The sequence below is a fragment of the Carcharodon carcharias genome, chromosome 10 (assembly GCF_017639515.1).
Source record: "Carcharodon carcharias isolate sCarCar2 chromosome 10, sCarCar2.pri, whole genome shotgun sequence".
NCBI classification, from domain to species: Eukaryota; Metazoa; Chordata; class Chondrichthyes; order Lamniformes; family Lamnidae; genus Carcharodon; species Carcharodon carcharias.
The window spans coordinates 153,733,423-154,021,780 of record NC_054476.1 but is presented as its reverse complement, the minus strand read 5'-3'; the positions used below and the strand labels follow the sequence as shown (position 1 = coordinate 154,021,780).

The 288,358-nt window shown below is 44.3% G+C and overlaps 2 protein-coding genes across 2 annotated transcripts; both read left to right on the top strand.

Moving 5' to 3' along the window:
• Window positions 1–17,889: 17,889 nt before the first annotated feature.
• Window positions 17,890–123,299, top strand: LOC121282904 (carboxypeptidase M-like). The gene is made up of 13 exons (XM_041196713.1): window positions 17,890–18,084; window positions 51,999–52,155; window positions 54,616–54,756; window positions 68,824–68,921; window positions 73,044–73,216; window positions 86,419–86,603; window positions 89,093–89,257; window positions 91,202–91,354; window positions 96,650–96,819; window positions 98,412–98,631; window positions 100,532–100,629; window positions 120,282–120,454; window positions 123,083–123,299. The coding sequence occupies exons 1-13, from the start codon at window positions 17,890–17,892 to the stop codon at window positions 123,297–123,299; spliced, it is 2,145 nt and encodes a 714-aa protein (XP_041052647.1).
• Window positions 123,300–163,036: 39,737 nt separating this feature from the next.
• LOC121282903 (carboxypeptidase D-like) lies at window positions 163,037–285,180 on the top strand. Its single transcript, XM_041196712.1, has 17 exons — window positions 163,037–163,319; window positions 192,494–192,594; window positions 216,767–216,939; window positions 217,737–217,921; window positions 227,092–227,283; window positions 228,964–229,116; window positions 232,023–232,171; window positions 240,560–240,782; window positions 246,937–247,037; window positions 249,111–249,283; window positions 252,611–252,795; window positions 261,922–262,034; window positions 270,540–270,657; window positions 271,849–272,001; window positions 276,457–276,634; window positions 278,596–278,780; window positions 285,098–285,180. Exons 1-17 carry the CDS (start codon window positions 163,037–163,039, stop codon window positions 285,178–285,180), a joined length of 2,748 nt encoding a protein of 915 aa, XP_041052646.1.
• The last annotated feature ends 3,178 nt before the right edge of the window (window positions 285,181–288,358 follow it).

Here is a 288,358-nt window from a genome sequence, read left to right as displayed (position 1 = left end):
GGGAAAATCCAATTGCTCTTGCATCCAGGCTTTCCTTGTCCCGGGCAAAATGCACAAAGTTGTGTGCCTTTGTGAAGATGACATCTGTGACCTCATGGATGTATTTGTGGGTGGAGATTTGTGATATCCCACAGAGGTCACCTGTGGAATCCTGAAAGGAGCCACTGGTGTAGAAATTGAGCGCCATAGTCACTTTCTCAGCCACTGGCAATGGATGCCTTCCTGTCCCTATGGTGCCAAATCCTGCAATAGCTGGCAGATGTGACCGACCAGTTCCGTAGACATGTGCAGTCTTCAGTGACACTAGTTCTCAGTCATCTGCAGGAATGAAAGACGGTGTCTATAGACCTTGGGTCTAGCTAGGTGCTGACTAGCAACAGTTTGCTGCAGCTCTTTGGCGGTGCGTGCAGGAGCCCCAGCCTTTCCTTCTTCCAGAGGGTGCTGCTCCTCGCTCTGCACAATCAGGCACCTCCATCGCTCTGTTCTCCATCGTATTCACTCTGTAAGCCATGAGGCATACAGCTAGGTCATCAGACTGCATGATCCTGATGTACTCCTCCTGCAGGATGAAAGGGAAAGACATGTGGGTTAGCATGGTTGGACGAAGAACCTGTCTTTGTTAAGTCTGAAGGCCCCTTAACGCATCGTGGGGAGTGCTGGTCACCACTTGGATGGCCAGAGATTAGTGCGCTGCATGGCTGCCCGAAACCCCAAACACCTCCGCCCCACTCCACCTGACTGATTGGGGGTAGCTTTGCCCATTGGACTGCATGCTGTGCTCTCAGTTCAGGCACAGGCATTCTCCTAACCCGCACTGCAAGGCTGCACTGTTAGCTTGAACCATGGAGAGACTGGTCTAAACCGGGATGCTGACATTGCAAGGGGCTGTGAGCACCTCCACCAGTGACTGCTCCATGGCCAGCTTTAGCAAGAAGATTGTACAATGTGCCCAGTCATCTAACTGTTCGGCAGTTCACTAAAACACTCAATAGTTTGCAATCTGTGCCTGAGAGGTGAAAAGCTCAGGAGCACTTGGTGGCACTTTGATGCCTCTGCATTGCTTCAGTGGGCAGAGAAATCAGAGGCTCCATTCCAACCGTATCAATGTGGCTGCTGCCTGAACTATCTCAGCTGCAGAGGAATGGTCACTTTATACAAGGTTTCCCTAATGCATGACTGCTTCCTTCGCCCACCCTACAAGCGCTTGTGCTCTACCTTCAATCACAGGGCAATCCTTGCCCCACCCCCAAGTCACCTCAATCTCAGGGCAGCCCTTGCCCCCATACTCAACGTGCCTCAATGACAGGTCAGCCCTTGTGCCCGCACCCCCCATGCCGCACCGCCCCCCCACCCCCCAACCCCCCCCCCCCAACCACCACTCCCCCCTCCCACCCCCACCCGGCCAACCAATGCCTCAACCTTGAAGTCCAACAGGTGACCCAGGTTAGTGCTCTGTTACATTACTTGGTACTCACCTCCGAGTTCCTCTCAAAAGTGCAGCCCGCCACCGCTTATGCCACCAAACAGGCCAGACACCAGCAGGCATGGAAAATCCTGGCCCTGGACACATAATAATCCAGAGAACATGAGTTCAAATCCCACCATGTCAGTTTGAGGATTTATGTTCAGTGGTAATACCAAAACCAGATTGGGTGATCACATTGCTCCATTCAGTCTCTAAGCGTGACCCTGACCTTCCAATGGTTTGCCACATCCTACTCCCACTCTGGCTCCTCCATTCTTGGCCTCCTACATTATTTCAATGAAGCTCAACACAAGCTTCATCTTTCCACTAGCCACTTTATAGCCTTTCAGCCTTAACATTGAGTATAACAATTTTCAGTCTTAACCACTGCTCCCATTTCTCTCAGACAACAGATACTAGTAATGGAGGATGGCTGAACCCTAGCCATTGGCTATGGAGGAAGTATGTGCTGGGACATTCCCATCAGCAAACTTAAATACCTTACTCTTGGTCTCTTCATCTAAGTCATTAATATAGATGGTAAAAAAGCTTAGACCCCCCAGCAGTGATCCTTGTGACACTCCACTAATCAGAGTCTGCCAACTTGAAAATAGCCCATTTATCCCTACTTTCTGCTTCCTGTCCTCTATCGATGTTGATATATTACCTCCATCTACATCACATTCTTCTACCACATTCCCTGGGAGACAGCTCCATCAGCCATGCTAACTTCGATCATTCCTTTTCTGCACCATGTCCAATGATTTGGTTGGGATAGCAGGTAAGATATAAATGCCAGCTTGTTTTATAAGAACAATACATAATATAATTATTTATTGCCGAGGTATAGCTGTGTATCACATCTCACACGATGTGCCTTCCTGGGTCAGCTAGAGAGTAATTAGAGGCAAATCCTTACATCAATTAAAGGTTAGACTGTGTTTCTTGCTTTTATATATTTACAGAAGCACAATTGGATTTGGTTAGCTCAGTTGGCTAGATGGCTAGTATATGGTTCAGAATAACACCAACAACACTGGGTTCACTCCCCATTCTGGCTGAGGTAAACTTGAGGCCTGTCTCCTTCACCCTGCCTCATATTAAAATCACGACATAAGAAGTGTGATGCATACATTTGCATGCGTAACAATGTGTCATCTGCAGTGTAATGTGTGCAGCTCCAGCTTTTTACATGCGTTTTAGTTGATCTTCCACGGACATCTAACACGAAGAGACAAGTCTTCAGTCTTCAGGCAAAACAGCATTAGACGGTGGGAAAAAACTGACAATGGCACCCATTTAGAGTCATGAATTCTGTCCTTAGGTTTATATTTCCATTACACCACATTGTGAGCAGAGAATGCAGTCTACTGAGTTGGAGGAAGTATCAGTAAGTCACTGTTTCCCTTGGAAGGTATGTTTGAGATCCTGGATAATGAGAAGGGAGGAAATGAAGGATTTGTGTTATATCTCCTGTGCTTGCATGGGAAGATTTCAAATGGAAGGAAGCAGGTTTTGGGCAGTGATGAAAGAGTGGACCAGGCTTTCTCAGAGGGAAAGGCCCCTTCAGAATGTTGAAAAGGTGTGAGGGGTGGGGGATGGTGGCAAAATGCATTTGGTTGTGCTGGAGATGGCGGAAATGGAGAAGGAAGATACATTGAATACAGAGGCTGGTGGAGTGGAAGGTAAGGGCAAGGGGTAACCTATCATGATTCAGTGAGGATGGAGAAGGGATGAGGGTGGAAGTGCAGGAAATGGGAAAGACATGATCCAAAGTCCTGTCAAACTTGGTGAAGTACAAATCGTTGGCAAACCAAGACATATTGAAAGCTCTGGTGTAGAAGATGACATTGTCGGAACAGATATGATAGAGAAAGAGAAACTGGAAGAGTGGAGTAGAGTCCCTACATGAAGCAGTATGTGAGGAAATTTAATTAAGATAGATACCTGAGTTGGTGGGTTTGTAGGAAACAGACAATCCCCAGAAATGGCTATAGATAAGTTGAGGAAGGAAAGGAAAAATGGCAATGGACGTTGTGAAAGCGCAATTAGAGACAAGTTGATAACTGAGTTTATTCTTAAAACAAGGCATACCGAGACCTGGTACCCATTGAAAAACCAGAAATTAATTTTCAGTTTACCAATCAAGCTACATTTGCAGTAGGGTAAATGATGGTACATTTACTTCTGTCATGAAAGACAGTTCTAAAGTTGAAATAAATGATGCAGCCATAGCATCGCTAGTAGAGATGGCCAACACCAAGAGTTGGTTTGTGGACTGCGGCTTCAATGTAACAGACAAGGGGCAGATTGCTGTTGAAGATGGAGGTGACTATTATTTTTATGGTCAATGGTGAGGATGGTGGCTATTGTGCTCACGCTCGGACTAAACAACCTAGAGAAGTGCTTTCACTCCTGCTAACTTCCACAGACCTTTCCCAGCCACATGGGAAGCTGCTGATCCAGGTACCTTGTCACAAATTTGAAATACCAATAAATTCATGGTTGTTTGAACGTAAATGTGGTGCTGTAGAAATCACCCACAAAATAAGGATGGTGGTTTCCACAGCAACGGGAGCGGCAGTGAGCATTACAGAGTTGTTGTAAGACATAGCTCTCTGTAGAGACCCAGCAGCCCATAGCTTTCACATCAGGCATCCCCAGTTACTTACATTTACATTTACTTACCTTTACATTGCAGAGACAATGAGTAATACCCTGAACTTAATGAGGGTCAATTACAAATTGATTGCAAGTAAATTGCTTTTCCTGCATGTTAACACTGTGCTATAATTAATGACTTTCCAGCTAACAAGTACCTTAGGGCTAAGAAAGCACGTGCACACTCAAAGAATTCAATTCACACTCTACAATTCACACTCTACGAAAACCTTAACAGATGACTTTCTGTTCTGTTTTTAATTACAGCCAAGAGATCCCCTATACTTTCCAGGATCTTGAGGGTCCTTTCACTTCTCCTGGGACAAAATCAAGATGTGCCACAGCTCTCAAGAATTCACTCTGTTTCTCCTCATGTTTCCAAGTCTGGAACTTTGACTTGCACAATTCTTTATCTTTGTGAGGATTCCACTGCTGATCTCTTTCACTAGCTTCACCAGGCAGATCTGACAATTTTAATTCCTCATAAATTTGGACCTTTTGTTCCAAACATGGGCCCCACTCACAATTTCTGTCTAGTGACTCCAAATCAGTTGGTTAGATATTTTAAATCTTTATTGTCTCATGTGGGTACTGAGTATATCCAGGCATCACGCACCAACAGATGCATCCATCAAACTGACCAATCAAAATAGTACAGGCAGACAAAAGCAGTATTATTTATTGAATAGGAGTTTGTGAGTTGGCTCTGGAATATAAAGGATACACTTCCAGATTCTTTGATTTCCAAACAATTGGGGTTTGGGAGATTGAGGGCAACTGGGAGATTGGGCAGTTTGTGGAAGTGACTTGCAACCAGCCGAGGCAGGAGGAAATCAAGACCACCATAGAATGAAAAGAGCTAAGTGAAAAGATGGAAAGATGACACTAGACATTTGCAAGACTAATGAAGCATTTTTGGGATTCTTATGCAGTTCAGTAGAGTTCAGAGTTCTGGGAAGAGAGGCCCTCGGCCCTTTCAGTGTTAAGATAACACTTCCTGTAGCTCTCAATGTACCGAAGGCTATGTTGGAAGATCCCCTGTCAGGAAAGTAGAAATTACCTGTACAACTGCCTCACTGTCTTTGTTTAAGGCCCTTGGAGTTCATGGTATTCTCTCTAAATCTGTATGATAGATAAATGTTGTGACACTACTACTGATCCATGTGGATGAGGCGAGCAGAGCAAGGGAAGTTGCTGGTCTTTATTCTAGTTAGACATAACAAATGAACCCTCCTTCTACTACCCCTGGAGTACATTAAAGATTCATTTTCCTATTAAGCACCATTGTAGATATTAGTTAAAGTCACTTAGAAGAGGTTCTACTAGGGACTCAAATAGATTTTGTAAAGAACAACAAGGAAATCAATGAACATTCCCTAAAAGTTCTGTGATATTATCATGTAGAAAAACAAACCCAGTTCAATGTAACCAAATGCTGTTAAAGCTATTAGCATGATGGAGTGGCCTTATCTTTCTTACACCATAGAGGTTTTGTATTGGTTGAAAGTTTCATAAACCTGATGTATGATTTGTACAGAAAAGACCAGGTTTCTCATTGTTGGCCACTCTTCTCTTAGACAGTCCTTCAGGATTGAGGGTGACTTGTTTCCACTCCTATTCGATGGGTTCTGCAATGGCTGATGAGTCCAGTGTGAGATCTGCAGGTAGTGCCACATGTGGGACAGGTGGTGCATGTAGGGTTGGGTAGATGGCTTGTTTGGAGGTTTGTGGACTCCCTCCAATGCCTCAAATTCACCTCTGCGCATTCCCGCCAAGTCTCTTGATGTGTTTGGTACCTTTCCGAATGAGCCTTCCCCAATTTGGTCGGTCACGAGCCACGATCTCCTATGAGTTGACGAATATGTTTGACCTCTTCAGGGGATGCTTTGAGGATATCCCAAAAGCATTTCCACTATTCTTCTGGGAGTCTCCTGTCATGACTGAGTTCCGAGCAGAGCAGCTGCTTCAGGAATCTGGTGTCAGGCATATGAATGACATGTCCTGTCCAGTGGAGCTTGTTTTCAGTGATTAGCACCTTGATGCTGGGCAAATTGGCTTGGAAGAGGATGCTACAGTTGATCCGACTTTTTTGCCTTCGGATTTGGAGGATCTTGCGAAGGCACCGCTGGTGGCATTCTCCAGTGCATTGAAGTTCCTGCTGCAGGTTGTCGAAGCCTCAGAGGCATATAGGGACACAGGGATCACTGATGCCCGGTAAATCTTGACCTTAGTCATGAGTTAAGATCCTAGTAATCAAATACTCATTTCCTCAGTCGGCCAAAGGCTGAGCTGACGCAATGGAGGCAATGAAGTATTGGCCATTACATACAACCTGTCTGAAGAGAAGCACTTGTTTAGGAGCTTGTTGTTACTCAGGTTATTTGTAGCAACAGTTTGGTGTTTGACAATACCTATTAGATTGGTATCTAAGATAATGTGTTAAAGCATGTCTTTTGTACATTGACAATACAGAACAGTGCCACCATTTGACTCTAATGGAGGAATATTAAAGGATAGGAAATTGCCTAAATTTAAGTTTGAGACTTCTGATTTCCCTAAGAGAAGAGCCAACCATACAAAAGAAGACTACTGGCCTAGAAGATAGAATGCAAGATAGATGGAACTGGAGTTTTACTCTGTTTACCTTTTGGGAATGTGCAAAACCTCACTGCCTGACTGACCATAAGTTTGTATGGGCATCATCTGAAAGTTAATCTGCCTTATGGAGGAGTGAAATATTCTGGGAAAGTTTGAAAATTAAATTGCTCCTAATCAGATGGACTGCAACAAGCTGACTGTCTCTGAATGGGTTTATTCTAAATCTCAGAATTTAGAATTCTGGAAATTCTTGTACATTGGTGCAAAGATCCATTATATGTTGAATATAATACATGGTCCTGCACTGAAATTAAATAACTCCCTCAGGTACTTTGCACAAATCCCACACTTACAGAATGATGAATGCTCCGACTTCACAGCAAAAGGGACAAATGAATTTAGTTTGAGGACTCATAGAAGTGATACAAGTCAAGAGAGGCATTCTACATCTCTTTTTAGGTTTGAAACTTCAGCTCATTAAAGGATAAATTTAAAGTGGGATTAAACTGATTGGAGTTAACTGCCGCACAAGCCACTTGCAGTACAGAGCTATTTGTGTCTCCGTAGACTGGCCTGACATTGTTGTATAATGCATATTACGTTCTATTTTTATGTTTAAACCAGCCAATCCTATAGTCTGTCCAATGACATTGCCTAATTGGGGCCAGTTATTGCCCCAAACTCATTTCACTGAAGGCCCTCAACCACTGCCAGATAAAATGTTTTCATCCCATCCATCTAGGTTAAAAATACAAGCCCAGATTCAAGAGGAGACAGTGAAATGCTTTCGTTCACAGACCCATTAGCACCAACATTTGTAATTTTTATTTCAAAGAAACTAGCTAAATGAATAGTTTTTCCCAGAATCTTAAAGAGAGAGCACAGGCAAAGCTGCTCCATTAGACAACTGGAGATTCGTCTGCAGCAAAAAAGGAAAGAAAGACTTGCATTTTAACTGTGCCATTCACTACCTCATAATGTCTTAATGTGCTTTACAATCACTGAAGTACTTCATGAAGTGTAGTCACAGTTGTAATGTAGGAAACGTGGCAGCCAATTTACATACAGCATATTTCCATACACAGAAATGTGATAATGACCGGATAATTAGTTTTGCTTTATTGATTGAGGGATAAATATTGGCCAGGACATTGTGGATAACTTCCCTCACTCTTCTTTTAATGGTGTCATGGGATCTTTTATGTCCACCTTAGAGAGCAGTCAGGGCCTCTGTTTCAACATCTCATCCAAAAGACAGCACCTTCAACAGTGCAGCATTCCGTTAGTATTGAGCTGGAATGTGCCCAAATCTCTGGAGTGGGACTTGAATCTACAACTTTCTGACACAGAGCCAAGAGTGCCACCAAATCAGCTACAGCTGATACCATAGAATTCAGAGCAAAAAGAAGAATTCTTTCAGAAGACAGTTCTTCAGTAATCTGAAGAATCTATAGCTGGGACATGCAAAGGGCGAGACTGATGAATTAGTGTTAGCTGTACTGAATGGACAATGGACAAAGCTTGACTGCTACCAGGCTGAGAATGATCAAGAAGTTCCTTTAAGGGAACTGTAACTAAACTATTAAATAAGGTATTTCAATAGTTTATTTAGTCATGACCCTCTGTGGCATTTTCTCAAATGTGCAGCTTGTTACAGACGGATGAGGAAGAATGATCTGGCTCCCCTTTTTACCAGCCTCCTCAGTTGGTGCAATAAGGTTTGTGTAAAATTCTTTCCCCGTGGATACCTTTTCCCAGTCCAAATGTATTTACTTTTTATAAGAAGCCAATTTAACCAGGCTTTCTTGAGTCAAAGAAAGAATAAATTTATCAGTTACTGAAATCTGAGAAAAATTAACACACACACACACACACACACACACACACACACACACACAGAGAGAAATGAAATGAGAAGTTAAGATTCCAAAAAGAAGTTTAAAAAGAATATACAAATCTGTCCTTGGCTTGTCTGTGAGGTGTAAATGGTGGTACATTGTGGTTGTTAAGTTGGATGATTTCAGTAGAGCTAACTTTGGCAGATTCGAGTCAGTTGGAGACACCTGTTGGCTTGTCCCCAAAGGGAAAGATGACCTGGATGTCTCTGAGGGGTAACTGAAGAAGTTATCCTGTTTCTTTCTGCTTGCTACCTGCTAAACAACCTGCCTCCAGCAAGAGAGAGAGAGAGAGAGAGAGAGAGAGATAAAAACAAAAAACTGCAGATGCTGGAAATCCAAAACAAAAACAGAATTACCGGGAAAAACTCAGCAGGTCTGGCAGCATTGGCGGAGAAGAGCAAAGTTGACGTTTCCAGTCATCATGACCCTTCAACAGAACTGAGTAAAATTAGGAGAGGGGTGAAATATAAGCTGGTTTAAGGTTGGGGGTTGGTGGGGGGGTGTTGGGGGGGAGAGAAGTGGGGGGTGTGGTTGTAGGGACAAGCAAGCAGTGATAGGAGCAGATAATCAAAAGATGTCACAGACAAAAGAACAAAGTGGTGCTGAAGGTAGTGATATTATCTAAAAGAATGTGCTAATTAAGAATGGATGGCAGGACACACAAGGTACAGCTCTAGTGGGGGTGGGGTGAAGTAAGACTAACAGGGCATAAGAGGTATAGATTTAAAAATAATAGAAATAGGTGGGACAAGAAAAATCTATATAAATTATTGGAAAAAACAAAAGGGAGGGGGAAGAAATGGAAAGGGGGTGGGGATGGAGGAGGGAGTTCATGATCTAAAGTTGCTGAATTCAATATTCAGTCCAGAAGGCTGTAAAGTGCCTAGTCGGAAGATGAGGTGTTGTTCCTCCAGTTTGTGTTGAGCTTCACTGGAACAATGCAGCAAGCCAAGGACAGACATGTGGGCAAGAGAGCAGGGTGGAGTGTTAAAATGGCAAGTGACAGGGAGGTTTGGGTCATTCTTGCGGACAGACTGCAGGTGATCTGCAAAGCGTTTGCCCAGTTTGCGTTTGGTCTCTCCAATGTAGAGGAGACTGCATTGGGAGCAACAAATGCAGTAGACTAAGTTGAGGGAAATGCAAGTGAAATGCTGCTTCACTTGGAAGGAGTGTTTGGGCGCTTGGACGGTGAGGAGAGAGGAAGTGAAGGGGCAGGTGTTGCATCTTTTGCGTATGCATGGGGAGGTGCCGTAGGTGGGGGTTGAGGAGTAGGGGGTGATTGGGGAATGGACCAAGGTGTCCTGGAGGGAACGATCCCTACGGAATGCTGACAGGGGGGTGAAGGGAAGATGTGTTTGGTGGTGGCATCATGCTGGAGTTGGCGGAAATGGCAGAGGATGATCCTTTGAATGCGGATGCTGGTGGGGTGATAAGTGAGGACAAGGGGGACCCTATCATGTTTCTGAGAGGGAGGAGAAGGTGTGAGGGCGGATGCGCGGGAGATGGACCGGACACGGTCGAGGGCCCTGTCAATGACTGTGGGTGGAAATCCTCGGTTAAGGAAGAAGGAGGACATGTCAGAGGAACTGTTTTTGAAAGTGGCATCATCAGATCAGATGCGATGGAGGCGAAGGAACTGAGAGAATGGGATGGAGTCCTTACAGGAAGCGGGGTGTGAGGAGCTGTAGTCGAGGTAGCTGTGGGAGTCAGTAGGCTTGTAATGGATATTGGTGGACAGTTTATCTCCAGAAATTGAGACAGAGAGGTCAAGGAAGGGAAGGGAAGTGTCAGAGATGGACCATGTGAAAATGATGGAGGGGTGGAGATTGGAAGCAAAATTAATAAATTTTTCCAGCTCCCGACGAGAGCATGAAGCAGCACCGAAGTAATCATCGATGTACCGGAGAAAGAGTTGTGGGAGGGTCCGGAGTAGAACCGGAACAAGGAATGTTCCACATACCTCATAAAGAGACAGGCATAGCTGGGGCCCATGTGGGTACCCATAGCCACACCTTTTACTTGGAGGAAGTGAGAGGAGTTTAAGGAGAAGTTGTTCAGTGTGAGAACAAGTTCAGCCAGATGGAGGAGAGTAGTGGTGGATGGGGATTGTTCGGGCCTCTGTTCAAGGAAGAAGCTAAGGCCCCGCAGACCAAAGAGAGAGAGATCCTGTTGTTGCTCTTTTTTCTTCTGTCACAATCACTCATTGGTCTTTAGTCAGTTTTTAACCCATTTTCTCTGCGTATTCCCGGGAGGGGTGGTGGAATAGGCATGTCTTGCATCGACAGTCCATTTTGCTTTCATCTCAGAACTTTTTCATGCATCCTGAGATATAACTCAACAGGAGATGGGTTCTTGGATATCCTGGTGAGATGTAGGAAACAGTCCATTGTCTCCGCAACACAGGAGATTAAAGTTGAGCTTTTCGCATTTTCCATACCTTTCTTTCAAGTAGCTCTGTTTGAAGTGGACCTTGATACCTCTTCAAGTGCTAAATTCCGTGTTCTTAGGACAGGTGTGACAGTATAATCCGCATAGGATTTTTCAGAAAGTGGTCCCCTTATAGGATCAGCCATCTTTTGATCAGTTTCTTCACTTGCATTTCTTTAAAAAACACAGGCCTTCCTTAAAAAGTTCAATATGCCCGTAGATAGTTGGTGAAGCTGCAGCCCACTTTCGTAACAAGTTATACTACTGTAACAGTTTTGCAGTTTCCCACCGAACATACTGCCATTTTGTCTTATGTCTACCTTCCTGTTGACTTCAACATAGGCAGGGGCTGTTCTGGTAAAGGTGAGGCTGGGTGGGATACCTTCCACAGAATGCTGGGCTGAAACGAAAACCATGTCAGGAAGCAGTTGTAAAAATAATGAACTCCTGAAAATTGAACAGTCCCTGTATTTTTAAAGATTTTTTTGTTGACTAATAAAGTGCAAACTCCAACAGATGGCTCAGAAAAAACTGCACCACCTAATGTGATGCTGAGGCATACAGAGCAGGAAGATCCCAGGATAAATCAATGTCCTGTGCTGTGTTAGCTGATCACAGTTTAGAGGGTAATTGCTCTTGGTACCATTGGGCTAATTTAAGAAAGGGAAGCCCTGGGTCATTTTGTTTCTCTCCGCTGTCTGAAGGCAATTTCAGTTCAACACTGCTGTTCATTCTGACTTAATATATTCGAGGACAAGGGAGTCAATTCTCTTCAACAAAAACAGAAATACCTGGAAAAACTCAGCAGGTCTGGCAGCATTGGCAGAGAAGAGCAAAGTTGACGTTTCGAGTCCTCATGGCCCTTCAACAGAACTTGAAAGTCAATTCTCTTGATCCGTAGGCTTTAATTCTAAAGAAAAAATGTGCCTTTCATTCATAGCTTAGTGTTAGAGATAATGTCTTTCAGATGGAACATTGAACTGAAGTCCCATCTGCCTGTTCAGGTAGGCAGTAAAGACTCAATTTAAGTAAAGAGAAGGAACCCCACCCTGTGTCTTGGCCAATAGTCCTCCCTCAACCTTCACCTTCAAAAGCATTCGGCTCATCCAAACATAGAAACGGGCATAGGCAATTAACCCTTTGAGCCTGTTTCACCATTCAGTTAGGTCATGGCTGACCTATACCTCAACTCCATATCCCTCGATTCCTTACCAAGCCAAAATCCATCAATCTCAGTCTTGGAAATGTGAATTGATCCACATCCATTTGGGAAGAGAGAGTTTGAGATTTCTACTACCCTACCTGTGAAAAGTACTTCCAGCTTTCACTCATAAATGGCCTCGCTCTAATTGTAAGATTGTGCACCCTTGCTCTTGGTTCCTTAATCTTCTAAATTTGAGGGGATATAACCAAATTGAACAAAAAGCATTTGTCTCTATCCGGGCGCACTTACAATAATTCATGTGAAGCATTTGGGATGTCTTTGAAAACCTTTTGAAACACAAGTCTTTTTTTCTTAGAATTCAGCACACAGATGTATTTATCATCAATTGGAGTCACCATGTAAAAGTTTCTCACTTCATCACACAGGAATGCCAAGTGGGAACAGACAGACTGAACCAGGCAATTTTATTGAAGCTTAGGGAGAAGGCCGTGAAACAACCCAGGTTATTCCCACACTGTATTGTAGAACCAAAATTTAACAGCAGGTGGGGGGGTGGGGGTTGGTTTCAAGATACCTGCAGCAAGGGGTCCAATTTTCACTCCTTTTGCCATGGTGTTAACGGGCTGATGATGGCCTAAAAATGGAGCCAGTAGCCCCAGTTAACACTGGTGATGCAGCCAACTCAAATTTGAAAGGCGCTTACTGCCTTAAATCCTCAGCAGGTCAACACCAAAGCAAAATACTTCAGATGCTGAAATTGTGAAATAAATAAAAAAAATACTGGATACTCAGCAGGTCTGGCAACATCCGTAGAGAGGGAAACAGAGTTAAGAGGCAAAATTTAAGGCCCGTGCATGAGGTGGGAAGAGGGTTGCGGGGCAGGTGGTGGCTGGTAAAATCGCAGGGTGCCATGGTAGAACTGCTCCTTGACCATGACCCGTCGTTAGGGAATCTTCCCGATGGTGGAAACAGGATATCAGAAGTGCACAGATGGGCAGCAAGTTTGAATACGCAATTAGGGGTCATTTTACCAGGCCTTTGGTATTTTGCATGGGGATGCCACTGGCTGAATGTAGATAAGGTTGTTTTTTAAGCAAAAGACAGGCTGTGGGCAGGGGAAATCAGCCCCTGAGGCCCCAGTGATTCCATCGGAGGAGCTCCCCTCCATCGGTAGCAATTTTATGTTTTGTCGATTTTGTTCGGCTGCAGGGCCCCTTCTTTCCTCTCTAGTGGCCACCGTCCCTGGTGGTGCTGCAGTGCCTCTAATTGGCAGGGGGCGATCATCCTGAACAGGATGACACCCCCTGCAGCAGTTGCTTAATTAACTGCCCGCCTGTAAGATGGAGAGGGAAGTCCTGCCAGCTGTCCGTGCATGTTGCTGACATGTATTTCTGGCCGAGTTTGTGACCTAAAAGGTTTTGACAAAACCCTGGCCAACAAGTCAGGGGCTGACAGCCGGGACTTTCCCCCTCTGTTTGCGGCGGTTGTGTTTGGCGGCGTGAGAGGAAACTATCGCGAGATGGCTCTAACTGTGTTCCCTGGCAACATAAATCCAGGACACGATTTGTCCCCCTCCCCCGTGAGTGGCCGGCCACGGTTCCCGCCATGCAATGTTGGGAACTTAACTTTAAAGCATTTTTACCTCATTATTGTGCCCACTCGCCAGAATCAGCCCTCCCCCCCCACCCCCCCACCCACTCACCCCCCACGTCAAATTGAATTCCCACATCGGCGTGACTTCAGATTTACAACTACCTTTAAAAGGCATGTAGCTGGCAAGCTGAACTTTGAGGGGAACTCGGAGGTGAGCGCACACAACCTTGCGCAGTGCTCACGAAGACAGCCTGTAGGACATCAAGGAAGAGGTGCCGCGCATTCGGTGCAGGGGGTGGGGGGCACAGGCAAGCCGCTTTTTCCCGGCTGGCTTTCAGTGCGGTGCCAGGGCAAGGGCTCCAGTGTGGGTGGGGCCAAGGGTTGGGGGGGTTGGTTAGGGGGGCAAGGCAGCATAGACTGATGGAAGTACACAAGCGTACGTCAGGGTGGGGGAAGGGGTGTGGGAGGGTGAGGGAAGTGGCCATGCACTTGCCAAAGCTTGTCAAAGGTGAGCATTCTTCCGCAGCTGAGACTGTTCATCCATTGTCATGCTTAGGTTCGGGCATGCAAAGATTTTCTGCCCACTCAAGCAGCGCAAAAGCATGAAAAAGCCGCCAAATGCTCCAGAACTTTTCACCCCTCGGGTGCAGATTGCAAATTAATGTGTGTTTTATGGGGTAGCAGAGCAATTGGCTGACTGAGATTGTACAATCCCCTTGTGAGAGGTGGGCATGGAACAGTCACTGGTGGAGGTGCTCACAGCCCCTTGCAATGTCTTTACCAAGGTTTGGACCAGTAACTCTCATCGTTCAAGCTAACAGTGCAGCCTTGCACTGCTGGTTAGGAGAATGCCTGTGTCTGAGCTGAGAGCACAGCATGCAGCCGAGTGTCCGAAGGTGCAGCGAATTGGTCAAGTGGAGTGGGGTGGAGTTGGGTGGGGTTTTGGACTGCCGTGAAGCACACTAAACATTGGCCAAACAAGTGATGGCCGGTACTCTCTGGCATGCCTGAATAGGCCTTGAGATGCAGCCAGAGCCGAAGATTTAACCAAGAGAGGTCCTTAGCAGACATATGCTGACTCTTGCATTTCTCTCTTTGATACTGCCGGAGCAGAACATCAGAATTATGGAGTCTGATGATCTAGCTGTATGCCTTATGGCTTACAGGGAGCAGAGAAGAAGGAGAAGATTGCAATGGAGGCACCTGGCTCCACAAAGGGAGAAGTATCACCCTCAAGATCGAGGGGCGGCAGGGCCTCCTGGGGATGCAGCTGCAGATCCACAGTCAGCTGTCGCTTGTAGGCACTTCGCTAGACCCAGGATCTACAGACAGCGCTTGTCATTCCTGCAGATGACTGAGAACCAGTGTCGCCGAAGACTACGCATGTCTAGGGAACTGATCAGTCACATATGCCACCTTCTGCAGGATTTGGCACCGCAGGGACTTGGAGGGCACCACTGCCAGTGGCAGTGACTGCAGCGCTCAATTTTTATATCAGTGGCTCCTTCCAGGGCTCCGAAGGTGACCTGTGTAGGATCTCTCAATCCTTCACCCACAAGTGCACCCAGGAGGTCACGGTTGCCATCTTCATGGAGGCACAGAACTTTGTGCATTTCGACTGGGATCAGGCAAGCCAGGAAGCAAGTGCACTGGGATTTGTGGAGATTTCTGGTTTTCCACAGGTGCAGGGTGCCATCGACTGCACACATGTGGCACTTAGATCTCCATGGCAACAAGCAGTCAACTACATCAACTGCAAGGGCTTCCACTCGCTGAATGTTCAGCTGGCCTGCGACCACAACAAATGCATCCTACAGGTCTGCGCACGATTCCCTGGAAGCATCCATGACTCCTACATCCTCAACAGGTCTCTGATCCCTGACATCTTCCAGCGTCCAGAGAAGCTGCAGGGTCGGCTCCTCGGGGACAAGGGCTACCCACAGAGGACATGGCTGAGGACCCCCATGCGAGGGGCTCACACTGGAATTTCACCACTATTAGGGCCTCCACTGTGTCTCCATGACATGAGCCAGCCAGGAGCAGCCCTGGTCTGTAGACATGAAGTAGGCTGCACTCTGGTGCACTTTAAATATGATGCCTGGAGTGAGGAAGCGCCGAGGTAGTGGCGTGGCGGGCAAATCCAAACCCACCACTAGTGATTCAGCGTGTTTGCCATGCATGCATTATTAATGAGGCGGGTGTGCTGGGTCTCAGAATATACAGCACAAAAACCCGCCACTGAAGCCGGTGGGAAAAACATCTTTTTTCATGCCCGCCACCACACTTAATACAATTCAGGGAAAATTCCACCCTATGACATAAATCAGATCTGAAATGCCAGTCCATTAAACACAGAGATAAAAACAAAAAAACTGCGGATGCTGGATATCCAAAACAAAAACAGAATTACCTGGAAAAACTCAGCAGGTCTCTGTCGAAGGGTCATGAGGACTCGAAACGTCAACTCTGTTCTTCTCCGCCGATGCTGCCAGGCCTGCTGAGTTTTTCCAGGTAATTCTGTTTTTGTTCTGAAATGCCAGTCGATCACCCAAAAGCCAAATCAAGCCCCTGTAGTTCTGACGTTGCTGTTGCACTTAATCCACTTATGATATACTGGCTAAACAGCAAATTGGTTGAAGGTCACACATTATGACTTCAATTTTCACCTTTTGACTTTGATGATGGGCTTATGGAAGAACTTAATCTCTGGCCTACATATAGCCAAATGAAACAGCAGCTTTTTATGTTGCATTGTTCCTGTTTCAGGAAGGGGGTGGGGGATTGGGGTATGGGGAATTTGCTTTGAGATTCTCTGGAGGAACTACTCAAGCTGCAGTTATGCCAGAGCCCAAATGTTGAATTTGGAGAACCAGTTGCGAATCAAGTGTAATTGGGCATACTGCCCTCCCTGCCCACTTCACCCAGTCACATTCCTGTCGAGCAATGCTCCATGTGGAAGGATATAGCCTCTCTGGATTTATCCTCGTAAGGTGGCCTTGGTTTCCTTGGCTCCACAAGTGACCATGTGATATGGAGAAAATCCTTCTAGACATGCCAAAGGACCACTGCCGTCTGGTGACACATCTACAAGACCCTGCCAGTTGTGTGCAGCAAAGGTGATAGGCAAGGATCCTGGATAATGGTGACTGAAGAAGCCAAATGGTCTGTTTTCATTATAGGTGAGGCTAGGATATTTTACTGCCATTTTGGAGATTGCATTTTTTGATTATGAATTGCAACTGGTGACTTTGGTGATATGAAGGCATCACTGCTTTGGTGGCTGCATTGGTAGACCTATCAGAATTAACTCTAAAGATGGAATGTTCACACTGCCACAGATAGCAGGTAAATTTGATAAGACCCCACATTGCCAGCAATGATCCACACTGTTGACATGGCCTGTGCCAGGGCCCCATACCACAGCTAAAACCCCATAATGCTGGCAAAGCCCTACACCAATGACAAAGGTCCACATTCAATGAGCATATATTGGTCATGGCAAGATGTGCTGCTCATGGTTTTCCATTTTTTAATTTCAATATTTGAAAGGAATGAATGTGGTCCGAATGGGAGCGAGAACATTACCAACCAGTTGACAATCAGAAAGGTGTTGCTGCAGAGTTTGTTCTGGCTTGCATCACCCTGATGGAAGTCAAAGTAACAGCAAGATCTATTGTAGTGGTGATATGGATATCACCCTATTTCCTGTTAGGAAATAGAGATAGTTTGAGTAAGTTGTTGTGGTAAATGAAGGTATAGCCTCTCCTGCTGTCTATTAGGGCTCACATGATGTTCTTGGAGGCTCCGACCAATAAGCCCTAAGTGTGGGTAATCTGGGGGTGGGCGGGGCTTCCTGTCAAGAGTCCTGCTCAAATATATAGCATCTGAAAAGCTCTCTGTTACAAAGTTTACCAGTTTCTCGTTGAAACTTGTCCGGTCCATCACGTCATAATATTTGGCGACGAGGGTGAAAAAGCCCTGAAGCTGTACCTCACCTTGTGAATGTGAGTACATTGAATCTTAAGAAAAAAGAAAAGACTACTCACCAGTCATATCACTTTTCGACAGAATCGATGCTTACGATGCGACTATTGGAAGACTGGAACCAGTATGTAGAGCACCTTGGATTTTATTTCATAGTGAACAAAATTACTGTGGAGGAAAAGCAGAAAGCCATCCTTTTGAGTTTATGTGGTAGCAAGACGTACAATCACATCTGCAGCCTGATGGCCCCGAACACGCCCAATTCTAAGTCCTTTGTTGAATTATTGGACCACGTGAAAATGCATTTCCAGCAAAGCCATCCATAATAATGCAGTAGTTTAAGTTTAATTCCAGAGTTGGCCCCAGGAGAGTCCATTGCAACTTATGTAGTGAAGCTAAAGCAGTTGACAGAACACTGTGACTTTAGGGACACACTAAATGAAATACCGTGGTACTGATTAGCTTGTGGAGTTCTCGACGATGCCATTCAGTGCTGTTTACTCACAGAGGTCGACATGGATTTGAAGTGCGCCTGGAAATATCATTCCCCATGGAAAGTGCTGCGAGATATGGCGCTATTCTTCATGTGGGGTGGGAACCTACCACAGGGCGTTGTGCGAAAACACAGCATCAAATTGAGAGGCAATGTCAGCTGTGAGAAACATGGAAAGGCCTAGTAGAAACACTTCAGCAGCTACTCCAGGGTTACTGTGTTATGGATGTGGGAGTGACCATGTATCGGACACCTGCAGATTCAAGGAGGCAGAATGCCATTACTGCCCTAAGAAAGATCACGTAGTAAGGCAATGCAGGGCGAAGTTGAAACAGCCCATAAACCAGTCAGCCAACATGATTGAATTGAAAATGCAGCAGAACCTGAAGCTGCCAATACTGACATCTATTTCCTGCATAATGTCACCACTATAAAAACCAAACCTATCACTGTCACAATCCAAAACAAAAACAAAAATACCTGGAAAATCTCAGCAGGTCTGACAGCATCTGCGGAGAGGAACACAGTTAACATTTCGAGTCCATATGACTCTTCAACAGAACTAAGGAAAAATAGAAAAGAGGTGAAATATAAGCTGGTTTAAGGGGGGGTGGTTGGGACAGGTAGAGCTGGATAGAGGGCCAGTGATAGGTGGAGATAACCAAAAGATGTCGCAGACAAAAGGACAAAGAGGTGTTGAAAGTGGTGATATTATCTAAAGGAATGTGCGAATTAAGGGTAGAAAGCAGGATGAGCAAGGTACAGATAGCCCTAGTGGGGGTGGGGTGAAGTGAAGGGAAGGGATCGAAATAGGCTAAAAGGTAGAGATAAAACAATGGTTGTAAATACACTTAAAAATAATGGAAATAGGTGGGAAAAGAAAAATCTATACAAATTATTGGAAAAATCAAAAAGGAGGGGGAAAATTTGAAAGGGGGTGGGGATGGAGGAGAGAGTTCATGATCTAAAATTGTTGAACTCAATATTCAGTCCGGAAGGCTGTAAAGTGCCTAGTCGGAAGATAAGGTGCAGTTCCATCCTGCTCTCCTGCCCACGTGTCAGTCCTTGGCCTGCTGCATTGTTCCAGTGAAGCTCAACGCAAACTGGAGGAACAGCACCTCATCTTCTGACTAGGCACTTTACAGCTTTCTGGACTGAATATTGAGTTCAACAATTTTAGATCATGAACTCTCTCCTCCATCCCCACCCCATTTCCGATCTTCCCCCTCCTTTTTGTTTTTTCCAATAATTTATATAGATTTTTCTTTTCCCACCTATTTCCATTATTTTTAAATGTATTTCCATCCATTGTTTTATCTCTACCTTTTAGCCTTTTTTGATTCCTTCACCCCACCCCACCCCCACTAGGGCAATCTGTACCTTGCTCGTCCTGTTTTCTACCCTTAATTTGCACATTCCTTTAGATAATATCAACATCTTCAACACCTCTTTGTCCTTTTGTCTGTGACATCTTTTGGTTATCTCTACCTATCACTGGCCCTCTATCCAGCTCTACCTGACCCACCCCCCCTTAAACCAGCTTATATTTCACCTCTTTTCTATTTTTCCTTAGTTCTGTTGAAGAATCATACGGACTCAAAATGTTAAATGTGCTCCTCTCCGCAGATGCTGCCAGATCTGCTGAGTTTTTTCAGGTAATTTTGTTTTTGTTTTGAATATCCAGCATCCGCAGCTTTTGCTTTTATCTTACTGTCACAATCCATGTTAATGGGAAGCCACTAATAATGGAGGTAGATACGAGTGCTTCAACCACAGTGGTGGGAGAGCACAGTCTAACTATCTAAATGAAGGTACCCAGCGACTGAATTTGGAGTGGACAACCGCTAAATTGAAGATATACACTGGAGAATCTGTACAGGTAAAGGGCATCACCACAGTGCCAGTGTCTTATAGGCAACAGACAGCCCTGATTCCAGTGATAATAGTGACAGGAGAAGCACCTAGTCCTTTGGGCTGAGACTGGTTACAGAAAAACAAACTTGACTGGTCTTAAATATTTCACCTGAAACCAGGAGGAGTTCCTGAACTGCTAAGGAAATACGACAGGGTATTTCAAGATGAGTTAGGAGAATTGAAGGACCTTCACATGCTGCAAGGATCCCTCAGGTCAGAGTTGGTTCCCCTGGAAAATCATGAAGAGAAACAAAATAAATTTAGTGCCATTCTGAACAAACTGAAGAAACAGTTGGCAGAGAAGATTCAACAACGTTCAATATTCCAGGAGGAAGCCAAGAGATACAAGAGATACGGAAGAGCTGAAGAAGCAGCCGAATGAAACAAAAGAGGCATTAGAAGGAAAAGTCATAGAACTTTCCAAGCTGTGAGTAGATAATGAAGCCATGGGTAGCTCAACTACCAAACTGAACCAAGTTAAGATTTTACCAGAGAGAAGCTTGGTCGACTGTGAAATCAAGATGAAGGACAAGGCAAAACTCGGCAGCAAACAAGAAAAGAAAAGACAGAAATCAGATTAGAAAAGGCTAACCCGACACTAGGGGCAGAGTCTTCCGCCTGCCGGGCTGGGGGGCCCGACTCAACCTCCGGCGGGCGGGGCGCCAATCCTCACCGGAGAAGCGGGCCCTGCCGCCATTTTACATGGACGGGTCAATGAAGGCCCGCTCAGCGTGATGTCCAGCAGGAAGCACTATGTGCTTCCTGTGCGGGCAGGGGGGATTTCCCAAAAATGAGAGTGCGCTCTTTCGCGCATGCGCACGGAAGAGAGCACATCTCCCTGAGGGACACTTTTAAAAATGTTAAAAATAGGAAAATAAAATCCTTAACATGTCCCCCTCACGTGACAATGTCACATGAGATGGGACATGTTCATAAATTACACTAAGACTTTATTAAACTTTTAAAATCCCTACATGAAACCTCATCCCCCCGGTGGATGAGGTTTCATGTTTTTTCTATTGCCCGCTGGGGCTCCTGGCCTGCCCAACAACCTTAAGGTTGGATGGGCAGGTCCTTTAATTGTTTCAATGATCCTGTCAATGGCCTCAATTTGCCATCCTGTTAATGGCCTTCCTGAAAATTTAAATGGGGCGAGATGACGTCGGGGGACCCCCCCAATGTCATCCTGCGTCATTTTACACGTCAGCGAGCAGGCCCTGCCCCCTGCTCGCTGACGGCAAAATTCAGCCCTAGAGCTCAAGGAGCGAGAATGAAGAGCATTGAATGCCGCAAACATACCATAAACCATTAATGGGTTTATCCAATGAGGATAAGGCCATTGCATCGATAGCATCAGCAAGAACTCAACGTTGGGCTTTGATATTATCTGCATATGAGTATACCTTTATGTGCCGTTCTGGATTACATGTTGCAAATGCGGATACACTCAGTCATCTCCCATTACCAGAGCATTGTACATGCTCCGGTGCCACAAGAAGTTGTGCTAGTACTGAATTTCTTAGATTCATCGCTTGTGTGTACGAAGTAAATTAGAAATTCGATGAACAGAGATCCAATGTTGTCAAAAGTCAGATCAAATTCACCTGTATATGAAGAGATGAGACCATTCCATACCCGAAAAACAGAGTTAAGTTGTCAAGATGGAATTTTGTTGTGGGGATCAAGAGTTGTCGTCCCTTCGCAAGGAAGAGAACCACTCTTGCCAGAGCTTCACAGTGCGCATCCAGGCATATCAGAGATGAAAATGCTTGCGCGAAGCTATGTCTGGTGGGTAGGCATTGACAGTGACATTGAAAGCATGGTCAAGCACTGTCTCCATTTTCAGCAACAATAGATGTTGCCTGTTTCAGCTCCACTGCATCTGTAGAAGAGGCCTGGCCAACCCTGGGTTAGATTATATATTGATTATTTAAGACCATTCTGACCATGTTTTTGTTGACCATTGATGCACATTCTAAATGGATGGATGTATATGAAGTCAGATCACCAACACTGAGCACAACTATCGAGAAGCTGCAACATTGTTTTAGCATACATGGCCTACCGGAAATCATCGTTTCTGATAAAGATACACTGTACCCCAGTACTGGGCTAGAAGGGAACTTTTCCGGTGGGATGGGCTCACTTGAACCATGCTGGGACCAGTGTCTTGGTGAACTGAATAACTAGAGCTGTATAGAGGGCTTTAAACTAAATTGTGGGTGGTGGGGGGGGGGGTGGTGGGGGGTGTGGTTCTGGTGAGGGGATACGTAGGCTGACAAAACAAAAGGATATGACAGCATTGCAGAGCAGCTATTTAGGTAATGAGTGCGACAGGAAAGGACAGAGTGTACAAACATTAAAAAAAAGCAGCAAATAGAGTCAAAGGGGGAAAAAATGGTAAAAAGGCAAAATTAATGGCTCTTTACTTAAATGCACGTAGTATTCAGAACAAAATAAATGAATTAATAGCACAGATAGATCTTATAGCCATTATGGAGACATAGTTACAAGGAGATCAAAGCTGAGAATTAAATATTCAGGGGTATGTGACTTTTCGAAAGGACAGGCAGGAAGGAAAGGGTGGAGGGGTAGCTTTGTTAGTATGGTGTGGAATAATTACAATAGCAAGAAATGATCTTGGATTAGAAGATGTAGAATCCATATGAGCAGAGGTAAGAAATAACAAGGAGAAGAAAACACCGTTGGAAGTAGTCTATAGGCCCCCTAACAGTATGCTGTAGGACGGAGAATAAATCAGGAGATAATGAGAGAATGTAAAAAAGATGGTACATTAACCATGGGTGACTTCAATCTTCATGTAGATTGGGAAAATCAAATTGGCAGAAGTAGCCATGAACAAGAATTCCTAAAGTGTATTTGGGACAGCTTCCTAGAACAATAAGTTGGGGATCCAACCAGGGATCAGGCTATTTTGGATCTGGTAATGTGTAAAGAGGCAGGTTTAATAAATGATCTCAGAGTAGAAGATCCCCTTGGAAACAGTGACCATAACATGGTAGAATTTAGCATTCAGTTTGAGAGTGAGGGGTCAAAAACAACTGTGCTAAACTCAATTAAGGGTAATTAGAAAACAATAAGGCAGAGTTGGCTGGAGTGGACTGGGAAAGGAGTTTAGCAGAAAAGTTGGTTGATGAACAATGGCAGACATTTAACGAAATAGTTCATGACTCACAACAAAGATATATCCCAGTGAGGAAGAAAGATTCTAGGAAGGGAATAAACCAAATGGTTAACTGAGAAAGTTAGGAATAGTATCAAATTGAAAGAAAAAGATACAATGTGGCAAAGCTTAGTGGTAAACCAAAGGATTGGGAAAGTTATAAAAACCAACAAATGATGACCAAAAAAATAATAAAGAGGGAGAAAATAAACTTTGAGAGTAAACTGGCAAGTAATATAAAAATGGACAGTGAGAGCTTAAGTATATAAAAAGGAAGAGAGAGGCCATAGTGAACATAGGCCCCTTAGAGAATGAGGCTGGGGAAACAATAATGGGGAACTGGGAAATGGTAGACGGGTTGAATACTTTGCATCAGTCTTCATGGTAGAAGACACTAATAGCATTCTAAAATTTCTAAATAATCAAGGGGCAAAAGGAGGGGAGGAAATAAATGTAATCACCAACATTAGAGAAAAAGTACTAGGGAAACTATTGGGGCTAAAGGCTGATTAGTCCCCTGGACCTGATGGGTTGCATCCTAGGATATCAAAGGAGGTAGCTACAGAGATAGTGGATGCACTGGTAGAATCCTTAGATTCTGGAAAAGTCTCAGAGCATTGGAAAACTGCTAATGTAACACCCTTATTCAAAAAGGGAAGGAGACAAAAAACTAACTATAGATCAGGTAGCTTAACATGTGTCATTGGGAAAATATTAAAGTCTATTATAAAGGATGTAATAGCAATGCATTTAGAAATGCATAATCTAATCAAGCAGAGTCAACATGGCTTCATAAAGGGGAAATTTATTAGAAATCTTCAAGGAGGTAACAATTAGGATAGATAAAGGGGAACCAGTAGACGTAATACATTTGGATTTCAAAAGGCGATCGATAAGGTACTATACATAAAGCTACTTAATAAGCTAAAAGCGCCTGGTATTGGGGACAGTATATTAGCATGGATAGAAGTTTGGCTAATTATTATAAGACAGAGAGTTGGGATAAGGAGGGCATTTTCAGGATGGCAACCTGTAACTAGTGGAATGCCACAGGAATCAGTGCTAGGGCCACAATTGTTTACAATATATATTAATGACTTGGATGAGGAAAGTGAATGTACTATCACAAAGTTTGCAAATGACACAAAAATAGATGGGAAGGCAAGTGGCAAGGATGACACAAAGAGACTGCAGAGAGTGGTTAATTGAGTGGGCGAAAACTTGGCAGATGGAATATAATGTGGGAAAATGTGAGCTTATGTACTTTGGCAGGAAGAATAGAGGAGCTGAATATTACTTAAATAGAGAAAGACTACAGAAAGCTGCACCACAGAGACATTCGGGGGTCCTCGTGCATGAATCACAAAAACCTAAAATAAAAGTTTAGCAGGTAATAGGGAAGGCAAATGGAATGTTGGCCTTTATTTCAAAGGGAATGGAGTATAAAAATAGGGAAGTATTGCTAAAACTATACAAGGCACTATTTAGATGACACCTAGAATATTGTGAACAGTTTTGGTCCCCTTTTCTTAGGGAAGATATACTGGCATTGGAGGCAGTCCAGAGAAGGTTCACTAGGTTGTTCCTGGGTGTGGAGGGATTTTCTTATGAGGGGAGGTTGAGTAGGTTGGGCCTTAGCTCATTGGAGTTTAGAAGAATGAAAGGCAACCTTATTGAAACATATAAAATTCTTAGGGAGCTTGACAGGGTAGATGCTGAGAGATTGTTTCCCCTTGAGGGAGAGTCTAGGACCAGAGGGCACAACCTCAGAATAAGTGGTTGCCCATTTAAGACAGGGATGAGGAGGAATTTCTTCTCTCAGAGAGCAGTGAAGCTGTAGAATTCTTTACCGCAGAGGGCTGTAGAGGCTGGGTCGTTAAATATATTCAAGGCTGAGATAGACAGATTTATAACCAGTAAGGGAATCAAGGGTTATAGGGAAAAGGCTAGAAAATGGAATTGAGGTTTATCAGATCAACCATGATCCCATTGAATGGTGGAGCAGACTCGATGGGCTGAATGGCCTACTTCTGCTCCTACGTCTTATGCTCTTTACCAGTGCGGAGTTTAAGAGATTCATGAGTTTAAATGGAATCACACATATTAAGATAGCCTCATACCATCCCTCAATAAATGGTTTAGCTAAGACAGCTGTGCAAACTTTCAAATCTGGAATGAAGAGTTATCAGAAGGTACTCTAGAAATTCGACTTTCCCACTTTCTTCTCAGTTATCATACAACGTCACATTCAACTACGGGTTCAACACCGTCTGAATTATTGATGAAATGTCGCCTATGTACGAATTTAAGGCTGATGTTTCCAAACTTAGAGAGGAAGGTAGAGAGGAATCAGAATAATCAAAAATTGAATCACGATATTCATAGTAAAGCTCGCACACTCACTGTAGGAGACACAGTATTCGTGCCGAATTGCAGAAGTAGACTTTGTTAGGTTCCTGCAACTATTGTCTCAGAGACTGGTCCCTTGTCCTTCCAGGTGGAAGTGGAAGACAAGATTGTTTGAAAACATGAGGACAATATTTCCGATAGAGAGACATTCCCACTTCCACCTAATCCGCCCATGATAGACATCGAACCATCAATCCCTGAGGTGACAGATTGACCTAGAATAGACATGCAGGATGTCTCTGTAGAGTTGCCAAACCCGGAACTGCCACTTTCTATTGATGAATCTCATGCTGCAGTTCCAGATCATGTTGATCCTGTGGGGGAACCTCAAGTGGTAGAGCTATGCTGCTGTAACCAAATAAGGAAAACACCTCAGAAACGTAATCTTTAATCACTTGAAGCTGTATATATGTATATGTTGTTGGATATCCAAATGTTCTCTGTAAATAGAAACTGTAAAAAACTAAATGGGGAGAAGATGTAGTAACTGAAGTTATAAACAAAAAAACTGCGGATGCTGGAAATCAAAAACAAAAACAAAAACAGAATTACCTGGAAAAACTCAGCAGGTCTGGCAGCATCGGCGGAGAAGAAAAGAGTTGACGTTTCAAGTCCTCATGACCCTTCGACAGAACTTGAGTTCGAGTCCAAGAAAGAGTTGAAATATAAGCTGGTTTAATGTGTGTGTGTGGGGGGGGTGGAGAGAGAGAGAGAGAGAGGTGGGGAGGGGGTGTGGTTGTAGGGACAAACAAGCAGTGATAGAAGCAGATCATCAAAAGATGTCAACAACAATAGTACAAAAGAACACATAGGTGTTAAAGTTAAAGTTGGTGATATTATCTAAACGAATGTGCTAATTAAGAATGGATGGTAGGGCACTTAAGGTATAGCTCTAGTGGGGGTGTTTTTTTTTAAATAATGGAAATAGGTGGGAAAAGGAAAATCTTTATAATTTATTGGAAAAAAAAGGAAGGGGGAAACTGAAAGGGGGTGGGGATGGGGGAGGGAGCTCACGACCTAAAGTTGTTGAATTCAATATTCAGTCCGGAAGGCTGTAAAGTGCCTAGTCGGAAGATGAGGTGTTGTTCCTCCAGTTTGCGCTGGGCTTCACTGGAACAATGCAGCAAGCCAAGGACAGACATGTGGGCAAGAGAGCAGGGTGGAGTGTTAAAATGGCAAGTGACAGGGAGGTTTGGGTCATTCTTGTGGACAGACCGCAGGTGTTCTGCAAAGCGGTCACCCAGTTTACGTTTGGTCTCTCCAATGTAGAGGAGATCACATTAGGAGCAACGAATGCAGTAGACTAAGTTGGGGGAAATGCAAGTGAAATGCTGCTTCACTTGAAAGGAGTGTTTGGGTCCTTGGACGGTGAGGAGAGAGGAAGTGAAGGGGCAGGTGTTGCATCTTTTGCGTGGGCATGGGGTGGTGCCATAGGAGGGGGTTGAGGAGTAGGGGGTGATGGAGGAGTGGACCAGGGTGTCCCTGAGGGAGCGATCCCTACGGAATGCCGATAGGGGGGGTGAAGGGAAGATGTGTTTGGTGGTAGCATCATGCTGGAGTTGGCGGAAATGGCGGAGGATGATCCTTTGAATGCGGAGGCTGGTGGGGTGATAAGTGAGGACAAGGGGGACCCTATCATGTTTCTGGGAGGGAGGAGAAGGCGTGAGGGCGGATGCGCGGGACATGGGCCGGACATGGTCGAGGGCCCTGTCAACGACCGTGGGTGGAAAACCTCGGTTAAGGAAGAAGGAGGACATTTCAGAGGAACTGTTTTTGAAGGTAGCATCATCGGAACAGATGCGACAGAGGCGAAGGAACTGAGAGAATGGGATGGAGGCCTTACAGGAAGCGGGTTGTGAGGAGCTGTAGTCGAGATAGCTGTGGGAGTCGGTGGGTTTGTAATGGAGATTGGTGGACAGTCTATCACCAGAGATTGAGACAGAGAGGTCAAGGAAAGGAAAGGAAGTGTCAGAGATGGACCACTTGAAAATGTTGGAGGGGTGGAGATTGGAAGCAAAATTAATAAATTTTTCCAGCTCCCGACGAGAGCATGAAGCGGCACCAAAGTAATCATCGATGTACCGGAGAAAGAGTTGTGGGAGGGGGCCGGAGTAGGACTGGAACAAGGAATGTTCCACATACCTCATAAAGAGACAGGCATAGCTGGGGCCCATGTGGGTACCCATAGCCACACCTTTTATTTGGAGGAAGTGAGAGGAGTTGAAGGAGAAATTGTTCAGTGTGAGAACAAGTTCATCCAGACGGAGGAGAGTGGTGGTGGATGGGGATTGTTCGGGCCTCTGTTCGAGGAAGAAGCTAAGGGCCCTCAGACCATCCTGGTGGGGGATGGAGGTGTAGAGGGATTGGACGTCCATGGTGAAGAGGAAGCGGTTGGGGCCAGGGAACTGGAAATTGTTGATGTGACGTAAGGTGTCAGAGGAATCACGGATGTAGGTGGGAAGGGACTGGACAAGGGGAGAGAGAAGGGATTCAAGATAAGGAGAAATGAGTTCTGTGGGGCAGGAGCAAGCTGAGACGATCGGTCTACCGGGGCAGTTCTGTTTGTGGATTTTGGGTAGGAGATAGAAGCGGGCCGTCCGAGGTTGGGCGACTATCAGGTTGGAAGCCGTGGGAGGGAGTTCCCCAGAGGAGATGATGTCAGTGACAGTGCTGGAAACAATGGCTTGATGTTCAGTGGTGGGGTCATGGTCCAGGGAGAGGTACATTCTGAAATCCACTCTCAGTGCCATGCGCCGCCATATGAACACACTCGACCTCTCCCTCCAGCAGCACCGCCGTACCCTTTTTCAAAGCTGCGCGTGCCCCCAGTTTCATTTTATCCCTCGGCTCATCCGACGCCTCAACAAGAAACTTTTTCTCTTTCTCTCAAGTGCTAAGGAACGCAAGCTCCAACAACTCATCGACACCAACACCCATCTAGGACCCTCCACCCCTGCCTGTCCCTCCGTCCCCACCCTTTCTTCCAATCCCAACCCCAGCCATGTATTCACTATACCCCCTGACCTTCCCCTCTCCGATGCTGAACGTTCAGTGGTCAGCAAAGGACTTAGTTTCATACCCTTACGCCCTCACCTCAATGAATTTCGGGCTCGGCATGATGCTGAACTCTTCTTTCGCCGTCTTCGTCTCCGGGCTCACTTCTTTGGGCAGGAGTCCTCTCCCAGTTCAACGGATCCTTTTACCCATCTCCAATATTCTCTCTCCACCTGGACCCCTCCCTCTGGATTCTTACCTTCTCTTGATCTTTTCATTGAGAACTGTCGGCGCGACATTAGTCGTCTCAATTTCTCTGCTCCTCTCACCCATTCTAACCTGTCTCTCTCTGAACTTACTGCACTCCATTCTCTCAGGTCCAACCCTGACATTGTCATCAAACCCGCTGACAAGGGTGGTGCTGTTGTTGTCTTGCGCACTGACCTCTACCTCGCGGAGGCTGAGCGTCAACTCGCAGACACTTCCTCCTACCTCTCCCTGGATCATGACCCCACCACTGAACATCAAGCCATTGTTTCCAGGACTGTCACTGACCTCATCTCCTCTGGGGATCTCCCTCCCACAGCTTCCAACCTGATAGTCTCCCAACCTCAGACGGCCCGCTTCTATCTCCTACCCAAAATCCACAAGCAGAACTGCCCCGGTAGACCGATCGTCTCAGCTTGCTCCTGCCCCACAGAACTCATTTCTCCTTATCTTGACTCACTTCTCTCTCCCCTTGTCCAATCCCTTCCCACCTACATCCATGATTCCTCTGACACCTTACGTCACATCAACAATTTCCAGTTCCCTGGCCCCAACCGCTTCCTCTTCACCATGGACGTCCAATCCCTCTACACCTCCATCCCCCACCAGGATGGTCTGAGGGCCCTTAGCTTCTTCCTCGAACAGAGGCCCGAACAATCCCCATCCACCACTACTCTCCTCCGTCTGGCTGAACTTGTTCTCACACTGAACAATTTCTCCTTCAACTCCTCTCACTTCCTCCAAATAAAAGGTGTGGCTATGGGTACCCGCACGGGCCCCAGCTATGCCTGTCTCTTTATGGGGTATGTGAAACATTCCTTGTTCCAGTCCTACTCCGGCCCCCTTCCACAACTCTTTCTCCGGTACATCGATGATTACTTTGGTGCCGCTTCATGCTCTCGTCAGGACTTGGAAAAATTTATTAATTTTGCTTCCAATCTCCACCCCTCCATCATTTTCACGTGGTCCATCTCTGACACTTCCCTTCCCTTCCTTGACCTCTCTGTCTCAATCTCTGGTGATAGACTGTCCACCAATCTCCATTACAAACCCACCGACTCCCACAACTATCTCGACTACAGCTCCTCACACCCCGCTTCCTGTAAGGCCTCCATCCCATTCTCTCAGTTCCTTCGCCTCTGTCGCATCTGTTCCGATGATGCTACCTTCAAAAACAGTTCCTCTGAAATGTCCTCCTTCTTCCTTAACCGAGGTTTTCCACCCACGGTCGTTGACAGGGCCCTCGACCGTGTCCGGCCCATCTCACGCGCATCCGCCCTCACGCCTTCTCCTCCCTCCCAGAAACATGATAGGGTCCCCCTTGTCCTCACTTATCGCCCCACCAGCCTCCGCATTCAAAGGATCATCCCCCGCCATTTCCACCAACTCCAGCATGATGCCACCACCAAACACATCTTCCCTTCACCCCCCCTATCGGCATTCCGTAGGGATCGCTCCCTCCAGGACACCCTGGTCCACTCCTCCATCACCCCCTACTCCTCAACCCCCTCCTATGGCACAACCCCATGCCCACGCAAAAGATGCAACACCTGCCCCTTCACTTCCTCTCTCCTCATCGTCCAAGGACCCAAACACTCCTTTCAAGTGAAGCAGCATTTCACTTGCATTTCCCCCAACTTAGTCTACTGCATTCGTTGCTCCCAATGTGGTCTCCTCTACATTGGAGAGACCAAACGTAAACTGGGTGACCGCTTTGCAGAACACCTGCGGTCTGTCCGCAAGAATGACCCAAACCTCCCTGTCACTTGCCATTTTAACACTCCACCCTGCTCTCTTGCCCACATGTCTGTCCTTGGCTTGCTGCATTGTTCCAGTGAAGCCCAACGCAAACTGGAGGAACAACACCTCATCTTCCGACTAGGCACTTTACAACCTTCCGGACTGAATATTGAATTCAACAACTTTAGGTCGTGAGCTCCCTCCCCCATCCCCACCCCCTTTCAGTTTCCCCCTTCCTTTTTTTTCCAATAAATTATAAAGATTTTCCTTTTCCCACCTATTTCCATTATTTTTAAAAAAAAACACCCCCACTAGAGCTATACCTTGAGTGCCCTACCATCCATTCTTAATTAGCACATTCGTTTAGATAATATCACCAACTTTAACTTTAACACCTATGTGTTCTTTTGTACTATTGTTGTTGACATCTTTTGATGATCTGCTTCTATCACTGCTTGTTTGTCCCTACAACCACACCCCCCTCTCCACCTTTCTCTCTCTCCACCCCCCACACACACACCTTAAACCAGCTTATATTTCAACTCTTTCTTGGACTCGAACTCAAGTTCTGTCGAAGGGTCATGAGGACTCGAAACGTCAACTCTTTTCTTCTCCGCCGATGCTGCCAGACCTGCTGAGTTTTTCCAGGTAATTCTGTTTTTGTTTTTGAACTGAAGTTATAGCCTCTCCTGCTGTCTATCAGGGGTCACGTGATGTTCATGGAGGCTCTGACCAATGAACCCTAAGCACAGGTGATCTGGGGAGGGGTGGGGGGTGTAGGGGCTTCATGCCGAGAGTCCTGATCTATGTATAGCACCTGAAAAGTTCTCTGTAATAAAGTTTATCTGTTTCTTGTTGAAACCTCCGGTCTGCCAAGCATTTACAGTTAGATTCGTATTTCTAGGTGTTAGGAATGAGTTGTAGCTTTAATGTTTAAGTTTGATTTGTATTTCTGTAACTGTGTATTAAGAAAAGGTCAAGTTGAGTTTTAGTTTCACTTTAAAGGGTGAAACCTGGGATCTAGTTTCATTTTTGAGTGGAGACAGCAGGTCTAAAGCTCTGTTTGTATACCTGCATTTCTAATGAGTTTTGCGACTCCTGAAGAGAAGTTAAAGCAAATGCTAGAGTAAAAAAAAAACGATGCTGTTGCCTAGCAACAGGGGTCCAGAGAGGCAGGACACACACGCGCACGCACACACACACACAAACACACAGAAAAACTAAACAGAAAGCAGTTTGATTTCAGTTGCAAACAGCTGCCAGGGAGAGACTGGAGCAGAGAGGCAGATAGCAAGTCTCAAACTGAATTTGAAGCCAGGCATCCAGAGAAACTGGACATTGGGAGAGGGAGCTGGAGAGTGAAAGCAGGTTTCCCAAAAGAACTGAAAAGTCCCAAGGTCAAGGAGTGAGACTGAAACAGGAGAAAGTCACAAGAAGACCTTCCAGTCAAAAGAAGGACAGGAACCTGGAAAAGGTCCTGTTCAGTGTAAGAGTGAGGAGCAGAGGAAGGGTCCAAGCTTCAAGCTTAAAGGAAAAAAAGCTGCAGGAAGCAGATTTAAAAGAAGAGGCCAGAAGGTCCAAGGAGACAGCTGAAGGCCTGTAACTTTTTGCCATGGTCATGTGAAGCAGTGGTGTATTGTTTATGGCTGAGTCGGTGAGAGAAAGAGAAAGTTTGAATGCATGTGGTGAACTAGGGGAGAGGAACGTCGGAAGGAGAGTTTGAAACCTTGGAGGTGGACCCCTGAGGAAGGCATCTGAGAGAAAGCGTCGATTTGGGAGAAAATTCCAAAGCAAGTTCTTGGAGAGTGGAGAATTGGAAGCCATCGTGTGAAGGACGGAGTTTGGTGAGACCGGTTGGCTCATGGTGTGACATGCGCCTGGGGGAAGTTGATGAGAGATTCATAGCATCTGTTTGGGGTGGCATCTGTCACTTGGTTTCAGAGTGTGGGGTGCCTGACCACAGGTCATCAATTTACATGGACTGTGCACTTACTGTGAACATTAGAGTACAATGTAGTTTTTGTAACTTGTGTTATCCTTACAAATCGGTAAATATCTGTATATGCCTATATAAGGGTATAGTTGTGGGTGAAGGAACAATGTAATATAGTTAATCTTTTCTTGTTAAATAAATGTTTTATTCTTTTGTGAAAAGTTCATCAGCTGACTTCTGTAACTCTTGTTTCTATCTAAACAAAAAAATAATTAGGATCAACCAAGCCGGGTTCCATCCTGGGATCAGGCTTGTCCAGTTGTAACATCAGATGGGATCACAACAATGCTCAAATCCTGGAAACTAAAATCAGGTCAGTAAACGCTGGCTCTTCTGGCCCAGGACCCGGGGATAGTCTGGGACAGCTCAGATGAACAGACAATTTACAGTCGATAACTTCTCAGCTGAAGCTGCTGATTGGTGTTAAGCAGTGTCCCTCTCAGAGTGCAGTTTTGGAATAAGTGGAAGATTGTGTATCAGACTGAATGTCATCGAGACATCTCACAAAATGTATTATCACAGCAGGATGACACCTCAGAAACCAGGTTGTGAGAAGAACTTTGAGAGCAGACTGGTTACAGATGGGAGAGAAGTTGAATATAATATACTGACAAAACCCCAGCAATGGTCTGATTTTAGAAGGTGAGAAGTGACCAGTGGATTCTGTTCAGCTCCAAGGACTGGAATGCTTGAGATGCTGAGGATTTTCTCAACCAGGTGTCAACTGTCAGCTGCCTAACACATTTTACACTGGCTGTTGTATTTTGCAACCTACTCCACCTAAGCATGACTGACTGATGAACTCCTCTCACCCCCAACTAACAGGTTAATACAATTCTGAAAAGCAAGCAAATCCCTAAATCAAATTGAAGTGCTCAGAAATTTAGGATTCTGAGCCTTGTGATGACCCATGGGCTTTGGGAGATGCATTTTCTTTTTGCACAATCTCCTTTTAAGACCAAAGTGGGCTGAGAATTATTCTGAAAGGTTAATTGGTTTCCTGATTATTACGTCATTAGGTTCCAAAACCTAATGGGACTGCCATTGGGGTGAACAGCTAAGAAGCAAAGGGTAAATAGAAAGCTAATTGCAGTAGGATTGGGTCAGCCAGTGTTTGGCAGTTCAGAACACACTGAGAATTTGTGTAAAGAGGAAATAAGCAAGATTCTTTCCAAAAGGAACAGTTTTTTGCTTGGCAGGTTTAGAACAGACCTTGGTATTGAAGCAGGGCTCTGAAAATAGAGCATAGACTGTGTTACTGTATGTGTTATACTGTAGGAAAGGTCAGAACACAAAGGTATATTTTCTGATCATTGCATAAGAAAATAAATGCTAGATGATTGTCATGTTGGTAATGATTCTATTAATTCTCAGGAGTTTTCCGGGGGATCGTACTTAGCACAATTTTTATCCAAGCTTACAATGAAACTTATTTAGGCCCTAGGTGGCTACCAGCCACAAGAGATCAATCACTCAGTGTGAATCAATGAGGTCAATTTTCCGATTGTGCAGGCAAGCTCCATTCTAGAACTTGAACACCAGGCTGATCTTTCAGTGTAAGCTATAACATCATAGAAACTTACAGCACAGAAGGAGACTATTCAGCCTGTTGTGCCTGTGCCAGATTTTTGAAAGAGCATTTACGCTTAACCTTGTTTTTTTGTTCGTAACTCTATGGGCAGAATATTGCCGTCGGCATGTGGGGTCTGGCCCAACACGCCGACGCGTAAAATGACGCACGATGACATTGGCCATGCGTCCCGATGTCATCGCGCGTTTGGCAGGCGCACGCTGGAGGCAGCTGTACGCCTGTCGAACTGTCAACGCCCTATTATGGCCATTAAAAAAGCAACTAAAGTTGTTGACAACGCTGCCCATCCAACCTTAAGGTTGGCGGGCAGGCGAAGAGCCCAAGCGGCCTTTGCATTTTTCAGGAAACCTCATCCATGGGCGGGATGAGGTTTCCTGAATCTTGTATAAAATAAATAAATACATTTTCTGGACTTCACAAACATGTCCCAGCTCATGTGATGCTGTCACATGAGGGGACATGTTTAAATAATTTTTTACTTTAATATTTATAATTTTTTATGATCAACTTAATCTCCCTGAGGCAGATCCGTGCCTCAGGGAGATTGCTGCACTCTTTCGCATGCATGCACGAAAGGGCGCAAGCCCCAACTCTCCCTCTTCCCCTCTGTCCACACAGGTTGCGCTGAGCGATACCGGCTGCACGTTACGTTGGGCGGGCCTTAATTGACCTGCCCACGTAAAACGGCAGCGCACAGCCTATCACGGGTGGCAATCGGCTCCGTGCCCGCCCCCCGCCCCCACCCACTCCCGCCCAGCCCGCCCGACATAGGTAAGATTCTACCCTATAAATTCCTCATCTTCAAAGTACCTGCCCCAACTTCCTTTTAAAATTATTTATGAAACCAGTTTCCACCACCTTTTTAGGTCCAGATCCCAACAGCTCTCTGAGTGAAAATATTTCTCCTCATCTCCCTTCATTTTGCCAATGATTTTAAATCAAACTTTGTTGATTGACCCACACGCTAGAAGGAATAATTGTGCCTTATGTACTCTAACAAAACCTCTCATAATTTTGAAAATTTCTATTAGTCACCTTCTTTGTTTCAAGGAGAATAGTCCTCACTTTTCCAACTGCTGGGAGCATGTGTTATTTTTGGAATTGTTATATTTTGATAGAGGCATTAAACCAAGGCTCTGTCTGTCTGTTCATGTGCGTGGAAAAGATCTCACAGCATTATTTGAAGAAGAGCAGCAAATCCTTCCAGCATTCTAGCCGAAAATATCTCTCAAACAACACAACCAAAAATTCGATTGACTGGCTGTTCATCACACCTGCTGTGCCTAAGACATAAGAACATAGGAAATAGGAACAGCGGTAGGCCATTCAGCCTGTTGAGGCTGCTTTACCATTCAAACAGATCATGGCTGATCATCTACCCCTTATGCCATTTTCTCACTATTCCCATGTCCCTTGATGTCACTAGTATCCAGAAATCTATCAATTTCTGTCTTGAACATGCTCAGTGACTGAGCTTCCACAGCCCGCTGGGGTAGAGACTTCCAAAGATTCACCATCCTCTGAGTGAAGAAATTCCTCCTCATTTCGGTCTTAAATCCTCCTTATTCTGAGACTGTGTTCTCTGTTTTTAGACTCACCAGCCAGGCGAAATATCCTATCCAGATCTACCCTGTCATGCCTATAAGCATTTTGTAAGTTTCAATGAGATCACCTCTCATTTTTCAAAACTCTAAGAAAATTCAGGCCCAATTTCCTCAATCTCTCCTCATTAGACAATCTTGTCATCTCAGGCATTAGTCTGGTGACCCTCCATTGCACTCCCCCTATGGCAAATGCATCCTTCTTTAGTACACAATACTCCAGGTGAGATCTCACCAAGGCTCTATCCAATTGCAGCAAGACATTTTTACTCCTGTACTCAAATCCCCTTGTTATGAAGGACAACATACTAATTGTCTTCCAAATTGCTTACTGCACCTGCATGCTAGCTTTTAGGGACTCATGAACCAGGACACCCGGGTCCCTTTGGACTTCCCAATCTCTCATCATTTAAGGAATACTCTGTTTTTTCTACCAAAGTGGATAATTTTACAGTTATTTACATTACATTCTATCTGCCATGTTCTTGCCCATTCACTTGGCCTGTCCAAATCCCCTTGCATCCTCCTCACAATTCACATTCCCACCTAGATTTGTTACCAGCAAATTTGGAAATGTTACATTTGGTCCCCACACTTACATAGATTGTGAACAGCTGTGGCCCAAGTACTGTGACCTTTCTGTGTGTAAAATAGTTGGCCTATATCTCTACTTAATAGTTACACTTCAAAAAGTATTTCCTTGGTTGTTAAGTGTTTTGGATCATCCCCAGCGTTTGATAAGGGATTCCTTCTTCTATCAAAATCTTCTTCAAAATCAATGTTTTCAGCCATGTATGTTGCCCTTCAACCCTTCTCATTTCCTGGTCAAAGTTTCCTATTGGCTCTTGTGATGCACACTGAGACATTCCCCTACCTGACAAATGGAAAAACACATGTTGCTGAGTCCCTTTGCCTCACTATGTCTTCTTTTTCCTTTATGACGTTCCTTAAAATCTACAGCTATGACCATGCTTACCTATCCTAATATCTCCTTGTGTGGTTCAATGTCAAACTTTGTTTGATAAAACTCCCAGGAAGCACCTTTGGACATTTGGCTGCATTAAATATGCTATATAAATGCAAATAATTGCTATGTAAAGTTCGAAATAAAAGTATGAAGTTCAGCAAATATTACAATCTGGAAATTACTGCTGACACCAGTTGGAATGCCTTTTATTTCACTATAGCATAATCCTACTTAAGATAACTAGGTTAATATGTTCTGATGATTAGAGAAACATAGTACAATCGCACTAAGCAGTTGTACCTGAACTTTGCTCTAAATGGGGGAATCACTATCAGGAAGAATTATGTTCAAATCACTCATCCTTGTGGCTTGTCTCAGTGAGGTCATCCAACTCATGTAAGCTTGTACCTAACTAGAAGTAATTTGCTGTGTACCACCCAATATCATTTCACTTAGGACCCTTGCAGAACAGAAAGAGGAAATCTCCATCCCATTATGGTGAGCTAGTGTTGAATTCAGGATCCAGAGGGGAAACACTGCAGGTTAGAAAATGTACTTTGTCCAGGAGAACAGCATGGGCCTATTTAATCCCACTGCCCTGATCTATAATTACAAACACTGAAGGACCTCTAGAAAATACACCTGGAGGGGTAATGATAAAAGTAATTGATCAAACTTTACAAGCTGCTGTTTAGGAAAGAGCTTAACTGCATTTCTACTGGACTATCACCTCAGTCATAAATCAATGATATTTCTGTGGAAGTGTAGGTTAAGAACAGAGTGCAATGAAAAACATTGAAGAGGGAGAGCTGGGATTTTAGGCGACCGTGCGTTCTTCCTGTGTGAGAGTAGGTCCACATTTTCAATATTTTAGATTCTATTTTTTGGAAAATGTATTTTAAATATATTGCTAAATTTTATTTGACTGTGTGCCGGATGTGTCCCAACTGGTAGCTCCCTCACCTCTGAGCTAGCAAGTTCTGGATTCGAATCCCATTCCAGAAATTGAGCTGAAAAATCAAGGCTGACACTCCAGTTCAGTACTGAGGGAGTGCTGCACTTCTGGAAGTACTGTGTCTCAGATGAGATGTTAAACCAATATCCCCATATACTTTCTTAGGTGGACGCAAAAAATTTCATGGCACTATTTGGAAGGATGGGCAGGGGGTATTCCTGGTGCCCTAGCCAATTTTTACCCCTTAACATCACAAAAACAGATGATCTGGTCATTATCAGATTGTTGTTTTTGGGACCTTGCTGTGCACAAATTGACTGCTGTTTTTCCTACATTACAATAGTAACTGCACTTCAAAAGTACTTCATTGACTGTAATTACGACATTCCATGTTTGTAAAAAGTGCTATGTAAACGCAAGTCTTTCTTTTTGATGTTGAAGTAAATTTCCCAATTTTTTTCTGCACTACAACTTTCTCCTGTCTTCTCCTGAGGGTTTTGATTCATGGTATTCATGTAACATTGCAATTGTTGTTAAGATGAGATTTAAGTAAGGTAGAAGAAGGTGCATGTGGGGCATATATGCCTGTTGAAAGAAAGACTTGCATTTAAAAAGTCCTTTTCATGACCACCAAATGTTTTGAAGTGCTTTACAGCTAATTAAGTACTTTCTAGGAGTAATAACTGTTGTAAGATAGACAGGCTGGGCCAAATGACTTGTTTCAGTACTGCAAATTTTATGTACTACTATGTAATGCTGGGTAGTCCTAGCAACTGCCTCTCTTTCTGAAAGTAGGCATCAGGCTAAGGAAGAATGGCACTAGATTGGGTTAATGATATGTAATGCTATTTGCCACATGGATATTGCAGTTTTGCACAAAAGGTCCCAGAGACAGTAAAACTGACAGGTTATGAATAGATACCTCAACCGTGGTAACGATAGGCAGAATTTAACATGGGACACACCACTTGCCCCTTGCTTCTGGATTAAAAGTCATTGCTGTACCTACCAACATTCAACAAAGCAGCTCTGGAGCCAGAACTTGCTCCGGGCGGCCTTAAGGAGTGAGGGTTGGACAACAATCTGATTGGCCGACAGCTCTGGCAGTCCCAACGGTGCCAGAACTGAGTAATGGGCACTGCTGGGACTGCAAGTAGGCCCCAGGATGAAGACAGCCATGCCGTCCGGATCCAGGTAAACCTAGGGTTTTGGATGCGGATGGAAAAGGGAGACCAGGGAGAGGGGTGTGGGTGTGCATGTGGGGGTGGGGTGGGCTGGGGCGAGTTTTGGAGCCTAGGCAAGGAGGAACAAAGTGGGGGGTGGGGGTAGCATCTTAGGTGGGGTGCCTCTGATGCATTCAGGGGACCCTCTGAATGATGTACCCCCAGCTTCCTTCCTGCCTTTTCAACAAAGTAGTTTAAAAAATGGCATTTTGACAACCGATTGCCTGCCCACACCAACCGTATTATGGCATGGACAATGTAATTCTCAGGTCAATTGTCTTGTTAACAAGCTCAATTTCCCATTCGTTATTTTTTGAAAAAATGGTGGGCCAGCTGCCAATTTCTGTGGTGGGCGAGGCCCCATCATATTTTACATGCCACCCCACCCCTTCCCACAGAAAATACACCTGGTTGGGGGAGGGGCATTAAATCCAGCCCAATATGTATAGAAGCATGCTAGCAACCTTAGTGTGTATTAATGAGCAAAAAAATAGATCACTAGAAGTTGTCCTTAACAGAGAGCATGCCATAATGTGGTCTGGCACTTACAGCAGTGGTTCTGTTCAAGTGTTTCAATACCACTTGGTATTACGATTAGTTGGCTGTTTCGGCTGAAACATTATTAATAACTTGCTGACCAGTCTGTGGATCTGACAACTTTTGCAGGTGGCAGTTCAATGGCCTAGATTCTCACCAAATTGGGATGACTTTGGAGCCCTTCAAAAATGGCGGGTGGGTCCCAATTTTGGGATTCCTGACCCCATTCTGAGGCTGTCTGATTTTTGGGAGCGCCTTTAAAGGATGCTGGCTGGTCCTTGTCAAAAGCCCGGACCCGGCACTCCCAACCTGGCCGTCTCCATTGCGGAGATAGACATGTTCAACTGCTCTGCAGTTTTCATTGAGTTGGGCCAGGTTTTTAAAGAATCATAGTTCAGGGCCCTTCAGAGGAGTCGTGAACCCTAGAGTGTATGAGGGGACCTTTTAAAAGGTAGGTTCCAAAGGTCCACCTTATGCCCCCTATGCCAAGGTATATTCCCCATTTCCCATGGCCCACTGTACCCCAATGCCAAGCTATGCCCCTCCACCCCCCCATGGCACATATGCCCACAAGCCAAGCTGTGGCACTCCACCTACCCCCTCATATGCCCTCTTGCCCCCTATGCTCAGATATCCATTACTCTTGTTGACCACTGGGGCTAAGAGGGGCCATGGGGGTGGGTAGATGACACAGCTTGGCAAAGGGGGCATGAGGGACAATGGGGGGTGCAGGGGGGCATAGCCTGACATTGGGCATGAGGTGGCATGGGTGGGGCATGGGGTTGTGTGTGGGGTTGAGGGGTGAGGACAAGAGGGTCTTCATGTTATTTTAACTGGTATAAAGGGTCATAGCACCGAGGTGTGCCTTTTAAACAGCCCACCTCAGCACATGGCAGGCTCTGTGGCCACCTCCACATTTCTTCTCCAGTCAGCTGGCCCAACTCCAGCCTACACCTGCACACACACACACACACACACACACACGCACACACACACGCACACACACACACACCGCCCCCACCACCACAAGCAATGAATGTCCTGCCTTTGTGGGCACATTCTCTTGAGGTGGACGGGCCGAGCTAGGAACTTTTCTGACTCCTGCTAGCTGCATCGAGGATAAAAACTCAGACCAATGTGCATGAGGAAGCAAGGAATAGAGGAAATGCTGATAGCGTTAGATGAAGTACAGTGGAAGTGGGTTCATGTGGAACATAAACAATGACATAGACCTGTTGGGCTGAATGGCCTGCTTCTGTGCTGTAATTTCGATGTGGTTCTAAAACAAGCATGAGTACATGTGTCATCCAGGCAATCACTTTAATGACTTACTTTCTCTTCCTTCCTACTCCTTCCTAGATATACTATAGGACAGAGAATAAATCAGGAGATAATAAGGGCATGTAAAAAAGGCAGTACATAAATCATGGGTGACTTTAATCTTCATGTAGATTGGGAAAATCAAATTCACAGAGGTGGCTATGAGCAAGAATACCTTTGGAACCTACCTTTTAAAAGGTCCCCCCACACAGTCAAGGGTTCATGACTCCTCTGAAGGGCCCTGAACCATGATTCTTTAAAATTTGGGACAGTTTCCTATAACAATAAGTTGTGGATCCAACCAGGGATCAGGCTATTTTGGATCTGGTAATGTGTAATGAGGCAGGTTTAATAAATGATCTCAGAGTAAAGGATCCCCTAGGAAAGAGTGACCATAACATGGTAGAATTTAGTATTCAGTTTGAGAGTGAGAAACTTGGGTCAGAAACAACTGTGCTAAACTTAAATAAAGGTAATTACAAAGGAATGAGGGCAGAGTTGGCTGGAGTGGACTGGGAAAGGAGTTTAGCAGTAAAATTGGTTGATGAACAATGTAAACGTTTAATCAAATAGTTAATGGGCAGGATTTTCGGGTCGTCGGGCAAGCATATCGGGCGGGCACGTGAGCGGTCTGGAAACGGCCTGCCACCTGCAATCGACCCCCAACTGCGAATTAAGGGCCAGCCAGCGTGAAAGGCGCGCTGAGAAGCTCAGCCGAAGTGGGGGCGGGAAGAGGGCGCGCACAAAAGTCTGCGCAAGCATGGGGGAGGGTGCGCTGAAAACTCTTAAATGCAGAGAGCTGCCTAAGGGAGCTGAAGTATTTTAAATCAGTGAATAAAGATTTTTAAAATCCTGAAAAAATGTTCACACAGTGGACTCACTCACCTCAACATGTATATTTAAAAATTTCTGCCCAAAAGTTTTAATTTTTTAAATTTAATTATGGAAACTTCAACCTGCCTGTTGATGAGATTTCCTAAAAATTCCAAAGGCTGCTTGGCCAATTCGTCCACACGCCAACTGTAACATTGGATGGACAGCGAAAAATACGGTTGATTAATTGATTAATTGTCTTAATAGGCCTATTGATTGTTAGCACGCGCAGTGCCAATTCTTGTGCTTGACCACCAACCAAAATATCGTGCACTATTTCACACTCACCCACAAGCCGAGTGGAAAACCGTGCCCCAAGACTCGCAACAAAGATATATCCCAATGAGGAAGAAGGATTCTAGGAAGGGGATAAATCAATCATGGTTAAACCAAGGAAGTTATGGATAGTTTAAAATTAAAAGAAAAAACATACAATGTGAAAATTTTAAAAACCAACAAAAGATGACCAAAAAAAAAATAAAGAGGCAGAAAATAAACTTTGAGGGTAAACTAACAAGTAATATAAAAATGGACAGTGAGAGCTTCTTTAAATATATAAAAAGGAAGAGAGGGGCCAAAGTGAACATAAGCCCCTGAGAGAATGTGGTTGGGAAATACTAATGGGGAACCAGGAAATGGCAGAGGAGTTGAATAAATACTTTACATCAGTCTTCATGGTAGAATAAACTAATAGCATTCCAAAAATGCTAAGTATTCAAGGGGAAAAAGTCGGGGAGGAAATAAATACGATAACTATCACTAGCAAAATAATATTAGGGAAACTAATAAGGCTAAAGCCGATAAGTCCCTTGGACCTGATGATTTGCATCCTAGGATATTCAAGGATATAGCTACAGAGATAGTGGATGTACTGGTAGTAATCTTCCAAGGATCCATGGATTTTGGATGAGTCCCAGAGGATTGGAAAACTGCTAACGTTACACCCTTATTCAAAAAGGGAGAGAGACAAAAAACAGGTAACTATAGACTAGTTAGCTTTCCATCTGTCAATGGGAAAATGTTAGTCTATTATAAAGGATGTAATAGCAGAGCATTTAGAAATGCATAATATAATCAAGCTGAGTCAGCATGGCTTCATAAAGGGGAAATCATGCTTGACAAATTTATTAGAATTCTTCAAGGAGGTAACAAGCAGGACAGATAAAGGGGAACCCGTAGATATAATATATTTGAACTTCCAAAAGATGTTTGATAAGGTACTATACATAAGGCTACTTAATAAGAAAAGGGCCCATGGTGTTGGGGGTAGTTTGTTAACAAGGACAGAGGATTGGCCAATTAATAGAAGACAGAGTGTTGGGATCAGGGGGGCATTTTCAGAATGGCAACCTGTAACCAGTGGAGTGCCACAGGAATTAGTGCTGGGGCCTCAATTATTTACAATATATATTATTGACTTGGATGAGGGAAGTGAAAGTACTATCGCCAAGTTTGCGAATGACACAAAAATAGGTGGGAAGGCAAGTGGTGAGGATGACACAAAGAGTCTACAGAGGGATATGGACAGGTTAAATGAGTGGGCAAAAACTTGGCAGATGGAATATAACGTGGGAAAATGTGAGGTTATGCACTTTGGCAGGAAAAATAGAGGGGCTGAATATTATTTAAATAGAGAAAGACTGTACAAAGCTGCAGCACAGAGGGATTTGGGGGTCCTCGGGCATGAATCACAAAAAGCTAACATACAAGTTTAGCGGGTAATAGGGAAGGCAAATGGAATGTTGGCCTTTATTTCAAAGGGAATGGAGTATAAAAATAGGGAAGTATTGCTAAAACTATACAAGGCATTAGTTAGACTACATCTAGAATACTGTGAACAGTTTTGGTCCCCTTTTCTAAGGAAAGATATACTGGCATTGGAGGCAGTCCAGAGAAGGTTCACTAAGTTGATCCCAGGTGTGGATGGATTTTTTTATGAGGATAGGTTGAGTAGGTTGGGTGTACTCATTAGAGTTTAGAAGAATGAGAGGCAACCTTACTGAAACATATAAGATTCTTACGGGGCTTGGCAGAGTAGATGCTTTCCCTTGTGGGAGAGTCTAGGACCAGAGGGCATAATCTCAGAGTGAAGGGTCACCCATTTAAGACACAGATGAGGACAAATTTTTCCTCTCAGAGGATGGTGAATCTGTGGAAGTCTTTACCTCAGATCAGCCATGATCTCATTGAATGGTGGAGCAGACTCGATGGGCCAAATGGCATACTTCTGCTCCTACGTCTTATGGTCCTATGGTCTTACTCTCTGTGGGGAAATATTTGGCCTTGCATTGCTATTTCTTCACTGCAGCGGGGCCGAGACCAGTTCATAGTAATGTTGAAGACTGTGGGTGTTAATCCATGTTCTGCCATGTCATGCTGTGACACCTTTGGGTTTCTGAAATGCTGTGACACCCTACTGTTGTTGAGAATTCCCACTGGCAATGATATCATGAATTCTCAATTCAGAAAATGGATGACAAGGTAGGAGAATTATAGATGGGTTTTCTAACAGTAAGGTTAAGAGTCATAGGAAGAAGCTGTCTATTGTGCCTGGGGCAGAGAACTTCAGTTAGGAAAAGTTGTAACACTCTCAGTCTCGTTGTCAGTTATAGGGGAGAGCATCACCAGGATATCTGTAATGGTAAAGGCTGAAGAATTTATTTAGGTTCCCAAAGAGTAGTCAGTTAGTCCAGGAGCTGGAATATACACGTGGAAAACTAGAAGCCCAGCAACCACAAACCTACATTGTGGATTATGAAAAGTGCAGAATGCCATGGGAGTAAGCTTTGAAAGTGACTCTCAGAGCCTACAGCTTCTGTCAGTGAAAATATGTCATGTTGACTTTAGAGTCTTGAGCAAGTTGCCAGAGATGCTAACTTAGATAGTCAACTACTTTTATTTCACACCATTAACCCTTTCACAACATTGTTGTAATTTTACAACTAGGCTTTCATGGTTTTGATCTAGTTAGCTGGATTAACCCTGCACTGCCAACCTGGAGCATATCAAATCTCCCTCTGATTTTGACTTCTCCCTCCCTGAAGGCACTGGCAAGCCTGAATCAGTTGGGAGTGAAACTCCTGACTTAAATTTTCCTTTTATCCAGTTTGGTATTCACACTGTTTCTAGCTGAAAAACTGCCTTCAAAAAAATGAGTAGCCCTGAGTGTGCTTTGATAACTGGGGCATTTGGAGGCCTGTTTATAACTCAGGAGCAATAAAATTAAACCACAGAGCTGAAAAGGGTATTCTGAGCAGATATTCCACATATTTGATGGGGGGGAGGGTGCGAGGGGGCAAGTCCATATTTGAAGACCTCAACAAATTAGAGATTTATATATCCCAACTCTGCTTTTGAATGGTAATATAATTCTTACCGGAAATCTCAAACTAAAGTTTAACTTCTTACAGATTTTTTTGACGGCTGGATTTTATACAATGAAAGAGACTTACATGGAGTAAAATGTTGAAGACTGTCATCTGAAATAGCAGTAGATATTCTCTTTGCCAAGACTAAGTATTATTAAGTTGACAAGACAAGGAATGAAGCCATATTAAAATAACCAGACTGACAAAACGCTCTTACAATAAAGCTCAAATCTGCCAGTTGTATTATGAGCCATTACATTCTGACAAGCGTAAGACCTGAAAAGAAATCATTTTAACAGCTCTTGGCCCGAGCCTGGGATGGCAACGAGGATGCTGATGTTAAGTGGATTTGTCAGCAGTGGTTGTGATGGGATTTTGTATGCTTGGCAAACAGAGAGGATTTATCCCTGTGTCGCTTCACACAGAGATAGGCAGTAACTTCAGCATTTTCACCCCATAAAATTTGGAACCTTCCTCCCCAATGATTTTCCACTTGCTTCAATTGCCGAGCCACATACTCGAAACCCACGGTTTGTCTGGATTTACAGCTGGTGGCATTCTGTTGTGTTCTGACTTTGATTTGAATTTTTAAAAAGCAGCAGTTGTAGGAACTGCAGGGGATCAAGAGTAAATGTAGAATCTCTGCACACTCCCTCTCACCCCACCATTTTCCGTCCTCCCCTTATTATCTTGTAATAAAGACGCTAATAATGTGAGCACTGAGTTGTCGGAAAACGGATTCTTAACTGGATGACTCAATAATCATTCTGTTTCTTCCTGCACTCCTGAAGACGCTGAGTTTAGCTGGGGTCCAGACGTAGGTAGCTCTCACGTAGCGTGTTTGATCCCAGCCTTCCAGACTGCTAACCCCATCATCTTTTCATTATAGCAGCTAGTTTTTAAATAAGTCCACCACCTGGGACATCCTCTTTGTCTATCATTGAAGTTGAGTACCCTCATTTATGTAGAAAAATTCATTCTGATTTCCCCTAAATTTGTCTTTCACAATCTGAACTCTATGTGCCCTTGTCCTCTAGGTTTATCTGAAAATGTTCTTTTGGTTTTAAGACCATAAGACCATAAGACACAGGAGCAGAAATTAGGCCATTCGGCCCATCGAGTCTGCTCCGAGATTCCATCATGGCTGATAAGTTTCTCAACCCCATTCTCCAGCCTTCTCCCTGTAACTTTTGATCCCCTTACCAATCAAGAACCTATTTATCTCAGTCTTAAATACACTCAATGACCTGGCCTCCACAGCCTTCTGTGGCAATGAATTCCACAGATTCACCACTCTCTGGCTAAAGAAGTTTCTCCTCATCTCTGTTCTAAAGGGTCTTCCCTTTACTCTGAGGCTCTGCCCTCGGGTCCTAGTCTCTCCTACTAATGGAAACATCTTCCCCACGTCCAATCTATCCAGGCCTTTCAGTATTCTGTAAGTTTCAATCAGATCCCTCCTCATCCTACTAAACTCCATTGAGTATAGACCCAGAGTCCTCAAACGTTCCTCATATGTTGAGCCTTTCATCCCTGGGATCATTCTCGTGAACCTCCTCTGGACCCTCTCCAGGGCCAGAACATCCTTCTTGCGATACGGGGCCCAAAATTGCTCACAATATTCTAAATGTGGTCTGACCAGAGTCTTATAAAGCCTCAGCAGCACATCCCTGCTTTTATATTCTAGTCCTCCCAAAATAAATGCCAACATTGCATTTGCCTTCCTAAGTACGACTCAACCTGCAAGTTAACCTTAAGAGAATCCTGGACTAGGACTCCCAAGTCCCTTTGCACTCCAGATTTCTGAATTCTCTCCCCATTTAGAAAATAGTCTATGCCTCTATTCTTCCTACCAAAGTGCATGACCTCACACTTCCCCATGTTGTATTCCATCTGCCACTTCTTTGCCCGTTCTCCTAACCTGTCCAAATCATTCTGCAGCCTCCCCGCCTCCTCAATACTACTTGTCCCTCCACCTATCTTTGTATCATCTGCAAACTTAGCCAGGATGCCCTCAGTTCCTTCATCTAGACCATTAATGTATAAAGTGAAAAGTTGTGGTCCCAAAACTGACCCCTGCGGAACTCCACTAGTCATTGGCCGCCATCCTGAGAAGGACCCCTCTTATCCCCACTCTCTGCCTCCTGCCAGACAGCCAATCTTCTATCCATGCTAGTACCTTGCCTCTAAAACCATGGGCTCTTATCTTACTGAGCAGCCTCCTGTGCGGCACCTTGTCAAAGGCCTTCTGGAAGTCCAAGTAGATAATATTCATTGGCTCTCCTTTGTCTAACCTACTCGTTACCTCCTCAAAGAATTCTAACAGATTTGTCAGGCATGACCTCCCCTTGATGAAACCATGCTGACTTTGCCCTATTTTACTATGCACTTCCAAGTATTCTGAAATCTCATCCTTAATAATGGACTCTAAAATCTTACCAATGACTGAGGTCAGGCTAATCAGCCTGTAATTTCCCATCTTTTGCCTCACTCCCTTCTTAAACAGGGGGGTTACATTAGTGATTTTCCAATCCTCTGGGACCCTCCCTGACTCCAGTGATTCCTGAAAGATCACCACTAACACCTCCACTATCACTTCAGCTATTTCCTTCAGAACTCTGGGGTGTAATCCATCTGGTCCAGGTGATTTATCCACCTTCAGACCTTTCAGTTTTCCTAGCACCTTCTCCTTGGTAATGGCCACCATTCTCACCTCTGCCCCCCCACCCCCCCCGACTCTCTTGGGCTTTGGGGATGTTACTCATGTCTTCCACTGTGAAGACTGACACAAAGTACCTATTCAGTTCCTCTGCCATTTCTTTGTTCCCCATTATTAATTCTCCAGCGTCATTTTCCAGCAGCCCAATGTCCACTTTTGCCTCTCTCTTACCCTTTATATATCAAAAAAAACTCTTGCAATCTTCTTTTATATTAGTGGCTAGTTTACTCTCATATTTAATCTTCTCCCTCCTTATTTCTTTTTTAGTTGTCCTCTGTTGGTCTTTGTAAGCTTCCCAATCCCCTGGTTTCCCACTGCTCTCCTTGTAGGCTTTCTCTTTAGCTTTTATGCTGTCCCTGACTTCCCTTGTCAGCCATGATTGCCTCATCCTCCCTTTAGAATGCTTCTTCTTCCTAGGGATTAAATGTTGCTGTGTCTCCCAATTTACTCCCAGAAACTCCTGCCATTGCTGTTCCACTCTCTTTCCTGCTAGGCTCATCTTCCAGTCAATTCTGGCCAGCTCCTCCTTCATGCCTCTGTAGTTGCCTTTATTCAACTGTAATACTGTTACATCTGATTCCAGCTTTTTCCTCTCAAATTGCAGGGTAAAAATTCTATCATATTATGGTCACTTTCTCCTAAGGGTTCCTTCACCTTAAGTTCCCTTATCAAATCTGCCTCATTATACATCACTAAATCTAGAATTGCCTATTCCCTAGTGGGCTCCACCTCAAGCTGCTCCAAAAAGCCATCTCATAGACATTCCACAAATTCCTTTTCTTGGGATCCGCTACCAACCTGATTTTCCCAGTCTACCTGCATATTGAAATTCCCTATGATCACTGTAACCTTGCCTTTCTTACACACCTTTTCTATCTCCTGGTGTATCTTGTGCCCCACATCCTGACTACTGTTCGGAGGCCTGTACATAACTCCCATTATGGTTTTTTTACCTTTGCGGTTCCTCAACTCTATCCACACAGATTCTACATCATCTGATCCTAAGCGATTTCTTGCTATCGATTTAATTTTATTTCTTATTAACAAAGCAACCCCACCCCCTCTGCCAATCTTCAATAGGATGTAAATCCTTGGATATTTAGCTCCCAGTCTTGATCCCCTTGCAACCATGTCTCCGTGATGCCCACCACATCATACCTGCCAATTTCAATCTGCGCCACAAGCTCATTTACCTTATTTCGTATACTGCGTGCATTCAGATACAACATCTTCAGTCCTGTATTTCCTGTCCCCTTTCTCATTGTCATCCCTTTATCTGATGTGCTTGAAGTTAGATTCCTTGTCCTTTCCAAACACTCTGTCCAATTTTGTGTTCTGGGGACTTTAATAGCCTCTCCTGGGCTCTCCTTTCTTTTCAGGTTTTTCATAATTTTCCATGAAGTTGAATCCACTCCCCGACATGCTAACCTGCTGCTTTGTTTCCCATTAGTCATACTTCTTCCCCCCTCACTGTGGCTATAAGAGCAGGTCAGAGGCTGAGAATTTTGCAATAGAGTAACTAATTTCCTGGCTCCCTAAAGCCTGTCCACCATCTACAAGGCACAAGTCAGAGTGTGATGGAATACTCCCCACTTGCCTGGATGAGTGTAGCTCCAACAACACTCAAGAAGCTCAACACCATCCAGGATAAAGCAGTCTGCTTGACTGCCATCCCAACCACCACCTTAAACATTAACTCCCTCCACCACCAATACTCAGCGGCAGCAGTGTGTACCATCTTCAAGATGCACTGCAGTGACTCACTAAGGCTGCTTCGACAGCACCTTCCAAACCAGCAACCTCTACCACCTAGAAGGACAAGGGCAGCAGCTGCATGGGAACACCACCACTTGCAAGTTCCCCTCCAAGTCACACACCATCCTGACTTGGAAGTATGTCGCCATTCCTTCACTGTTGCTGGGTCAAAATCCTGGAACTCCTCGCTAGCAGCACTGTGAGTGTTCCTACACCACATGGACAGCAGTGATTCAAGAAGGCAGCTCACCAGCACCTTTTCAAGGGCGACAAGGGATGGGCAGTAAAAATGCTGGCCTAGCCAGCGGTGTTCACATCCCGTGAAAGAATAGAAGAAAACTCCCTTTTGAAAGTTACTATTGAATCTGCTTCTATCATCTTTGCCGGCAGAGTGTATTCCAGATCATAGCAGCTCATTATGTATCATTGGAGGACCTTGGTTTAACATCTTATCCAAAAGACAGCTTCCCCAATATTAACAACCCTCCCTTAGTACTGCACTGGAGTGTCAGCCTGGAAATTTTTGCACAAGTCCTGGAGGACATCTCCATATCTCCCATCACCAATGTCTCCACTGAGCACGTACACTCTGATCTGTTCATTGCCATCTCTATAGCCAGTGCCTGTTTACATATGATATCCCTATCACACCCCCTCACCATTCCCCCACCACCACCACCCCACCCAGCTTGTTACCTAACCACTGTTCATGGCCCTGTGAAGCACCCTGAGATATCTTCCTGAAAGTAATGAGTTCTATTGAAATGTTGGGCAAAAAATTTTGCTTCTGCATGCCCAGCATGTGCCAGGAACGCACATCTCGACATTCTGCACCACCAGCCCATAATCTTCCATCTCAATGGCCAGAGACCCGCAGCAATACACGGTTCTACAATGCATGTCCCTGGGGTCTGCCAGGAGCCTAGGGGAACTTTGACTCTATTCGTTCAACTGGGCCCTCAGCTTCGTAGCCAGGCTCCTAATCTGGCTGTCAACAGCCCAAAAACAAGTCATATTTTTGCTTAAGCATTCCCCTTCCCTATTTCCATTAATTATCCTGTGGTCTGCAGGATGTAGTCCTCACAGCATGTGTTGCTAAACACTTTCAGCAGAAGAATGCAGCTCTTATCTTGCCTTGACGCCACGGAAACAGTAAAAGAGCCAAATTGCCCCAGGAGCTCCACAACACCGCCTGCTCCTCCATCAACGCACCACGTGACCCCTCTCCTAATTAGCTTCTTTTATTCTGGAGACTATTTGGGGGAAAATGCTTGGTAATGAACAGCATGATTTGATTTCGAAAAGGTCAAAAGAGAATTCAGCTCACAGATGATTTAAATCACTAGACTAAATGAAAATACAAGGCTGATTTAATTTATGATATACATAATTCAACAGGAACACAACACCAACAAAACAAATTTCTTTATAAAAGTCAAGGTCATCCAACAATAACACCTCTGGAATGCTGCCAGAAACTAGTTGTGTACTAATATGTAAGAGTGTGTGTTTAAACCTCCCGCTGAAATTAGAAGTTTTCTTGTGGTTACCATGTACAGTGGTCTGTGAGTGAACTTTAGGAACTCCAGCTGACCTAATAGACAGCTAGAAGTGAAAACGAACTAATGGCCTCTAAGCTAAAACATTTGGTCATTTCTCTTCTTAAAAGTCCACTTGTGTAGGTCCGCTCAAGGAACACAGGGGCAATGCAGTTTGTACACATAGGGAATGCTGCTGGGATTAGTAAAGAGACACTTTAAAATACCCCACCCCCACTTCTACCGTTAAACTCTCTTCACTGAAACAAACACTGAACTTCCAGACTTAGTAATAACTTCCCAACTGTGCTGGGACAATCAGTGAAGATTATTGGTGAAATTGGAGGGTGGGTGGGAATCCTCAAGAAAGCGCCATTATTCGCTTATCAATGTTCCATACTGCCAGGATCCAGCCTAAGTCAACAACAATTATTTTATATGGCACCCGTAGTATAGTAAATGTCCCAATGTGCTTCATAGGAGTGTAATTGGGCAAAAATTGTCACTAAGCCAAACAAATCGTAAGGTACTGTAAGAAAAACAAAAATGCTGAAAATGCTCTGCAGCTCAGGCTGCACATATCAAGAAAAAAATAGAGTTTTTGTGAAAGGTCATCTCAACCTGAAATGTAACTCTGGGCGGTATCATCCCCTCCTGCTCTAAGTTCTGTGGCGGGAACAGAAAGCTGGAGTATCTCCCACCGCAGAACAGAGTGGACTATTACACCCTATTGTGCACTTCCTGCCTCATTATTTATGCATGTGCACAGTTCAGGTTGAGTCTCGTGGTGGGGCGGACAGGAAGTTGGCAGCTGCACCGTCATGTCCACGCGCATTATTTAAAAGGCACCCAGTCAGCCAATCATTATTGCCGCCAGGACCCTGAAACAAAGATGGCAGCGGAAGGCAGCAAGTTCTGGTCCCAAGGTTTAGCAATGCCTCTCTGGCGCATCCCCTCTTGTAGGCACCCCCTCCATCCCTCCTTTCTTCCCTAACTCTGCCTGGAGCAGATGACAAATGGCTCAGAGTAAACAGCAGCTCTACACCTTGCTGGCATCTCAATGAGAACCCTCTGGGCCAGACCTGCTGCCGCGTGGACTTCACCAGACAGTGAGGATTTGCAAAGCAAAAAGCTCTCACACAGTCTCCACATGATTATTAGGGTTTCCCTACAGTTGTCCAGTTGTGCTGGCCTTCAGCTCCACCCTCCTGAAAAGACCCTCCACTACCTCGATATTTTGCAGTTAGACATTGTGAGTATTGCCTTGGTCTTGAACTGCCTCTGTCTCAGGATGCTGCATGTTTCATATCAGACTGCCTCAACCGCCTTTCCCCTTCTCCTGTCACTCACTAACCTCCCCCCATCATCATCGACCCCAACCGATGTCACCCTCAGTCTTCCCTCGATAACCTTTGAGCATCCTCCCATCACTCTGGACCCTATCACAGTCAACTTGGACATGCCTTCCCTCACCCTGAGCCCACACTAGTCACCCTGCCTATGCCCACCCTAATCCTCCCCACTCCCATAATCCAGGCCGCCATCCTTGTACAGGTCAATGACCCTCCAGATGAAAACTACACCTACCATATCCAAACACTGACCCTACCACCCTACTGCCCCACTTCCCCCTCTCACATTCACCATCCATTCCTATCATCGGCACCCTCAGTTCTCCCCATAGGATCTAACATTGACTCAACAGACCCTTTCTTCTGAAACATTCTGCACCGACCCCGCCCCCACCCCCCACGCCTCCCTCCCTCCCTCCCCTCCCCTTCCACCCTCCCCACCTTCTCCTTCATGCCTTCCTCCCTCCCCTTCCCCTTCATGCTATCCTCCTTCCCCAGCTTCTTCATGCCTTCCCTCCTCTTTCACCCCAGCCACCCCTCCCCTTGGTCAACTTTATAGTAAGTGCTCAAAAATGTTTCCTCACCAGGTGCAAGCCACGTTTGTCAGGTCGTGAAACCGAATAGTGTAAATTGCTGCTGGCAGGGTGGACGATGTGACGGGGGCAGAATTCCGGTCTTTTGGGGTTTTAATGAGCATGCATGAGATGCAAATTAGGTTCCCGACGAGTTTCAGCAGGAAGGTTGACCCGCCATTAACCTGCCATGAAAGTCAGGAGCACAAGATCCCACCCTCATTTTTCAATGTCGTGAAACCAATTTTTCACACCTCGACACATCTTCCTCCCCCACCCTCCACGAATCCCGCTGCTGGAAGGAGGGGATGATTCCGCCCTCTGTTTCTCTCCTCAAATGCTGCTGAGCATTTCCAGCACTATTTGTTTTTACTTCAGATTTTCAGCATCCATAGTATTTTGCTTGCTGTAATCCTGGTTGACTGATTTTTTTTTTGTAAACATTTTTCTCTTTCCCTCCATTTTCATTTGGCTGACTTTCATCTTTGATCCTTTTGAAGATGCTCTTCAAATTCTGACACTGGGCTTGGTGCTGTTGAAAGACACGCAGACCAGTAAATTGAATATGGCTCCTCTGCTTCTGAGTTCATCATCAGAGGGATGCAAGAAGAGACAGTCCTGTATAAAATTCAGATTAAAATGCTTTCACTTAATTTTGAATACAAACGCATAATATCTTGCAACATACCAATGGAAGGATTTGAAATGATGTCAGTGTTAGATTGCTAGCACTATTGTTTGTACAATCTGTCAACTGTGAACAATACTGTGGCAATTAAGTTAAAACTAGCCCCACTAGCTGCACCTTGACCAATATATTGGTCAAATTTTCCTGTGCTAATGTCGGACGTCTGATATCCAGCGGAGGTCCTCATTGTCCCTTTGCTGCTAGGAATTGATCTCTATATGATTTATAGATCAAGAAGCTATTTTGTCTCACAAGTTGCATGACAAACATGTTACCCGTCTCATAATGTACTTACAAATAGCAGGGAAAACTATTCTTGCACCTTTTTTGCCTTTTTTTTTAACTATCCTTTAGCTATCGACATATGTGCTAAATTAATTTAGTTTTCTTTATTTAGTAAAATGGCACAGTCCAGCTTTCCACAAATGCAACATCAATGCGACTTTTTGGTCAAGCTTGTTTGAACAGTGGTTTAATGGTCTAATTAAGGAAACACCTCAGTGCAATTACTCTTCTTAAGTGGCCCCAATCAGTGCAGGTTTGGGGAACTATGAATGAATGTCCTTCGAGGGTTTTACTTGAAAGTGGGCCGAATGGTTGAGTAGCCAAATCACAATTACCAGATCACTCCTTATCAATGCTTAAGTATATTTTCTAACTCCAGAAGTGGTATTAATGATAAATATTTATTTTCAGGACCCATCAGTTGCATGGTGTAGAGGTGAAGGCCCTGTTCTTACATGGGTCTCTCTTGGATGCTGTGCTCCTGTTTAGTCCTTGCCTTATTTCTGGGTTCCTACACTGCCCTGGATTTCACCTATCATGATGCTCATCAGCTGCAGAGTTTCCTTCAGGGGATCAGAGCCAATCACTCAGCCATCACCCATCTGTACAGCATTGGAAAATCAGTAGATGGTAAGGCTTAAGGAAAACTAATTGCAATTTAACAGTAGACTTTACATTGTATATTAAGTGCTTCTGTTGATATAAAACTTGTGTGTGCCAGTGTCTAAAAGCAAGGTGACAGGCTTAACAATATGGGTAAACATAGGATAACTAGCAAGCTTCTCTGCAAATATATTCAAAGAGGAAAAAGGGAAAGGAAAAGAGAGGCTTGCATTTATATAGCACTTTTCATGAACACCAGACATCTCAAATTCCTTTACAGCCAAAGAAGTATTTTTGAAGTGTAATAACTGTTGTAATGCAGGAAACAAAGCAGCTAGTTGCACAGCAAGATCCCACAAACAGCAATGTGAAAATGTCTAGATGAACCCAAGGAAAGGATAAAGGACAAACGGAAATTAATGTTTTGCTGCATCAGAAATGTGTTAAAGCATTTTTTTTGAGAATTAGATGGCAACCTGTTGAGGAGAGATGTAAAACCAGCTGTCTAATTGTTGTCACCCATTTTACACTATCACATGAACAAAACAACTTGCATTTATATAGCAGATTTAACACAGTAAAATGTTTCAAGGTATATCACAGGAGCATTACCAAACAAAATTTGACAGAGCCACCTCAGGAGTTCTAAGAACAGGTGACCTGAAGGTTAGTTCAGGAGGTATAGAGTGCCTTAAAGAAGAGAGAGAGAGAGAGATAGGTAGAGAGTATTAGGGAAGGACTTCCAAGGTCAAGATATACCCTCTGTGTGGATACCTGTTTTATCCAGAGTGAAATAAAATTGAGATTGTCAAGCCTGTTGAATGTCATAATTACTCTCCCCTCCCCTGCTATGAAGGGGAGGCATTACCCTCTTAATTTTAGTTAGCCTTTGGTCGAGTTAACCAGTAGTCAGAGGAGTATCAAGGAAACCCCCTGGACACTGGATGCTAACATGCCACAACACAAGTTTGCACCTGTTTGAAAAGATCACTAATGATAAGCCCCCCTCAAGTATGCACTGGCTCTGAAGTAAATTGCACTATGAATTCTATAAGTTTCCCTGCATATCAATTGCTATAGGGTACAACTTTCAGAAATAGAAAGAAATACAGAGGTTACAAGGTCAGAGTTTATTTATATTACTGAGGCTCCAGCTTCACACAAACATCCAAACATTCTGAAGATTGTTCGCTTTGTCCAGTGGTGGCATGGCTAGCCAATTTAAACACGGCTCAGGAGTTCTATAGGTAGATGCAATACTAAGATTCTATAGAAGTTTAAGCATTGAGAAGCAGTAGGCAGTAAGAGGCTGTGTGTGGAAAGGACCTAACGAGCTGTTAGACATAACACGTGGATCTGAGAATAGCTCCATGTTGAGACAGTTAAATATAGTCACTTTCCCAGATAATCGCTCATTAACATGTTCATACTGGCTGAGAGTTCTGCAATCAGCTCAGATGCTCCCTCCATCACCAGCATCTTCTAAGATTGATTTGACTTAATCAGAATGCTAATTTACATATTTGACTTCAGCCAGCCTCCTGAAATACTCATTAACAATGGCATCAGAAAGGCCGTGTCTCCTTTGGGACACAGTAAGCTCTGATGCTTGTTCGTATTGAACATCTGCCTCTTGTGAATGGCCCAACTTTGCCCTTGGCTCCACTGTGGCCTTCAGGGTGCGTACAACAAGCAAGTCTGACGGGCACGGAAACTTGCAGCAGTGAAATGGCATCTGAGATTATTATGTGCATAAGACGGATTTTAATACTAGTCCCAAAGCTTTTCAGTGACAGTATAAGAACATTCATCAGATTAAACAGAATGCTTTAGTGTATTTAACCCTTGGGTACAGGAAATTTTAGTCGACATTAGCCAACCAGTTTCCAGCTCTCTCGCTAAGCTGCCAAAACAACCCCTACTATCACAGTAATAAGACTGCTCTAGGTCAGGAGTAAGTTCACTGTTGTAATAATAATGCTGCATTATTCAAAACTACAATTAAAAGACATTTTAATCATTCCTTCTGTTTGTTTATTTTTCTTTTCTCACCTGTCTTTATCATTTCAATTTTTTAAATAGTTATCTCCATATTGAATGCTATATACTATCAGATATGTATCTGAATTAATATAGTAAAAGCACTTTCCCTGTCTCCTTTATTTCCTTATCTCCATTTTTGGAGGTTAACCCACTTTGAAAACCTTTACATAGAATGACATAGAACTTGAAGCACAGAAACAGGTTGTTCGGCCCAACATGTCCATGCTGGTGTTTATACTTCCCACAAGACTTCTCCCACCCCTCGCCATCTGACTCTATTGACATAATTTTCTATTCCTCTCCCCCTCATGTGTTTACCTTGCTTCCCTTAAATGCATCGCCATTCCTTTACTGTCGCTGGGTCAAAATCCTGGAACTCCCTTCCTAACAGCACTGTGGGTGTACCTACACCACATGGACCATAGAGGTTCAAGAAGGCAGCTCACAACCACCTTATCAAGGGCGACTAGTGATGGGCAATAAATGCTGGCCCAGCCAGCGAACTTCACATCCCATGAATGAAATTTTAAAAAATTCTATGATATTCACCTCAGCTACTTTTGTGGTAGTGATTTCCACATTCTCATCACTCTTTGGGTAAAGTATTGCTCCAGAATTCCTTATTGCATTTATTGGTAGCTATCTTTGACCTCTGACTGGCTGTAAAATCAAGTGCCAGAAGTCTGAAGGTGAATGTGATCATCTTGTCAACTTGAGCAGGCGAACCTTTAGGTCCTTGGAGTTCAATAGCAGGATAATGGTGTCTTTCCTGCTGCCAATAGCTCAATCATTTCAGCACCATTACTCATCCATTGGTATATTGAGTTAAACCACCTTTTGGGTCTCAGTGAGTTGTAGCATGCTTAAGAACTCCAAACTGTGCTACATCTCTCCTGCGTATTTTTTTTATATTTCCAGTGAGCATTTAGATGCTGTTGTTCTGTCAGGGGAGATCAGTGCAACTATAAGATACAATTTTACAATCCAGACGTTATTAATTGTATTTAGACTATAAAATTGTGCCAGAGGTTGCACTGAGGAAGACAACATAAGCAGGAAGTATTGTCTTAATGATTGTGTTGTAGACTCACTTTATCCAGTCTGATCTAAATTTTGGATTTTAAAAGCCTAGAATAACTATTGATGGTTACCCATCATTCTCCCTTCACCCAAATTCCACTTTAAACCTGGAAAGTAAAGGTGGGAAAATATACAACTGTTTACAAGAGCAAAAGCACCAGCATAATTCTCACAACTTCTGCATTAGCTATTGACATTCTAGCTATGTAGTGTGAGGCAGCAGGAATACAAGACTTATAGAATCAATGCCTGTGGGGCATCTGCACCGTTTCATTAATACCAGTTAAAAGAACAAGCTGAGTAGATTTCTGAATCCAATTGTCAGATACCTTGGTGGCCTTAATGATAGTTACGCCTCTGGTAATGTTTCTGAAATCATAGGATAATTTATCAAAGTTGGCCGGGGGTGGGAGACAGACACTAATGTCATTTATTTTCTTCTCTAGGCAGTGTCAGAAATAGAACAAATGGATCACAATCTAAAAAGTACTTCTCTCACAAAACAGTTATATTAAATATCAGCATCTAGCAGCTTAAAGCGTGTGCATTGAGTTTATATGTCTGTTTCTGGGTGTATATATGTATGTGTGTGCACATGCACATGTCTCTAGCAGTGTGTGTTTATGTGGGTGTTTGTGTGCATATATACATATCTGTGTGTGTGCTGTATGTGTATATATGTTTTTGTGTGTATGCATCTCTGGGTGCACATGTTTACATGCATTTGTGTGTTCATACATACCTGTGAATGTGTAATTATAGATATATAATACATATATATACAAATATAAATTTTTTTATTCATTCAGGGGATGTGGGCATCACTGGCTCAGCCAGCATTTATTGCCCATCCCTAATTGCCTTTATTCAGAGGGCATTGCTGTGGGTCTGGAGTCACATGTAGGCCAGACCAGGTAAGGATAGCAGATTTTCTTCCCTGAAGGACATTAGTGAATCAGATGGGTTTTTACAACAATGGTTTCATGATTCCAGGTTTTTATTAAATTCAAATTCCACCATCTACCGTGACAGGTTCAAACCCGTGTCCCCAGAGCACCACCTCTAGGTCTCTGGATTACTAGACCAGTGACAATACCATTACACCATCACCTCCCCTTAATATATTAATATATGTGATGTGTGGGTGTGGTGTGTGTATATGTGTCTATGTACATATATATAATACATATATGTAATATATGTATATATATCTGAGTGCACACGCACATGCATGTCTTTGGGTTTTTAGGAGAATTTGTGTTGGGGGGGTCATGGGGATGAGAGCAGTGGCTGGAGTGATGCAGACTATTTAAATAAAAGGAAGATGTTGGAGGAATCCAGGCTAAAAAAAAATGTGAAAGTTGTCATTTTCCTCTTTTATTTCATAGGTCTCACCTGATCAAGGCACAACTCACAACTGTCCTGTTAAATTCTTTAATTACATGTACATACGTACAAATGTACATATCCATGACTGTTTCAAGTTTACCTTCTTCTCCAAATTAAAAATGGTTTGCCAAACACTTTTTCAATCAGTGTCCCTTTAATTAGCTCTGACTGCCTGAGCAACATTTTGAATAATTTATTGTACAACATATGTTCTGGGCATCCTGTTTTCAATCCTTTTTGAACTACCCACCAGAAAAATATTCAAGGTAAATTAATAATGATCATTTCATTCTAAATTTCATTTAATTCTGCAATTTTCCTTGATTTTACATTATGAAAGGCAGCATTTGAAATCTGCAGTAAAAGCATTCACTTTGGTTAATCTGTATATTGAGCATATTGTTAGCAGGGTCTCTCAATGTTTGAGGATAATGTCCCATTAAAAAATCTCTCTTTTTCTCTTATTTAAAAATTGGGCTTAGTGGCTCTACATTCAGGAAACAAGGGTGAAGTAATCAGAGCTAACAGATGCAGTTTCCGAGTCCGTCTAACCAGTGGGCTAATGGAGAATGTCACTTTCAGTAATGGTGAAACTGACAAGCAAATATGCTGTTACGCATTCTGTATCCCTGTGATTTATTAGAATAAATCCGGCTTGTATGGTCAAGGTTGTTGAATCATTTTACTTACTGAACCTGTCAACAGAGAACAATTTGAGCAGAAATTCAGAACCAGGAATTACAGCATGAAATGAGGTCCATTCAGCCCATCACACCTGTGCCACCTTTACAACTGCGTTTATCCATTCTGATCCCATTTCCTTACCTTGTGCCTGCGTCAATTTCTTTCCTATCTTAAACCCTTTTAAATGATGTTTAGTCTCTGGCTCTGTAACTACTTGTGATAATGCAGTCTGCATTCCAAGAGGGTTCTGTGTTACAAGGTTCTGTGTGAGAAAAAAATTTCCAACATCCTTTCCTGCTCTTCTAATGATGACCCTCAGTTTATACCCCCTTATCACTGATTTGTTGACTAAACTTTCATTGATTGACCTCTCAAAACTATTCTTAATTTTGAGAATCTGAAACAGTTCAGTACATTAGCAGTTAAAATTTACACGGTCCTGGCCTGGTTTTGATCACCTGAAGAGGTTGAAGAGGATTGATCATGTTTTCTTGTCTTTCTCAGGAGACTACATGGCTGTGGGGTGGTGGGCAATGGTTGGGGGGTGGTGGTGGTGGGCTGGTGGTGTGGTGATGTGGTGGCATGGTAAGGCGTGATGGTATGATGGGGATATGTGTGGGAGAGTGTGTGTGAGGAGGGGGAGGTGTGGCCATAGAGGTTTCTCATCTTGAAACTGCAGGTATCATGAGTATGGGTCAGGCCTTCTCCATTTTAGTGTGCTGGTATTTTTACATTACAAATGATGCGAAGTGTGGATAAAGTTTATGTAGGCAGATTGTTCAACTTGAGACTGTGAGCACAGGACTGGAGGGACACAAACATAAAATGAACAAGCCACAAGGGAGACTTGAGATAAGAAGGAAAGTTTGGATAACAAACAATGGATTAGGATCTCCAAAGGCTTGCTGTTGAGGGGTTGGAGAGAAATTTCCCAAGTAGAGGTTTCCCAAACTTTTTTTTTAATCTTTCATGGGACGTGGGTGTTGCTGACAAGGCCAGCATTTGTTGCCCATCCCTAATTGCCCTTGAACTGAGTGGCTTGCTAGGTCATTTCAGAGGGCAGTTAAGAATCAACCACATTATTGGGGTCTGGAGTCACATGTTGCCCAGGCCAGGTAAGGATGGCAGATTTCCTTCCCCAAAGAACATTAGTGAACCAAATGGGTTTTTACAACAGTCGATGTTGGCTTCAAGGTCACCATTATCAAGACTAGCTTTTAATTCCAGATTTTATTAATTGAATTTAAATTCCACATGCTGCCATGGTGGGATTTGAACCCATGTCCCCAGAACTTTAGCCTGGGCCTCTGGATTACTAGTCAAATGACATTGCCCCAACAACACCATCTCCCCCTATGGCCTATGGGTCTCTGTGTTCTTTTTGTTTACCCCATGAGATGGGGATGTGATGGTAGGACAAGGATACAGGGGGTGAGTTGAGGAAATAAACTGTGTGCAGATGGGTCTGATGGCGCTTTCCAATCCTGTGAAGTAATAACATAACATGTAGAGCGCACAATCAAGGGAGTGAAGATAACACTCTACTAATCAACGGTTTCACAAAAAAGTGGATCAGTAGTTAGCTTGAGCGCTGAGTAAAGGTAGAGATGTTCAAAGATACACGGGGCATGTTGAATTCTGAGCTACTGGGACAATATAAATATCATGGTAAAGAAGACAAGTGATTAAGGGTGTATAATGGATACTGTGCTGTTTTGCTTGGCTTCCCTTTAACAAGATACATGGGCCAGGATTTTACATTGGTCGGGCGGGCTCAGTGGGTGCGGTTGGGAGTGCAGTCACGGAACCGACCGCCGCCCGCGATCAGCTCCGCACCGCGATTTCACACGTGTGGGCCAATTAAGGCCCACCCAGTGTGGATCACAAGCGGTAGCGCTGAGCGCTACCTGTGCAGGCGGGGGGAGGAGGGAGAGTCAGGTCCAGTGCTCTTTCACACATGCGCACGAAAGAGCACTTCAATCTCCCTGAGGCACAGAGCTGCCTCAGGGGGATTGAAGCGCTTTTTAAAGAAAATATTAAAAACGTTAAAAATTTAATGGAACACGTCCCCCTCATGTGACTGTGCCACATGAGATGGGACATGTTTTATTTTCAAAATAAAGTTCTTATGTAATCAGTATTAGCTTTAGGAAACCTCATCCCGCTCGTGGATGAGGTTTCCTAAAAAACGTAAACGCATCATGGCCTTTTTGCCTGCCCGCCAACCGTAAATTTGGAGTTAATTAGTATGTTAACAGTCTCAATAGGCCTTTCAATTATCGGCGGGCGCGCAGCCAAGTCCGGTGTGCGCCCGCCGAACAAAGCATCGCGAGGCAGCGCAATGACGTCGTGACATCATCACCCGACATTTTATGCTCCGCCATGTTGGGCCCCCTCATGCTGAATGTAAAATTCTGCTTGTAGGAAAGCGTAGGACAAAAAATTATGATCTGGGAGTAAAGTGATCCCATGGTGAGCCCAGAGCCCTGCAGTGGAAAATTACTGCCTTTATGAGAAATTTAGATCTAATTTTAATTCAGTTGGAATTCTGGTCAATTACTATTCTTTTCTTCATTTCACTCAGTGGAAAGAGCATTGAATGTTGGCTGATCAAGAATTGACTGTGCTTAAGTAATAAACACTTAATATCTAGAACAGAAAAAATGTACAGTATTGGGAAATATTTCATCATTGGATTGGTTTCTCTGTGGTTGATGTAAGATTTCGTGGAATGGAAATGAATGGGAAGCCATTGGAATTCTATACAATGAGAGTGACTGGGCAGTACTTAGTTTGCTAGAATTCTGACAAATAGGAGTGGATGAGGAATGAATTGTACATTGTAATTCTGTCCAATGGGAATAAACATTGTAATTCTGTCCAATGGGAATAAATAAGAAGCAGATTGGACCATTGATTATCCAGGATCTCAATGAACCAATCCATTTTCCACAACGGCAAACTTTGAAGAGTTTATGATTACCTGGTAGATTATTGAGGAGGAAACAATACATTTCACAAATGAGTGTGGAAATAGCTGGATTGTTAAATGCAGTGATGTGTAAATAAATAGAAGTGCTATGTATGGTGTCTTCAGCTGGAAGCTCAGTTGCTGACATTTCAGCATTATAACATGTTTCCTATGGAACTTGGTACGATCTGTCTTCTGTCTCACAATTGGAAAGACATTACAAATGTTGGAGGTGGGAGCCTTTTAATCAGGCCATTCTACTTAGTCACCTTATTACATATCTACATTACAGCAGTGACTTCACTCCAAAAAGTACTTCATTGGCTGTAAATCTCTTTGGGACCACCTGAGGTTGTGAAAGGTGCTATATCAATCCAGGTCTTTCTTTTCAAATAAAGGGTAGATTACATGGCCTGGAGCTGAATAATTACACACACACAACATGTTTTACTAGTACAGGGCATCTTGCCTCAGAGTCAAGACCATTGTATTTAAGGCAGTGATTTGGGCTTTAAAATTAGGCAAATAACATGGTGGGCCATCGTCAAATGGCAGAGACTCTGCACTGAAAGACTGGCATTCATTAATTACATTGTTGGTCAATTGGTATTTGCAGTGTCTCCACAAAAGTACCCCACTGAAGTGGTTAATCCATCAGATGTGCAGTAGAATATGCAAGAATGGAGTAAAAACAATTAGAAAATAATTAGCTTTCACTGAATAGGAGTCTGTGATCATCTCTCAGATTATTGAGAAAGAAATAAATCATTTCACAAACGATTGTGCAAGTAAATGGATTGTTTGATGAACTGACATGTTTATGAATGTGTGCCAGGGCTGAAAAATATTTTAAGTTACTCACTGTGTTGCATCATTCTTTATTTTTTACTTGCATAAATGATCCTTTGCTAAGTGTAATTTGGAGAGGAGATTTGATAGAGGTGTTTAAAATCATGAAGGATTTAGATGGAGTAAATAAAGAGGAACTGTTTCCAATGGGCTGAAGTGTCGATAACCAGAGAGTACAGATTCAAGGTGATTGGCAAAAGAACCGCAGGTGACATAAGGAAAACCTTTATTTTTATGAAATGAGTGATTAGGATTTGGAATGCACTGCCTAATAGGGTGGTAGATACAGATTCAAAAGTATTGGGAATTGAATAAATACTTGAAGGAGAAGAATTGAAGGAATGTGGGGCTAGAGTGGAGAGGTTAGAGTCACAGGGTTGCTCTTCAAAAGAGCCGACACAGAATTGATGAACCAAATGGCCTCCTTCAGTGCTGTACTATTCTATGATTTAGTGATTCTTATTGAAGTGTTAACTGAACCATAGAACCATAGCAAAGTTACAGCATCCCAGAAGGAAAAAAACAGTTCGGACTAGTACTCTTATTTCCCAGTTTGTACTGGTGTTCCATTTCAAGGTATTCATGTCCAGTTCAGACCAGGATTCTTATTTCCAGGTTTTTACCATTTTCTCATTCTGGGACAGTAAGAGGCCATTCAGCCATCGTGTCTGCGCCAGTCAGAAAGGAAAAAATAAAAATCTAGCTGCCCATTCTAATCCCACCTGCCAGCACCTGGTCCATAGCCTTGCAGGTTACAGCACTTTAGGTGCAGATCCAGCTACCTTTTAAATGAGTTGAGGATTTCTGCCTCCACCATCGAACCAGGCAGCAAATTCTAAACACCCACCACCGTCTGGGTGAAGAAGTTTTTCCTCATGTCCCCTCTAATTCTTTTACCAATTACCTTAAATCTTTACCCCCTGGTAATTGACCTTTCCGTTAGGGGAACAGAGCATCCCTGTCAACTCTATCTAGGCCCCTCATAATTTTGTACACCTCAATCAGGTCACCAAGGAAAACAACCCCAGCCTATCCCATCTTTCCTCATAGCTGCAATTTTCAAGTCCTGGCAACATTCTTGTAAGTCTCTTCTGTACTCTCTCCAAAGCAATTATGTCCTTCCTGTAATGTGGCGACCAGAACTGTACACAAAATTCCAGCTATGGACTAACCAGCATTTTATACAGTTCCATCATTACATCCTGCTTTTGAATTCTATGCCTCGTCCAATAAAGGAAAGCGTTCCATATGCTTTCTTTACTACCTTATCTAGGGACTTGTGGACATGCACACCAAGGTCTCTCACTTCCTCTACCCCTCTCAATATTCTCCCAATTATTGAGTGTTCCCTAGCTTTGTTTGCCCTCCCCAAATGCATTACCTCACACTTCTCTGGATTGAATTCCATCTGCTACATAACCACCCACTCAACCCAATCGTTGATATCATTCTGGAGACAACAGCTATCCCTTTCACTATCAACAACACGGCCAACTTTCATGTCACCTTCAAATTTCCCAATCATGACACCCACATTTAAGTCTAAATCATTAATATAGACAATAAACAGCAAGGGACCCAACACCGAGTGCTGTGGAACGCCACTGGAAACCGTTTTCCATTCACAAAAACATCCAGCGATGTTTGTTTCCTGTTGCTGAGCCAATTTTGAATCCAGCTCACCACATTCCCCTGTATCCCATGGACTTTTACTTTTCTGACTGGTCTGCCATGTGGGGCCTTGTCAAATACCTTACTAAAATCCGTGCAGACAACATCCACTGCATTACCCTCATCAATCTTCCTTGTTACTTCCTCAAAAAATTTGATTAAATTAATAAGACACGACCTTCCCCTAACAAAACCCTGCTGACTATCCCTGGTTAATCTGTTTCTTTCTGAGTGACACTTTATTGATTTGCCCACCACCGAATTTGCCCACCATCGACATAAGACCGACTGGCCTGTAATTATTTGGTCTATCCTTCACATAATGGTGCAATGTTTTCAGACCTCCAACCCTCTGATACCTTGCCTGTATCTAGTGAAGATTGGAAAATGATCCTCAGAGCATTGCTATTTCCTCCCTGGCTTCCTTCAACAACCTGGGATACAATCCTCCCAGCTTTGCTAATTTATCCATCTTCAAGGATGTCAGTCCCTCCAGTACTTTCTTCTCTCACTACACTTTTTGTATTTAATGTTTCACACTCCTCCTCTGTAACTAGAATGTCTGCATCATCTCTCCCCTTGGTGAAGACAAAGACAAAATACTCATTGGGAGTCCTGCCCACATCTTCTGCATCAACCCACGAGTTACCATGTACATCTCTGATTGGCCCTATTCTTTCCTTAATTATTCTCTTGCTCTTAATGTACTGGTAAAACATCTTTGGATTTCTTTGATTTTACCTGCCAATATTTTAAAATGAGTCATTTTGTCATGAAAAGGTGTTAAAATCAGAATACAATAATCCTTTACTTGTGATCTTATTATGTTGGAAATGATTCAATTGCTTTTTTTGGACCCTTTTTTCTCCCCTCCTCAGCTGACTTCTTTTAGGATATATTTCAAGCAAGCCTCCAGTACCTTACCAATTAACTTTACTGCAGCAACTCACCAAGCTTCTACAGCAGAACCTTGCAAACCTGTGAGCTATACCAGCTAGAAGGTCAAGAACATGAGGCTCATGGGAACAACATTAACTCCAGGCTTGAATCTTCTGGTCGGCGTGCGGGGGATGGGCTCTGCTCACTGACGTGTAAAATGATGCGCGGTGACATTGGGCGTGCACCCCAACATCAACGTGCGCCATTCCGGTTTTCAGTTCGGCGGGCGCACCTGCCAAACTGTCAAAGGCCTATTAAGGCTGTTAATAATCTAAGTAAACTGGTTGTCTGGGCTGCCCATCCAACCTTAAGGTTGGCGGGCAGGTGAAGAACCCAGGCGGCCTTCACATTTATCATGAAACCTCATCCATAGGTTATAAATTGAATAAAAATTTTTATTAAAATTCATTGACATGCCTCAGCTCATGTGACGCATGAGGGGACATGTCTGAATAATTTTTTTTTTCTTTTTTTTCTTTATTTTAGTTTTTCATAATCAAACTAATCTCCCTGAGTCCATTTCAGTGCTCTTTTGTGCGCATTCCCCAACTCTCCCTCCTACCCCCGCTCAGCGCTTCCGGGTGTGTGTCACTCAGGGTGGGCCTTAATTGGCCCGGCCACGTAAAGTGGTGGCGCGCAGCCGATTGTGGGTGCCAATTGGTTGCGCCCCTGCCCGCGCCCGCCCCTGCTCAGCCCCCCTGACGGGGAGAAAATTCTCCCCCAAGTAACACATGATCCTAACTTGAACATATAATCGCTGTTCTTTCATTGTAGCTGGGTCAAAATCCCAGAACTCACAACCTGATAGCACTGTGGAGTACTTTCACCTTACAGACTGCATTGGTTCAAGAAGGTGGCTCACCATCACCATCTCAAAGGCAACTAGAACTGAGCATTAAGTGCCAACTCAGCCTGTAATGTACCTGCCCCAAGAATAAATTTTTAAAAGAATGACCGTTCTTCACCTATGGCCCTGACAATGATTGTCAACAGGCTGTTTAACTCCAGGAGAGATTACTGCTGAGCCCAATCCTCATCTCATTGAATCTTCATGTGCACATTTGAAAAGTAGACATTGGTTGAGAATCAGGAGTGAAAACTCTGGCTGTTCGCTGTCCCAATTCCAAGAATGGTGAGACTATCAGAAGCACAGCAAATGCTCCAGCTGGAATCAGCTAACTCAGTAAAGATTGTTGCTGTAAAAAGAGACATGCCAAAGTTTTTCATCTTGCAATCATCAGGAAACTTCACAAGAATACCAATGTAAGGGGAAAACAACAATTTACACTGTATGAGAAGAGAATGCTGATTGGTTAGCAAGTGGACTGATTGGTAGAGGTGTTGCCATGGAGAATGCACCAGTTGATGGTGATTGACAGTTATCTACCAGCATTGTTTGAAGTTTAAACCAGGCAGCTTGACCCTGATTGGTCATGGCATTGCCCTGAGGAATAAGTCAGTGAATGGTTGTCACTTATTTTACTTAGCTGAAATAGGCGCAATGTGCGTACATGTTCTTTCTGTCTGTAAAGAACATGGCCATGTGTATTAATATATGTAGCTTCCAGTACATGCAAATGCAACATACTGCAAGCCCGATTGACAATGTTAAATTGGTTGTCAGCATAATTCTTAGCACATCGAGAATTATTTAGCAAAAATTGTTGAATCACGGAATCACATCTAATGTTGGTCACTGTGTTTTGAGTTTTGCAAGCACGGGCTGGTTGGAAACAGTCTGTACCTTGCCCGTAGCGAACAATGGCCAGTTTTTGGGATATACGGCCTAAATACCCAGCATCACACAGGCACTTCTTGCAAAGTGTCCTGATGAGTGCAAGATGAAAAGCTTCGACATATCTCTTTTTTTAGCAATACCGAAGTTCTGTACTGCCAAATAACTATCAACAAAGATTGGGAATGAATCTGTTGTTTTATGTTTTGGATGTCTTATTATAAATAATCCAGGACAAAGCTATCTGTTTTGTTGGCAGCAAAATCATTACCTTAAACATTCACATACTCCATCGCTGGCATACAGTGACTACAGGGTGATCCATCAAGAAGATGCAGTGCAGCAACTCCTCAAGGTTTCTTGAAAGCACCTCCCAAATCCTCGGCCTCAACCATCTAGAAGGATAAGAACAGCATATGCATGAGACCAAGTTCTTCTCCAAATTACACACCTTCCTGACTTGGAACTACATCTTCACTTCTTCGTTATCACTGCATCAAAATTCTGGAGCTCCCTACCGAATGGCACTGTGAGAGCACCTTCACCACGTGGATTGCAGTGGTTCCAAAAGGTGGCTCACCAGCATTTTCTGTAGGGCAATTATTCCAATAAATGTTGGCCTTGTCAGCAACGCCCATATCCCGTGAATAAATAAATAAGGAAAAACACTGGGTAGTAGCTTTCCCCACAAAGGCATTAAGGAAGTTAACCCCTGGTCTTTATTTTTTGGCAGGGATAGAATTATGGGTCCTTGTCATTGGAAAAAATCCACAACAACATAGCATTGGAACTCCTGAATTTAAGTACATTGGAAATATCCATGGAAATGAAGTAAGTGCTCTTTATCATTGTTTCAGCTCAGCTTGAATTTGTACATATCTACTTTGTGTCAGTTTTTCATCACAGAGCATGTACTAGGCAGGGTCAACAAGCCATTAACTTGACAGCACTGCTGCTTAGTAGTTAGTGTACTTGAGGTGTCAGCCATGGCTTCATGGAGTGCTCTTACCTCTGGGCCAGAAGATCTTGGATTCAGGTCCAACTCCAGAGAATTGATCACATAATCCAGGCTGATACTTGAAATGCTTTTGGGATTGCTGCAGAGTCGAAGGTGATGTCTTTGAGATGACATATTAACTGACAGACAATCTGCCCTCTCAGGTGGAAGTAAAACATTCAATTTCACAATTCGAAGAAGGGCAGTAGAGTTCTCTAGGGTGTCCTAGCCAATATTTATCCCTGAACCAATATCACTAAAACACATGGGCCAGAATATTACAGTGGGCGAGTGGGCGCACGCCTGACAAATCCGAGTGTGAAGTGACGCGCGATGATGTCGGGCGTGCGTCCCTACATCACTGTGCATCATTCCGATCCTTCAGTTTGGTGGGCGTGCACCGGAGTCGGCTGCATGCCTGCCGATAATTAAAAGGCCTATTAAGGTCATTAACAACCTCATTAACTTGAAATTTACGCTGTCTGTCCAACCTAACGGTTGATGGGCAGTTAAAAAGGCCAAGCAGCTCCTCTACATTTTTTAGGAAACCTCATCCTAAAGCTAATACACATTAGATAAAAACTTTATTTTGGGATTAAACACAAGTCCCATCTCATGTGACAGAGTCCCATGAGGGGACACGTTTCATTAATTTTTTACTGTCTTTATTAATTTTTTTAAAAAGCGCTTCAATCTCCCTGAAGCAGCTTCGTGCCTCAGGGAGATTGAAGCGCTCTTTCACGCGCATGCATGAACTGTGCACCAGGCCAGGCTCTCTCTCCTCTCCCCCGCCCGCACAGGTAGCGCTGAGCGCTGCCCCTCGCGATGCGCGCATGGCGGGCCTTACTTGGCCCGCCGCATGAAATTACAGTGCGGAGCTGATAGTGGGCAGCCGTCGGCTTCCCGACCGGCTCCGCCTACCCCCCCCTGCAGAGCCTGTCCGACGAGGGAAAAATTCTGGCCATGATCTGATCATTAGTTCATTATGGTCTGTTGTGCAAAAATTGGTTGGTATTTTTCCTAGATTACAACAGTGACCACACTTCAAAGCCACGGTTCAGAGTATATCGTTGATTGAAAAGCTTTGTGGATATCCTGAGGTTGTGAAAGATGATATATAAATGAAATTCTTTCTTTCTTTAATCTTTCTTTTTAACAGCAATGACATGTAAGGCTAGGGTACTGTGTTTAATTGTATTCCTGGAGGTTTCATCGTATGACTTGCCCCACCCTTCAACCATTAATCAGCCAACACATCCACCCTTGTGATGCGTTGCCTTCCTAAGCCAATTGGAAAGCATTAGCCAATTGGATGATACTTATGCTATGGACAGGTGAGGGTCAGTTTAAACAGCACTGTTTTCCTCTTACCACCTGTCCATAAAGAGAAGGTGTTTTGAATTAGTTTCTTTAAGAATAAACAGTGATGTAGTTTCTCAACCCCTCAGTTTTTGTGTAATCCAATTTTACTAATAATCCCACAGCAAACTCGAGTCAGGATTAACCCAGCAGGTTAGTTTATTGTATACATTCAAAACCCACAAAAGAAGAAGTGTTAGCAATTCACATAGTAAAGGGAGGGATAGAGAAAAGGAGGCTTTATAGTACAAGGACCACAGAGAAAATGAATATTGGTTCATGTGAGTTCCAGAGTCCCAAAGTCAGAGTCTAATGAGGAAATCTTTCACGTAGGCATTCGATGGTTGGCTGGCTGAAGATTGGAGTTGTAAAATTCACTTTATCAGGTGGCGTTGAGCCACAAGATGAAAAAGGCATGCAGAGATTGTGTCAATTCTGTATGCAATGTTACAAAATCTTCCAGTAGAGTCAAGCTAGATGAGCCAATGGTCCAATCTAGACAGAATTTGCTTCTGTGTGGCCTGCCTTTTGGATGTTAAGCAGCAGACTGGCTGCATAGCTCAGAAATATAATATTAAACTGTTCAAAAAACCAGGTCTTGAGGTATGTGACCTTCCTTCTCCACAGTGACTTCAACAAAGGATGTTTACCCAGTACCTTGGATTTGGCTTTGTTTTCAGGACTGATAATGTCTCAGCCATTATAAGTTGAAAGGGGTGCCAGTCATGTTGAGGGTCTGGTGTTTGGGAAGCTGTTGTCTCAGCAGACCCATGGATTCTGCTAACAAGATTGGCTTATCAAACGCAAGTGGAATTCCTGTAATTCCCTTTGAAATTGGTCTGTACAGTCCTGGGTGGTCTGTTAGGAGCTCCTTAAGCGGGTGTGACATTCCCGAAACTAAGAGGAGAATTCTTTTGCTCTGGATAATTTGCAAACAGAGGGTCAACCATCTTAATTGCCTTTGTTCAGCAGTAAAGCCCAGTTTAAATTTAAGAAATAGTAATAAAGATGAAGCTTTAAAAAATATTCAGGGTTGGGTTTCTGTTCCACATTGGAGGAACCCAACACTTAATGGCCAGTTAAACAACCTTTTTTCTCATTTTCAATATTTTTATATCTGGAAAAGAAAAATATTCAAAGCAAATGAAAGAAAAACAATCTTTTTTAATGTCCCGATGATTTTTATCCGGGCTTGTGCACAACAGTGTCCTGGGACAGAATTTTTCAAGTGGCGGGCAGGCTTGGCGGGAGTGGGCAGGGGTGGGTGCAGCGACAATCATCTCCGCGCCATCATTTTATGCGGGCGGGCCAATTAATGTCCACCCAGCGTAAGATGCGACCAGTAGCACTCAGCGCTACCTGTGTGGGGTGGGGGGGGTGGGTGGGAGGAGGGTGAGTCAGGGCCAGCGCTCTTTTGCGCGCAAGAGCACTTCAATCTCCCTGAGGCAAGGAGCTGCCTCAGGGAGATTGAATCGATATTAAAATAATGGGTCAAAAATGTATTTAAACATGTCCTCTCAGGTGACTGTCACACGAGATGGGACATGTTTTTATATGTGTGAAAAAAATTTTATTCATTAAATGAAAGCTTTAGGAAACCTCATCCCACTCATCCCGCTCATCCCAACGTCATCGCAACTATGCGCAATGATGTTGGGACACACACCCGACGTCATTGCGCGTCATTTTACGTGTCGGCATGTCAGTCCCACCCCCACACGCCGACTGAAAAATTCTGCCCCTGGAAATTCCAGGCCAGTCCTGGAACCCTATGTTGGGCTTGTATGACAGAGGGTCCATTGAGGCAGCATCTTCATTCCAAATTTTATTCTTATGTTCAAGATGACCATTTTGGAATGGAGTACTGAGCACGATTGAAACATAAACCAAAACATTTTGCGGCCCTTTTTAACTAGGGAGCTGTGCTTTCCTGTGTAAGCCTGTTCTAAAATTGACATTTCTAAGCAATATCAACAGTTGGTGATGGAGATGCTGGATGCTGCTGCTCACCATTTTGTTCTGGATGTGGATGTTTGCCAAACAAGCAACATGCATTTTTTATTACTTGCCCCTATGGCATTCTTCCAACAGCAGGGAAACTGAATGGCCCAGAAAATTAAACCTTTGAGTGCAACTTGGAATGAGGAAAGATGTGCAAAATTTAGTGAGTGCTTTGGTGTTGCCACAGGCAACCTTAATTCCTCCCTGCACCTGGTGTAGCAGATTGTGGAGCCACTTCCCACCTCTCTCTGCAAAGGCTGGCCATTAAATCTCCAATGGACAAATTAGACCTTGAGCCATTTGCTTTTATCATTGATAAAGTTACATGCAGTGCAGACAACGTCACATCCTGTCCAATTTGATTTCAGATTAAGTTGGACTTCATGCCGATATCCCAAGTGTACAAAACCACATGAGAGTGGCACACAGCTCCCCCTTTGATGCTCAAACAATTATTATAGTAATGAATAAGAAATCAATTTGTTCTTGTAATTTAGGTTTATATGAGCAGTGATTCCATCAGTCGCTAAATTCGTTGCATCTGGTAAACCTAAGTCTCTCTATGAGTTAATTATGACTGGCTTCCTTGCTTGCAGCCTGTTGGCAGGGAACTGCTTTTGCACCTGGTTGAATATCTTGTCACCGGTTATGGTCTGGATCCCAATGTTACTGCACTGGTGGACAGCATGAGGATTCACATCCTTCCCGCTCTGAACCCCGATGGGTTTGCGATTTCTAAGGTTGGAGATTGTGAAGGAGTAAATGGACGGTAAGAAGAATTTGAGCCAATGTTAAAATCTTCTCCATTTAACTATTGGTTTACAGCCCAGAAGGCTCTGGACCGACACATGTGATGTTCTAGCAGATGAGCAAGTTAACATCGTTCATCTAAAATTATTCTCTTATTCTGTTAGCAGAGGTGTAAACCTGTCAGGGTTAATGGGTTATTGCCTCTGCTGAAACAGCAGAGAGAGAAATTTCAGATGCCAATGTTAAACTGCTATAAGGGTTGAATCCCCCTATGGTGTCATTTCAGAGCCTATATGTTTAAAAAGCTTGGGCTCCTTTACAAAACAGTGACAAGTCGATGAACTGTGCTTGCCAGGCACTGAAGTAATGATCTGAGTCACCTCATAAGCTTGTCACTGCATTACTAAAAACATTGTTTGCTTGCTCAATAGTCATTTGCTCCATGAAAGTTGACAAGACTGCTCTGGTTCTCTTCACATTCAAGATAAAGACAATGGCCTCAAAATTGCAGGGACTGGAGAGAGCAGAGAGCTTGAGTCCTGCTTTGGAATTTGGAATGGAATCGGGAATTGTTGGAATTCCACCCCAGTTGCCCTGGTTTCTTAAATTTTGTGCAGGTGTGCTATTCTCCTGGGTTGATCTTTATCTCACCCTGTGCACCAAGATATTGGGTCTGGGGAAGGTGTGAGCGGGGTGGTGGGGGGAGGGATGGTGGGGAGGGGGCAGTTTTGTAATTCCCAGGCTTTCTGGGGAAAATTCCACCTTTTAAGTCCTGACAAAAGGTCTCATAGGAACTTCTGTCAGCTGAGGCTTTGATAAGCCTTGGGAAGGCCTCAGATTGTAGTTAATTCTGGAACTAATCAATTGCCTTTAATGGAGGGTAACTGGCTCCTTTGGGAGTTGAAGGACTGCAAATGGTTTGGCTGTTTTGGCTCTATTGGCTGTTGGAGGACTGGAGATAGTGGGTGGCTCTATCTCACCAGGGTGGAAGGGGTGAGCTGGGATGGACATCATTGATAGGCCCTTGCTGGCACCATCAGCCTGCCCCGGTCATGTAAATGACCTTTTCCCCAGGATTTGGGACAGAGTCTCCAGCCACATGGAGGGTAGGGAGGGGCTCTGCTGTATCTGCAGATTGAACACCCAGAGCCAACGATCCTTTGAGAATTGAACTTTCTCTCATTTTGTTTCCACCTACTTAAAAACAACACTGTATAATTGTATTTAAAGGTATGAATTTCCACAAGGATACTCCTGATTATCTGCCGGTTGAGCTGATTCCCTGATCAGATGCTTCCTGCTCTCAGGGAACTCGGCTCAGGATATTTAGGATCTGTAATCCCTGAATATTTTATTCATTTAAATTGATGGACAGTACTTAAGTGGGCTGAGCATTTGTGACGTCCTGACCATGCCCCTTCCAAGCACTGCTCCTCAGCACAGTACACACCCTGTTTAAATATTGCTGTTGGGCACCTGCAGCATGATGTGATTCCATAGAGTGTGGCCTAGCTGCCTAGCCGCTTGGAGGCTTTGCAGTTGGATTCTCAATGATCCCCACGTAAGGGAATTGCGTTAAACGTATTGAAAATAAAAGTGTTGATTTTAAAATCCAAGTATTTTCAAGCACATTAAGCACCGGCTTTTTTTTTAAAAAAGAAAATGTTAATTGCCTGGTCTTTAATGTCTTCTCAAGTAGCATAGCAAGACTCCAAGTTATACAACCAATTGCCAGGAAAGAGGACCCACCAACTTTACAAAGAATGCAGGTTGGATAATAAAAATGAGCTCATCAGATTTGTTCATGTTCTGCAAAAAATAAAGCTCTCTTTTATCTGATATCCATAAAAATGCTTCTGCTATTAACCCCCCCATTTGGCTCACCTTTAACATTTCCCTGCAATTAATCCTAGCTTTGGCACTGTAAAATAACATAAATCGTAAGAATTGAAAGGATGAATTTGAATCAGTCATTAATGTTACAGTGGAGAGATACCTGAACATTTGGTGGTGCTTCCTGAGCTGACTCCTTTGTTCAAGATAATGCATATCAAAAAAAAACAAAAGATAAATAAAGATAGATAGATGAATGGCCGTGAGATCTGACAGAATTAATTTAAAATCAAAATTCTGCAATGTAATTGATAGTTTAACTACACTTCAATCAATTGCTATTTAAAATTCAATAAAGAAAATGAATCTCAAAGACATTTTAAAATAGTTCCTACATTTTGTTCTTAGAAATATTGGGATATCTATTTGTAGAATGTGGGTTAGGGATTCTTTTCTTGCAATTTAATGCAATGCAAATGGAACCTAAGCCAAATGCACTCACTGTCGGTTTTTCAATAGCAAGGGGTAGAATCTGAATAACCGGTACTGCCTCCAAGGCAGTGTAACAACATGAAAGCTGCCTACTGCATAGCAAAGCATCTGTAATCCTGCACTTCCTGAAATAAATGCTGGAGCATCATTCAACTCTTGTGGCAGATGGTTCCAGCAAATCAAATAAATCCTCAAGAGCTGACAGATTAAACCTCGACATTCAGACACATTCAAAATGCAAGCTTCTGATCCCTTACACTATTTAGGTCAGATAACTTTAACTCTTTCAAAGTCACAGGGCTAGCAGATCAAATATTGGCTTCAATTAATAATTTGGAAAGATCAGATTTAAATGCCGCAAAGTAAAATTACATGTAGATTTTTATTTCCCAATACATGGAGTTTATAATTTATATTAACATTAATTAACATCTGAATTCAAAATTCTTTGCCTCCAATTTATTTTTATTCATCCGTGGGATGAATCACCATCACTAGAGAAAAAGTATTGAGCAAACTATTGGGATTAAAGGTTGACAAATCCCCAGGACCTGATGACCTACTTCCCAGGGTCTTAAAGGAAGTAACATTGCTGTTACTATTAAACCATCAAGGCTCATTGTCCAGGACATCCCTAAGACTGATAAAAGGAGTACAGGGAAAGGAGGTGCTAATTCAATGAAATGCCACGCACACACCCGCACTCCCAACTGGGACACTGGACAATGGCCAGCAATGGATTAGTCCACTCCCTAACAAAGGGGTCACTGAGGCCAACCATAGCACCCTAACCAGCAACCATACCAACATGAGCTAATTGAATAGAGACCAGAAATTGAACTTGCAACCTTCCTGGTTTTGTACATGGAAACATAAGAAATAGGAGCAGGAGTAGGCCACACCAGCCCCTCAATCCTGCTCTGCCATTTTATCAAATCATGCCAGATCTGCCCCAATTCTACTTTCCCACCATATATCCATACATACGAACATACCTCTCAGTATCTACCCTGTCAAGAACTTTAAGAATTTTATTCATTTTAATGAGAACACCTCTCATTCTTCTAAACTCCAGAGAGTGTAGGTCCATTCTACTCAATGTCTCCACGTAAGACATCCCTCTCATTCCATGAAGCAATCTAGTGAACCTTCGTTGCAGCCCTTCTAAGACACAAATATATCCTTCTTTTGGTGAGGAGACCAAATTTAGACACAGTACTCCAGGTGTGGTCTCACCAAAGCTCTATATAATTGATTACGGTCTTACTCTTATATTCCAACCCCTTTGCAATAAAGATTAACCAGTGCTAGTAAGGCACAGCCTCTCCTTTACTTAACCAACAGAGCTATTGCACCAGTATAACCTGAAACTGTGAAGGCAATGGAGATTATTTTTAAAGCAAAAGAATAATGTAATTACAATCCAGATTCTACAGCAATGTTTGGAAACCTGCTGTCAAGCAGAGGATTATAAAGCATAGCAATGATGAACTTCACTGCCTTCTGGCTGGATCTCTTACAGGAAGGGTTAATTTTAGAGTATCAAGTACAGCAATACCAGAAAGTATAACAGGAGGCTGCAACATGCAACCTTAGAAATTAAATGTGAATGTCAAATTCTGTTCATATCACATGGACAGTAATCCTTTGCACTGACCTACATATCTAACTAATGATGCCCCTGTTTACAGGAGAAAATCAAATATTGGCTTCAATTAGTAATTTGGAAAGATCAGATTTAAATGCCGCAATGTAAATTGATATGTAAATTTTTGTTTCCCAATACAATTAACAATAATTAACATCTGAATTCAAAATTCTTTGCCTCCAATTCTTTTTGTATTCATCCATGGGATGAATCACCATCACTAGAGAAAAAGTATTGAGCAAACTATTGGGATTAAAGGGTGACAAGTCCCCAGGACCTGATGGCCTACATCCCAGGGTCTTAAAGGAAGTGGCAGTGGATGCATTGGCTAAAATATTCCAAAATTCCCTGGAATCTGCAAAGGTTCCAGTGGATTGGGAAAATGCTAATATAATGCCCTTATTCAAAAAGGGGAGGAGGGAGAAAGTAGGAAGCTATAGACCAGTTAGTTTAACATCTGTCTTTGGGAAATTGTTGGAATCCAATATTAAGGAAGTAGTATTAGGGCATTTGGAAAGTCAAAATGCAACTCATCAGAGTCAGCATGGTTTTATGATGGGTAAATTGTGTTTGACTAATTTGCTAGGGCTCTTTGAAGATGTGATAAGCAAAGTGGATAATGGGAATCCTGTAGATGTAGTATATCTGGACTTCCAGAAGGCCTTTGATAAGGTGCCGCACAAAAGATCAACACACAAGATAAGATCACACAGAGCTAGGGGTAATATTATTAGCTTGGATAGAAGATTGGCTAACCAACAGAAAGCAGAGAGTCAGGATAAATGGGTCTTTTTCTGGATGGCAAGCTGTAACTAGTGGGGTGCCACAGGGTTCGGTCCTTGGGCCCCAACTATTTACAATCTATATTAATGACTTGGATTCAGGGATAGAAAGTACTATAGCTAAATTTGCAGATGACACCAAAATAGGTGGGAAAGTAAGTTGCAATGAAGAAATAAGAAATTTACAAATGGATATGAACAGGTTAGGTGAATGGGCCAAAATTTGGCAGATGGAGTTTAATGTGGATAAGTGTAAGGTTATCCATTTTGGTCGGAAGAATAAAAAGGCGACTTATTATTTAAATGGAGAGAAACTTCAGAATGCTTCAACGCAGAGGGATCTGGGTGTCCTTGTACATAAATCGTTGAAAGCTAATATGCAGCTACAGCAGGTAATAAGGAAGGCAAGTGGAATTTTGGCATTTATTGCTAAAGGAATAGAGTATAAAAATAGGGAAGTGTTGCAACTGTAGAAGGCATTGATGAGACTGCACCTGGAGTACTGTGCACAGTTTTGGTCCCCTTACTTGAGGATGGATGTAGTTGCATTGGAGGCCATTCAGAGGAGGTTCACTAGATTGATTCCAGAGATGCAGGGCTTGTCTTATGAGGAGAGATTGAGCAGTGTAGGTCTATACTTGCTACAGTTTAGAAGGATGAGAGGAGATCTAATTGAAGTATATAAGATGCTAAAAGGGATAGACAAAGTACACGTGGAGCGGATGTTTCCCCTTGTGAAGCATTTTGGAAAGAGAGGCCATAGTTTTAGGCTAAGGGGTGGCAGATTTAAATCAGAGATAAGGAGGAATTAATTTCCTCAAAGGGTCGTGAATCTGTGGAATTCACTACCTCAGAGTGCAATGAATGCCTGGATGGTGAATAAATTTAAGGAGGAGATAGACAGATTTTTAATTAGTAACAGGTTGAAAGGTTATGGGGAGAGAGCGGGAAATTGGAGTTGAGGCCGAAATGAGATCAGCCGTAATCATATTGAATGGCGGGGCAGGCTTGAGGGGCTGAATTGCCTACTCCTGCTCCTAGTTCTTATGTTCTTATGGGATATGGCCATTACAAGTAGGGCCAGCATTTATTGCCCATCCCTAATTGCTCTTGAGAAGCTGTGGTAAGCTGCATTCTTGAACCACTGCAGTCCATGTAGGGTAGATATACCTACAGCGCTGCTACGTGGCGAGTTCCAGGACCTTGACTAGTGACAATAAAGGAATGGCAATGTATTTCAAATCAGAATGGTGTCTGACTTGGAGGGGAGCTTGCAGGAGGTGCTGTTCCAAGGCACCTGCTGTCCTTGTTCTCCTAGGTGGTAAAGGTTGCGGGTTTAGAAGGTGCTGTCAAAGGAGCCTCAGCGAGTTGTTGCAGTGCATTTTGTATATGGTACACATTGCTACCACTGTGCAACGAAAACGTTGAAGGTGTGGATGGGAAGCTGATCAAATGAGCTGCTTTGTCCTGGATGGTATCGAGTTTCTTGTGTGTTGTTGGAGCTGCACTCATCCAGGCAATTGGAAATATTATACTGTTGACTTGAGTCATGTAGATGGTGGACAGTTCGAGGAATCAGGAGGTGAATTACTTGCCACAGAATTCCCAGCCTCTGACCTGCTATTGTAGCCACAGTATCTATATGGCTGGTCCAGTTTAGTTTCTGGTCAATGGTGCCCGCAGGATGTTGATTTTATTTTTCTTTCATGTTGTTATAGTGTAGCTTTGTTGCCTATTTGTAATAGAGTTGATCTGCAGACACTTTCTAAGTGGAAACATTAGGTTTATTTACAATACAGCCAGTAGCAACTACACATGTATATTCAACACCATCTCTACCTCTACACTGACTGTGGAGGTAGCCCATGCTACTAACACATTGGTTTCCACAGATCATGTGATCTTTACATCACAGGATTATTCTTAAAGGTGCAGTCCAACATTTAACAAAAGCATAATTACTACATTCCTCCCACTTTAACTTTGCTGTACATATTGTATTTACAAGTATATTTATCTCATGACATTATAATATTTACAGGTCATGAAATTTACAAGTTCAGTCTTTCAGGTGGTTTTCCTGGTTTGTGTGGAACGTCGCATTCCACAACTTCAGATTCTTTTTTAGGAACCATGTTGTCTGGAATTGCATGAACATCAGGCACCTCAGTGGGCACTTGCATTTCAGTGTCTCCCATTCTGATAGAGACATCAGACATGTCAGATCTTGGTTGAGCATCTTCAACAGGAAACATTGGTCCAGTAATGGTTACAGGTGGTACCATATCTTGTTGAGATATCTCTCTTTTTCCTAAATGGTCCACATGCTTATGGGTGATCTGGCCCTCCACTTCCATGTGGGATGATAATGATCCGGTCACTGAACTTACTTTACCCGGTAACCACTTCAGTCTTCCACCGAAATTCTTTACATATACTGATTCTCCAACAGTAAATTGTCTCTCACAACTATGCAAGTCATGTGCAGCTTTTTGGTTTCCTTGACTCTTCTCTACCTGCCCCTCCAAATTTGGAAGTCTTGTCCTAAGACGGCATCTCATCAACAATTCTGCAGGTGTTGCTCCTGACATCGTGTGGGGGTTGTCCTGTTGTGAAAAAGGAAGCGTGCAAGCTTGTTCTCCAACGAATCACCTGTTAGCTTCTTCATATTTGTCTACAGCATCTAGAATTCTTTCCAGATAAGGCCTTGGAATCACTTGTACCTCATTGATTTTATCTTCAGCATCATCATCCAGCAAACCATTGTGAGGGACTGGAATAATATCAAAGTAGGTACAGTTCAATAATTTGTTTATTGCCTCCTTCGAGGGTTTATAGGTGAAACCAGCCACCATTTTATTGTTTTTTCAGAACCTTCTTCCTCTTTGTTTTCTTTCTACTACAGAATTTAGTCTCATCCTTCATTTTGACTTCACTGTCGGTCAGACTTCTCTCAGGTGAAATCTCAATTTGTCTTAGTTCAGTAGCTGAGTCTCCCAAAACTTCATTATCTGCTCGCCTCTTGGAAAGCTCTCCAACTTTTGCTTTCAAAGCCTCTTTGACTTTATTTAGTTGATTCTTCAGCTTTTCTGTCTCTTTTTTGTATTTGTTGGCTGCCTCCTGGAAACTTGAACATTGATGTGTCTTCTCTGCCAACTGGTTCTTCAGTTTGTTCAGAGAAGTGCTGAATTCTTTCTATTTCTCTTTGTACTTTTCCAGAGGCACAAACTTTGACCTGAGGGAATCTTGTTGTGTGTGAAGGTTTTTCAACAGGTTTTCCTTTTCCTTGCGAAGGTTACTCACCTCCTCTTGAACTCTGTCATTCAGCAGAGTCTCCTTGAGTTTCTCCTGTTGTTCTTCCATGTTTCTGTTTGAGATGGACTGCATTTCTTCTGGCTGTTGAGTCTCTATACACTCCTTTTTCATCCTGTTGCGGTCCTTGGACTCTCCAGGCTCTTTCTGCCATACTTTGCTTTGTTTCTTTTTCAAGATATGAACTCTTCCAGTTTCCTTTTGAAATCTCATTGGCCAATCAAGGTTGATTTCCCTTAACCAGTTTCACCCTAGAAGGCTTGGTCCTCTGCCACTCTATACCATCACTGATAGCTATGCCAATTGGTTTCTATAGTGGACAGTTACTCTGCTGATACCTCTTACTTGGATTTCTTCGCCTGTGTACATTTTCAACTTGGCAGATGTTTGTTCCAAATTTAATTGATGTTCACCGTTATTTAAATATCTGAAAGTGTGTTCTCCAATTACAGTAGTGGAAGCTCCTGTGTCTACTTCCATTTACTTATAATGTAACAAATATTCGCACTGTCTTCCCAACTTTCATGTTAAACGATGAATCAATGTCAGAATTTGTTGTTTCAGGCTCTTCTACACTGTAGAGCTCATTAGGCTTCTTCTGTTGTTTCCAAGCCACAGCCTGGTTAAAATCCCTCTTTGCACTGTCTCATTATATGTCCACTTCTGTGACAAAAGTAACATTCTACTTTTTTTAAACTGCCAATCGCTTCCACATTAATTAAAGTTGTCCTTCGATTTAGCTGCTAAATTATTTCTTCTTATTTTTCAGTTAGTGGGGGCTGTTTCCCGTTTCGTGGCAGAGTCTGGCTTTGTCGCGCCTCTTTCGGCTGACTGTTCCCATTTGGAGTACGGTGCCATCTTGCGCCCCTTGTATTGCTTGTGAATCTCTTACAGCATTTTCCATGACCAGCGCTATTTCTAATGCCTTCTTAAAATCCAGATTCGCTTCAGCCAGCAATCTTCTCTGAATGGTTCCTTCTTTCACATCACACTCTAAACGATCTCTCAGCATGTTGGTTAGATTCTCACCAAACTTGCAATTCTGTTCATTGCTTTAAATTTACCAGGTATCTAGCAGTTGTCTCAGCCAGGCCTCTATTTTGCAAATTGAACGGGAATCTCTGCATCATTACTGAGGGCTTGGGTTGAAAATGTCACTTCACGAGGTCCACCAACTCTTCAAAGTTCTTTGAATCTGGGGCACTAGGGGCCATCAAACTTTGAATCAAACTGTAGGTTTTTCTCCCATAAGTACTCAAGAGGATTGCTCAACTCTTCTCTTCCCCCATAATTTTGTTCACTTGAAAGAAGAATTCTAAAATCTGAGACCAATTGTCTGTGGCTGGCTGAAAGGGATCGATTCTACCAAACTGTGGCATTTTGGGTGAGTATATCTTCTGTTATTTTAAACGGATGTTGAAACTCAAAATTATTGGGTGAGGTACAGAACCAATACTGATTTACCTTTATTTATTCTCATTTAGCCTCATCGTTTGTTATAGTGTAGCCTTGTCACATATTTGTAATAGTGTTGACCTGCAGACAACTTTGTAATGTGGTGGGGTTTGAACCCATATTCCCAGAGTATTAGCCTGGGCCTCTGAAATGTTAGCCCAGTGACAATACCACCACACCACCATCTCCCCTAAATGGTGTGAATTCAGCAATGGTAATGAAAACTTTAGGTTTATTTATAATACAGCCAGCAGCAACTACAATGCATTTTCAACTCCATCTTTATCTCTACACTGACTGTGCAGGTAGCCCGCGCTGCTAATACATTGGTTTCCACAGATCATGTGATCTTACATCACAGGACTATTCTTAAAGATACAATCCAACATATAACAAAACCATAATTACTACACATGAGACATGGGTGTCGCTGGCAAGGCCAGCATTTGTTTCCCATCTCTGATTGCCCTTGAACCAAGTGGCTTACTAGACCATTTCGGAATCAACCATATTGCTGTGGATTTGGAGTCACATGTAGGCCAGACCGGTAAAGGAAAGCAGATTGCATTTCCTAAAGGACATTAATGAACCACACTTTTACAACAATCGATGATAGTTTCGTGGTCACCATTACTGAAGCTGACTTTATGGGCAGAATTTTGCCCTTGGTGGGGGCGCTTGGCGGGGACGGGCAGGGGCGGCCAAGAAGCCGACCGCCGCCCACGATCGGCACCGCGCCATGATTTTACGTGGACGGGCCGATTGAGAAGGCCCGCCCAGCGTGGAACGTGAGCGGCAGCACTGAGCGCTGCCTTTGCGGTGGGGGGGGGGGGGGGGGGGGGGGGGGGGGGGGGGGGGGGGGCGGAGGGGGGAGAGCAAGTGGGCCTAGTGCGAACTTCACGCATGCGTGCGAAAGAGCGCTTCAGTATCCCTGAGACATGGAGCTGCCTCAGGGGGATGAAGCGCTGTTTAAACAAAAAAATAAAGAAAATAAAAATGTCATAAAACATGTACCCTCATGAGCAAGGACATGTTTTTAATTCAAGTGTTAAATTTAAATTTTATTTTTATTTGCTTTAGGAAACCTCATCCCACCTGCTTGGCCTTTTCACCTGCCCGTCAACTGTTAGGTTGAATGGGCAGTGAAAAATTCAGGACAATTGCTTACTTAATGGCCTTTTAATTGTTGGTGGGTGTGTGTCCAGCTCTGGCATGCGCCCAACAACCTGTCTATCACAAGAGTGCATGTTGACATCGGCAGTTGTCAACGTACTTTATTTCACACTTGGGTGTATCAGGCCCGCACCCACAAACCAAGCGTAATTTTCTGGCCTATATTCCAGATTAAATTAAATTTAAATTCCACCAGCTGCTGTGATGGGATTTGAACCCATATTCCCAGAGCATTAGCCTGGGCCTCTGAAGTTAGCCCAATGACCATACCACTACACCACAATCTCCCCTAAATGGTGTGAATTCAACAATGGTAATGCTGTTGAGCATCAAGAGTAGATGGTTAGATTCTCTCTTGTTATAGATGGCCATTGCCTGGTATTTGCATGGTACGAATGTTACTTTTCAGTTATCGTAAGCTCGCATGTTATCCAAATCATGCCAAATGAGGCTATGGATTCCTTCATTATTTAAGGATTTGAGATCACCATGTGAGAATGGCAAGCCAAGGAAAAACAAGAACTTGTATTAATATGTTAAAACATCCAAAGGTGCTTCACAGGAGCGCAATCAAAGATTGACACTGAGCCACGTAATGAGGTATTAGGAAAGAAATTGGTGAAAGAGGGAGATTTTGAGCATCTTAATGGAGGGAAGAGAGGTGAAGAGATGGGAAGGTTTGGAGAGGAAATTCCAGAGGTTAGGGCCTAGATGGTTAAAGGTAAAGTGGGTTGAATAAGATCACAACCTGAAGTTAAGGCAGCGCATTGGTATAATGCAATGGAATGGGCGATATAAGCAGTAAAGTACCTTCTTTGGAATTTGCCAGAGATAATCGCCCAGGTTATCACAAGTTACTGTGAACCATTATTACCCATGACAGTACATTATGTGCACTAGTTACCATGAAAGTAATGCATACAGATGCACAGTTAGCGAGCCTTGTAATCCTAAGACATTATCAAAGTGTTTCAGAATTCAGACTCTGGTATTTTGGTGTACATTGTCCCCTATTCCTTTAGCTCTAATGCTCAGCCCCAGTCTACCACCCTCAACAAGTGTTAATGGTCCTTGACTAAAGGTCAGCTGAATGCTGAATCAGTGTGGTTGGGCCCCCGTGTGTGAGAAGAATTGTGCGTAGGACCAGCAGTATTTGATAGACAGGTTTTATATATAACTGCACAGTCAGATGTTTGACGAGGGGAGAAGTGAATGGTTTTCAAGCTGTGTTCTCCCTCTCCTCCTGTCCCTTTGCTCCACCACTGCAAGTGAAGACTTCAGCTGTTCCTCTATCTTTCCTGAAACCCAACCCCCATCAGCTTCTGCCTTGCTACTTCTCTCCTGATCATTACAAACCTCTTTGACTTAAATACCTTCTTGGCTATGCTTTTAATTCTCACTCCTAACTCTGCTATGCTCAGTCAGCATAAATTTGACCACTGTGAAGCCTCTTGGGATTAACTATGATAGAGGAAATATATAAATGCAAATTGTTGTTAGATTTCTATCTTTTAAAAATAGCCTGAAATGCAATACTGGGACTGCAGTACTTTATCAATGTTGTTTGCTCAGCAATTATGGAGGGTTTATTGAAACATAGTGTTTGATTAATATTCTTTCCTTTTCTTTATGTATCACTCTCTTAGATTTGTAAATTGCCTTCCACCATTTGACTCCCTGGGTCTTGATGTTTCTGCTGCTGAAATGTTGGGCAGACAACTTGCTCCCAGACCACAGCCAACATTTCTGTATACTTAACCACCAGGTGGTGTAAGGGACTTCAAAGGCAAAATTTTTGCCTGATTCCTCCCCCACCCCCACCTCCCCCCAACTTGTCATGGCCCCAAGGACAAATGGAGCAAAGTGGAGACTAAATGTACATTGTCCCCTATTCCTTTAGCTCTAATGCTCAGCCCCAGTCTACCACCCTCAACAAGTGTTAATGGTCCTTGACTAAAGGTCAGCTGAATGCTGAATCAGTGTGGTTGGGCCCCTGTGTGTGAGAAGAATTGTGCGTAGGACCAGCAGTATTTGATAGACAGGTTTTATATACAACTGCACAGTCAGATGTTTGACGAGGGGAGAAGTAAATGGTTTTCAAGCTGTGAATTGCCTGACACTTTTCTCATTACAAAATCACTTTTGTCCTAAACACACTAATTCCTTTGGATGCTATTGACATGAAGAAAGAGGGAGAGTGGGAGAGAGCATCAGGTTAGTTGGGTCTCAGGGAGCTAAAATAAGGTAGTTAAAATAAATTAATGTTAAAATTAACTGGGGGAAGTGGACAGGTGAAGAAATCATCATGACGTTTCCATAAAAATAAATCTGTGTTCCAAACACAGTGATGCCAGCTTTTCCAATCACTTTTCTTTATGAATTTCATGATATTAGCTGGATTTCTCCAGGGCAAACTGTGGTGTGCCGAAACACTGTCAGTACATCAAGGTACCTCAACAATATGAAGAACAGGCTAAATTTCCAGTTCAGAAATAACTATTTTGCCCATGGTTTTCATTTCGACAGATATAATAAAAATGGACTCGACCTGAATCGGAATTTTCCTGACCCGTTTGAAGAGAATCGTGTTGAACGACAGCTTGAAACCCAAGCCATGATGGATTGGATCCAGAGCGAGCCCTTTGTACTTTCTGCAACTTTCCACGGTGGAGCAGTGCTGGCCAACTATCCATATGACAACAGGAAGCCAGGTCAGAGTGCAGAATAATAACCTCAAACCTACATGAGCTGCTCCCCCTCCCCCATCCCAATCATTTCATTAAGGTCTCAGCAGAGCTGACATTTTAACTTGCTGTTCCTGTCATGACCTCTGTCAGCTGGCTATAGAATTAAGAAAGCCTATCTGGGGAAAAAAGAACAAATGACATCCTTCTTACTCACTGGTGAGGTAATGTTGATGGTGAGTGAAAGGGTGTGGACAGCGGCAACATGGATAGTTCCAACACATAAGTTGTTAAATTACAAGAAGGCATTCATTGGACATGAGCTGGTTTTCACTGAAGAACAGGGAATACAATTCAGATATTTAAAATGTTGAGAAGCAAGAAGGATGTTGGTGTAAGTGGGTAATTTGTCTACGAGTTTAAGTCCAAGACAGTAAAGGCTGGAACAGTTCCTTCCTGAACAGACAGAATAGTAATAAGTGAAACAGACTCTCCAAGAAAGCAATTTTTCCTAAATTGATCAAGTCCTTCAAAAAAGAACTGAATAATTATTTGGTTGGGAAGGGGATTGAAGGGTATAGTGATAGGACTGAGGTGACCATGTTACCCCTCAGAACATCATGACTACTGTACCTCTGCCTTAGGTTCCCAGAAAGTTTCTCATTATATTGGTAAGGCTAATTGTTCTAATAATTACATTATATTACACCTTGCTCTTTTGACTAATGATATAATATTTGCTATCTTTAAGCCTTCCAAATTATGGATTTCTAAAAGCTTATTGACCAGTGTAGAGCTTTCTCATTTTGTTCTAGGGTCTATTCCATGATATCCAGACACCTTGTAGACTTATAAAGCCTTTGAGATTGTGCTTTACTGATTGATATATATCAGTGAAGTGGATTCTTGAACCAGGATGATTGGATCTAGAGTTTGGCCACAGTGTGAAAATATGAAGAATTTTTGGAGGACGGCATTAGATAAAAGAGTTATCTGGAAACTTTTATGGTCAAGATAACATTGCAATGATACCTTAAGAGATAACCTGTTACCCTATTTTGTTTGTACTTCAGCCTTTTAAGAAAAGTGGACCATCAGAATCTCCCGTGTCCACTAGTAGTTGAGGTCACCTTCTATGGAAGTATAGCAGTTAAGTTGAAGCCATGTTTAATATTGACTGGCCTTTCATCAGGCTCATGTGTGAAGGAAGCTCAGGTTGACCCTACAAGTCTTGTATAAAACACACGGGCCGGAATTTTTCGCTCATCAGTCGGGTGTGTGCCCAACCTGAACGAGCGTAAAATGATGCACGATGACGTTGGGCGAGCATCCCAACCTCGCGCGATATTTCGGTTGGCAGGGGCATGAGAGGGTCAGCAGAGTGCCCGCCAACAATTAAAAGGCTTATTAAGGCTATTGAAGTAACAATAAAGTTAAATTTTTCACTGCCCGTCCAATCTCACGGTAGGCGGTTAGGCGAAAATGCCAAGCGGCCTTTGGATTTTTTAGTAAGCCTCACCCAAGGGCGGGATGAGGTTTCCAACAGCAAATAAAAATTAAATAAAAATGTTTAAATTTCATTCATAGCATGTCCCTGCTCATGTGACCGAGGGGACATGTCCTTTGACATTTTAAAATTCTTTATTTTTAACTTTTAAAATCTTCAGCTCCCTGAGGCAACTCTGTGTGCACGTGCCAAGTTCCACGCTTGCCCTCTGGGCAGGGCTTAATTGGACCGCCAGCGGGAAATCGCGGTCATGGCCTGATCGTGGGTGGTGGTCGGCTTCCCGATCGCTCCCGCTCCCCCCCCCACCCCACCCCCCCTAACTGTGCCTGCCCGACGAGCCCAAAATCCTGGCCTTGGGATCCTTAAAAATTCCATCAGCCTCATGCCATAAATTCACTGGAAGACAGCCCAGCAATGGAAGATAGCATCACGCTGGCAACCACTGGAAGGAGGAAATTAAACTCTAGTCGGGTGGGACACTTTTTACAACAACAATCAAGTTGTCAAATTTAGCTCTTAGAAACTGGGTGCACTGCAAAGTGGAAAAGGGCAGAGAAGGTTAAGGAGGGATTTAATAGAGATGTTCAAAATCATGAAGGGTTTTGATAGAGTAAATAAAGGAAAAATTGTTTCCAATGGCAGAATGGTTGGTAACCAGAGGACACAGATTTAAGGTAATTAGCAGAAGGACCAGAGGTAGGAATGAAGAGAATTTCTTTTTAAAACAGCAAAATGTTGCAATCTGGAATGGATTGCCTGAAAGGGTGGTGGAAGCAGATTCAATAATGATCATTTTCAAAAGGGAATTAGATGAAAATGGCTGCGGGGCTACAGGGTAAAGGTGGGAAATGGAACTAATTGAATAGCTCTTTCAAAGAGACACAATGGGCCTCCTCTTCTGTATCATTCTAGGATTCTATGACATTAGGGTAATTTCAGATATCCATTGCTCAAATCAAATATAAGCCAAGTCAAAAAACTGATTTACATTTTTTTAAACTGATCGTAGATACGTTTTCAAATGCAACCTACAGCATGGCACCAGATGATGACATTCTGAGATACATTTCAAAAGTTTACTCTACAACCCATGCCAACATGTTTACAGGAAACCACTGCGGCTTGACATTTGCCGATGGGATTGTAAATGGAGCAGAGTGGTACGCAGTGAAAGGTAAGAATACTGTCTTTTACAGGTAGGATGAATTGAAATAGGGTTCCAGCTCCGTTTTCATGGTTCTTGGTGTGGTATTGATTGGCATCCAAGGTGAAAAACAGTAAACTTAACATAGGTCTGATTCTGCAATCAGATTCAGTGCCATTGTGAAGTTGCATTCTTCCAAGGATAGGTTCATCTAAAACCAACTTGGAAGTAATGTTCAGGGTTCAGCAGCAGGTTTAATTATTTACCCATTTCTGTGGCTGCTTTGTTGTTATTAGGGTTCCCAATCACTAATTCCATTGCCATGTCCTTGTATTGTACTGTGGCACTGCTATTTGAACAAGAGCAAATAATAAAATTCCCTAAGCAGAGCCAGCAACAGAACTGGACAACTCCATTCAACTCACCCTGGCAGAGCCAGCTACTGATTGTGGATTATGGAAGTGGTGGGATCCACCAGGACAAAGCAGACTTGGGATCTGAGCATGAGAGCCTGCATCTGAAGCCTAGTATTGAATGACCTTGAAACTCATCAATCTCGCTGTGTAAATCGCACCTGGCTGGCAGCTGAAGCTGCTTACAATTAGTAAGTTATTCCGCTCTCCTTTGCCTTGTACTGCATTGGGAGTATGCATCCATCTGTCCAACTTTGGATAATCACTGTCAACAGGTAATAGGATCAAGGCTTTAAGAAAAAAGGTCAGCGTTGAATTTGGCAGTGTGGGATGACTTCCTCCCTGTATTTAAATAACAGAATTTGAAATGCCTATTTTTATAAAGGATGGATTTATGATTTTGTTCTTTATAAAGCACAGGAAGAATCTTGTCCCATTTTGTTCATACTCTAGACAGCTTTTCAAACCTGGAAGAAGAAACTTTCAAAGAGGGAAAGTTCTGTTGGCTGGATAAATGGGCGATTTGGGATTTAGATGGAGACCAGATGCTTTTCTCGGAAACTGAATTCTGGATATTTGAAATTCTGTCATTTGCTACATCCTTCCAATTTGATGTTTAAATCTCACCCCACAAACTGTTCCAAACCTATGGCAACTGCTCAGAGCTGAACATAAATAATTGATTTGTCAAGTTACTTTGGCCTAGCTGTCTACAAAGAAAGTCCTAAAAACTCACAAGTACCAAAGAGAGGATTGTGTACCATTTGCCTTCCAGGCTTGGCTCATCACTGGATCACTGAAACATTCTTGATCCTTAGTCTTTGTCTTAACAAGTTTCCTTTACTTAATCATTTTCTATAAAATCCTGAATAAACTCCCTCAACTTTCTGCCTCTTGTAAATCAAGTGCAAAGAGAATATCTTGCTTGTAGGACTGTCAAAGCTGGCTTAAATCACACACTGGAGCAAGACCATGGACAACCAGAGACTCTGACTGTGGGAAGTGCCTGGCCTTTTCCCAGCACTGCCCACACAGAGTTATATAGTGAAAGGGTAGTGGTGTGTGAGACTGACCACTGTAGCCTAAGATGGGTGATGGTAACTGCCCCGTGGTAGAGATGTGTCATTCTATTCCATAGTGTATAGTTAATGCCCTACAACCATGGGTAACATCAATTAAAAATTTCTGTTGTGTACTCTTCAATTGCTAAAAGCATGAGTCATTCAGACCAGGATGGCCACAGATCTACAACCCTAATCAATGCTGAACCTTCACCAGGATACTAATTGAGGAGCTACAATTGCCACAACATTCCTGGCCTGGGGAAAGGAAGTAACAGGAAGGGTAGTAGATAATGTTCACCCCGGGATTGGGCTCAGCTGTAGCACCTCCTGCAGTCAAATAGCCCAGTGACTCTCATTACCTTGGCTCACAGTTGCTTGGCTAAGTGGTTGCCTGTGTCCACTGAATTGCAGCCCTTCAGGAGGAAAGGAGTGAGAGGCGAGAAGGAAATAACAGTTTAAAAGCAAAAATCTGATGCACTTTTCCCTTTGTCTCACAGGTGGGATGCAGGATTATAATTACGTATGGGGTCGATGTCTGGACATAACACTCGAGCTCACCTGTTGTAAATACCCACAAGCTGATCAACTACCACAACTCTGGAATGATAATAAGGCAGCAATGCTAGAATTTATGAGGCTAATACATCTGGGTAAATGATTTCTGTCTGCCAAGTCACTTTAATCCAAAATAAGGTCATTCAAAGAGGCAAGGTGGGCCAAATGGCCTCCTTCTGTGCTATAAGATTTTATGATTTTAAGCTATGCTGTAAGATGACAGCAGGTTTTTAAAGAGTTGTGGTTCATGTCCCCAAAGGGGAGTCGTGAACCCTAGTGTGCATGAGGGGACCTTTCACAAGGTAAGTTCAAAAGGTCCCCCTCATGTCCTGTAAGAAAGGTTAGGCTGCCCCTTCACCCCCACCAATCCCTGATGTCATCTCATGCCACCGATGCCAAATTATGCCACCCCACCCACCCCCTGTGTCCCTCATCTGTATGTCAATCATAGGGGGCATGAGGAGACATGGGAGGTGTCTCTCAGCCAATCATCCATAATGAGCCCACATATCTATCAGAATAACAGAACACCTGCGCTCCAGAGGAAACATTTTTTGATTGACAGCTCAGGCTCTTTGATCTCTGCCGTCAATTTCAATTTCACAATGTTTATTGACATAAGTCAAGTTACTTCAAGTGTTTGGGTGGCTTGTGGCTTTTGAAACTTCAAAGGGCCTAAATGGTTCATGCTTTTATTAGCTTGCTGTCCAGACTTTGTTTCATTGGAGAAAGTGATTAATGGAGTACATTTTTTCAAAGCTTTTTTTAATACATTCCACTTCGCACTGTGGTGTTCATTAATTCTATAGAGTGAGTCAATCGGCATGGAAGTGCCAGAGCCTGCCATACAGGGCATGAGGGGCCTGAGGGGGTGGGTGGAAGGGCAGAGCCTGCAATAAGGGCAATTACGGGACATAGGGGGTGGATGAGGGGGCATGAGGTGGCATGGATAGAGCATGGGGAGTGTTGGAGAGTGAAGGGGCGTAAGGGGTGAGGGCTCGAGGGGCCTTTGTGTTTTTTATTTCACTGCAATAAAGTCCCACCCAGCAGCCCTGGTGGCTGCCTCCGCACTTCTCCCCAGGTCAGCTGGCCTGACTCCAGCTCGCACCTGGCCCCAGCAATGAAGATCCTGCCTTGTCGGGCACTTCCTCCCAAGGCAGGAGGGCCGAGCCAGGAATTTTGCCAACTCCACCTACTTGCCCCGAGGGTGAAAATCCAGGCCCCGGTATCATGCAATGTTCAGTCAACAGATTTCGTTGCGCAATGGCATGCTACCCCATTGCTGGCACTGATTTGCAAGTAGTGAAAGGTTTTGCACGGTGACATGACATTTAGACCTCTGCTTCGGTGTTATACACTCAAATTTTGATTTTCTATATCCTCGTTTACATTCAAGCTGTTGTGCAAACAACCGACTAGTTATTGGGCATGAAAATTGAGTCAATGGAAAAGATCTTTATACCATTTATATTTTTATACAATCTATATTTTTGCTTGCAAGGAAGAAATTGGATGAGGGTACTTGTCTGATGTCATCATTGTCAAGTGTCAATCTTTTTCTGTTGACTTCTCACTTATGCCTAGCAGCACCGTTTCATTCAGATGAAGTAGGCACTGAAAATAGTTTAAACGCGTCCACAGGCTCTACAAAATGGTTGGCAGTATAAAATGTTTTTCATCATTTCACCAGGAAATATTGCCTGTTACTCGTCAAGTTAATTTTGGACCCATTGACAATTTGGTATGAAAGAACTTGCATTTCTCTATCTATGAAGGGTGCTTTACTTACAACTAATTATTTTTGAAGTTCCAAATATGGCTGTCAATTTACACATTGTAAAGTCCCACAACAGCAATGATACCATTATCTCTCAAGTTCTCCGCCAAGTTACATATCATCCTGGCTTGGGGTACATACAGAGTATTGCCATTCCTTCATTGTCCATTGTCCCTAATGCCATTATGGGAGCAGCACCATAACAAAAACTGCAGCAACTGAAGGAGGTGTTTCATGAACCAATGTCTCAGGACATATGCCTTCTGAAGGGCAATTAGGAATGGGCAATAAAGGCTGGCCAAGCCAGTGACTCCCACATCCCATGAACAATTTTTTTTTTAAATTTCAAATGAGGTGTAACTCCCAGGTCCACCCGCCCTCTCAGACAGATGGAAAAGATCTCAGAGCACTATTCAAAGAAGAATAGGATAGTTCTCCCAGCACCCTTGCTATTTATGGGGAATTCCTGTGTGCAAATTGGCTGTCAAGTTTCCTGCTTTATAACAATGCTTCAAAAGTATTTAGTTGTCTGCTTTGGAACATCCTGAGGATGTGAAAGGTGCTATGTAAATGCTCATCTTTCTTTAAACTGGGGGTGGGCAGTAAATCTAGTTGCATAGTCTTAAACAAATTTTAAGCACCATCTGTTTAACTGCTTTTGATGATGATAGTACAGGAAGAAATGTTGATCGGGACTACAGGAAAACAGACAGAAGGTTCCTCTGTTTAATATCTCACTTGAAGGACATTACCTCTGACATTGATATGTTTTCTCTGTACTCCATTGAAGTGTCAGCCTGGATTATGTGCTCAAGTACTGAAGTGGGTTAAAACCCAGAACCTTGTGAGAATGTTGCCAACTGGCCCAAGCTGATGCTAGAGTGTGGATTCTCTGATCCTGTACTCCCAGCAGGAGTTTCAAAAAAACACGGGTCAGGGAGACTGTCACAACACTGCTGTGCCAGTTCTGCAAACCATGTATGAGAATGGGTTCACCGAATTTACAGTTTTGTTCATTGACAGGGAATGTGGTATTCCATGTAAAATCCCACAAATACTTCCACTTTATGTAAAAGACGGACAGCCGTGTTTTGTGCAGTCTACTATTTGAATTTCTCAACTGTTCATGAAAAGCCCCAGAAAATGCAAGTTTCTGACCCAGGGCCATGACCAATCATTTGTCCTACTAACCGGCAAATGAAGCTCGCGTGCATATATGGCAGTAGGATAATCAAGATCACTGCTTTTCATATTCACAGTGCAGTGATGGTATTGTAAATGCATTGATTAAATTGTGAGAAGGCAAAGCTTTGCAGTGTGTTCTTTAGTGAAGTTGCAATCTTTTGGCTGGGTCTTCAGATGTCCCATAGATTAAAGCCTTGTGCACACAGACAGCCACCACTTATTCTGCTGAATTCCAGAATCTGCGCTTTAAAAATAATCCCAATATCAGAGTTTTCAGACATCAGTCATCTTACTAACACCAGACTTTGATAAAAATCAGCGATGTATCACCTCACATCCTCTGTAATTCTTCTGTTCAGACTTGCCGTGTGTGGCTTGTTATCTGTGGCTTGAGGCAAAGTTTTATTTATCCAAGAATGACATTAAAAACAATTGGTATGTGAATGGGATGTTAAAAGAACAAATATTGCAGTGACGATTAAAATGTTGTTATTTATTGGAATGATCTTCTCCAATCCCACTTTAAGGCAAATGATGTCACAATATAAGAGGAAGGAAGTCCTGTTGCAATTGTACAGGGCATTGGTGAGACCACACATGGAGTAATTGTGTGGTTCTGGTCTCCCTACCAAAGGGGGATACACTTGGAAATGGTGCAACAAAAGGTTCACTAGATTGATTTCTGGGATGAAAGGGTTGCCCTCTGAGGATAGATTGAGTAGAATGAACCTATGTTTGGTGCAAGGTAGAAGAATGAGACATGATCTCATTGAAATGTATGCAGTGCTTAGAGGAATTGTCAGGGTAGATGCTGAGAGGCTGTTTCTCCTCACTGGAGAGGTTAGAATTATGGATCATTGTCTCAAGATAAGGAGATGGCCATTTAGAACTGAGATAAGAGAAATTGTTTCACTCAGAAGGTTATGCATCTTTGGAATTTTCTGCTGCAGAGGCCTGAGGTACTCAATTGTCGAGTATATTCAAGACTAAGATCAATAGATTTTTAAACATGAACGGAATCAAGAGATATGGGAATAGGGCAGGAAAGTGGAATTAAGGTAGAGGATCAGCCATGTCTTAGTGAATGGCAAAGCAGGCTCTAGAGGCTGTATGGCCTGCTCCTGCTCCTATTTCTAATGTTTTTATATCCCTATTCACTCCACTATCAGAAGCCAAACCTCCAGTTGTATGCTCCAGTTCTCCAAAGCCCTTGCCCTCTCTTCCACTTTCCTTCTTTCAAAAACATCATTAGAATCTATCTGTTTTAAGGGTTCATTCACCCAACTTAAAATTAACCTTCCTCCTGCTGACCAACTCTTTCTTCCTCTTGTTGAACTCTCCTCCACAGGAGCAATACCAATCATTGTGGTTGTTCTTACAAATGATGTGCTGTACATCACTAATCTTATCAAAGTCTAGTGACAGGAAGATGACTGAGGTAATGACTGTCTGCATGAACAGATTTTTCATCTCTCTAGAATGTTAAAGCCCAGCCAGCAATCTATAGGGCCCAGCTTTAGGGCTGTGGTAAGTCAACAGATTCTGAGTGAGTTAAAATCAGAGCTGTAATACAGTGTTGCAGAATGGTGTACTTCAAAGCTTTGCCTTTTCACAAATGGATCCAACAGATCATAAAGGCCATCACTGCACTTCGAACCTGTGAAGCAAATATTTTGATCATTCTGCTGTGCAGACACTTCTTTGTAAAATAGCCAAGGTCATGTGTTTGTTGAGTATTGATGTTTTATTAATACCTAGCTGTTATACAATGGGAGTTACAGGCACAACAGCTGAGAGCTCCACAAGTCATCAGCCAACACCCTAGACATGAATGAGTCATGTGTGAGATGCGTGATGGTGACACAGATGCAATGCACTTACAGCAAATGAGTGCTTTGTGTCACACCTGCCGCCAGGTTCTTGCTGAAGAATAGTTGGGGAAGGTCTTTGAGCTGTGATTGTTGTAACAGGCTGACAGAAGCTATGGTGCCGCCTCTGGGACAAATAGGAATAACACATGCTCCTGTCATACTGGGTTCCAGAGATTATGGTGCCCCCCTCTGTGAAGGGGACAAAATTAACAGGCATTACTGTCACCTCATTATCAACTTAAAGATCCTGCCTGCAGGAGGAATGCAGACATCAATTACATGTTTAAAGCTATTACGCCAGTAAAGGTTTGTACACAAACCTCTTAATAGTCAATACATAATGCTCTCTAGTTAAAATCTAATTTTCATTTTTTCATAAGAATTTGAGGACTAATTTTTTGACCCTACCCTCCCCTTGCCCTCCAATTTTTCCTGAAACATGCTGAATCTGTTAAATTTATGAAAGACGATTTATGTCGGCTGGTGTTACAGGTGGAAAAAGACTAATTCCTCAAAGATAAATTATTGGCCCTTTGTATCTTTGGTGAATGTGGCAGGTATTAAAGGACAAGTCCTCGATGAAAATGGCAATCCCATTGACGGCGCTGAGATCCAGGTTGAGGGCAGAGATAATATTCTTCCTTTTACCTCTACACAAAATGGTGAATATTACAGGATCCTTCTTCCAGGAAACTACAATATTAAGGTACAAGTCAAAGGGCTAATTGTTACCTATCCCCTATTTCACAGGAGCAAATGTACTCATATAGCATTGGACACAGGAAGGGAAACAGCATTATGGCCAAATCAGCAGTGTTTGGGACTCACTCATTGGGTGGAACTTAATCCATCCAGTTGCAGTGGGAAGCATGGCTTCAAGGCCCACTTAATCATAGGAGAGGCTGTGTGTCCGCCTCCCAGTGGTGGGAAAACCTCCCGCAATTAAGTCAGAGGTGGGAGGCAGCTAATGCGAGAAACCCTTCCGCTCACGATGGGTGTCAGTTAAGCTCATTAATGAGCCAATCGACACCATTTATCCTTAAGCCCGCCAGAATTTAATGGTAGCTCAGGGAGTTGTATAGCTTTCCCGTGCCTCCTGAAATCCGCTAAGCGAATCCTATTGGGTTTGCCAGTGGCCTACTGAGATCCAGTTCTCTCATTTTCAGGCACTCTGTGCCCAGTCGGGGTACCTGGCATCAAGAAGGGAGGAAGCCACTAAAAGCCACTCGCTTGCCCTTGTTTCTGACGCCCCCCCCCCCGCCCCTCCTCTCTCATGAACCCCTCCCCATGACCCCCATCCTGCCCTCACTCACCTGAGACCCAGATCCAATGATGATCCTTGATGAAGCCCCTGCAGCACCATCAGCTGCCAGTGGCACCACTGGCAATGGAAAGCTGTCAGCCCATGATTGGCTGGCAGCTCTTGGTAGGTGGGTTTCCGCCGCTGGGATCCTAAAGCACAGAGAAGGCCCGATGCTGGCCAGTTATGTACCTGAGGGGACTTAATTTGGTCTGGCCTCCCCGATGGAAGCGACACAGGTTTCCCGCTGGTTCTGGTGCATTACTTTCTGATTTTAGAAATAACTGCCACATGTTCCCAGAATGTAAAATGGCACCATAGCAGGACAGTGGAAGTCACACAATGTCACAACCTCACCAAGTTTTGGGGACACTGAAATAAATTACACTTCTTAACTAATTGGCAAAATCTGACAACATTTTTGTTGCCTCAGAAACTGCAGCAAGTTTCACTTATAAAAAAATAGAGGGAAATACGTAACATGCAGAAAGATTTACTGGAAAACACCGCACAATATGCAGAGAAGCACCCGTGTTATATACAGGGAAATGCTGTGTAAAATAAAGGCAATCACTGACATATACAGAGAAATACATATGCAGAGAAACACTACAAAATATAGGGAATCACTGTAATATACAGAGAGACATTGTGTAATATGTTCCTTGGTTTGAGACCTTTAATCCAGGCTTTGCCTCTCTGGGTCAATATTGTGAGTGTGTCTAGGGAGGAAGTAATATTACTATACATACAAAGATGACTGTCTTTCAATCTATTGTTGAAACACTTAAAGATTCCCTTCATGTGCTTACTTAAACAGAAGTTTTATGATTTTGTTGTGAAGAACTTTGGGATGTTTTCCTTTGCTATAAGCGTTATATGAAAACATGGAATTGACCACTCTGGCTCAAACCATGGTCTTCCAAGATGGCTGCCATTAATATAAACACCAGTTGTTACGCTCAGCACAAAGAAGAAACATTTTCAGTTGCTCACATTCTACTTCTTTACAATTGCAGGTTTCTGCCATAGGTTATGAGGCCCAGGTAAAGAATGTGCTTCTGCACAACAACAGGCAAAATTATACAGCCATGACTCTAGACTGGACACTGAAGAAGAGACCGTGCAAACCAGACTTTAGCCACCACAATCACTCTGCATTAGAGGAGTTTCTGAACTGCACCGCTTTGAAGTACCCAGGCCTCACGCATCTGTACACTGTGGGCAAATCCACTCAAGGCAAGAAATTCAACTATCTGCTTTTGCAACATCCTATGGTGTCCATGTACAGGGAATGGGAGTTGGTGGGGGTCTGACTCCTTGACGGCCCCCCCCCCCCCAGTGTGTATGCATTGTAAAATTGCAGGAGTGCTGCTTGCAATTATCCAGCACATTGCATTCAGTGATGGAGAGTTTTGGTTGATGTGCTTACAGTATTTTGATACGTACTGGTGTTAGGTGAAGACCAGGAAAATGTATACAGACTGGAGCATGAACAGGTGCTAGATGGGAATGGTGTTTCTGTCCAGTCACAGAGAGTCCAAAGTGACCCATTATACCATTTAACTATTTCTTTGATAATTCTGTAATGTCTGACTCCTCCACCAGAAATACATTTCACATGCTGACCATTTTCTATGGAAACCTTCCACAAATTTGTGTTTTGTCCCCTTCTCCTGCAGTCATGGTTTATTACTGTACGGTTTAGGAGCAGGGGTAGGCCATTCGGCTCTTCGAGCCTGCTCTGGCATTCAATAAAACCATGGCTGATCTGATTGTGGTCTCAACTCCACATTCCACCTACCCCCAGAAACCTTTGACTCCCTTGTTAGTCAAGAATCTAATTACCCCCTGCCTTAAAAAAAATTCAATGATCTTGGCTCCACCGCTCTCTGAGGAAGTGAGTTCCAAACCCCACGACCCTCTGAGAGAAAACATTTCTCTTCATCCATGTCTTAAATGGAAGACCCTTTATTTTTAAACTGTGTCCCCTAGTTCTAGTCTCTCCCACAAGGGGAAGCATCCTTTCAGCATCCACCCTGTCAAATCCCCTCAGGATCTTATATGTTTCAATAGGATCGCATCTCAATTTTCTAAACTCCAATGGGTATAGGCCCAGCCTGTCCAACCTTTCCCCATTCCAGGTATCCTTGATCTCCACTTTTATGCTATCTTCTATTAGGCATAATTCTATAAGCCTATGTCCCTGTTGCATCTTTCAAAAGCCTGATCTCTTCAATCTTTTCCCATAGCTTGGTCCTCTGAGCGTATGGATCAGCCTTGTGGCTCTTCTGTGAGCCATCTCCAGAGATTAAAAACAGAAAATGCTAGAGAAACTCAGCAGGTCTGACAGCACGTATGGACTCGAAACATTAACTCTGTTTCTCTCTCCAGCATTTCCTGTTTTTATTTCAGATTTCCAGCACCTGCAGTATTTTGCTTTCATTTCCAAAGATTTGTTGGTTCCCTTGTCCCTCATTGACCAAAACAGGAAACTGTACTCAAGGTGTGCTGGGCAGCTTCAGAGTAACTCCCTCTGACTTGTATAGCTCAGCATTTCATATATTTTTTCTTCATTGCTGGCACAATAATTAGATTCCCTGCTCTTGGCAAAATGTTAAGGAGAAAATATCAAGGAAAGTTCCCAATCTGGGAATGCAGGTATGTGGACATTGGGTGAGAACAGAATTTGGCTTGGCTGCGATATTCTCAAAACTCAGCTTGCCTCCTATTAATTACCACCTAGGCTCACACATGAACAATCACCTTTAGACAAGGCACCAGAAAGTACCAGGCACCCTGGTACAGTAACCAGTGCATTGGAATGGTATCCAAGCATAACTCCCTCCCTGACAGCACTATGGGAGCACACACGCCAGAAGGACTGCAGGAGTACAAGAAGGCAACAAGGGCGACTAGGGATGGGCAACAAATGTTGGCCTTGCCAGCAAAACCCACATCCCAAAAAAAAATTTAGATAAGGAATAGAGCAACTTGGGTTGGAAGATGCAACGTTTGAAATAATGACCTTTGTATTAAAATTCTCATATACACTTGGTCTTACTTGAATTAAGAATGACCAGGATGAAAGTGGCAATAATGTATGTACTGATTCTTTAAAATATTGTCAATCTTGCAGGAAGAAATCTATGGGTGATGGCTATTGGAAGAAATTCTACTGAACATGAGATTGGGAGACCAGAATTTAAGTATGTTGGCAACATTCATGGAAATGAGGTAGGTGATTAGAAAATAGTCACGTTCTGGCGATAAAGAGCAGGGACAGCAATGTTTGAAGTGCTAATGCTGTTGTGGACATCTATAAGATTCCACATCAAACGGCAGCTATCTAGCCAATTCCTGTTCTATTTTACTTACCACTTGAAGAGAAAGTGCCTGTTTAATAGTCTTTATAAATGTGAATAGTAAGTTTCTGAAATGAAAGGGAGACCCAGAGTTGAAGTTGGGCGCAAGCTTCAGACTTTGGCATGTGAGGTTTATGCCAAGTTTCATTAGTTTGCAAGTCAGGCTCCACTTCAGCTTCTGAAAAATGAACTTGACATAAGATGTTTTTCCAGCTGAAGTGTTTTTGATTTTTTTAAAGACAATCCATGTTTATACAGCATCTTATTGGTCTCACAGAAACATCTCATGGTGCTTCATATACAATGACTTACTTTGAAGTACAGCAACTTGTTATGTAAACAAAGCCATCAGCCATTTTGCACACAAGGTGTCACGAACAGCAATGAGATATGTCGCCCATTAAGTGAGTGAGAGAGGAATGTTAGCCAAAGGACCAAGAGAACTGCCTACTCTGCTTGTATAGGTGCTATTGGATCCTTAAACCCATGTGAGATGCTGGAACCAGCAGATTAGGGCAGAATCATCCCAGAATTGTACAAAGTATGGTAGTGGGCGGGAAAAAGGACATTTACCTGCTGGCCACAATGGCAGGTTTTTGTGCCGTATCGTCCCATTCCGGCCTCATTATTAACGCATTGCCTGGAAACACTGCCTCTGATTCACTCGCCCCACTGTCACCTCAGGCCTTCAGTAATCCAAATACCATATTTAAAGGGCGCCCCTGCACAGAGCTAACATACTCTATGTGTTCGGAAGTTGCCGCAAAGTCATGGCTGCCAAAGAGAGGAAACATACTGTCCCAAATTTAGCGACACTTCCCTCAGGTGCCTCCCGGATGTAGTGGAAGCCCGCTGTGAAGTCCTCTACCCCAGGTCTGGGCAAAAACCAGCAAGCAAGGTCACCAATCCAACATGGTGGTGGGGGGGAGGTGGCGGAAGTGGTGGTGGTCAGTGCCAACGCCCTGCAAAAGAGGACAGCCACCCAGTGCCGAAAGAGGATGAATGATCTCCTCCGTCCGCCAGGGTAAGTTACTCTTTTCATCACTCTCAACTCGCACACTCACAAACCCATCACACATCCACAGGGATCTCACTCACTCACCGCCAATTCAAGGGACCTCACCATTCACTCTCTCACACTCACCTTCATTTGCCCTGAGGATTTTGTCCTCATCCCGTCCATGGCACCACTCAGCACCCGCACATGCCAGGCATCCTTCTCATCTAGCCTGGCAGGTGTCCTGCTTACACTGTCTCCATCTGTATTCATGTAGGACAAGCTGGCACACAACAAAAGGGAGAGGTCGCAGACTGGTGGAGAAATGCCCGAAATCAAGGTCCTCACGGACTTTGAAAATAGAATCATCCAGCTGACTGGTGAGGATCTGGATCGGTTCTGTGCTGACATGAAGTTGGCAGTTCTCAACCAAGTGAGGATCCAGCAGTGCAATAACCATCAGACAGCCAGGCTGTGAGTGAGTACCCCTGTTCCACAGTCCCCTGCCACGAACTAATTATCTTTCCTTGCTTTCGCAGGCAGGTCTGGGAAGCAGCCAAGGGATCCACGACCCAGGTCCTTGACTGAAGCCCAGAGACACCTCGGAAGAAGAGTCTGATGACACCCTCATTGAAGACCCGTCACAGCGCTCACCCACACACTCCACTAGTGCAGAGACACATGTCTCGGTGGGACCTAGTTCTACTCACACTTCATTGCAATATTTAAACCAGATGGACCTTGACAAACGTGTCCACATAGCAGCAAAGTTCTGACGGCAGCAACACCCTGGAGTAACAGGTTGTTCACATCAGAACTGAGGGGCTACATGCAAATGACTCAAGTACATAATAACATAAGTACAAATTAACATAATACAAATGGTGCCGGGCTTGTTTGCTCATGTTGTCGAAATGCCTCAGGGTCACAATCTGGTGAGCACACATTACATTGTCTGATCCACAGCAGGCAGTGGCAGCGACTTCCCAGGTGTTTGGCACTCGAAGGACTGCTGGAAGCCAGAAATCTGCTGAATCTCTGTCAGATGACAACCCTCTGGGCTCAGTCATACCTCAGCTGCTAGAGCTGCAAAGGCAAGCTCGGGAACACCAGGATAGGATATTCACTGCACTCCTCAGATTGCAAGGCACGAAGGAGGAGTCTGTCCGCCTTTAGTCTGAGGTGATAGCACCTGCATGCCATTGCACCAAGGTCAACACTGGTAGGATAGCGGCCACCATGGCGACCTTGGTCCAGGACATTGGTCCTGCACTGCTGCATGGGCTGAACTCCATCACTAATGCTATAGTTGGCCTCCAACAGTGTCAGTGCAAGAGGGGTGTGGGTGAGCTTGATCTCACTCCAGCTTTTTCTTCTCCTCAAGGAGTCAGCCAGGGGCCCTCGGGCACCTGTAGGTAGGATGATCAGCAGTTGCACACCCAGGGCCATCCACCCAGATGACTCTGGGAGAGTCTGGCCCATCCAAATCCCCACTTCCTTTGACTCCACCGGCTCCAGCTCCACAGGCCAAGGAGGGTGCCACTGCCACACAGCAGGACCCCAAAAGCAGGCTGGGGCCTTCCAAGTCTTGGCCCTCCAGAGGACGCCCATCAAGATCATCATCGACAGGGCGCAGCAGTCAGCAGGCTGCTTCCACCTCCGTTAATGATGTCGGTGAAGCACCAAGACATAGCAGCAGGGTTAGGAAGGTTAAGCAGATGTAATTGCACTGCTTGGGCTTGGGTATTAGTCACTTGTACAGAATATTTACTATTGTAAATGAACTCCTAAGAATGTTTCCTTGCCTATGACTCCTTGTTATGATGAGCAGTGTTCATCAGATGTGAAACCTTGGTTCCTGCGCAAGATAAAAGGCAGGTGTCCAGGGCCTGTTCCCTGTGCAGTGTGTAACCTTCAGAGCAAAGTGATGGTCTGGTCTCAAAACTCACTGCTCACATTAGTGATGCCTGCACCTCAATGGTGCTTGTTATTACTGTAGGAATATTGTGGGCAGGCATCACAGAGTTGCGTCATTCTCTCTCTGTGCTCTCAACACCTTTGAGGTGGGCTGGCCCCCATCTCTTCAGCATCTGTGACCAGTGACGCTGTGCTCCTATAGGGGTCAGGTGCTGAAAGCTGACAAAGGATCAGGTGCATTTAAAGTTTCACAGCTGTGTCTCCATGATATGACCCTGATCACTGAGTGCAAGCGAGCTGCCCTCAGCCAGACAGGAGTCAGACATACACAGAGGCCATGTGAAGATCTATGGAGTGTCCTCACTGAATGTCAAAATCTTCCTGGAATCTAATGACTATTAGGGCCACCACTGTGTCTCCATGTCATGAGCCTGAGCATTGAGGGTAATTATGCTGAGGTTATCAGGACTGTCCTCACTGCATCTCGTCATCATCCTCCACGAACTTGTGGCTATGAGGGCCTCCCAAACAAGCCTGCCTCGTCTGGCCAGTGCGCTGGCCTCACCTTCGGCATCCTCACCTTTGAGGACCTCATCATTGTCATCCCCTTTGACATCCTCCTCATCAAAGGAGACATGCGACTCCTCCATCTCCTCCTCAGCCAGGCCCTCCCCCCGTTGCAGCACCAGGTTGTGGAGCGAGTAGTAAGCGACGATGATGCACGACACCATCTGGGGCCTGTATTGCAGTGGCTCCACCAGACCTGTCGAGGAATCAGAACCTCATTTTCAAAATGCCTACTGTTTGTTCCCCCAAAGTCTGGGTTGTGGCATGTGGCTTGCTATACCGCAACGCTGCTGCAGTCTGAGACCACCACACAGGCTTACTCAGCCACATTCTCTGTGGGTTGCTCTTGTCCCCAAGGAGCCAACCCTGCAGCCTCTCTGGGCCCTGGAAGATGTCAGGGATCGAAGACCTGCTAAGGATGTAGGAGTTGTGGATACTCCCTGGAAATCGTGCGCCGACCTGTCGGATGTGTTTGTGATGGTCGCACACCGGCTGACCAATCAGCGAGTGGAAGCCCTTGTGGTTGATGTAGTTGACCGCTTGTTACCACGGAGATCTAAGCACCATGTGAGTGCAGCCAATGGCACCCTGCGCCAGTCAGAGGTCTGTGCAAATCCCAGCATACTTTCTTCCTGGCTTTCCTAATCCTGGGCGAAATGCACAATGTTCTGTGCCTTGTGTGTGGAGACTTGCAAGATCCCACACAGGTCACTTGAATAGCCCTGGAAGGAGCCACTGGTATAAAAATTGAGCACCATAGTCACTTTCATGGCCACTGGCAGTGGATGCCCTCCATGTCCCTGTGACGCCAAATCCTGCAGCAGGTGGTATATGTGACTGACCAGTTCCCTAGATGTGCGCAGTCTTCGGCAACACTGGTTGTTGGTCATCTGCAGGAATGACAGGCACTGACTTTAGGCCCTGGGTCTAGTGAAGTGCCTACCAGCAAAGGCTCGCTTGGATCTTTAGCTGCATGTGCAGCAGGTCCTGCTGCCCCTTCACCTTGAGAGAGATGCCCCTCCCTTTGCCAAACCAGGCACCTCCACCACACTCTTCTTCTTCTCTTGTCTTTGTAGGCCATGAGGCATACCACTAAATCCCCAGCCTTGTGGTAATCTAAGGTGTAATACACCTTTAAGAGACTGTGAGCAGATTGACCACGTGACTGTAGGACCCAATAGCTGGGTAGCACGGGCTACAATGTAAATGTTAGTCTAGAGTAGGGTCTGGCTGGAAAAGCACACATCATGTTAATCCTCTGTCGTTTGTGTAAATAAATAGTATGTGCTTCATTTCATATTAGTCTCTGCGTCTGCCGTATGTTGTAATCAACTCGCCTGCCAACAGATAAGCCTACAATTGGTTCGCGAGCAAAGCGACCCAGAGTTAAATCAGAGCAACTGGTGACGAGGCAAAACGCCACTAGTTGATGACGCCAAGGAAAGCCGCGAGAACTCAACTGTACTGAAGTAGCCGTGCTTGCAGGCCAATTGTAAGTACATGACAAATATAAACACTCACTGTAGTCGTTGAAGCCATCGTCCTCCAATATGCTACAGTTTGACCACATTGAACCGTTTGATCAGACCACCGACGACTGGTCGGTCACATTATATTGAACACCTCGCATTTTTCTTTTTGCCCGACGATATATCGGGGGAGGAGAAGAGGCAGGCAATCTTCTTGTCGACATGTGGCAGTAAAACATACGGCCTAATTCGTAGCCTAATGGCACCCAACGCCCCAGATTCCAACAGCTTTGATGAGTTGGTGAATCTAGTGAAAGGACATTTGCAACTGAATCCCTTGGTAACAACGCAGCGTTTTAAATTCAATTTGAGGTGTCACGCCCCTGGAGAGACAGTCGCTGGCTATGTAGCAGCCTTAAAACAATTGACAGAGCAACTATGAGTTCGGGACGTCGATTAATGACATGTTAAGAGAATGATTAGTGTGTGGGATGAACGAAGGCGCCATTCCTAGAAGATTGCTCTCTGAGACAAATTTGGATTTCAGCAAGGCGCTGAAGTTGGTGCTTGCGATGGAAAATGCAGTCAGGGACTCGGAAGAAATCAAGGGGGCACAAAATAGCGCCGTTCTTCATGTCAGGCGGGAGGCACCAGCTAGAAATGTTGCGGAAATGGAGAGCTCTGTGGAAGGCAGGAAACAGCCGCCATTAACAGACCAGCAAAAAGCAATGGCTTAATGGATAAAAACCACATTAATAATAGCGGAATTGGGACCAGACAGCCTACAAACAAACAACAATTTAAAAGAACCGAGTGCTTCTACTGCCATCACAATGGGCACATTATGCAATATTGTAAAGAAAGATTGAGGCCAAAGTTCAAACAAAAAAGCAGAAGTCATGAAGCTTATATAATGGAGAAGTCAGAAAAAACAGAGTCAGAGTCAGAAGAAACAGACTCCCTGCACAATTTAAAATCTACGTGACAGTAGAAGTCAACAGAAAACCCCTTTGAATAGAGGTAGTTACAGGGGCATCCACAACAGTCAAAGGAGAACACACATTTAAGTACCTGAATGGAGGAAGCCACTCACTACAGCTGGAAAACTCAGATGCCAGACTAAAGTCATACACTGGCAAAAATATACAAGTGAAAGGTATATGCAAGGTTCTGGTACAATATGAAAGCCAGCCTGCAAATCTAACCCTCATGGTGATAGCAGGCATAGGACCGAGCCTCCTTGAAAGAAACTGGTTAAGAGAAATCAGTTTTGAGAGATTACTGAGATCTCAGTCAGAAGCAGGAAATGTTGCTGTTTGGAAAAAGGAGCACGTAAAGACTCAACAAAAGGAACTCATAGAGCTGATGCTTCAGGACAGCATTCGGGTTAAAGTCAGTAACCTCCAAAAACAAAAAGAAAACCTGCTGAAGGACTTTCACACATTGCAAGATTCCCTCAGATCCCAACTTATACCACGAGAAAAGTATGAGGAAGAACAGAAAGAATTCTGCATATCTCTGGCCGAGGTGAAGACTCAATTAGCTGAGAAAACACAACAATACTTAATTCTCCAGGAAACAACTGACAAATATAAAAAAGAAATGGAAGAACTGAAGGACCAGCTACGTGGAAGCCAAGAAGCCTTAAAAATAGAGACCCCTGAGTTTTCAAAGGAGCTGACAGATGAGGAAATGCTGGAAGATTCAACCACCGAGTTCACTCAAGGTGAGCTCATTCCTGAGCCTAGTCTGGCCAAAAGCGAAGTTGAAGAGGAAGCCAAGATGAAAGTCAGCGCTGCCAAGAAGAAAACCCATCATAAGAAGACACAAAGGAAGAGAAAGCGAAATTACTAACAAGGCCCCAAAAGTTTTCATTTTACACAACAGGAAGCTGATCATTTTGTGTTGCATTTAGCCTTGGCCAATATCCTAATTCTCAGAACCTGCCTGACAGTTGCCTAGCAAATTGTGGAATTAGGAGGGGAGGGGCAGCAGGAATGCAGGAGATGAGGCCCGAAAGAGTGTGAAAATGTTCCCTTTGGCATCTACACCACAGGGAGAGGAAACTCCTCTTGCTTTGGAAGTACCTGCAGAACCCATTGAGCCTGAGAGAGTTGAAGAGGCAAACTTGCAGGGTCCTACTGGGGAGCCCAGTGGACAGAAAACTCCTGAGACGGAGGCCTCAGATAAACCTTTCGAATTCATAGAATTACGACGGTTGACACATTTGAAAAAGCCTCCTGAGAGACTAAATTTGTGCATAGTTTATTTTTGTAAATAGTTAATATATTGTGAAATGCACTTTCAGGGAAAGGGGGAGGGATGTGGTAATCTGAGGAGTAATACACCTTTAAGAGACAGTGAGCAGATTGACCATGTGACTAAAACCCAATAGCTGTGTAGCGCGGGCTACCATGTAAATGTTAGTCTAGAGTAGGGTCTGGCTGGAGAAGCACACATCATGTTAATGCTCTGTCGTTTGTTTAAATAAATAGTGTGTGTTTCATTTCATTTTGGTCTCTGCGTCTGCTATATATTGTAATCGACCTGCCTGCTAACAGATAAGCCTGCAGCTGGTTCGCGAGCAAAGAGACCCATAGTTAAAACATAACAGGCGCCATGATACTGATGTTCTCCTGCAGGATCAAAGAGAGAGACACTCGGGTTAGCATATGTATACCAAGAACCTCTCTTGGTTAAGTCTGAATGCCCGTTCATGCATGCTGGAGAGTGCTGGTCACCACTTGGATGGCCAATGTATAGTCTGCTCATTGGCTGTCCGAAACCCCACCCACTTCCGCCCAACTCCACTTGACTGATTGGTGGCAGCTTCGGCCACTGGACTACATGCTGTGCTCTCAGCTCAGGCGCAGGCATTCTCCTAACCCGCACTGCAAGGCTGCACTGTTAGCTTGAACTATAATGGATACTGGTCCAAACCTTAATAAAGACATTGCAAGGGGCTGTGAGCACCTCCATCAGTGAGTACGTTATGGCTACCTTTCGCAAGGGGATTGTACAACTTGCCCAGTCAGCCAATTTCTCTGCTGTCCACTAAAGCGCGCATTGATTTGCAGTCTGCACCTGAGGGGTGAGAAGTTCTGGAGCATTTGGTGGGACTTTCATCCTTTTGCGTTGCTTGTGTGGGCAGGAAATCTTCAGAGGTCTGACTCCAAGCATGTCAATGGAGCTGCAGCTGAATGGTCTCAGTTGCAGAAGAATGCTCACTTTTGACAAGCTTTTGCAAGTGTGTGGTCACTTCCCTCATCCCCTTTTCACCCACCATCCCCACCCTCCCCGCCGCCCCCCCCCCCCCCCCCCCCCCCCCCCCCCCCCCACCCTCCCGGCATGCGCTTGAGTATTTCCTTCAGTACGTGTTGCCTTGTCCTCACCCCCAGCCAAGAGGTCACCTCTATTGAAGAGCTGGAAATAAGCAGGCTGGAAGACCTGTCACAGCGCTTATCCGCACCTATCACCTGCACAGATATACACACCTCAATGGGACCTAGATCTAGAGCAGGCTCGGGTTCACAATCTGATGGTCACCACATGGACATGTGTCAGCAGCAGGAGGAGGCAGATTCAGCCGAGCTCCCGGCACTCAGAGGACTGCTGGGGAAGAGGCATGTCCGAGTCAGGTGACGAACATCTGGATTCAGCCTTTCAACTCATCACCCCTGCTGCGGATGTCAGGCCCACATCTAGAAATGGTAAGCCTAGAAAAGTGAAGAAATTCTGATCACAAGTGGTTGCACAGGCGAACAGATTCTGTCACTTTATAATCTGAAAATATATTTACTTTCACTGAACAGTGTAATCTTGTGTTTCAGCTTCATTTGCGGTCTTAGGGAGTCCTCCCCCTGCATCCACCCACCCCCCTCCCACCCCCACCTCCTCGTGCCCCACCCACCCCCCCCCAACCAACAGCTAGCAGTTCAGCTGCACCCAGCCTGGCCACGAGTGATTCTGGATGGAGAAGTGTGAGTGTGGTGGGGCCCTGTCCACTGTCCCGCACACGCAGAGCCATCCTCCATCACACTCATCTCGCTGCCTGAGCATTTTCAATGCTGCCTGCTGGAGTTCTCCTTCAGGTGTCAATCTGAGCCGACCTGCCTGTCCGCCCACTCTCTGATCACACTTCCATGCAGCACCTGTGCCCGTCCAACACGAGGCTCCGCTCACTTTTGATCTGAAAACATGTTCATAGTCAAATTCTTGTAAGCTCCCCATCCTTTTCCCCTCCCCCAGTCACCCATGTCCTTTCCCCCATCACCGCTGACCCCCCCTGCATTAATTTCTACCTCTCCACCATCATCTACCAACCAGAACCCTTTTTCCAGGATGTCCAGGTGAGTGTACACCCTCCTTACCTTCCTGAGTGTCCCACCCCGATCCACATTGACCTCCCAGACCTCCTCCTGCCCCACGGTCCATATCTGCCTCCAAGTCCCCACCAACCACCCTCACCGTCCCTCCTACCTCTACCGTCGCATCCTCACCCTCCCACTCTTCCGGTTCACTCTGGCCCCTCATACTCACCATTCTGTCCTACCACGCCCACCCTCCCTTGCACATTCACCTGCACATCCCCCCGTTACTCCTTCCTCTGCCCTTACTCCTTCTTTCCCCACCACCCCCCCCACTGACTTCCACCCCCTGCACTCCTTCCTCCCACGAGAATCCACCCAGCATGCGATGCACCTGTCCCTCCAGGGCCTGTAGCTGTGGGGCTCCAGCATCTTCTGCTCCTCTGATGTCCACGATTTGAGCAAGAACCTAACAATAAGCCTTGTGTTGTGCACGTCACACTTGTCCAAGTGTGCTCTGGGCCAGTGTGTTTTCCCGCTGGCATAACGGGGTGATTCGGTCGTGCCTTACTTTGCACTCCAGCGGGATTGGCATTCTGCCATGGCGGACACCATTGGCTCATCCCGCTGGTGCTTCCAAGCCGGCGTGAAACCGATTTTTGACCTTCTTGACACACTGTCCCCTGCCCTGCCTGCCATGGTGCCTGAGACCGACATGGCCGGAAAATTCCGGCTTATGTTTCAGAAGTAACGCATTGTCTGTAAAGTACTTTGGGACATCTGGAGTATGTAAATAGAGCTCTGTAAAAACTCTCTATGGCCAGATGGGAATACTTGCATTCCTGCTTCTCTTGCATTGCTTCGGGTGTTTTGGGGAAAACAACGCCTCTTGCAATGGGTCTCAGAGGCCTAGAGGAAACAGTGCATCCTCCCTTACCTGACAGAATTGCTGCCTCCAGGGCTATTAGACCAAACAGCTCTGTTGGCATGTGCTCAAACACCCTGTTTTTTTGCAAATAGTTTGCTTTTGAGATGGCCTTGCAGAAAATATGTCAAAATGTCTGCTTTTCCGAATGAATAATATGTACAGTGTTACTGAATATTCAGCTTCTGTTTAAAATTCTGTATTTCCTACAGCAAATTAAGAAATCAGGAATTTTGTGTGTAAAATCGTTGCTGACCTACTCGTTTTAACTGCTAACATTTCATGGGAAAAACCTTCTGGGTATGGATGAGGTTATGGCGAGGTTAGTGCTTTGACATTAGGCAGGACCATTAAATACTCATTAAGGGGACCAACAAACTAGAGATGGTTTGGTGAGAGGAGGGGGAAGGGAGGCACTGGAGATCATCAACACAGCTTTAGCTTCAGCAGTGATGGGGAATTTAATAGTTAGAGGGCCCAACATGATCTTTTGCTTAGAGCAAAATACTGCGGATGCTGGAAATCTGAAACAAAAACAAAAATATCTGGAAAAATTCAGCAGGTCTGACAGCATCGGCAGAGAGAAATACAGTTAACATTTCGAGTCCGAATGGCTCTTCATCAGAAGTAGTTCTGATGAAGAGTCATTCGGACTCGAAACGTTAACTGTATTCCTCTCCACAGATGCTGTCAGACCTGTTGAGTTTTTCCATGATCTTTTGCTGTCCAGGTTAACAGTCCGGGATACTTTGTTGTTTGACAAGTGCAAGGCTAAGGGACATATTGCAAAGTCTGTAAAAGATTTATCAATAGGTGGGAGAGCATGTAATCATTGTTATCTAAGTGGGAGCCAATGAAGTAGATAAAGAAAAGCCCAATGTTCCACAGAATGAGTATAGGAGATCAGAAAACAGTTATCAGAAATTCACAGGTCTTATGTTTACCCTTCCAACCACACTCTAGGATAAGGAAGGACAGGAAATCAATACATGGTTAAAGGAATGGTGTCAGGAAGAGGACTCTGTTGAGCATTGGCACTGGTTCTGGGACACATGGGAGCTATTCCACAAGGATGGGCTATATATGAGCAAAGAGGGTGCTAACACGCTGGTAAAATGGTCAAATAAGGATGCTTCGAGGTAAACTAGGAAAAAGACTTTGAATGGAATTTTCCATGCTCGCTGGCGTCAGTCATGCTCAGCCACAGCAGAGAAGGCCAGAAATTGGTTCCCCACCATCGGTCATTGGGAACCTCATCGTAATACACCTGCATATCATTATAAGGCCAGCCCACTGGAATCATCCCCCACCACCCCTCCCCCCACTGCCCGCTCCCCCGCCACCTTGTTGGATTGTCCACCATGTTGGCATGATTGCACGCTGATGTGTTTCACAACATCACTTATAAGGTGTACACTTGGCGGGCTGCACTTTGAGGGGAACTCAGAAGTGAGTGCGCAGTGACTGTGTAATGCTCGCCCGGGTCGCCTGTTGGACTTCAAGGTTCAGGCATGTTGGACGGTGGGTCAAGGCTGCCCTGCGGTTAAAGGTAGTGCACAAGCACATGCGGGGTTGTGGGGAGGGAAGTGGCCAAGCATTAAGGAAACCTTGTATAAGTGTTCATTGCTCTGCAGCTGAGACAGTTTAGATGCAGCCACATTACAGGCGTGGAATCGGGCCTCTAGGACATCTGCCCACTCAAGCATGAAAGTGCCACCAAGTACTCCATATCTTTTGATCCCTTAGGCACAGACTGCAAACTAATGAGCATTTTAGTGGACTGCAGAACAGTTGGATGACTGGGCACGGTGTATAATCTCCCTGCTAAAGCTGTCCCTGGAGCAGTAACTGCTGGAGGCGCTCACAGTCCTTTGCAATGTCATCATCCCAGCCTGGGCCAGTATTCATGATGGTTCAAACTAACAGTGCAGCCTTGCAGTGTGGGTAGGAGAATGCCTGCACCTGAGCTGAGAGCACAACATGCAGTCCAATGGGCAAAGCTGCCGCCAATCGGTCAGGTGGAATGGGGCAGAGGTGTTTGGGGTTTCGAGCAGCTTTGCAGCGCACTAATCTCTGGCCATCCAAGTGGTGGCCAGCACTCTCCAGGATGCATTAAGGGGCCTTCAGATTTAACCAAGAGAGGTTCTTAGAACACCCATGCTAACCCATGCGTCTCTCTCTTTCATCCTGCAGGAGGAGCATATCAGGAGCATGGTGCCTGGTGAACTAGCTGTATGTCTCGTGGCTTACAGAGATTGAAGACGATGGAGAAGAGAGTGATGGTGGTGGCTGGCTGCACAGAGGGAGGAGCAGCGCCCTCAGGAAGAAGGGGTGGCTGGGGCTCCCACACACACCGCTGAAGAGCCACAATGAGCTGTCGCTGGTCGGGCACCTAGCAATACCCAGGGTCTGTAGATGCCGCCTTTCATTCCTGCAGATGTCCATTAACTAGTGTCGCCGGAGACTGCGCACGTCTAGGGAACTGGTTGGTTACATCTGCCAGCTACTGCAGGATTTGGAGCTATGGGGACATAGAGGCCATCCACTGCCAGTGGCCACGAAAGTGACCACGGGGCTTAATTTTTCCACCAGTGGCTCCTTTCAGGGTTCCACAGGTGACCTCTGTGGGATATCACAAGCCTCCACCCACAAATGCATCCATGAGGTCATGGATGCCATCTTTGTGAGGGCACATAGCTTCGTGCATTTTGCCTGGGACTAAGACAGCCAAGATGCAAGAGCGATTGGATTTGCCCAGATCTCAGGTTTTCCACAAGCACAGGGTGCAATCGACTGCACTCACGTGATGCTCAGATCTCTGTTGCAACAAGGGATCAACTATGTCAACTACAAGGGCTTCCATTCGCTGAATGTGCAGCTGGTGTGTGACCACCACAAATGTATCCTGCAGGTCTGTGCATGGTTTCCAAGGAATGTCCTTGGAGACTCCTACATTCTCAATGGGTCACAGATCTCTGATGTCTTCCAGGGTCCACAGAGGGTGCAGGGTTGGCTCCTAGGGACAAGGGCTACCCGCAGAGGACATGGCTGATAACACCCATGCAGCAACCTCAGACTGCAGCAGAGCAAAGGTATAACGAGGCTTATGTTGCAACTCGCAGCTTGGTGGAGCAAACCATTGGGATGCTGAAAATGAGGTTCTGGTGCCTGGACTTGTCTGGTCGAACCCTGCAATATAGTACACAGAGGCTGTCACGCATCATCATTGCCTGCTGCATACCTTACAACCTAGCACTGCAACAGGGAGAGGAGCTGGCTGAGGAAGAGATGCAGGAGGTAGAGGTCTCCTCCAATGAGGACGACGTCAATGATGATGAGGGTGAGGAGGTCCTCAAAGGTGATGATCATGGCGATGAGGCCTTCCCACTGGCCAGATGAGGCAGACGCACTTGGGAGGCCCTCATAGCTGCTAGATTTATGGAGGATGATGACAACATGCATTGAGGAGACACCATAGATCCTTATGTTGCATCTGTGAATGTTTGACTCCAGTCTGGCTGATGGCAGCACACATACTCTCTCTGATAATGGTCCTGTCATTGAGATGCAGTAGAGGCCCTAATATTCATTCAATTGCAGGAGGATGATGACGACATGCAGTGAGGACTTCCATAGATCTTCACATAGCCTCTGAGAATGTTTGATTCCTGTCTGGCCAAGGGCAGCTCACTTGTACTCTGTGACCAGGGTCATGTCAGAGAGGCAGCCATGAAACTTTAAAAGCATCTGATCCTTTGTCTGCCTTCAGCACCTGACCCCTTCAGGTACACAGTATTACAGGTGACAGCTGTTGAAGAGATGGGGGCCAGCCCCACCTTAAAGGTGCTGAGAGCACACAGAGAGAATGATGGAACTCTGTGACAACTGCCCACGACACTCTGGCAGCAATGACAAGCACCTCAAGGTGCAGGCATCAGTAATGTCTCCAGGGAGTGTGAGGCTGGACCATCACTTTGGTGTGAAGGCTGCTCAAAGCACAGGGAAGAGGCTCTGAACTGAGACACCTGCCTTTATCTTATGCAGAAAGGTTTCACATCTGAGTGACATGAACACTGTTCATCAGAACAAGGAGCCGTAGGCAGGGAGACATTCTTGGGAGTTTATTGACAATAGTGAACATTATGTACAAATGATTAATACCCGTGCCCAGGCTGTGCAACCACACCTTCTTAACCACTCCCTTTTTAGTTATTTAACAGTCCCTTTTTAGTTATTTAAAAAATCTTTTATTAATGTTTTGTTTGCACTTCAGCCCCACGCTCCTGATCTATGGACACCCGGTGCGGAAGGGGGTCGGGAAGGAGGAGGACCTCCTCGTGAACCTGCTCCTGGGCCTGGCCAAGTTGGCCATTAACAGGTCCAGGCAGCGGGCGATCGACGGGGGAGTCCCGCCCGATTGTTTGTCCCTCTTCCGCGGCTACGTTCACGGCCGGGTGTCCCTGGAGAGGGAGCACGCGGTGTCGGCTGGCACTCTTGAGGCCTTCCGTGCCCGGTGGGCACCGCGGGGACTGGGGTGTTTTGTTGACCCCTTTAATCACATTTTGATTTAAAGTTTGTAAGTTTCCTTTAAAATTTGTTCTTGGTTTTACAGCTGACCTGAATTAGGGGCTGTGCCTGATTTATCCCAATTTTGTTAATTTGGTTTTATTGGTTTTAACTCAAAAGAGTTACACCTTCTTAACCACTCCCTTTTTAGTTATTTATCAGTCCCTTTTTAGTTATTTAAAAAATCTTTTATTAATGTTTTGTTTGCACTTCAGCCCCAAGCTCCTGATCTATGGGCACCCGGTGCGGAAGGGGATCGGGAAGGAGGAGGACCTCCTCGTGAACCTGCTCCTGGGCCTGGCCAAGTTGGCTATTAACAGGTCCAGGCAGCGGGCGATCGACGGGGGAGTCCCGCCCGATTGTTTGTCCCTCTTCCGCGGCTACGTTCACGGCCGGTTGTCCTTGGAGAGGGAGCACGCGGTGTCTGCTGACACGCTCGAGGCCTTCCGTGCTCGGTGGGCACCGCGGGGACTGGGGTGCTTTGTTGACCCTTTTAATCACATTTTGATTTAAAATTTGTAAGTTTCCTTTAAACTTTGTCCTTAGTTTTACAGCTGACCTGAATTAGGGGCTGTGCTTGATTTGTCATTCATTTTGTTAATTTAGTTTAATTGTTTTAACTTCAAAAGAGTTACACCTTCTTAACCTTTCTAACCCTGCCGCTATGTTTTGGTGCTCCCCGGACATCTACAGCAGAGGCGGAGACAGCCTGCTGACTGTTACTCCCTGTCTGTGATGACCTTGGCGGGTGTGCTCTGAAGGGCCCCGGCCTACTTTCAGGCTTCTGTTGTGCGGCAGCGGCACCCTCCTTGGCCTGTGGAGCTGAAGCTGCTGAGGTCACAGGAAGAGGTGATTCGGATGGGCCGTACAATCCTGGAGTCACCTGGGTGAATGGCCCTGGGGTGGGGTACACCGGCTGATCCTCCTTCTTATGGGTGCCTGAGGACCCCTGGCTGACTCCCTGAGGAGACGGGGTAGCTGGAGTGAGATCAAACTGCCCGGCATCTCTCTCTCGTAAACACTGGTGGAGACCAACTATGGCATCAGCAATGGAGTTCAGCCCGTGCAGCAGTGCAGGAGCGACGTCCTGGACCAAGGTCTCCATGGTGACCACTGGTTGACCTCGGTGGGTTGCAATGCTGGCGCTATCACTCCAGCCTGAAGGCGGATGGATTCCTCCATCGTGCCTTACAATCTGAGGAGTGCAGAGGACATTCCTTCCTGATGTTCCCAAACTTGCCTTTGCAGCTCCAGCAACTGTGACATAACCAAGTCCAGAGGCTCCTCATCTGACTCGGACTCAGCAAATTTCTGGCCTCCAGCAGCCCTCCGAATGCCAGGGACCTGGTAAGTCCCTGCTGCTGCCTGCTGTGGATCAGAAAGTGCAATGTGCTCACCAGATTGTGATCCTGAGGTTACTCTAAAGTCAGGTCCCACTGAGGTGTGTGTCTCTGCGCTGGTGGAGGATTTGGGTGAGTGTTGTGATGGGACTTCAAGGAGAGTTTCAGCGGATTCCTTTTCTGAGTTTCCCTTGGGGCTTGATTGGAGGCCCTGAGTCGTGGACCCTCTTGGCTGTTTGGCAGATGCGCCTGCGAAAGCAGGGACAGATAATTAATGTATGGCAGTGGCCTTTGAAACAGGACACATCAGTCACCATATGGTTGTCTGATAGATGTTGCACTGCTGGATCCTCACTTGGTTGTACACTGCTGACCTCACTGTCAGCACAGGTCTGGTCCAGATCCTCGCCAGCCACCTGGATGGCTCTGTTTTCAAAGTCCATCAAGACCTCGATTTCAGGCATTGCTCCATCAGTCTGCGACCTCTCCCTCTTGTTGTGTGCCAGCTTGTCCTGCATGAATAGAGGTGGAAGAGTGTAAGCAGGACACCTGCCAGCTGGTTGATAAATATGCCTGGCATGTGTGGGTGGTGAGTGGTCCTATGGACGAGATGAGGATAATGAAGGTACGTGTGAGAGAATGAATGGTGATGTCCTTTGAAGTGACAGTGAGTGAGGACCCTGTGAATGTGTGATGGGTTTGTGAGTGTGTGAATTGACAGAGATGAGAAGAGTGACTTACCCTGGCAGAACAAAGGAGATCATTCATCTCTTGTGGCACTGGGTGGCTGTCCTCTATTGCAGGGCGTTGGTGTTGATCATTGCCTCCCAAGCTGGATTGGTGATGTTACTGCCCCTCCGGCAGCCAGAGCGGGGGGGGGCGGGTGTGGGGGGAGGTGGTAGAGGGCATCACAGCGAGCCTCCACTGTGTCCAACAAGTGCTCGAGGGACGCGTCATTGAACTTGGGGACTGCAGTCTTTTTGCCTTTCGGGGCCATTCTGTCTTCCGTGCAGCAGTCCTGGGCTGGAAACATTGAGAGATGTGCGCATGGCTGCACTTTAACTATGGCGCCCAGTGTGATGAAGCGGCAAAGTGATGGCGTGGCGGGCGCGTGAGAGCCCACCCACCATAGAAACAGCGTGTTTCCCTGGAATGCATAATTAATGCGGCGGATTTGGGACGATACAGAGTGAGAAGCTGCAATGTGTCCAGTGGGTAAAATGTTGTTTTCCCTGCCTGCTACCACACTTAGCTCAAATCTGGGATGATTCCGCCCATTAATTGGGACAAAAAGGTCAACCAAGATCAGCTCATGTCAATGGAAAAATAGATGAGGATAATATTCATGCAGAAAACTATTTACAAGAGCAATCTAATATAGTGGAATAAAATCACGTTGACTAATCATTAATGAGGAAAGGAGTGAAGTAAGGTTAAGGAGTTGCTCAAGCAAAACATAAGTTAGAGGATACAGTTTAAAAAAAGGTTAAATTGTATTGCAGGGCACAGGGGGAGGGATATAAACACATTGGGAAAAACTGGAAGCAATTACTTTCCAGGAAGGTTTGACTTAATAGGCTGCAAACTGGACAAGAAAAGAAAAGAAACATATTGACATATAATAGACAGAAAGGGATAGAAAAGATAAAGTAGAAAAACAATTCAGGGCTATTGGGAAGGGGTGGTGGAGTAGGACCAGCTGAGTTCTTTCAAAGAGCTGGCGTAGGCCTGATTGACCATGTGGCCTCTTTCCGTTCTCTAACCCTTCTATCAATGGAGTGTAGAGAGGATTGAGGTCGAAAGAGGCATAGACAGAGCCCTATGATAAAAAATAAATTGATTAGTTAAGCTAGTAAGAGTGTATGACAGTCCTCCAAACTGTAGGAAGGAAATTTAAAAGGGAATCTGCGGTTAGATTAGAGAGATGAATAAGAATCACAAGAGTTCTGGGAGATTTTAATACCCCATGTCAAGTATGACAGAGAGGGCACTGATGGAGAAAAGGAAATGAGATCCCCAAAAGGTGTAGAGGACTCCTTCCTCAGGCAGTATGTTAGTCAGCCTACAAGGACCTCCAATAATGAAAACAACAGCAATAACTTGAACTAATATAACACCTTTAATGTAGCAAAGTGTCTCAGCATGCTTCACAAAAGCGTTATTTATCAAAATTTGACACCGAGCCACAAAAGGAGAATTCTTAAATTATTATTTCATAGGCATCTCAAGCAAGGACAACAATAATTCCCCACCTTTAATTGCCCTCGAGGAGGTGGCAATATCACCTTCTTGAACACTTGTGGTCCATGGGGTGTAGATACCTGTTTACGTAGGGAGTTTAATAGGACAAATAACCAGAAGTTTGGCCAAAAGAGGCAGGTTTTAAGGCAATTCTTAAAGGAGAAGAGAGAGGTGGAGAGATTTAGGGGGGAGTGGGGAGGAACGGAATCTGGAGCTTAGCACCCAGGCAGCCGAAGACACAGCTACCAATTCTGGAGTGATGAAAATTGGGGTTGTAGAGGGTGCCAGAATTGTAGGAGCGCAGAGATCTTGGAGCATTGTGGGGCTGGAGGAGATTACAGAAATAGGGAGGGACAAGGGCATATATTTGAAAACAAGGATGAGGCTTTTAAAATTGAGGTGTTGCTGAACCCAGAGCCAATATAGGACAGCGAATACAGAGGTGATGGGTGAATGGAGCTTGGTGCGAGTTAAGATGTTAAGATATGGGCTGCAGAATTTTGGATGCTTTCAAGTTTTCAATGTCTCCATTATTTCATTGCACTTTACAGCTTGCCAGACTCAACACTGAGTTCAAAATTTCAGATCATGGCCTCTGTACCTATTTTTTAAATTTTGATTTTTCTGCTTGTTTTTGGATGGAAGTTTTGATAATAATTCTGTGTTTTCCCATTAACACCTCCTCAAGACACATCTTAAGTTCCTTTATTTGTCCCATCAACCCTTTTGTTTTGCATCACCGTCTGTTGTGCCATTAATCTCTCCTGCCTTCTGCCCTATCACTGACTTTCTCTTTTGATCATTTCTTCCGCTCCCCTGTTCCCTACATCTGTACTAACTTTAAACCTGTTACATCTCCAGCCTTTTCCCAGTTCTGATGAAAGATCATGGACCTGAAACGATGTCCGGAATTTTCCGGCCGCCCTCGTGGTGGGTTGCCCCATGGCGGGACCAGCGAGCCATTGAAATCTCCGTTCGCATTGACAGGCCACTGGCATGAGGGGCTGGAAAATTCCGGACATTAACTCCGTTTCTCTCTCCACAGGTGCTGCCTGACCTGCTGAACATTTGCAGTATTTTTTGTTTCCATTGTCCGTGTTATGCTACTGCCATAAAAACAAAGGCTGCTCTAGAAGGAAGTACTGCAAAGTTTATGTTGCCCTGCTCCAAGTAAGATCTGTTTCACTTTGTTAAGGTTGTGGGCCGTGAACTATTAATCCACCTCATTTTCCACCTGGTGGCTTCCTATGGAAATGATCCAGACCTCACCCTCTACCTGCATCACACACGGGTGCACATCATGGTTTCAATGAACCCCGATGGAAACCAGATCTCCGAGGAAGGGGACAAGATGGGCCTCAAAGGAAGGTAAAGTAGTCAGTGTGGGGTTACAGGTCTACAGGCAGAATTAGACAGAAGACACTTGGATCAGAGCAGAAAGTGACAAGGGTTGAACTGTGTGGTGGTTGGTTGTTACTTCAAGTGTGACTGTAGTTAATTCAGACCGGTCGCTATGTTTAGACTCAGAGGTTGAAGATTGAGTAGAATCTAATCTCGATCAGTCTTTTTTTTCTGTTCACTCCTATCCCTCCCTGAAGATCCTGATGCCTGTAGTTTTGTAAAATGTATTTACTATCAAATACAGCATTAGTTTAAAATATATGCAAAAAAGAGAATTGAAGCAGACCCACAGTTTGTTGTGTAAGCAAAAGCTGAAAGCAAGTGTTGTCAGCCCGAGAGATAGCGGGAAGGATGCAGATTGGCCAAACTGCTTTTGCGTGCTTTTTAAAGTTCACCCTGGGATGTGAGTGTTGCTGGCGAGGCCCACGTTTATTGCCCATCTATAATTGCTCTTGAGAAGGTGGCGGAGAGCTGCCTTCTTGAACCGCCACATTCTATGTGGTGTAGGTACAACTGAAAGGCTTGCTCAGCCATTTCGGAAGGCAGTTAATTGTTAACCACGTTGCTGTGGCTGTGGAGTCACGCGTAGGCCAGATCAGGTAAGGATGGCAGGTTTCCTCCCTTGAAGGTTATTAGTGAACCAGATGAGGATTTAACAAATGTGCCTTCTGATTGTTTGACTAGTTTGATCATTATTCATGTTTCAATGTGCTGGGATTGGAAGAATGCACCTTCCGCAGAAGATATGCAATTCTTTCCTGTAATAATAAATTTACCTTCCATGTTAATAATTCCATTTTTGCTTCAAATCTGAGCCTTAGTTTACCCAGGCTTCTCCATTATTAATGGATTGCAAAGTCCAAATGGATTGAACAGCTTTAATGCGACGTCTATGCTGATTAAGAAAAAATGTTTCACATACTGCCTTTTCATAACTCTGCAGTTCTCGCTATGGTAAATGTGCAGGGGTTTAATAGGTGCTGTAGACTCCAGCTCAGAAACCCAATAGAGCTCACATGAGAGTTGTGAATTTTGCTAGCTTCTTATGGCAGGATTTGCTGACCTTGGTACGACAGATGTCAGGTCGATAATACAAATGACAGCCAGGAGTATATAGAAAGTTCAGAGAGGCGGGTTGGGGGTCGGGGGGGGGCGGTGGTGGGGGGGAAACAAAATGAAAGAAGCAAAGAGGGTTTATAAGCCAACATAAAAATGAATCCAGAAGTCTTCTATCGGCATGTAAGTAGAAAAAAGGGTCGTAAGAGGAGGGGTGGGGCCAACTGGGGGCCAAAAAGGGGACATAAGCATGGAGACTGAGACACATGCATCTGTCTTTACCGAGGAAGAAGATACTGCTGAAGTCATAGTAAAAGAGGAAGTAGTTAAAATACTGGATGGCCTCAAAATTGTTAAAGAAGATGTAGTAGAAAGGCTGGCTTTACTTAAGGTTGTTGAGTCACTAGAACCAGATGGGATGCATCCAAGGTTGCTGAGGGAAGTAGGGCTGGAAATTGTGGAGGTCCTGGCCATAATCTTTCAATGCTCCTTTGATTGCTTGGGTTGTGCCCAAGGACTGGAGAATTGCAAATATTATATCCTTGTTCAAAAATGGGTGTAGGAATAAACCCAGCAACTACAGGCCGGTCAGCGGGACTGATAAACTGATGCGAGGTGCCTAATGAACTGAAATGCATGAAGCACCAGCTTCCCATAATGATCAGGCATAGAATCCAGCAGACTGCACGGTCTCTGAGGGTCACAAATTCATCCCAAGTGAGCATGAACTATGTACAAGGCTTGTAACATGCAAATAAATGCTAAAATGAGAGTATTGCTTGACATCGATGCATATGGATAAAGCCACAATTTTAAGTAAATGCATAAACACTCCTGCCTTGTGCCTCCTGGTACCCCCTGCCCCTGTGGCATTCTTATCTGCATGCCCAGTGCTTCCCATGGCCCATGACCAGTGTTCCCTTTTCCCCAATACCAGAAAATTGGCTGGCACTGATGCAACAGTCCTTCATTCCAGATCCAGAATGCCAGAAATTATTTAAAAGAGCTGGCCTCATGTTATTGTCAGGGATTAGCTGATTAATGCTTGGACAACACTGGTGGTACCATATTATTGGCCCTGATAAGTGTTGGGGTTTGTCAATTGCGAACATGTAGTACTGTAATGTCAATTCTCAGCACGTGACATGGCTAGAAACCCTCTCAAGTACAGGCATGTAAGAGTAGAGGTCCTGTCAGCTTTAGCAGGAAGAAAGTACTGAGCCTTGTCAGTTACTTTGCAAAGTAAGTAATGAGCACTGTCAGTTACAAAATTGTGGTATGGACAAGAATTGTCAATTATAAGTACAGAGTGGATAACGAACATTGTCAATCACCAGTAGACAGTAACTGACAAACCTTTTCAATTCCAAGTACAAAGTAAGTCGTTTGTTAGTTATGAGTGAATAACATATTAAAAGACATGATTTTGGCCAGGGTAAAATATGAAACTGCACATTTAGTCCAGGCTTACGTTTTCATCATAAATTATCATCTGTGTTTTAGAATATTTCCTGATCTCTAGTGTTAATCACTTTCCAGATATAATGCCAATGGGGTGGACTTGAACAGGAACTTCCCTGATGCACTGAATGTGGCCCACCATCCTGTGATTCAGAATGAGACTCAAGCTGTGATGAGTTGGTTACAGGACCATCCATTTGTCCTGTCTGGAAGCCTTCATGGAGGAGCATTGGTTGTAAATTATGCTTATGACAACCTACCACCCAGTGAGTTCCAAAAACCAGTGGCATTGTAGGAAGCAACAAGATACCTTCAGCACAGATATATACAGCAAACTAGAATGCACCCGTGCTCGTGTAACCCTCTGAACTGATTAATTATATTATAATTAATATTAATTATAATTTTGCACTGACTGCCGTCAGAGTTCCTATTCTTAAGATCCAAATATGTCCAGTGCACCTTTCCTCCTCTCCGCTGTGTTAATATCAAACTTTATGACAACATGTCCCACTTGCATGCTCATTTTTTCCCTTGGATCCAATCTGTGCGGCTCTTTCCTTTTCCTCTTGTGAACCTGCAGCTTTTAAAACCTACTTTTGGAATTATCTTGTGATTATTATTCATCCACTTTGCCTTTTCTCCTACTTTCCAGCATTTTGGAGCTCTGTGCTGTGGGCCTTGGTTTACCAACAGTTTGTAATACAGTAAAAAATTTGCATATTCCTGCATTTCCTGCAGCACCACCAAGGGTGAGAGGGTGCAATTATTAATGTGATAAGTTTACAAAGGCACACCCATTAGGTATGTGACTGAAGAGATTTTTAAAGGAGGCATTAAAAATAAGAACATGTGACTTTAAAAGTGCAGCCATATTACATTTGTACAGAGATAAAAACAAAAAAAACTGCGGATGCTGGAAATCCAAAACAAAAACAGAATGACCTGGAAAAACTCAGCAGGTCTGGCAGCATCGGCGGAGAAGAAAAGAGTTGACGTTTCGAGTCCTCATGACCCTTCGACGGAACTTGAGTTCCAGTCCAGGAAAGAGCTGAAGTATAAGCTGGTTTAAGGTGTGTGTGTGTGGGGGGGGGCGGCAAACACTAGGAGAGAAATGGAAAGCAATGAAGGTGAACAAGGCAACAGAGAAATCCGGAAATCTTGTCGCAGAGAGGAACAGAACTTCTTCAAGGTAATTCTGTTTTTGTTTTGGATTTCCAGCATCCGCAGCTTTTTTGTTTTTATCTCTGTGTTTAATTGACTGCCACTGCTCTTCAAGAAATGCCTACCTCCTTGAAGAAGTTCTGTTCCTCTCTGCGACAAGATTTCCGGATTTCTCTGTTGCCTTGTTCACCTTCATTGCTTTCCATTTCTCTCCTAGTGTTTGCCGCCCCCCCACACACACACCTTAAACCAGCTTATATTTCAGCTCTTTCCTGGACTGGAACTCAAGTTCTGTGGAAGGGTCATGAGGACTCGAAACATCAACTCTTTTCTTCTCCGCCGATGCTGCCAGACCTGCTGAGTTTTTCCAGGTAATTCTGTTTTTGTTTTACATTTGTACATCCTGGTTCAATGATCTCACTCCAGCCCCTCTTTACCTAAAGATTAGAGGGGTATTCACACACACATGCATGCTCACACTCAAACAAACACATATACTCAAACACACACAAACAAATAGACACAAACGCACACTTTTCAACAGGGAACATTAATAAGTTGTTAATAGTGTAACACTACCATCTAGAAGGATAAGGGCAGCAGATAGATGGGAACTCCACCATCTGGAAGTTCTCCTCCAAGTCACTCACCATCCTGACTTGGAAATATATTGCTGTTCCTTCTCTGTCGCTGGGTCAACATCGTGGAACTCCCTCCCTAACAGCACTGTGGGTGTACCAACACCACATGGACTGCACCAGTTCAAGAAGGCAGCTCACCACCACCTTCTCAAGGGGCAACTAGGGATGGGCAATAAATGCTGGTCCAGCCAGCGAAGCCCACACCCTGTGAATGAATAAAAAAAAGAGCAATATAGGAGCTCTAATGCTATGATAGAATAGATCAACTAACACAGCATACCAGAGTTAGAGAAACACATCCTCTTTATCGCATTAAGCACCAAAACAGCTAGGGTTTACTCACTGATCCACTGGGGACATGAAGGTGATAATAGCATTGTACTTCTGTTACTGAATTTCCCTCACAAAGTGATCAGCCATTTTGATCCTCCCTTGTTGCAAATGACTTATGAGAGCCACTCCACAGAATAATCTAGAATCATCATTCAGTCAGAACATGTGGGGATTTGTATTCTACAGGACTGATCAGGTAAATGTTGAGAGAAACACAGACAGACAATTCTCAATCTGAACATGGCGCTCCACTAAACCAAAACCCAATACCGTTTACTGGAGATCCCAATCCAAGACTAACAATTCAATCCAAAAGCAAACATTCCTAAATTATCCGGTTTGCAACAGTTCTATAGAATGCAGACGGATGCTGCTAGATGCCCCTAGACATAAACTCAAAAAGCACCAGCAAATAGTGCATCAGTATTCTGTAAAAATTGTGGTTTTGTTAAGTGCTTTCAGTCCTTAATTAGATTGAATTGCTCTAGGAATGATAAATGGTTTGTGCAGTTTACTGTGATCTGATCCAAGTACAATTTTGATTCAAGTATAAAATAACTGGGCAAATGAGTTATGGATTTATTGGAATTCAGCTTGTTTATTGTCACTCTGAGTCTCTCAGATGGAAAGGTGAGAGTAGCATGGCTGCTGTCCAATGGGAGCTGATTTGCCTGAGCAATGCAATCAAGGTGAAACAATTTGCAATACAAGTCTAGAAACCACTGTGTGCCATGCTAGAGGAGGAAGGTTAATGAGTTTGCGGAGCTTTACCTAGCTATTTTAGGAGCAATTAACCCAGCCCTGTGACCTCTACCCTGCAGAAAAGAGCAGCAATATCCTGGGAACGCCATCACCTCCACGTCACATGCTATCCTCATTTGACGTACATCAGCTTTCCATCACCTGTGTCAAAATCCAGGCATTCTCTACCTAACACCACCTGTTAAAACAGTGGGTGGGAGGGGTGGTGGTGGGGGGCAGCAGTTCTAGGGGAAGGTCCCTCACCACCTTCAAAGGGCAACTGGGGAATAGGCAATAAATGCCAACCTTGCCAGTGTAAGTCAGATCAGAGAACCCAAAAAAATGTGATATTGATCAATATCTGTTAAAATTATAGAAAATGTAATAACACAAAGCATTCGAAAGCTAATATTATGTACAATAGCTTCTCAGCTATAAGCTCACATGAAAATAAGACAGTCATTTTTCAAGTATCGATTCCATCTGTACAGATTTCAGTCACGACTGCCTAACTACAGGCTGCTGTGAGCACTAGCACTCTCCATATTACAGTACAAAGGGCTGAAGATCAAAAAGAGGTGCATAACTTACGAATACATTACTGTGCACACAAAGGAAATACAGAATAAAGACCCTCAGATCTCTGTCATAATCCCACGTTACTTGCAAAAATTTTGTTCCATAACTCTTAAAACAGCTCTCTATCATTGGGGCAGAGTTTGATCTTGTGTGATGGTGCAAAATGGCTGCTAATGAATCATCAGCTTGTTTTACATTTCTCCCAAGTTTTATTTCCTGATGGGAAATAAAACCCATTCCTTGAATAAAGTAAGAAAGCTCTGTTTGAATTGTTCCGATGGACATTAAGCATCCCATGGCAAAATCCCATGCATTTCAGCCAACATTCGCCTTTCAACCAGCACCATTAGAAACACATAAACTAATCATTGTTACTAGTAAGGTACAAACACGTCTGCTACAATTGCCTATGTAACAATAAGCACGACATTTCAAAGTAATGCACTGTTATGTGAAACATACAAAAAAAATGTCTCAGAGAGATGTGATAAAGTGCTAGCTAAAGATAGGAACAGGCTAGTCAAATGCAGGAGTTAATGTTAACTCTTACTATAATCCCATTTCCCTGCCCTTTTTACCAATAACCGCAAAACTTTCTTCATATCATGGTCATTTTAAGTTAATCTTTTGCCTTGTATATTTCATGCTTTTATATTTTGCTAACCCATCATACATGCGCTCTTCCTCACAGAATTCCAAGACATTCCTTATGAGAATCTTACTGCAGAAGAACAGTACAGCAGATCTCCAGATGACGACATCTTCAGGTGAATTGTTCAGATTTATAATACTGGAAGTTAACTATCTCAGCCAGAGGTGCTCAATTGGATATAGTAGGGTTCCATGAGTTAAGAAAAAATTGAGGCAGACAAACTATGTGGGTTTCACTACTGATCAGTCATGATCCTATTGAATGGTGGAGCAGGCCCGAAGTGTTGAAAGGCTCACTCCTAAATCCTATGTTCCTACTGCTACACAGGACAGCTACATCATCCTGGCATCTATAAATGCACATTTAAACTCACTACCTGGCATCCATAAATGCACATTTAAACTCACTACCATTGTCTGTCCAGAGTTTGAAATTCAGCCTTGCGCAGACTCTACTATGTAATTGAACATACGAATATACACATGAGCATACTCTAGAGTGTTACGTGCAGTTCTGGAATCTGCATTATAGAAAGGATGTGATTGCACTAGAGAGAGTGCAGAGGAGATTTACCAGGATGTTGCCTGGGCTGGAGAGTTTTAATTATGAGGAGAGATTGAATAGACTGGGGTTATTTTCCCTGGAGCAGAGGAGATTGAGGGGGGACATGATTGAGGTGTATAAAATTATGAGGGACATAGATAGGGCAGACAGGTATGAACTTTTCCCCTTGGTGGAGGGATCAATAACCAGAGGGCATAGATTTAAGGTAAGGGACAGGAGGTTTAGAGGGGGTGTGAGAAAGAATTTTTTCACCCAGAAGGTGGTGGGAACCTGGAACTCACTGCCTGAAAGAGTGATAGAAGCAGATACCCTCAATAACATTTAAGAAGTATTTGGATGTTCACTTACGATGCCATGGCATACAAGGCTATGGGCCTAGTGCTGGAAAATGGGATTAGAGTAGTTAGGTACTTGTTTGACTGGTGTGGACTCGATGGGCCAAAGGGCTTTTCTGTGCTATAGACCTCTATGACTCTATATGACTGTATATGAACTAGAAGCAGGTGTAGGCCACTTGGCCCCTCAAGCATCCTCCGCCATTCAATAAGATTATGGCTGATCTGACAGTAACCTCCGTCTACCTCCGGTGATCTTTCACCTCATTGTTTATCAAGAATTTAACTAAATCTGCCTTGAAAACTTCAAAGACTCTGCTCCATTGCCTTTTGAGGAAGGGAGTTCCAAAGACTCACTAACCTCCAAGAGAAAAAAATTCTGCTCATCTTTGTCTTAAATGAGCAAACCCTTACTTTTAAATAGTGACCCTAGTCCTAGATTCTCCACAAGAGGAAACATCTTTTTCACATCCATCCTGTCATGACCTCTCAGAATCTTATATGTTTTAATCAAGTTGCTTCTTACTCTTCTAAACTCCAATGGACACAAGCCTAGCCTGTCCAGTCTTTCCTCATAAAAGAGCCTGCCCTTTCCTGATATTAGTTTAGTAAACCTTCTCTGTACTGCCTCTAATGCATTTACATCCTCCCTTAAATAAGGAGACCAGTACTGTACACAGTAATCCAGATGTGGTCTCATCAGGGTCCTGTACAACTGAAGCATAACCTCCCTACTTTTACATTCAAATCCCCTCGTAATAAACAATAACTTTCTACTAGCTTTCCTAATTACTTGCTGTACCTGATACTAGCCTTCTGTGATTTATGCATTAAGATACCCAGATCCCTCTGGATCTCAGAGCTGTGCAATTTCTCACCATTTAGATAATATGCTTCATTTTTATTTTTCCTCCCAAAAAGGACAATATCACATTTTCCCACACTATACTCCATTTGCCAGATGTTTACCCACTCACTTAACCTACCTGTGTCCCCTTGTAGCCTACTTATGTCCTCTTCACAACTTACTTTCCTATCTATCTTTATATCATCAGCAGATTTAGCATCCATACCTTCAGTTCCTTCATCCAAGTCATTTATATCAATTGTAAAAAGCTGAGGGCTCAGCTCTGATCTCTGTGGCACACCACTTGTTACATCCCACCAACCGGAATAAGAACCATTTATGGCTACCCTCTGTTTCCTGTTAGCTAGCCAATCTTTTATCCATGCTAATATGTTACCCCCTACACTATGAGCTTTTATTTTCTGCAATAACCTTTAATGTGGCAACTTATCAAATGCCTTCTGGAAATCTAAGTACGGTACATCCATCAGTCCAACAGTTTATCCACCACACATCTGACTCCTTCAAAAAAACTCCAATAAATTGGTTAAACATGATTTCCCTTTCACAAAACCATGTTGAGTCTGCCTGATTGCCTTGAATTTTCCTAAGTGTCCTGCCATAACATCTTTAATAATAGCTTCTAACATTTTCCCTATGACAGATGTTAAGCTAACTGGCCTGTGGTTTCCTGCTTTCTGTCTCCTTCCCTTTTTGTATAAAGGAGTTATATTTGCTATTTTCCAATCTAATGGCACCTTCCCCAAATCCTGGGAATTTTGGAAAATTAAAACTAACGCGTCAACTATTTCATTAGTCACTTCTTTTCAGATCCTAGGATAAAGTCCATCAGGACCCGGGAGCTTGCAGCACTTAGCTCCAACAATTTGCTAAGTATGACTTCCCTGGTGATTGTAATTTTCCTGAGTTCCTCCCTCCCTTCCATACCCTGATTTACAGCTATTTCTGGGATGTTACTTGTATCCTGTATAGCGAAGACCAGTGCAGAATACTTGTTCAATTCATCTGCCATTTCCTAATTTTCCATTACTAATTCCCCAGACTCACTTTCTATAGGACCAACATTCACTTTGTTAACTCTTCCTATTTAAGTAACTATAGAAACTCTAACTATCCGCCTTTATATTTCTAACCAGCTTTCTCTCATATTCTCTGTTTTCCATCCTTTTTATTATTTTTGTCATTATTTGCTGTTCTTTATGACCTGTCCAATCTTCTGCCCTGTCACCCGTCTTTATGCAAGTATATGCTTTTTCTTTAAGTTTGGTACCATCTTTAAGTTTTTTAGTTAAACACAGAGGCTGGGTCCTTGCCTTGGAATTTTTCTTTCCTGTTGGAATGTATCTATTTGGTGTAATCTGAAATATCCCTTCAAATGTCTGCCACTACATCTCCAATAACCTAGCCATTAACATAATTTCCCAGTTCACTTTAGATAGCTCTGCTTTCATTCCCACATAATTGCCCTATTTCAGTTTTAAGTCTTGGACCCACTCTTCTCTTCCTTAAACTGAATGTAAAATTCAATCATATTATGATCACTGCTACCTAGGGGTGCCTTCAGTATGGGGTTATCAATTAATCCTAACTCATTCCACAATACCAGATCTAGTGTAGCCTGCTCTCTGGTTGGCTCCAGAAAGTGTTGTCCTAAGGAACTATCCTGAAAACATTCCATGACCTCCTCATCTAGGCTACCTACGCCCATCTGATTTATCCAGTCTATATATAAATTAAAATCCCAAATGATTATCGCTGTACCTTTTTGACAAGCTTCCATTATCTCTTCCTTTATACTCTGTCCTATCATGTAGTTACAATTAGGGGGGGCTGTACACCAGTCCCACAATTGACTTCTTGCCTTTATAATTTCTCATCTCGACCCACACTGCTTCTACATCCTGGTTTCCTGAAATTAGGTCATCCCTCTATACTGTGCTAATATCATCATTCATTAGCAGAGACACTCCTCCACCTTTTCCTAGCTTCCTGTCCTGCCTAAAAATCATGCACTATTCAATTTTCAGATCCCAATCTATGTCATCCTGCAGCCTTGTCTCTGTAATGGCTATCACATCGTACTTATTTAAGATAAATGGGCACTGTCCACCAAAGGCTTCCTTTTATCAAGAGCTACAGCTACTTTCAGAGATCTGAAAGGAAATACCTTGGAGGCAGATCCAGTGTTTATGAACCTATCCATGTGTGCGTTTTGAGCCCTTGGAGCACCAAAGTGAAAAATCCTATCAGGTTACACTGGGTTTACTGCATAGAAACAGGCTATTTGAACCAATTGGTCTATACCATCAGAATTAGATAATAATTACATATTCCTGCCTTCATAAAATATTACACCATTAAACTCACTGAGTTAAAGCATGGAAAGTCTACCTGGTATACATATGGAAATTTTGTGTCCTATGCATGTTATATCTGTTACAGAACGAAACAGATCATTCAGCCCAGCTCTTTGTCAGTGTTTATGGTCCATACGATCCTCCTTCCTTCCCAATTTAACTAACCCCATCAACATCTCTTTCTACTGCTTTCTTCCTCATATGTATATCCAGCTTCCCCTTAAATGCATTTATCCAATCACCTCAACTACTCCATGAGTTCCACATTCTTGCCATCCTTTGGGGGAAACAAGTTCCCCCTGAATTCTCAGTCGGATTGATTAGTGATTGTCTTATGTTTATTCTCTCTAGTTTTGAACTTCCTAATTTTCTACCTTATCAAACCTTTTTGTTAACTTAAAATTTCTATCAGGTCAGCCCTTAGTCTTATCTTTTCTACAGAACAAAGTTCCAGACTGTTCTTTTTTGCACCTTTTTCAATGTTACTATATCCTTTTTATAATGTAGAGACCAGAACTCCAAAAATGGTCCAAGCAAAGTTCAACGCAATTTTAGCATAACAATACAAGTTTTACCTAACGTGTTTCCTCACGATGTTAGCGGAGATATTACCATATTCCCTTTAAATGGATTAACAGAGCAATGGGCAACAAATATCTTTAACAAAAACAAAAATAAAAATACCTGGAAAAACTTAGCAGGTCTGACAGCATCTGCAGAGAGGAACACAGTTAACATTTCGAGTCCGTATGACTCTTCAACAGAACTTAGGGAAAACAGAAGAGAGGTGAAATATAAGCTGGTTTAAGAGGGGGGTGGGAGAGCTGAATACAGGGCCAGTGATAGGTGGAAATTGCCAAAAGATGTCATAGGCAAAAGGACAAAGAGGTGTTGAAGGTGGTGATATTATCTAAGAAATGTGCTAATAGGTGACATTAAGGGTAGAAAGCAGGATGAGCAAAATACAGATAGCCCTAGTGGGGGTGGGGTGGGGGGAAAGGGATCAAAATAGGTTAAAAGGCAGAGATAAAACAATGGATGGAAATACATTTAAAAATAATGGAAATAGGTGGGAAAAGAAAAATCTATATAAATTATTGGAAAAAAGGGGGATCGGAAAGGGGGTGGGGATGGAGGAGAGAGTTCATGATCTAAAATTGTTGAACTCAATATTCAGCCTCGGAAGGCTGTAAAGTGCCTAGTCGGAAGATGAGGTACTGTTCCTTCGGTTTGCTTTGAGCTTCATTGCAACATTGCAGCAGGCAAGGACAGACATGTGGGCATGAAAGCAGAGTGGAGTGTTGAAATGGCAAGCAACAGGGAGGTCTGGGTCATGCTTGCAGACAGACCGAAGGTGTTCCGCAAAGCGGTCACCCAGTCTGCGTTTGGTCTCTCCAGTGTAAAGGAAACCACATTGGGAGCAGTGAATGCAGTAGACTAAACTGAGGGAAGTGCAGGTGAAATGCTGCTTCACTTGAAAGGAGTGTTTGGGTCCTTGGACGGTGAGGAGAGGGGAAGTAAAGGGGCAGGTGTTGCACCTTCTGCAATTGCATGGGAAGGTGCCGTGGGAAGGGGTTGAGGTGTAGGGGGTGATGGAGGAGTGGACCAGTGTGTCCCGGAGGGAACAATCCCTGCGGAATGCCGCCAGGGAGGGTGAAGGGAAGATGTGTTTGGTGGTGGCATTATGCTGGAGCTGGCGGAAATGGTGGAGGATGATCCTTTGGATGCGGAGGCTGGTGGGGTGATAAGTGAGGACAAGGGAGACCCTATCAGGGTTCTGGGAGGGAGAGGAAGGTGTGAGGGTGGATGCGTGGGAGATGGGCCAGACACGGTTGAGGGCCCTGTCAACCACCGTGGGTGGAAAACCTCGGTTAAGGAAGAAGGAAGACATGTCAGAGGAACTGTTAAGCCGTTGCTCATTAATATTACAAGTAGCTGTTTGCAGGTTATAGCTCCTTGTTGCCTGCTTTCTCCTTTTTGTCTGAAACAATTGTAACTGTGTATATAAACACAACTGTTTTAGCTTTGCTTCTGTATACAAAAAAGGCTAGAGATACTTTACCTAAAATTACATTTGTTACATAAAACTGTACATGCTTATGAATATTGGGATGATTAAGTTGACAACAAGGGTGCCATTTCTACTCTGAAATGATTCCTATTAAGGAAATCAACATCTGCTGTAATGTTCCTGCTGGTTCTCTTCCTTCGATTTTATGCATAATGTCCCCAAATTAAATTTTAAATATTGAACAACAGATTGGAGGTTTTCCTCGACCCCCGTGCAATAACTTGATTGAAAAGTTAGAGTGAAGGATGGCAAAATGTCACTAGAAAGCAGGAATGGGCCTTTCGCCCATGTTTGCCATTGGTTTGTGAACTCAGGTTCTCCGTAAAATTGAATTTTAATGAACTACAGTGACGAATGAGCAATCTGGAGTTTTCTTGCTTGTTAAGAACGTATTCAAGTGATTACGCAATCCACTATCACCCTGAAGAGTAATTCACTCTGGGTCTACAGGATAAGAATTATCTTAAACAAGTTGTACAGCTCTGAGTTTTAATGTCGCTGCAGTGCCCTGACTGAAAATTAACCACACTTTTAGCAAAGCACTCTGGAAGATCCAAAGCAAATTTTTGATTCAGTCCTCCCAACCCAAATGGGGCTGTGGTATCGCACTCCGTTAGTGCCGCACATCCTTGCCTGTGGATTGGCAGACCAACAGGGGAGGAATGCCTTGAGGAGAAGTGGGAACAGAAGTGGGAATCAGCAAATATAAAAATAAAAAAACTGCGGATGCTGGAAATTCAAAACAAAAACAGAATTACCTGGAAAAACTCAGCAGGTCTGGCAGCATCAGCGGAGAAGAAAAGAGTTGACGTTTCGAGTCCTCATGACCCTTCGACAGAACTCAGTTCTGTTGAAGGGTCATGAGGACTCAAAACGTTAACTCTTTTCTTCTCCGCCGATGCTGCCAGACCTGCTGAGTTTTAATCAGCAAATATACTTTGGCCAGGATTTCCCGGTCAGCGAGCGGGGGACGGGGCCCGCTCGATGGCACATAAAATGACACAGGATGACTTTGGGCAGAACTCCCGAAGTCACCCCACCTCATTTCAATTTTCAGGTTGGCAGGGGCTCAGCCGAATCAGCTGAATTGGCCAAATAGGCCATTGACAAAGTAATTAACATAATGAGTGGACCTGCCCGTCCAACCTGAAGGTTGGCGGGCAGGCTGGGAGCCCTGGCGGGCATTAGAGAAAGCATGAAACCTCATCCGTGCGCGGGATGAGATTTCATGTAGGTTTTTAAAAATTTAATAAAACTGTAACTGAAAGTGATGGACATTTCCCAACTCATGTGACAGTGTCACATGAGGAAACATGGCAGGGAAATTTTTTTCCCCTGTTTTTAACATTTTTTATTGTGGAGCCGATCTCCCTGAGGCAGCACTTAGCTTCAGGGAGATGAGTGCTCTCTGTCACGCGCATGCGCGAAAGGGCTCACTCTCGGCTGAGGGAATCCCCCATCCCTCCCCGCCACCCGCACAGCTAACGCATAGTGTTTCGTTGTGGACGTCACGCTGGACAGGCCTTAATTGGTCCGCCCATGTAAAATGGGGGCACGCCCCCGATTGGGGTCACCAACCGGAGGTGAGCCTGCTCCTGAACCACCACCCCACCCCCCCACCACCCCCCCAAATGGGGGTGTATTCTGCCCCTTAAATTCTTGCGCTGTTAACTCCAAAATTAAATGTGTTACTCTATGGGTTATCTGAAAAATAATTGAAGCCGCATAAAAGTCTCCAGATCACAGTGTCCAACTTCATAGCAATACCTGAAAGCATTAAGTCATCAAATAGATGCTCATGGCTACCTGCCAGATTTTTTAAAAAAAGAACAGAGTTCCTGCTGAAACTGGTGAACCAATTAACTTATAATTTTATATTCAAAGTAATTAAGCTACTGGGACAGTTAGTGCTAAATAAATTATAATGAGAATAAATCAAAAATTTTTACTGAACATTAATTTTATTGCAGTCTCCAGGGTAACACATTGGGTTTGGAAGTAAACAAATTTGGCTTGTGAGACATGCCAACACTTTAGTAATAGGCCAACCTTGTGTTACTGGGCCCCTTGGCATTGGGTAACTGACTCGAGTCATTAAAGTTAGTTAAAGATGTAGATTGGTGGGGACATGGTAATAGGTGAGCTGAATATGGTACAGGGTAGGATGAGATGGATTTTACAGAGGATGGGAGGTCAGCCAGGAGAGCATTGCGATTGCTATACCTAGAGGTGACAGGGGCATGGATGAGGATTCCCATGGCAGACGGGATGAGGTGGGGAAGAGATGAGCGATGTTATGGACGTAGAAGTAAGCTGTGTTTGTGATGGAGAGAATATGGAGCTGCAACCAGCTTGGGGTCTGTACTTAAATGAGAATGGGCCTGGTGGAACGAGAAGTAATTCTCAAGGACGTAATGAGGTTTGGCTTGGGAAAGTGGAAAGGGAAGTCAGCTAGATGGGTGATCTCACCTTTAGTGACGAACAAGCCCTTGAACTCCTTGCACTTGTAGCTAGAGATGAAGACATAGGGACAGGGAGATCAATAGACAGATGGACAAAAGCATAGATAGATGGAAAGACAGATTCATAGATAGACCAGTGAATATATGGATGGATTCACATAGCAAAACTGAACAAAGCAGTAACTCCACACAGAATTCACATGCTGCATATTGATGCCAATATTTATCCTGAAGACAACAAGTTTTGATATTGTGGAAATAGAGCCTTGAACTTACGCCAGTCTTATCTATAAATATGGAAATGAGCCAATTGTCCTGTTAATTCTTAACAAAATAATCATGAAGAGCATAAAAGCACTGTGGCCTGAATGCCTCATGAAAATGTAAAGAAATTGAATTTCAAACAAACCTAATCTAGATTTTGAGTTCTATCTGCATAATAATAGATTAATTTAATTAGTAATTCATAATACAAATCAGCCTTTGGATCACAGTCCTTTGGCAAGGTTGGCTTGCTTGCTCTGAGTGTACAAGCCACACAGGAGTTTCATAATTGCATTTTAACAGGAGAACTGGCAGGAGGAACTGCATGAAAGCTGTACAAATGGTCCCATTTCCATCCTTCTCTTGAATTGAGGATGGGTCAATTTAATTACAATGTTTGTCACTGGACAGTGGGCAGGGTCAGGATGTTTGTGTATGTGAGATAACAGGAATAAAGCAGGTTAACCTGTTTCTAACTAAAACTTCTATTCCAAATTTGCACAGTGCCATTAGCCATAGCGTTGAGTATTTTAAGAGGTTAAACTGTCTAAAACGCTGGTCAGGCCACAGCTGCTGGAGTATTGTGTGCAGTTCTGGAATCTGCATTATAGGAAGGATGTGATTGCACTAGAGAGAGTGCAGAGGAGATTTACCAGGATGTTGGCTGGGCTGGAGAGTTTTAGTTATAAGGAGAGATTGGATAGACTGTGGTGGAGGGATCAATAATGAGGGGGCATATATTTAAGGTAAGGGACAGGAGGTTTAGAGGGGATGTGAGGAAGAGTTTTTTCATCCAGAGGTTAATGGGAATCTGGAACTCGCTGCCTGAAAGGGTGGTAGAGGCAGAAATTCTCATAACATTTAAGAAGTATTTGGATGTGCACTTGCAATGCCATGGCATACAAGGCTATGGGCCTAGTGCTGGAAAATGGGATTAGAATAGTTAGGTACTTGTTTGACCGGCACAGACTCAATGGGGCAAAGGGTCTTTTTCTGTGCTGTAGACCTCTATGGCTCTATGATCCCATGAAGTTAAAAGAACAGAAAGTGGCAGGACTGAAGCACAGGTGCCATAAAGGATCTCTTTGAGGGTTTATGTTGAGGCATGCCCTTTCTATAATATAGAGGTATTTGAGTGATGTACCTGACTCAGGCCATGTCTAATCTCAGCATATTTAATACTGTAGATCAAGTGTCAAGTAGAAAGTCTTCATCAGCACTGCCATTCCTTATAACAATATGCAGGAATACAATAATATAATAAAAGCAGGAAGAGCCTGAAGTGCTCACCAGGCTTGGCAGCATCTATGGAGGGAGAAATATTAATGGGCGGAATTGTCCCAGCTTTGCACTAAGTGCAGGAGTGGGCAGGTAAAACAATGTTTTATCCGGCGGCCAGGTTGGTGGTTTTTCATGCCATATCATCCCAAACCCGCCACACCACTTATGCATTCCCGGGAAACTTGCCGTTTCCATGATGGGCGGGTTCCCATTCGCGCACCACACCATCACCTCGCAGCTTCAGCATGCTGGGCACCATATTTAATGTATAGCCATGCCCACACATCTCAGTGCTTCCAGCCCACAAATACAGCAGGGACAATGTCCACAAAAGGCAAAAAGACTGCAGCCCCTAGGTTTAATGATGCATCACTGGAATGCCATTTGGACGCCATGGAGGCCGGCTGGTCCCCGTTCTGGCCGCAGGATGGGCAGTGGCATCACCAATCCAGCATGGCAGGTGGTGGCAGCAGTGGTCAGCGCCAATGCCCTGCAAAAGAGGACAGCCATCCAGTGCCACTACAGGATGAATGGTCTCATCCATTCCGCCAGGGTAACTCACTCTTCTCATCGCTCTCAACTCACAAACCCATCACACACCCACAGGGATCTCACACCTCAAGGGACAATATCACTAACTCTCACACACACCCTCACATCTCCATCAGGTTCATATCATCTGGAGCATGCATCCTCATTCCTGTACATGGCACCATTCACCACACAAATATTCCAGGCAATGCCATATGTCCTGCTCACACTCTCTCCATCTGTTCCCATGCAGGAGAAGCCTGCTCACATCAACAGGGAGAGCTCCCAGACCTGGGGTGGAGTGCCCACATTAGGCCCCCCCACTTACTTTGAGGAATGTACCATCGCACTGACTGGTGAGGATGTGGACTCTGCCTGTGGCAATAGTGAGGTCAGCGGCAAACACCCACCTGAGGATCCTACACCACATTATCCCTCTCTCAACGCAACTGTGAGCGCTCCCTCTCCTGCTTTTGATTCTGCTGTCATGCACTATTACCTCTACTTTGGTTCACATGGAGCTCCGCCAAGGGACCGACACAGCTCCATCCATGTCCTCATTTGCAGCCAAGAGGACACCTCCTCCAGTGAAGAGTTAGAAATAAGCAGCCTGGAAGACCCATCACAGCGCTTACCCATACCCTCCACCAGCGCAGAGACACACACCTCAGTGGAACCTAGATCTACAGCAGGCTCAGGTTCACAATCTGGTGGTCACCGCACGGACACATGTCCACAGCAGGAGGAGGCAGGTTCAGCCAACCTCCCCGACACTCATGGGACTGCTGGGAAGGAGGCATCTGAGATGTCTGAGGCAGATGACGAGCCTCTGGATTCGGCCTTCCAACTCACCCTGGAGAGTCAGCAGAAGTCAGGGGAACATCACGCAGAGCTCTTGGAAGCCCTCAACAGAGTGGCATGCAAGTCGGAGGAGTGCGTCTGCTTGCTCTCTGATGCAGTGGTGCCCACACATGCGCACATGGAGGTCTCCATGGGGAGAATGGTGAACGCTATGGAGACCCTGGTCCAGCAGAACGCAGAGATGCACACAGACCTGCGCTCCACCGTGGTAACCATGGGTGAGTCCCTGCTTTGGCAACGCGAGAGAGAAACGGGGTACCTCGACATCCTTCCAGTTGCTCCTTCCCCTCAAGGTGTCAGGCCGGGGCCCTCAGGTACCTGAGGGGAGGAGGAGTGATAGTGAACACCCCTGGGTCATCCACTGAGGAATCTCAGAGACTGTCCTCTCCCTCTGAGTCCCCTTTGCCTGTGTCCCCCCTCAACTTCATCCTCTGTTAGCGCAGAGGGAGCAGCTGGCCCATGAGTGATTCTAGAGGGAAAAGTGTGTGTGTGGCAGGGCCTATTGGAGCCTCATGCAAGCATTCTCACACGCACACAGATCCTTCACGTATCATACTCATCTCAATGTTCTGAGCATTTTGAATGTTGCCTGCCGGGTTTCGCTTTGAGTTGTCCATCTGAGCTGACCTGCATCTCTGTCCACCCAAGGATCACACACCCATGCAGCCCCTGATTTCACCCACCACGACTCTCGTTTCACTTTCGATTTGGACAGCATGCCTTGGATTCGTTTTTTCATCAGCTCCCCCAACTTCTCCCCTCCACAGTCACCCATTTCCTTTCCCCCATCATATTTGACCCCCCCTGGCATCACTTTCCACCTCCCCTCCATGACATACCAGCCACAACTCTGTTACCTCAGGGATGTCCAGCTGAAAGTATACATTCCCTTCCTTCCCGAAAATCCCACCCCCATCAACATTCACCCAACCTCCTCCTTCTCACCCCCAGTGTCTGTGACTGCCTCTAGGTCCCTGCCAACCACCCTCGCCGTGCCTTCTATCACTACCGTCGTACCCTCACCCTCCCACCTTACCACCTCACTCATCCTCCATGCCACGCCTACCCTCAGTTCACTCCCCAGGAGGCAGACCATGGACCTATCTGACCCCTTCTGTGCACGTTCATCTGCACATACCCCACACCGCACTCCTTCCCCCATTCTCACTCCTTCCACCCTTCTCACCCCTTCCCCCCCTCACACCCCTTCCCTCCTTCAAATCCTTTACTCTCTTGCACCCTCCCCCTCCTTGCACCCCTTCCCCCCACCCTTGCATCCCTTCCCCCCCCGAAACTCCTTCCCCTCCGGAACCCCTTCCCCACTGGAATACCTTCCCCGCTTTGCACCCCTTCCCCCGCTGGAACTCCTTGCACCCGGAACCCCATCCCCTCCCAGTTCTCCCAGCGTCCCCCCTCCCCAGACTCTCCTGGCCAATGTTTCAGGTCAATGGCCTTTCATCAGAACTGCATAAGTTAGAGATTTAGCAGGTTTTAAGCAAGTACAGAAGCAGGAAAAGGGAAGAGAAGAACAAAATTGAAGGTTTGTCATAGGGTGGAAGGTAGCAGAGATTAAATGACTAAAGAGATGATAGTGCAAGTGAAATAGGGATGATAAGCAACATCTTGAGGGTCACCATTGACCAGAAATGAAACTCAAACAGACATATAAATATTGTGCCTACAAGAGCAGGTCAGAGGCTGGGAATTTTGCTATGAGTAACTCACCTCCTGACTCCCCAAAGCCTGTCCACCATCTACAAGGCACAAGTTAGGAGTGTGATGGAATATTCTCCACTTGCCTGGATGAGTGCAGCTCCAACAACACTCAAAATGCTTGACACCATCCAGGACAAAGAAGCTTGCTTGACTGACACCCCATCCACCACCTTAAACATTCACACCTTCCACCATCAACACACAGTGGCAGCAGTGTGTACCATCTACAAGATGTACTGTAGCAACTCACCAAGGCTCCTTCGACAGCATCTTCCAAACACACAACCTCTACCATCTAGAAGGATGAGGGCAGCAGACACATGAGAACACTACCACCTGGATGTTTCTCTCCAAGTCACTCACCACCCTGACTTGGAAATATATCACCGTTCCTTCACTGTCATTGCTCCCTTCCTAACAGCACAGTGGGTGTACCTAAACCACATGATTTGCAGCAGTTCAAGAAGGCAGCACATCACCACCTCCTCAAGGGCAATTAAGGATGGGCAATAAATTCTGACCAAGCCAGCTATGCCCACATCCCATGAATGAATAAAACAAATGCATCTCAGAATACAATTGCTTAGCTTTCAAAAAATCCTGTAAAGCAAGCAGAACTTTTGTCTCCTCTCAGTCAGATGCAATGGTCAAACTCCAAACCAGGACAAGAGTCCATAATCTTTCAGTACTGAGAGAATATTTTTAGTGTTCTGAACTACAGTACCATAGTTCCTTTTTTCCATTACCTTACTGTCAGGTATGCCTAGTATCACTGCTTTATATCACTGCTTTATGGTGAATTCCCCTGATTTTTGGTGAATTGCTTTGTTTTCCTGTGAATATCCTTAATTTTTGGCGGGTCTCAATAGTTTATGGTGAGTGTCCCTGATTTCTGGGACGCTCCACGATCTCCAATTGGTGATTCCCTGTTTAGTTTTGCTCATTCCACAAATAAGTGTGATGGGAACTGAACCGTTTGACTCTATGCACTGAGTGTTGTAGCCTAACAGCCATCATTCTGCCCGGGTTGAGTAATTCCACCATTAAATAGTCCCAGTAAAGACTGTACTCACAGATTTGTTGTAACAATAAAAAAGACTGGAGGTGAAATTGGAAAAAGATTTATATGTGTTCTACTGGACAACATTGGACCACATGTTAGAATAAGTTCTAGTGACATTGTGCAGTTCAATGTTAGTCTATTTTCCTCACATGCCTGTAAAGATCCAGATGAGGTTATTTTTGATAAGGATATTTAATAAATGAATGTTCTTGTTGTTATTACTGTTATGATCCCAGTAAAGACTAATAACTTTAAAATATTTGAATTCCCAATGACCGACTCTAAGGACCACACAAGAAGAATTAACGTGTTAAAGCTTTTACTGTAACAAACAAAAAGCAACATTGACTAAACAATGTTTAGTAGGCAGCTAACACACTAAACTACAGAAAAGATATCCCCCTTCCTAATATAAGAGAAAACATCATGCTGCATTAAATGTAAATTAATTAAATGTTAATTCTCTGCAGAATTGTAGTCTTTACAGGAACCAGCCCAAAGTCATTCCCACCTTCCAATAGGTTCACTTCTCCCCAACACTGTGTTATAACCTTCACTCCCTGTTGAAAGTCGTTTCCCTCAATCCTTTGGAAATCTGAGATCTGACTTCCAGCAGCAAGGTCCACTCCAGCAATTCCCTCTCTCAGCCAAGCCAGGGCAAAGCTTCCAGTGTCATTAAATCTCTACAGGTGCCTTCTCTTCAAATGTAAAACCTGCTTCCACCACTATTCTGCCTGATGGCTAACAGAGAACAGCTTTTCCCCCGGTGTTCTCAACAGCTCCTGTTTCCCTGTCACTCTTTCTCTATCTCTCTCTCTCTCTCTCTCTCTCTCTCTCTGGGCCTCTGTCTCTTTCCAAAGTCTCTAAGTCAGTATTCTGCAAAAAAAACAAGACTCGCTGCTTCTGCCTTTGTGGTCAGGTGTGAAAACTGGCACTTGGGTTTCAATAGGACATGACCTGGGCCCCTAGTCCTCATAGCAATCAGGTCACATTGGCTTCTTGTTGGTCAGAATTAATAGAACATCACATTCCCCTCTCTATTACTATTTTACCTTGAATTAAAAGACACAGGTTAAAATATAACCACCGTATAAAACCTTGCACTCATAACATTAGTGATGAGTCCACTTCTGAAGCATGATATTCAGTTTTTAAACTAACTCAAATAGGATATAGATTGTTGTCAAAGAGAACTGAATGGGTGTCTCCTGAAAAAAGAGAATGAAAGATTATGGAGATATTGATAACAGTGCTTGATTATTTTCAGGGCAGGTAGAGGAGGTAACTTAACATGCCTTAAAATAGATCTGTAATCATATACGGACTCTGAATAAAGTGGACTTGATGGGATGAATGGCCTTTTTCTGCTCTGGTATTTCTTATATTCCTATTTGATGGTGATTGCCTTACATTGAAACACTGCTGTATATTGTAAATCGGTTGTGACCGATTCATAGTGAGCCGTGTATTAAATTGTTAGGCTAGCTGTTGTTGACTTTATAAATCCAACCTCAAATGCATGCACATTCATAAACAAATCAAAGGAATTAGGGTTGTGGTGCTTGACAATTACAGAAAAATTTGGTATAAATAGAAATGGAGCAACAGAGATTTGTAACAATTTAATATTTGTAAGCAAATTTGCATTAATGAATATATTGTACAGATTTTGGTTTGGATTCAAACATTGTCCAAATCATTATAATCACTAAGGATGGGTAATAAATGCTGCCTCACCAGTGATGCCTGCATCCCATGAATGAATCAAAAAAACACCCATGAGTGTTACAGCCTTGGTTCAATCATTGAAAAAAGAGCTGAACCACCAAGATGAGGTGAGAGTAACTGCCCTTGGCATCAAGGCAGCATTTGACCGAGTGTGGCATCAAGGAGTCCTAGCAAAACTGGAGTCAATGGGAGTCAGGCAGAAAACTCTCCGCTGGTTGGAGTCATACCTAGCACAAAGGAAGATGGTTGCAATTGTTGGAGGTCAGTCACCTCAGTGGCAGGACATCACTACAGAAGTTCCTCAGGGTAGTGTCCTGGGCCCAACCATCTTCAGCTGCTTCATCAATGACCTTCCTTCCATCATGACATCTGAAGTGGGGATGTTCCCCCACTATCAACATCCTTGGGGTTACCATCAACAAGAAACTGAACTGGACTAGCAATATAAACACTGTTACTACAAGAGCAGGTCAGAGGCTAGGAATCGTGCAATGGGTAACTCATCTCCTGATTCCCAAAAGTCTGTCCGCTATCTACAAGGCACAAGTCAGAAGTGTGATGGAATACTCACCACTTGCCTGGATGAGTGCAGCTCCACAACATTCAGGAAGCTTGACACCATCCAGAACAAAGCAGCCCACATGATTGGCATCACATCCACAAACATTCACTCCCTCCACCACCAATGCACAGTAGTAGCAGTGTGTACCATCTACAACATGCACTGCAGGGATTGACCAATGCTTCTTCAACAGCACCTTCCAAACCCATGACCACTACCATCTAGAAGGGCAAGGACAGCAGATAGTTGGGAACTCCACCACCTGGAAGTTCCCCTCCAAGTCACTCACCATCCTGACATGGAAACATATCGCAGTTCCTTCACTGTTGCTGGATCAAAATTCTGGAACTCCCTCCCTAACAGCATTGTAGGTGTACCTACACCACATGGACTGCAGCAGTTCAAGAAGGCAGCTCACCGCCACCTTCTAAAGGGCAATTAGGGATGGGCAATAAATGCTGACCCAGCCATCGCAGCCCACATCCCGTGAATGAGTAAAAAAATAACTGACCTGTGGAAAGTAAAATACAACCTTGCTCAAATTCGGTTATTAGCCAATGGGAGTTCGTTTACACAAGGTCTATCATTACCAAGTGCAAGTGTACAAAATGATGATCTAGGTTGTTTTTCACTGCTGCCATTTAGGTAGTTTTTCCCCACTCTCTGCCCTATCTGATATTTCAGCCGAGATAAGGAACTCAGCGTCTGGATGGCATATGAATGCCTGATGAGAGTGAGATCTGAACCCAGGTGTCCTCCACCTACGTCTTTGTGCATTGCTGTGCCAGCATGAATATTTATTGTATTACAATGATTTAAGATTTAAATATTCATTGCAATGCTGTTCTTCTTGAAAACGGAATTCTGCATCACTTACAACTCTTGTTTATATTTTCGATTGCTTATATAGGCACATCAGCCTGGTTTATGCCCAGAACCATCCTAACATGCAACAGGCTAATGCCTGCCCAGGGAACACTTTTCCAGATGGTATCACTAATGGTGCAGCCTGGTATACATTGGAAGGTAGGTGGGACAGAAAAGCACCTCTCAACATTTTTTGACAGCTTTACTGCCCTAGAGGCTCTTGACAAAGATGTTAAGTAACTGTTTTGATGGGAATGGCCTCTTCTATTGTTCTTACTGAAAGGTTTTTGGAGAGGGTGAATCAAACAGCTTCTCGTCTTTTTCATCAAGGATGTCGATGTTAGTGCTGTGGAATGGAAACTTTCCCTTTCAAGGACTCAGTGTGGGCACTCCTGGGTCAGGTATAACGTGGCCATCTACAGAGTAATACGTCCTCTACCTTGCCCGTACAATGTGCCTCTTCCCTAAACTCAGAAGAAACCCTATACTACACCCGCACTGTACTTTTCCCATATCCCAATCCTTCTTGTCACCTGTCTGAGGGATACTGTAAATTCTTCTGCTGTGGGCCCATGTCCACTGGACTGAGACCATTTAAACTCTTTCTACATAGCTGCCTTACACCCAGCAGACAGAGGAAACTTTCACCTCAGCACTTTGATCTGGGTTTGCAACTAGCTCCCAGAGCAGAAAGGTCAGCATCTAACCATTACATTACCTACTTTGCTGTCAATTCAGTCGCTTAATTCGTTTTGTCTGATAATTGCTTTTTAGTGCTGAGGTCTCAGTTTGCTGGGTTATTTGCTTTGCTTAATTCAAATTATTGGATAGTTCAATTTTTGAATCCTGCAAAATAATTTCAAATTTTAAGGAGGAAAAAGCTGTCATCGAAACAGTGTTTGACTCAGTCACTGTAAACCAGAAATCCTGAGATCGGGAAAAACAATCTTTTAGCATGTGATGTGCAAGGCCACTGGTTTCCCATTCTTATGGAAAATTGAACTTGACTAATTCAGTCACTAGGTCGATGACTGCGGCTGTGTAGAAATACATGTTGTGGGGTCCACACCTATTGTCCAGATATTTATGTTATAAACTTTACAGCTGTCACAGAGAGAATTGGCTCATTCTTAGTCCAGACTGAATTATAATCCAATGCTAGAGGTTAAATGGCAAGGGTTTAAACTTTGTGCAACAGTGAAAAATGGGCAATAGTGAATTGATGGCCGGTTTTACATATCTCCCAATTCTTAGCTGCATTGAATTCCAGTGATATTGGGAAAGATGTAAAACAGGCTGCTAACTTGCTATTAACCATTTCAAGCAATTGCACAAAGTTTATACTTATCCCACTGTGTCACCCAAAGCACATCCCCATGCTTCTTAAATATTCAATAGAATTTTCTGCCACAGAACATGCTAAAGAAACCAGTGCAGTAAAAGATGCTTATGTATATCTGAATTAGCGCTCAGTCTGAAGGACTTACTCTGCTCTGTTTGTGTTTCTGTAGGCGGAATGCAGGACTATAACTATGTGTGGGGTCAGTGTCTGGAGGTTACTCTGGAGCTTTCCTGCGTGAAGTATCCAAACAGCAGTGATCTACAGCAGTACTGGAGGGACAACAAGCAATCACTGCTGGAATATATGAAACTCGTCCACCACGGTAACCGCTTGCATTCCATATATCAACAGGAGTTAGAGAGTGCATAGTGGAGTGCTACAGTTATTCTATGAGTGATTCATTTTTTATCCATGAGTGACCATGATGATGTTTTCATCCTTTAGTAGTAATTCTGATGTCCCTCAGTCCGTCCAGGAAGTTGCAATGACAGGGTGCATGAGCCGGAATACTGGGACTACAATACTTTAATTTTTTTCAATATAATTGTGCCACTGAGAGTGCCAAGCTGCCCCTATTGTGTCACGTGACATCCAGATATGAACGGCCACCATTATGAATGCCTCATTGGTGGGGATGAACCTGTTGCTTTCTCCATGGCAATGCCTCAGCCAATCAGGGTCAACTTGTCTACCAATCAGCACCCTTTTCTCCCATGGTATAAACTGCTGTGATTATTCGAAATTTGACATTCTTGCATTTGTCCTGATGAGTGCAAGACAAAAAGCTTCAGCAGCATGTCTCTCTTTTCAGCAATATTCAAGTTCCGTACTATCAAGCAAGGATTTGATTTGTGGGCTTGTTATGGCACAAAATTTTCTTTATTTATGAGTATCATAGAAACATTGAAATTACAGCATAGGTTGCAATCCTACCACCGGAGTTTGTGAACTAGACCTCTCTCTTCAAATTTACCTGCACCCTTCCTGTAGCATTGAATCATAGAATGTTACAACACAGAAAGAGGCCATCTGGCCCATTGTGCTGGTGCCAGTTATTTTACATTCTTTCTTTTCAAATAATCCAATTCAATAATAACAACAACTTGTATTTATATAGCACCTTTATATAGCACCATCCCAAGGCACTTCATAGGAATGCTATCAAACAAGATTGACAATGAGTCACGTCAGATGATGCTAGATCAGATGACCAAAAGCTTGGGCAAAGAGGTTGGTTTTAAGAAGCATCTTAAAGGAGGAAAGAGCTGCAGAGAGTCTTTGGGAGGGAATTCCAAATATTACGGTCTAGGCAGCTGAAAGCATGGCCACCAATATCTCGAGCTAAATTAATAACTACCTGAGGTAAAGCATTCCACATTCCAATAATCCTCTATCTTAAGTAAATCCATTTAACTTCCCTCTTCATTCCTCGGTGAGAATTCTACCTCTGTGTTCCATTGTTCCTGGTTTATCAGCCAGTGAAAAGGGGTGTGATGTAATACTCTTCATTTATCTGGATGAGTGCAGCTCCAGTGGCACTCAAGAAGCTCGACACCACTTACAGTCACTCGATTGGTACCCCATCCTCCCCTGCCTTAAGCATCCACTCCCTCTATGGCTGGTGCACAGCGGCTGCAGTGTATACCATCTATAAGATGCACTGCAGCAACTCACTAAGGCTCCTTTAACATTTCTTCCACACCTGCGCTCTCTACCACCTAGAAAGGATAGCAGGCACATAAGAACACCACTGTCTACAAGTTCCCTTCCTAGTCATGCACCATCATGACTTAGCAAATATTCACCAGAGTGAGAAGTTTCTTGATGAAGCAAAACTCAAAAATTGTTCCTATCTTGAAGTAGAATGCAGAAAGTTAAAGGAATCTAAAATTCTGAGTGGTTTTATGAGGGCAAATAAGGAAAAGTTTTTCTTTATTCATTCTTGGGATGCGGGCATTGATGGCATCAGTAGCATCTATTGCCCATCCCTAATGCAAGCATAATGGCTTATTAGTAATAGTGATGTGTATCATGCTGTAACAGTGACACCAGCAGCCATATGCTGGAGACTCTAGAAAGGTGGAATAGTCTGTAAACAAGAGGGATGTACTTACCTAGAAGCTTATCATGTACATAGTGTAAGTAAAATAGCTTTGAAGAAACCTACCTGAGTCAGACCTAAGTCGCTCATGAGTAGAGGGAAACTTCCCTAATACTAATTCGGCCACAAGCTACTTGAAAAGAGATCCAAATACCAATCAACGTGGAGACCAATGCACAAAACACCTAGATAAAAGCAAAATACTGCAGATGCTGGAAATCGAACAAAAACAAAAATACCTAGAAAAACTCAGCAGGTCTAACAGCATCTGCAGAGAGGGATGCAGTTGACGTTTCAAGTCCATATGATCCTTCATCAGAAATGTTCTGATGAAGGGTTATACGGACTCGAAACGTTTACTGTATCCCTCTCCGCAGATGCTGTTAGACCTGCTGAGTTTTTCCAGGTATTTTTGTTTTTGCACAAAACACCTAATTGCCCTTGAGAAGGTGTTGATGAGTTGCCTTCTTGAACGGCTGCAGTCCGTATGGTACAGATGCACCCATAGTGCTGTTAAGTAAGGAGTTCCAGGATTCTGACCTTGCGAATATGAAAGAATATGCTCAGCATTAAACTGTTGCCATGACTGATTTTAGAGGTCAAACTGTCATCATAACAGATTCTATACTGCAAACAATGGCTGGGGGATCAAACACAGATTATGGGGAAATGGTGGCTGAGTGGTAATATCACTGGACCAGTAATCTAGAGGCCCAGGCTAATGCTGGGTTCCAACCCCACCATAGCAGCTGGTGGAATTTAAATTCAATTCACAAAATTCTGGAGTTTAAAGCTGGTCTCAGTAATGCCAATTCCATAACCATTGATTGTAGTAAAAACCCATCTGGTTCACTAATGCCCTTTTGGGAAGGAAATCTGCTGTCCTTATCTGTGCCAAAATTGGGAGAGCTGTCCCACAGACTAATCAAGCAACAACCTGACATAATCATACTCATGGAAGCATACCTGACAGACAACGTCCTAAGCACCACCATCACCAGGTATGTCCTGTCTCCCTGACAGGACAGAGCCACCAGAGATGGTAGCACAGTGGTATACAGTCAGGTGGGAGTTGCCCTGGGAGTCCTCAACATTGACTCTGGACCCTATGAAGTCTCATGGCATCAGGTCAAACATGGGCAAGGAAACCTCCAGCTGATACCACGTACCACCCTCCCTCAGCTGACAAATTAGTACTCCTCCATGTTGAATGCCACTTGGAGGAAGCACTGAGGGTTGCAAGGGCACAGAATGTACTCTGAATGGTGGACTTCAGTGTCCACCACCAAAAGTGACTTGGTAGCATCACCACAGACTAAGCTGGCTGAGTCCTAAAGGATATAGCTGTTAGACTGGGTCTGCAGCAGGTGGTGAGTGAACCAACAAGAGGGAAAGACATGCTTAACCTCATTGTCACCAACCTGCCTGCTGCAGGTGCATCTGTCCATGACAGTATTGGTGGGAATGACCACCGCACAGTCGTTGTGGAGACGAAGTCCCACCTTCACATTGAGGATACCCTCCATCGTGTTATGTGGCACTACCACCGTGCTAAATGGAATAGGTTTTGAACAGATCTAGCAATTCAAGATTGGGCATCCATGAGGTGCTGTGGGCCATCAGCAGCGGCAGCAGAATTGTACTCAAACACAATCTGTAACCTCATGGCCCGGCATATCCCCCACTCTACCAATCCCATCAAGCCAGGAGATCAATCCTGGTTCAATGAAGAGTGCAGGAGGGCATTCCAGGAACAACACCAGGCATACCTAAAACTGAGCTGTCAACCTGGTGAAGCTACAACACAGGACTACTTGAGTGCTAAAATGCATAAGCAGCAAGTGATAGACAGGGCTAAGCGATCCCACAAATAATGAATCCAGTCATGATTGCTGGTGGACAATTAAACAACTCACTGGAGGAGAAGGTTCCACAAATGTCCCCATCCTCAATGATGGAGGAGCCCAGAACAGCAGTGCAAAAGATAAGACTGAAGCATTCGCAACAATCTTCAGTCAAAAGTGCTGAGTGGATGATTGATCTCGGCCTCCTCCGGAGGTCCCCAGCAACACAGATGCCAGTCTTCAGCCAATATGATTCATCCACATGGTATCAGGAAGCAGCTGAAAGCACTGGATACTGCAAAGGCTATAGGCCCTGACAATATTCCGACAATACTACTGAAGACTTGTATTTCAGAACTTGCCAAGCTCCTAGCCAAGCTGTTCCAGTAGAGCTACAATGTTGGCATCTACCCGGCTATGTGGAAAATTGCCCAGGTATGTCCTGTACACAAAAAGCAGGACAAGTCCAACCCACCCAATTACTATCCCATTAGTCTACTCTCCATCATCAGTAAAGTAATGGAAGGTGTCATCAACAGTGCTATCAAGTGTCACTTGCTTAGCAATAGCCTGCTCACTGACACCCAGTTTGGGCTCTGCCAGGGCCACTCAGCTCCTCACCTCATTACATCTTGGTTCAAACATGGACAAAAGAGCTGAACTCCCGAGGTGAGGTGAGAGTGATATCAAGGCCACATTTGACCGAGTGTGGCATCAAGGAGCCTTAGCAAGACTGGAATCAATGGAAATTGGGGGAAAACTCTCCGCTGGTTAGAGTCATACCTAGCACAAAGGAAGATGGTTGTGGTTGTTGGAGGTCAGTCATCTCAGCTCCAGGACATCACTGCAGGAGTTGCTCAGGGTACTGCCCTAAGATCAACCATCTTCAAATGCTTTATCAATGACATTCCTTCCATCATAAGGTCAGCAGTGGGGATGTTCGCTGATGATTGCACAATGTTCAGCACCATTCGCGACTCTTCACATACTGAAGTAGTCCATGTCCAATGCAGCAAGACCTGGACAATATTCAGGCTTGGGCTAACAAGTGGCAAGTAACATTTGCCCCACACAGGTGTCAGGCAATGAGAGAATCCAACCATTGCCCCTTGATGTTCAATTGCATTACCATCATTGAATCCCCCACTACCAACATCCTTGGGGTTACCATTGACCAGAAACTGAACTGGACTAGCCATATAAATAAATACTGTGACTACAAGAGCAGGCTAGGAATTGTGAGACAAGTAACTCACCACCTGACTCCCAAAAGCCTGTCCAACATCTACAAGGCACAAGTCAGGAGTGTGGTGGAATACTCCCCACTTGCCTGGATGAGTGCAGCTCCCACAACACTCAAGAAGCTTGACACCATCCAGGACAAAGCAGCCCACTTGATTGGCAGTACATCCACAGCACTCACTCCCTTCATCACTGATGCACTGTAGCAGCAGTGTGTACCATCTACAAGATGCACTGCAGGAATTCACCAAGGCTCCTTCGACAGCTCCTTCCAAACCCATAACCACCAGCACCTAGAAGGACAAGGGCAGCAGATAGATGGGAACACCACTACCTGGAAGTTCCCTTCCAAGTCACTCACCATACTGCCTGGATGAGTGCAGCTCCAGCAACACTCAGGATACTTGACACCATCCAGGACAAGTAACCCACTTGATTGGCTTTGCATCCACGATGTTAAACATTCACCCCATCCCCCTCAATTCACTGTGGCAGCAGCGTGTACCATCAACAAGATACATTGCAGCAACTCGCCAAGGCTCCTTCCAAACCCACGACCTCTATCACCTAGAAGGACAAGTACAGCAGATACATGGGAACACCATCACCTGCAAGTTCCCCTCCAAGTCACTCACCATCCTGACTTGGAAATATATCGCCGTTCCTTCACTGTCGCTGGGTCAAAATCCTAGAACTCACTTCCTAACAGCACTGTGCCAACACCAAAGAGCCTGCAGCGATTCAAGAAGGTGGCTCACCAGCACCTTCTCAAGGGTAATTAGGGATGGGTAATAAATGCTGGCCTAGCCAACAACACCCACATCCTGTGAAAGAATATGAGAAACACAGATTGAGTGATCGCTTTGCAGAAGGTCTCCTTTCAGTCCTGTTGCATGACCCTGAGCTTTTGGTCACCTGTCAATTGACTTCACTACTCCACTCCCACTCTGACATTCCTGTCCTTGGCCTCCTACATCGTTCTAATGAAGCTCAATGTAAACTCGAGGAACACCATCTCATCTGTCAGATAGGCATCTTACAGTCTTCTGGGTTCAACTACGAGTTCACCAATTTCAAATGACAACCTCTTTGCTTTTCACATTTACATTTACATCTCCTCTAGGCACATAATTTGTTTCTTTATTTGTCCCATTACTCTTTTTGCCTTGCACTGTCATCCCTTTTTCACTCCAGCCTTCCATGCTATCACAGTCCTTCCCTTTGTTTTTTTCAACCTCACCCCCCTTTCCCTGCCTTACATCACTAAGCACTCCCAGTTTTGACGTGGGGTCACTGACTTGAAATGCTCACACAGCACAGATGCTGTCAGATCTGTTCTGTTTTACTTAAGATTTACAGAATCTTAAGTACTTTGCTCTTGTATTATTTTAGCAGAATCTGAAAGTCACCCTGTCAGACTGTGTCTCATAAAATTGTTACCATGGCAGATTTTGTACAGCTAACTATGATAGATTCTGTACTATCAACTCCGCAGATTCTGTACAGTAAACTGCCACTGTGTAAGTTCTATGCAGTAAACTATTACAATGAAAATTCTTTTGAATAAACTGTTACTGTGACAGATTATATACATTCAATCATTATCATGACTCCATAGAGCAAGCTGCTACTGTGGTAAATTCTCTAGTCAGCTGTAACAGATTATGTGCAGCAAATGGTAATTGTAGCAGATTCTATACAGTAAACTGTTACTGCAATAAAATGAACGATACATTATTTACTAAAGAAATCAAAGAAGAGCAAGTGATTGAAGTTCTTCCTTATCAGATAATGTGATAACACAACTTCATTGCGGAGAATATCTGACAACAGTTGTTTGAACAAGTCAGTGATATATCAGTGATACATCATTCCCTTTGCCAGTATATAATCTTTAAAGGGGTAATGTCTTCTGGAAATATGTTTGAAACTTTTGTTTTGCTTTGGGGAGAGAGAAGAACCAAATAGCTGAGAGTTATTTGGCTTATGGTGGCATTACTCCGATGTGATATGACTATGTGGTTTGACATGATTTGTTTCTAAACAAAGAACTATGTAAAAAGTTTTGCCAAACAATTTTTCATGAAGATGGTGCTCTTTTAATATGTGAAGACAAACTGTTACACAGCCAAGGTTACAAATTGATTACACCAGGCCAAGTTCAAGAACAATTTGAACTTTCATCAGGAATTACTGTTTTGGATGCTAACTAAAGCTAAACTGGAACTTTAGTATATTTTTTCTGAAACAAGAATTACAAACCAGAACAGAATCAATAGGGCAGAAATTGGAAGAGCTTGTTGGTGAATGGTACCAATATAAATACCAAATGCATCATGTGATTGACACTCAGACTCCTGGCTTCCTACCATTTTTAATTCACCTGCTGGATGTGTATACGATGTAAAGTGCTCATGTAATACATGAACTCACTGTACTCCCCATTACAATTCTTTGCCGTTTATCCAAACTGTGTTGGGTTAAGCCTGCGACTTACTAAACAAGTCCTCCTGATGAACCGCTGTTAATGTATTACATGAGCACTTTACATCAGCTGTTCTTGGTAATACATCCAGCAGGTGAATTACAAATGGTGGGAAACCAGGATCCTGAGTGTCAATCGCATGATGCATTTGGTATTTATATTGGTACCATTTCACCAACAAGTCCTTCCAATTTCTGCCCTGTTAAGATTCTGTTCTGTTTTGTAATACTTGTTTCAGAAAAAATATACTGAAATTCCAGTTTAGGTTCAGTTAGCATCCAAAACAGTAATTCCTGATGAAAGTTCAAATTGTTCTGGAGCCTGACTTGGTGTAATCAGTTTGTAACCTTGGCTGTGTAACAATTTATCTACATATGTTAAAAGAGCATCATCTTCATGAAAAGTTGTTTGGCAAAACTTTTTACATAGTTCTTTGTTTAAGTAGTTGATCATTGGATCATCTCTATTAGTTGTGTCAGCCTTAGATCTGTGGCAGGACCCTCTCCTTTGAGTTAGAAGGTTGTGGGATTAAGCTAAAACCTAGGTTGACACTTCTGTGCAGTACTGAGAGAGTGCTGCACAGTTGCAGGTGCCATCTTTCAAATGTGATGTCAAACTGAGGTTCTACCAGCCCTCTCAGGTGAACATTAAAGGTCTCAGGGAGCTAGAGAGTTCACCCTGGTCTCCTGGACAATATTCACTCTTCAACCAACCTCAGTATAATAGTTTAGCTGGTCTTTTATTTCATTGCCGTTTGTGAGACCTTGCTGTGGATCAATTGGCTGCCACCTTTCCTAGATTACAACAGGGACTACACTCCAAGCAGTCCTTCATTAGGTACAAAGAACTTTGGGGGAGGTAGTGGTGTAGTGGTAATGTCTCTAACACTAGTTCTGGTTCACTAACATTCTTTAGGGAAGGAAATCAGCTGTCATTACCTGGCCTGGTCTATATGTGACACCAGACCCAAATCAATTTGGTTGACTCTTAACTGTTCTCAAGGGATGGGCAATAAATGTTGGCCTTGCCAGCAATGCCCACTTCCCAGAAAAAAAATGGATGTTGTAAGGTCATGAAAGTCTCTATAAAAATGTAAGTTCTTTCCTTCTTTGCTATTAAATCAATTTGGTATAAATACCACTTGTCATAAAATCAAACTACTTGGATTTTTGAGTGGAACTTAGGATGGCTGCATAATAATATAGTTCAAACATTTACAGATGATGCCTTGCTAAGTTAAATAGCAGCATTTCTTATCAGTTTGACGATATAATTCATAGCTACTCCCTTCACAATCATCTAGCCATATATGAGTTAGACACATCCAGGTAGAATTGGATTTCAATCACTCATTCTCCAAGATTGAGTTTGTATATTAGAAGTAGCTACTGCACACTGCCGGATGTAAAATAGCATCAGTAAATATATTCCTTTACTATTCAATCTCAGAATATAATAAACCCTAAAATAGTTCTACACTGGCTGTGTCAAACTCAATCACTCTTCTTTGGTTTGTGGGAGAGGTATATTTAGACATTCCTTGAAGTAAGTTAATTCCTCCTGAAGTTCACTTGAATCTTCCAGCTGTGTCAGTGGCATAAAGCCCCAGAGCACCACAGTCGCCTTCCACAAAAGCCCAAAAGAGATGAGGGAGTGTTAGAGAGTTCACTCTCAACCAATTCTGCTGCAGGCCCACATTGCCTTTCAATGAAGCTTGTTTGCCTGTCAAAAATCTGCACTGAATTTGGGAAACACACTGCCCTTTCCCTCAGGGACATTGTAAATTTGATTTTACAGAAGGTGCTGGATGGCATGTAAAAAGTTCAGAGGTAAGGTAGTGCAGGCTGCCAAAATATGACTCCCCTACAGCCAAAGGAGGGAACATCCTATATATATATATGAGTGTGTGTGTGTGTGTGTGTATATATACATATAATATATATATGTTTATATGTTTATTAGATGTATGTATATATTTAACCTATATCTTTTTAATAGGTATCCTGCTCATCAAACTGGCTTTCTCTCCTCTTCACCTGAAGGCATTGAATCATGTTGGATTAGGGTTTTGTGGGTATTGCTGCTTTCTTTGTCAAAGTTGCTATCCTGCAGGCTATTTGACAATGGGGGGCATCATCACTGAACCCAATCTTTTTGCTTAGACCACATGTAGATACATACACTTTCAAGCAGGACTGGATAGCAATCAGAAACAGGAGCAGGTGCGCAGATGCATAGGAAAAGGAGTAGACCATTTAGCCTCTCCAGCCTGTTCTGCCTTTAAATATGAACCTGGCTGCAACTTAACTCCATATGCCTACCTTTGACCCATATCCCTTAACTAACAGAAACCTATCAATAGGTCAAGAACAGCATGGCCCAGGGCCACTGAGATGAACTGTTGTTTAGCACAGACCGGTACTTGAGCCTGTAATTGCTGGCTCAGTTCCCCATTGGATAATGCACTTTCTAACTGTGTCACCAGCAGGATCAAGCCCACAGTTTCAACTTAAATCTGTCCCTACTGTGGTAAATTTTTTCCCTACTCCATTTTGTCCTCTCACACCCATGCTGTCCTCTTCAACTCAGCATCAGTTCAATGCTGTAGTTTGTAAACATCTTTATTTAAAAAGACTTGCATTTATATAGTGCCTTTCACAACTGCAGAGCACCCCAAAATCCATTACCACCAGTGAAATACTTTTGAAGTATAGTCACTGGTGTAATGTAGGAAACGCTGCTGCAATGTGATTGTGATCATGCTTTTGCCATGTTGATTGAAGGGTTAATATTTGACAAGACACCAAGGATAACTCTCTTGCTCTTCTTCAAAATAGTGCCATGGGATCTTTTATATCCACCAAGAGAACAGTTGGGGCATTAGTTTAACAGCTCATTTGAGAGACAGCACTTTCAACAGTGTAGCACTCCCTCAGTACCACACTGTGACTGTCAGCCTTGATTGTTGTGCTCAGTTCTTGGAGTGGGACTTGAACCTACAGCCCTCTGAAGCAGAGGCAAAAGTGCTACCAACTGAGCCACGGTTGATACCATCAATGGTTCCCTTCCTCTACCAGGCTGTTTTCTTCCCTCCTTCCGAGGCCAGTAAACCTGCACCACAGAGAGACTAATTACAACAAATTGCTTTTAAAACATCGTAAAACATTGCAAGGTGCACGACAGGATGGGATGCAACCAAAAATTGAAGCCAATTCACATAAACAAATATTTGAACTGATGGCCAAAAGCTTGGTCAAAGAGATTTTAAGGATCATCTTAAAGATGTGGGAGAAGCAGAGTTAGAGAGGTTTTGGGGAGGGAATCCAGAGTGTGGGGTCTTGATGGCTGAAGGGACAGACGTCAATGGCTAGGCATAAGAAGTGGAGGGTGCAAGAGGTTAGAATTGGAGAAAAACAGAGTTCTGGGAAGATCGTAAGGCTAGAAGTGGGTATAGAGACAGGGAGTCATTTGAACATGAGGTTGATTGCCGATAGTTGGGATTCATTTGCATTCTCAGTCTTTTATTTAAGAATCCCATGCTCTCCTACTTCACAACCTCGCTTAAAGATTGTTAAGATAAGCACAAATGAAAATGATTGTGTTACAGAGCCAATTACCAAAGAAAATTAAACTCAGTGATTGTCCACAAATATGACATTTTTGGGGAAAACTGTAGCAATGTTATTAATATGGAAAATTTCAGGTAACGAAATACCCTGTGATACTTTACTAGAGCATTGGTGGACTGAAGCAGTCAAAGGGCTAAACTCTGAAGGGGCTTTTGGCAGATGTGAAAACTTTAATTTTTAGACCCTTTTGCACCTTTTAAATTAGGTAGTTCATTCAAAATGCTTTCTTTCCCTGCAATGAAAAAATTTCAAAATGATTGGTAAACATAGTAAAACAGAAGCGGTAGATTTGATGCAGGCTAACCAGATGGACAGAGGAGATTCAAGACTTTCAAATGACGTTGTAATTTATAGGGGCTTTGGTGCATTTTAATCCAACAGCCAGGAACCACATAGATAAATCGCTGCTTAAAGCTGCCAAACTCAGCACATTACAGAGTAACGCGTGGGAGAGAGCAACAATCTAATCTGGGGGTACAGATGACTACACTAAACCGCTTGAGCTTCACTGCTGCAGTTTATGATGTTGCCTGAACCCTGAGATTACGTTATCTCTATGTAATGACTCTGAGCTATCCATTGTTCTCTGTGTAATTTACTGATAGCCTTGCATGTCTTCCCTACTTTGTATAGAAGAAACACAGCCTACTGACTCAGCACAGTACTGATGGATGCGTGCCCAGAAATGCCCATTGTATTTCTGGCTCTGGAACAACCCTGTTTCTCCCTATGTATTTCAGAAACATTGCTGTATCATTTTTGAGAGCATTTAATGCATATACTTAAACATTATTGGTATATCACAAGTTCCCATTGCTGCTGTGTATAATTCATAATTATTTTCTCTTAACTGCAGTGCTACCATTGTCCAATCCAGTCTGGCAGAGCCCCAGCAGTTTTGAGACCCACCAGAACAAGAAATATTTAGCCTGTAATGCAGAATATTAGGCCATATTGCCCTTTATTTTCTTAGTAACTCTGCATGCATTTGAAAGCCTAGATTTTCCTAGGGGCATTATTTTAACATTGATGATAACCTAGGTTTCTGCAGCAAATAAGCCTCTTAACCCAGTGTAAATGTAGTGTTCAATAATTCACCAGCAGAATGTGCAGTTTTATGTACCACGACTCAATGACGATTTCTGAAAATGCATTTGACTGGCCTGGATGTACTAGCAGACCCAGTTATCTGTCAGTCCTGGAATGTATCTGATTTCCTTTACCCGGAGGTTTGCCAATAGGCAAAGGGCCAGAAATTCTCTTCTGAGGCTCTTTTTAACCAATGAATTCTCCAGCCAGGAATCCAATGCTAACCACAACTGCTTCATTTAGAATCTATAGTGTGCATACAAGATACTTTCTCCTCATTTTTAATGTCCTTTGGTTGTGTCCAGGGGACCTGTGTTTGCCTGGTACATTGATTTTTTTCATTCATTCAAGGGATGTGGGCTTCGCTGGCTAGGCCAGCGTTTATTGCCCATCCCTAATTGCCCTTGAGAAGGTGGTGGTGAGCTGCCTTCCTGAACTACTGCAGTCCATGTGGTGTAGGTAGACCCACAGTGCTGATAGGGAGGGAGTTCCAGGGTTTTGACCCAGCGACAGTGAAGGAACGGCAATATATTTCCAACTCAGGATGGTGAGTGACTTGGAGGGGAGATTCCAGGTGGTGGTGTTCCCATCTATTTGCTGCCCTTGTCCTTCTAGGTGGTAGTAGACGTGGGTTTTAAAGGTGCTGTCTAAGGGCCCTTGGTGAGTTTCTGAAGTGCAACGTGTAGATGGTACACACTGCTCCTACTCTGTGTCTGGGTTGGAGGGTGTGAATGTTTGTGGATGGGGTGTCAATCAAGGGGCTGAATTCTTCTTGAGTGTTTTTGGAGCTGCACTCATCCAGGCAAAGGGAGAGTATTCCATCACACTCATGACTTGTGCCTTTTAGATTGCGGACAGGCTTTGGGGAGTCAGGAGGTGAGTATTTGCCACAGGCTTCCTAGCCTCTGGTCTCCTCTGGTAGCCACAGTATTTATATGGCTAGGTCAGCATCAAGGTTCTCAGCTAGTACCTTACATTTCGAAAACCATTCCCTTATTCCAATGATTGAACACATGGCTAGGTGAGAGTTAATGGGTTCTCAACTATCATTTTGTGTAGAGTTCTTGCTTGTTTCTGCTGGTCTGGCACTCAGGTTCCAGCACAGTCTGGGCCAAATCAACTAAACCACCGAGAAAGATTGGGATTATGCAAATAAATTTTAGTGGAAATTTGGACTGTTGATTAACCAACCCAAATTCAGCTGCATTTTGGAAGCAACTTTGAAAGGAATTTATGATGAACTTCTATAAACACTGAGATAAAAGCAAAAAACTGCGGATGCTGGAAATACAAAACAAAAACAGAAACAGAGATACCTGGAAAAACTCAGCAGGTCTGGCAGCATCGACGGAGGTTGAAAGGTCATGAGGATTCGAAACATCAACTGTGCTCTCCTCCGCCGATGCTGCCAGACCTGCTGAGTTTTTCCAGGTATTTCTGTTTCTGTTTTTGTTTTCTATAAACAGTGGTTTGGCTTACTTGGAATATTGTGTCCAATTCTAGGCATTGCCTTTTAGCAAAGATATAAAGGCTTTGGAGAGGGTGCACAGAAAAACTTGCAAGAGTGAATCCAGGGATGACAGACTTTAGTGAATAGATTGGAGAAGCTGGGGTGTTCTCCTTGGAGAAGAGACAGCTGAGAGGAGATTTGAGAACAGTATTCAAAATCATGAGCAGATAGAGAGCAAGTGTTCCCATTGCCAGAAAGGTCAAGCACCAGAGGACATTGACTTAAAATGATTGAAGAACCAAAGGCAACACAAGGAAGAACTTTTTTATGCAGCAATTGGTTATGATCTGGAATGCAATACCTGGAAGAGTCAGATTCAATCATAGCTTTCAAAAATGCTAAACATTTGTAGAGAAAATAATTGCTGGGCTATGGGGTTCAGGCTGGGAAGTGGGACTAGCTAAATTGCTCTTGCCTGGTGCCAGCATGGGTATGAAAGGTCGAATAGCCTCTTTCTGTGCTGAAACCATTTGTCAAATCTATTTTAATTTTCCAATTGCTCCCAAAGCAGAAGCTTTACCCATTGAAGTTTAAAATCTTATTTGGTGCCCATACAAAGAAGCTGTGGGAATCTAGCCTCCTGTTTCATATTTTTCTCTGATTTTCAATTTTCAAAATTTGCCAATAGGTCTTAAAGGTCGAGTGATGTCGTTAAGTGGGCAACCTATCTCTGGAGCATCGGTACATATTGCTGGTCGGACAAACTTAAAGGCCTACAACACAACCAAGGAGGGAGAGTACTTCAGGCTGCTCGTCGCTGGTATTTATCAGATTGAGGTACAAGATCCATTATAACGGAAGAGTAGTTAAAATGCGGCATTCTAATTTGTACATAGATTGGAAGAGGCAGAATAGCTTAAACAATAAAGGCAATGAATTTCCAGAATGTATTTGGGATAGTTTTCTGGAGCAATGGGAAAAATTTTCCCCCCCATCGGGGTGTAAGTGCAGGAGCAGGTGTGAGCGGGCGCGCCTCCGATTGGCGCCCCCAATTGGGGGCGCGCCACCATTTTACGTGGTTGGGCCAATTAAGGCCCGCCCAATGTGACTTCCACTGAGAAGCACTATGCGCTCCCTGTAGAGGTTGGGGGGGGGGAGTTCCCTCAACCGGGAGTGTGCTCTTTCGTGCATGCGCACGAAAAAGCGCATTGATCTCCCTGAGGCTAAGTGCTGCCTCAGGGAGATCGGCTCAGAATTAAAATTTGTAATACAAATGATAGAAAAATTTCCCTGACATGCCCCCTCATGTGATACTGTCACATGAGCTGGGACATGCCCATAACTTTTATTGAAATCTTTATTAAAAATTTAAATATCCTCATAAAGCCTCATCCTGCCCGTGAAAGAGGTTTCATGCTTTTTCCAAAGCCCGCCAGGGCTCCCGGCCTACCCGCCAGCCTTAAGATAGGATGGGCAGGTCCATGAATGGCTTTAATTAGTTTTGCAATGGCCTCAATAGGCCGTTGACAGGTCGGCAGGCGCGCACCAGACTCGGATGCGCCCCCACTGACCTGAAAATGGAAATGACGCGGGGTGACGTCGGGAGTTCCACCCACGTCATTTTACATGTTAGCGAGTGGGCCCCGCACTCCCGCTTGCTGACCGGAAGATCCTACCCGATATGTTCTAGAGCCAACAAAGGCGTACTGGATTTAGCAATGATTGATGAACCAATTTGCAAACAGTGACCATAATATGACTGAACTTGATATAATGTTTGCGAGGAAGCAGCGAGAGCCACAAAACAAACTTATTACATTCAAATTAAGCAAACTTTGATGGTATGGAAAATAAATTGACTGCTATAACCTGGACTGAGCTATTAATAGATGGATCTACAGCCACACATTTGAAAGTAGTTTTAGATACAATACAAGATCATTTACAATACATATCACTAAAACACAAAAGCGCTGCCTGGGCAGTTAAGCAACCATGACCAATGAACAAGGTAAGAGACAGTATCAAACTAAAAGAAAAGGCTTACACAAATGGCAGGTCAAGCCAAAATCAGGAAGATTGAGGGTGTTATAAAAATAACAAGGGGCCCAAAGGAAGTAATAAGAGATGCAAAAAGTGAACTTGCAAGAGATTTAAAGTGAACAATGTAAGTTCAAAAAATCTATTAAGAGGAAGTGTGGTATTTGTTCACGCTGGCAAGCTATCTTTTTAAATCCCATCTGCCACAATTTTACCAGATCCTTTAATAACCTTCCTTCTGATCTATGTATTTATCTTCTTTTTAAACACTTCAGTTATTTCATTGTGTTTTTTTTTATTTGTTCATGAATGGGAGCTTCGCTGGCAAGACCAGCATTTATTACCCATCTCTAACTGCCCTTAAGCCACCGAATGGCTTGCTAAGCTTTTTCAGAGGGTAGTTAGGAATCAACCACATGGTGTCGGTCCGGAGTTATGTGTAGGCCAGGTAAGGATGGCCGATTTCCTCCCCTGAAGGGCATTAATGAACCAGATGGGTTTTTAGGATAATCCAGTAGTTTTGTAATCATTGTTAATGAGATCAACATTTTATTTCATTAATTAATGAATTGAATTTAAATTCCCCCAGCTGTCATGTGGGATTTGAACTCGTATCTCCAGAGTATTAATCTGGACCTCATTAGTCTACCCTGGGATTGCTAGTTCAGTAACTATGCTATGTTACTGTGTTTACTGTGATTGGAGTATCCTGGGTGTTTTTGTTTCCTTTACTCCTCCTTTTTTCCTAACTATTTAAATATGCTGTTTTATACCTTTGATCAAGGTTCTGCCTGTCTGCCTGCAGCGACTGATACTTTCAGCATTTCCTGTTATTCTTCAAGCTTCCTGGCATTTGCAGTTATTCAGATCCTTTGAGTTTTCAGACTGATTTGTTTTTAAGTAGTTTGGTTTGAATTCTAGGATTGTCCTTTCTCAGTGCCTTCTGAGAAACGTCTTTCCACATCCACCATAACTCCCTACAAACACAGTCAGATCACCTCTTCACCTTGGGGGAACACCACCAAATTTACCCAGTGTCTCATAGCTCTCTTCCTTCATCCCAGGAATCACCCTGATTAATTGCTGCTGGATGTTACTCAGTTTTATTTATAGAAAGTTGGAAGCGTGTTGTCAATGCAATCTCTTTTCATTAAATTTTATTGTTTTAAAATGGCTCACTTAAATTGCAAGACTTGTATCGAGACCCAGGCTGGTGATTTGTCTTTGCAGGTCAGTGCCCCAGGCTATTTCCCAGCCTCAAAGACGGTAACTGTTGAGAATACAGCTCGTGACTCATACTCTGCCCAGACTGTGGATTTTATCCTGACCCCCAACACCTGCTTTGATGGCTACATCTATCACAACTTCAGTGCACTGCAAAGATTCCTCAAGTGTATTCACTTGAACTACCCCAGCATTACTCACCTTTACAGCATAGGCCGCTCTTTACAAGGTAGGTTCAAGATCTGATTAATCGATGAAAGGGGCTCTTTCATACCTGATCCAGGCTGGGCTATATCACAAAGATAAAGGCAAAATACTGCAGATGCTGGAAATCTGAAACAAAAACAAAACATGTTGGAAAAACTCAGCAGGTCTGACAGCATCTGTGAAGAGAAAAGCAGAGTTAACATTTCAAGTCCGTATGACACTTCTTCCAAGAGTACTTTGGTGTATGTGTCTTTTTTAAAAGGACTGTCTTGAAGGTAAAGGGAATTTGGGAATTTTCTGTTTCCATGCAAGAACAACCTTCTGTGAAAACTTCTCTGTGAAGTACCGCCATTTTAGCAAGTTTAGGCTGCTGTCATTGACATGTGAATTTGTAATTGCGTTTTGCTCATTTTGTTTCGTTACTTTTTGCTAACAGTAAAAATAGTGTATCTCTCATTATCCATATGGTAGAACCATGGAAGCTTATAGCCCAGAAGAAGACCAGTCGGCCCGTTGTGACTGTGCCTGCTCTTTGCTAAAGGAATTCAAAACTAATCTCCCTAGCCTGCACTCTCTCCCTGATCATGACACTACTCCTCCAATGAGTTTTGTTGCCAAAGTGTCTTCCCAGCAGCTCTATTTGGTTCAATGATATTGTTCCAAGCACAGAGGAGACATGAAACATGTGCAGCCCCAGGATTAGTCCCCTTACATGCAACTGTTGCACCCAATTACAACATTTCTGCTTTTAACTCTAACATCCTTTTGTGTTTCCTATCAGTTGCTTTATTTTAGAAGAGCTGTTTGAATAGTCAAGACTAATAACTCCGCAAGGAGAATGGTTTTGGTGCAAGCATTCAGCCTGAGAGCACAGGGAGCTAATTTATCAGATGCAGCTGAAATGACAATTCCCCAAAGTGCCTCAGACTGCTGACTGTGGCTTTACTGATCTTCATTCACTTCCTCATCCTGTTAGGATTCAGTATATCAGTTCCTCTCATGATGTTTAAACAGAAACAAGGCCTATGTTTACATCAGCCTGACATTTAAAGGTTTGTTGCAGTTTCATCCAATTGTTTGGTGTTTGAAAGAAATTAATGAAGATCTCCTCTTAAAGCAGGAAAGGTGTCTATATTGATATATACAAGTAGACTCCATCCACCAAATGACTTGAAGTAATTTCTGCAGCTGTTTTTATACTCACAGAGAATTTCCTTTACTTCCCTTTGGTTAGACTAGGTCAGAGGCTGGGTATTTTGTAGTGAGTGACAGATCTCCTGATTCCTCAAAGACTTATTTCATCACCTACAAGACATAAGTCAGGATTGTGATGTAATCCTCTCCATTTGCCTGGATGGGTACAGCTGCAACAAAACCCAAGAAGTTCAGCATCACCCAGAACAAAGCAGCCCGCTAGATTGGCACTCCATCCATCACCTTACACATTCACTCCCTACACCACTGCATAGTGGCAGCTGTGTTTAGCATCAGGCTTCAGCAGCTCGCCAAGGCTCCTTCAGCAGCATCTTCCAAATATGTGACCTCTGCTACCTAGAAGGGCAGAAGGCACAGGTTCTCCAATTAGCTGCCATAACTTTGGTGGAAGTTTGGTAGAAATCTCCATTTTCTGAGGTTTCCACCAAACTTCCAACAGAGTTACGGCAGAGAACTGGAAGAAACTGCAAGGTGACTGTGACTGTGACTGGTGACTATGTTGTTGTCAGGTGGCGGGGCATGTGGCATGTTGGTACCACAAGCAGCTCACATGCCTCCAAGAGGCCTCCAAGTCACACCCATCCTCGCTTGGGAATATACCACCATCCATTCATTGGCACTGGGTCAAAATCCTAGATCTCTTTACCTAACAGCACTGTGGGTCTACTGCAACAGTTCAAGTCTCATCAACTCCCTCCCAAGGACAATTTAAAGGGAGGCCATGGTATAGTGGTAATATCACTGGTCTAGTAATCCAGAGGACCAGGCTAAAGCTCTGGTAACTCAGGTTCAGATCCCACCATGGCAGCTGGTGGAATTTAAATTCAATTACTAAATCTGGAATTAAGAACTAGTCTCCAAAATGGTGACCTAAAATTGATTGTTGTTCACTAATGCCCTTTAGTGAAGAAATTCTGCAATCCTTACCTGGTCTGGCCTAGAAGTGACTCCAGACCCACAACAATGTGGTTGACTCTTAAATGGCCTAGCAAGCCACTCAGTTGTATCAAACCACTACAAAGCCTAAAAGGAATGAAACTCGACAGACCACCTGGCATCAACCTAGGCAGCAGAAATGACAATGGCAAACCATCCCTGTTGACCTTGCAAAGTCCTCTTCATTAACATCTGGGGGCTTGTGCCAAAATTGGGAGAGTTGTCCCACAGACTAGTAAAGCAACAGCCCAACATAGTCATCCTCACAGGATCATACCTTACAGAAAACATCCCAGACACCACCATCACCATCTCTGGGTATGTCCTCTTCCACCAGCAGGGCAGACCGAGTGGCAGTGATGGCACAGTGGTATGCATTTGCCCTGGGAGTCCTCAACATCGATTCCAGACCCCATGAGGTCTCATGGTCTCATGGGCAAGGAAACCTCCTGCTGATCATGCCCTTCCCCACCCCTACTCAGCTGATGAATTAGTACTCCTCCATGTTGAACACCACTTGACAGAGGCGCTGAGGGTGGCCTGAATTTTGGGGCGAGGCCTGCTCGCTGACGGGAAACTGATGCGGGATGATGTTGGGAGGAACCCCCGACGTCATCCCGGTCCCTTTAAATATTGAGGAAGGCGGGCAGACAGTGAAATCAGCTGTCCACCCGCCGACCTGTCAATGGCCAATTAAGATAATTGACAGGATAATTAAGATAATTAAAGACCTGCCCATCCAACCTTAAGGCTGGCGGGCAGGCCAGGAGCCCCAGCGGGTTTCTGATAATACATGAAACCTCATCCACTGGCGGGATGAGGTTTCATGTCAGTTTTTAAAAAGCGTAATAAAGTTTATGTCCTTTTTATTAACATGTCCCATCTCATGTGACATGAGGGGGACATGTTAATGATTTTTAAATTTTTCTATTCTTAAAGTTTTTTGCACTGTCAGTAATCTCCCTGAGACAGCTCTTTGTCTCAGGGAGCAGTGCACTCTTTTGCGCACTTGCACGAAAGAGTGCACTTTGACAGATGGGGAATCCCTTCCCCCCCAGCACAGGAAGCTCACTCACTCAAAATGGCGGCAGGGCCCGTTTCGGTGGTGGGAGTCAGTTGTCCGCCCACCGCTGAGCCAGTGGGGCCCGCACGCCCACCAAGGGCAAAATTCTGCCCTCTGAGTGGGGGACTTCAATGTCCATCGTCAAGAGTGGCTCGGTAGCACCAATACTGACTGAGCTGCTAGACTGAGCCTGCAGCAGGTGGTGAGGGAACCAACAAGAGATAAAAATGCTACTAGACCTCGTCCTCACCAAATGGTTAAGAAGCTTGACACCATCCAGGACATAGCAACCCGCTTGATTCATACCCCATCCACCACCTTAAACATTCACTCCATCCACCACCGATGCATAGTGGCAGCAGTGTGTACCATCTACAAGATGCACTGCAGCAACTCACCAAGACCCTTCGACAGCACCTTCCAAAACCACAACCTCTACCATCTAGAAGGACAAGGGCAACAGACGCATAGGAACATCACTACCTGCAAGTTCCCCTCCAAGCCACATGTCATCCTGACTTGAAACTATATTATTATGCCTTACATGTAACTGGATCAAAATCCTGGAACTCCCTCCCTAACAGCACTGTGGGTGTACCTACACCACAGGCACTGCAGCGGTTCAAGAAGGCAGCTCACCACCACCTTCTCAAGGGCAATTTGGGATTGGCAATAAATGCTGGCCTCACTTGCAATGCCTACATTCCACAAATGGATAAATTAAAAACAAACTGGGACCAGGCTATGGAAACATCAGCAGTGTGGCAGAGCATGAGCTCACTGTTTACATTGTCAATTCATACAACATGGAATACAATAACAACTTTGCATGATATCAGGGTAACCCAAAAAGCTTCACAGCCAATAAAGTATTTTTGAAATGTTGCTACTGCTGTAATGTAATAAAATTTGACAACCAGTTTGCACACTGTATTGTCCTACAAACAGCCATGCAATAAATGACCAGATAATCTGTTTTAGTAATGTTGGTTGAGCGATAAACATTATCCAGGGAGAACTCTGCTGATCTGTTTCAAATAAGTGCCATGCAATCTTTCACATCCATCTGAGAGGCAGAAGGTGTCTCAGTCTAATTTTTCATCTGAAAGAAAGGAACTGTGATAATTCAAACAGCCACTATAACTACCCTGGAGTGTCAGCCTAGGTTATGTGCTCAAATGCTGGAAGGGGACTTGAAGCCTCAAGCTTCAGAATTAGAGAAAGATGTGCTATCCTGAGCCAAGGCTAGCTCAAGCTCAACTAATATGGTGCTGGCATTACCAACACCAAATGTGCATTGAAGTATAACAGTGCTAGAACAGTAGTGATAAAATCACCTAAAACCTGTATGTGGATAAAGAGACACAGAGCTGAGTGTCATTTAGTGTTACTTTGAAGGTGAAATTTCTGCTTGCACATTAAGGCTGGAAAACTTCTGGGCTGTGCACACACACATGCTTTTCCCTACATGACAGCAGTGACCGAACTTCAAAAGTACTTCATTAGCTATAAAGTGCTGTGGGACAACCCAAGGTTGTGAAAGATGCTATAGAAATGCAATTCTTTCTTCTTTTCCCGATATGCACTTGCAGCTCTGAGCTGGGATAGTTTAAGTGGGTAACCTAACCTCAAGAGGTGAAGAAGTAAATTCTCACCTTCGTCACCAGGGTGGTAATCCGGGGGAATGCAGATCCCCTGAAATCATGCAGCACATCCAGCATTGAAAATGGAAAGAAATGACATGCCAGACCTGTAGAAGGCAATTTTCTGAGGCCGGCCGTTCTCTGCGTTTTAATATTGGACAACTTTCAGTGCAAAATATACATTGTCATTTTAATTACAGGCTTTAAACTGGGTGATAAATATATTTGTTGTAATGAACAGTGGTGCTGTATGTTTAACTGGCAGCGAAAAGACTGGATGTTTTAATAGATTTGTCCCTGGGGACTTTGTGTACATATGTTTAAAAATAGATTTGAATGGTTATTACTCAGCAGTGGGTCCCAGGATGAGATGTTACTTCATGTGGATTTAAGCTGTGTAGCATTGCAAAATCTTCCTTGGCTGCATGTCCCACCACGCACCTTCTGCTGTTGAATCTTGGACCAACTACTTGTTCACCCTTCCCCCACTTTTGTTACACCAAATGTGACTCAATCTTCCCGACTCCCAGCACTTCAGATCTATCTTCCCAAAATCTCTTTGCTGTGATTCTGCTCTTCCCATTTTTGAAAGCCTCCTTCAGTATTAACTTCTGCGACTGCGTTTTCTGTCACTCCCCCTTAACTCTTGCTTATTCGACAAGGTTCGTGCCCACATCTCCTGCTGATAGGTATCAAAGTACTTTTCGTGGTGTCAAAGATACGTTGTAAATGTAGGTGGCTGACCGTTTTATGGATGCGGGATCGTTGAGCCACAGAGTTGTTGCCTGCCTTTTATGGTTTCATAAAGCCACTGACCTCTACACCTTAAAAAAATCAGACCATAAAGCTATTTCTTTTAGATAAAAACAATCTGCTCCCAATTTTGGTCTATTTTTACTGGCCTGAAACATTTTTTATGCTTTTTTTTTCAAAGCACTGGTCATTTTTAAATTTGAATTGCTGATGGGACAAATGAGCAGAAATAACAAGGCAAATTCTATCTGTCCCGGGCTGGCACATGACTCTCTTTACATTGGTCACCCTTAAACCAAAAAGCAGGCAGTATAAATCAGTTACATTTCACCACTAGTACATATTTTTAGAAACATATGATGAATTTAGGCACTTTTCAAGGTGATAGTTAGCACTGTGGAATGGAGCGTTGTTCTATTTTTTCCCTCCAGTGTCAGCATTAAGCACTGTCAGGTCAGAGTGAATGTGACCACATGCAAAGTAATCCTCTCTTAACTCATACAGTCATTAGAAATAGGAGTACGAGTAGGCCATTTGGCCCATAGAGCCTGCTCTGTCACTCAATAAGCTCACAGCTGATCTGATTGTGGCCTTTCCTGCGTGTCCCATAAGAACCCTTGACTCCTTTGTAGATCAGTCTAACTCAGCCTTGAATATGTTTACTCTGTGGAAGAGAATCCCAAAGACTAACAATAATAAATTCCTCCTCAACTCCGTCTTAAATGGGAGCCTCCTTGTTTTTAAACTGTGCCCCTAGTATTTTTCATATTCATTCATGGGATGTAGGCGTCACTGGCTAGGCCAGCATTTATTGCCTGTCCCTAGTTCAGAGGGAATTTAAGAGTCATCCACATTGCTGTGGGTCTGGAATCACATGTAGGCCAGAAAATTTCCTTCACTAAGGTGACATTAATGAACCCAGATGGGTTTTTATGACAAAAAGCATCAGATTTTAAATTCCAGATTTTTATTGCAATAGTGGGATTTGAACCCAGGTCCCCAGATCATTATCCTGGGTCACTGGAATACTAGCCCACTGACAACACTGCTTTGCCAACACCTCTCCTGAAAACATGGTTCTAGATTTCCCCACGGCAGGAAATATCCTCTCGGCATCTACTCTGTCAAGGTCACTCAGAATCTTATATGTTTCAATAGGATCACCCCTCATTCTTTAAACTCCAATGAGCACAGGCCCAATCTGCTCAACCTTTCTTCATAAGACAATCGCTTCATCCCAGGAATCAGCCTAGTGACCTCCACTGAACTGCTTCCAATACAAGTATATCCTGCCTTAATTAAGGAGACCAAAACTCTACACGGTGCTCCAGGTGTGGTCTCACCAATAACCTGTACAGTTGACGCAAGACTCCATCCCCCAAACAACAAAGGGCAACATTCGATTTGCCTTCCTAATTACTTACTGTATCTGCTTGCTAGCATTTTGTGATTCATGTGCAAAGGCACCTAGTTCACCGTGTATTGCCACATTCTGCAGTCTCTCTCCATTTAAATAATATTCTGCTTTTCTATTCTTCCTGCCAAAGTGAACAACCTCAAATTTTCCCACATTATTCTCCATCTGCCAATTTTTTGACCACGCATTTAACCCCTATTTCCCTTTGCAGGCTCTTTGTATCCCTCCTCGCAACTTGCTTTCCTAATTATCTTTGTATCATCAGCAAATTTGGTTACAATACAATCTATCCCTTCGTCAGTCATTGATATAGATTGTAAATAATTGAGGCCCTAGCACTAATCCTTGCAGCACTAAATTACAGATTGCCAACCTGAAAATGACTCAATTATCCTGACTGTCTGTTTCCTGTTGGTTAGTCAATCCTCTTTCCATAATAATCTTGTGCAGTAACCTTTTATGTGGCACCTTATCATATGCCTTTTGGAAATCCAAATTCACGACATCTACTGATTCTCCTTTATTCATCTTGCTTGTTACATGCTCAAAGAACTCTAATAAATTTGTCAAATGTGAATTCCCTTTCACTGTCTGAAACACTCTCTGAAAAATGCCCTTTAATCCCGACATCAGTGAAGTGCCCTCTACTGCACCATTGTAATTTTTTGCCATTTTCCACATCAGCCATATGCCTGGCCTCTGACTTAACCGGACAAGTCAGTGCTTAGTTGGCTGAAGAAGTATTGATGACCATAGGGTGGATAATCACACATCCCCAACTAAGCTTGGCCATCTAGGGTGGGAAAAGAGTAATGGGAGGAAGTGACAAGATTAGGAAGACAAACAGAGCATTTGAAAAATATATATTGTCAGAATGTTCTTCCTCAACTCACCTGAGAGCCCCATGAGATTACCCAGCCATGCAAATGAGAAGGTCAATCTAATGTAGTATTAGCTCACTTCAGACTGTCTCAACATCCCTGAGTTAAGGAGCAGAAACCATCCAGAATGCCTATCCCTGATTATTATCCTGATTGCAGTTGTGTGGCCTTTTGAGTGTCAATACAATAGGGGACATTGAATGGTCAAGAATCACGTGCAGCTAATGAGCACTTGGATGTAACATCAGAGGGCATCAGTTGATGAAGCCCGAAGAGCGGAAGGTGGTAGGGTGGGGGTGGGGTGGGGTGGGGGGGGTGGGGAGGGGGGGGGGGGGGGTGGGTGGGGGGGGGTGGGGGGGGGTGCAGTTGGGGGGCAATGTCAGAAAGTTGGTAGAGAAAAATTATTGAGGAAATGAAAATGCTGTCCTTTTCCTACAACCCTCTGAGGTAGCTGCACTGCTCCAGTTCTGGCCTCTTGAGTGTCTCTGATTTGAATTACTCCTGCATTGGTGGCCATGTCTTCAGCTGCCAAGGCCCTAGTTGTGAAGTGTAATTCCCTGTCCCTAAATCTCTCTGCCTCTCCATCTCGCTTTCTAGAGCTCCTTTTAGACACACCTTAAAACCTACCTCCTTGACCAAGCTTTTGGTCATCTGCCCTCATAGCTATTTATGTGGCTCAGTGTCATTTTTTTCTTGATAATCACTCCCGTGAAGTGCCTTGGGATGTTTTACTATGTTGCAGGTCCTATATAAACACAAGTTGTTGTTACTGTTGTTGTAAAACAGCATAAATCATATAAACATGAATGACGTAGTACAGCAGGAGTCTGTTCAACCAGTCGTGCCTGTGAATAGTGTAAGGTCCTATAATTATGAGTGGAATCATCCCAGATTTGCACTATGTGCGGTAGCGGGTGGGGAAAAATGACGATTTACCCGCCAGCCGCAATGGCGGCTTCTCACGCCATATTGTCCCAATCCCGCTGCATTAATTTTACATTCCCGGGAAACACGCCATTTCAATTGCGGGCAGGCTCTCAATCAGCTGCCACACCGTCACCTCACCGTCTCATCATGCTGGGCACCATATTTAAAGTGCAGCCGCCCGCACATCTCAGTGCTTCCAGCCCACGTTTGCTGCAAAGGAGACATGGCCCCAAAAGGCAAAAAGACTGCAGCCCACAGGTTCAATGACACGTCCCTCAAGCGCGTTTTGGATGCCGTGATGTCCTCTACCCACCGCCGCCCCCCCCCCCCCGACCCCAGCTCTGGCCACAGGATGGGTAGCAACATCACCAATTCTGCATGGGAGGTGGTGGCAGTGGTGGTCAGCGCCAACGCCCTGCAAAAGAGGACAGCCACCCAGTGCTGAAAAAAGATGAATGATCTCCTCAGTTCCACAGGGTAAGTCACTCTCAAGTCACACACTCACAAACCCATCACATATCCAAGGGCCCTCACTGCCAGTTCAAGGGACATCATCACTCACTCTCTCATATAGACCTTCATTGTCCTCATCCCGCCTATGGGACCACTCACCGCACACACATGCCAGGCATACTTATCATCTGGCCTGGCAGGCATCCTGCTTACACTCTCTCCATCTCTATCCATGCAGGACAACCTGGCACACAATAAGAGGGAGAGGTCACAGACCAGTAGAGGAATGCTTGAAATCAAGGACCTCACGGACTTTGAAAACAGAGCCATCCAGCTGGTCGGCGAGGATCTGGACCAGACCTGTGCTGACGGTGAAGTTGGCGGTGCTCAACCAAGTGAGGATCCAGCAGTGTGACATCCATCAGACAACCATGCAATGAGTGAGAACCCCTGTTCCACAGTCCCCTGCCATGCACTAATTATCGCCCCTTGCTTTCACAGGCACATCTTGGAGACAGCCAACGGAGTCACGGCCCAGGGCCTCCAATCAAGCCCTGAAGACACCTCGGAAGAATCCTCATTAAATACCCGTCACAGCGCTCATTCACACCCTCCACCAGTGCAGAGACACACACCTCGGTGGGACCTAGCTTTATAGTAGGTTCGGGATCACAATCTGGTGAGCACATCTCACTTTCTGAGTCACAGCAGGTGGAAACAGGGACTTCCCAGGTGTCCAGCACTTGGAGGACTGCTGGAGGCCAGAAATTTGCTAAGTCTGAGTCAGATGATGAGCCTCTGGACTCAGCCATACCTCAGTTGCTGGAGCTGTAAAGGCAAGCTCAGGAACATCAGGAAGGGATGTTCGCTGCACTTCTCGGATTGCAAGGTACGATGGAGGAATCTGTCTGCCTTCAGGCTAAGGTGATAGCACCGGCATGCCAATGCACTGAGGTCAACACTGCTAGGATGGTGGCCGCCATGGAGACCTTGGCGCAGGACAATGCTCCTGCACTGCTGAGCAGGCTGAACTCCATCACTGACACCATAGTTGGAGGGTACAGTGTGTATGTGGGAGGGGTGCGGGGCAGCTCAATCTCACTCCAGCTTCCCCTTCTCCTCCTCCCATAGGGAGGAGGATCAGGAGGTGCACACCCCGGGACCATTGAGCCAGGTGACTCTGGGAGAGTCTGGCCAATCCAAGACCCCTCTTCCTGTGACCTCAGCTGCTCCAGCTCCACAGGGCGAGGAGGGTGCAACTACCACACAGCAGGACCCTGAAAGTAGGCCGGGGTCCTCTAGGTCTCAGCCCTCTAGAGGACACCCGCCAAGGTCATCACAGACAGGGAGTAACAATCAGCGGGCAGTCTCCACCTCTGCTGTGGATGTCCAGGGAGCACCAAGACATATCAGCAGGGTTAGGAAAGTTAAGAAGATGTAGTTGCACAACCTGGGTGTTAATCACTTGTACATAATGTTCACTATTGTAAATAAACTCTCAAGAATGCCTCCCTGCCTGTGGCTTCTTGTTGTGATGGAGATCTGAGCACCATGTGTATGCAGTCGATTATACCCTGCACCCATGGGAAACCCGAGATCTGGGCAAATCCAATCACTTTTGCATCCTGCCTTTCCTGGTCCCGGGTGAAATGCACAAAGCTATGTGCCCTCGAGAATATGGCGTCCATGATCTCATGGATGCATTTGTGGGTGGAGGCTTGTGATATCCCACAGAGATCACCTGTGGAGCCCCGAAAGGAGCCACTGGCATAATAATTGAGTGCCGCAGTCACTTTCACCGCCACTGGCACTGGATGCCCTCCATGGCGCCAAATCCTGCAGTAGCTGGCAGATGTGACTGATCAGTTCCCTAGACATGCGCAGTCTTCAGTGACACCGGTTGTCAGTCCTTGCAGGAATGAAAGACAGCATCTATAGACCTCGAGCCTAGCTAGGCGCTGACCCATGATGGCTCGCTGTGGCTCTTCAGCAGCGCGTGTGGGAACCTAGCTGCCCCTTCTCCCTGAGGGTGCTGCTCCTCCCTCTGTGCAGCCAGCCACTGCCATCTCTCTCTTCTCCGTCATCTTCATTCTCTGTAAGCCATGAAGAATACAGCTAGTTCACCAGGCACCATGCTCCTGATGTACTCCTCCTGAAGGATAGAAGAGAGAAGAGAGTGAGTTAGCTTGGCTGTACTAAGAACGTCTTTTGATTAAAAACATCCTGGAGGGCACTGGCCATCACTTGGATGGCCAGAGATTAGTGCGCTGCATGGCTGCCTGAAGCCCCACCCACGTCCGCCCCACTCCACCTGACTGATTGGCAGCAGCTTTGCCCATTGGACTGCATGCTGTGCTCTCAGCTCAGGCACAGGCGTTCTCCTAAACCACACTGCAAGGCTGCACTGTTAGCTTGAACCATGGGGGTGAGCCGCCTATACTGGGATGACGATATTGCAAGGGGCTGTGAGCACCTCCACCAGTGACTGCTCCATGGCCAGTTTTAGCAAGGAGATTGTACAATGTGCCCAGTCGTCCAACTGTTCTGCAGTCTGCTAAAATGCTCATTAGTTTGCAGTCTGCACCCAAGGGGTGAAAAGCTCTGGAGAACTTGGTGGTACTTTCATGCCTCTGCAGTGCTTGAGTAGGCAGATATGCTTGAGGTCTGACTCCACGCATGTCAATGTGGCTGCATCTGAACTGTCTCAGCTGCAAGGTTTCCCTAATGCATGTAACTTCCCTCCCCTCAACCCAGTACATGCTTGTGCACTACCTTCAACCACTGGGTAGCCTTTGTCCCCACCCCCCAAGTTGCCTCAACCACAGGGCAGCCCTTGCCACCTCCCAACGCACCTCAACCTTGAATTCCAACAGGCGACCCTCGTGAGGGCCACACAACATTACTGTGCACTCACCTCTGAGCTCCCCTCAAAGTGCAGGCCACCAGGTGCATGCCTTATATATATGTTGTTGTGAAACACGTCTGCATGCAATCACACTGGCGTGCTTCGATGATCCAGTGGGGGGGGAATGTTTCCAGCGGGCTGGCCTTATAATGATGCGCAGATGTATTACAATAAGGCTCCCGACATCCGATGGTGGCAAGCATGGCCCACCCTTGACAGGCTGAGTGGAAGATCGCAAACTGGTTTCACGACGTCATGAAACCGATTCTTGGTCTTCTCGCCACATTGTCCGCTCAAGCCGCCAAACGAGCCCGACACCAGCGGGCACGGAAAATTCCGCCCCATATCTCACCTCCTGACTGATCAGCAAAGTAAAACAAATACCTGAAGTTACACTGCAGCACCGACACACCCTGCCCTTAGTTGGAGGATTTCACTGAGTCCACGTGACCAGTCATGGACTGTGGAACCTATCTTTTGTTTATAATGGTGCTTTTGGATTAGAGTCGACGTGGGGCTCAAACTTACTCTGTATTTCCAGGTCACTGACTCTAATGTGAAAGTCATTCATCTTCCTGTGACTTAATGCCTCGGCTGGACATTATCAGGAGGGGGATAATATTGCTGTCAGAATTAATTGAAATAATAAAATGTGCACTTCACATAAAGGGAGAAAACTTCATCCCGTTAGGTTATGTTTAATGGATTACGGTTTCATATAGTGCTATTGGAAACTTAAATAATTGACGAGGTTTGGTTAAAGTGGCAGTATTAAAATCAGCATAATGCTTTTGAGCAGGATTTCCAGGACCATTAATTCAACATCACTGTGCCCAGTTTGTGGATTATCAACAGGCAACAGTAGGCAGAGTCGTCCCAGATTTGCACTAAGTGCGGTAGCGAGAGTGAAAAGCGACGATCCAGCATGGGGGATGATTCCGGTCGGCTGGCCTTATGATGATACGCAGATGTTACAATGCAGTTCCTGACATCCGAAGGTGGGAAACGCGGCCCGCCATTGACGGGCTGAGCGGAAGGTTGCAAACTGGTTTCACAAAGTCGTGAAACCGATTTTTGGCCTTCTCGCCATATTGTCTGCTCAAGCCGCCAAACACGCCCGACGCCAGCGGGCAGGGAAAATTCCATCCTCTGAATTTAAAGTAACAGTGCACTGGTGACATATTATTCAAGGGACAGTTTTTCAGCACGATCACCAAAAACACATCGAGCTCCCAAAATACGCCAGCTTTAGCGTCTCGCTGGGCTGAGCTGGGAGCTATGCTGGGAGGTTGGAGCTGTAGATTTTGTGGAATTTAATAATGCCAATTGTACAAGGTGTAGCAACACAGATTGTGCAGGGGGCAGAACAAAAGGTTGGAAGGACAGGACATGGGGAAGAGGAAAGAGGGAGAGGGGGGCGAACACGGAAGGTGAGAGAAGTGAGAATAGCGGAGAGGAGAGTTGGGAGAGGAGGTGAAGGGTGAGGGAGCAGGCAGAGAATATAACATGGGTTCTGTGGGTAACTGGAGTGAAATGACCATAAATAAATGTATAAACCACAAGCTTGGTACTGCAGTGTAGAAAAAGCAAAACACTGTGGATGCTGGCAATCTGAAATAAAACAGAAAATTCTGGAAAACCTCAGCAGGCCTGCAGTATCTGTGCAGGGAGAAACAGAGTTAACATTTCGAGTCCAAAAAGACTTCTTTGGAACTGCTTTGTAGATGTCATCCTCGAATCACAGTACAGCCGATGATGACTGCAATGTAACATTGGCCTGGGCTTCACTACAATGATAATTCTGCTGACAAATGCTACAAGTAAGACCATTGTGCTCTCTGACCCTCCAATGGTAAATTTATACCGCAATTTGCTAGAAATATAATCAGAATATGCCGCTGCAAGCATAACGGAGAATCGAGAATGATACAACCCATGATTCAACTAAAAATTCACTGTGATATGCTACTCAGTGTTTAAATAGATTTTTGAAGGTCGAACTGATGAGCAGAAACAAGCACAAACTCAAATTATAGACACCTGATTCTCCTTAAGGAGCATTTTTCTATCTGTCTGGTTAGTTCATTAAGTAGAACAGTGACACCCCCTCCTCCCCCTTTCCAATATCGGCTCTATGAACAGCACAGAAACTAGAGGCTTTTAGTTGCTCAAGCAGTCTGCAATCCCTGAGTTTTTTTTTCTGATTTGCTACTTGAATTGTAATACAGTGTAAATGGGCACATTGTGATCACTAATGACACCATTCACAAGCCGTAGAATTCATGATCCAAATTACACATGCAACAAAACTAATGTGTGGATGGCAGTTTAGCAGCCAGCAACACTCTCCATCCGACCCCTTCCCCCAACGTCAGACATACACAATTTCTGTTGCTTTGCAGCTTGCGCCGATGACCCTAGAAACTGTCGGTAATAAGAAACAGCAAATAATGGAAATACTCAGCAGATCCGGCAGCATCAAGAGAGGAACAGAGTTAATGGGCTGGATTCTGAGCGCCGGTGGAGGCCGAGATCAGAGGCAGGCAGGCACTAAAAATATAAAGCGATACATGCCAGTGTGCCAGTTCCCTGTCCCTGGGTTGTTTTCCAGGAGGCAGGATTGAGGGGTGGCAGGGCTACCTGCCCACATATGGCAAGTAGCCGATTAAACTAATTAACGGCCACTTAAGGCCAACTGAAGGAGGCCCTGATTGGGATTTTCCAGCTGGATCAGGTTTCCAGAGGCAGCAGGGACCAATTTAGTTGCCTGGAGGTGGCCACCAGTGACTGACCAGCGAGATAGCACTCCCAGGCAGTCTTAGAGGCCCTTCCTGCCTGCCTGGGTGCTGCAGCAGCCACAGGCCATCTTGTGGAGCCACCCCCTCCCATCCCTCAGAAGAGGTGGCCCGCCTACATTTTCTGAGTTTGAAGAAGTTGGAGAGCAGGTGCGTCCATTTCAAAGTGCCCTCTTTCTTACTTACCTGACACGGCACCCTGCTGCTCCCTTCAAGCTCGGAGGCCACTGATTGGCTCTCCAGTTTCAAGAGGCCACCTGCCATCATGAAACATTGCTGAGAAAGGACACAGATTGAAGCTTTTCATCTTACACCCATAAGGACACTTCACAAGAATACCCATTTAAGGGGAAAACAACAATTTATACTGTATGTGAGGAGAGTGCTGATTGGTTGGCAAGTGGACTATGATTGGTAGAGGCATTGGCAGGGAGAATGCACCAGTGATGGTGACTGACAGTTAACTGCCAAGCATTGTTTGAAATTTAAACCAGGCAGCTTGACCCTGATTCTCCAAGGCATTGCCCTGAGGAATGGCTGTCACTTATTTTGTTCAGTTGATCCAGGTGCAACCAAATATTTTGCAAATGACAGTGAGATTGGCTGAGGGAGGAATGTTGATCAGGAAACTGGAAGAACCTTCCTGTTCTTCAAATAGTACCTCATACTTTCAGTAGCCAACGGAGCCAATAGAATAAGCTGATCGATCTCAATGTAATGTCACATCCACAGAACAGCCTGTCTGACAATGCAGCACTCCCTCAGTTCTGCACTGAGGTGTGTTCCTAGATTATGAGCTCAAACACCTGGTCCAGGAACATAAGAATAGGAGCAGACCATTTAGTCCCTTGACCCTGTTCCACTGTTAAATGAGGTTAAAGCTGATCTGTAGTCTACCTCAATCCACCTGCCTTGGCTTCATATTCCTAATACCCTTACCCAGGAAAAATTCTCTATCAATCCGATTTAAAATAATGAAGTGACGCAGCATCTACTGGTTTTTATCGAAGAGTTCCATACCTCTATCACTCTTTGGGTGAAGAAGCGTTTCTTAACTTCTCTCCTGAGTGCCCTGACTATGATTTTAAAGTTTTGTCCTCTTGTCCTGGATGTCCCTATCAGCAGAAAGTTTCTCTCTAGCAACCCTAACAATTCCCTTTAAAAAACTAAAACCTCAGTCCATTCACCCCTTAACGTGCAGCTCTAACTCACGGCTTTTTGATCTGATGCTGAAACAACTATGCTGAGGCACAATCAATGGCTCAGAGTGTGTTTTGAGTAGCATATCACAGTGAATTTTTAGTTGAATCAGTGGTTTCATCGTTCTCGATTCTCCGTTATGCTTGCAGCGGCATATTCTGATTATATTTCCAGCAAATTGTGGGTATAAATTTGCCTTTGGTAGGTCAGAGAGCACAATGGTCTTACTTTGTCAGCAGTATTATCATTGTAGCGAAGCCCAGGCGAATGTTACATTGCAGTCATCATCGGCTGTACTGTGATTCGAGGATGACATCTACAAAGCAGTTCCAAAGAAGTCTTTTTGGACTCGAACTGTTAACTCTGTTTCTCTCTGTACACATGCTGCCAGACCTGCTGAGGTTTTCCAGAATTTTCTGTTTTTATTTCAGATTGCCAGCATGCACAATATTTTGCTTTTATCTACCTAGAAGTACCAGGCTTGTGGCTTATACATTTATTTATGGTCATATCATTCCAGGGTGTGTTTCGGTATTTAAAAATTAATTCTTGCGATGTGTGATTCATTGGCAAGACTGTCCTTTATTGTCCATCCCCACCTACCTTGAGAACTGGGATGGGTCTTCTTCTTGAACCACTTCTTGCAGTTTAATATAACTCCCTCTTGTAACATTGTCCCATGGAAAGAACATCATTGCATTGGAAGCAGTTCAAAGAAGGTTCACTCGAGGGATTCCTGGGATGAAGGAGGTTATCCTCTGAGAAGAGGTTGGACAGGTTGGAGTTTAGAAGAATGAGAGGTGATCTTATTGAAACATATAAGATCCTGAAGGGACTTTACAGAGTGGATGCTGAAAAGATGTTCCCCTTGTGGGAGAGACCAGAACTAGGGGACAGTTTAAATACAATGGTCTCCCATTTAAGAAATTGACGAGGAGAATTTTTTTCTTTCGGGGGTTGTGAGACTGTGGAACTCATTCCCAGAGAGTGGTAGAGGCAAGGTCATTGAATATTTTAAGGCAGAGGTAGATAGATTCTAGACTAACAAGAGAGTCAAAGGGTATTGGAGCCATGCAGGAAAGTGGCGTTGAGGCCACAATCAGATCAGCCATGATCTTATTGAATGGCAGAGCAGGCTCAAGGGGCTGAATAGCCTACTCTTGCTCCTAATTCGTATGTTTTTATGTATGCTCAAGCCCCTTGAGGCCTTCTTTCTACATGTTCTCTCAATGCGTTTTACAATTAGAGTGTCACCTTTTTCCCAGTGTAGATGGTTCAATATGTACTGAATCCTGTATCTACAGTGTCACAGCCTCCAATCAGTATGTTGTTCCAGTTTTAGTGTATTCTGTAACATTGCATCTGTAATATGATGCTCCGAAATGATTCCAATTTAGTCATTTTGAATGTAGTGATAGAAAATATTATTAAAAACAATATAAATATGATCCATCTGATGGGCATTTTAAGTCATTAAGCACTGCTACAGTGTATGGAACATTCTCATCCATGCTTCCTTGCAGGGCTATTGTTCCACAAGCACCGGCCAGTATCTCACATAATTGGAATTGGGACACAGTGGTATATTCACCCAAGCAGGGTATTCAAATAGTGATGGATCCTGCCCTCACCTGGGACCTGGCATTACCTCAGTCTAATGATCTCAGCTTAAAGAGTAAACAAGTGTTAGAGGAGGTGGACTGTGAGCAGAAAGTAAAAATCCCACACTGCTCGGATTTGGGAGAAAAGGAGCAGATAAGGCTTGCGAAGCAGGAGCGAAGTGACCAATTTACCTTTTTTGAGGGTCTTAGGAAAGGTCATTAATATTAAAAGTGTGCAGCGTTTTCCGGCTAGGGCAGAACTTTACGTCCCGTGGGGGTTGGGGGTGGGGGGGCGGGGGCGGGCGTGTGCCCGACCCGATCGGGCGTAAAATCGCGCGAGATGATGCCGGGCAAACGCCCACTCAGTGGGCACATGCATAAGTCGGAAGAACGCCCGCCGACAATTAAGAGGGTAATTAAGCCAATTAATGGCGCAATTGTCTACGATTTTCCATGGCCCATCTAACCTCACGATTGGCAGACGGGTGAATCGGCCAGGCGGCCTTTATGTTTTTTCATCAAACCTCATCCAAACCTCCGTTATGAAACAAAATACAAATAAATATCTGTGGACAGTATTTCTATGAGGTATTTTTTCAGGGGCTTGACTGTGATGCAATGGACATTTCATTGCAGCTTTTTAAACTTTTATCCAATCATTTTCAGCTCTGCAGCTCCCCGAGGCAGCTGTCTGCCTTCAGGGGAGCTCTCTCGCAGCGCTCACCCACGCCCGTGGTGACATCATCACCCGCCCTCTTACCACCCCCACCCCCGCAGCGCTGAGCTTTTCAGTGCGCCTTTCAAGCTGGCTGCCCATTAATTGGCCAGACAGCGTGAAATCGCGGCCGGGGACTGATCACAGTCGGCGGTCTGTTTCCCGGCTGACTCTGGGCCCACCGATTGCGCCTGACCACCAAAGGTAAAATTCAGGCCCTACCGAATCATATGTGCAGTGGACATTTTCCTCAAGGTTGGATCTTGAGTTGCTGAGTGAAAGAAAGGGCTAAATGTCGAAGCATCATTACAGTAGGTGCATATGAGCAGAAGGATAGTGCCTGTTGGTTTGCAGGTTGCAGCCATTGTTGTCAAAGGCACTTATATAGCACCTACAACATGAGGATAAAACGTCCCCAGGCCCTTTGGAGGTTTAAGGGAAAAAGATGCTGAGGCAAAGAAGGAGAAGCTGGGAAGTATGATCAAAAGTTTGGTCAAATAGGTGGGTTGTAAAGAGACAGTAAAAGGAGGCGAGGGAGTTTAGAGAGGCTGATAGGTTTAAGGAAGAAATTCCAAGGTTTGGGACCATGGCAGCTGCCAATGATCGGGTGAAGGAAAGACAGGATGCACAAGAGGCCAGAGTTAAGGGGACAGAGCGTTAAGAGGGCAGGAGTTGTCAGACTAGAGGAGTTTACAGAGATGGAGATGAGTGAAGGATGGAAAGATCTGTTCTCTGTTCTCTGTAGCCGTGACCGGTGCCAGGGTTAAGGATATGTCCTCACAGCTGGAGAGGAACTTGGAGTGGGAGGGACAGCATCCAGTTGTCATGGTCCATGTGGGAACCAATGACATAGAAGCAGGAGTAATGTTCTGCCAAGAGAATTTGAGGAGTTAGGGGCCAAATTAAAATGCAAAACATCAAAGGTAATCATCTTGGATTGTTACATGAGCCACATGCCAACTGGCATAGGGTCAAGCAGATTAGAGAATTAAACAAGTGACTCCAAGAATGGTGCGGGAAGAAGGAGTTTCAATTCATGGGACACTGGCAGCAGTATTCAGGGAAGAATGAACTATTCCGTTGGGATGGGCTTCACTTAAGTCATACTGGGTCCAGTGTCCGTATGGCTAGGGCCATGGGCAGGGCTTAAATCTAACAAAGGGAGTGAGGTTTTGGTCACGGGAGATTTTGAAATCCAAACAGAAAGGTGTAAGCTTCAGAACAGTACAGGGATGTAAGTAAAGGCAAGCAAAATAGGACAGGAAGGGAAAGAGAGTTTAACAAAAGTTTTACATCTGTGAATAAGGTCATTACAGGGAATAGAAGTAAAAAAATGAAATTAAAAGTTCTTTATATAAATGCACTAAGCATCTGCAATAAAATAGATTAACTAGTGGCACAAATAGAGGTAAATGATTTAGATCTAATCACCGTTACAGAAACATGGTTACAAGATGATCAAGGTTGGGAAATAAATATTCCAGGGTACACAATATTTTGGAAAAACAGACAGAATGGCAAAGGAGGAGGGGTAGGGGGACTTGATAGTAATGGATGACAAGAGGATACAAGTGAGAAGGGATCCGGCCTCAGAAGATTATAAAGTAGAATCAGTCAGGGTGGAAATTAGGAATAGCAAGAGTCAGAAAACACTGGTGGGAGGAATTTATAGCCCCCTCACAGCATTTATATCATTGGGTAGAACATTAAACAAGAAATTGCTGGAGCCTGTAACAAAGGAAATATAATAATTTTGGGGGACTTTAATCCTCATACTGACTGGGAAAACGAACTTAGCAAACATGGTTTAGAAGATGAGTTTGTGAAATGTTTTTGTGACAGTTTCTTGGAGCAGTATGCTGTGGAACTGACTAGGGATAAAGCTATCTATGATCTAATACTGTGTAATGAAACAGGGTTAATTAGTAATGCTGTAGTAAAAGATCCACTGGGAAGTGATGATCATAATACCATTGAATTCCACGTTAAGTTTGAAAGTAACATGCTCCAATCACAAACAAGAATCTTAAACTTAAACAAAGCCCAACATAGGTGTGAGGGGAAAACTGGCTAAGGTTAATTGGATAAATAGACCAAAAGGTATGGCAGTAAATGAACAGTGGGAAACGTTTAGAGAAACAATTCAAAGGATTCAACAAAAATACATTCCATTGAAAATCAAAAAATCAACAAGAAAGACCCATGGCTTACCCAGAAAGTCAATGATAGTATTAAATTGAAAAGAGGCTTATAATCTTGCAAAAACTAGGAGCAAGTCTGAGAATTAGGAGTATTTTAGAAACCCTGTCAACCTGGTGAAGCTACAACACAGGACTACCTGCATGCCAAACAGCATAAGCAGCAAGTGATAGATAAATTCCACAACCAACGGATCAGATCTAAGCTCTGCAGTCCTACCACATCCAATTATGAACGGTTGTGGACAATTAAACAACTCACTGGAGGAGGAGGGTCCACAAATATCCCCAACCTCAATGATGGGGGAGCCCAACACATCTGTGCAAAAGATGAGGTTGAAGCATTTGCAACATTCTTCAGCCAGAAACGGTGAGTGGATGATCCATCTCAGCCTCCTTCGGAGGACCCCAGCTTCACAGATGCCAATCTTCATTCGATTCACTCCATGTGATATCAAGAAATGGCTGAAGGCACTGGATACTGCAAAGGCTATGGGCCTTGACAATATTCCAGCAATAGTCCTGAAGACTAATGCTCCAGATTATTTCTCGTCCCTAGCCAAGTTGTTCCAGCACAGCTACAACATAGGCATCTATCTGGCAAAGTGGAAATTTGCCCAGGTATGTCCTGTATACAAAAAGCAGGACAAATCCAAACCAGCCAGTTATCACCCCATCAGTCTATTCCCAATCATTAATAAAGTGATGGAAGGGGTCAACAGTGCTATCAAGTGGCACTTGCTTAGCAATAAACTGCTCACTGACGCTCAGTTTGGGTTCTGCCCGGGTCACTCAACTCCTGACCTCATTAAAGCCTTGGTTCAAACATGAACAAAAGAGCTGAATTCCAGAGGTGAGATGGAAGTGACTGCCCTTGACATCAAGGCAGCATTTGAGTGAGTGTGGCATCAGGAAGCCCTAGCAAGACTGGAGTCAGTGGGAATCAGAAGAAAACTCTCCATTGTTTAGAGTCATAGCTAGCACAAAGGAAGATGGTTCTGGTTATTGGAGGTCAATCATTTTAGTTACAGAACATCAATGCAGGAGTTCCTCAGGATAGTGTCCTAAGCCTAACCATCTTCAGCTGCTTCATCAATGATCTTCCTTCTATCATAGGGTCAGATGTGGGGATGTTCGCTGATGATTGCATAATATTCAGCACCATTCACCACTCCTCAGGTATTGATGCATTCCATGTCCAAATGCAGTGGGACCTGGACAATATCCAGGCTTGGGCTGATGAGTGGCAAGTAATATTTGTGCCACACAAGTGCCAGGCAATGAGTATCTCCAACAAGAGAGAATCTAACCATCGCCCCTTGAAGTTCAATGACATTACCATCATTGAATCCCCCACTACCAACATCCCAGTGGGTTACCATTGACCAGAAACTGAACTGGACTAGCCATATAAATACAGTGGCTACATGAGCAGGTCAGAGGCTAGGAATCCTAGTGAATAACTCACCTCCTGACTTCCCAAAGCCTGTCTGCCATCTACAAGGCACAAGTCAAGAGTGTGATAGAATACTCTCCTTTTGCCAGCTCCAGGACACTCAAGAAACTTGACACCATCCAGGACAAAGCAATCCTCTTGATTGGCACCCCATCCACAAACATTCAACCCCTCCACCACCAATGCAAAGTGGCAGCAGTGTGTACCATCTACAGGAACTCAACAAGGCTCCATAGACAGTACCTTCCAAACCCACAACTGCTACCATAAAGAAGGACAAGGGCAGCAGACACATGAGAACATCATCACCTGGAAGTTCCGCTCCAAGTCACTCACCATCCTGACTTGGAAAAATGTTATCGTTCCTTCACTGTCACTGGGTCAAAATCCTGGAATTCCCTTCCTGACAGCACTGTGGGTGTACCTACATCATATGGACTGCAGCGGTTCAAGAAGCCAGCTCACCACCACCTTCTCAAGGGCAATTAGGGATGGGAAATAAACGCTGGTCCAGCCTGCGATGCCCACATCCCATGAATGAATAAAAAACAGCCAGCCAAAAGTAGATAAAATGGGAAAAATTAGAATATGAGTGCAAACTAGCCAGAAATACAAAAACAGATTGCAAGAGCTTTTATAAGTATATAAAAATGAAAAGAGTAGTTAAAGTGAATAAAAGCAAAATACTGGGCATAGATGGGGCATTTTCCAGTAGGCACACAGTGAATAGTGGAGCGCCCCAAGGATCAGTGCTGGGGCTTCAGCTATTTACAATCTATAGTAATGACTTAGATGAAGAGATAGAGAGCAATGTATCTAAGTTCGCTGATGATACAGAGCTAGATTGGAATGCAAATTCTGAGAAGGATATAAAGAGGTAAAGACAGGTTAAGTGAGTGGGCAATGTGATGGCAGCTGGAATATAACACAGGGGAAATGTGAAATTATTCACTTTGGTCATGAGAATAGAAAAAGCAGAATATTTTTTAAAAGGTAAGTAACTTGTTAGTGTTGATGTTTAAAGAGACTTGGGTGTGCCTGTATATAAGGAGCTCAGAGAGTTAGCATGCAAGTACAGCAAGCAATTCAGAAGGTGAATGGCAGGTTGGTCTTTTTGAAAAGGGATTAGAGTACAGGAATAAAGAAGTCCAGCCACAATTATACACAGTTTTAGTGAGACTGCATCTGGACTACTGTGTGGAGTTTTGGTCTCCACATTTAGGAAAGGATTAACTTGCATTAGATACAATACAGCAAAGGTTCATTAAATTGGTCCCTAGGATGAGGGGTTGTCCAATGAGCGAGACTAAGTAAATTGGGCCTTTATTCTCTGGAGTTTGGAAGAACTTGAGGCAATCTGACTGAAACATACAAGATTCAGAAGGGGCTTGATAAATTGGACACCGTGGGATTGTTTCCACTGGTCAGAGAATCTAAAACATGGAGCCACAGTTTCAAGATAAGGGGCCAATCATTTAGGACTGAGATGGGAAATTACTTCATTCAAAGAGTTGTGAATCTTTGGAATTCTCCATCCCAGAGGGTTGTTGATGGTCAGTCGTTGAAAACCTTTAAGACTGGGATTGATGGATTTTTGGTCTCTCAGGGAATTAAGGGATATGGGATCAGGCAGGAAAGTAGAATTGAAGCCCAAGATCAGCCATGATCATATTGAGAGACCGGACATGATTGACAGGCCATGTGATCTACTCCGGCTCCTATTTCTTGTGTTCTTGTGACTTAAACACAGAATTGAGAAATTTAAACTTGAAGTTTTGGAAGGCCAGAAGCAATGTTGGTCAGCAAGGCCAGGATGTGAGTTGAGCAAGATTTGGTGCAGCTTAGGGTACAGGGTCCAAACATTAGCCCCTGAGTCTAGGAAATCTGCTCCACAAAGTCTGTGTTACTCAGTCCCGCTTGCACTTCTAATTTGAATTTGTTGGTTTGTTCAATTTGAGTTTAGGACCGGAATGGGGTCTCTATTGGTGTGGGGGAGGAGGGAAGGATGTTGGAAAGAGCTGTTGCTTCCTTGGTGGATTAATTCTGAATCAGCACATTAGAATTTGCTATTGTCAGCAATCTTCAATATATGCAGATCAATGCAGACACAGATTAAAACTGTAAATATAACCCCTGAAGCTTCTTGGTACACACTTGTGTGGTACATGAAGACAAAAATTTTGACAGCCCTGCACTGGTTTGTCACTGTAAGCCTGCTGAGTTTAGCAAAAATGTTTTTTTTCTTTAATTCTTTGACAGATCAATAATCTGTAAGAGTCAATGCAGCAGTGCATGTTTGCAGAGAAAACTATACCTCCCACTTTAAATGGTCAAACCGAAAAGCTTGCATTTATATCGAGCGTTTCATAACCCTCAGATGTTCCAAAGTGTTTTACAGGTAATGAAGTACTTTCAAAGTGTAGTCACTGTTGTAACGTAGGAAAAGGGCTCTCAACCTTGTTGCTTCTGAGCTCTCTGCTGTGTTATCAAAATTCCACACGTGTTACTTACAAATTGAGTGCAATCCGCCATTCTTTCCCCATTTTGGGCTGAGGTTCTGTCTATTCTCCCACACAATTATCCTGTCAATTTGCAAGTTCTTGTTATTTTAAGCCAGGATTTTTTAATAATTGCACATACTATATTGACACTGGACACAATTCTAATTCCCAGTGATACAGTAGACATTCACTGGTTATTTTTTGGAAGACTCCTTGAAACCTTCTCCAGATCCTGAATGGTCTGTAGGCCCTCTGTTAATAACAAAAGCAAAATACTGTGGATGCTTGAAATCTGAAATAAAAACAGAAATTGCTGCAAATATCAGCGTGGGATAAGAGTATCTGGCATAGCACGGGTTAATATGGGGTTTGGGAAACAGTACCACCCATAGTGTGATGTAAAGAGACACCTGATCTGAGACTAGAGTTGGTTGTGGACTGGACAGAGACCTGCGTAGAAGCAAGCATTAGGTTAGCTCATAACTTGGGTCATACTCTTTATATATGCATGTAGTTATGTGTTATCAATAACCACTTAAGGTTCAACCATACAAGACTTAGAACTCCTTTGTGTGACCTACTGAACAGACATACAACACTTTGGATCAAAATCCTGGACCTCCCTTCCTAACAGCACTATGGGTGTACTCACTCCGCATGGACTGCAGCGGTTCAAGAAAATAGCGCAACGCCACCTTCTCAAGGGCAATACGGGATGCGCAATAGAAGCTGGACTGACCAGTGATGCCCACATCTCATGAATGAGTTCAAAAAACGCTTAGCAGCTCAGGCAGCACCCGATGTGGAGAGTGAAACACAGTTAACGGAATTTTAAGCTCTCGCTGGTGGAGAGCTTGAAGGCAGGAATGGCATGTAATTAGGTGAGATGGTGGTGTACTGGAATCCCGTCACCTTCCTGCCTCTGCCAGAATTAAGTTATGAACGGGAAGGCCCATGATCGATATACTCACCCCACTGCCAGCTGAGGCACTTAAGTGGCCAATTAATGACCCTGCCACAGCTGGTATTAATCCAGTGGCAAGGGGGCTGTTGCCATACAGCATGCATGGCAGCTAAAGCCATGTGAACAGATTCTCACCTCCGGAGTGGTGAGGAGGAAGCCTTCAATCAGAGGCATTCAATGCCTGCTCAAGGGACTGGACATCAGAAAGACCTGCTGAGAGCTGCCCTCCTGCCAACCCCCCCACACCTCCATGACCCCTACCCCACTAACCCTTTTGACCTGGGTTGCCTGGCGATCCTGGGACTCTGCTTGTCCTTCTGGTTGCAGCCACGGCCTCCCCTGTGAAGCTGGTGAGCACAAGACCTATTGGCCTCTGACTCTCTGGATCTTGATTCCAATTGAAAGTGTTGCCACCTTTTTGGCCTTCCCAAAAAGTGCAGCACAGATGGGTGTATCTAACCTCAACAAGATTCCACCAAACATTTCAAAACTGTCACTGAACTCTGTTTCTCTCTCTGTAAAAAAATTATAAATTATTGGAAAAAGGGGGATCAGAAAGGGCTGGAGATAGAGGAGAGAGTTCATGATCTGAAATTGTTGAACTCAATATCCAGTCTGGAAGGCTGTAAAGTGCCTAGTCGGAAGATGAGGTGCTGTTCCTCCAATTTGTGTTGAGCTTCACTGGAACATTGCAGCAGGCCAAGGACGGACATGTGGGCATGAGGGCAGGGTGGTGTGTTGAAATGGCAAGCGACAGGGAGGTCTGGGTCATGCTTGCTGAAAGACCGAAGGTGTTCCGCAAAGCGGTCACCCAGTCTGCGTTTGATCGCTCCAATGAAGAGGAGAGCAACGAATGCAGTAGACTAAATTGAGGGAAGTGCAAGTGAAGTGCTGCTTCACTTTACAGGAGTGTTTGGGCCCTTGGACGGTGAGGAGAGGGGAAGTAAAGGGGCAGGTGTTGCACCTTCTGCGGTTGCATGGGAAGGTGCCGTGGGAGGGGACTTTTCCCACCTATTTTTAAATTTATTTCGATCTATTGTTTCATCTCCACCTTTTAGCTCATTTTGATCCTTTCCCCCCACCCTACCCCACCCCACCCCACCCCACTAGCTTGTCCTGCTTGCTACCCTTAATGACCCAATTAGCACGTCCTTTAGATAAAATCACCACTGTCAACACCCCTTTGTCCATGACATCTTTGGCAATCTCTTCCTGGCCTCCACTTATCACTGGCCCCCCTTTCGAGCTCTACATGTCTCACCCCCCTCTACCAGCTTATACTTAATTTCATTTCTATATTTCTTAGTTCTGATGAAGGGTCATACGGACTTGAAACATCAACTATATCCCTCTCTGCAGATGCAGTCAGACCTGCTGAGTTTTTCCCCAAGTATTTTTGTTTTAGATTTCCAGCATTCACAGTGTTTTGCTTTTATCTGTTTCTCTCTTCACAGATGTTGCTTGACTTGCTGGGTATTTTTTATTTGCTCATGGGATGTGGATATTGCCCATTTCAGAGGGTATTTAAGAGTCTACCACATTGGAGTGAGGGTGACCTGGAGCCACATGTAGGTGACAATGGCTTCATGGTCAACATCAGACTTTTAATTCCATTGAATTCAAATTTCACCATCTACCGTGACAGGATTCAAACCCAGGTACCCAGACCATTACCCTGAGTCTCTGGAATACTAGTCCAGTGACAATACCACTATGCCACCATCTCCCCTGTTGGTTTTGTTGTGTATTTCTTACTCTTGTCAAGATCCCCTGATGTAGTAAATGCGGCAAACTAATATGAACACGACATGATCCCTCAATAGCAATGAGATAATGAACAAATAATCTATTTTAATGGTATTGGTTGAGGGATAAATGTTGGCCAGGGTATCATGAGAACCCCCCTGCTCTTCATCAAACATTAGATCTTTAACATCCACTGGGAGGGCAGTGTCATTACAAGCAATCCAAACCTCATTCATCCAAACCAATTTCTAGTGCCAACTTTTTTCCAGGAAGTCCAAATGTCCAAATACAACTGTGTTTCAGGACCCATCCCTGATATTCAGAGCGAAAAAAAGAGTACCTGTATTGATATTAAGAGCCAGCTGGCTTGCACTCGTAAGTTCAGACCATAAAGTGTTATGTCAAATTACATTTTACTGGAGCATTTTCCTTTGTCTACAAACAAGCCCATGAGTTGGCATTTTGTGTTATTTATTAATGCATAGCCAAGACCGACGTTGCTAGGAAATGTCAATAAAATAAAAGATTTGGTTCTCTTGTTGGACATTTATCAGCTTTCCCTATCTCAGAGTGCAGTCACTGTGCATAAATTTCAGTGACTGCAGTGCAGGGATTATCTAAAGCTTACTATCACTCTTTGTTAATGTTTGTCATATTGAGTCCTTGGGAAGTGGCAGATTTTGAAAAAGTATGACTGCAGTATGGCATTAACACTGTAGGAGAGACAATCTCGCCAGCCATACCAGCACTGTACTAAATACAGTGCGTGTTCTTTCTGCATGTCATGTTTGACCTTGTTATGATAATAAACCAATATATAGTGAGCTATACAAAGAATCGGCCATTCCCGACAGCTGACACTAATAAATAATAGCTTATCTACTAACGCTTGTCACAGGACAAAGGAAAGCTGCATTACTGAATAGCCCAAATTTTATTCTAAATTCAAAAAAAAATCTTGAAGGTGTTGACATGACCTTTAACTCTATTTTTGGAGACAACAGGTTCTAATATGTGACGAGTACAGCCAGCATGTTGCTAAGTGGTGTTGCTAAGATTTAGGTGTTGGGAAATATGTCACATAGTATATTCCCACCATTAAGCATTTTTAGTCTTGCAATTTCAACTGCACAACCGTGGGTCCAATGTCATCTGTTCCTCCTAAGCGTGCTACACTTAACACATATCATGTCTCAAATTACTCCTATAGTATAGCCCAATTTTTTTTTAAAGTAATGGATCTGATCTGCATTTGATTAAAACCAGTTGTTTACAATGAGTATTTAAGGTACCTATCACTCTTAATGTTCCAGCACTTGCTTAATGTTATAGGGATCTTAGCTTCAATTACAAGTTTCAGTTTTGATAGACATTGGAAAAACTAGGAATAACTTATTATTGTTAGAAGCTCTTATTGTTCTGCTTTGATTTTTTTCCCCATTTTTTCTGAGAGGAATTGCTTTATATGTTAAGGTGCAATGTCCTTATGATGAAATATTTGCTAAACCTAATGTGTTTGAGATGGGGAGTGAGCCAGAAGAAGGGCAGCCATAATTTTCATCGCAAATGGTGGTGTGCATTGGCATGATTTTTTATCATGAATAAATGAACAAAATAGATTTGCCAAAAATCTTTCCATGAAGGTGGTGCCCTTTTATTTTAGTTAACTACAGTTAGGATTGGCTCTTCCCTCAGCTCCTATCTGAATGTGTCAGTACAGATCATATTACACCAAAGAATCAATCTTTGGCTTCATGTTCTGGGCTCTTGTAACTCTGTCTTCCTGTCTCATTCACTCAAATTGCTTAATTATTTGATTCCCTGCAGGGAGAGATCTATGGGTACTTGCAATCTCAGGGAAGAACTCCAAGCAGCACACTTTGGGGATCCCTGAGGTGAAATATGTTGGAAACATGCATGGAAATGAGGTAAGAAGACCAGCAATGAAAGGTTAAGCGACAGCTGACATTTGTGCACTGCCAGCCACTGCTTTCCTGGATTTCTTTTTTTAAAAACAATTTTATTTGATTACCCAGAAAGAAAACATGTTTCAAAATCAAACCGCTCTGAAGTAAATATGAGTATTTCAATGGTTTTTTTTTCTGTTTCTTGCTTAGTTTTTGAAAAAAATATTTTTGCATAAACATGGATTGTCATCTTTTGACAAACTAACTTGAAATGGGCTGGGGAGCACATTAACATCAATGGAGGCATTGTCATTGGCTCAAGGGCTGTTCTGGTTATTGTCTCATTTCTATCATGCACAATCATTCAGCTTCCTCACCCTGTCAAGCTCATTCGCTCCTCCCATCTACTGTTCCAATTAATGTCATCGACACTCACTGTTTCAGCATGTGTATTCTAATTATAATTGATCATTGCGTGTAAGATTCCAAATCCATTCATTTTCTAACAATATACTACAAAGACGCTTGGGTTGAAATTGTGTGGCGAGGTATTGGTAAGAAGCATGTTAACATGTTTGTATGAGATTCCTTTTATTATCCTAGGTTAGCACCTTCATTAAAATAGAAAAGGAGTTTGATTCCAGCGTGTTTCTTACTGATGATTATTACTGCACATGATTTCTATGAAGATCAATTGAAACGGATATGTAGTGTATTTGGTGCAATAATAAAGTGATGCAATAACAGTTCTGATATAAATTATGCCCTCAGATGTAAATGCAAAAAGTGATCCTTTAACCTTACAGCAGTTCTTTCCCATTGAATTGGATAATGGTGTAACTGATATTTAGTGAACAGCCATTTGAATTTTTTTATCCAGAAGTGTGTGTTTAATGATGGAGTGACATGTCGGGCTGAATTTTCCCAGTTGGGTCGTGTTCCTGACATTGGTCTTAATTTGTTACCATCCTCCGTCCGGTGGGTAGTCTCGGCCGCCTTGACCTCCACTTCTGACAAGATCACTTGGAGGTGGGAACACTTCAAATGGCCAACCAGTGTGCCATTTTACAACTTAAAATTCAGCCCATTGTTTCTAAGGCAGTGGTAAGACCTGGGAATAGTGTCTCTTCTTTACCTGGGGTCCTCAGTAATGCACTCCCATGCATTTTTTCGCAGCCCGTTCAGTTGGGAGATGATCTTTGTTCTCTCTCTTTCTCCATTGGGAGGAGGTAGAGAATGGGGTGATCCCAACAGGCATTGCACAAGTGGGTCACTGAGCATCTCCATGTCCCAGTCCCATTGAAATGAAGGGATCATAGATGAGAAACCTGAATGCTCACGTGTCCAACTCTTTGGGACAGTATGTTGGAGCATGTGTCAGCCTTAGCTCAGTGGTATCCCCCTCTGACTCGGAAGGTTGTGTGTTTAAGAAACCTCCAGGGGCTTCAACATAATCTAGGCTGACACCTGGAGGTGCCGAATTTCGGTTGAGAAGTTAAACCAAGGTGTCTACCCACTCAGCTGTATGTAAAAAAGCCCATGACATTATTTGAATGGGGTATTTCTATTGGTGTACTGGCCAACATTTACCCCTCAGCTAGCACCACTGAAAACAGCTTATCTGGTAATTTATCTCTTTGCTGTTATTGGGACTTTGCCCACAAATTGATTGCTGCATTTGTCTACATAACACCAGAAAATACAATTCAAAGGTATAGTCAAGGCCACTTCAATGAATAACTGAATAAAGAATAAACCCATGTCCACACCCATTTTTCTATTTTTTCTAATTATAGCTGTCAATGTTAACTGTTAGATGAATACACCCTTTGAATGATTGTAAAAGTCTGGATTTATTCATCTAGATCTTATACTGCATCCCTAATGCAGAAGTTAAGACCTTTTTTGCTGATCAATTTGTTAAGCTCTTTGTCCAAGTGTTTTTGATTAACCCAGACCTACAACCTTCAAATATCTCAGTGCTTCTCTGATTCTGGCCTTTGGCACATCCCTGATTTTCAATGCTCCTCAAGTGGTATTGGCGCCTTCAGTTGTTGAGGCCCTAAGCTCTAGAATCCCCTCCCTCAATCTCTCTGCCTCTTTATCTCTCTCTACTCCTTTCAGCCATGGCAGATGAAATTTAATGCAGAGTAGTGTGAAGTGATGCATTTTGGTAGGAAGAATAGAGGGAGGCAATACGAAATAAAGGATACAATTCTAAAGAGGTTGCAGAAGCAGAGGGATCTGTGGGCATCTGTGCCCAAATAGTCGAAGGCGTCAAGGCAGGTTGAGAAAGCAGATAATAAGGTATCCGGGATCCTGTGCTCTATAAATAGAGACTTAGGACAGGATTTGCCAATTGGATAGACAGCCTGACATTGACTGAAAAAGTAGGTTGCGGACATACATGGGCTTCTGTCAGGAATTCCCCCTCAATTTTACGGGCAGCAGTTAATTAAGTACTCATGCCATTTTGGTCCCAAGCGGCACCCGTAACATTCAAATAAGGGTTGCTAATGAAACCAATTTTGCAATCTATGGGCAGAGTTTTACTTCAGTTTTTGGGACCCTGACATTGGGACAAGATTGGGTGCCCAAGCCTGAGCTTGTCGGCAGTGAGACCAGCTCAATAATTTTACCAGAGACAGGCTCCAAATTGGCCACCCTCAGGCTCTCTGCCCAGTTAAGGAAGGTGAGTAGGATGTGATGGCTGCCGGCAGCTCTGAAGGAGCGAGAGCCCTATCGGGAGAGATGGGCGCTGCTGAGGCAGGTTAGGGATAGGGAGGGCGCCTCAACATGGAGACCCCCTTCAAGAGGTAAGTAAGAAATTTAAAATCAGAGGGGCCAAGCAGGCAGGCCCCTCCCGGTGGCCCATTGGGGCTGCACGGGCCCACCTTCCATGCCCAAGGCTCCCTCCTTAGGAAGGAGTCTCTGGGTTCAATGGCTCCTCGAGCGGCTGCAGGGAGGCTGCTGCCATGAAACTGGCAGCCTTCCCTACAGTGTAGGGGTCTGCTCTGCCACTGGCAAAATGCTGGCAAGCAGGAAAATTGCCCTTAACAGGGCAGCTTTAAATTTTGGCTGCCTCCCTCTGCTCACCACCCCAGCACCAGGAAAGACTGCCCTATATTTCCGTGACTAATGGAAACACTGGCCAGGATTTTACCACCCCGTCCCGGCGTGTCTCCCCACAGCCGATGCGGTGAGCCATTTAAACCACCATTCAGTTTGGTGGGACCATAATATCCCACCGGGTGGGAGCGGCCATAAAATCCAGGCCACTGTCTCTAAACAAGAAAGTTCTTGCTCTGATCAGGTGAAAATAATCAGGATGCTAAATGTGACGGAAGTTTCCCAGAGATGTTTAAACAGTTTGTCATATCACAGCCTTTTTTTTAAAGATTTGTGGTGCTGCATTGTGGACCCATTCCAAAACCAGGGGTCAAAAATATAAGATCGTTGGTAATAAATCCAGTAAGGACTTTACAAGAATCTTCTTCACCCAAGAGGGTTGAGAATTTTTAAAAAAAATTCATTCATGGGATGTGGGCTTCGCTAGTTGGCCAGCATTTATTGCCCATCCCTAATTGCCCTTGAGAAGGAGGTGGTGAGCTGCCTTCTTGAACTGCTGCAGTCCATGTGATGTAAGCACACCCATAGTGCTGTTAAGGGGGGGAGTTTCGGGATTTTGACCCAGCAACAGTGAAGGGACGACGATGTATTTCCAAGTCAGGATGGCGAGTGACTTGGAGGGGAACTTGCTGCTGTAATGGATAGTTGAAATGAATAGCATTAATACACTTAAGGGGGTGCTGGATAAGTACAAGAGGTAGAAAGGAATTGAAGAATATTTAGACAGGGTTAGATAAAATAAGGTGAGAGGAGGTGTGCGTGGATTGTTTCTGTGTTGTTAATTTTGTGTACTTCAGTGTACATTGTAGTGAAGCAAATAATGTAAGTACAATTTAGATTTTCCAAAACAAATGTGGGAGTGTTTTTACAGTCCTATAAATGCAATCCGGTTTACATATACCCTCTTGTCAAACTCAATAGAACGGTCAAACTGGATAAAAGAAACAGGTTAATGAATAATTGCAGCAGAACTTTCTTACTCGTTAATTGCAACCCTTTTGCAACAAAGACTAACATATAACTCGCCTTCCTAATTACTTGCTGCACTTGCTCTGAAGCACTCTGGGATGTTCTGACATCATGAAAGGCACTATATAAATGCAAGTCTGTTCTTTAATTTCCCAGTACAAGGTTGTGGCCTCCGGCAGAGAAGAATAGAGAGTAAGATGGACTTAAAAGGTTAATTTATTGGGTTTCAGAAATGGACTGAAATAATTCAGGCAATGCAAACAAAACATGGCCACTTTGGATAATACAGATAGTGGCAATGAATCACCAGTAATGCTACGGTAAATACTACAAGTTCGCAATCCTCTCCCATGTATATTGGTAGATAGCCCTCCAGGTTCATGCTAAGTGCAAATTTACAACAGAATCACTGCAACTGTTTAGTAAGAGTGGCTCGGAGTTATTTACTCAGAGTGAAAACACGCAGCGCTTGACCTTAAGGGATTGCTGAGGCTCTTTAGCAGGAGATATGTATCAGGCTGGGGTAAACTCTGAATGCTTGAACCTCCTGCTGATTTCAGCTGGAAGTCAAACCCTCAATGCATACAGCTGACAAGCAATTTAATAGCTCCCGGCATATGAATGGAGTCAGGCCGGCCCATTAACAGAAACCCAAGGGATCAAATCGAGTTCGGGTCACAACAATTCTGCAAACACTGAAAATTTGAAACAAAAGCAGAAAGCACTGGAAACACGAAGTGAAACCTGCCAGCTTCAGAAAAGACAAAAGGTGCATTATGGTTTCGGAGTGAAATTTTTGTTTTGAGGCCTGCTGGTCAAAAACTCACTTTTGGGAACTGTAAAAGAACTAAGCGAATGCATGTCCTTTTAGAAAGAAACTGCTCAGTTATCACGAGTTTAAAAAGACAAAGCTACAAATCTTGGAAGGCTGCAATAAAATTAGAAGAATCCTGGCAGTGTACAGCAGTGCAGGGTGGGGTTTTGTGGTGGTTATGACACTGGGATGCTGACCCAGAAGTCGAGAGTTCCATCCCCACTGGGGCCTCAATAAACTTGATACTTTGTGGGCTAGTGTCAGGAGGAAAAGGACCCATAAAAGTTGTCCAGTTGTTGTTTTAAAATAAAATTGAATTCTTGATGTTGTTCAGGGAAGGATCTCCCAATACATCATTAAAGCATTGAGGGATGGACAATAAATGTGATCATGAAGAATACATTTTAAGAAAAGATCAGTATCTGAAAAGAGTAACATTTTGGATTGAGATCCTTCGTCCCAGTTGAAAGGGTAAAGCCGCAATTCCAATCTATCATTTATCTTGAAGGTGCAGACTGTCCTGTGCTTTTTCTTCCTCATTTTGGTGAACCAATTATGCATGGCCTTGATTTCGTATTGATGATTCTGTTCATGTTTTGCACTCTCAGATTGTTGAAAGAAGGAACTGTGTTGATATGGCACCTTATTTCATCTTTCACAAACATCCCTCTGTACTATTCTTTAATATTTATCCTCGGAATATGTCTAACAACACTGGCAAGGCTATAGTTGTTGCCTACCCTGCATTGGGTCAAGAAGGTGGTGATGGGCCTATTCCTCGAGCCACTGCGGCCCTTGTGATGATAGTGCTCTTGTTATAGAGAGGGAGTTAAAATTATGACCCTGATGAAGTGAAAGGGATAATTATCCAAGTCAGAATGGTGTGTAACTTAGAGGTGGTGTTGTTCCTCAATGTCGCTGTTAGAAACATAGGAGCAGACCATTCAGCCCTTTGAGCCTGCTCCACCATTCAAACAGATCTTGGCTGATCATCTATCTCTACATCATTTTTCCCCACTATCCCCATATGCCTTGATATCATTAGTATCCAGAAATCTATTAATTTCTGTTTTGATTATGCTCAATGATTGAACTTCTACAGCTCTCCTCTATGGTGGAGGTTACAGGGGTTGGGACAGGTTTTCAAAGTGTCAATCATGGCTCAATGGGTTGCATTTTTTCCTCTGAGCCAGGTTCATATAATCCCATCCCAGAGATTTGAGCACAGGAATCTGTGCTGACACTCTGGTGCCGTACTGAGAGACTGCTGCACTGTTGGAGGTACTGTCTTTCAGATGAGGCATTAAATCAAGGCCTGTCTGTCTTCTCAGGTGGAAGTAAAAGACCCCTAACATTATTTCAAAGGAGATCAGGGAGTTATCTTTGGTATCTTGCCCATTATTTATCCCTGAGTCAACACCACTAAATAGATTATCACATTGCTAATTGTAGGAGCTTGCTGTGTGCAAATTGGCTGCTGTATTTTCTGCATTACAACAGTCCCTACACATCAGAAGCACTTAATTGGCTGTAAAGTGCTTTAGGACATCCTGAGTTGTGAAAGATGTGCTATAAATTTAAGTATTCTCTTTTTAAGCTTCTAGTATAATGAATTGCTTTGAAGAGCTGTTACTCTTGCCATGCAGGCAAATCCAGTAACTATTCACAGTTGACCTTTTTGCGAAGGTGTTGGTGGGTTGTTGGCAAGGACGTTGGGTGGAATTTTCCATTTTTGAAGCGAAGCGCAGTGGCCGGCAGGTTCTGCAGCACGTTTCCTGCTGGTTGGAAAGGCAGGAAATCACAACGCTCGAAAGCTCAATAACTATGCATAGGCGAGTATCTCTCCGAATCACATGGCGGGTTGGGAACTGATTTGTCCGCCCTGCTATTACTTGATGGGGGGGTCAAAGGATTGGGCATCATGTTTAAACGCTACCCAAGCTCACAAATTTCACTCTCTCCAGCCCAGCTGTCTTGCAGGATACGTGTAGAGATGGCAACCAACAGGAGGAAGAAGGCTGCAACCCGCCTCTGCCCCAATGCTCTCCAGGCCTTGATCAGAGGAGTACAGCAGCATAGGGATGTTCTCAATCCCAGGGATGGCTCAAAGAAGCATACAGGCCTCGGTTGTCAGCTGCACTCAGATGTAGTGGTAGGGTTAAGAAAATTAAGAAATATTTAAATCACTTTTGGGTGTGCAGCCACTGTATAAATATTGCACTTTTTTTTAAAACACTTGGGGCAGAATTTTGCCCTTGATGGGCAGGCGGGCCCCACCGGCTCGGCGGTGGGTGGGGGTTGGGGTGGGGGGCTGGTGGGGGGAATCCCCAACTGTCAGAGTGCGCTCTTTCACGCATGCACACGATAGAGCCCACAGCTCCCTGAGACTAAATGCCGTCTCAGGGAGATCACTGAAAGTTTTATAAACTGCAAAAATAGAAAAATAAAAAAATTATTAACATGACCCCCTCATGTGACAATGTCACACGAGATGGGACATGTTAATAAATGTCACATAAACTTTATTAAAGTTCTTTAAAACAGACATGAAAGGTTTCATGTTTTTGCTATTCCCTGCTGGGGCTCCTGGTTTGTCCACCAGCCTTAAGGTTGGACGGGCAGGTCCTTTAATTGGCTTAATTATCCTGTCAATGGCCTCAATTGGCCATTGACAGGTCGGTGGGCGGACAGCTGATTTTGCTGTCCGCCCGCCTTCCTGAAAATTTAAATGGGGCGGGATGACATTGGGGGTTACTCCCGACATCACCCCGCGTCATTTTCACGTCGGTGAGCAGGCCCTGCCCCCAGCTCGCCGACAGAAATATTCTGGCCTTGATGTTAATGTTAATGGCTTGGTCAACTGAAGGCATTGTTATTATTTACATGTGAATCCACTTATCGCAACATTTAGCCATCCTCCCACTCAGTGATTGTCTCCCTTTGTGAGATTCACATTCATGTGATGTCAACCTCACTCAATATAGTTTCCTCACCCTTGTGTGATGTCAGGGAGATATGTTACAATCTTTATTGGAAGTATGTGCTAAAAGTGTTTATAACCCTTTTTGCTCACAACACGCCATTGTGTGAGGACAGCTCAGTAACGTTGAGGGATTAACCGGAAGTTGTGTCTCCTCAGTGGTAGTGCCAAAGGAATGAGGTGGTAATTAAACCAGCAAGGGCATGTCTTCCATGTTAAGCTTGCCCAGTGTCATCATCCCATGGAAGCTGACCCTCATCTCCCTCGTCAGGTTCCTTGCCCTCCTGCTTTTCATCCTCTGAGGAGCTCTCATCCTCCTCCATTTCTCCCTCCGGCAAGGGATCACCTCTTTGAAGCGCTGGGCTGGGAAGGGTGCAACATACAATGGTGATGCGGTAGACTCTATATGGAGAGTATTGCAGAGCCCCACCTGAGCAGTCTAAACATTGGAAGTGCATCTTCAGGATGCTGGTGGTCTGCTCAATTATGGACTACGTGGAGCTATGAGCTGCATTGTACCTCTCCTCTGAGGCACTCTGAGGATGACACACGGGTGTCATGAGCCATTGTTTGACTGGGTGCCCCTTAATGCTAAGCAGCCATCCCTGTACACACTCAGGTCCTTCAAAGATTTAAAGCCGCTGGGAGTATCTCAGGATGTCTGAGTCTTGGGAACTCCCAGGGTAACTGGCACACATGTGCATTATGTGTTTCTGTCGATCGCACACCAGTTGAACATTGATGGGGTGGAACCTTTGTGATTGATAAACATGAGAAGCTGCTACCATGGAGCCCGCAAAGCCACATGGGTGTAGTCAATTGCACCCTATTCTCTAGGGAAGACTGAGATAGCTGCAAAGCCATTGAACCTAGCAGCCTGGCTAGCTTCATCAAGTGTAAACCTCACACATTGATGAGCCTTGCTGTAGAGGGCATCTGTGATCTCCTTGATGCATCTATGTGTGGCAGACTGCGAGATGCTACACGGGTCTCCTGTGGATCCCATGAACGATTTGCAGGGAAAAAAAAAATTGAACACAGCGGTCACCTTCAAGGCCACTGGCAGGAGAGAGCCTTCCACCCCATGGAGCATTAGTTCCTCACGAAGACTGTGGCAAACATGATCTACCAGAACTCTGGACAAGCGCAGACATGTGCGGCACTGTCCTTCACTCATCTGCTGATAGGACAGTCTTCTTCAGTAGACCTTTGGTCAACCTAGTTGCTTCTATGGCCTGGGTCTCTCCTCCCGATCCTTATGTTGTTGCTGAGGCTCCCCTGGACCCTGGGCCTCCTCCAAAAGCTGTGTTCAGTGGCGCCAGATTCTTCTTCTCCTCCATTCTATTAGAACCCTCAAGAAGGCAGCATTGAGCTCAGGCTCCACTATTGCATTGTCCTTCTCTCTGTGAAATGATAAATCAAAGACACTAATAAATAACGGGAAAAAACAGTGAAAGTCACAATCTTAACCCCAAAGCCACTGGTCTCAAGTGGCTTCTGTCCTATTAGCCTTGTCGCTGATGCAGCCTTGCTTGTATCTGAGGCACAAACGGACATATCAAGGTGACCATGATGCCATCCCTGAGACTTAACCTTTCAATCCCACATAGGTTGGAGAAGGGTTGAATGACGTGCATGACCTTACTGAACGCAATGCTCCAATCTCCAATCTGGCATACTGATTGAAAATTACTTGCTCGTGATTAATGACTGGATGCCCTTTGGCCTGTTGTGCATGCCAATTGTGGAAAGCACATGAGAGTCTTTCACTGAAGTAGATGCCACAGCTGTGCCTCCTTAATGGTTGCCTGCATTCCCAATTTTCACATTCCTGTGTGTTAATGTTGAAATGGAGCAAATATCATATGGAGCTTGTGACTCCCACATTTCCCTGTTACTGTGTGCAAAAGGCATAGATTCCACTGGCACCCTGCTCAAGGAAGTCTTCCTACTTTCTCTCAGCTCTGTCTCAATTTCTGTCTTGTGGCTACAACAAGCTTGCGGTCACCACAGAAAGGGCCTCCTAGTCCAGCAGTGTGTTCCTCCCACACTGGCTCTGACCCCTCCAATGAAGATTTGTTTCTACTTGCGGTTTCAGTTATGGTCAGCACTCCACTCATCCCCCTGAACCCAACACTGTCGATGTGCCCATGCCCTATGTGGACCTCATCCCTCCCCATCCACAGGCTGTGTACAGGGTCACCTTCAGAGGAGACACCCCCTTCAAAAGAGCTTCAAATATCCCCTCCCCTTTATTACGTTTTCCCCATCTGCAGGCTGCAGATGCCTCCCCTAACTATGATCATTCCACCTGCAACCCAGTGCCAAGCCAGACAAGCCCATGGACAGCGACTGTGAAAATGTCCTGCACACCAAACTGTGCCTAATCCCAATTGAGCACACAGGCCTTGCCCCTCCCTGGAGCGGGAGTACAATGTTTCACCATGCATCACCCTGTAGAATGGACTGCTGCACCCCAGGAGGTCTCTATTCTCCACGCTTGACTGTGCAGTCTACAGAACCCAAGGAGTGTCTCTACTCTCTCACTCCTGACTGTGAGCCCCAGACCGAGAACTTTGACAATGAGTTCTACAGTGCCCTCATGATTGATCAGTATGCTGTCTCCACTCCACGCCGCCCCACCCCCCCGCCTCCACTTTCATAACTCTCTATGCAACTCATCCCTCTCATGCTGCACTAACACACTTCCCACCACCTTCCTATCCTGGAGTCTGTGTACATCCCCTCCCATTCATAACGTGGTATCCCCCCCACCCCTTGTGTGTCTGTGTTTCAGTTTCCCTTGTCGGCCTCCAGCTTCCCTTCCCTCGGCCTCCCTTCTGCCTGCCATCGTTCCCCCTCCCCCCACACTCCCTACCAATGCCTTCCTGCCCCTTTGCCCCCTATGTGTCCATCATCCTTTCCCCCGACACCCTCCCAAACCCCCAACACCTCTGGTCGCGACGCTGGTCTCTGAGTCTACAGCCCTGCCTGATGCCACTCCACATTGGTGTCCCCTGGGACAATAAGGCACCCAACGTCATTGGAGCAGACCAACCTAACACCCCCAGCAGTGTGGCATTTCATGGGCATAGCAGCGAGACTGGTGCAGCGCTGTTGCAGGTAGGCTAATAATGTTGCACTCACCTCAAAGTCACGAGCGCAGTGACACACACCACTGTTTTTCAAACATATTTCAGACCGGCGTGAGTTCCCACTGGCGTAATGTAAGATTGGAAGATGTCATGTAATTCTAGTGAGAAGCATATTTAATGGGCATTCATGAGATGGTAATGAATGCAACTGGCGTTCCCATCGCGCATCAGCAGGATATCCGACCCACCATTAACCTTGCATTAAAGAGTTGTCGGGAGAATTGCAAATGGTTTTCATGCTGGCAGAAGTCCGATTTTTTTGCCCCTCTCCAGATTCTCCGCTCCTGCCTGCCATGAAACCCGCTGCGGGCAGGATGGAAAAATTCCACCCACTAATATCCAGCAAAACCATCAGAAGGGGCAGCGAGAACAGTTCAACAACTCACCAAAAGGAAACCGCCTCTGACAATGCTGCACTCCCTCGGTGCTGTATTGGAGCACCAGCCTGAATTTTATGCGCTTCCATTTTGGTGTGGGGCTTGAACCAGAGGCAAGACCAAGCCAAACATTGTCAACCTCTAGGATATAGGAAGTGGCATAGAGCGAGTGAGGGGCAGCGAGAGGTGCCCTGTAAGTCAAGATCTCCAAGCATGCAACCACCGCATGCCACAGTGTGGAAATTTCTTTCTGAAGTGCTTTGCCTTGACACCCTTCTTTCCACCTTCAAAGCTAAAGTAATTGGCAAAAAAAACAAGAGGGAGATGAGGAACAATTCTTTTATGCAGTTGTTATAATCTGGAATATACAGCCTGAAAGGATGGTGGAAGCATATTCAATAATAGTAACTTCCAAAGGCAGTTGGATAAATTCTTGAAGGGGAAAATATTGCAGCATTATGTGGACATGAAATGGAGTGGAACTAATTGGATTGTTCTTTCAAAGAATCAGCACAGGCACAGTGGAATGAATGGCTCTCTTCTATGTTGTATGATTCTATGAAACGTCTCCTCAAAACCTGCACCCTGGTCAATAACTTTGGTTACTTCTATAGTGCCTCTCCTACTTTCTGCTCAGCACCACCTATTCCCTGTGTAAAGTTCCTTAAAATATTTTGTTATTTGAGTGGTATGATATAAATGTAAGTTATTGTTAGATAATCATCATGTAACGCTTAGGGTAGGTAAGCAGTGAATAGTGTGGAATCCAGGTTTAACACAAACCAACTTTCGAAAATAAATTAGATTAATATGGCATCTATAAATATCCTGTACCAATTGAATTATATCATCGAAATCGGTTGGCCTAGGATCAGCCAATCCAAACTGCCCTATTTCAAGAAAAGTCTTCTGTCTCTGTCAAATATGAAATGACTTTTGATACATTCAACCCAGTTTATTTTATTTATTTATTCATTCATGAGATGTGAGCATCGCTGGCAAGGTCAGAATTTATTGCCCATCCCTAGCTACCCTTGAAAAGGTGGTCCTGTGCTTCAAGCCACACACCATCCTGACTTGGAATTATATTGCCTTCACTGTGGCTGGGTCAAAATCCTGGAACTCCCTTTCTACCAGCGCCTGATGCTCTGCATCAGGTAGTACCTGCACCAGATGTTCTGCAACAGTTCAAGAAGGTGGCCCATCACCACCTTCTCAAAGGCAATTAGAGATGGTCAACTATACCGACATCCCAATAAAGAAGTTTTAAACAGTTGCTTCCTTGAAAAACAGCAACTTGTATTTATATAGGGCCTTTAACTTAAATTGTGCAGTCTCTGTGTGTAGGCACACCCACTGTGAAGTTAGGGGTGGAGTTCCAGGATTTTAACACAGAGAAAGTGAAGGAACAGCAGGACAGCTCCAAATAACTTGGAGGGGAACATGCATGTGGTGGTCTTCCCATGCATCTGCTGCTCTTGCTCTTCCTGGTCGTGAGCTTGGGAGGTGGGCATAAACCTGTAGCATAAAGATGTCAGTAGTTTGACCCTACTTGGTACTAGGATTCCCCAGGAGTGACCAGCATTGGTGAGACTACACTTAGAGTATTGTGTACAGTTTTGATCTCCTTACTTAAGGAGGGACATACTTTCATCAGAAGAAATTCAGAGAAGGTTCTCTAGATTGATTCCTTGGATGAGGCATTTGTCTTATGAGGAAAGGTTGAGATGGTCGGGCCTATACTCATTGGCGTTTAGAAGGATGAGAGGTGATCTTGCTGAAACATATAAGATTTTGAGGGGGCTTGATGTGGTAGATGTGGAGAGGATGTTCCCCCCTCTCTTTGGGGAATCTAGCTCGGGACACAGTTTAAAAATAAGGGGTCTCCCATTTAAGATCAAGATGAGGAGGAAATTCTTCTCTCAGAGGATTGTTAGTCTTCGGAATTCTCTTCCCCAGCGAGTATTGGAGGCTGGGTCATTGAATATGTTCAAGGCTGAGTTAGACACATTTTTGATCAACAAGGGAGTTAAAGTTTTGAGGGACACGCAGGCAAGTGGAGTTAAGGCCACAATCAGATCAACCATGATCTTGTTGAATGGTGGAGCAGACCCGATGGGCTGAATGGCCTATTCCTGCTCCTACTTCTTATGTTCTTATGTCACACCAATGCAGTGGAAGAAGACATTTCAGACAAAGGTATTCGAAGTAGGAGGGCCACTGACAGACCTCCAGAATACCTGACAGTCCCGCCAATCATCATGCTGCCTTTCTCTCTCCCCTTTAATATTGAGAGGCTGACTCTTTACTATGCCGCCTGTGGCATGGACGATGGGTCCTGTGCTGAGGTCAGAGGTCGGAGCGGGCCAGGCCGGAGCTTCCCCAGGCTCAGAGCGGGTCGCTGGTGGCAGGGGTGTGGCAGGGGGAACCAGACTGAGGCCAGGGCCCAGACAGGTACAGACCGAGGGTTCATCAGCCGTGGTGGGAATCGCACACACTGAGCTCATCAGCTACAGGGGCAATCAGACACTCAATGAAGATAAATAATTGTGGCTTTTAGAGTCATTTCAAAATAAAATATCAATCTTAGAGGCACCTGGTAGCAGACATGGGGCCAAACCAGCTGAAAACGGGACTGTCCAGTATAAAAGCAGACTGACGGTCATTCCAATTCAAGACCTTATTGGGGAAAGATAGGGAGAAGATTGATCTCACATCTGCTCTTTATTATATCCACTTAAACTAATTGCAAAAGGGAAAACCATACACTCCTTGGTGCTGAGACCCTGAAGGACAGACAGATTTGCACCTCCATAGCACACGGACAAAAGAAGCCTGTAATAAAACCCAGTACAGCTGTCTGAGCTTATAAAATTAAATCTATCTCATGTAGCTCTTTGTTGAAGTGATAGACGTTATAAAAGAAGGGATGGAAAGTGTGTCTGATGTTGCCTCTGTGATTTCCTTGAGGAGGAATCAGAGAAGGCTCAAGATGAAAAAGGAAAGTCATATTTTTCAACACCTGGCTTCATTTTATTTATCTAATAAAAGTAAATTGTTTTTTGGGGCAATATATTTAAAGGTAACCTTTCATCTGATCTCTGAGCCATTTTGTTTTACTGTGTTCTGTGGACTGCGACTGCAATTCTAGAGGATAATCCTGTTAGTGACAGCACTTTTCAAAGGACTGGAATGATGGTGAGACAGTCAGTTAGAAGGGACCCCGCTGTGAAATTGATGTGGGTCAGAGCAGTATCCTTCCCGTTAACAGCCATCTGAAGCTGTTGGGATGAAAAGATGCCTATCTCTTGCTCTGATGAAAAGCAGTTGGATGTCATTCATAGTCTGGCCACTGACCCCTGACTTGGGAGCAAAGCTGACCTGTCTTAGTGAAGACCTAAGAATATGAAGTGTGCCATGTGGAAGGTTCACACCAGTGCTTCTCAGGGGCTGTGGGAAGATGACCATTGCTGAAGATCGCCATGTCCATCGTAAGTGCCAGGGCTGCCCATTTGGCTCTTTGGTGAAGCGTAGGCTTCTTATACATGTCTCCTTTCTAATCACTCATCTAAACTGTGCAGCCTGTATATATTATGAGGGGTTGGAGGTGGTGGGGGGCAATGTGAAGACAATCTGGTGGGCTCCTTTCTCCTTAAAGGTGCCTGACACTCCTTTGTTTCTTCATCTGCCGTTCCATGTTCCATGATAATCATGCACATGGCACCCATGACCATAGGGAAAAGGAACGTTGGAGCAGGAGTTAGCCAATCAGCCCCTCAAGCCTGCTCAACAATCGAGTTAGTTTCAGCTGCTTAGGCCCCAAGCTCTCATCCTCTCTTCCCACCTCTCCACCTTTCAGGCTCTCCTTAAATCCTAAGGCCTGAATTCTCACGCAGACGGAGAGGGTCTCCAAGTTTGCGAAAATGGCGTTGGAGGCCCGAATCCGGAAACCCACCCCTGAACCCGGTTCCCGCCATTTTCATGGACAAGGGTGGGTGGAACCTGATGGCAAGTTGGGATTTTGGCATCCGTGGTTCATGGAGGCTGCTGCATATGTTATAATCATCCTGATCTGATTTTCACACGGAGGGAGTGAGAAATACAAAGTGTGCACATTGGATCTGGCAGCAGAAGCTCTAAGCATATTGGAATTCTTTGGAGAGGTAGGGTACCCTTCTGGCAAGGTAAGGGACCCTTTTGGATTTTATTTCATTCTTTCAAAGAAAGTGGACATCGGCGGCTGGGCCAGCATTTATTGCCCATCCCTAATGTCCTTGAAAAGATGGTGGCGAGCTGCCTTCTTGAACCACTGATCCTGAGACACCTTTGGGAGAGATTGGGTGCCCTTTGGGATTATTAAAATTAGAAATGAATGTGCGTAAAAGGTGGATGAACTCATTGGGCAGAATCACCCCAGATTTGGACGAAGTGCAGTAGCAGGCAGGAAAAAGGACATTTTATCCTCTGGCGGCTTTTCGCACTGTATCATCCCATTCCGACCTCATTAATTATGCAGCCACAGGAAACACACCATCTTCCTGGCGGGCGGCCTCCAATTTGTCCGCCAAGCTGTTACCTCACTGCTTCCTCACGTAGGGCGCCATATTTAAACTGCAGCCGTGCACACACTTCTCAATGTTTGCAGCCCAGGAGGGTACTGATGAAGACATGGCCCATAAAGCCAAGATGAGTGTAGACCCCACATCGCGCAACCCCCCTCCCGCAACCCCCCCTCCCTACATCCCCGGGACACCTTCTAGACACAGTGGAGGCCCGTGTGATGTCCTCTACCCCTGTTCTGACTGCAGGAGGCCCATCAGTCTCACCACTCCAGCTTGGGAGGTGGTGGCAGAGGTGGTCAGCGCCAGTGCTGCACACAACAGGTCGGCCATCCAGTGGAGAAGATGGATGAATGACCTGATTCGTGCCACCCAGAGTAAGGCACAGTGCCAAAATTCCAAACTCCCGGGGCACTTTTTCAGGAGTCGGAGTCACGGAGCTGGGAATTCTCCCAACTCTGTGCACCTGACAAGAGAGTGAAAGTTCAGGCCTAGATCTCCAACCAAGCTTCAATATCTCCTTATGTGGCTCAGTGTCATTGTAGACCTTGACTGATCTGTATCTTAACTCCATTCACCCGACTTTTCAATTTCCCTTGATACCCTTACTTCCTCAATTACCCCAATTGACCCAGAATCCACAGGCCAGATTAGGGGACAGTTAAGAGTCAACACCCATTGCTGTGGGACAGGAGTCACATGTGGATCAGATTAGGGGATAAAATCTATCATCCTTACCCAAAGGGCAGCGGTGAACCAGATGGGTTTTTACGACAATCCAGTAGTTTCATGATCATTATTACTTAGACTTTTTAGACTCCGGACTTATTAATTAATTCAATTTAAATCTCCATAGCCGCCATGATGGGATTTGAACTCATGTCTCCAGAGCCTTAGTCCAGATCTCTGGATTTCTACTCAGTAACGGTGCCACCCTGCCACCATTACCTGCTGTGAGTGTAAGAGTAGGAAACACAGAGCCGCAGTGCCACTCATCCCCATTATAATATATTTAAATTAAGGCAATCAAGATTGATGTGTGAACTGAGGAAATGGCCAATAATAACAGAGGATTTTTTGGCGGTGGGTGGGGAGGTAAGGTGGAGTCTTTATGGTGAACAGCTGATGAAAACGGCTTCTAATCAATTTTACTGCCACAAAAAACTGTTTCTCACTCTGCTAATATGGTGGAAATACACTGAAAGTGGTGAAGAAATTGACCCAATTCGGCCTAAATATCTGAAGTTCTCCCATCATCCTCCCACTGTACCTCTGGGAGGGCTGGGTACCAGATTGGAATCAATTAGATCCAAAACGGTCTAAACCAGGGGCAGAGCCTTCAGGAGCCTCAAACATGGTGATTGATGGAGGGTGGGTAGGGCCAAGGGTGTGAACTCGCTATTCAACTGGGCCGCTGGTGACACCATTAAGATTAGCTATCTCGTAGGTTGTGCAGGGGTGAGGGGGTAGGGATAGGGGAGGCCTCAACATGATCTCCTGCACTAGGGAGCCCTAGATAAGTGTCACCATCCCTCCCCCCCCACCCCACTGCACTCTCTTCCCCCCCCCCACCACCTCCCCACCTCCAGTGGATGGGGTGTCCACAAGGAAAATATTGCAGATGCTGGAAATATGAAATAAGAACAGAAAATGCTGGAAATATTCAGCAGATCATGCAGCATCAGTGGAACGAGAAACAGACTCAACATTTCAGGAGGATTAAAACTCTAAGAAGCACTTCAGTCCAGCCCAACCCTTATATTCTGTCAGTGTGGTATTTTTGATCTGTTGGAGAGATCAGGAGTGTATGTTAAGTGCCTCGTACTATTCCCACTGTGTATCTCTTCAGTTAAAGGGTTCACAGTTCACACTGTACCCTGCCATCTGCAATTTACTGTGAGGGAAGCTTTAGCTATTGATCTGGACTTTAACCATGGGGAAGAGTTATTTTCTTACCTCCCTTAGTCCCTCCTTCTTCCTTCATTTCCTCCTTCCTGTCTAATTCCCTCCGTCTTCCCCATCCCTCCTCCTCCACATCCCTTCTTCCTCCCCATTCCTTCCTTCCTCCCCCATACGCTCCTTCCTCCCCTCCTTTACTTCCTCAGTCTCTCCCTCCCTCAGTTTCTCCTTCCCTCCCTCAGTTCCTCCTTCCCACCTTCCCTCAGTCTCTCCTTCCCTCCCTTAGTCCCTCCTTCCCTTTGTCTCTCCCTTCCCTCCATCTCTCCTTCCCTTCCTCAGCGTCTCCCTTCCCTCCCCCAGTCTCTCCCTTTCCTCCCTCTGTCCCTTCTTCCTCCCCTCCCTCCGTCAGTCTCACCTTCCCTCCCTCAGACTTGCCTCCTCCAACCCATGTGATTCTAGAGCCCAAGGCTTGATATCATTAAATCACCATGTCTTGCTTAAATATTTACACTCCCAACATTGGCCAAGTGACCTACATTGTGAAGACTTGGCCTGGCCTCCATCTTGTTTTCCCAATTAGAGAAGAAATGAAGATAAACCATTATCTGCAAAGCTTCTCCCACAGACCCTTATTTTAAAACGTATATCCTGTCTTCAGCCTTAAGTGCAGAGTAACTAATCCTCTTCAACAGTGCCATTAAGAAAGGAAAATACATTAAACACATTCTCAAAGTAAAATCTCATTAGTGTGTCAGACAATAGGGACCTTGCCCAAAGGCACCTCAGGTATTCATTTCCCACAATTTCCAGCCTGGGGATGTTTAATGAACGCATTTATTATTTATTCTTCTGCGGGTTTATAGAATGTAGATATAATACATTCTATTACAAGTGTTAGTGAGCCTCACAGGGTACATTTTACACTCAGGTACATTGTGTATTACTTGAATGCTGCTGCCAGACAGGGTGAAAAGCTCAGCCTGCAGGAGGACTGGGAATTTATATGCTGTGTAGCTGGAAACCAAGAACGTTGCTTTTTATTGCGACTCTAATTCAGGGACTTCAAAGTGACTGTAATTTTAAAAGGGCGTGAATTCCACCCTGAGTCGATCTTGTGCCTGGCTGACTTGGAACGAGCCTGTGAGTGTGTGAGGCCTGATTTCAGCTTGAAATCGAAGCTCCAAGTGTTATCTGGTTGGGTAGGGGTGGGGCTGGGGGTGGCTCGGGGATGGTGAGGGTGTGGGGCAGGGAGACCATTAGGGTGTTGCTCTTGTGTTTCAGGAAATAACACAGGATTCACCTTGACCTGTTTGGCTGCTCCCATCTTTCTGTCCCTTTCCCCCATCTCACTGGGGCCTATACCCTGGGGGTTCCACTAATACAGCCACTGTTGCAGCTTAAATATTAAGTGGAGGTTAATACTGAAGATATTTTAGATGAATATAGAAGATATCTTAAGCTTAACGCACAATGAATTCACCAGAATGGTACTGGGACTAAGAGGGATGCAATATGTAGATAGCTGGCTCAGCCAGCTTCTATTCCCTTGAATATAGAAGATTAAGGATGACCCAGCTGAGGTGTCTCTTGAAGGATCTGCTAGGGGAGACAGGGAGAAGCAATTTCCTCTGGTGTGGGGGAGCCCAGAACAATGGAGAATAACCTTAAAATTAGAGCCAGGCCAACCTGTGGTGATGTCTGGGAGCACTTCTTCACACAAAGGGAATTGGAACCCTCTGTCCCCCCCCCAAAAAGAGATGTCGAGGCAGGGGGTTCAATCGAAAATGACGCAACTGAGATTGTTAGGCAGGTGTGTTAAGGCTTACAGAAACCAAAGTTGGAAAACGGATTTGAGGAGCAGATCAGTTGTGATCCAGTTGAACAGGCCGAAGGCACTCGGGTTCCTGTGTTCCTTTAGAACACAAGTCTGTCCAGTCTGACTGGGCAGCCTCGCTTCTACCCAAGCACTGCCCGTGGCTGACCCCAAGCCACCCCCACTGCCCACCCACCCCCAAACTGGATCACGTTGATTATTACTTTTTTTTAAAAAAAAGTATTTATACCATTAAGGGTGCCCTGGTGATACAGACAGGAGGCAGACGGGATACAATAATTATCCAGTCAGCACAGAAAGCTAACGCCGTGGCCTCAGACCTACACAATTTTGTTGCTAAAACATCCGGAATGAGGGTCAACACCCGTTGAGAGAACGGGGGCCGCATTTTTGCTCCCGAGTTGGGGGGCACAGAGTCAGGAAAATTGTCAACACTACAAACCTGACTCAGGAGTAAGTGCCCTGGATGCTCGGGATTTTCGTTCTGGGGATGTGGGGGATGGGGGTGATGGGGGGGTGGGGGGAGGTGGTGGGTGGTGGTGGTGGGATGGGGTAGTGAGGGTGCTAACAGGAGTTCGACCCGCTAACCCCGGAAAGAGTTTGAATGCAGCCACAAGGGCTGCTGGGTGCCGAGATGGGCAGGCTAGTTAGAAGGCCCACCCCGGTGCCCTGGGACTTCATCCCACTTATAATGAAAATAAAACCAAAAAACAGACCTCTAGCCCTCACCCCTCACACCCCACACAGTCCTCAAGCCCCATCCATGGCAACTCATGCACTCCCTTCAAGTACTTAATTCCTTATAAAAATAAAAAATCCCCAAGTACTTAATTCCATATAAAAACAAACATTCCTTTCAAGTACTTAATTCCTTATGAAAACAAAGATCAATATTGATAGCGCCATATCAAAGACAGCTATTCTCTTTATAACCACCTGGAGCTGGCACTCAAACTATAAACTTACAGACCCCCCTCCCCACTGTGATAAGATAGGTTGTGGAAACAGTCAAGCAGCACTAATCCTGTAATGATAGTCCTCAGGCTTATGTCAACAAACAGAGAAATAGCAAGCACTGGCTTTTTCTTCAATTGCAGACTGGATTTTTTTCCAAAACATTTAAAGGGCCTGGAGGTTTAAATGCCCTGACAGCTTGACAATTCCACAGAGTTGATCCACTTTCACATACACGCATGTCTACTCTTAACAATCCCAAAGGGCACCTGACTTCTCCAAAAGGGCACCTGACTTCTTCAAAAGGGTGCCTTACCTGTCCAAAAGGGTACCTTAGCTCTCCAAATAACACCGGCATCTTTAGATCTTTTCCTCAAACGTATAAAGCCAACCAGTCATGTTCTGGACACCCCGTTAATGAAAATTGCATCTCTTTGAAGGCAGCTGAACTTTTACATGTGCAGCTGTCTTCATGAGCCACAGATGCGCAAAGTGCCATCCATCCCCCTTTCACCCCACGCACCCCACCCCCCCCCCCCCACCCCCCAGAGAAAATGGTGGATGCCGGGATAATGGTCGAGACTTCTGGAATCCGAGCTCCAGTGTCATTTTGGCTAAAGTGCAGAGTGCTTCAGTGGTAAAGTGGAGTGCTATGTACCTTTAAGAGAATGTAATTAATCAACCACGTGACTGTATCGACCAATACAGCATGGGCTACTTGGGTAACTGTAAGTCTAGGGCTGGAGCTGATTGAAGAAGCACACACTGTGTTAATGTTTTGTTCATAGTTCCAATAAACCGCCAGTGTTGTTCAGTTAATGGGTCTCTCTCTGCCTATGTTGTTTCAAGCACCGGCTAGTGTGTGGATATCAAGGACGCAGCTCATCACAGCAAACCCGATAACCCAAAATGTAAAACCTTCTGTCCCCGTGAAAATTCAGGTCCAAGTCAACAATTCAGGTACAGACACGGCCACCGTGGATGCGTAGGACTCCAGACAGCCCGCACATGTATCTGTACTGTTCAAGGGATTCAAGCAGCACATGCATGTCTTTACTGTGAAAGGAATTTTGTGATTTCTTCTTCCGTCCACTTGCCTTAAAAATTGTGTGCGGGCAATTTTCCCGAGAATGGTCCCTGGCAGGTGAGGCTCTGCGCTATGAGTGCACAGTCAGAGATTTCACCTTGCCCGGGAATCTCCTCGGAGCTGCTGCTCTACCACCGGCACCTTAACTGCACCGAAAATGCTTTAAAAAGAACAAACGCCGGCGCGGAATCAGCAGGAATTCTGAGGCAATTGCTAACCATTATAGATTCTAGCCTCTCAGGTTTGCCTGCCACCTAGTGACTGTCACTTGAAGTGCAACTCCTGAAAGAGACATCTCCCCGCTAAAGAAATGAACAGTATTCCGAGCACTTATTAACCAGACTACAAAAGAGTTAATAAGTACACATGGGAGTTTGTCTGCCGGGAACTTGAGGCAGGAATAATTACCCATGAAGCGTTAATGTACTCATATGAAATTCCTTTGTCTGCTATTGCACTGAAAACATCAATCAGTTTGTATCTAATACTAAAGCACAACCTAAGTTGCTCGGATAGTATATCCAGCGCAGATGGTACATTTACTGTGCATTCCAGCTTTGTGCCTGCCTAGTCCTGACACCAGAGACAGAACAGTACAATAACTATTTGACGCACACAATGTGTGTCATCCCTCACCGCAACATCTACAAAACAATAATTATTATCGAAAATAAAAGAACATTGAGTGATTACAGTACAAGCAGAATGTAAGAACAGAGCAGACCCTTCAACTGCTATATTAATAATCATGAGCTGCTCACGATAATTGTCTGCTGTTGGGTATTTGGACATTGGCCCAGTTGCTAGTATTATCTAGGCAGATGTGTTTTCCCTTAACCGAGTTGGTGGCAAACTATATCCGTTGCCTTTGCCCTGACAAAACTTCTCTTCAACTCTATCTATGGAATGTTAATATTAAAAGGCTCTTAATATTAAAGAACATTAAACTTCCACGTGGATATATATTTAATTGTATACTTGTCAGACTTCTGGGAGTCACAACGAGGTGAAGTGGGTGTTGGAGGCCAGAGGACATTTGAACTAGGGCACACCGACCTTTTGACCTCTCACAGTCTCAGGGCACCTCACAGTGTTCCGTGGCTAATGAGTCACTTCTGAAGCGCAGTCACTGCTGTGATTTAGGGAAATGCAGCAGTCCGCACACAGCAAGATCCCACAAACAGCAGATGAGGCAATTGACCGGACAGTCTATTTTTTTTGGTGGCATTTGGGGGAGGGCTGTTGGCCTGGACGCCGGGAGACACCCCCAGCTCTTTTTGTTGCCGAACAGTGCCGCAAAATCTTTTATGTCCACCTGAGGCGTCTGACGGGCGGCAGGGTGGTGGTGATGGGGTTGGGGGGGGGGGCGGTGGTGGTGGTGGGGGGTGGTGGGGTGGGGGGTGGGGGGGGGGGGCAGGTGGCCAAATTAACCTCATTAATGGCCACTTAAGGAAAATTGTCAGAGACCCGCTGGGATTTTCCAGGTGGCATTCCAGACCCAGCAGGTGGGGGGTGGGGGGGGGTGGGGGGTGCAGCTGCCTGGAGGTGGTCTCTGGGTGGCAGACTCAGGGGACCCAGTGCTTTAGGGGTCAGGCTGACAAATCTATTTTTCACCTTAGATTTTCAAAAGATGGAGAGCAGGCGCCTCCATTCTCGGGCACCCTCTCCCTCACTGACCTGCCATTGCACCCTGCTGCTGCTTTCAAGTTGGAAGGCCCTCCTAATGGCTCTCCGGATTGGAGAGTTCACTCACTGTCCTTAACTGGCCTTCCTCTGGCCATTAATTGGTCAGTTCGGCGAATGTCACAGCCAGGTTACTGTTCCCCACAGGTTTTTGACCCCCATTTGGCAAGGTCCAAATGATGCTCAAGGCCTCACTTTAATGTCCCAATCAGAAGGTTTCAGCTCAGTACAGCACTGAAGTATCACTTCAGCAACTGGGCCAATGTCCAAATACCCAGTCTCTTCTTGGCCTCCACCTATCCCTGGCCCTCTATCGAGCTCTCCTGTCCCACCCGCTTCTTCCAATTTGTATTTCATCTCATTTCTATATGTCTTAGTTCTGATGAAGGGTCATGCGGACTCGAAACGCCAACTGTGTCCCTCTCCACAGACGCTGTCAGACCTGCTGAGTTTTTCCAGGTATTTTTGTTTTCGTTCTAGATTTCCAGCATCCGCAGTATTTTGCTTTTATCTTACTGAAGTATCAGCCGCGTCTATGTGCTGAGGTCTCTGGAGTGGGGCTTGAAGTCATGAATTTCGGACATGGATTGGCTCATCTCTCGAGCCAGCGCTGACACCATTGTCAGAGATTGTACAGGGCTTTGAGACTCATTGAGGAGGGAGTCGAGCATGATACCAAACCTTTATTCTATTAGTTGCAAATGTCACCACTGCCCTCTGCTGACTAACCTCTCCTGTTCTTGGATTGTGCAGGCCGTGGGACGGGAGATTCTTTTACACTTCGTTTTGCATCTGGTGACAAGTTATGGGACAAATCCTGAGCTCACCTTGTTTATGGACAACACTCGAATCCATGTTTTACCCAGCATGAATCCTGACGGATTTGCAATGTCTTCTGAAGGCGACTGTGATGGAATTGCTGGGAGGTATGGATAGAGGGAGGAATGCCTGGGGGAGAGGCATGCTTATAGACTTTCAATTTTGGAATCTTTTAGACGGAAGTTTCTCCGCAGTAGTTTCCCTGTTGAGCAACATTTCAATTTTAAAATTGTCTTCCATATTTTCAAACTCCTCCATGGCCTTGCTCCTCCCCTATCTCTGTAATCTGCTCCAGCCCCACAACCATCCCAGATATCTGTGTCCCTTCTAGTTCCGGCCTCTTGTGTGTTTCGTGATTTTACCCGCTCCATCATTGGTGATGTTGCTGCTTTAGCTGCCTGAGCCCTGAGCTCTGGAATCCCATCTTAAAGCTCTCCATCTTTCTCCTTCTCTTCCCTCCTCTGAGATACTGCTTAAAAACCCACATCTTTGACCAAGATTTTGGTCGTCTGCCTTAACATTTCCTTCTGTGCCTTAATGTCAAATTTTGTTTGATAATTGCTCTTGCGAAGTGCTTTGGAATGTTTTAATTTAACAGTGCAATACAAATGCAGATTGTTGTTGCTAGTTACAGCTATCTCCACACAATAGAAAGCATCTGACTGCGTACATGTTGGCAGGCTATGGTTATTACGAACATCATTCAAAAAATGCATTCCAGAAATTGCACAATTACTTCATCTCTAATTAAACACAAAAGCACCTTCAAGGCGAATTGAGTGTGAGCTATTGACACAGCACAGAAAGAACCAGGGTGACACGGGTATCACCTAAATCTGACTCCCCAGCCCTGCACTCCCTTGCAAGTCACCACCGTGAGTGAGACCACTGATGTCCTTTCCAGGTACAACGCGAATGGTTTCGATCTCAATCGAAACTTCCCTGATGCATTCGATGAAAGAAACGTCGAGAGACAAAATGAAACAGAGCACATCATCAAGTGGGTCAGCTCCATCCCATTTGTGCTGTCAGCCAACATGCACGGAGGGTCAATGGTGGCAGTATACCCTTACGACAGCTTGACTAAAAGTAAGTGAATTGCTACTGATAATGGAGGCAAATGAGCGACATCTATAAGTTATAACAGCTGTAGGGTGGTCACCTCAATTAAAGTGCTGGGCTCAGATCCAGCTTAGCCTGATGGTGATCTCCCTATGAGGACCCGGTAGATGAAACGAATTTGAGGAGTCACAGCCCAATTCATAATGAATGTGAATCAACAGCACAAACTGCTCAGAGCTTAGCATCAAACGAGCAGTCTCACTCGAAGATGGTGGAACTAAAAATACCAAGTTGGCTTAAGGAATGTTGCTCTGAAATTAGGATTAAGACATATGGAAAGAGGAAGATTTCCTCTGTCGCTGTTTTATTGGATTTACAAGCTCATCTTGGGAGTTCATTATTGCTGGATTTACGTTCTCAGTTACTGAGGAGCTGGGGTAAGAAGCTTTGCCATTTTTTTTTGCTTCTGTTATCAGCATTTTGCTCCCTTTCCATTGAACGTCACAGCAGAGCACGGGCTAATGTCTTAACACAATTTCATTAGCTTTTTGCTGCACATGGATTGCCAGTGATCAAGCTTGGTTGGAAAAGCCAATTAGACAATGTGTCTAAGTGGAGGACTTATTGAAGCACATGCACTGCCTTTCAATATCCTATATTAAGAAATGAATACTTCTGATCACAGACATGTAGATCTAGAAATCACCATCTCCAAGATTGTGAGATGAACACAATATATTTTCTGACATTCCATTGTTTTTAGTGGCAGTATTAACCTATTTAAAACAAAAGGGCTAAATCCTTTCTTAAAAAGTGGGCAATGGAAAGTCATGCGAATGTTTGAGGTATTCAGTCACTAATACTGCTAACAGGCTGCAGCAAGCAAAGGGAAGCATCACAGTAGAGCAAGGGCTAATGTCTTAACAACCTCATTTGTCGATTGGTTTTGTGGGTTTCAGCATGTAATATCAGTAAAAGACACTAGGTGGCGACCATACTCCACAGTAGGCGGTCCCTTGGGCTTTTTCTTCATGCCTGAAACTATCAAAGTTTGGGACAGAAGATTTGTGATTTTAACACCAATGTCACACCTCACATCCAGTGAGAGCATCCTTCTGACAGCGTGGTGATCTTTTTAGTAGCATTTTTTTCTTTCCCCGTCACCTTTTTTTTTGTCTTTATTCATCACAGGATGTGGCCATCACTGGCAAGGCCAGCATTTGTTACCCATCCCTAATGTCTCTTTAAACTGAATGGCTTACTAGGACTTTTCAGAGGGCAGTTAAGAGTCATGCGTAGGCCAAACCAGGTAGGGATGGCATATTTCCATTAGCGAACCAGTTGGGTTTCTATGGCAGTTATCATGGTCACCATTACTGAGACTAGCTTTATGATTCCAGGTTTATTAACTGAGTTCAAATTCCACCAGCTGCTATGATGGGATTTGAACCTGTTTCCCCAGAGCATTAGCCTGGGCCTCTGGATTACTCATCCAGTGACAGCATTCCCTGACCTTGTTTCGTGCTAGCTCACATCTCTGATTCTGCAGGATTTATATATAATGGATAGAAACAAAAAACAGCGGATGCTGGAAATCCAAAACAAAAACAGAATTACCTGGAAAAACTCAGCAGGTCTGGCAGCATCGGCGGAGAAGAAAAGAGTTGACGTTTCGAGTCCTCATGACCCTTCGACAGAGTTCTCTCGAAGGGGCATGAGGACTCGAAACGTCAACTCTTTTCGTCTCCGCCGATGCTGCCAGACCTGCTGAGTTTTTCCAGGTAATTCTGTTTTTGTTTTAAATATAATGGGTCGTTTTCTTCCTTTGTGCATCCAGCCTTGTCTGAAGAGGGTGAGAACGCAAGGCAACTAAAATGATGGTCAAAATATCACATGTAGTGTGTACCATAATTTACAATGCTATGTGTCAGCCATGGTTCATTTGCCAGCGCTCTCACTGGCTGAGCCTGAAGGTTAGTGACTTAAAGTCACACTCCAGGGACTTAGGCACAAAAGCTAGGCGGACACTTCCAGTGAAGTACTCTGGGAGTGCTGCACTGTCAAATGTTTCAGATGTTTCAAAAGTCTTTCAGATGAGACACTAAATCGAGGCACCTGCCTTTCAGGCAGTTGTAAAAGATCCCACAGCACAATTTCAACAAAGGACAGAGGAATTCATTCCACGCACTCCCACCCCAAAGTGTCATGGCCAATATCTAACCCTCAACTAAAATAATTTAAATAGGTTATAAAAACAGGAAATGCTGGAAAAACTCAGTCGATCTGGCAGCATCTGTGGAGAGGGAAACAGAGTTAACATTTCGAGTTCAGTATGACTTCTTCAGAATGAAGGAGAGTCGTACAGACTCAAAACGTTAACTCTGTTCCTCTCTCCACAGATGCTGCCAGACCTGCTGAGCTTTTCCAGCATTTTCTGTTTTGATTTCAGATTTCCAGCATCCGCAGTATTTTGCTTTCACTGAAATAGGTTATCTGGCCATTAGTACATTTCTGTTTGGAGGAGCTCACCGTTCACAAATTGGCAGCAGTGTCTCCTACTTTAGAACAAGGACTGCACTTATGCTTGGTTAGCTATAAAACTCTCTGGAACATTCTGACGTTGTGAAAGGCGCTAGGGAAATGAAAAACTTTATTTTTTTCTTTATGTTTTGTGAAATTGCGATTCTGGTCCTCCTGCTAGGAGAGCAAAGAATGATACTTCCTCCAGATGGTGACATATGAAATATATTGCACAGGCGGAAGAGAAATCTGTATTTTCAGGCGTACTTGTCAGGATATGTCCATGGACTCCCTATACTCCATGTCCACTGTGACATGGATGCCCATAGGGAATATGTTTTATTTCCCCATGGAAGAGAGAGGTAGAGAGTTCAAAAGAGATAAAGAGAAAGTGGGGAAGGGGTGGCATTCAAAGAAGAAAGGGTACAGATAAAAGATGAGGGGTGCAGAGAGAGTAAGTACAAATAGAGGCACAGACAAGGGTACAGGGAGGGGGGTACAAGAGAGAAAAACAAAGAGAGAGACAGAAAAGAGGTGCAGTGAGAGATCAGGGTGCAGGGAATGTGTACAGAGATAGGGATTACAGACAGAATGGTACAAAGGCTGACAGAGATGGAGAAACTCCATTGCAATCTGTAGACCTTGGCCGTACTTCAAAAGAATTCATTGTATGTTTTATAATATCCTGAGAGATTGTGGGCTCTTCACTTCTTTAAGAAGAATTCTTATTTTTCATATTCTTTCAATAGTTTCTCCCTGTTCAAGTGTCAAACTCACCAGGGAGATTTTCATCTTATATCAGCCTTGGGCTAACTAAGTCTGCATGGATCAGCATCCGTTTCAGTCCTGGATTCCTTCTACTTCTCAGCCAAATGCCATCCCTGCAGCATCATTCAAAAACACAGCATCAGTTTCCACGTGTACACTGATGACATCCAGCGCTATCTCACCACCACCTCTCCCGACCTCTCCATCATCTCTAAATTGTCAGACTGCTTCTCCGGTATCCAGTACTGGATGAGCAGGGATTTCCTCCAGCTTAATATTGGGAAGACTGAAGCGATTGTCTTCTGCCCCCACCACAGGCTCTGTTCCCTGCACCAACTGCATCCCTCTTCCTGGTAGCTGCCCAGGGCTGCACCAGACTCCTCTCATCCTGAGTTGGAGCTGATGTCCGCACTATCACTAAGAATGCTTACTTCTGTGACATCACCATTTCCACCCACCACTGCCTCAGCTCATCTGCCATTGAAACCTTCATCTCTTTAACTCTAACCTGCTGTATTCCGGTGCGATTCTGGCCAGGCCCCGCCCCCACCCCCCCACCAAGTCCTACCCTCCGTAAGCTTGCGGTCATCCAAAACTCTCCTACCTGTGCCCAACTCAACAGCCCTCTTCAATCCTCTTCACCCATGTGCTCGCTGACCTGCATTAGCTCCCGGTTAAACAACCTCAGTTTTAAAATTCTTGTCCTTGGTTTCAAATCCCTCTCTATGGCTTTGCCCCCTCCCGATCTCTGTAATCTCCTCCCACCCACAATGCTCTGAGGTTGTTGCCCTCCTCCAATTCGGGCCTTTTGAGCATCGCGGGTTTTCATTGCTGCACCAATGACAGCCGTGCCTTCAGCTGCATAGGCCCTAAGCTCTGGAATTCCCTCCCTACCTCTGTCTGCCTCACTAGGTCTCTCTAAGATGCTCTTTGACCAAGCTTCTGGTCATCTGTCCTAATATCAACATTTGTGGCTCGGTTTCAAGGTGCTAAGTGCCCAGGGTATATTTTACTACATTAAAGATGCTATTTAAATATGAGTTTTTTGTTGTTGGGAACATCAAAGCTTGGAAATACAGTTCTGTCAGGGTACTGATGTGGATTAGAGACTGATTACTATGGATTGTTCAGGGTTTCAAACAGCCACAATTGCAATGATTCTAAGCGTGCCCCAATTCCTTTAAGCTACGTTTGATCTCGTCACAGTTGGTCTTAAATATTTCCCTTTAACCTAATATTAAGCTGAGGTTTCACTTGTATCATTAGTTGATAGGCCATGAGTATAAAGTGCCGTGCAAGTGCTGTCAATCCAGGCTCTCAGCGGGTGTTGGTTGACACACAGAAACACAACAATAACATGGAGTCATACAACACAGGAGGAGGCCACTCAGCCCCTCTGGCATGTGCCAGCTCTTTGAAAGAGTTATCCATTAGTCCGACTTTCCTGGTCTTTCCCAATAGCCCTGCAATTGTTTTCACATCAAAGTGGCAAACATTTAAGGAAATATTTCACAATACTCAGCAAAGATACATTCAAGGAAAGACTCTAGGGGAAGGATGCACCATCTGTGACTAACCAAGGATGTTAAAGAAAGACGAAGTGTATGATTCTGTGAAGATGAGTGGCAGGTCAGACGATTGGACAGAATACAAAAATAGCAAAAAATGAATAGAAGACTAATAAGGAGGGAGAAATTAAAGTAAGAGTGGAAGCTACCTAGAAATATAAAAACAGATAGTAAGAGTTTCTACAGGTATTCCAGAAGGAAAGGAGTAACTCAATTGGGTGTTGGTCCTCTGGAGAGTGAATCTCAGGAATCAATAATGGAAAATAACGAAATGGCGGATGAATTGAACAGATATTTTGTGTCTGTCTTCAGTGTGGAGGATACAAATGACATTCCAGAAATAATTGTGAGTCAAGAGGTGAAAGGGATGGAGGAACTTAAAACAATTCCGAGCGCCAGGAAAAGGGCAGTAAGGAAATTATTAGAACTGAAAGCTGACAAGTCCGCAAGTCACAGAATCACAGAATCACCCAGTGCAGAAGAGGCCCTTCGGCCCATCGAGTCTGCACCGACACGTGAGAAACACCTGACCTACCTACCTAATCCCATTTACCAGCACTTGGCCCATAGCCTTGAATGTTATGACTTGCCAAGTGCTCACCCTGGTACTTTTTAAAGGATGTGAGGCAACCCGCCTCCACCACCCTCCCAGGCAGTACATTGCAGGCTGTCACCACCCTCTGGGTAAAAAAGTTTTTCCTCACATCCCCCCTAAACCTCCTGCCCCTCACCTTGAACTTATGTCCCCTTGTGACTGACCCTTCAACTAAGGGGAAAAGCTGCTCCCTATCTACCCTGTCCATGCCCCTCATAATGTTGTACACCTCGATCAGTTCGCCCCTCAGTCTTCTCTGCTCCGATGAAAACAACCCAAGTCTATCCAACCTCTCTTCATAACTTAAATGTTTCATCTTAGGCAACATCCTGGTGAATCTCCTCTCAAACAAAGCCTGGCAGAGTCAAAAAGAGCCAAACAGTGTGAAACTGCCCTTCCTGAGCTAAACAGAACAAAACAGAGCATGTCAGATCCAAACAGAGCCTGGCAGTGCCAAACAGAGCCAAACAGAGCCAAATAGTGCCTGGCAGAGCCAAACAGAGCCTGGCAGATACAAACAGAGACAAGCAGAGCCAAACAGAGCTTGGCAGAGCCAAACAGAGCTCGGGAGAGCCTGGCAGAACCTGGCAGAGCCAATAGAGCCTGGCAGATACAAACAGAGTCCTGTTGCACTTCACCCTAGGGTCTTAAAAGAATTGGTGGCTGAGATAGTAGATAGTGGATAGTGGATGCATTGATTTCTATTTCTCAAAATTCTCTAGATTCTGGAAAGGCCCCATCAGTTTGGAAAATAGCGAATGTAACTCCTCTATTCAAGATAGGAGGGAGACAGAAAGCAGGAAATTACAGGCCAGTTAGCTTAACATCCGTCATAGAGAAAGTGCTGGATTATATTATGAAGGAAGTTGTAGCTGGACACTTAGAAAATCTCAATGCAATCAAGCAGTCAACATAATTTTGTGAAAGGGAAATTGTGTTTGACTAATTTATTAGACTTCTTTGAGGAAGTAACAAGCAACGCAGATCAAGGGGAACCTGTGGATGTGCTGTACTTAGATTTCAAGAAGACATTTGATAAGTTGCCACGTCAAAGGTTATTGCACAAAATAAGAGCTCTTAGTGTAGGGGGTAATATATTAACACGAATAGAGCATTGATTTGCTGACAGAAAGCAAAGAGTAAGCTGAGGTAAGGTGAGAGTAAGGCGAGATAAGAGTGACTCCCCTTGACATCAAGACAGCATTTGACCAAGTGTGGCATCAAGGAGCCCAAGCAAAGCTGGAGTCAATGGGAATCAGGGGGAAAACTCTCCACTGGTTGGAGTCATACACAGCAAAAAAGAAGATGGCTGTGATTGTTGGAGGTCAACCACTTCAGTTCCAGTACATCACTGCAGGAGTTCCTCAGGGTGTCTCCTAGGCCCAGCCATCTTCAGCTGCTTCATCAATGACCTTCCCTCCATCAAAGGTCAGAAGTAGGGATGTTTGCAGATGATTCCACAATGTTAAGCACCGTTCACAATGCCTCGGATACTGAAGCAGTCCATGTCCATATGCAGTGAGACCTGGACAATATTCAGGCTTGGGCTGATAAGTGGCAAGTAACATTTACGCCACACAAGTGCCAGGGTATGACCATTTCCAACAAGAGAATCCAACCATCTCCCCTTGACATACAACGGCATTACCAATGCTGAATCCCCCACTATCAACATTGTGGGGGTTACCATTGACTAGAAACTGAACTGGATTAGCCATATAAATACTATGGCTACAAGAGCAGGTCAGAGGCTAGGAATCCTACGGTGAGTAACTCACTTCCTGACTCCCCAAAGCCTGTCCACCATCTACAAGACACAAGTCAGGAATATGATGGAATGTTCCCCACTTGCCTGGATGAGTGCAGCTCCAACAACACTCAAGAAGCTTCACAGCAACCAGGACAAAGCAGCCTGCTTGATAGGCACCCCATCCACCACCTTTAACATCCACTCCCTCCACCACCGATGCACAGCAGCAGCAGTGTGTACCATCAGCAAGATGCACTGCAGCAACCCACCAAGGCTCCTTTGACAGCACCTTCCAAACCCACGACCACTACCACCTAGGACAAGGGCAGCAGAGAGATGGGAATACCACCACCTGCAAGTTCCCCTCCAAGTCACACACCATCCTGACTTGGAACTATATCGCCATTCCTTCACTGTCACTGAGTCAAAATCCTTGAACTCCCTTCCTAACAGCACTGTGGGTGTACCTACAAAATATGGACTGCAACAGCTCAAGAAGATGGCACACCATCACGTTCTCAAGGGCAATTAGGGATGGACAATAAATGCTGACCTAGCCAGCAACGCCCACATTCCATGAATAAATTTTATAAAGCATAAATGGGCCAATTTTGGGTTGGCGAGATGCAACAAGTGGAGTGCCACAGGTATCAACACTGGGGCCTCAATAATTTACAATATATATCTTATGATTTGGAAAGGGACCAAATGTACAGCTGCTAGGTTTGCTGCACAAAGATGGGTAGGAAAGTAAGTTATGATGAGGTCATAAGGGGTCTGCAAAGGGATATAGCTAGGTTAAACAAGTGGACAAAAATTTGGCAGATGGAGTATAATTTGGGAAATGTAAACTTGTCCACTTAGACAGGAAGAATAGAAAAGCAGCATATTATTTAAATGGAGAGAGAGTGCAGAACTCTGAGGTACCGAGGGATCTGGGTGTCCTGGTGCATGAATCACAAAAAGTTAGTATGCAGGTATAGCAAATGATTAGGAAGGCAAATAGAATGTTGTTGTTTATTGCAAGAGAAATGGAATATAAAGGTAGGGATGTTTTGATACAGCTGTACAGGGCATTGGTGAGACCACACCTAGAGTGTTGTGTACAGTTTTGGTCTCCTTATTTAAGAAAGAACATAATTACATTAGAAGCAGTTCAGAGAAGGTTCACTTGACTGATTCCTGGGATGAGGGGTTTATCCTATGAGGAAAGATTGGACAGGTTGGGCCTGTATCCACTGGAGTTTAGAAGAATGAGAGGTGATCTTATTGAAACATATGAGATCCTGAGGGGACTTGACAGGGTGGATGCTGAAAGGATGTTTCCCCTTGTGGGAGAGACCAGATCAAGGGCACACAGTTTAAAAATAAGAGGTCTCCCATTTAAGATTGAGATGAGGAGAATTTTTTTCTCTCAGAGGGTTGTGAGCCTGTGGAACTCATTCCCAGAGAGCAGTGGAGGCTGGGTCAACAAGTACTTTTACAGCAGAGGTAGATAGATTCTTGACTAACAATGGAGTCAAAGGTTATTGGCGGCAGGCAAGAAAGTGTTGTTGAAGCCACAATCAGATTGGCCATGATCTTATTGAATGGCAGAGTATGTGCGAGGGGCCAGATTGCCTACTCCTGCTCTTAATTCATATATTCATATGGATGTTCACCCAATCAACATAACCTTCTATCTCCTCTCTGTCATTTAGTCAATTATGTTAATTAAAGCTATTCAACAGAATTATTGGTGGACCATGACTGGCGAGAGATGCCAACTCACTGCTTAAAGTGATGTGGTTGAATCTTGAGCTCGCTGAGCACAAACTACTGCCACATCATCGCATGATATCGTGCATTGCTGCACCCAGAGAGTGCTCCTGAAGGAAGACAGGGGTCAGAATCCTGATCCTCGATAAAAAATTCGAATCACATCAGTGCAGGAGAAATTTATTGGTTAACAAATGCTGTATTAATTAACTAACTTCCATTTTGACTCCAATCACAGAAATGACAGAGGAATACAATAACACCACAGCTAGTGGAGAGCCCTACCGTCACCTAACTCCCGATATGGATGTGTTCAACCATCTTGCATTAACGTATTCACTAAATCACGCATTCATGCACACTGGGCAGAGTGAATGTAACTATTTTCAAGATGGCATTGTCAATGGTGTGGAATGGTATCCCATGTACGGTATGTGCCAATTGCGCAATTTCCCTTTTGTTAAAAGATGCTTGAGTTTAACCCAGTTCTGTGTTTCAAGGTTCTCTGCAGTCCCAAATGGAGTGAATGGAGAATGACATTATTTCAAATTTTATGTCCAGAAGGCAGCTCCTGCTAACATAACTCCATTTGTAATGCTGTAACTAGGGCAGGCTAACTGATGCATTGTGAGGTGGATTGTTAAGGGGAAGTCTCTAAAATACCCGTAAGCCATTGGTATGCACCCAGGTGACCATAGAGCACACTTGCATGGTGCACTCGGATGTTTCTGCTCCCATGAGGATTGCAAGGAACTGATGAGTTATAGGTTGGAATTTTTAAATTGTCATTAATATTTGCTGACATTCTCATTTCGTTAGAACCAGCAGTCTGGTTTTTTTAAAAACCTGCTTCAAGCAGGTTGGTTGAAGTTGCCTTGGATTTTGCTACTCCAATGACCTGTGTAAAAGAGGAGTTTCAGTATGTGCCCAGGGTAACTATGAAATCTGACCGCATAGTGGGTAATGGTCACTAGTTGTCCTCTGCAACCAGAGTCCGCCACAAGGAATTGACTCAAGTTCTAAAGTTTATCACTCATGGCTTTTAGTTTGGAGAGGTTAAAGTTCAACCCAAGACCCCCACTGGTATGTATAAACCAGGATGTTTATAAATGTACATGCACACATGGATTTTCTGAACCCCCATCTTGACAAGGTAACTCAGCTGCTACCAAGTGTGTTGGAACATCATGGGCCAGTGGTTCTTCACTAGTTTCCTGATACACACTGGTGACTAGAAAGGAGTCAGAAAGTCAACTCTTCCACATCAATACAGGCTCCTGAGAGTCTCTTGATGGTCTCTGCACAAGCTGCCTGTTATCAGGCCGAGTAATTCTTCAACCTTCAATCGCAGGGAATCTGGAAGGCCTGCCTCAACCATCTTTGGATATTCTAACAAGCAGGTCATCTGTGGCTAGTACTTGGGCAGAATCTTGTGCTGTCGCTGGTGGCAAGCTTGGAGGCAGGAATATCAGTTACTTAGGCAGGATGTAAACATACCTGAATCCCACTGCCTTCCCGTCTCCGCCTGAATTAAGTTCTGGTCAGGAAGGACCATGGTCTTAGAGGGACTTGACGTCAGGAAGGTGGGGCTCTCTGAGAAACACCCCCCCCCCCCCCCTCATTGTTTCCGACCCCCTGCCACCCTCTCCTCGTGACCCCCATCCCAAGACCTTCCCCCCCAACCCCACTTCACTTTCCTTTGTCCTGGAACATTCTCAGGGCAATCCTGTGCCTCCAGGTGGATGGGGAAAGGACGGGGTGGTTGTTCGGGAGGGGTGTTCTAGCAGCAGCAGCCATGGCCTCCCTTGTGGCCCTGCTGAGCGCAAGAGCTGCCAACCTCTGATTGGCCGGCAGCTCTCACTAGGTGAGATTTCAACCCCCCTCAGGGGCCAGATTCCAAGCGAAGGCTGACCTCGCCACTGCCTGATTGGTATGTGACACTGCAGACCTTCCGAAAAAGAGTCTCTCACCACGGCTCACTAGCCGGCAGGAAAGAGAGACCACCCCCCCCACCCCCCACACACCGCGCCCCGTGCCTCAACACGATTCTGCCCCTTCTTTCCTGTGTAAAACTGGAGTTTTGTTGAAGTGTTTCTAATGTCTTGCTTAGGTTCCATGCAGGATTATAATTACATTTGGGCGCAGTGCATGGAGATTACGGTGGAGCTGAGTTGCTGTAAATACCCGCCAGTCAATGAACTGCAGCAACACTGGCTGGACAACAAGAAGCCACTTGTACAATACCTGATGCAGGTTCACATTGGTAAGTCTACGACTTGCTGCTTAAATTGCCCAGGGCATGTAAATGGCAAATTTGAACTGTGATTGAAGGGAGCTGTTTAAGATGTTTAAAGAATTTGAAAGCGTAAATTGGGAGAAACAATTTCTTCTGGTGGGGGAGTCCAGAAGAAGGAGGCATAAACTTAAAATTGGACCTAGGATGTTCAAGGGAAGCACTTCTCAAAAAGTGTTGCAGAAATCTGGAACTCTCTCCCTCCCGCCCCCTCCAATAAAGCTATTGAGGCTGGAGGCCAATTAGAAAATCTCAAAACTGAGATTGATAGAGCTTTGTTAGGCAAGGGTTACAGAACCAAGGTGGTAGATGGAGTTAAGATACAGATTATCCATGATCCAACTGAATGGTGAGGCAGTACCAAGAAGCTGAATGGCCTCTTCCTGTTTCCATGTTCCTATTTTCACATGTTCCTAGATTGATGCCAGTCAATTCACCAGGAAAATTGTTGCAGTCGATGCAGGAGGTTAGAATGGGCCCAAAGGACGCAGGAAATGAATAGAGAAATGTTGGATGCAAAGCTTCTAGCTGGGTATGATATGTATTACTGGGTTTGTCATTGAACAAACTTCAAGGTGCCTCATATACAACAAATGACCGTAAAGTGCAGCAGTTGTTGTTAATGCAGCAACTACTTGTGCACAGCAAGACCCCATGAATCCTATCAGATGGACGACCAACTGATGTTTAAAAAAATGTTTTTATTCTTTCATAGGGTGTGGCATCACTGGCTAAGCCAGAATTTTTACCACCTTAAGAAGGTGGTAGTAGCAGTCTTCACAAACCGTTGTAAGTCTATGCGGTGTAGGTACACCCAGAGTGTGGTTAGGGAGTGAGTTCCAGGATTTTGACCCAGCGACAGTGAAGGAACGGCGATATTGTTCCAATTAGTCACGGTGGTGTGTGGATTGGAGGAGAAGTTGCAGATAGTGGTGATCCCATGCATCTACTGCCTTTGTCCTATCGTAGAAATGACAGATTTGGAAGGTGCTTTCAAAGGAGCCTTGGTGAGTTGCTGCAGTGCATCTTGTAGATGATACACACTGCTGCCACTGTGCATCGGTGGTGGAGGGTGTGGATGTTGGAGATGATGGATGGAGTGCCAATCAAGCAGGCTGCTTTGTCCTGGATGCTGTCGAACTTCTTGAGTGTTAATTGTTGGACCTGCATTCAGCCAGGCAAGTGGAGGGTATTCCAGCTCATTCATGACTTGTGCCTTTGAGGAGTCAGAAGTTGAGTTACTCACCGCCGAGTTCCCAGCCTCTGACCTGCTCTTGTAGTCTCAGTGTTTATATGGCTAGCCCAGTTCAGTTTCTGGTCAATGGTAATCCCCAGGATGTTGATAGTGGGGGATTCAGTGATGGTTATGCCAATGATCGTTTGCTGTAGGAAGAATGTTGGCCAGGAGACCGGAGAACTTCCTGCTCAGAGAAGGCTATGGGAACTTGGACATCCACCTAAACAGGCCTAATATCTCATTCCAAGGACGACACCTCTGACAATGCAGCACTTCTTCAACACTGTACTGGAGCATCAGCTAAAGTTATGTTCTCAAACCACATGCCATCCAGGTTTAGCCCTGTCCTCCTTGAAGACCCTCCTTAAAGTCCACCTCTTTAAACAAGCTTCTGGCCACCACTTCTAATATCTCCCCCTTTGACTCAACATCCTTTTTTCTCTGATTATGGCTGTATGAAATGCTTTGGGATGTTTTATATAGCTGCAGTTTATTGTAAAGGAACCAGCACTAGATCATGTTGTGTAGTCACTCACTCTGATGAAAATTTTTGATGGAAAATTAACCTGATTTGAGAAAACCCACAAACATAAGAACATAAGAAATAGGAGCAGGGGTAGGTCATTCGGCCCCTCAAACCTACCCCCCCATTCAATAAAATCTTGGCTGATCTGCCCCAGGCCTCAGCTCGTCTTTTGTGCTGGCTCCTTATAACCCTCCGCTCCCCGATATTTCAAAAATCTATCTACCTCCTGTTCGCCTGAAACAGGGCAAACCTGTTCCGCTACGGCTAGGGAGAGTTCATAAACTCAGCTGGACAAAGTTCTTGTAAAGCCCTTTACTTAATACTACTTTGCTTGAAGCTCCAGTTGTAGAGTAAACCAATACAGGTTGCTTTTGACTTGATGACTTGAATTTAGCTGAAATAAGCTGTTTTAGACCCTTGACCCCACCCGACATATGAATCATCAAATAAGCAACAAGTAGGTTGCTCCCACTCTTCCATGCAAATCTCAGTTTACTTTGGCTGCTTCACCAATCCCTCCCCAATTGCATCACTTTGTATTTTTATAGCACCTTTAACATAGCAAAATCTATTCAGTTGGTAATCAATGTGGCTACTCAAAGGCATTTGAATTTTTTTCTCTGATTTGGCTGGTTGAGTTTGTGGTCATTTTCATTGCCTGAAATGGTCATTGGCTTTAAAGGAGTATTAGTCAAGGTGCTTTATACTTCACAGGCATATCTCCTTCATCGTGCAGAGATTTTCCAGATCCTATATATATATTTTCCCTTATCAATGCATGCCAAAGTCAAGGCTTCTAATTAGAAAGGGAGAGAAAGAGGCCTGGAGCAACTAGGTGGGCAGATAGAGAGATATCAACAAATATTTTAGGCCAGGAATTTCCTTGGAACTGCTTCTACTCCATCGTCATAATATCAGAAGTGGGAAGGTGACTCCACTTACCTATGTAAGTTGGAATTTCCACCGCATTTCTAACAAAGTTACATCAACATCGCAGGAAGAACCCCGAGGAAATTTCCAGCCATCACATTAGAAAGCCATGCTACAGCCCATCATACTGTTCATTCATCAACAACACTTGTGGAATCTGTAATTCTCTTTTCTATTATCCAGGAATTAAAGGGAGAGTCTTTGACACTAACGGAAACCCCATAAAAGGAGCTACAGTCCGCATAAAGGGACGTGATAATATTCTGCCATACAACACTACTGCAGAGGGTGAATATTATCGGCTTCTCCTGACAGGACGATACACCATCCTGGTAAGAGATCTCCCATGTCCTGGTTTATGTTCCTGTGTGTCATCATAGGGCTTGATCGACATAGCAGCATTAAAACGCTATAGGGAAGAAATTATTCAAGAAAGATGAGGAAGAGAAACTAGGAAATTATGGAACTGTTAATCTGACATCCGTTGTGCAACGTTATTAGAATCTATAATTAAGGACAGATGGCTGAATACCATAGGACCATAAGACATCAGAGCAGAAGTAGGCCATTCAGCCCATTGAGTCTGCTCTGCCATTCAATGAGATCATGGCTAATCTGATAATCCTCAACTCCACTTTCCTGCTTTGTTCCCATAACTCTTGATTCCCTTACTGATTAAAAATCTATCTATCTCAGCCTTAAATATACTTAACGATCCAGCCTCTACAGCCTTCTGTGGTAAAGAATTCCACAGATTGACATAGACATAAGTTATAGGGGCAGAAATTAGACTATTCAGCCCATCAAGTCTGCTCCACCATTCAATCACAGCTGATAAGTTTCTCAACCCCATTCTCCCGCCTTCTCCCCGTAACCTTTGATCCCCTTACCAGGACCCTTATCAAGAACCTATCTATCTCAGTCTTAAATACGCTCAATGACCTGGCCTCCACAGCCTTCTATGGCAATGAATTCCATAGATTCACCACTCTCTGGCTAAAGAAGTTTCTCCTCATCTCTGTTCTAAAAGGTCTTCCCTTACTCTGAGGCTGTGCGCACGGGTCCTAGTCTCTACTACTAATGGAAGCATCTTCCCCATGTCCACTCTATCCAGGCCTTTCAGTATTCTGTAAGTTTCAATCAGATCCCCCCCCATCATTCTAAACTCCATCGAGTATAGACCTAGAGTTCTCAAATGTTCCTCATATGTTAAGCCTTTCATTCCTAGGATCATTCTCGTGAACCTCCTCTGGACCCTCTCCAGGGCCAGCACATCCTTCCTGAGATACGGGGCCCAAAATTGCTCACAATATTCTAAATGTGGTCTGACCAGAGCCTTATAAAGCCTCAGCAACACATCCCTGCCTTTATATTCTAGTCCTCTTGAAATAAATGCCAACATTGCATTTGCCTTCCTGACTACCAACTCAAACTACAAGTTAACCTTAAGAGAAACAAAAACAGAATTACCTGGAAAAACTCAGCAGATCTGGCAGCGTCTGCAGAGAAGAAAAGAGTTGACGTTTCGAGTCCTCATGATCCTTCAACAGAACTGAGTGAATCTTAGGAAATGGGTGAAATATAAGCTGGTTTAAGGTCGGGGGGTGGTGGGAAGAGAAGTGGATGGGGGGTTGGTGTGGTTGTAGGGACAAGCAAGCAGTGATAGGAGCAGATAATCAAAAGATGTCACAGACAAAAGAACAAAAGATAACAGAGGCATTGATGGTGGTGATATTATCTAAATGAATGTGCTAATTAAGAATGGATGGTAGGGCACTCAAGGTACAGCTCTAGTGGGGGTGGGGTGGAAAGGCTAGCAGGGCATAAAAGATTTAAAAATAATGGAAATAGGTGGGAAAAGAAAAATCTATATAAATTATTGGAAAAAACAAAAGGAAGGGGGAAGAAACAGAAAGGGGGTGGGGATGGAGGAGGGAGTTCAAGTTCTAAAGTTGTTGAATTCAATATTCAGTCTGGAAGGCTGTAAAGTGCCTAGTCGGAAGATGAGGTGCTGTTACTCCAGTTTGCGTTGGGCTTCACTGGAACAATGCAGCAAGGCAAGGACAGACATTTGGGCAAGAGAGCAGGGTGGAGTGTTAAAATGGCAAGCGACAGGGAGGTTTGGGTCATTCTTGCAGACAGACCACAGGTGTTCTGCAAAGCGGTCGCCCAGTTTACGTTTGGTCTCTCCAACGTAGAGGAGACCACATTGGGAGCAACGAATGCAGTAGACTAAATTGGGGGAAATGCAAGTGAAATGCTGCTTCACTTGAAAGGAGTGTTTGGGCCCTTGGACGGTGAGGAGAGAGGAAGTGAAGGGGCAGGTGTTGCATCTTTTGCGTGGGCATGGGGAGGTGCCATAGGTGGAGGTTGAGGAGTAGGGGGTGATGGAGGAGTGGACCAGGAATGATCCCTACGGAATGCTACCAGGGGGGGTAAAGGGAAGATGTGTTTGGTGGTGACATCATGCTGGAGTTGGCGGAAATGGTGGAGGATGATCCTTTGAATGCAGAGGCTGGTGGGGTGATAAGTGAGGACAAGAGGGGCCCTATCATGTTTCTGGGATGGAGGAGAAGGCGTGAGGGCGGATGCGCGGGAGATGGGCCGGACACAGTTGAGGGCCCTGTCAACGACCGTGGGTGGAAAACCTCGGTTAAGGAAGAAGGAGGACATGTCAGAGGAACTGTTTTTGAAGGGAGCATCATCAGAACAGAGACGATGGAGGCGAAGGAACTTAGAGAATGGGATGGAGTCCTTACAGGAAGCGGGGTGTGCGGAGCTGTAGTTGAGGTAGCTGTGGGAGTTGGTAGGCTTGTAATGGATATTGGTGGACAGTCTAACACCAGAAATTGAGACAGAGAGGTCAAAGAAGGGAAGGGAAGTGTCAGAGATGGACCACGTGAAAATGATGGAGGCGTGGACATTGGAAGCAAAATTAATAAATTTTTCCAGGTCCCGATGAGAGCATGAAGCAGCACCGAAGTAATCATCGATGTACCGGAGAAAGAGTTGTGGGAGGGGGCCGGAGTAGGAATGAAACAAGGAATGTTCCAGATATCCCATAAAGAGACAGGCATAGCTGGGGCCCATGCGGGTACCCATAGCCACACCTTTTATTTGGAGGAAGTGAGAGGAGTTAAAGGAGAAATTGTTCAGTGTGAGAACAAGTTCAGCCAGACGGCGGAGAGTAGTGGTGGATGGGGATTGTTCAGGCCTCTGTTCGAGGAAGAAGCTAAGGGCCCTCAGACCATCCTGGTGGGGGATGGAGGTGGAGAGGGATTGGACATCCATGGTGGAGAGGAGGCAGTTGGGGCCAGGGAACTGGAAATTGTTGATGTGACGTAAGGTGTCAGAGGAATCACGGATGTAAGTGGGAAGGGACTGGACAAGGGGAGAGAGAAGTGAGTCAAGATAATGAGAAATGAGTTCCGTGGGGCCTATAGTTAACTGTTTTTTGTCTCCTTTCCTTTTTAAATAATGGTGATGCAGTATCCAATCCTCTGGGACTTTTCCAGAATCTAAAGATTCTTGTAAGATTACTACCAGTGCATCCACTATCTCTACAGCTACTTTCTTTAATATCCTAGGATGCAACCCATCAAGTCCAGGGGATTTATCGGCCTTTAGCCCCATTAGTTTCCCTAGTACTTTTTCTCAAGTGATAGTTATTGTATTTATTTCCTCCCCGACTTTTGCCCCTAGATTATTTAGTATTTTTGGAATGCTATTACTATCTTCTACCGTGAAGACTGTAGCAAAGTATTTATTCAACTCTTCTGCCATTTCCTGGTTCCCCATTATTATTCCCCCAGACGCTCTCTCCCTTTTTATATAATTAAAGAAGCTCTTACTGTCTGTTTTTATATTAAATGCTAGTTTACCCTCAAAGTTTATTTTCTCCCTCTTTATTTTTTTTTGGTCATCTTTTGTTGGTTTTTCAAACTTTCCCAGTCCTCTGGCTTACCACTAACCTTTGCCACATTGTATGTCTTTTCTTTCAATTTGATACTGTCCTTAACTTCCTTGGTTAATGATAGCGACCACAACATGGTACAGTTTAAGCTTGTTATGGACAAAGAAATCGACAAGTTGCAAAAAAAGTTTTGGATTGGGGGAGAGTGGATTTTAGTAAAATAAGGCAGGATCTGGCCAAAGTAGACTGGGAACAGCTACTTATGGGGAAATCTACTGAGGAACAATGGGGAGTGTTCAAAAAGGAAATGGGGAGGGTACAGACTCAACATGTTCCCTCTATGGTGATAGGAAGGAGTAACAAGCCCAGAGAACCATGGATGACCAGATATATTCAGGTTACAATGAGAAGGAAAAGAGAGGCTTTTAGTAGGTACAAGGGAAGCAAATCAGCAGAGGCATTAGTGGAGTACAGACAGTGCAGGGTGGAGCTTAAGGAAGCAGTTAGGAGAGCAAAGAGGGGATATGAGAAAGCTCTGGCTGGTAAAAGTAGGGAAAATCCCAAGATATTCTATAAGTATATCAATGGGAAGAGGATAACCAGGGAAAGAGTAGGGCCAATAAGGGACCAAGGGGGCAATCTATGAGTGGAACCAGATGACATCGCTAGAGTGTTGAATGAATACTTCACATCCGTCTTCACCCAAGAGAATGAGGATGAAGGTATTGAACTCTGGGGGAGAGACTGCGAGGTTCTTAAGCAAATTGATATAGGGAGTGACAAGGTACTGGAGGTGTTGGCAGGCTTAAAAGTGGACATATCTCCAGGTCCAGATGATTTGTGTCCCAGACTGCTGAGGGAGGCAAGGGAGGAGATCACAGGGGCTCTGACCTGAATTTTTAATTCCTCTCTGGCTACAGGGGTGGTGCCAGAGGTGGAGAACAGCTAATGTGTTTCTGCTATTTAAGAAGGGCTGTAGAGATTAGCCAGGGAACTACAGATCAGTGAGTCTCATGTCATTGGCAAGGAAACTATTGGAGAACTTTCTGAAGGAGAGTATCTATCTCCACTTGGAGAGGCAAGGTTTGATCAGGGATAGTCAGCATGGCTTTGTCAGAGGGAGGTCATGCCTAACAAATTTGATTGAACTTTTTGAGGAGGTGATCAGATGTGTAGATGAGGGTAGAGCAGTTGATGTAGTTTATATGGATTTCAGCAAAGCCTTTGACAAGGTCCCACATGGGAGACTTATAAAGAAGGCAAAGGCACATGGGATACAGGGTAATTTGATAAGGTGGATTCAAAATTGGCTTAGTTGTAGGAGACAGAGGGTGATGACAGAAGGATGCTTTAGTGATTGGAAGCCAGTGTCCAATGGTGTACCACAGGGATCTGTGCTCGGTCCCCTATTATTTGTCATTTATATAAACAACATAGATGACTATGTGGGGGGAGGATTAGTAAGTTTGCGGATGACACAAAGATTGGCCGGATGGTTAACTGTGAGGTTGAGTGTCTTGGATTACAGGAAGATATAAATGGGAAAATAAGCGGCAGATGGAATTTAACCCTGAAAAGTGTGAGGTGATACACTTTGGAAGGAGTAATTTGACAAGGAAGTATTCAATGAACAGCATGGCACTAGGAAATTCTGAGGAACAAAGATACCTTGGTGGGTGTATCCGTAGATCTCTGAAGGCAGAGGAGCATTTTATTGGGGTGGTTAAAAAGACATATGGGACACTTGCCTTCATCAATCGAAGCATAGATTACAAAAGTAGGGAGATCATGTTGGAATTGTATAGAACCTTGGTGAGGCCACAGCTGGAGTACTGTGTGCAGTTCTGGTCACCACATTATAGGAAGGATGTGATTGCACTGGAGGGGTGGAGAGGAGATTCACCAGGATGTTGCCTGGATGAAACATTTAAATTATGAAGAGAGATTGTATAGACTTGGTTTGTTTTTGTTGGAGCAGAGAAGACTGAGGGGCGACCTGATCGAGGTGTACAAAATTATGAGGGGCATGGACAGGGTGGATAGGGAGCAGCTGTTCCCCTTAGTTGAAGGGTCAATCACAAGCAGGCATAAGTTCAAGGTGAGGGGCAGGAGGTTTAGGGGGGATGTGAGGAAAAACTTTTTACCCAGAGGGTGGTGATGGTCTGGAATGCATTGCCTGGGAGGGTGGTGGAGGCGGGTTGCCTCACATCCTTTAAAAAGTACCTGGATGAGCACTTGGCATGTCATAACATTCAAGGCTGTGGGCCAAGTGCTGGTAAATGGGATTAAGTAGGTAGGTTAAGAATTTCTCATGTGTCGGTGCAGAGTCGATGGGCCGAAGGGCCTCTTCTGCACTCTGATTGTGTGATTCTGTGATTCTGATTAACCATGGTTGGTTTATCCTCTTCCTTGAATCCTTCTTCTTCACTGGGATATGTCTTTGTTGAGAGTCATAATCTATTTTCTTAAACGTCCGCCATTGTTCATCAACCATCTTTTCTGCTAAACTGTTTTCCTAGTCCACTCCAATCATCTCTGCCCTCATTCCATTGTAATTACCCTTATTTAAGTTTAGCACTGTTGTTTCTGACCCAAGTTTCTCAAATTGAATGCTAAATTCACTGTTTCCTACTGTTACTGTTTCCACTGTTACTCTGGGATCATTTATTAAACCTGCCTCATTACACATTACGTAGCAAAATTTGAAATAATTAGGAAGAATAAACATGGATTTGTAATAAATAGGTCTTGTCTAACAACACTAATTCAATATTTTGTTGAAGTTAAAATAATAAAGGGAATGCAGTTTATATGGATTTCTGGGAGGCATTTAATAGGGTTCCACATAGATTAGCTAAAATTAAAGCTCATAGAATTGAAAACTAATTATTGGGCTGGTTAGAAGATTGGTTGGCATTAGGAAACAATGTGCGTGTGTATACTCGAACTGGCAGGAACTGAGTAGACCCACAATGATCTGTGCGGAGGCCTCAGCTATTTAGCATATTTATTAATGACATAGGTAACACAACAGAGAGCCATACATCCACTTGGGGGCGCACTGCCATTTTACATGGGCGGGCCAATTAAGGCCCGCCCAGCGTGATGTCCACCAGGAAGCGCTATGTGCTCCCTGTGTGGGCGGGGGTGGGGAGTGGAATCCCTCAGCCAGGAGTGAGCTCTTTCACGCATGCGTATGAAAGAGCGCACAGATCTCCCTGAGGCTAAGTGCTGCTTCAGGGAGATCAGCGCCAAATTTGAAAATGGTGAAGGGGCAAAAATAAAATTTCCCTGACATGTCCCCTCATGTGACACTGTCCATCGCTTTCAATCAAACATTTATTAAATTTTTTAAAACCCTCATGAAACCTTTTCCTGCCCGTGGATGAGGTTTCATGCTTTCTCTGAAGCCCGCCAGGGCTCCCAGCCTGCCCGCCAACCTTAAGATTGGACGGGCAGGTCCATTAATTATTTCAATTACTTTTTAAATGGCCTCAATAGGCCATTGACAGGTCGGCGGACACACAGCTGATTTGGCTACACCCCCGCCGACCTGAAAATGGAAATCCCGCATCATTTTACACATTGGCGAGCACCCCCCACCCCCCGCTTGCTGACCTAAATATCCTGGCCATGGAGCCAAAGCAAGTGGATGGAGTTAAGGTATAGATCAGCCAGGATAGCATTGCGTGAAGGAACAAGCTCGAGGGAGCTGAATGGCCTACACAAGTTAATATTCCTAAACCCACAAAAGCCAATACACTTTAATGCTTTGCAGCTTTTTTTAATTTGTCACCTCAAGTAGCTTCCACCAGTGACAAACCTTTATCCACCAGTGCCTCATCTTACCAGAAAACATCTCACAATTTTCTCTCCATACATGATAAGGAACTCTAATTAAACTATCATCTACATTATTCAAGTGGGTAAAATAAAATAACTGCAATACACAACCCAAAATGATTCACTTGAATATTTCCCGACATGATATTTTGTTTGATAGGCAGGGTTTTTCCCCTATGTATTTGTGTTAATATATAAATGTGTTAATTCTCTATATCCTCAGCTTTTAAACTAGTCTCTCACCCTGCATCTTACAAGCTTTGCCTCTGACTAAGCGTACACAAGACTGGATTTCCCCCGAGCTGCTTCCTCAATGATATGTTAAAAGAATTCAGTAGGATAGATATGGATAAATTATTTCCTATGCTGGGGGAATAAAGAACAAAGGGGACATAACCTTAACACTTCAGCTAGACCATTTGGGAGTGAAATCAGGAAGCACCCTGTCACTCAATGGCCGTAGGAATCTGGAGCTTGATCGTCCAATTGGCTGTGAATTCTGGAACAATTGGAACTGTTGAGACCATGACCTGTGAAGGTGGGTAAATAGAGTTGAGGTGTGAATGGGCCCTGTTTAAACTGAAAGGCGGAAGAGCTGAATGGCTTATTCATGTTCCTACGTATTGACAAACAAAGTTCAATAGTTCGATTTTGCAAAAGGAACTATTATCACTATAACATGAGCCTCAAGGATAGTCCAGACATCTCCTGTAACATATATCTTTCTTATAAATTTTAGGTGATTTCCCCCGCCCCTCCCCACCACTATCCCTATCTATCTCCTGTAACTGCAACCAGCTCAATTTCCTATAAAGTACATGAGACCAAAGTGACCAACTCTGAGGAAGTAAATTAAGGAACACTTCGAGAGGGGGAGAGGAAATGTCCCGCTCCTATCCATCAATCACTTATAATTTATGATCTCCTCACTTTCTTCATAATTTCTGTGCTTTCTTCTTCGTAGGTAACTGCAGATGGCTACCTGCCAGCCCAGAGGAGTATCTCCATTATAAGTGTCCCTCGGGTGCCCTACAATGCGACAGTGGTGAACTTTATACTGCAGGCAAACCCATGCTGGCCAAGATATAGTTATCACAGCTATGACCAACTCCAAAGTTTCCTGCTCTGTGTTCAAAAACATCAGCCCAACATCACCTACCTCCACACCATTGGAAAATCAATTGAAGGTGAATTGTTTGTACTGTGCATGGTGACTCCCATGATTAGGTGGGGAGTGTGGGGTGGGGGGAGTGGTTCAGAAAAGATGGATTTCATGGAATAATTTTGATAGGGTGTTTTAGCAGAGGGATGGATTATTGGGGGTTGAGGGCGGGGAGAGAGAGTTTGGAGTGGTGGAGGAGGGGTGGATATGTGCATCCCTGAATATTTGATGGGCTAGTTTCAGTCAGCCCGGTGGAAAACCTCCTGGGAATCTCCGTCATTTTCCTGAAGATCAGGATGTTGCCTGGGATGAAACATTTAAGTTATGAAGAGATATTGGATAGACTTGGGTTGTTTTCGTTGGAGCAGAGAAGACTGAGGGGCGACCTGATCGAGGGGTACAAGCTCATGAGGGGCATGGACAGGGTGGATAGGGAGCAGCTGTTACCCTTAGTTGAAGGGTCAGTCACAAGGGGGCATAAGTTCAAGGTGAGGAGCAGGAGATTTAGGGGGGATGTGAGGAAAATCTTTTTTACCCAGAGGGTGGTGACTGTCTGGAATGCACTGCCTGGGAGGGTGGTGGAGGCGGGTTGCCTCAAATCCTTTAAAAAGTACCTGAATGAGCACGTCATAACATTCAAGGCTATGGGCCAAGTGCTGGTAAATGGGATCAGGTAGGTAGGTCAGGTGTTTCTCACATGTCAGTGTAGACCCAATGGGCCGAAGGGCCTCTTCTGCACTGTGATTCTGATTCTGTGACCCAACAGTATTAAGTGCCTTTCAGGTACTTAAATGGCCATCGCTGGGCCCTCCCCAGGATTCAGGACCCCAATGGCAGAAGTCCCACCTGCCAAGAGCTACTGGTCACTTAAGGGTTGGCAGCTCTCCATTGCTCCTCAGTGGCAATACACTCACCAGAGGCCCAAGATTGCTGAGGGATCTCAGGCCAAAGGTGAGTGAGGGCAGGATGGGGATCACAGAGTGACATCACAGGAGGCGGAAGGAGCAGAGGTGTTGGAGGCAAGGACAGGGGGCTGGCCTTCAGTGCCCACCTCCTTCCCAATGCCAGGTCTCACTATCAGGCAATGAGATCCAGATAACTGCCCCTCCCCATCCCCACCAGGAAATGCTGGGCTGTCTCCAGGAGGCAGCTCCCATTTAATTCCTGAGCCACTACTGAATTTAGGTGGGCTCAGGGATAATGGATGTTAAGTGACTCATAAATGAGCCTAATTGACATCCCGCTGGCAGTGACCAAGAATCCTTTCCACCCTCTGAATTAATCAGGGTGGGGGTTAGATTTTCCTGTCGCCAGGATACTGACATGGGGCCTCTCCCATGATTAAGTGGGCCCGGCCCGCCTTGGTACCCACTGCAAGGGACTGCATTAAATCCAACCTTGATAAGTGCTCCTGACAGACAGAGTACAAATTTGCAAAGGATCCCTTGTGCGCACAGCCAACAGTCACCTAGAAAGGTAAAACTCTTTGATGGCCAGACCATTAAGACTATGAGCAGTCCACAGGACACTGATTGTATGAAGCATTCAAAAGGCCATGCTTTTAAAGAGGTCATCATCCAAAATGTATTTCAGTATCTCAGGGAGATACTAAAAGAAGGAGAGGGATTTATATCAGAAAAATAGGATTGGAGGAACAAGAGTAGGCCATTCAGCCTCTCAAGCCTGCTAAACCATTCAATGAATTTGTGGATGATCTGTACCTCAATTCCATCCACCATTATTTTGCCTCAACACATTGGCTAGCTAAAAATCTATCAATCACAGAATTAAAGTTATTAATTGAACTAGCTTCTCCTATTTCTTTGTGGGAGAGAGTTCCACACTTCTGCCACCCTTTGTATGAAGGAATACCTCCTAATTTCTTCCCTGAGATGGCATGGCTCTGATTTTAAGGGTCTGCTTCCTTGTCCAATACTCCCCCCATCAGCGGAAAATATTTATTTCTATCATTTCTATATTGCCATGATTGCCCTGAATCTTTAAGTGAAACAAAATGGGATGTTGAAAGTCCATTGGCCCATTTTAATTCAACCTAAAAGAATATTAGCCCTACTGTCTCTCCATCTACCTCTTCTAGAGTGAACCCTGTGTGCTGGTCTCGCCAACCATATCTGCTAATCTGTTGCAACTGTTGACCATGCTTTATGGAGAGAAATACTCCCTTTTATCTCTCTTTTCCTTGATAATTTTGATTCTGTGCCTTTTGTTACCCCGCTGTTTGCACCTGAAGTTCACCAGTTCTGTTTTTGATAGGTTTTAGCAGTTTCTTGAACTATAGGGGAGTCAAGGGTTATGGAGGCGGGCAGGAAGGTGGAGTTGAGGCCACAATCAGATTAGCCATGATTGTATTGAATGCTGGCTCGACGGGCCTTGTGGCCTACTTCTCCCCTTATTTCTTAAGTTCTCATAAAAGGTTTGGACAACAATAATTTGTGGGTAGAGCTTAGGAATAAAAAAGGGGCAACCACATTATTAGGTGTTTATTATAGACCCCCAGATACTCAGCGGGAAATTGAGGAGCAAATATATGCACAATTTGTGGAGGTGTGTAAAAACAGTAACAATAGGGTAATTATATTAGGTGATTTCAACTTTCCCAACATTAATTGGGATAGACATAGTGTTAAGGGCTTGGATGGAGTGGATTTCTTGAAATGTGTACAGGAGAGCTTTTTAGGTCAATATGTAGAGGGTCCAACAAGGGATGGTGCATTGCTGGACCTAATTCTGGGGAATGAAGCTGGACAGGTGGCTGAGGTGGTGGTGGGGGAACATTTTAGCAATAGCGACCATAACATGCTACAGCTTAAGTTTGTTATAGACAAAGAAATCGACAAGTTGCAAAAAAAAGTTTTGGATTGGGGGAAAGTGGATTTTAGTAAATAAGGCAGGATCTGGCCAAGGTAGACTGGGAACAGTTACTTGTGGGGAAATCTACAGAGGAGCAGTGGGGAGAGTTCAAAAAGGAAATGGGGAGGGTACAGGCTCAACATGTTCCCTCTAGGGTGATAGGAAGGAGTAACAAGCCCAGAGAACCATGGATGACCAGATATATTCAGGTTACAATGAGAAGGAAAAGAGAGGCTTTTAGTAGGTACAAGGGAAGCAAAGCAGCAGAGGCATTAGTGGAGTACAGACAGTGCAGGGTGGAGCTTAAGGAAGCAGTTAGGAGAGCAAAGAGGGGATATGAGAAAGCTCTGGTTGGTAAAAGTAGGGAAAATCCCAAGATATTCTATAAGTATATCAATGGGAAGAGGATAACCAGGGAAAAAGTAGGGCCAATAAGGGACCAAGGGGGCAATCTATGGGTGGAGCCAGAGGACATCGCTAGAGGGTTGAATAAATACTTCATGTCCGACTTCAAGCAAGAGAATGAGGATGAAGGTATCGATCTCGGGGGGAGACACTGTGAGGTTCTTAAGCAAATTGATATAGGGAATAACAAGGTATTGGAGGTGTTGGCAGGCTTAAAAGTGGACAAATCTCCAGGTCTGGATGATTTGTGTCCCAGACTTTTGAGGGAGGCAAGGGAGGAGGTCGCAGGGGCTCTGACCCGAATTTTTAATTCCTCTCTGGCCATGGGGGAGGTGCCAGAGGACTGGAGAACAGCTAATGTGGTTCCACTATTAAAGAAGGGTTGTAGAGATAAGCCAGGGAACTACTGGCCAATGAGGCTTATGTCAGTGGTAGGGAAACTATTAGAGAAATTTCTGAAGGAGAGTAGCTATCTCTACTTGGAGAGTAAAGTTGATCAGGGATAGTCAGCATGGCTTTGTCAGAGGGAGGTCATGCCTAACAAATTTTTTTGAATTTTTTGAGGAGGTGACCAGGTGTGTAGATGAGGGTAGTGCAGTTGCTGTAGTTTATATGGATTTCAGCAAAGCCTTTGACAAGGTCCCACGTGGGAGACTTATAAAGAAGGCAAAGGCACATGGGATACAGGGTAATTTGATAAGGTGGATTCAAAATTGGCTTAGTTGTAGGAGGTAGAGGGTGATGACAGAAGGATGCTTTAGTGACTGGAAGCCAGTGTCCAGTGGTGTACCACAGGGATCTGTGCTTGGTCCCCTATTATTTGTCATTTATATAAATGACATAGATGACTATGTGGGGGTAGGATTAGTAGTTTTGCAGATGACACAAAGATTGGCCAGATGGTTAACAGTGAGGTTGAGTGTTTTGAGCTACAGAAAGATATAGACTGGATGGTCAAATGGGCAGATAAGTGGCAGATGGAATTTAACCCTGAAAAGCATGAGGTGATACACTTTGGAAGTAGTAATTTGACAAGGAAGTATTCAATGAACGGCATGGCACTAGGAAGTTCTAAGGAACAAAGGGTCCTTGGCGTGTGTGTCCATAGATCTCTGAAGGCAGAGGGGCATGTTAGTTGGGTGGTGAAAAAGGCATATGGGACACTTGCCTTTATAAATCAAGGCATAGATTACAAAAGTAGGGAGATCATGTTGGAGTTGTATAGAACCTTGGTGAAGCCACAGCTGGAGTACTGTCTGCAGTTCTAGTCACCACATTATAGGAAGGATGTGATTGCAATGGTGGGGTGGAGAGGAGATTCACCAGGATGTTGCCTGGGATGAAATATTTAAGTTATGAAAAGAGGTTGGATAGACTTGGGTTGTTTTCGTTGGAGCAGAGAAGACTGAGGGGCGACCTGATCGAGGTGTACAAGGTCATGAGGGGCATGGACAGGGTGGATAGGGAGCAGCTGTTCCCCTTAGTTGAAGGGTCAATCACAAGGGGGCATAAGTTCAAGGTGAGGGGCAGGAGGTTTAGGGAGGATGTGAGGAAAAACTTTTTTACCCAGAGGGTGGTGACGGTCTGGAATGCCCTGCCTGGGAGGGTGGTGGAGGCAGGTTGCCTCACATCCTTTAAAAAGTACCTGGATGAGCACTTAGCCTTGAATGTTATAACGTGCTATGAGCCAAGTGCTGGTAAATGGGATTAGGTAGGTAGGTCAGGTGTTTCTCATGTGTTGGTGCAGACTTGATGGGCTGAAGGGCCTCTTCTGCACTGTGAGATTCTGTGATTCTGCGAAAATGGTCACTGATCATATTTTAAGGTTATTGATGAATTGTTTTTTTGACTGCTGAGCTGGGAAAGGTTCTGATTTACTACAATGCTTACTTACTCACTGATTTACTGACATACTCAGCACTGTCTGCGATCCCATTGTTCTTCCACATACGCTCCAGGCAAATGGAATGAGCGTCTTGTTCCTGGACTGTTCAGGCATGTGATTGAAATTCATTCATAATTTTAGACTGCAGCAGCTGTCATTGAACAGAAAGCCAATGGGATATAGATTGCACCTCATTGTGCCTGTTTTAAAGTGTAAAAATAAGCACAACAAAGCCCAGTTTTGGCGATCAAAGTCCCATGCCCCAAGGTCACCTGAAAATGCTAGAAACAAAACTGGGCCAGGCCATGTTTCAGGCATCTATGGCAGCTGCCTAAAACAGGTATTAGGTCCCATTCATTAGGGGCCAACTTAGCTGTTTTAAGTTCCCTTCACAGAAATTGTGTTCAATTCTCTTTTCCACTTCCCCCACTGTTATTCTGCCCCAAGCCCCCAACTATTCTTCCCCTCACACGCATGCTGGCCTGAAATTATTTACCAACAACGTCTGTAGAGATGTGTCAGGCTAGCATGTTATCCACATTTTTTAGGTGAGACCAGGGGCCTATATTCAGGCCATCCTTGGCCCCGTTGGTTCAGTCACATGTTACAACTGCATCACCCACTTTGATGCTAGCTAATTTCCATCCAGTGTCACAAATTTACTCACAGTTTGCAGATTCAGGGATCCTCCTCTGGGCAGATACTCGCAGCTCAGAAACATCCAGGAATATACCCAACCAGAGTGGGCAACCTGAGGTCTAAGTCAACATGGGTCAAGAGCAAATATCCTCTATCACTCCTTTAAACAGTCATGACAGTGCAGGGTCTATTGAAGGTTGTTATCCAAAACACCGTTGGGCAGAGTAGAGCATTCATAGAGTGAGACGCTGCGCTACAATGGAGGGTGGTAACACAGTTAAGCCTCACACTGTACATTTTGCTCATGTCAAATGAATTTTATGCTGTTGTTCCCATTCCTGAACCATTCCTTAATCACGTTTCTACTTTGGCTCTGCAGGTCGGGACCTCTGGGTGATGGTCATAACTGGGCACAATCCAAAAGAGAATCATGTTGGGAAACCCAATGTCAAGTATGTGGGAAACATGCATGGCAATGAGGTACAAACTTAGCTTCTCAAAGGGAAAAGAAACATTTTGTTTTAAAAGACCCCTGAGCAATCAGTCTCCATAGCAAAGATGAATGGAAGGCAGAAATGAGGAGCAAATGATTGAATATTAATCAGATAATTGTTTTCTGTCATCAATAGATGGGCAAATTTAATGTATGCCATCTTCATGAGACTACCACACGCCAAATTGTGTAGGATGCCACAAAATGATCTAGGAAGCACGCCTGGAACTAATTTTATGCCTATTTCTTATGTTTCTGAGTACTGGGTCATTTGTGGCTCAGTTGGTAGCAATCTTGCCTCTGAGTCACAGGGGTCCAGTTCTGCATTGGGACTTGGGTTCCTCTTACTGAATTCCACCCCTGAGGTGAGACTTGCTCGGCATGGGCATGGGTCAGAGAACCAGAGCTGTGTCAAAATCCCCTCTCCAATTATACTGAGGACCTGCACCAGGAACAAACCCTCACTTATATTTGTAAATAAAAGATGGTGCAATGCCTTTTCTGTGGGACAATTGCCAGCATTAGTCGCTACCACATTAACTTGTAAACATTCCAACAAGGACTGCTCAACAAGTACAATAGCCAAACAGTGCTGACTGTGTGATGTGCTATAAATACAACAAGCTTTTTATGTGATCATTTAGCCAGTTGCAAAACCTTTCTACAATATATTAAAACATTTACGTCTGCATGCACACCCTGTTAACCTTTTCCATTCTCAATTCCTCTGTCCACACATATAATGGAAAATACCCATGTAAATTTATCACACTAATTATGCCCTCCTGCCATTGGAGACTAGTAGATTTAGGAATGTATAATGAAAGTATAAAAATAAGGACAGAGCAGAGACATGCATATGATGATGTTATTTTCAATTTTGTTTGGTACGAAGAAGTACTTTGAAATTCATTATCCAGCTTAGAATAAACTTGTTCATTTTTGCTGTGGTAACAGCAGTGCTGTTCATCTAGTTTGTGCAGCTGCTAGTGTTTCTGGCTACGAGACATGCCAGCCACTATCACTTTAATACAATCTCTTTCAAGAAATCCCACTATTTTTTAAACAAATTTTAGAGTTGGCAACTTCATATTAGACAGAACTAAAGTTGAAACACTGTAATAAATTGGAGACTGCTTCACACTGATACCAAAAACAGAAAAAAAATCCTCACCTAAGAATGTGAGTACAAAAATGGAACACCCCCTCCCAAATATGAAATAATTCCTTAATATATTGTTTCATAGGACCAGGAATATTATTATGCCATGTAATGCACAATGTATCAATCTGCTATTTTATCACTTCACCAGTAGTGGTTGTGCCTTCAGCTACCTAGGCCCTAAGATCTGGAATTCCCTCCCTAAACCTCTCCGCCTCTCTTTCTCTCTCTCTCCTCCTTTCAGATGCCTCTTAAAACTTACCCCTTTTGGTCACATATTTCCATATGTGTCTTGGTCTAATTTTTTTTTCATAACGCCCTTGTGAAGCACTTAGGATGCTTTGCTATGGTGCTGTATAAATGCAAGGTATTTGGTGTTGCTAAGGTGCATCCATGACTGTAAAGCCAGAAACTCTAATTGTTAACAAACAGAACCTTAGTTCAATCAGAGTTCAACTGATACTTGGTGTAAGATTTTAACTGTGTTTTGCAACTGTTGCCAAGTGTGGAAACTACTGTAGATGTATTATCTGATTATTCATATACCAATAATATGTTAAAAATCCTACATCAAGTGCATATTGACTTCCTGTTAACACTTCCCCAATCATATTATTGATAGCACCTCTATTGTTATAAAGTCACCTAACCCCTGACTCACCATGAGTTACGCCACAGAAAAACGGTGGTAATTTATTAAAAGATGAGGGTAAGTATTTCCTGCAGGTGTGATACTTACTTCCTGCAACAATTTTCTCATTACACTTTACCCAGTCAAGTAATGGTGAGGAAACCGTGGGAAAACATTTAGCATTATCTAAATAATGTTGGTCGCAGTGACATCATGTGGTAGAAGGATTACTTTAAATCGCCTTAACATGATTTGTTTATCTGACAGGTGGTAGGCAGAGAACTTCTTGTACATCTGATCAACTACTTTACCACAATGTATGGTTTTGATGAAGACCTAACAACCTTCATTGACAACACTCGAATTCATATCATGCCTACCATGAATCCCGATGGGGCAGAGATTTCAGATCCAACTGATTGCTATGGGACAACAGGGAGGTAGAACTCTCCGTGTTAACATGTTTTAAGAGTAATAAGTTTTTAGGGCTTTATCTGATTAATCAACTGTGTACACTACTCAAACTGGTTTAAAATTTCAGATTAATTAATATATTCCAAAACATTTACGAATCAACGCATTGCATCATTTCTTTTTTTCATTTTTCAGACATTGGTGTTTCTTGCAAGTCTGTCATTCAGTATAAAATAAGCATTGTTCTCATATATTAATACTTTTTGCAGAGCACCACATCTAGTTTCTAAAATCAACTCCTAATTTTCACTCTGTTCAACAACTGTATACAATATATACTTGTGAGCTGAAATCATTCTCTGCAGTTCCAGTAATTGACATATGAACAATTTTTTGCAAAGTCGATCTGCCCACCATCTTAATGGGCTGTTAGGTCATTTAAACCACGAGCAGGATGAAGTTTCCTAAAGCTAATACAAATTAAATAAAAACTTTATTTTGAATTTAAAAACATGCCCCATCTCATGTGACACAGGTCAAAATTTTTACCTTGATGGGGGATGGGCAGCTGAACTCTGCTGCCGAAACGGGGCCCGCCACCATTTTGAGTGTGAGGGTCAATTAAGGCCGGCCCAGCAGCCTGCCCGACAGGAAGCGCTATGCACTTCCTGTGAGGGGGTGGGGGTTGGGGAGGGATTCCCCATCTGTCAAAGTGCGCACTGCTCCCTGAGACAAAGTGCTGTCTCAGGGAGATCAGTGACAGTGTCAAAAACATTAAAAATAGAAAAATATAAAAATTATTTACATGTCCCCCTCATGTGACAATGTCACACGAGATGGGAAATTTTAATAAAAACGATAGAAACTTGATTAAAGTTTATAAAAACGGACATGAAACTTCATCCCGCCAGTGGGTGAGGTTTCATGTATTATCAGAAGCCCGCTGGGGCCCCTGGCCTGCCCGCCAGCCTTAAGGTTGGACGGGCAGGTTGTTTGATTATCTTAATGATCCTGTCAATGGCCTCAATTGGCCATTGACAGGTCGGCGGGCGGGCAGCTGATTTCACTGTCCGCCCGCCTTCCTCAATATTTAAAGGGACCAGGATGACGTCGGGGGTTCCTCCCGCGTCATTTTCCCCTTGGCGAGTGGGCCCCGCCCCCAAATCGCCGATGGGAAAATTCTGCCCACAGTCACATGAGGGGACATGTTGCATTAAATTTTTATTGTCCTTATTAATTTTTTTTAAAAAGTGTTTCAATCTCCCAGGGGCAGCTCCGTGCGAACTGCACTCCAGGCCCGCTCTCCCTCCTCCCCCGCCCCCCCCACCCCCCCACCACCCCACCCACACAGGTAGCGCTGAGCGCTGCTGCTCATAATCCACGCGGGGCAGGCCTTAATTGGCTCGCCCGCATGAAATTGTGATGCGGAGCCGATCGGGGGTGGCAGTCGGCTTTCCGACTGCCCCCTTCCCCCCCCCCCCACCATTTCCACCGAGCCTGCCCAATGAGGGAAAAGTCCTGGCCTTGGTATTCTTGCAGATCTGTCCTGATGAATGCAAGATGAAAAGCCTCAACAGCATGTCTCATTTCTCAGCAATACTCTAGTTCAAATCTGTTCTCCCTTGTCTATTTTAAAGTAGCATTCCAGATTAAATTCTTACAGGCCATTTGCTACTTTATACTGAAGATCAGCTCCTTGATTCCACCTTTCCGAGCTAATAGTCCAAGTTTCTCCTGTCTTTCCTCATGACAGACCCTTAAGACTAGCGATCAGCCTTGGGGGCTCTTCTCTGCCCTTCTCCTATGTCTCCTTTGTTTCTTGGCAACAGAACTTGACCCAGGACTCAAGGTGAAACCTGATCAGTACATTGTACAAAAAATGCCGGTCGAGACTTTTTTCTGACTTCTTTTAGCTATTTTAGCCAAATAAATCAACATTCTTACAAAAGCAAAATGCTGTGGGTGTTGGAAATCTGAACTAAGAATTTAAAAAGAAGAACATGCTGGAAATACTCAGCAGTCAGGCAGCATCTGTGGAAAGAGGAACAGAGTTAGCGTTTCAGGTCAATGACCTTTTGTCAGATACGGCCTTTCTTTCAACGAACCATAGAATGGTTACAGCACAGAAGGAGATCATTCAGCCCACTGTGTCCATGCTAGCTCTCTGTGAGAGCAACTCAGTTAGCCCCATTCCCCCTGCCTTTTCCTGTGGCCCAGCAAACCTCTTCTTTTCAAATAATTATCCAATTCCTTTTGAAAGCCATGATTGAATCTGCCAACACCACACTCTCAGGCAGTCCATTCCAGGTCTGAGCCACTCTCTGCATTTTTCCTCACGTTGCCTCTGATTCTTTTATCATTCACCTTAAATCAGTCTCTTCTGGTTCTCAACACTCCCATCAATGGGAACAGTTTCCCCCTATCTACTTTCTCCAGACACCTAAGGATTTTGAAAACCTTTGTCAAATCTCCTCTCTTTCATTTCTTCTTCTAAAGCTGATGCAAGGCAAAGTGGAGAGGTAATAGGGAAAGAAACAAAAAAAATCAGGCCTAGAGGAGCTGTAAGTCGGGAGAATAGAGTCATTACCAACAGCTGCTGTCTGAAACAAATCAACAGAGTATTGGCTTTCTTGATTGCTGCTTTTCATTGGTTACACATGTTGGGGAAGAACTCTCTGAGTTATGGCCCATTTTGCAGAGCAGAATGGATTCTTTAAGGCAACAACCTCAAACTTGCCTCCTCAAAAAACTGCACTCCCTTACTCTTCCAATAAGCTGTTAGTCCCCTTTAAAATCCACTAGCAGTTCTTACTTCTCCATGCAAGTATGGTCATGGGAAGTGTCCAGCCCCTCTGACCCATTTCCCTCCGTTGGAGGGGTGGTGGCATAGTGGTATTGTCACTAGACCAGAGACTCAGGGCAGATGGCGGAATTTGAATTAAATAAAAATCTGGAAATCTAAACGCTCTGTTGTAAAAACCCATCTAGTTCACTATTGCCTTTTAGGGAAGGAAATCTGTATATGACCCCAGCAATGGGTTAACTCTTAAAAGTAGCACCTGAACAAGGCATAGGCAATATATGCTAGCCACATCCAATGAATGTATAAAAAAATTTCCTGTCCCAGATAATTAATCCTGCTATAAATGTTTAACGTGTTCAAGGCAAATGGAATTGTGCAACTTCTGAAATGGTAAACAGGCAGCTCACCACCACCTTCTCAAGGGCAACTTGGGTAATAAATGCTGGCCCAGCCAGCAAAGCCCACATCAAATGAATGAATAATATATGTTTTAAAAAGTAATGCAAAATGCTTGTTTGGTAAATTCACTCTGCTCTTTGTAACCCGACAGATACAATTCCAGACAGATTGACCTCAATCGGAACTTTCAAAATGTTTTTTCTAAACAACAACCAAAATATGAAAAGGAAACTCTTCTAATGATGAACTGGATAACTAGTGAGAACTTTGTCATTTCGGCAAACCTTCATGGAGGTGCTCTTGTAGTGAACTACGGCTATGATAATATACCAGATGGTAATAATTGTCCTATTGTTCATAGCATTGCTGTTAAATTGTTAAACCTATTTATATACAGAATATGGTCGTAGAGGAAATTGTTCAAATGACTAAGTGTTCCTCAGTTGGAATGATGTGCAGTAATAGTCAAACTCCAACTCATTTACCAACAATGTATTGAGGATTTTCCCAATTCTTGCTTAGGCACAAGGTATGAGGCAATCCTCTCATAGATTAGGCTTGTATTCCCTTAATAGTGGAAGATTGAGGGTGTAATCCCATTGAGGTATTTAAGACGATTAAAGGAGCTGATAGAGTAGACAGAGAGAAATGATTTCCTCTGGAGAAGGACTCCAGTACAAGGGAACATAACCTTAAGATTAGAGCCAGGCCATTCTGGGCTGATGTCAGGAGGCTCATCCTCACACAAAGGACAGTGAAAACCTACAATTCTCTTCCCAAAAAAACTGTTGAGGCTAGGCATCAATTGAAAATGTCAAAACTGAGATTCATAGATTTTTTATTAGACAAGTGTGTTAAGTGTAGTGAACCTTTGCAGGGGGAGGGGAGGGCTGAATGCAGTTAAGATACAGATTAGTCATGATCTAATTGAATGCTGGAATAGGCCTGAAGGCCTGAGGGACCTAGGCCATTTCATATGTTAAAGATAATTAAAATTAACTAATAACAGGCCTTTTGCTATTCCAGTTATAAAGCAAAGTAGACAGATGAATCTGTGGAAAGGGCCAAAGACCTTTGCTCCATATTGCTACTATGGCCAGGATTTCCCGGTCGGCGGGGTGGGGTGGGGTGGGATGGGGTGGGGTGGGGCCTGCTCACCAACCCGGAAAATGATACGGGATGACATCGGGTGGAACTCCTGATGTCACCCCACCCCATTTAAATTTTCAGGTCAGTGGAGGCTCAGCCGAATTCAGCAGTGCACCCGCTGACCTGTCAATGGCCTATTGAGGCCATTGACAAAGTAATTAACGTGATTAGTGGACCTGCACGTCCAACCTTAAGGTTGGCGGGCAGGCCGGGAGCTCTGGTGGGCATTGGAAAAAGCATGAAGCCTCATCCATCAGTGGGATGAGGTTTCATGTAGGTTTTTAAAAATGTAACAAAAGTGTACTTAAAAGTGATGGACATGTGCCAACTCATGTGACAGTGTCACATGAGGGGACATGTCAAGGAATTTTTTTTTTCTGTTTTTAAAATTTTTTTTATTGTGGAGCCGATCTCCCTGAGGCAGCACTTAGCCTCAGGGAGATGAGTGCGCTCTGTCACGCGCATGTGCGAAAGGGCTCACTCTCAGCTAGGGAATTCGCCCCGCTCCTGAACGTCCCCCCCAACGGAGGGAAAATTCTGCCCTATGTGATGGCTTCTGAGCTCGTACATTGTGCAGGAGCCAAATTAGAAAATTGAGAGACCTGGCTGGCACACCCCTATGCTGGTCTTTCTAGCTCAGAAACCAGGGGCTGAATTTTTCGTCACCTAGGTGGGTGCATGCCAGACCCGAATGGGAGTGAAAGAGTGCACGATGATGATATTTCACTTGGTGGGCGCATGTGGGTGCCGGAGCAGCACCCACCATTAATTGACAGGCCATTTAACGTCATTAACAATCCAATTGTCTGTGATTTTCCGTTGCCTGTGCAATTTTCTGCTCGTCACATAGGCAAAACCGGCAGGCGACATTTTCTCAAGCCTCATCCAATGGTGGGATAAAAAGAGACAGTAGCACTGCCAGTGTGAGTAGTAGGGAGCTTTGGAGATGGTTTGCAGCTGGTTGCTTATTGGCAGCTTCATCTCTGTTCGGGGCTTCATTCTTAGCATTCCCAGGCCACCTTTCAGGACTCATTGCTGTCTTCCAGGCCCCCTGAGGATTCAGACCATGTGGACCCTTCCAGCTATCAGACAGCTTTCCCTTACCCTGGTAATGGGGATTATGGTCTCTGCTGGAGGCACCTTCTCTGAGGAGGAAGAGAGGGGCAGAAGGGAGAGGAGGCTACGTGTCCCTAAGCAGCTTCCAGGGGAGCGACCTGTGGGAGGAGAGGCGCAGGCACAAGGGACGTAGGGCCAACAGGTAGTCCAAGATGGAAGGGGCTGCTGTTGACACCACTATCCTGCTGCCACGGTTTACAGGTGGTGAGACAGCTGCCTCAATATGTCTGAGGTGCAATGCCGAAGGAGGTTCCACCTCTAAGGGGAGGCCGTGACCTCTATTTGCCAAAGATTGGGCCTGAGATCAGCTCTGACTGAGTTGGTGGACACCCCATGCCAGTGGCTCTGAAGGACACAGTGGCCCTCAACTTCTATGCCTCTGGCTCTTTCCAGGGCTCAGTGGGGGATCTGAGTGGAGTCGCCCAATCAGCTGTCCACAGTTGCATCAAACTGGTGACAGAAGCTCTGTTCAGACAGGTATTGACCTTTATTTTTTATCGTACGGATGAGGCCAGCCAGGCTGAGTGAGCCAGTGGCTTTGCAGCCTACAGAATTTGACTACACCCCTTTGCAATCCTGGCCAAAAAAGAAAAAGAATACCTCTGTCTCTTTTCCTGTGTTTTCCTAATTCCTAACTGTCCCCCCCATTGGAATTTCATGTGCAATCCTCAGAATCTCATTTCTAAACGCCAATGGGATAACAATCTGATGCACCTCCCTCTAGCTTTCATGTGCTGAGACATGACCTGACCTTCACTTTCTCATCAAAGTACCTTCCCGAAGATAATAACATACTGGAATACATTTTGCTTCTGTTTCCGAATAAGCTTTCTTGCAAATCATTTTTCTGCAACTCCACTAACCTCTTTGAGTTAAATACTTCAGCTGAACTGTCCTGTTTTCCTTCCTCCTGAACAATGTTATCAAATACAGTGCCAGCTAATTGGATTTTGACACTGTATTCTGGCCTTTGAACTGCCTGCTTATCTCGTTTGTCTTGTTCTTCCCTAAGAACCTTTGATTTCATTACAACACAATCAGGAAACAATCCAGGATGCTCCTTCTGTAACACCTCTGTTGAAAACACTTCTGTGTGCTGCTTAACTAATATAGGCATCATCCACATTTGTGAGCCAGCTATATCATTATCCAGAATAAATTGGACCCCTGCAATGGGCATTTTTCCACCACTCCAACTGTAACTTTGCCTGGCCTCCATTTGTTCTTTAAACTTATCTTCCACAATGGAATAGATTTAGCATTCCATGAATGCCACTCATTATTACCTGCTCGTGCAATACTCCCTTTGAACAACAAATAACACTATCCCACAACATTAACGTTTGACTAGCCCCTGTGTCTCTTAAAATTTTAACATCTTTACCTATTCCACCCCATACACATTGAAACACTTTCCCTTCACACACAAAATCTTTGAATATTTCTGCAACCTATTCCTCAGAATTCTCTTGAGTAAACTGTGAACATATTCCCACTTCTTTACCTATCACTGATACTCCCTATTTCACCTGTACACAAACCATTGGTTCCTCCTGTGTCTGAACCTCAGAACTCACAGTACTTTTACTTCCAGAACTTTTCTGTTCCCCAACAATTCCAACAGATTTTTCCTGCCATCTTCAACATACAGGCTGCATGTGCTCCACCTTATTAAAATGAAAACACCTCAATTTTCAAATGTCACTTCTACCTTTAGCACCTTTTTATTCAGAGAAAAAACTTCCTGGGAACTTCCAGCCACTCCTCTTCCCTCACTACCTACCTTCCTTTCACCTTCCCATTTTTTATTCCTTTCCAATTTGAAAGGGTGACAAGAAAAAAGGTTTAGCTCTAATGAGCTAACTCATAATCATCAGCTATTTCTGCTGGTTGTTTTACAGAATCAACCCTCTATTCCTCCACGTGAGCTCTCACTGCCAAAGGGATTGAATCTTTAAATTATTCCAAAAGAATTACTTCCCTAAGAGATGCATAGGTTGTCTCTATTTTTAATGCCAGTATCCACTGGTCAAAATTACTTTGTTTTACTTTTTCAAACTCAGTATATGTTTGCCCAGACTGTTTCTCATATTCCTAAACTTCTGCCTGTATGCTTCAGGAACCAACTCATATGCACTCAAAATAGACTTTTTCACCACATCATAATTCGCCAACATTTCTTCTGATAGCGAAGCATCTACTTCATGCGCCCTACCTCGCAACTAATAATAACGTCCAGTTTTTCTGTGGCCGTTTCATCTGTTTAGCTAGCTTCTCAAATAAAATAAAGAATGCTTCAAAATATCTTTTTCCTCAAATTTTGGAAGAGCTTGTACAAAATTAAACATTTCCCCACTGGGGTCTACTCTAGAGATAAATCTTTCCTCACCTACTGGTGTCTCTTTCTTAATTGCCAACATTTTCAGTTAGAATTCTCTATCTCTCTTTTTCACTTTCCTCCATCTCTATCTTCACAATTTCTAATTCCCTTTTAAAAGCCATTTCGCTGTCCTTTGCTTCTAATTCAAGATTTTTTCAGTTCCTTTACTTGTTCAAATTCAAGCATTTTCATTTGTAACTGAAATTTCACTACTTCCAGCTGTGACTCATTATTGCTAGATTTCACTTCCAACTGTAGACGCTGTGCTACTTTTAATTATATCTGATTTCCTAGCACCCACAGGTAACCCCAATTTTAACTTATCTGCCAACTCAGTTAACTTACTTTGGTTATTTTCTCCAACCCAATCAGAGTTATCTCTTGTACTCCCAGACAAGTCTTAGCAATTGCCAAAGCCATCTTGCAGTCTCACCACTACTAAAATACCTCACCAACTCCTGAATTCAAAGTGCTTCTCGTACTCGTAACCTTAAGATTCACCAGTTTCAAACCAATCAAGGGATTAGAAATATTTTTATCCCGCAACAGCCCCCAATTGTTATGACGCAGCAGTTTGGTAAAGCTGAGTTATTTAAAAATCCCAGAGGAAAACTTTAAACAACTGGCATAACCTATATTTTTAAGTGTTATGTTTGAGATGCAATTCTAAATTCAGGAATCAAACCACCTGTTCTTGAGAGATTTTATATTAAACTAAATGAAACATTTTATTAAATTACAACACATTAAACACATATGCATGGCTACAAATCACTACTACCATAACTTTTAACAAATTCCCAAACTGATTTCCATTAAGGCAATAGCAACCCATAGACTTCAAGCAGACACCAGGCAAAGCATTTTCACTTTACAAATTCAAAATGAGATTCCTTTCACTTTGGTTCTTGTGGAGACAGTTGTAAGCTTACAACTGCTTTGATCCTACATTGCTTCTGCCCTGCACACATAAAACTGCTGTCTGTTATACCCAACACAGTTCATTAAATGTAAATTCTCATTTTATCACTAGTCCCTTTGAACTCCACTTCTTCTAACAAAAAAGCCCCTTTCATAGTACCAATTTTATTAGTAATATAAACATATTGCTTGGTCACTGCTAACTACGTGCCAGATTTCACCCCCTTTCTTGAATGCTCTATTCAAAAAAAATGCAAACACATTCTACCTCTCTGTTTACATCTCAAAACTAGTACATATCAAAGCACCCAGACTAGTTGGCTTTAATCCAATTAAGACACACCCACAGACTAAACCTCTATTTTAAAAGAAAAATAATTCCCAATAATATACATTAATAGCTTCATGACAATGCTGCGCTCTCCACAATCTGGCACTGGCAAGGAGGGACCTACTGGAGGAAGGGGATCTTGATGCAGCTCAACAGGCCACAGATGATGAGTCCTGTGGTGAGTTCAAAGATGAGCACGGTGAAGAGAACACTGAGGGCATGGAGCCAAACCTTGGTAACCTCCAGGGAGGCAGGGACACCAGGGATGCCTTGATCCAACACTCCTTCAGCTAGGCTACTGAAGATCAACTTCAAATGCATGCCAGGTGTGCCTCCTCCATCCCGGATCTCTTAAAGACCCTTTCATTTGAACAGAAAGAACACTCAGCACCTCTGTAAAAAGTTCAGAGCCACGTACATCCAGCATTATGTACTTTTGTACCCTGCACCAATAAACCAAAAAGGTGGAATATACTCAGGCCATGATGACAAAAACTAAATTTATATCGTTTTGACAATAACAGACTATTTACATCAACTCCTCTGGCCTTAAGTCCCAGACCAGTATACGTTAATTAAACATAAATGAACATAAAATCACCCATAACTTGTACCTATGATGCTCACGGTGCCTTTAACTTATGCTTATGAGTGCTACATCTAGGTGCTCCCCCCTTGCTGACACCGGCATTGGAGACAGCCTGCTAACCTGCTGCCTTGTTGGCCTTGATGACCTTGGCGGTTGTCCTCGGGCCAGTGGAGCCTGTGCTGACCCAGCCTGGGAGGAAACGGCCTGTGCCACAACTGGCATCTCCCCTGTTGCTGCAGCTTCATCAGATGCTGCGATCACTGGCAGAGGGGCAGAGGAGCTGCCATTGTCATCTGGAGCGCCCTGAGGAGCCCACGGAGATGACAGGCAACTTGTGCGCCAACATGAGGTCACTGTGGTCCTCCCTGCGCACTACTGATGGACGGGCACCTAGTTGGGATACTGGGTGCCTTGTCCATCTCCCACACTGACACTGACTGCCTGAGGTCAGTGACTGTGTGAAGGGTTGTAGGTCCAAGTGCAACCCCAGGAACCCTTCATTCTGTCCCTGAAGCTGCCTCTTCATGAGAGTCACCTCTCTCAATGGAGGAGGCAGTGTGCTCACCCATGGTGGTCAACGCAGTGCTCACACTCCGCAAGAACTCCTCCACAACAGAGACCATGCCACGCATACCCTCATGGATCACCACCAGATCCTCCCGCACATCTCACTGGACATCCAGTATCTGCTGCCTAATGGACAACTCCAGAGGTTCATCATCAGCCTTCAACTAAGCATCGTCCTGATCTCCAGCAGTCCTCCGACTGTGGGTGCCCTGGGCAGTCTCTGCCTCCGCCTGCACCTCAAATGATTGTGAAGTGCCCTCATCAATGTGCATTGAGATACTATCCGCCAATCTAATGTCTACCGAGGAGCTGGTTCCTGCGGTGGTGCCTCGGAGAGTGGGTGTGACACAGGTGATAGTGAAACCCGTGGTCCTCTGGCATCAGGAATGGACCTTCAGGGTCTGCAGATGGGACACACGCTGGCAAACCTAAAATGGAGATGAAGGACGTGTCATTAGTTAAAGTCATCACACTGTCACTGTGCATGACAGGCACCCTGGTGAGACAATGGAGACCTGCATCACAGTACCATCATCTTCCAATGATCAATGGCATCACAAGGTTTGAGGCTCGCATCAATGATGAGACTGCACTAGAATGGTTGCACAATCCAAAAGTCTCACCTCTGTGCACTGCAATCTTACATTCGTCTGGCACCCCCGCCTCTCTACACTCGGTTGCACAGAGAATGTGCCAGCTCTCCAGCTCCAGGGCATCTTGCTCGAACCGGGAGAGCATCAGCAGGTTGGGCGGGCTTCCCACCTGTATGGGCCCTCTCAGCTTGGTTATGGCTCATCTTCTTCTGAAAGGACAGAGGAGCATTGATTAGTCCACTGTCTACCTGCAGCGCCATTGCAGCCTGGCCAACCCCAGCTGAGGAACACCTCGCAGGGCATATCTGAGTCATGGCCCTCGAGCCGCAAGGCACTCAGTCCAAGCAGTTAGGGCTCACCCCCTTGGCCAGCTCCGGCGTCATTGAACAGTTGGCACTCAGACTCTAGCACCCCTGAGCTCCACAGGGGGACGGCCACACCTTAACACTTCTGCACACTGATCCATGCCAACACGGCACTCACCCTTCCTGAGCGCAGCGGGTCCTTGAAGCGCTTCCTGCACATGTCGTACCACGTCATGGCTGCTCACCCCGGGCTGCCACCTCCTCCCATCCCCTCTTTGTGAGGCGAGATGGCCTCCTCCTCCCATCTCTGGGGACAAGGGTGTGCCTCCAGGTAGCCACCTCCTCCAGCAGGACCATGAGGCACTCATCCGTAAAGCGTAGGGCTGAGCGCCCACCCGACCTGCCCTCCCGCCTGACATTTCCTACCGCACTTCAGTGCACCTTCAGACCAGCAGGCAAGCGTCTTTCCCTTGCGACCTTTCTGGGGTTGCCGGGGCCTTCTTTATATCGGCTGCCGCGTCACCATTGGACCTGACGGCAAACAAGCCCCCTGCCCTGTTCACCCCTTCCCAGCCAGTGACGAGCCGCGTTTCACGCTGGGCGGGCCTTAATTGGCCGCCAGTGTGAAATCCCCATCGGGGCACGATCACGGGCAACGGGTGGTTTCGCAGCTGCTCCTGGGCCCACCCGCTGCCCCGCCCGACGAGGGCAAAACCCTGCCCCAGTTGAAAGCCTACCTTCTTGGGGGAACACCTAGAGTGCTGCATTGGACATCCATTCGGATTGATCAACCATCCCAGATTTTCCAGGACTATCCCATAATTTGGCGTTTTGTCACAAGTCTTGAGTAAAGCCTCCCCTGGATGCGATTTGCACTGGATTTTTTTCTGCTGGAGCAGTCTTTCCATCTGCATCTGCTTCGTGGCATGTTGATGATCTGTGACCAGGGCTGTTTGAGCCAGCAGTATTGTGCAAAATACAAGGACTGTCTAGCCAGCCTTCAGCACCTCTACTTTCAAACTCTCAAAATGCTGTTGCCTGGCCAGCACCAGCCCCCTCTATGCTCACAGATACCTAAGCAACAACACCCCCCACCAACCACCACCAACCCCCCAACCTCCTCGATCCCATCACCTTGGCCACTTCAAAGCGTCCTTCATTTTTTCAGTTGAGAGTTGGTCCCCTCTGGTTTGATGGGCCATGCAATAGTAAACCCTAAAAAACACATCTACTGTCTGTGAAATTACCCTGTGAAATTGAATTAACAATCTGATTCAGCATGAACACAACATCTGGCTTAAAAACGAAAGCTATACTACAGGATCAGAGCTGTATTCTCCACAGAATTGGTATCCGGAAACATCATTGGCTTTGAATTTGGCTTTTGAAGTATTTTACCCAAAGTTTCATTTTCTGATTCTATGGTCCTTTCTCTTTATCATGTTTTTTTCCAAATAAATGCTGGGCAGTAATCATTGACACTATGCTCTATCTGTCTCTTCCTAAACTAGAGTATCATCGCTATTGGCACACTTATGAAGACTGGTACTATGGCCGACTTGATCCTGAAGAGATTCACAAACATCTCACACCTGATAATGACGTCTTTCTGCATATCTCAAAGGTGAGTCCATTTCTTCCCACAGAAGATAATTGATAAGAACAAATAAGGGCTCTATATCCATGCCTTAGTTACCTCTTGACTATTCCAATGCTCTCCCAGCTGGCCTTCCTCCTTGTACTCTCTAACTTGAGCTCATCCAAAATTCTGCTGCCTGTCTCCTAAATCACAGCAAGTCTCGTTTGCTCATCACCCCTGTGCTCACTGTTCTATACAGGCACATCATGATTTTAAAACTTTCATCCTTGTTTTAAAATCCTCATCCCTCCATAGCTGTATAACTCCCACCAGCCTTCAAACCATCTGAGATCCCTGTGTTCCTTCGACTCAGGCCTTTTGCACGTCCCCAATTTTCATCGTTCCACTCATACCTTTAGCTGACTAGGCCCTAACCTCTGGAATTCCCCCTCTAAACCTCTCTGACTCTCTACAACTCTTTCCTCCCTTAACTCACCTATTGGATGAGCTTTAGGACACTTGCCTTAATGTCTCCTATTTGATAACACTCCTATAAAGTGCCTTGGGATGTTTTAATATGCTAAAAATGCTAAATACATGCACATTGCTGTTATGTTTGAAAACGTGAAAACAATTTAAAGCTTTATTAAGTTATGCTTACTTAATTAAGCCACAAGCTGAAACAGAGGCATTACCCTGGTCAACAAATCCTAAAATGAGGGGGGATTAAATTCAATAGTACCCAAAAAGGTCAGGGACAATTAACCCATGCCCATCGACTGCAATGCAGACAGCACAGCAACTTCATGCTGTTTGCTCATTTTATTGATTTCAGCATCCAGCTAGTGCTAACTGAACTGTTGATTAGCTGGACATGTCACTTAAAGCCAGTAGTTCTCATAGCTTTTTGGTTGGAGGAGTTTTCCCAAAATATTACCATATAGCACTCATAACATGAAAGTGCTACATGTAGCGAGTGCTTTAATAATGGGCTTTTAAGAAAATAGCTATTTACTTTCAGATATCAGTGTGTGTCTGCTTGTCACTGCAGAGCCTGTCAATCCTTGGAATGATGTTTGACAATGATGCTTTTGTAAATGATTGAGGGCTATTTTACCCAATCAACGCTCTCCAGCAATTGATCTCTCATCAATCAGAAAAAGGGGTGGGATCATTTGGTGGATCTTTAACAACAACAATAATGAATTGTATTTATATAACATCTTTTAACATAATAAAATGTTCCAAGATGCCTCACAAGACCCTTACAAAGCAAAATTTAACACAGAGACACATGAGATATTAGGGCAGATAACCAAAAGCTTGCTCAAATAGGTAGATTTTAAGGGGTGTCTTAAAGGGGGAAAGAAAGGCAGAGAGGTTTATGGTGGAGATTCTCGAGCTAAGGGCCTGGGCAGCTGAAGACATGGCCATCAATGTTGGAACAATTAAAATTGGGGGTGCTCAAGAAGCCAAAGTTAGATGAACTCAGATATCTATGAGGGTTGTGGGGCTGGACGAGATTACAGAAATAGGGTGGGGTGAGATCTTGGAGGGATTTGAAAGCAAAGGTGAGAATTTTAAAACCGAGGCATTGCTTAACTAGGAGCCAAAGTAGGTCAGCGAGCGCAGGGGGTGATGGGTGACTCAGACTTGGTCTGCGTAAGGGCAGCAAAGTTTTGGATGATCCCAAATTTGTAAGGGTAAAATGGGGGAGGCTGACCAGGAGTGGGTTGGAGTAGTCAAGTCTAGAGGTAACAAAAGCATGGATGAGGGATTTTAGAGGCAGGGCTGGAAATAGGCAGCCTTGGTGATGGCATGAGTATGTGGTCGGAAGCTCATTTCAGGGTCAAACATGACACCATGTTTGCTAAATTGGCAGAGTAGTGGAGAGGACACAAGGAGGCTGCAAAGGGATGTAGATTGGTTAAATGAGTTGGCAAAGACCCGGCAAATGGAGTATAATACGGGAAAGTGTGAAATTGTCCATTTTAGGAGAAATAAAAAAAGGAGCATATTATCAAAATAGTGAGAGGTTGCAGTGCTCTGAGATGCAGAGGGATCTAGGTGTCCTAATGCATGAATCGCAAAAAGGCTAGTATGCAGGTACAGCAAGTAATTAGGAAAGCTAGTAGAATGTTATCATCTATTGCGAGGGGAATTGAATACAAAAGTAGGGAGATTATGCTTCAGTTATAAAGGGCATTGGTGAGACCACATCTGGAGTACTGGAGTATTGGTCTTATTTAAGGAATGATGTAAATGCATTGGAAGCAGTTCAGAGAAGGTTTGCTAAACTAATACCAGGAATGAGCAGTTGTCTTATCAAGAAAGATTGGATAGGCTAGGCTTGTATATGCTGGAGTTTAGAAGAGTAAGAGGCAACCTGATTGAAACATATAAGATCCTGCAAGGTCTTGACAGGGCTGATGTGGAGAGGATGTTTCCTCTTGTGGGAGAAATTAGTACTATGGCCACTGTTTAAAAATAAAGTGTCTCCCATTTAGGAAAGAGATGAGGAGAATTTTTTTCTCTCAGAGGGTTGAGAGTCTTTAGAATTCTCTTCCTCAAAGGGCTGTGGAAGCAGAGTCTTTGGGCAGAATTCTCCCATCCTGCCTGTGGCAGGTTTCATGGCAGACAGGATGGGAGAATCCAGCGGGAGGCAAAAAAATCAGAAACCCTCCATTGTAAAAATAGGTCACAATTCTCCCGATGGTGTTTTCATGACAGGTCGGCTATTTTGCCAACTGGTGGCGCAAGTGCCATTTGTATTCATTAGCATATCATGAATGCTCATTAAAACAGCTGCTCGCTGGAATCTTGCCACGCCTTCCAATCTCCTATCATGCCAGCAGAAAACTACATTGGTGTCAAACCCGTTTGAAAAGGGGTGGCATGCACAAGTCAGATCTCAGTTTGCTGGTAACTTCGAGGTGAGTGGAACATACCTGCCATAGGGTGGCGCCGGTCTTGTTGGGATGAACGCCACTCTGCTGGGGCTGTCTGTTCGGATTGCTCCTTCTCTTTGCTTTCATTGTCCCGAGGAACACCACTGTGCTGTGGCACTCAAGCAGGCCTCCACTTTCAGAGACTAGCACTTCAATGGGAAGTGGGCTGGGAGGCAAGGGGTCAGGCTGACCAACACAAGGGGTAACAACGGGGAGGGAAGGCTGTGGAATGGCAGTCAGGGGGAAGGGTGAACACCAGGGGCGTCTTTCTGGGGTTGCCCTCTAACCTCTTGTTGCTGCCGGAGTGAACAGGAGTCTGCTTAGAAAGAAAGGAGAAAGACCTTTTTGCGATGAAAGCCACTTAATGCCAATGGCTTCATTAACACTGTTAAAGGGCCACTCAGAACTCAGTGGCTTCACATCACAATCACTGCATCTCAAGTATAACACATAGGAGCGTAGAATTTGGGAATGCAGGCAATAGTGAGGGAGACACAGCTGTATCATATATGTCATTGCATCAAAGAAGGCCTGTCACGTGTTTACCAGATGTGGCACTCCTAATGGAACAAAGGGCATCCACTCATTGACCATGAGCAACTGATTGGTCATTAATATGCCACATCAGAGATTGGAGTAAAGTGCTAGATTGGGTCAATCATCTCACTTAAACTTTAGCATCCCATGCAGGGCTCAAGATGTTACATCTGTGATGCCATCTTGATCACCTCAATGTCTGTGCTGGTGTCTCAGGGACAAGGCGGCATCAGCCAGCAAGTAAGTAGGGCAGGGAAAGCTATGAACCCTTATAGTCTCCAAACGTGTCATCTCCTGAGCTTTACTTTCTTGCCCCTTGAATCATTAGTGTCTTCAAAGTTTCCTTTCAAAGAGAAGGCAAAAGTAGAAATGGATCCAGGGCTCAGTGCTGCCTTTGTCAGGGTCCAAATGCAATGGAGGAGACGAAGGAGGGAGAGGTGACTCCGCTCGCAGCACCAGCAGGAGGGACATGGTGAAGTGCAGCCCGAGCATGAACAGGAGGGTTAGGAGGAGAGACCCAGACAACAGGGGCGACTCACCAGACCTAGGGTTTATCGTCCAAGAGTCTCCTATTTACAAATAAGCGAGAGGCAATACCGTGCACGTCTGTGTTTCTCCCGAGCTCTGGTACATCACATACGCCACATTCTTCATGAAAACCTGAAGCCACGTGGAGTTGGAGGGTATCCCCTGCCAGTTGGTTTGAAGCTGACCGCTGCACTAAATTTCTTGGCCCCTGGTACTTTCCAAACATCAACAGGCATCCTGCATGGCATCTCTCAGTCCACAACACATTGATGCATAAAGGAAGTCACAGATGCCCTTTACAGAGAAGCCCCATCATTATGCCAGGTTTGGTCTGGACGAAGATAGCCAGGCTGCGAGATCCACCGGCTTCGCCATCATAGAGTGCAGGATACAGTAAACTACACCCATGTGGCTATACGGCTCCATGGTAGCAGGTCCTAATGTTTATAAACTGCAAGGGCTACCATTCCATCAACGTACAACTGGTGTGTGATCAGCAGAAGCACATACTGTATGTCTGTGCATGGTACCCTGGGAGTTGCCATGATATCCAGGTCACTCCCTGAGATTTTCGGTGGGCCATTACATCTGCAGGGATGGCTGCTTGGGGATAAGGGGTACCCACTGAAATTCTGGCACCGGTGTGTCGCCCTCAGTCATTCCAAAGAGAGGTACAACACTGCTCACAGGTCCACATGCTCCCTTGTAGAGCAAACCATAGGGCTTCTGAAGATGCATTTCAAATGCTTGGACCACTCAGGTGGTTCATTCCAATACACTCCCAACACGACTTCCCGCATCATCGCAGTGTGTTGCGTCCTTCACAATCTAGTTCTGCAAAGAGGTGACCCCCTGCCGGAGGATGACCTGGAGGAGGATGACAGCTCATCAGAGGATGAAGATCTGGAGGCCCAGGAACCTCAGGATGCTGCTGAGGGTCAGTATGAGCGTGATCACGCCATGGAGGAAGGGAAACATAGGCGACGTGATACATTAATCACTGACAGGTTCCAGGAATAGTCATGAGGGAATAGGGCCACATCTCTCCTAGCCCTCAATGCCATCTTCTTTAAGCTCAGGGGATATCCACCTACTTGCAGTGAGAACGAGTCCCACATTCACACTTGCCTCATGAATCTCCAGGCCATGATCTTTACTTTGGTCAGTGAGGCCCTGTGAGTGTGCTCACTCTGGGAACTGAGAGCCCACTTAGGAACAAGATTGATACGAGAGAAGACTTGAAGCCTTTGCCACCATCTAATTTTGCAAACACTGCTGCAACTGAGATGTGGACATGCCTAGGGATCTCCACCTCCTGTGCATGTCTTTTCTTCTGCCACTACCACTGAGGAGGTACATATACTGCTAGATTATCAATGCTGATGAGCTGCCCTTGTTCAATGGTGCTCTTTGAGGAAGATGAGGGAAAAACGCTTACATCAAACACTTCCAATAAAAATTTAAACACATCTCCCTGACATCACACAGGGGTGCAGATACTAGTTCAACTGATGTTGACATCACAGGAATGTGAGTCTCACAGTGGGACACTATCACTGAGTGGGAGGAAGGCAAAATCTCGAAGTAAGAGGACTCCAGAATCACAATGCCTTCAGTTGACTGGAACATTCACATAAGCATCAAATGTAGTTACACATCTAGCACACCCATGACCCAAAAGTGACATCAATTTTTCTTAACTTTCCTAACTCTGGTGCTGTGCCTGGGTGCAGCCCCAATATCCGCAGCAGAGGTGGGGGCAGCCTGCTGACTGCTACAGCCTGATGTCTGTGATGACCTTGGCAGATGACCTCTGGTGGCCCATGGCCTGGAAAGCCTTGGCCTGATAAGGGTCACTAGCTCAGGGACAGAAGGGGCCTGAGAAGCTAGAATGGATGAAGTCACAGGCAGAGGGGGCTGTGGGCAGCTAAACACCCTTGGAGTGCCTTGAGAGGAGGCCCCCAGGGTGTCCGGCTGATGCTCAGCCTCCCTATGGGTGTCCGAGGGCCCCGCACTGCCTCCTGCAGGAGACAGTGCACTTGTCTCCATGTTGCCTACATCCTGATAGTGCCCACCAGGGTGTGTGGCCATGGAGTGCAGGGCCTAGCACAAATCTGGCAAGACCTGCGGGACAATGGTCTCCATAGTGGTTGCCAGCCTTCCCATGGTGAACTCGAGGCACTCGCATGTCAGAGCCACAACATCTGGACTCCTCCATTGTTCGTTCTAGTCTGCTGAGTTGCTGCCGAATCACTGCCTGATGTTCCACCGCCTGTCATTGCATCTCCAGCGTAGATTTGATGGCCACTTTCAGAGGCTCATCATCTGGCTCAGACCCAGTGGGTTGTTGGTCTCTAGCAGCCCTCCAAGTGCCAGAGACCAGGGCTATCTCTGCCTCCGACTGATGCGAGGATGTGTCAGTGAGGTGTTCCCCAGAAAGTGAGCCCAAGCCTAATCCACACCTGTGCCCCACCGACGTGTGTGTCTCTGAGCTGGTGGATGGTGCATGTGAGGGTCATGACGGTTCTTCTACAGCTTCCTCCTCGGGAAGGTGCTGCTGGACTGGCTTGGGGGCTTCGATGTGCTTGTGCCTAGAAAATAGAAAAGAGAGTTTCAGTTAATGAGCATGAGCTAGACAAGGCTGCATGTGAGTCACTGTGAATGTCAGGATTTGGTGAGGTGATGGAGCTGGGATCCACACTAGGTTGGTTGGAAAGGCTGATCTCCCCTTCCCCACAAGAGCGACCTTGTCGTCCCCAGCCAGCTCAGCTGCAGCCTGCTCGAATTCACTGAGGGCGAGGATGTCGAACGTCCCTTCCCCGGTCTGCGCTCTCTCGCGCCCACTGTGCACCAGCTTGGGCTGTATGAAGAAGAAGGAAAGGCATGTGATGAGGAGGGATGTTGGGTGAGATGCTTATCCCCTGTGTGTGGTGAGCCCTCCCCAGAAGAGCCAGAGAATGGAATGTGAGCAACATGACAGATGGGATGTGGTGATGTGAATGATTCGGTGAGAGGACGATGTTTGGAATGTGTCCCCCGCTAATGGTTGTGTGAAACCTCTGAAGAGAGTAGCCGTTTGAGTGCTTGATGCCACGATGAGATTTTGATATTGGAGAGTGTTGAAGGATGATATATCCTGACGGTGCAGATGAAATCATTCATCCTCTCTCTGCACTGGGTGACAATTTGGGTGTGGACTTTTGCAACTTTAAAGAGCTATAGAGAGCAACAAACACTTGTAACATCAAAGCAACAGCCAGGAGAAATCAACCGGCAACTAATCTGTATGTAATCAATGGCCCCTTTAATAGCACTGATGGGGTCTTTCCTGCTACTGAACATATTTTCAGCTGTGCAAGGTAAAAAGAAGCTGTTGGCTGGAGGGTTGGTAATACTGGTGTCAAGTCAGCATTGCATGCTGACTGACACCATGATCTCCCTCCTCGCAATACTGACAACCAGTCAGAGCGCATGCTTCTTCTCTCTCTCTCTCTCTCTCTCTCACCCCCACCCCCCCCCAACACCTTAAACCAGCTTATATTTCAACTCTTTCTTGGACCCGAACTCAAGTTCTGTCGAAGGGTCATGAGGACTCGAAACGTCAACTCTTTTCTTCTCCGCCGATGCTGCCAGACCTGCTGAGTTTTTCCAGGTAATTCTGTTTTTGTTTTAGAGCGCATACGTTAATGCCTTCACCAATATGACAATCAGTGTGCATCATCCCAAAAGTGTGTATGTGCACCATAAATGCCATCTTGGAGCTCCACAAGCACTCGTAGTGCCCTAAAAATGCACGCAAATTATCCCATTTTCTCACTCAGTAAGTCTACTGCGCATTTCTTGTTCCATCACATCTCTCCATTTCTCGTCTGGCACAGCTTCAGTATCACATTCAAATTTCTGAATCGTACTTATAAATCAATACAGGGAAACAAAAGGCACAAATTGAAATATACAGATAAACTCCATTGGATCAAAAAAAACCTGAGTTAGATCTGACTGAGATTTTAAAACCCATTCACTTGCGCAGAGTTAAAAATCAGGCTCTTGAGAATGTCTACCACCTTTTAATTGACTTTACCATTCAAAATTCAAAGGAAGACAAAGAAGGCCGGGGTCTAACTTGCAACCTGAATGAATGCGTCTCGTGTTTGCTTGACAGCAATTAGACATTGGACCTTAAAAGGATTAAGCTTCACCTTAACAGTAAAATAATGGCGTTACATTGTATAATATTTTTGTTCTTATAAAACAGTGCATCAACTGACCTACTGTGAGCAATGCCATAGGAGATCTGCTAATATACTTCAAGAAATTCATATGAATCAAACCACTGTAGACTGGAACTGAGAATTAATTATGCCAAGCTGAACTTGATTCTTATCACAAACCAAGCAATACTAAGGTTGAATCCTTCTCATGTTTGGAAAATATTTTACTGATCAGCAGGAAAGATCCCGGCCTACACTGGCAGGGCTTTGAATAAGATAAAAAAGAAGCTGCTGTGTTAGTTAACAGACTATATTTTGTCTCTTAGGTATATTCCTACACCCATGCCAACATGTGGACTGGAAGCCCTTGTCCACAGGAGGTGAATGCTTCCTTTCACTTTATAGATGGGATTGTCAACGGTGCAGCCTGGTATCCAATTGCTGGTAAAAAAATATACTTTTTTTGACAGCTAATTACAACTATTGTACAAAGATACTAACAGATTAAAATGGATGTCCAAACTGCAGCCAATGGGCTACAGATGATAATCGAGCTCCTAGCAACCCAGCCCCCCAAAGCTCAGGCAACTCAGTCCTTCCCCCACCTTTTGTTCCTTGGTCCTTGTTGAATTTTGTGAGAATAGGGATTTGGAAAGGGCTGTTCTAACTCAATTAAGGACAAATCCTAAATCAGAACACCAAGTTCTATCAATGCCAACAGCTTCAGATATATGAAAATTAACAGGAACTTGAGTTTAAACCTATTTGTAGCCCCTAAGGTGTTACGTACACCCAGTGATGATAAACAAATGGAGACTCACAAAGATGAGAATGAAAAAGGCGATCAGACAAAAAAATTGACACTGAACCAAAGGAAGGGCTATTCAGAGGGGTGATTAAAAGCTTCATCAAGATACGAATTCAGCCAGTGAAGTAGAGGAATGCAGGCTTGGTCAGAGGGCTAAAAGGGAGTTGAAAGAAAATAATGTACTTGGATCAGGACCATGTACTGAAACTACAGGGTTTTCTGAACTAGGTGGACGGTCTTTCCTTGTTCCATTGTCCTTGTACATCTTGGTTGCAAAAGTCCATGGACTTCTGGCACACTTCCACTATAATCAGACAGGAATACTGGAGACTATCCACAAATGAGGCCCAGATCCTTGATAGAGCAGGGCCTGACCTCTGCACTCGATTTCTAAGGAGCTTTATTTGGAGTGAACCTCCATTAGAGGGGCACAAGTGGAACCTACCTGAGGTGTCCAGTCCTGGCTTATAGGCTGAACCTTTCAATAAAACGGAAACATATTTTTGGTTTCATGGCCTCCTTATAAAGGGGCATTCCAAGGCACCACAGGAGTCACCTGCTGTGATGGGGCCTGAAGCTCCCTCCAGAGTGGCCAGTCTCCGCCTCATTTTTCAACCTCCCAGGACTGAACAGAATACATGGACCATATCCAAATTAGGGAATCACCACCTGATCTCACAAGCTCTGCCACAATCTTCAGCAGAGGTTCCCAACGGGTTTCTATTTGTTTCCAGCCCATTTCCACCACTTTGTCTGAAAGTTAGTGAGGCCAAATAGGGAAAGCTGTAACGCACCTGCAATAACTGACCAATCCTTCCTTTTCACAGGTAGCATGCAGGACTACAATTATATGTGGGGTCAATGTCTGGAAGTCACTCTGGAAGTGTCTTGTTGTAAATATCCCCCAGTGGAGGAGCTCCAACATTTCTGGTGGGACAACAGAGATGCCTTGATTCAATACCTGAAACAGGGTCATTTAGGTAACAGTTTGGCAAAATGTTGAACTTTGTCTTTTTGAATACTTAGACCAACTGAGAAAAAGAAAAGTTGATTACCAGTAGTTTCTACAGTTGAAACAAATGAAAGAGGGCAATATTTATTAAATAAATAATGACATTTGGAAAGCTGGGGTGCAGTTGCAGAACTTATTAATAATCACCATTTAGTCATTTGGTAGTACAGAACTTGAGTATTTCTGAAAAAATAGATTTTGTTGAAGCTTTTTGTCTTGCACTCATCAGGACAATCACAAGAACACCAACATCAGGAGAAGCAACAACTTTATACCGTATGAGAAGAAAGTGCTGATTGGCTGGCAAATGGACTCTGATTGATAGAGGCATTGCCATGGATTATCATATCAGCCATGATCTCATTGAATGGCAGAACAGACCTGATGGGCCGAAGGCCTACTTTGGCTCCTATGTCTTATGGTCTTAACCCTGGATATTCTTTGCATAGCTGTGAAAAACATGATTGTGACCTAATAGAAATCTTTACATTTATTAATGGGTAATAGGACAGATGTAGTAAAGATGTTTCCACTTGTGGAAGAGTCCAAAACGAGGGGCCATAAATATCAGATAGTCATTAATAAATTCAATAAGGAATTCCGGAGAAACTCCTTTAACCAGAGAGTGTTGAAAATGTGGAACTCATGAGCATATAGTGTAGTTAAGTCAAATGACATTGATATATTTAAGAGCAGCTCAATAATTATATGAGGGAGAAACGAATAGAAGGAAATGCAGATAGTGTTAGATGAAATAGGATGGGAGGAAGCTGGTGGGGCATAAACTAACATAAACCAGTCGGGCTTTTGTCTCTTCCTGTGCTGTTAATTCTCTGTAATTACAATTATGATGGCCCTCATAGCACAGAGGGGGATTCTCACTTGGCCGTCACTTCTTGCAGGTTGCATAATGGTAATGTTACTGGATTAGTAATCCAGAGGCCTAGACTATTGCTGCGGAGAAATGTGTTCACATCCCACCCTGGCAACTGGAGGAATTTAAATTCAATTAATTAACAAATCCAAAATAAAATGCTATTCTTTATTAATAACGATCATGAAACTACTGGATTTTTGTTAAGAACCCATCTGGCTCACTTTGGGGGCAGAAATCTGCTATTCTTGTTGATTTGTTGTACATGTGACTCAAAGCCCACACCGACATGGTTGACTCTTAACTGTCCAGTGAAGTGACCTAGCAAGCTACTCAGTTGTAGGTGGCTCCCCATCACCCTCTCAAGGGCAATTAGGGGTCATCACTAAATATTGGATGGGCAATATATGGACTATAAATGTGAGCTGAGCCAGCAATGCTCACATCCCAAGAACAAATTTTTAAAAATCTTGTTTTGCGGATATGCCCTTGTGAGGCAGATATCTTTTGGCCTTAGACTGAGAATGCCTAAATGAGTTAAAAACCAACCAAAGTTCTAATATTCTATATGAAGCACAAAGCATTTTAAATGGTATTCTGCTTTCAGTAATATTGCTAAATAAACTCCAATCTCAATCAATCACACTAAGCTGTGGGAATTGTGGTTTTGTTCGAATCACATCGCTTCTTAAAGACTGCAAGTGTGTGTTTGCACGTAACTGACTGTCTGCATTACTCCATGTGAGAGGTCAACTTTGTTGTTGACCAATTTTGGACTTTTAACAGCCAGTTTAACTGTGTTACACAAACTGGATTATGTACTATTTCGTCAAAAAACGTATTAACAGTTCCTTAAAAACTAGACCTCAAGTTGCAGTTCAGACTATGTTCACTGACTGTGGTTCTTTGTGTATGCTTGCCAAGCAATTGAAGTTAGTTGACTGTAACAGACAGGGTTTGCTTGTGGCAAACATTACTCAGATTTTATGACTTTACAACTTACTTGTATCAGCCTGGTGAGACCTGTTGACAATATATTTACCTAGCTCCTCCCAGAGCTCACTTGGTACACTTGTGTCCTATGTCTTGATTTATCAATTGACGTTTAACAGTGGTGTTTCATTTTCTTTAGTTGGGTGACTACTGGGCTTAAAATAACCCTGATCAAAAAGTCTAGACTCCAGTGTGGAATTGAGTCATGCCATGTTCCAGTGCTCGATCCTGAGTCTAAGCAGTCAACTGAGCTGAAAGCACAGGCACTATGATTGACTCTGGTGCCCAAGAGCGAAGAAAGGGAACTAATCAGCCAGGATTCCTATTCCAAATCACAATGCTTGTGAAAAATATAAATCAATGGGCATGGTAGGAGGACAGAATTAGGCTTTGCTGCTGCTGTCTGCTGAGATCTAATAAGTTGCCCACATTTGCACAAAGAGTATAGCACTCAGTATAGATGCTGAATAGTGGGCTGTTGCCTGTACAACTGCAATCCAGCAGGTGAGGGAATTTGCAGATCTGGGAATAATAGTCACGACTAACTATGTGCCATTTAATAATGTTAGAGGTTTGCAAAGAAATCCCCCGCTACCTGGACTTGGAATGTGCATTGTGAGAGTAAATTCAAAAGGCAGCAAAATTTGTAGATCTGGCTTTACAATTAAATAAATATCTTTAAATTTAGTAGTGGGCGTACCACCTACTTTTACGCAAGGGAATGATAGCAATATTTTTGACAGTGTGTAATATTTGCAGGTTACAATGTATTCAGTGATGATAAAATATAGTGTTATTTAGATACAATTGGGCTCATTCAAACCCATGTGTGTTCCCAACTTCATATTATTAAGAAAATAAAAACTGTGAAGTGCATAAAGAGATAAAGTTAACAAATAATAAAATTAAAAGATCACTCATGACCCCACTTACCTATTTTCATCTTTCCTCTGTATTTGCAGTTATTTACATGCTGGGACAACTGGAGTCAGGGTCTTAACTCTTAAGCTGCTACATCCAGTCATGTTTTATCCCTGCCTTTTGGCCTATTTCGATCCCTTCCCCCCATCTCACCCCAACTAGGGCTATCTGTACCTTTATTATCACATTCCTTAGATAATATCACCAGCTTCAACACCTCTTTGTCCTTTTGTCTATGACATCTGTTGGTTATCTCCACCCATCACTGGCCCTCTATCCAGCTCTACCTGTCCCAATCCCCCTTAAACCAGCTTATATTTCACCCCTTTTCTATTTTTCCTTAGTTCTGTGAAGAGTCATACGGACTCGAAACGTTAACTGTGTTCCTCTCCGCAGATACTGTCAGACCTGCTGAGTTTTTCCAGGTATTTTTGTTTTTGTTATGCTTTCAGTGTGTCTTGTTCCGAATTCTAAGTGTACCGGGCTGCGACTTCAACAACTTACACTTTTGCAATGCAATTAAATGTCTGAACACACCTTGCACAGTTTAGGGGAGGGGAGATAACAAGACACCAAGCTGAAAGTGGGATATGAGAGATAGAGGAGGTGATCAAAGTTACCGAGGCATATTTGAAGGCGCAGAGAGATGAACGCTAATGCCACAATGGCTTAAAGTTCTGCTGCTGATGACGAGATGAGGGAATGCACAGAAATCCAGACTCAGGAGTGGAGGGTGCGAGGCAGGGAAGGTTGCAGATGTGGTATTAGAGTGAGGTCATATAGGGATTTGTGAACGAGAAGAAGGATTTTCAAGTTGGGAAGATGGGAAGTCAGTGGATGTTGATGAGGACTAGGGCAAATGTGGAGTGGGTGGGGGGAAGACTTAGTTTGGGATTGAATATGGACAACAGAGCTCTGGCTGTGAATATGTGTAAAACGGATCTCGCAAGGCCAGCTAAGTAGGTATTAGAAAAGCTGAGATTGGAGGTGACAGAAGTCTGGGTAAGGGTTTCAGTATGGTGGTGGCGAGGAGATATTGAGGTGGGTGGTATTTCAGAAATGGGAGGTCAGTCTTGGTGTTTGAAAAATAGCTCCAAGATGGAGCAGAACACTGTAGCTGACCAACATGCACTTCAGTTTGATGCTTCACCTCCTGACTTCATTTCTGGTGTGGCCAGGTTCGGGATGGTCAGAATTCCAACTTCAGACTGCACAGATAGATCTGTCAATTATCTGTCAATTTTGATAATCCACATGGGAGGTTGGGAAGTGGATCCCTCCATGACAGCGGATAATGAACACCCATTGTAACAATGAAGATAAGATAAAAGAAAAAAACAACAATTATGCAGCAATGAAGGATCTTGTTTTTAAAATGGCCAACTTGAACAAACAAAAAATAAAATAATTATAAAGCGTCCTCGACCCTACAGTGGAACAAACGTTTTTACTATTGCACGATTAGGTCCACTTTGTCTAAACTGTCACACTGCAAATGGGTATCTAGTGTTCTAGAATCAAGCTTCCTGGTCCTCATATGGGAAGGAAGAAACCAACGTTTTTTTTAAACATATTTCAAACAAAAGATTTTGATATTTTCTCTGATCAGAATCTAATTGTGTGTTCTACCAACAGGTATAAAAGGCCAAGTATTTGATGAGATGAACAACAAACTCTCGGGAGCCCAGGTGCAAATAAACAACCGTACTACTCCAATTCCCTTTAATACCTCTGCTTCTGGGGAATATTACAGGCTTTTACTACCTGGCACATACAAAGTTAAGGTATTAGTTTCAGGAACTTTCAGTCTCAAGTGCTTTTTAAACCTTAGGTTGAAATTTAGATCAAGGGAAGTGTTACTTCCAAGATACTTCAAAAACTAATCAATCAATTGTTCTCTATATTTAATCAATTGTTGTGCCATATTTATCAATGAGTTAGATGAAGGAATAGAGAGCCATATATCCAGGTTTGCTAATGACACTAGGTTAGGTGGCACAATAGTAGTGTGGACGGAAGCAGAATGTTGCAAAGGGACATTAATAGATTTAAGCTCATTGAGATGAAGATGAAGACTGAGATCCAGTTCAGTATGGAAAATTGTGAGGTTTGGATCACTTTGGACCAATGTATTTTCTAAATGGTAAGAAGCTAAGAATTGTGAAGGAGCAGAGAGACTTAGGGATCGATGCACAGAAATCACTTAAAGCTGGTGGTTAGGTGCAAAGCTATATTTAAAAAGCAATTGGAATTATAACCTTTATATGAAGAGGACTGGAATGCAAATGGGAGGCAGTTTTGTTACCATTGTCCTATTTAGACAGCATTTGCAATACTACAATCTGTCCTGAGCACCACACATCAGAAAGGATATATTGGCCTTGGAGTGGGTATAGCCCACATCCACAATAATGATTCTGCAGTAAAAGGGTTAAATTATGAGGACATGTTGTAGAGTCTAGACTTGTATTCCTTTGAGTATAGAAGGTTAAGAGGTGACCTAACTAAAGTGTTTAAGATGCTTAAAGGTAAATAGAGAGAAACTATTTCCTCTTGTGAGAAAAGCGGGAATAATCTAAAAATTAGAGCTAGGCTGTTCAGAGGTGATGTCAGGAAGCCCTTCTTCACAAAAAAGTGTTGTGGAAATCTGGAACTTTTTCCCCCCAAAAGTTGTTGAAGCATGGTTGAATTGATGGTCAACTGAAAATTTCAAAACTGAGAAAGATAGATGTTTGTTAGGTAAGAATATTAAGGAAAATGAAGCAAAGGCAGACAAATAGTGTTGAGATTCAGGTCAACCATGATCCAATTGAATGGCAGAACGTGTTCAAGGGGCTGAATGGCCTACCCCTGTCCCTATGTTCTCTGCACAGTAGCATTTGCAAGGATCCTCTACAGAGCACTGTACATTCTCCTTTTCTTTGGGCACAGATTCCTTTTACATAATGTACTTGCATCATACTCCCTTGATGATATAACATTGTATTATGTTATGGCTTAGTTGGTAGCACATTTGCCTCTGAGTTAGAAGGTTGTCAATTAAAGTCCCACTGCAAGAGAATCGAGCACAAAAGTCTAGGCTAACACTCCACTGCACTGTCAGGGGTGCTGTCTTTCTAACAAGGCCAAGAGCTCATCCACCTCTCAGGTGGATGTGATAGATCCCATGACAATATTTTAAATAAGAGCAGGGGAGTTATCCGTGATGTCCTGGCCAATATTTATCCCTCAATAAAAATCACTAAAACAAGTTATTTGGCCATTATCAAATTCTATGTGTGGGAGTTTGCTGTGCCCAAATTCACTGCCGCTTTTCCTACATTAAATCAGTGGTAACACTCACAAGGTCATCACTCAGCATGGCACTCAGCCATGCACAAGTTCAATACCTGTTAGCGTGGGGGCACAGGTAGGACGTCATAACTAGTTCTCAATGACCCTTTGCTCAGCAGTGGGAGAAGAAGAATAAGGTGAAGGCAGGATCACCTAGGCTGTGATGTCCCCCACAACTGATAAACCTACTCAGGCTGACAGTTGAACAAAAAGTATTTGGCTGTGGTACAGAGAGCAGGAGCCCGTGCCAGTGGAACAGTATCGCAGCATGAGTCAGCACCTTCTGGAGGAAAGTTAACGCAAAGGAAAGACAAAAGTTTGTAACAGATTTTAAATGAGAGTCTGACACAAGCTGTTTTGTTTCCTATAGGTATTTAAGGAAGGTTACCATCAATCAACAGTAACGATAACCTTGAAAGACACTTCTTCATATCCCTATAGTGCAACAGTTATGAACTTTATTCTGAAGAAAACAGATGATTCAGTCATACCCAATCCAACTCTAGCGCCACCTTCAAACAAATACTCTTACAGTTCCGGGGAATTTACCGGTGTCTGTATTGGTGTGGCTGTTGGAGGCGTTCTATGTGGGATTTTGGTTTTCTACCTCATAAAACCTCAGATAAGTACGTGAACAACATGGTAAGAAATAAAAGGTTGCTATGTAAAGATATCAAGGAATATGGAACAAAGGCGGGGTATTGGTGGTGTCGTGTTATTGTCACTCGACAAGTAATCTAGGGACCCATGGTTATGCTCTGGGGACCTGGGTTCGAATCCCACAATGGCAGATGGTGAAATTTGAATTCAATAAATATCTGGAATTAAAAGCCTAATGATGACCATTGTCATAAAAGCCCATCTCATTCACTAATGCCCTTTAGGGAAGAAAATCTGCCATCCTTCCCTGGTCTGCCCTACATATGATTCCAGATCCACAGTAATGTGGCCTAGTAAACCACTCAGTTGTACCAAACCGCTAAAAAGTCTAAAAGGAATGGAACCGAACAGACAACCTGATCTAACCTAGGCACTGGAAACGACAATGGCAAACTCAGCCCTGTTGACCCTATAAAGTCTAACATCTGGGGGCTAGTGCCAGAATTGGGAGAGCTGTCTCACAGACTTTTCAAGCAACAGCCTGAAGTTATATTCATGGAATCATATCTGACAGACAATGTCCCAGACACCACCATCACCATCCCTGGGTATATCCTGTCCCACTGGCAGAACAGAGCCAGCAAAGGTGGCAGCACAATGGTATACAGTTGGAAGGGAATTGCCCTGGGAGTCCTCAACATTGACTTTGGACCCCATGAAGTGTCATGGCATCAGGTCAAACACGGGCAAGGAAACCTCCTCCCGCTGATTACCATGTACTACAACCCCCCTCACCCCAGCTGATGAATCAGTGCTCCTCCATGTTGAACACCCTTTGGAGGAAGCACTGAAGGTGGCAAGGGTGCAGAATGTACTCTGGGTGAGGGACTTAAATGTCCATTACCAACAGTGATTCAGCAGCACAACTACTGACCGTGCTGGCCAAGTTATAAAGGACATAACTGCTAGACTAGGTTTGGTGGTGAGGGAAAAACATACTTAATCTCATCCTCACCAACCTGCCTGCTGCAGATGCATCTGTCCATGACAATATCAGTAAGAATGACCACCACACAGTCCTCGTGGAGACGGAGTCCCTTCTTCACATTGAAGATATCCTCTATCATGTTTTGTGGCACCACCAACATGACAAATGGGATAGATTTTGAACAGATCTAGCAACCACCAAGCAAGGGGTTCAACCATGGTTCAATGAAGAGTGCAAGAGGGCATGCCAGGAGCAGCATCAGGCATACCTAAAAATGGGGTGTCAACCTAGTGAAGTTACAACACAGGAATATATGTGTGCCAAACAGCATAAGCAGCAAGTGATAGACGGAGCTAAGCTATTCCACAACCAGTGGATCAGATCTAAGCTCTGCAGCCCTGCCACATCCAGTCGTGAATGGTGTTGGGCTATTAAACAACTCACTGGAGGAGGAGGCTCCACAAATATCTCCATTCTCAATGATGAAGGAGCCCAGCACGTCAGTGCAAAAGTTAAGACTGAAGCGTTTGCAACAATCTTCAGCGAGTAGTGCCAAGTGGATGATCCATCTCGGCCTCCTCTAGAGGGCTCCAGCATCACAGATGCCAGTCTTCAGCCAACTCAATTCACTCCACATGATAGCAAGAAACAGCTGAAGGCACTGGATAGTGCAAAGGCTATGGGCCCTGACATTATTCCGGCAATTGTACTGAAGGCTTGTGCTCCAGAGCTTGCCACGTGACTAGCCGAGCTGTTCCAGTACAGCTACGACACTGGCATATACCTGACAATGCTGAAAATTGTCCAGGTATGCCCTGTACATAAAAAGCAGGAGAAATCCAACCCAGCCAATTACCACCCCATTAGTCTACTCTGGATTATCAATTAAGTGATGGAAGGGGCCATCAACAGTGCTATCAAGTGGCACTAGCTTAGAAATTACCTGCTCACTGATGTCCAGTTTAGGTTCTGCCAGGACCACTCAGCTCCTGACCTCATTACAGCCTTGGTCCAAACATGGACTAAAGAGCTGAACTCCCGAGGTGAGGTGAGAGTGACTGCCCATGACATCAAGGCAGCATTTGACTGAGTGTGGCATCAAGGAGCCCTAACAAAACTGAAGTCAATGGGAATCGGGGAAAATTCTCAGCTGGTTAGAGTCATACCTAGCACAAAGATAGTTGTGGTTGTTGGAGGTCAATCATCTCAGTTCCAAGACATCACTGCAGGAGTTCTTCAGGGTAGTGTCCTCGGCCCAGCCATCTTCAGCTACTTCATCATTGACCTTCCTGCCATCATAAGGTCAGAAGTGGGGACGTTCACTGATGATTGCACAATGTTCAGCACCATTCACGACTCCTCAGATACTGAAGCAGTCCATGTCCAAATGTAGCAAGACGTGGACAATATCCAGGCTTGGGCTGACAGGTGGCAAGTAACATTCATGCCACACAAGTGCCAGGCAATGACCATCTCCAACAAGAATGAACGTAACCATTGCCCCTTGACATTCAATGGCATTACCATTGCTGAATCCCCCACTATCATCATCCTGGGGCTTACCATTGACCAGAAACTGAACTGGACTAGCCATGTAAACACTGTAGCTACAAGAGCAGGTCAGAGGCTAGGAATCCTGCAGTGAGCAAATCACCTCCTGACTCCCCAAAGCCTGTCCACCATCTACAAGGCACAAGTCAGGATTGTGATGGAATACTTTCCATTTGCCTGGATGTTTGCAGCTCCAACAACACAAGAAGCTCGACACCATCCAGGACAAAGCCGCCTGCATGATTGGCACTCCATCCACAAACATTCACTCCCTCCACCACCAATGCTTAGGGGCAGCAGTTTGTACCATCTACAAGGTGCATTTCAGGAACTCACCAAGGCTCCTTAGACAACACCTTCCAAACCCATGACCGCTGCCATTTAGAAGGGCAAGGGCAGCAGACACATGGGAATACCGTCACTTGCAAGCTCCCCTCCAAGCCATTCACTATCCTGACTTGAAAATATATCGCCATTCCTTCACTGTCTCAGGTCATAATCCTGAAACTCCCTCCCTAACAGTACTGTATGTGTACTTACACCAAGGGGGCTGCAGCGGTTCAAGAAGGCAGCCCACCACCTTCTCAAAGGCATTTAGGGATGAACAATACATGCTAGCCTCGCCAACGATGTCCATAACCCGTAAATGAATTTTAAAAAGTTATGCACAGAAACTGGAGAAGGAGGCTCCAAAATAATCCCCATCCTCAATAGTGGGGTAGCCCAGCACATCAGTGCAAAAGGGAAGGCTGAAGCATTTATGACTACCTTCAGGCAGAAGTACCAAGTGGATGTTCCATCTCAGACTCTTTCTGACATCCCCAGCATCACCAAATTCGATTCACTCAATGTGATATCAAGAAATGGCTGAAGGCACTGGTTATTGCAAAGGTTATCTACACTGGGAATAGTGCAGGAATAATGTTGAAGACTTGTGCTCCAGAGTAGACATGCCCCAAGTCAAGCTGTTCCAGTACACTTGCATTTACCCAACAATGTGGAAAACCTGTCCACAAAAGGCACTGCAAATCCTATGCAACCAATTACCATCTCATCAGGCTATTCTGATCATTAGCAAAGTGTTGGAAGGGGTCATCAACAGTGCTATCAAGAGGCACTTACTCAGCAATAACCTGCTCACCAGGTTCTGCTCAGCAATACAGGACAACAAAAAGTTTTTGGGGTGGGGAGGTGGTGGAGCTCCCCCTGGGGGGAGGCCATGCTAAAAGAAAATAGCCTGCTCACCTGCAATAACCAGTTAAAAAAACAGAAAATGCTAGAAAAACTCAGCAGGTCTGGCAGCATTTGTGCAGAGAGAAACAGAGTTAACATTTCAAGTCCATATGACTCTTCTTCAGAGCTTTCAGATTTCCAGCATCCGCAATATTTTCCTTTTATCTAGGGTTTTGCCAGGTCCACTTGACTTCTGACCTCATTTCCACCTTCATCCAAATATAGACAAAAGAGCTGAACTCAAGAGCTGAGGTGAGTGTCACTGTCCTTTAAAGCAGGACAGCCTTTGACCAAGTGTGGGTTCAAGGACTGTAGCAAAATTGAAGTCAATGGGAACTCTCCAGTGGTTGGAGTCATACCTAGCATACAGGAAGTTGGTTGTAGTTGTTGGAGTTCATAAGCTCAGTCCCTGGATATCGCTGCAGGATTTCCTCAGAGTAGTGTCCTAGGCCCAACCATCTCCAGTTGCTTCATCAATGACCTTCCTTCCATCATAAGGTCAGAAGTAGGGATGCTTGCTGATGATTGCAGAATGTTCAGTATCACTTGCAACTTCACAGATACTGAAGCAGTCAGTGCCCATATGCAGCAAGACTAGGACAACATTCAGGTTTGGGCTGATAAGTGGCAAGTAACATCCACGCCATATGAGTGCCAGGCAATGACCATTTCCAACAAGAGGTAATCTAACCATCTGCCCTTGGCATTCAATGACATCACGATCGATGAATCCCCCACCATCAACATCCTGGGAACTACCATTGACCAGAAATGAACTGGAGCAGGCATGTGAATCCTGTGGCTACAAAAGCAGGTCAGAGGCAGTGAATTCTGCAGCAAGTAACTCACCTCTTTTCTTCCCAAACACTGTCCTCCATCTACAAGGCACAAGTCAGGAGTATGATGGAATACTCTCCACTTGCCTGGATGAGTGCAGCTCTAACAACACTCAAGGATCTCAACACAATCTAGGACAAAGCTTGATAGATTGATGGGGCAGTAATTGGCCGGGTTGGATTTGTCCTTTTTGTGTACAGGATGTACGTGGACAATTTCGACTTTGCAGGGTGGATGCCAGTATTGTAGCTGTACTAGAACAGCTTGGTTAGGGACGTGGCAAGTTCTGGAGCACAGACCTTCAGTTCTTTCGCAGGAATATTGTCAGGACCCATAGTCTTTGCAGTATTCCATGCCTTCAGCCGATTCTTGATATCACGTGGAGTGAATCGAATTGGCTGAAGCCTGGCATCTGTGATGCTGGAGACCCCTGGAGGATTAAGGATTTGGGGATTAAATGGTAATAAGGCAGAATACAAATCCTTTTCGCAAATAACTGATGAATATTTATATTAAATAATTGATCATGCATTGGAGATTTTTTACCTTTAGAATTAGAGTGGGTCCCTTTCATTTTATAATTACATGATTTCTGTGGTGTTTTTTGCAACTGTCAACTTGATTAGAGTGAACATGGGGCAGAATTTTTCCCTCGTCAGGCGGGTGTCAATTAACCGCCAACCAGCAGGAAAATCAGTCTGGGAGCCTCAGTGCTGCAGGGTGGGAGCAGGAGGAGCATGAGTGCTGAGGTGTGAGCATGCACAGGGGGGAGCGCACACTGACAGCTCCCCAAAAGCACAGAGCTGCCTCAGGGAGCTGACGGATTTTAAATACAAAAATTAACTTTTGACATATGAGATAAACATGTCCCCACATGTGACTCAGTCAAATGAAGAGGGGCATATGAAAAAGGATGTTAAGAAATTTTTATTTTTTTTTAGTAAGCGCCAGAAACCTCATCCTGCCCGTGGAATGAGTTCTCGTTAAAAATGCAAAGGCCGACTGGCCTATTCGCCCGCCTGCCAACCAAACAGTTGAGCGAGTAGCGAAAAATGCAGCTTAATTAATTACTTAAGGACCTCTTAATTGTTGGTGGGCACGCTGCTGCCTCTTGTGTGTGTCTGCCAACCAAAAGATCACGATGCTCGTCCGACGACATCGTGCACTAATTCACTCCCATTCAGGTCGGGCGCGAACCTGCCTGTGGGACAAAAAATTCTGCTCATAAAGTCCTTTGCAAGTCAGGCAGGACCAATTGGAGGTGGACAGAAAATGATAATTGAAATTATTCCTTGCTAGTGTGTTCTAATAGTTTCACAGCTGTGAATCCTTTGTAATGAACAATCATGCCACTACTTTTGAAACTGCTCTCCAAGGCAAGGAGGGCCGTAGAGGGTACTTAGGCACATGTAGGTCAGACAGGGTAAGGATGGCAGATTTCCATTAGTGAACTAAATAGGTTTCGATGACAAGCAACGATAGTTGTCATGGTCACCATTATTGAGACTAACTTTATATTCCAGATTTAATAATTGAATTTAAATTCCACCAGCTGCTGTGAACATACACCCAGAGCGTTAGTCTGGGCCTCTGGGTTACTAGTCCAGTGATATTCCCACTATACCACCATCTTTCCCGGTGAAATGGTTGTACAATTCATGGAAGCTTCTTAAAAGGATTCGGTTTACTTTTAACATTTGTTCCATTGTGACTGACTAATGTGTTCTTTTTCAGATAAAAGATTGAAAACCCAGCCACAGGAGGTGGAAGTTAAACAACAGGAGACTTCTGATTCTGCTGATATGACTTTGTTTTAATCTGACTGCAACATCTTACACCTTTGGGACACAGAGTATTTTTAGAACAGGAAAAAAAACCAATAGATCGAACAAAAAACATTTTTTTTTTGATTGATCCAACACCAAACTATCTGAATTCTCATGATTCACCTTAATCTCTTCACACTTTCGAAGCCCATCCCATTGTCTCTTGAACTTATCTCTACAGTCCATTTTGATAATTCTCTCTGGTAACTTGTTCCATTCATTGTTTGCAAAAGTTCCATGTGGTCTTCTTTCTAACTTCTGCTTCCCTTGCCAAGCCCCGATAATGTCACTGCTCTTCCCCAACCTTAACGTGTGGCATTCCAACCCTTTCTCATGGCAAAAAATATTGCCCAGATCAATGGTGTCAATTTCTTAAAATTTGGAACACCTCAAAGTTTTGCGATTTCAAAACCGTTCATTTTCCTTCACGTAGTTATCATTTCAATCTCTCAGTGAATGTGTAATGAATACTTCATTCACCAGCTTTGTTGTTTCTATCGACAATGAAAACAACTCCATCATGCTCACATACACCATATTGCGGCCCTGGACCCCCACTCACCCATCATTAAGACCAGTTAGGGATGGGCAGCAAATGCTGGCCTTGCCACCAATGCCCACACCCCTTGAAAAAATTTAAAAAATGGAACATTGAATTCTGTTTAATGACAAATATTAAGCTCAGTTTTAAAATAAATGACGTAAGGGGTGAAAACAATTGGGACATGCACGTAAAGGACACCCTGCCTGGGAAGGCTGTTTTGTACCCTGCCCTCTTAACACACCGATAGCTTGTTGGTTAAAAAATACGTACTCAGTGATGGTTTCTAAATGTTTTTGATAAATTTTGAACCCTCTGTCAAAATCAAAAATGAGTATAAATAACAATGCCAAAATGTATAACAGAGAGAACATCAATGAAAATGATTAACAATTATGTTTTGATGAACAATCAATAGAGCAAAGACCAACCCTTCCTTCAGAAATTTCTAAGCAATTTGCTGCCTGCTGCAACTTTGTGCACGGTGCACCAGGAATTGTAATAATGTCAGTCTCCAAGTACAAAATCACCCACCATAGCTTTTTTTTAACACAGCAAAATTGTACTTTCTATCCAAAAAAGGCCATGTTTTCAAATGATACTTGTGGCAGCATTGTTTGCTTCTACTAATTGCTGTGACCTTAATTGTTCATTTTGATGACAAGTAGTTTGGTTCCAGTGAGTTTGTGATTTATATATTTAAATTTTAAAGCACTTTCCAAAATAAATTATTGTGTTGGAAATAAATCTCCTACATCTGTTCTCTTTTGGCAAGTTTTTTTCATCTCTAGGACTTGGGTTTCAATCCAGCTCAGACTGATGGGACCTGCGAGCTGTAACAAGAGTTCTACGGACACAAGTTGGGACAATTCCTTCTCAAGTGGTTTCTCTTCTTGCTGACCCTCTGTTGAACAGTAAATGATGACAAATATTTTTTTTCCTTTCCCATTCATCATTTACATCCTGCTTTCACAGCAACATGGTCCACAGGTTGTGCACATTGATAACCCAATTACACCTTTCTGCCTCCACTGTTACTATTATTTCATGGATGAAATGAAATTTCTTCCAGCTCAACACTGGGAAAACCGAAGCCATCCTTTTTATATTCCACCACCAGTGCATACATGCCTCTCAATCTCCCCCCACCCCAAATTAATCGTCCTCATCAGTTTCCATGCCTTAAGTAGATTCTTAGCTGTGTTTTCTTCTTCGTTCCCTCTAATACTCAGATGTTTCGGTTAGAACCAGAATTATTCCTATTCCAGTATTACCTTCCTGTTAGCTTTGCACCAAAACATTGCCCTACTGATCTGCTTTAATGATTATTGGACCTACAGGAGATGTATTCACATGGATTGTGTAAAATATCTATTGCCTGGTGCAAAACTTCAGAAGAACTCAAAGCCACATTTGGAACTGGCTCCTCGTGAAATGGGGGAAGCTTTAATGTTTGAACATTGATGATACAGTACTATGGAACCATTTGCAGAGATACATGGGAAATCTTCTAAATTCCTATGTCACCAGTGCACTTATAGACTAGTAATGTTCATGTATGTAAAGTATCCAGACATCAATCAGAAAATCTTTTTACTATTGTCAGTTTATAGGCCATATAATAGACCTATTTGTAATCTCCTAGATTTTGTAAAACAGTGGAATTAATATTATAACAGTCCATGGCCCAGGCTATAAACTACAGAACCCATTTATTAATAGTAAATTGATGGTAAGCAGTAGCAAAGACAAACAGCAGATAAAATGTAATATACGGACATGGCTGTTTCTCATTGGAATTCAAAGTAAAGTTGGAGTTGAGATAGTCCCTAACAAAAACTTTATATTGGAGTTTGCTGCCTAACATTCCACAGAACTGTCAGCTGCCTTCTTGATGGCCTTGGTTGAAACTGCCGTCTTAGACTTATAATTCCAGTATGTTTTGAAGTGGAGGTCAGCCATGATCAAATTAAATGATTTGAGTGGTTGAAGAACCTCCAACCATTCCTAATGTTCCTTCTGACTGGGACAAAGAAAATCAAAAAGCTGATCTCTCATAATTGCATCACGATATCAAATTTTCACTGGGCTTTGCAAAACTGTGCTTCCAAGAAATGTCATGAAGGTAACATGAAACACATGCAAATATTCCTCTTCAAAGATGCAAAAGGAGAAACAGCCTGCTGAGTAAATTGTACATCAATTACTTTGTCATCTAGTTTGATAGTTGTAATTAAACATTTAGCAAAAGAATACCCCTGACTCAGTCAACAGACATTTCAATCCCAAGTTTAAACTCCTCCACCCCAAACATAACCCTTGATAGGCAAGAAAGGGTTGGGTGAGGGATTACAATTTGGAAAGTCTCAAACCCATCACTAACCTGCTACCATAGTATTCATGACAGTGAGTCATCTCATGGAATTGATGAGTCTCAGGCTGCGGAAGGCAGGAGGCTCAAGAATCAGGGTAAATCAGGGTCCCATCGTGCTTTAAGGTGATGGAGGTTCTGAAGGGACAGAGGCAACAGAAGAACAGATAAAGAGAATCAAAATATATTATAGCACAGAAAGAGTCCATTTGGCCAATTGAGTCTGTGCGGGTGTCTTTGCACCCTCAAAGAAAATT

Bases quoted from the DNA above. Each gene is read 5' to 3' on its own strand.
- LOC121282904 (XM_041196713.1), top strand. From the start codon at position 17,890: ATGCGACTATTGGAAGACTGGAACCAGTATGTAGAGCACCTTGGATTT. The intron at 54,757-68,823 runs GTAAGGCTTAAG...ATTTTTTGGCAG, and splicing joins CATTGGAAAATCAGTAGATG to GGATAGAATTATGGGTCCTT. The intron at 86,604-89,092 runs GTCAGAGTGCAG...AACTGATCGTAG, and splicing joins ATATGACAACAGGAAGCCAG to ATACGTTTTCAAATGCAACC.
- LOC121282903 (XM_041196712.1), top strand. From the start codon at position 163,037: ATGGCTCACTTAAATTGCAAGACTTGTATCGAGACCCAGGCTGGTGAT. The intron at 240,783-246,936 runs GTGAATTGTTTG...TTGGCTCTGCAG, and splicing joins CATTGGAAAATCAATTGAAG to GTCGGGACCTCTGGGTGATG. The intron at 270,658-271,848 runs GTAAAAAAATAT...TCCTTTTCACAG, and splicing joins AGCCTGGTATCCAATTGCTG to GTAGCATGCAGGACTACAAT.